This window comes from Lissotriton helveticus, chromosome 8, assembly GCF_964261635.1.
Source record: "Lissotriton helveticus chromosome 8, aLisHel1.1, whole genome shotgun sequence".
Classification (NCBI taxonomy): domain Eukaryota; kingdom Metazoa; phylum Chordata; class Amphibia; order Caudata; family Salamandridae; genus Lissotriton; species Lissotriton helveticus.
This window is the reverse complement of record NC_136069.1, coordinates 1695323442-1695611799: the sequence shown is the minus strand read 5'-3', so window position 1 is coordinate 1695611799 and position 288358 is coordinate 1695323442. Positions and strand designations below refer to the sequence as shown.

Here is a 288358-nt window from a genome sequence, read left to right as displayed (position 1 = left end):
GTAACACAACACAGTGCTAAGCAGTACCACATTACGTGAAATATCAGTAAATCTGCCTCAGTATCATCCAAACAGTTATTATGGGGAAGGTAAGGCCTGCATAAAAGCACAGTTAAGGAGAGACTTGGTTATTGCCAAGAACAAGTTAACATGACATGACTTCACTTAGAGTCAGAGATCAGAACTTTGTCCACCGCTTCCTCTAAATCCCCTATGCAGGACACTCTATGGTAACTACTTCCAGCTAAAACAAAATTGAGTGACCTTTACACAAGAGAAGCAGAGAAATCCTGTTTTCCTTTTTGCCAAGGAGCTGGTTGTTGGCATTACAACTCTGGCAAGTGAAGTCCACCAGAAGGATTTTAGCCCTCTGAAATAGTAGAGAAAGTATCTTAGCACACCAACAGAATCTGTATGCTTCTGATACATAAAGAGATGAGTAGATATTTCTTTCTGGGGGTTTCAACAACCAAATTTACATAAATGTACAAAATTATGCATCAATTACAATGATAACTTTAACATCACATTGTAATATAGCTCTATGGATATTAGATTTATGTTGAAAACATTAACTTCGTAGTTAATGCACATTTTTTAAATTTGTTTTAAATGATGGCTGCCACATGGTTCAGTGATATGTAGGGGGGCACCATATGAGGACCCCAGAGCCCATGGCAGAGGTCCAGGGGGAAAGGGGCTCCCGCTAGTCACTTTCCACCTGCCTTTTCATGGCGGGTTAACCGCCATGAAACGACTGGCGGAAACTGACATTGTAATCCCTGTGGCGGTGCCCCACCATTGTAATGGATTACAGTCCGTCTAACGCGCTCATGGAGCCCGTCAGATTAGTGTCGGACGGTCTCTCCGAAAGACCACCATTCGCCCACCATTTTAATGTGGCGGGCAGACTTCCACGGTCCGATGGTGGTGGGCCTCACCGCCATCGTAATCAGGCCAATAGTGCTGATAGTGTTGACAGCATTCTATGTGCACATTCTGCTGCTGTGTTCTCAGTAAGTAAGCAGTGCATTTTGTGCATGTTTTAAAGAAAGAACACTGCTATGTACTGTTTTTTATTGTACATATAATTGTAATCTTTAAAACATTATTATCATATGGTATATATTTTTTATCCTGATGCAAAATTGAACAATATTCTTTTTAACAATCATTTCATTTTAGAATTATATTTTATAGTTTAAAATGTATTTATTGTATAATAAATATTTTCCTACCCAACCTTTGCCCCAGAATGCATTGTAAAAAATGTGATATATATAGTAGGGGTGAGTGGAATTTATTATCAGATGAATTACTAATAAACACTGTCTCTCCAATGGTGTAATTAATCTGCAATGTTTGGTTTTAAACAGGACTAGAAGAAGAAGGAGCCCCTCTATGTTTAAAAAAAAACACTGCAGAATAAATTTTAATCTCCAGCGATTCTTAAGCATAGAGGGACAGCTCCCTCTCTGGCCCTGTTTAAGAGCCACTGACTGCACTGCTGTGAAAACCCCTCTGTGCCCTTACGTACTCTGCAGTAGTCACTCCAGAGTATGTAATGGTGCAGAGGAGTATGCACTACAGGGATCTACTTGTCTAGGAGGTTATCTCATCATATTCTATTTATTCTACAATGCTACAAAGCTTCCGTGTTAGGTTTGTGCTTTATCCATACTGAAAACTCAATCATAATCAGCACAGCAGCAAACAACACAAACTACCTTCAAAGTAGCATCATAAAGGTATGGCTGAATTGGAAAATAAAGGAAAGCATGGAACAGATTTTTTTGTGCAGGAAAAGTCACTTAGAAAGAGGAAACTAGGAAATAGAGATTCTCTCCTTGTATGCACCTCTATAGGGAACCCATACAATTTCGATGCATTCATAGGTTTACAAGTTTTGGTAAATCTAGGAAGACACCAAGAAACATGGATGGATGCGAGGGAACACCAACTCTCCACCCATGTAATGCCTTTCCAGCATAGAGTAAGACAAGGCAGAGCCGCGCTGCCTTGCATTACTGCAGATTTTCCAAGAAATGCAGGACCACTCAAGGTAGCCTTGCATGGCTTGGTAAATTTGACTAAAGCATTGTGTTGTCTTATGTCACCTTACGTAATGCAAGAGCAACACATTCCTTAGATATATATTGCCCAGCTGGTCTGGAAATGCTAACGTTTTCATGTTTCAACACCAGTCAAAAAAATAAGCAACAGATACTTCTAGATTGATAGTGTGAGAGGCTGACCTGGTATATGATGTCCACTAATGTAAGTGGGCACCTTGCACCAGTCCAGACAACCCTTATGGTGATTTAAGAGGTCTCGGAGAACCTTAGAAAGCTATCCAAGTGGTAGCTGTGGAGAGCAGCCTTCAGGCTTAGTCTTGAAGGAGTATAACGCAGCTTGTTTAATCAGAATGCAGTCTTATAGTATGGATTAAATAAAAAGAATCATGCCATGTATATATGAAAAATATGTATTTATTATATAATTCTCTCTAGTATGTCCCAATATCTCCAACACAGATATAAATGCAATGCACACAATACTTTAGAAAGTAATACAGTAAATTGCACAAAATACTCAGTGGGCCCTAGGGGGGAGGACCAAACCATATTCTATGAAAATGGATTAAGCACCACGACTCGAGTCAGGACGATGTCAAGAGGATATAGAATTGCTGGAGCCCCACAGAACTACCCAAGGGAAGTAGATAGGGACCTCATGGAGAGCGTGTGCAGTGCGTGAACACAGCTGCATGCTCCGTACAAGTCTATGTCCAAGTCGCGGTTGGAGTTTTAAGGATAAGGGACCCTTCCCAGTGGACCCTGAGGAAACCCCATGGAAGACAGAAGGTTGAAGAGCCACCCCACCCTTTGATGCTTTGGTATCCAAGTTACCTAATCCAGGGAGTCCGGGTGCGTAGGTGTGACCTCTAGGGTAGGTCCTGGACAGACCCTGAGAGCAGAGTGCTGTGTTTCTAAAAAGCCTTACATGTAACTTTAAGATCTACATGCCCTGGTAATGAAACATTTGTTTTCATTTTTGCAAGGCCTACCGCCCATATAGAATAACATTAGAGTGACCTTATTACATTTAATAAGATGTCATCAAAATATTGGAACTGTGAGAAATTGCGCTGTTGGTTGACTGAGATGTGAGTCCTGGTCAAGCAATAGACACAATCCCCTGTAGTTTGAACCACAAAAAGTCACTAAATTAACCTGTGCTTAACCCTGAGAAGCTTGGTGCAAAACACATTCTTAACTTAGAGGCAAAGTACAAAGTATTTATATAACAGTAATAGAGTGAAAACACAACATAAGAAAAAGCCCACACCAATTGAGAAAAGTAAAGTACATTTTAATTCATTTTTTAACACCAAAGCGACAAAAATGCAATCAGTAGAACTAGAGCTATTAATTTTTGAAACCTTTACATAAAAACTAGCTACTAAAAGATCAACCGCGAACATCTAGTCGCATGAGACTGGGTCAAAGTCGAAAAATATGGTTTAATGCGATGGAAAGCTGTTTGGTTGCACAAAGTAGATTGGGCCCAGTTAGCTCTTACCTTTGGACTAAGAATATTGTGAACAAGTTTCTGAGAAGGTAAAGTTCAGCGGGGCATGCTGCAGAAGGGACTGGCATCATTGGGTAGCCTTGTGTCGAAGTCGAGGTGAAGATTTCTAGTTTGTACTTAGTCCTTGAAATGGAAGCCGAAAATATCTAGTGGGACGATAGAGTGCTATAGCCAAAGACAATTCCAAAAGACTGAATACCCCTTTGGTGAAAGACTACTAAGCAGGATTTGCTACTGTAGAAAATCATTTTGCTGGAGATTCCGCACAGTCAATTCCACTAGTGGTGCACCTCGGGCAGATAGGTGGGCAGGGTGGTCCCAGTCTCCTCCTGGTTCTCAGTGCAGTTTTTAGCCAAACATTTTCCAAATTCCCACTTTTCGATTTTGACTATCTGGTAACCTTCAGCACCAATTCCAAGGGTCCAGGGCTGGTGGGGCACCCCTTGGAGTGTCAGGACTCATGCAGGATGTCTTCAGGTTTGGGTCCAAGATGGAGGGAGCCTCATGTCCTGAGGCTCGGGTCAGGAGGGTAGCAAAGTGGCACTTTGTAGACACGCTGGTGGTCCTGGATTCAACTAAATATTCAAGTTCTTCTACCCCAAGCAAGAAGGCAGCAATACCACAAGGCCATATCAGTACGGCAGAGTGGCAGTCTTTTACCAGCACAGCAGTCCTTCTTCCTGGCAGAGTGCCCACTGCCCCAGAAATGTACTGAAGAGTTGGTGTCTGAGGCCCTATTTTTATACCCTGGTGCCCTCCTTCTGGATGTGGGAGAAGCTTCTAGAAAGTGTTTTTGAAGTGCATGGAATTTCCTGACTCCTCTGCCCTGACTCCAATCTGACTGCAGTGACAATATGGAGGTGATAGGCCCTTTGAGTAAAGGCAGAGCACTCCCTATTCAGATGCAAGTAGGACCTCTCTATTGAGTGGCTGTCTGGGAGGGATTTACAAAGTCTGACTGTGAGCTACACCCAGTCATGTGACCCAGGATAGGCTGCAGGCACAGAAGGGATAATGGCAAAAAATGCCAAATTTCCAGGAAACGTCCAGGATTTGTGGTTAAAATCCATTTCCAAAAGAGAAGGGATATTTGTAGAAATTAGAAGATTTATTGTAGTGATTTATGTTCATGTATCACGTTTTGTTTAGTCTTTTTTCACAGATGTAAAACACAATTTTGTGATTATCATGTTTTTATTATCCGTGTAAAAACACAAAATTCATTCAATAAAAACAAAATAGGAAACAGTAAAAAAAAATACTGAGATAAAACATAAAATTGTTTGTCTTTCGAGCAAAAGTAGTTAAGCTCACCAATGAAGTTTGAGGTTTAGGTGCACTTCCTTGTTTCTGCATTTCTAAAAGTGGCGTTTTCAAATTTTAAATCAAAAACCCTCCTTTACCATTACAAATGTTTTTCCATTACAATTCCAAACACACCAAACATGAAATAGCTAGCTGCTCCCAATTGGAAATTACAGCTTATTAAATGTAGTAAGGACTCCCCAATGTTATCCTATGGGAAGGGTAGGCCTCACAGTAGTGAAAAATGTATTTAGGGGTTTTTCACTAGGACATGTAAAACCTAAAGCTTCTGTTCAAACTTGTAATTACATAGTACCCTGCCCTTTGGGCTACCTAGGGTCTCCTGTAGGGGTGACTTATACGCAATAAAAGGGGAGTTTAAGGTTTGGCAAGGGATTTTATCACAAAATCAACATGGCAGTTTAAAACTGCATTTAGGCTGCAGTGGCAGGTCTAGGACATTTTATGAGGTGCTACCTAAATGGATTGCACGATGAATGCTTCAGACTCACTGGACGTCATTAATAAAGGGGTTTAGCCCAAGACAGTTAGGAAGGGCCTAACAAGGTTCAACAACAAATACAACCTAACCGTCACTTTTCAATTGCTGTTAGTGTTTTTTAACAAACTATGACCCTTCACCAAATCATATGTTCATTTCGTTTTTTTTCAAAGATATAACGTATTCATTTTTTAAGTCAGAACTAGGGAGAACCTCATGTTTCCCTACATTAAACATGCAATAAGGTTCACGTATCAAACATGAAAACATAACAGTTGTGCAAAAAAACATGAACTACACACATTGAGCCAGTCTTATTATTCTAAAACGAGCAGCAACCCCAGAGCTGATTTTCCAAACAAATTCCTCAACAAAATCACGGAGCTGCTAAACCACAAGGGAATATTGGTCAGCCTAGCAGGTAGTAAACATTTAATACGGTTTTCTACAATAGACAAAATTAACTCACTACATGTCCCAGTGGTAAATAATGTTGACATGTTTCGAGTCCCATTATTATTGCTGGGATTCTCTTCAGGGCATTTCATTTACAGGCCCTCGGTCTATGGTATACCACTCTACAAGGGACTTATAAGTAAATGAAATATCCCAATTAGGTATAAACCAATTTAACTATGTTTTAGGGGAGTGAGCAAAAGCACGTTAGCACTGGTTAGCAATGGTAATGTGCTTAGAGTCCTAGGGCCAACAAAACGTGGAGGGAAAAAGGCAAAACGTTTGGGGTATACAGAGAGCAAGATCCAACAGAAAGGGGTAACTAGTTTGTGTCTTTGGAATTATAATGAAAAATTCTGGTGAAGGCAGATTTTAAATTACAATTTTGAAAATGCCACTTTTAGAAAGTTGTCATTTTCCTGCATTAGCCATTTTGAACCTGTAGCCTGTCTCTGGATCGCATGACTGGATGTAGCTGACAGTTGGGCTTCGTGCATTCCTTCTAAACAGCCACACACAATTGAGAGCTTAGTACCCCTGTCGTTATTCTGGAACCTGGGCAGGGAAAACAGGATGCCAGTGGACTTTAAAATAAAACCTCTATAAGCTTCTCCCACTTCAAAAGAAGGCCTAGGTATACATATTGGACCCCTGAAACCCGTGCTTATATACACTTCTAAAACTATGGATACTCTGCCAAAAATAAGGAAGCTGTACTGCTGGACTTCTGCCCTGCTGTGCTTACTTGCTGCCTGCTGCCGGCCTCTGTTGAACCTAGGACACCAGCGTGACTGCAAGGGCAAGTCAGTTGGCCTCCTGGCATGAGGCTCAGGGACAGAAGGCTCCACCAACCTCGAGCCCATCAACTAATCTCTGCCATCTGTGACTCTACTCTAGCAGTAGAACCACCATCTCGGTCCTGGACCCTTGAAAGTGAGCCTAAGGTGTTCTGCCAGCCTTTGTGGGCATTGCCTCGAGCAGAACAGACGCATTCTAGCTGTTGCACTCTTTGTCGACACAGGCCCCCACATCCCTCATCGCAGCTCCTCGGAACCAACGCATTGCCTGAGTGCACAACACATCCTCAATGCTGGACTTCACATCACAAGACCTCGTCGAAGAGATGCACGCTGACGAAGCAGAATCAAATGCCGCAGCCTCAGCACATCTCACAACCAATGTATCTCTTTGGCTGCACGACTCATCTTTGACACCGACCCTCGCAACAATCCACAAGCCAGGATTTAAGGTACTTTGTTCAGCTGACCTGCTCCTTTGCAGCCAGCCTCAACTTGTGACTTTATCACAGTCCGGAAGGATCAGTTATCCACACTAATGTCTTTAACATTTGAATATCTCCGGTTCAACTGATTGGATTTTTGTTGTTTTGGTCTTGCTTTATTTACTAAAAATTACTTTTTAATTTTTTAATTTTTTCTAATTTGGTGCATAATCCTCTTGAGATGTGTTTTCACTGTGTTGCTGTTTGAAGTGTTGTGCAAATACTTTACACCTTGCCTCCAGGTTAAACCTAACTGCTCTGTGCCAAGCTACCAGAGTTGAGAACAGGTTAATTTGGGTTTGCTTGTGACTTCACCCTGACAAGAATTTTGGTTGCTGCTTGAGAAGAGTTTTACTCCCAAACCAGTAACTACGGAGCATATTATCAAGAATGGCGTTAAAAACTTATCGCCGGTTTAGCAGCAGAAAACTGCAGCTAAAGCAGCAAAAATGGGCTTGATAATATGCCCTTGTGAATTCCCATAGAAACCCATGTTCTGGTGTGAACATGGGCTTCGATTGGAATTCTCTAAAGCATATTATCAAGCCCTTTGCTACCGCTTTAGTGGCAGTTTTCTGCCGCTAAACCGGCGATAATTTTAACGCCTTTCTTGATAATATGCCCCCACATTTCTTACACATGTGATCAGTATGGACTAATGAACATCAGAATGAGGTTCCTTCTGGCATTTTTACAATCTCACTTCCTACATGTGCAACTGATAGGGAGACATAGATGTTCACATTAGGTAAAGCTTTGTGAGTTAAAACAAACTGTTGATGCCTAAAATTATCACTGTCAGTCTGAAACTCTCATATGTGTAGTGTGCTTTGTGACAAAATATCTAACTTGAAAATGCACAGAATGTACAGCTTGAGATGCTTATCTCGGAACAGGTGGAATCAGCTCATCTCACACAGAAAAGGGGCCTTTTATGGAGAAAATAAGACAGAAACAGATTTAAAAAATATTTCAATATTTTGTGTGCAGTTATCACCCTGCCTGAAATAGAGTTTGAGACTTATGTGAACTACATGCAATAGATTACTTTTGTCTTTTCTGTTATTTCTTTCTTAAATGCATAAAGACACTTGAGGGTGGCATCTGAGGCATGCAAGGAGCAAGAGGTATACCCCTTTAATTGTTTTGGGGAAAATGGAGTTGCACTGGGGCACTTTGAGATCATTAAAGATGGCAGTAATGACAGGGCAGCACAGAACACTTGCAAGGGGCTGCTAGGGGAGAAAAGGGACATAGAGGTACAATAAAAAGTCATCCGCGGCATGTTTGTATGGGTATCTAAAGGATGACTGCAGGTGGGGAAAGAACACCCAAGGCACTTAGCTGTGGAATGATGGCATCAAGGGAACATTACATTTGGGATAACTGAGGGGCACATTGAGGATGTCATATGGGCCTCAGCTTACTGGAACATATGGCAGCTGCACTTAAATCAGACAACGGTCAGGGGAAATGTGGGCATTTTATCTAAGGCATTGGAAGCACAATGGGAGGGGTGGCTGGAGGCAGCTGGATGTAGGGTATAAACAGTCTTGTAGTTAGGATTGGAAGGCAGAGAGAGCATTGCATTGGGATATCAGTGAAGACGTAGCTTCTGCCTGGTGCACCTAGAGATGCAACAGAGTGAATCTGAGATCAGAATTGGTCTACTTGAAGTGGATCTGATGCCATAGCTGGCTACAAGGCCTAGTGAGTCATATCTGGACTACTAACAAACTAGAGGCATTGGTGACCACTTTCAGTTCCAGAAAGCTAAACAGATGAAACTGTAGATGCTTTGAAGTTTCAGGTGTATTTGTGACTGGTGGATTTTAGGGTGAAGGTGTCATGTTGTTTCTGGGTCACGATTTGGCCTGCTCTCTGCCACCAGGACCAAACCTGCTGAACAAGGCCACATGAAGACATTTCAATCTTGAGAATCAAGTCTTGGGCCATACATATAATAGCAAACGTAGCCACAATGTGTCGGGAATCCATGCATAAATGACTGAGAATTAGAAAGCAGAAGCATAGAGTACAAGTCCTACAGGAAAATAGAAAAGTAACATTGGCTGTTTGACTCACAAAAATGTTTATTGTTCTTACTGTATAAGTAGAAGCATGGTTGGAATCAAAACTAAAGCACACGACTGGCTCACACAGTCTAGCTTTTTTGTGTATTTTGTATTTATAACAGCCCTGTTGTGATTATGAGTAATAAAGACGTATTTCTTTTCTAAGCACTATCTCTGACTGGTTCTTGTCTTTAGTGTGTGTTGCTTGAGTACATAAGTTCCTAGGGCCTCATTTATGAGGCCGTGCGTCAGTTTTGCGCTTCCGATGCGTCACTTTTTGTGACGCATCGGCGGCGTAAAACATGCCTGCTGTTGCGCACTATTTACAAAGTGATGCATCTGAGCAGATGCGTCACTTTGTAAACCCCTGCGCTACATTATACCTGCGTCAGGTATAATGTATGCAGAGGGGGCGTTCCCCCGCAAAAAGCTTCGTAATAGTGACGCAGTGAAATCTATGAGATTTCACTGCGTCACTTTTAGGACGCTGTTGCGTCAAAGTCTTGCGACTGCCTCACAGCAGGCGTAAGACTGATGCAAGCCCTTTCACATGGGACTTTCCCCATGTGAAAGGACGCATTGCTGGAGTTGCGTCACTTTTGTGACACACCCCAGCAATGCGTGACTTTTGCACTTACAGATATGTCAGAAATACTGACGTATCTGTAACTCCTTGCGACATGATGCGTCATACTGTAAATATGACGCATTATTGGTGTCGCAAGGAGGACGCAGTGAAAAGTGACACATCACTGTTTTCACGCAGCTATGCGTCACTTTTCATAAATGAGGCCCCTAATATCTATCACCTTTTTAGATAACCCATATCTGATGTCTTCACTACCTGTGGAGTCTCGTGTGTGCTAATGCAAGGACATAATCAGTGTATTTCATCAGTACTCTTAAAACCAGAGGCAAAGGGAGTAACTTTTTAAGAGCTGTAAAAATGTAATTGTTTCATGGCTTTTCCCTGGGCAGCTGGAAATCAATTAGCAGTAGAGTTCTAAGTGGCACTCACAAGGAGAAAAGGCCCCACATCATTCCTTTAATAGGGCCGCAGCCATAGATTTCCAAGTGTGCTTACACTGCTTCTGTCTCAGGATCTCTCCTCAGAAGTCATTTTACAGCAGTCTCTTAATTTTTAAACCTGTATCGGTCTGCTTGTGCACCAATTGTGAAGATCCACTAAACAAACACTGATCGAATGGATGCTGAGTGCAACAAAGTCAACCTTTATAGCAGAGGCTAAGATCATGTAGCAGACAGTCACAATCAGAGTGCTCGGCATTGACTCTACTGTGCGACACAATAAGAGTCTGTGAGAAATTGGGTTGTTGTTTGACTGGGGTGTTTGTTCTGGTCGAGCAACAGCCACAACCCCTGCCAAGGTGAACCAGAAAAACCACTAAATTAACCTGTGCTTAACCCTTAGTAGCTTAGTACAAAATGAAGTCAGGCTAAGCTTAGAGGCAAAGTGTAACGTTCTTATAGAGCACACAAACAGTAATAAAGCAAAAAGACAACAAAAGAAAGATTCCACGCTTGCAGAACAGCACAACAGTCCTCCTGAGTCTTCCACAAGTCCAGAAGTGTACAGAAGAGTGAAGCTGTGTGTCTTTTGTTTATACATGGTGTCTTCTTTGAAGTAGGAGAAGTTTCTAGAGAATTTTCTTTGAACTGATTGAAGTATCTTGACTCATCTGCCCTGGCTGCAAATTCCTTGCCTAAACACTGCATGAGTGACAAGTCCATTGGGAGAAGACGGAGCAGAGCCTATACAGTTGCAAGTGGGGCTATGCCTAGTGCCTCCCCCACCCTATATACTGCCAGTTGATGGCCCATCCAGGCACACCTAATCCCTCTATATTGTGGCTTTCTGGGAGGAAAAAACAAAGTCCAACTGCCAACTATGCCCAGTCATGTGACCCAAGGTTGGCTGCAGGCACCAATTAATTTAGGGCAGGAAAGGAACATGCTATTTTTCTAAAATCAAATAACAAGAACAAGGTGCCAATACTGATATCAATAATTCAAATCACAACTGGTCGTCCAAATCAAGAAAGGCAATTCAAGAATCGGGATCGCTATTTAATAGCAGTTTATTTCAATGTTAATACAAAACACTCTTTCTAAATTCATTACATAGTAAACAAAGAACATTGAAAGATTTATAGGACACACCACACTACCATCACTTAAAAACATCCATTCAAAAAATCAAGCATTTCTCAGTCAAACAAATCAACACACACATACAGAAATATTCACACACGTTGGAAAGACTTCTAAGTCACAGTAAAAAGAACCTAGGTCTGCTTCTGTTTTCAAACTCAAAAGTGAAAAGTCACTTTAAACTAGTACATTCCTATGTATCTATCATGTTTGATGACAACCAATAACAATGAATCACAATAAGGTAATGTACAACATGGAGCTCCAGGTTCAATTATTTAAACACCCAGATACTCAAGCAGACCAACTAGGAATGGGCCTACACGTTTTGAATATCGTGTTATTCATGAGGGATTCACCTCAGGGCCTCGACATATCCGAGTTGCTCGGAGCATAGAGTGTTCCTTGGTATATACCCAAACTGGTGGAAAGGGGAGCCTCGAAGGACTAATTTTGAGCCGGCGATAACATCAATGGTTTCGCGCTTGAAAATACAAAAAAGGGGGTTTTGACGAAAATCGATTGGCCAATTGTACAGTGTTCTTTGACGTGCAAAGGACGAGCTCAGTAGATGTTTTTACCAAGTCCAATGTTCCTCATATCTTCTATTTCCCGATGCTGTTACTCAAAGCAATATGTGGTGACACGGCCGATATTATTTTATGTGGTTGTTTCGGGACCGGTATTGATGTATGCAGTCATACGGTTTTAACACTCGGTCGCTACTCTTTCATGCAGTATTTTCGGGGCCGGTATTGGTATAAGCAGTCGTACACTCGGTTGATTAAGACTATTGGCGTTTTAAGAGCAGTAGGCGGTCCTGCAACATGTCCCGAATCTTCTCTCTTCGACGGCACCTCCGGGGTCAAAACCTCACGACGATGTAAATGGCGTCTACACGGGCACTACTTCCCGCGCATGCATGAAAGAGTAGCGACCGAGTGTTAAAACCGTATGACTGCATACATCAATACCGGTCCCGAAACAACCACATAAAATAATATTGGCCGTGTCACCACATATTGCTTTGAGTAACAGCATCGGGAAATAGAAGATATGAGGAACATGGGACTTGGTAAAAACGTCTACTGAGCTCGTCCTTTGCATGTCAAAGAACACTGTACAATTGGCCAATCGACTTTCGTCAAAACCCCCTTTTTTGTATTTTCAAGCGTGAAACCATTGATGTTATCGCCGGCTCAAAATTAGTCCTTCGAGGCTCCCATTTCCACCAGTTTGGATATATACCAAGGAACACTCTATGCTCCGAGCAACTCGGATATGTCGAGGCCCTGAGGAGAATCCCTCATGAATGACACGGGATTCCAAACGCGTAGTCCCATTCCTAGTTGGTCTGCTTGAGTATCTTGGTGTTTAAATAATTGAACCCTCGAGCTCCATGTTGTACATTACCTTATTGTGATTCATTGTTATTGGTTGCCATCAAACATGATAGATACATACAAATGTACTAGTTTAAAGTGACTTTTCACTTTTGAGTTTGAAAATAGAAGCAGACCTAGGTCCTTTTTACTGTGACTTAGTAGTCTTTCCAACGTGTGTGAATATTTCTGTATGTGTGTGTTGATTTGTTTGACTGAGCTATGCTTGATTTTTTGAATGGATGTTTTTAAGTGATGGTAGTGTGGTGTGTCCTATAAATCTTTCAATGTTCTTTGTTTACTATGTAATGAATTTAGAAAGAGTGTTTTGTATTAACAATGAAATAAACTGCTATTAAATAGCGATCCCCATTCTTGAATTGGCTTTCTTGATTTGGACGACCAGTTGTGATTTGAATGATTGATATCAGTATTGGCACCTTGTTCTTGTTATTTGATAATCCGGCTCAGCCTTACTGATTAGAGCCAGCACTTGTTTGTTTTGCATTTTTCTAAAATGGCATTTTCCAACTTGTAATTTAAAATCCAATTTTACCATTATACCAGGTTTTTAATTACAGTTTCTTAGACACATAACATGAAATGCTTACCTGTTCTTGATCAAATGTTTAGCACTTGATAAATGTAATAAGGTAAACCAATATTATCCTATGGGGCAGGTGGGCATCACAGTAGTGAAAACGGAATTCATAGTTTTTCATTACCAGGACTCTGAGGTTATTATGTCGTAATTTGGCAGTACCTGAGTTAGCGTTAAGCTCAGCTACACGAACATTTCTGTTAACTTGACTAAACGTGCGGGGGCCATTTTGTATTCGGTGGCTTCCATTTTGTACGAACATGCGGCCTCGTGGTCAGCGTGCCCTTTCGTCCTTCCTTCATGCCAATGAACCTTTACCCTGTCCAGCAACAGGCTATTTTTAGCAATGGTCAGTCTCGCGCATGCGTACATCTGATCTTTGGACTAGAGAGTGGTCACTCCTTAGGAATGTTCCTCCCAACTGACCAGTGGTATTAAACCCCTCCCACATGTTGGCTGTGTTCCAAAAATGCCCTTATATGTACCTAAAACTGTTCTAATGTATACCACCTACCTTTTTATTGCTGTTAAACTGTATAAAAGAGGTCGCGCACCGATGTTCGGTGTGATACTTCTTGCATTGCCGAAGGGTGCTGTAGGAATGTACCACCACCCCATGGGGTCCTAATAAACTTGTCTCTTTGCATTTTCAGTTTCCGTGCCAACTTCTGTTTTATGGTGTCCGAGTGTTTCTGCAGAGTATGTAGACCTGATAGAACCCGATACCTCAATTGGCGACCACAAAGGGTCTCATCGGCGACTCGGATGCCAGAAGGAGAGGTCATGACGAAGGATTGGAAACTCGCTATGGACGCGTACGCTGCCACTGAGTGACCCGAGTCTTGGCACCCACGTTTTTTTTCCTTTCCTTCTGATCTGACCTTCCAGGTGGCGCCGGTCCTCGACTAAGATTCTGATCGTTTGGCTTGTCGTGTAGTGCCTGTTTTGGCTGATTCGGCTACGGAACTTGGCAGTTGGAATCTGGACATTTTTGAAGATATTTGGTAAGCTTATGTTTGGTAAGGTAGTCTATTGACACTTACTGTGGCTTTTTGAATTTGAATTTGAATTTGTATGAGTTAGCTAATGTTTGGACCTATGATTTGAATTATATGTGGAGTGCACCTCACATAGGCAGGCATGTAGGGATATTTCTCTGCTTTTGAATTTGTTTGAACGGCACATCGTGCGTAAGTACCCTTAAGTGCCATTTTATGTAATATCGCGTTTTTCCGTGATATTTTGAACATGCCTGTTCTCAGCACACTCCGAGGAATGTGCTGCTTTGGAAATAGTACCACTTATCGATTAAATGAATCTCAGCCGGCTCCCCCAGAGGGGACTCCTAATCGCGAAATGTACATTAAATTTGGCCTTCCTCCCATAATGTATAGCACGTTATGGCACAAATACACTAAACCTGATCGTGAATTGCAATGGCCACTGCATGGGTCATTCGACTTGCGAAAAGTCCAGTATGTAGAACAGTGTTTGTTTCAGCGCAGGTCTAGACAGGATATGTTTGATTGTGTGCGTATGTGGGAGAAAGCGGTGCGTGAACGAATGAAGCGTGCAGAAGCCTTGGCGGACAAAGAGCAGCGAAAGGCTGCTCGGGATAAAGCTTTACAGCTACAGGAGAAGGAATTGCAGGAACAGAAAGAGAAAGAGAGTCGTGAACGTAACTTGCAGGTTAATGGTCAGTTTCCTATTAGACGTCCTCTTTATCCTGTCTTTACTAATGAATTAGATGATTTTTCATTGTTAGATCGTTGCCCGCCTCCGTATGTTCAGCCTACGGCTCCAGATGAGGAATCGGACGAGGATAGCCAGGATAAACAGCGTACCAGGTTACATGCTGAGCGTATGACGGAATTACGTTCGATTGCTCGTAAACTTAACAGTGATACTATAACTGTTTCAGGGGTTAATGATCTTATGAGTCAGTGGTCTGACAAGGAACGGTTGTATTTTTTAAATCATTTTACAGATGAAGTTGTTGAACGGTTTAGAAAACACTCTCCTGAGTTGGAACCTAAAGATATATCAGTTGGTCGTGAGAATTTTCGTAAAGGTATTTTTGCTCTTTCAGGTGCGGACGAATTCTTCCGGCGGTTGGTTCAGTTACGAGATGAGGCGGCACGATTGCGAGCGGCGAAAAAGGCATCAGAGCAATCAGCGTCTGGATCGACGGAAAATTCCCGAGTGTGCCCTATCTATGGATCAGATAAGAGTGTTGCGATTAATGTTTTGCCTATGCGGGAAGCTGCACTTTTGTATGTCCCTCCTAAAGGGGATGGTACGGATGAGGATAAGACGTCTAAGGATTCAAGGGGCTATTTTATATATAATTGGGTTTATACGCCATGGAATAGAGCAGATGTTATGGCACTTAAGAATGCTTTGCCTGACCCCATAAAAATCCAGCAGCTTTCTATGAAGGTGTGGAGGGTGCTATTTCTTCGTGTATTTTGACGTTAGTTGATATCGATCTTTTCTTTGGGCTGATATTGCCTCCTGATATGTGGAGGGTGATTCGTAAGTTTGATGATCGAACGATATTAGGTGCAGATTGGAAGGACATAGTGAGAGCTGATTCAGATAGGGAACCTGCATGTAAACCGTGTCAGTTGATTTTAGAATTACCAACAGCTATCTTGAATAAATTAAAAATGCTTGTCCCCCCTAAGAAAATAGATTGGACAGTGTTAGCGTCTTGTAAGCAGAAGTCAGACGAATCGGTTTCTGATTTCTTGTCACGTTTTGAGGAAGCATTCCATGATTACAGTGGTCAATCATTAACAGAGGACACGGGCAGGCACTTATTCGTAGATAAGTATGTGGCTAATCTCCTACCGGAGATTGCAAAGCGATTAAAGGCTAGTGAAAGTTCATGGACCACGGCAACGCCTGCCTCCTTATTAACTATGGCTCAGTATTATGAACGTCAGGAACTAGAGGCTAAAGAAAGTAGTGATAAGAAAGCGAAGGACTTAAAGACGAAAGTGATGTTGGCACAGGTTTGTGCTACGCAATCGAGAGGGAACGATAGGGGTAGACGAGGATCGTACGTTACGTCTCCGCCTCGTTCCGACATTTCTGAGGATCAGTGTGCATACTGTAAGCAGTTTGGACATTGGCTCGCAGATTGTCCGGTACTTCGTGAACAGCGTAGTCAGAGGGTTCGAGGAAGTGGAAGGTCACGGAATAGTTATTCAGGATCAAGAGGTGGAGCGAATGATCGTGGTAGGTTTGAAGAGAGGGGTCGTGGTCAGGTTGAACATAATACTTTTGATCGGCGGAATCAATACCAGATAGCTGGAGGAGAAAATACTGAGTCACAGGATAATAGATATGCATAGGATTGCGTAGGATGGGGTGTGGAATCGGTTGAAGTACCAGTCGATCAAAGGGGTCCATATATATCAGCACATGTTTTGGGTTCTACTGATCAGTTTCTGGTCGACACAGGAGCTACTCGTAGTGCTCTGTCTAAACACTTGGTTCCAAGGGCTCCCCTGTCTGGCGAAACGATTACAGCAATAGGGTTCAATGGAACACCTTCACTAAGCCCATTGTCTCAACCCCTTACATTTCATGTTGATAAATTCACTGCCCCATGTCCATTTTTATTATCTCCAAATACACCAGATAATATTATGGGACTTGATATGCTAAAGCATTTTCGTGCAACAATACGCTGTGCCCCTGAAGGGGTGCGGGTCATTTTGAATGAAAACTACCCAGAAATTGAGAGATCGTGCCTCATGCAAGAGGCCGACGCATTAGCTTCCCTTCCAAGTACATTATGGGCTACTTCCGATACTGATGTGGGTCAAATGATTATTCCTCCTGTGCGCATTACTGTGAAGGAGGTAGCGGTTTTACCTCGTGTTCCTCAGTACAAGATCTCTAGAGAAGGCGAAATAGCTTTGATACATATTGTGAATGACTTGATAACGGCAGGGGTGGTGGAGGAAGTTCCGTATAATGTTTGCAACAGTCCAATTCTTCTGATCCTAAAGAAAGACACAGATACTAAGATCTATTGTTTTATTATTGATTTGAGGGAAATTAATAAGATAGTTGTACCGCAGTATCCAGTAGTATCTGACATTACCACCTTACTTACTTTGGTTCCACCCACGGCTACTACATTTACAGTGATTGATTTGAAAAACGCTCTCTTTTCAATCCCTATTCATCCTGATAGCCGATATTTGTTCGGCTTTATATTAAAAAATAAATCTTATAGATTTTGTCGAGTTCCTCAAGGTTACACAGAAAGTCCTAGCATTTACAGTCAGGCTTTGAAAAGACAACTTGATTCATTTGATTTGCAGACACACAGGAGCAATGCGAGGAGAGTACACTCTCCCTGCTTTATTTCCTTGCGGAACACAATCACAAGGTTTCACGGAAGAAGCTACAATATTGTAGACCAAAGGTGACATATATTGGTCATCTTTTGTCTAAGGAGGGACGTGCATTAACATCAGACCGAATTCAAGCAATCTTAGATACACCAGTCCCTTGCACGCAGAAGGATGTTCGTGCTTTCATAGGTTTGACGTCCTTCTGTAGGCAATGGATACTAGGATTTTCGTACATTGTAAAACCTTTGTTAGCGTTGCTGTCCAAAACTGCACCACTCCCCCTCGAATGGACGGACGAATGTCAAAATGCTTTTGAACAATTGAGACAAGCTCTTTGTTCTGCGCCAGTGTTAGGTACACCAGATTATACAAAGCTCTTTACACTGTATGTACATGAGAAGGATGGGTGCGCATTGTCAGTCTTGGTACAGTTACACGGAGATAAACAGAGGCCTTGCGCATACTTTTCAGCGGTACTCGATCCTGTGGCTCGAGGACTGCCTGGATGCCTTCGAGCAGTTGCAGCAACAGCAGTAGCTATACGGCAGAGTGAGGGAATAGTTTTGTCACACAAATTGTTGGTGTTAGTTCCCCATGCAGTAGATGCTTTGCTGAACCAAACGAAAACGCAACATCTAACCAGTGCCCGTTTAACGGGATACGAATTAACACTGTTGGCGCCACACATTACATTGAAGAGGTGCGCCACTTTGAATCCCACTACTTTATTGCCATATCCTGTTACTGAGACCCAGGAGGAAGAACAACATGATTGTGTTTTTCTGACTGACGAACAAACAAAGGGTCGTGTCGATTTACAGGACACGCCACTTCCTGATGTAGATGGGGAACTGTGGGTTGATGGATCGTGTGTGAGATTGCCAGATGGTACGGCTTCCGCAGCCTATGCGATCACGACACTTAAGACAGTGGTAGAAACAGCACGAATACCACAAAAATCTGCTCAAGCGGCTGAATTGATAGCCTTAATGAATGCATGTGAGTTAAGCGCTGGTCTATGTGTGAATATCTATACTGATAGTCGTTACGCCTTTGGAGTAGCGCACAATTTTGGCCTACTCTGGAGGGAACGAGGGTTTATGACCTCACACGGAACACACACCATGTACGGAGAGTTGGTATGCGACCTCCTGAATGCACTATTATGTCCAAAGAAGGTGGCGATAATAAAATGTAGTGCACATAAGAAAGTGACAGACAAAATAAGGCAAGGAAATGCTTTTGCAGACCGCATAGCGAGAGAGACTGCCATGTTGCAAAATGACTCCCCTATGTATGTGCTGAGATCGCAAGCCGAGCGATGGCATGATGCTAGAGAAGAAATTCTAGACATACAAAAGTCAGCATCTAAAGTAGAACTTCCAACATGGGCAATAGAGGGAGTATTGGATGATGAGGGTTGTTGGAGAAGCAAAGACATGGAGAAATGGAAATTGCCTGCTGCTTACTTGCAAGCAATGGTTCAAATGACGCATGGGCTGGCACATATTGGAGCTCTTGCAATTACGAAATTGCTTACACGAGTTTGGGAGCATCCTGAGATTGCCAGCACGGCTAGGAGAGTAGTGCAGACCTGTCTGATATGCCTACAGTACAATCCTGCTAAAGGGACCTCTACTCCTAAAGGAGGGTTTGTTCCACCTACTGCACCATTCGAAGTACTGCAAATGGACTATATCCAACTGGAGCGCTGTAATAACCTCAAGTATGTCCTAGTGGCGGTGTGTGCTTTTAGTAAATTGGTTGAAGCCTACCCCACAAAGGACAATACAGCATTAAAAACAGCTAAGGTATTATTCAAAGAGTACTTCCCACGTTATGGTGTTTGTAAATTCTTGTGGAATGATAATGGTCCTCATTTTGTTGGGAAGATAGTGGAGCATGTCCTGAAAGGATTGGGAATTAGACAAAAATTCCACGCTGTATTCCACCCGCAGTCAGCAGGTCTAGTAGAAAGGTATAATGCGACTCTGAAGCTGAAGCTAGCAAAGATCGTGGCATCCACATCTTTGAAATGGCCGGATGCTTTGCCATTGGCATTATTGTCTATTAGATCAGTGCCACACTCTCAAACTGGCCTCACACCCTATGAGGTGGTGTTTGGAAGGCCAATGAATATCTGGGGAGTTCCAAAGCCTCGTTTGATACATGATGTGCCTTGTATAATGATGAACGATTATTTGGCACGATTAACAAATGATTTACTTTCTATTCATCAACAGGTTCGAGAAGCGCTCCCCGACAATTCCATTGGAGAGGCTCACAATCTTCGTCCTGGCGACCATGTCATGATCCGGGTATTTGAGAGATCCAGCAGTTTGGAGCCGAGATGGCGTGGCCCTGAACAAGTGCTGCTGGCAACGCGAACGGCTGTGCGAGTCACGAATAAAAAGCGGTGGATACATTCAACGCACTGCCGACGTGTCTCTCCGGATCTAGTGAACCCTGAAGTGCTGTCCGATTACAGAGATATCTTGAATGCGGAGAAAAGCCCAGCTGTTATGCCCAACAAGTCGGAGGGAGCCTTCCCGGACCACGCTATTTCTGGCGGAGTGAAGTACAATCTACGGCCAAGGAAATAATACATTTTGGTATTTTTGTGACTGGTTGGTAACCATTCCGAGGTTTGTGAAAACGGAAGCCGGGAATATCAAGGGGGGGGGATCAGTTCTGTCCAGTGTAGCGACACCCGTCTTGAATCTCGGAGAAGACACCAGCGGCAGCCTCGGTTCTCAGCACCACATTCTTATTTTTAGTTTGGTTTTTGAAACTTTCGTTCTTTGTACTATGGCACCTATGACATTGAGAAATAGAAAAATGTTGGGTGCAGTTCTTTTTGCTACTACTATGGTGGTAATAGCAGTAATAGCTTGGACTATAGAAAGACTGTTTCCTGCACGGGACTATTTACTGCCTACCACTCCCATTCCATCTGAACATTTCCATTTTACTTTACCCTATCATGAGGAGAGACATAGACAGACTTACTTGAATAACAGTTTCATTCAAATTCTACATCACACACACAATATGACAAATACATCCAACTGTTGGGTTTGTGGGATGTTACCGGGACATCAAAAGAAAGGAGGAACACCTCTTATTCCTCTTCCATTTTCCCACAATGGTTCATGTAATGCTTGGTACACACTTCTCTTTACATTAAGATGGCCAACAAAAGGTGGACTACTTTTTCGATTGAACAAGGTTTGCTATAACGATCGAGATGGCTATCCACAAGCAGAAGGAACTAAATTCGAGTGGGAAGAATATCGACCGGACAATGTATCTATGCCTCGTATCTTCACCAATCAGAGACTTACAAATATGACCAGTTTACATGTAATTACAGTTATTGATACAAAAGCAGACCTTTGTATTAGGAATAAGGGAACAATTCCGGTGGGGAGAAGTGAATACAATGTTACTCTTGCCTTTGATACAACCAATGGTGTTTCATTTGTGGCCTCACGAAACACTTACTTTATTTGCGGTAATAAAGGTTATCATCGTCTTCCTCTTGGATGGTTAGGTACAGGTTATATATCTTTTGTATTACCCCCTGTGTTTATTGCCCCACCTATGTACCATAAGGATTTTGTATTGTATCAGGATTTTATATTGAATAGAGTTAAGAGAACATTGGGTATTGATGATGTCGACCAAACTGACACCTCACTACAAAAATATGTGGATTTTAATTTAGGGTTGTTCTCTTTTGTAGGTGCTGCCCTAAACAGCAGGAAAATTAGACGGTTAACACGTGTTGTGGAGGCAGTTGCTAATGAAACTGCTTCCGCTTTAGGGAATATAACTGAAGAGCTTCAGATTACAAGAATCGTTACGCTTCAGAACCGGATGGTTCTGGACGTAGTGTTAGCTGATCGTGGGGGTGCATGCCGCATCATCGGAAGTAGTTGTTGTGTTTATGTGCCAGATAATTCACCATCTGTGTATGATGCTATCTCTAGGTTGCACAAAATTGCCTCTGAAATTCACACTGACAATGGTACTTGGACTTTTTCTAGCTGGTTTTGGGCTCTGCTTAGTACCTGGGGTTAGAAACTGCTAACTGTTCTATGTGTGATTATTGGGATATTTATCTTCTGTTGCCTATGTATTCAATGTAGTCCTACTTTATGTACTGTATGTATTACAGCCTGTATCCCATCCAAACGAGCTATTGCTAAAAATTTACAGATGAGTAATGCTGAAGTCAAGCAAATTATGCTGATCGATATTAATGATGAACATTTGGATTACTTCCATTATGAGGTAGCTTCGGCTAAACGCTAAAAGGGTCGTCTTTCGTAATTTAGCAGTACCTGAGTTAGCGTTAAGCTCAGCTACACGAACATTTCTGTTAACTTGACTAAACGTGCGGGGGCCATTTTGTATTCGGTGGCTTCCATTTTGTATGAACATGCGGCCTCGTGGTCAGCGTGCCCTTTCGTCCTTCCTTAATGCCAATGAACCTTTACCCTGTCCAGCAACAGGCTATTTTTAGCAATGGTCAGTCTCGCGCATGCGTACATCTGATCTTTGGACTAGAGAGTGGTCACTCCTTAGGAATGTTCCTCCCAACTGAATAGTGGTATTAAACCCCTCCCACATGTTGGCTGTGTTCCAAGAGTGCCCTTATATGTACCTAAAACTGTTCTAATGTATACCACCTACCTTTTTATTGCTGTTAAACTGTATAAAAGAGGTCGCGCAACGATGTTCGGTGTGATACTTCTTGCATTGCCGAAGGGTGCTGTAGGAATGTACCACCACCCCATGGGGTCCTAATAAACTTGTCTCTTTGCATTTTCAGTTTCCGTGCCAACTTCTGTTTTATGGTGTCCGAGTGTTTCTGCAGAGTATGTAGACCTGATAGAACCCGATACCTCAATTATGCCACGTTGTATTGGGAGTTTAAAACTGTATTCAGGCTGCAATGTCAGACATGGGTCATGGTTTAAGGGGATACTTAAGTGGGTGATACTATAACTGCTGAAGGTCTACTAGTAGCATTTAACACGTTCTGGACAGTGGCGGTATTTGTTTAAGGGCATTGGGGCTCTGCCCCCTTTACTTTTAAAAACGGTCCAAACATAGCAGAAATGCTAAATCTCTTGTAATTAAAACAAAATACACACTTGTAATTTGCTAGAATTGGGGGCATTGTCTGCCCTCCTCACCTCGTTGTTGCTGTGAACGAATAACACACACACACATGACTCACAGCGATTGATTTGCTCCCCCTGGGCAGAGGCTCGAAGTCCAAGTATTTGCCGGGCTGACAATCTCTAAGCCCTGAGGCATGTGAGGTCATCAGCTCGGCAAATACTCAGGTCAAGGCCGAGTCTCCTCCCCCTGATGCCGTGCCAATAGATTTAGCCCAGGTTGTTTCAGATGCATGCCCTGTAGAACTAATCTCACACGTCAATCAGGGAGTGGAGAGCATTGTAACCCCACCCTTTCCCATTACGTCACAGGGTGGGGTGGGACCACCCTGTGAGGAGTTGGGAATGGGTGTGGTAGACTGGCTCCAGGTGGGAAGGAAAAAAAAAGGGTTTGTTCAGACTCGACTTGTGGTGAGAGAGACTGCTTCCCATGCGCGAGTTAGAAGCCTTAGTAGCTCTGGTATGTGTCTCAGTGTTTATCTCGGTCTGCATTCAGAGAGCACCTTCACTGGTTACAGTCCAGTCTGAGACTGCAAGAGACAGGGGGGAGAGATGCCCAGACCATGAGACTAACTCATAGACGGGCCTGGTCACCAGCTGTTGAGCAGACACGGGAGAAGGGCGCGCACCTCATCTGGGCATGGCTGTCCGGGGTTGGAAGAGCCACTACCTACATTTATCCTGTCATTATGGATAGATGACAGTGACTGCAAAGACTGTCTACACCCAGCCTTCGTTGTTTGCTCAGCGCCATTTCACATCTGCGTGCTCCCTTAGCCTAGGATCGGAGCATAGCTGCAAAGACTGGCGAATGCCCTGGTATGACAGGGATCTATCCCCAGCTGTTTTTGACTGTGCTTGCGCCATGACAGTGCAAAGCCCCTTACAGAGTAAAGCTGTCTAGCAAAGGCCCTTGCTGAGGATGCGAGGCTAGTCCCAGTGCAAAGCACCTTACAGAGTCTAGACGATGTGAGGCCAGTCCCAGTTCACTGGCAATGAGCAGGATGTCATAGAAAATCTGTTTTAACATCGTAGAATCTTGGGAGAAAAACCAGAAAATTCCAGGGCATATTATCGGCAGGAAACTGCAGATGAAACGGCGATAATGGGCTTGATAATACGCCCTTGTTAATTCCCATAGAAGCCCATGTTCTGATGTTAAAATGGGCGTCTATAGGAATTTACAAGGGCATATCATCAAGCCCATTATCGCCGTTTTATCGGCAGTTTCCAGCTGAAAAAGCGGCAATAATTTTAATACCGGTCCTTGATAATATGCCCCTCCGTTATTACTCTCTTCCCTACTGATCTAGAACATGATTTACAGTTGTCGCGTAGACGGCCTGTATGAAACATTCAGCTAGTTGTGGACTTTGGTTACGAAAACTTGAAAAAATTCAGGACTGACTGACAATATTTCCTTTCACGGGATGGGGAGTTTGCAGTCCGTTAGGTGACGTGGAGCTTGCTAAGTCTGAGTGCAATAGAACTAATGTTGTTTAGAGAGATGTCCAGCTGCAGGGAATGGTTCCAGTGCGGTCTGTAGAGGGGCGTGTTGGATGGGTCAGCGGTGGAATAGGCCTGCTGTCATGAGGCGCTCTGGTAATGATGAAGAGCTCAGCTCCTACACCAGAATAGTGATGGGAGCGGGCAGTGCTGAGAACCTCGGGGCATATCATCAAGGGGGGTGATAGGGATTATCGCCGCTTTAGTGGCCGTTTTCGTCCGATAATTATATCGCCCTGTTAGCAAGCTGTCGCTAACAGCAGTTAGCGACAGCTTGTAGGCGATAGCGAGCGGTTTGGGGCCCACTTTCCATGTCAGCAATATTTATCGCTAATGACATGCAAAGTGGGCGTACACACCCTGTTAGCGACTGAAAACAGTCGCTAACATCGCTATCGCCTATTACCAACACAGGCGTAGCGATGGAAATATTCGCACTAAGCGTGAATAGCTCCAAAAACAAATGCCTGCTCAGACCAGTTCTTAGCCATTATATCCAATAGGAGGTGGATATTCAGGCTAAGACCCTGTTAGCGATAATATGTGAATATTGCTGTATTCTCAGCGATATTCACGCATTTTGCCGCTATCGCCGGGAATGTTATCACTTTTGAGATAAACGTTGCTAATAGCACGTTATCTCAGCGATAAAATCCGGTGATGCACGGCGATAAAAAATTTGCCGCTAAGCCTACTTCGTGATAAATATCGCTATTTGTTGGTAATATGCCCCCTCATGTGTAGATGCAAAAAGTAGCTCCGGGGATGTTACAGACCAACGGGGTGCCGGCTCCTAGTCCCACAAATAGCCAGAGCTTCATATAGGGTGCACGGACTCTTATGACTGGAATAGTGTACGTGAGAGTGGAGCAATAGCCCTGCTGTCCGAGGCCTGCACTAGCTATGACACGCGCCAAATCATAGTCGAATTTGTAAAATCGGTGCAATGTAATCTGAAAGATACATTTGACTAGGCTTGATTCTGTGAGACTGTTGTAAAACAACAACTCTGCTGTCTGTAACTTTGTATTAACCTCTACCGCGCTACCGCGTTTTCCCGCTGTGCGCTGGAATTTGAAAAATGTGCAATTTGTGACAAAGCCAGCTCGTCATCCGCGTAGCGCAGGTAACGCCCATGACGAGCCCGCTTTGTCATCAGCGGTGATGGGGTTAATGTCATAGTGAGGGACTGGATCAATGGCAAACAGATTGTTTTTTTTACAGAAAATCTAATTTTGGAAAGTGTAACAACTGTAATTTATGGTAGTGCCGGCTCGAGCTGCAGTTGGGCTGACGTGTTTGCACTGGCAAATGCTTCTCTTTCAGTGTTTTTTGCACGTAAGATCTCTGCAATGAGTCGGTCAGGTCTGCTTTCTGAGGTGTAAGCATGCACTATCAGTGTGTGCTGAAGGATAGCACTGCTCACACCAGCCTGTAAGACTTTGCTAGATCTACTATGCAAGGCAAGCCATTGGATGATCTCTGTGACCAGAGGTATGATTCTGCATAACGGGGCCTGGTGCAGAAAAGCCTGTCTAATCAGAGGGATAGCTCAACTGTAAGAGGCCTGGACCAAGGTGTCTGTAAACCAAGCGAGAGCACGAAAATCAATGTAATAAGTATGTCAAATATCTGAAGGTTTTTTCTGATGTTGGATACCCAAGTGGGTAAAGTCTCTAACTCGGAGGGTAGCTCCACTTCAGAAAGGCTGACCCAGCAAGATATATCTAATCAAAGTGATAGGTGCTCCATCGTGCACATCCTGGGCCTCATTTATGCGGCTGTGCATCACTTTTACGCTGCCGGTGCGTCACTTTTTGTGATGCACCAGTGGCGTAAAAAATGTGCCTTGTTGCGCCATATTTACAAAGTGACGCATCTAAGTAGATGTGTCACTTTGTAAACTCCTGCGTCACATTATACCTGCGCCAGGTATAATGAATGCAAGGGGGGCGTATTGACGCAAGAAAGGGTCATAGAAATGACGCAGTGAAGTCTATAAGATTTCACTGCGCCACTTCTAGGATGCAAATGCGTCAATTTCCTACGCCTGCCTCACAGCAGGAGTAAGACTGATGCAGGCCCTTTCACATGGGGCTTGCCCCATGTGAAAGGGCACATTGCTGGAGTTGCGTCACTTTTGTGGCACCCTCCAGCAATGCGTCACTTTTGCGCCATACAGATACGTCAGAAATACTGACGTATCTGTAACGCCTTGCAACATAATGCGTCATACTGTAAATATGACGCATCATTGGTGTTGCAAGGAGTGCGCAGTGAAAAGTGACGCATTGCTGTTTTCACGCAGCGATGCGTCACTTTTCATAAATGAGGCCCCTGGGGCCTTATTTATGAAGGCCTTGCGCCGCCGGTGCGTCACTTTTAACATGGGAAAAAGTGACGCATCGGCGGCGCAAGGCCTTCATAAATGAGGCCCCTGGTATTTAGCATATTCTGTGTTTGGATTTTAAGCATATAGAGCATTTGGGTATAATTGTCAATTTCTTATGAACAGTGTTTTCAATCTTGTCAACTCGTCCTGTCCAGGTAGTGAGAATACATTCTATTCACAGGTAAGTAACATAAAAAACGCAGCTATTTATCTCATTTTTGTTAAATATGATTTGCACAGGAAATGAGGACTTGCGTCCCGAAACATGCCCTGCCTAGTCTCCCCACTGACCAAGCCCAGACTCACCAATCGCAAACCTCACCAGCCGCCACTGATTGTAATTGGCGTTTTAATTTTCAAACCAGCGAGTAAATTTGCTGCCAATCCTTGGGACTCCCACCCAGCTGAGCCCACGTTTGGCTCCTTTGACCCTAGATAAAAGGAGTACCACTGAGGAGCCTAATAATACAAGCATGGGTATTTACTGCACAGCAGTATCACAGGGGCCACAGAAACCCACTGAGGCTCACGTGCTGCTCATCCAACATAAAGAAGTGATGAGGGCTTTGGTATTGGTGCGCGCGACAAGAAAACAAAGCAATGGAGGGGGGGTCGACCCCGCGGCCGGGCCCGGCAGAGAGCGCGCGCTTCAAAGGCCGCAGGGGGCCCGGGCTCTCCGCAGCCCCAGAGCAGGGTATGGAGAGGGTACAGCTGCATTCAGGGGGCACAACAGGATCAAGTGAGATGGGCAGACATGATTACAACGACACGGGGGCAGGTCAAGGCTACAGGTAGATTCAGTGGGGAAGGCACTTTAAAATGTATAAGATTAAGTCTAAAAACAGTTCAAAGCAAATAATTAAAAGGGTTTGCAGACAGTAATAAGACCACGACATCAACCAAAACAATAACTTGTTTCGTATGAGGTACATTCCAAGAGAGCAATATATTGTAACGTAGATTCGCATTAAGTTAGGTCCATGAGTTAGGGCCATATCTCTTGAGTGCAGTGTTGAGGGGTTTGGGGAGGGGCATAGTTAGAATGAATTAAAAATCTATGCGTCCAGCAAATCTAGGAGAGGAAAGGATGTGTCAAGAGTCGAGCTCTGGTAAGGGCGCTGTGAGGAAGAATTGCCTCACCCTGCTCAATAAGTTTAGCTAATTAGAAGAGCGGGAGCGCTTAAATGGCAGTTATAGCTAACGTGCCACTCATGTTGTTAAGCAGATAGGAAAGATACCTTTTTGAAGAAGTTTCGGCTAGTGTAATTTACTGTTTTGGGAGAGGTTGTCAGTAGAGATGGAAAATAGCTGTCAGGAAGGGGGCAACGAAGGGAGGGGGGCAACAAATCCCCAAAATGGGGGTGATCTTCTTAGGGTTCAATTGGATTCCATCAAAAGTTAGTTGTTTTAGGTTCTCGTGGAGGTTGGTAATGTAGGTTGTCCTGCATATTTATATTCATGTAGAAGAAGGAGAGGCCCCCGGCCAGATCTTGGGCACCGGGAGCAGTGTGCTGCAGTCATTGATGCAAAAACAGCACTAAGGGGTCATATAATAGGGGTAAATACGACTCTTACACAGTATTGTGCCATTCATTGCCAAAGGGATCGCTCTACTCCAAGCCCTTCAGCGAGCCCTTCAGACCTAGCTACAATATTCTCCTGAGGCGGAAGCCGGGCGGGAGCTGTTTGAAAAATTGTATTTTGCTCTAAAAATTTGATTTGCGCCGCATTTGCACTTACTTTGATTATTTTAAAACCTTCACACCTCATTTTCACTCAGCCGAGTTAGGCGCTGAGGGAATCACCATGACCCACCGAGCAGCGGCAGGGGCTTCGGACATATTTGGCAGGTACGGGCACATAGCGCTCTAGCGGTTGCCTCCTCAGGTGCATATAACTACGATGATAGCTCATACGCGCAGCGGACATGCACAGGAGACGCACCGGAGGCGCGCCGAAGGTGCGCCAAAGGAAAGCCCGTCTGTGCCCATCCGCGTCACATCGAGCCCAGAGCCTAGAGGTGCCGCACAAGACAGCCTTTCTGCCAACAATGTCATTTGGTTAATTTAGATAAAAAATGGTATCGGCAATGCACTGCTAGTTTTTAAGGGCAAAGTTTTAGTGCAATCTTTTTAGCAATTTATTGTTTTTAGAGGTGCTCCAACTGGTGGCGTAACAACCGGTTTCGCAAGCCGCGTCCAGCTGGTAGCACACACGGATAGCTCGGTAGTCCCGTACTAGAAACTTCCTTCGCTTTAATGACCGCTGTAACAACACAGCTCCTTGAGAAAGGGCACCTGGCCCGAAATGCATTGGAGCGATTATGATTTGATCTAATCTATGATAAAGCCTATTGAAGTTGATGAAATGAATCTACATCTATGAAAGGCTAAACATCGTATATAGCAAAAATAAAGAAATTTTGAAACTCAACGGAGTCCATTCATATTTGATGAACCAGAGGGAGTGCCCAAATACTGGGATGTGCACACAGGTCATGTACACACATCATTGAGATTTGGTTAATTTACTCAGGCTTGGCCTTGTGGGACCTCAAAGCCAGAGCAAATAATGAATCTGTGGACAGTATCTGCTGCCCGCTAAAGCTCCCGGCAGTCCTGGAAGGCTCAGTAGCCTGTAGATCATGTAACTTCCATACTTTTGCTGACACCACAGCACGGAACGGTCTACTCAACAAATCCCCTCAAATCACGAATTCCCCCAAATATATTTTATGTAATGCACGCTCACTTGTCAAACACTCTATACAGGGATGGGACACGATTGTTTCCCACTCCACCGATGTTGGTTTTATCACGGAAACCTGGATGACAGCGACTAATCTCCCTGCAATCTATTTGACCATTCCTGAGGGATACAAAATTATTCATTCAGACAGAGTGGGTAAAGTCGGCGGCGGAATTGCCATCGCCGTCAAAAACAACCTAATGGTCCAATGGCTGGCCTCCATTACTAAGGACACCCTAGAACTAGTAATTTTGAAAATGACCTGGTCCCCCTCAGAGGTCTGGAGTGGCGCTTTAGTTTACCGTCCTCCTGGCCCTGCATCGAACTTGGCAAATTACTTGATCGGACATATAGCCATGCAAGTACAAAATTTATACTACTTGGAGTTTTTTATTTTCATGGTGAGGACATAACTAACCCAGAGGTTTATAAACTGGTCTCCACCTTAAACCAAATGGGCTTGGTCCATAAGGTGGAAGGCCCTACACACCAGGCTGGCCACACTCTCGACCTCATTTTTACCAACATAGAAGGTCTGAGCTGCCTTTCTATTGACCCTCTCACCTGGACGGATCACTTTATTATTGTTTTCTCAAACGAATCTCAGCCTGCCCCCTCTCCCCCTGATTGCTCACGTCTGGAGAAGAAACGTCGAGGTAGGCCATGGCATAAACTTACTCTGGAGGCATTTAACATGGCCATATCAAATAACAAGGAAGAACACTATTATAAAAACAATACAGATAGTACGTATGAATGTGTAACGGACAAACTGGCCAACTTCAACTCAATGCTGACGACCTCATTTGACCTAGTGATCCCCCAATCAAATCTCAGCTTGACCCAGAAACGACTATCTGCCCCCTGGTACTCAGGTGAACTAAAAAATGATAAAGCAAGGTGCAAGCACCTTGAGAGACCTTGGAGAAACACAAAAAATCATCAAGACCGCTTACTATATAAATCAGCTCTTGCCAATTATCATCAAAACATCAAGTCGGCGAGACCATCTTATATCTTAAAACAAATTTAACTTGCTACCAACTCCTCCAAAGCTCTATTCAACGAAGTCAAAGATTTTATGGCACCTCAGGCATGTAAGGAGACACCAGGGGAGTCACCGACTCCCTGCAATTCAATAGCAGACTTTTTTCATAATAAAATCGAATTAATCTATGCTAACTTCACTCCCCGTGGCTAGATACTACAGTTACCATCCCCAGCCTGGAGGGTGAGAGGGTAACATCTCCCGCTGGCAGTTCAACGTCATCTTACCGGATGAGATAGAGACTCTCCTGAAATCTGCAAAATCAGGCTCGGCAGAGGACCTCTGTCTGCCCAAAAGGATGGCCCTCCTTTCCCCTGGCTGTGAACAGGACATTACAAAAATATTTAACTACTCAATTCAATCAGGTAGTATCCCTGCTATCTGGAAAGAAGCCTTTGTTAACCCGATCTTAAAGAAAGCAACCGCAGACCCACAGGTGCTCAATAACTACAGACCTATATCACTCTTCCCCTTCTCGGTAAACTTCTAGAAACCGCAGTAAATAGACAACTCAGTTACTATCTGGAAACAAATTGGAGTCTTCATCCATCTCAATTTGGGTTTCACCCGGGATTTAGCACAGAGACAGCAATCCTTGCGGTAACAGATTCTCTGAGACGGTCTCTTGATGCAGGTGGTTCTGTGGTTCTGATCCTCCTCGATCTCTCCGCAGCATTTGATACTGTCTACCACAGTATTCTTGCAGAGAGATTACATGCCTGCAGGATACGAGGAAAGGCCTTAAAATGGCTCAACGAATTTCTGACTGACCGCTCGCAAACCATCATGTTAGGGCCATACCAGTCAAAAAAATATTGGTTGGACAAGGGGGTACCCCAGGGCTCATGCCTAAGCCCTACGTTGTTTAATATTTATAGGTCACCCCTGGCTTCCATCATCTAACCTTTAGGGTTCTAAATGATCTCATACGCTGATGACACGCAGCTATTGTTCCCAATTGGTTCAAAACCAGAAGAGGAAAAAATGCGTTTCTCAGAGGGTATGCTGGCCATCTCCCAATGGATGACCGAAAATCGCTTAGAGCTGAACCCTGAGAAAACGGAGCTAAGGCTCATGGGCAAAGCAGCGTCCTTCTGGAATGAGAAATGGTGGCCAGACCTTTTAGGAAAACCCCCTGTTCCTTCTCCTTCAGTAAAAAACCTGGGCCTAAAACTAGATCATTCCCTTACCATGAAGGACCACATCTCAGCCACAGTAAGCTCCTGGTACTAAAGCTTACGTCTTCTGCGCAGAAATATACCATTTCTGCCAGTTAGCCATTGTAGAACCGTGGTACATGCACTGCTTATCAGCCGCCTTGACTACGCTAACGCCTTATTGGCGGAAGTGGGTGAGACCTCACTGGCTAAACTTCAAGTCATTCAGGACACGACCGCCCGGATCACTTTAAATTGCCCCCCTGGCTCTCCATCACTCCCCCTACTGAAGAAACTCCATTGTCTGCCAATAAAGAAACGCTCATTCTTTAAAATCTGCTGTCTAACGTTCAAAGCCTTGGAAGGCAGGGGTCCTAAATACCTTCAAAAGCTGCTTGCCCATCATTCCTCAGGTCGTAATCTGAGATCTAATTCCCTAGCACTACTGAAAATCCCACGTATTCGTTTGGCCCGCACTGGCGGCAGAGCTTTTTCTTACGTTGCTCCTAAATATTGGAATCAGCTCCCCTTACCCTTGCGGAAATGTACCTCCTATTTGATTTTCAGAAAACTCCGGAAAACTTTTCTGTTTTAACTGCTCCCGATTCTATGGCTGCATGATCACTTTCCTGCCTTCAGTATTCTAGCAAGGTTGAAGCGCCGAGATGCCCCCGGGTGATTCATGCGCTATATAAGAACTCATAAGAATAACAATAACAATAACAAGATGGCTGCCAAAGTGGATAATGTTCCCTCATGTATTACTAATTCACCAGATTGCCTCTTTAAAGATGGCCGCTGGGTTACAGAGCTGTAGTCCTCTGCTTTTTTTGTCCTTACCGTTGACTGGTTCTCCAGTCTGGGGGCATAAATGGAGAGAGTATGCTGGCGGATCTCTGTTTTTTGTTGTTGTTTTTTATGGAACCGGCAACAACAAGTAGGGCAGACTGGGGGCAAAGCGGTGCTCTTCTCCAGCCTAGTGAGCCTCGTTGGCAAGATGGCGGCCAGCTCCCCCTAAATGGGATCGGACCAAACGTACCTGCATAGACCTTGATTGGACAATGGGCTAGCACAGAGGCCCAGGGTTGGGCAATGCCTGCAGATCCAGAGAGAAATGCTCTGACCCTCCCACTAGGTTGGCATGGTGGTGGACACCAACTTGCTACCAATCAACTCCAGACCTCACCAGAGATGAGCCGTCCATCTGAGGATGGTTCCCTGGGATCCCACCAGACCGCGGGTGGTTGTTGCCATCTCAGCCATGATGTGAGTCGCGGAAGACTCAGGAACTGCAAGAAGGGTGGAATCCTGAGTCCAAATCCAGAGCCCGGATGAGTGTAATCCCTGTTGGTCTTGTAGCAGTCTGAGGCCAGAATATGCTGGTGGTGCAGCTGCTGCACCTCCAAGCATATTATGAAGCTTTTCTTGGCAGTGAGCTTGTCATGAAAAGGGTGGCTGTGAGGAAACGGCTCCCTTGTGCCTCGGTGCAGGGGGTTCATTCAGGGTGGCTCGTTGTGTGCCCCCTGTCTTCTGCACCCAAGTTCCTGCACAGCATGGACTTTGCAGTCCATGACATGCTGGAAAGCGCTGTGGTGGTCCCACGGCGCTGGATTTTTAAGGCTCTCCGATGATTGTAAAGAGAAGAGGTGCCTGTCATGGGGTGCAGGGATCAACAGGGGCGCAACATAGGTGCCTCTCGGCCACCAACCGGAGGTCGTGCACCCATGGGGGCCCTGCTGGGGGCCCCTAAAGTTGACTTCGACAGCCTTTCTGTGTCAGATAGGCTGGCACAGACAGGCTGTCAGAATCCGACATTGTAATCCCTCGGGTAGAAAGAGACGCCCATGGGATTACTGGAGGTTTTCTGAATGGCACACAGCCTCTCTCAGTCCGCCGGAAGCCATTCTGAAATCCAGTTTGGATTCCTTTGCGACCGACTCCATCCAAGTGGGTCAGTCATAAATGAATCCGATCAGCTGATTTTGATTCAGTAGGAACGACTCCGACCGAGGGTCGGAGCCGTTTAACTATGGCATCGTAATCGACCCCTTAGTTGCTGTAGTAATGGTAGAGAGAGAATGGTATGGTAAATTATGGATCCTGACATTGGTCCGTAAGATGTAAGTTTGGAAGATTATCATTGACTAGTCTCAGACCGAAGAGGTTAAGGATAGTAACTAGTTCTTTCCCAACTCTATTGGCTCGCTTCTGAGGAAGATTTCCTTGGAGATTTACTGACCAGATTTAGTTTTCTGCTACTAGCTGTTCATCATCAGCTGGCGTGCATATTAAACGCATATTGAAATCACCTGTTATCATTATTTCCCAAGTCTGCATGTTTTATCTTACTTCTGCCATATCATGTATTAATTTTTCAAATGTTGCAGATTTATATTGGGCGGTCAGATGGGCATAAATAATAAACAGTATTACTGACCTTGTTCAGTGGTATTGGCCAAAATTGAGCTTAATTATCTGTATGTTTGAGGGTGACATTGACAGCTGCTATGCTTCAGTCTTTAGGGCATTTGATATGTAGACCAATAGTCCCCCTTTAGGACTTCCAAATTGGTATATTTTTGGGGCATCCACCTGATGAAACAAGTAACTGGGCAATTGGAGTGGACTTGACACACAGGTCTCTGGCACAGCCCAGGTGTCTAACAATGTGCTGTCTATAAGTTTAGGTTTTGCACCCGCGACGTTCCAGGAAAGGATACTTAGGGGCTTATTTAAGAGTCCTTACATCACATTTACCCCTCAGTTGTGTCACTTTTTGTGATGCTGCAGTGGTGTAAATAATGCCCCACATTGCTCCATATTACGAAGTGACGTATCTAGGCAGATATGTTACTTTGTAAAGCCCTGCACTACATTATACCTGCATCAAGTATATTTTATGCAGGCATTGCCCCACATCAAAGCCTCGCAGAAGTAGCACATTAAAATCTATAAGATTTCAGTGCGCCACTTCTAGGATGCCAGTGCTTCAAATCTTTCTACCTGCCTCCTAGCAGACGTAAGGGAGACGCAATGCTATAATCATATCCCTCCCCCTGCCTTTGTGCAGTTGCGTCACGCTTCCGACACAACTCCAACAATTCATCAGTTTTGTGCCGACAGATACGTCAGTAATACTGCTGTATCTGTCATTCCATGCAACATGATGCGAACCACAGTAAATATGACACATCAATGTTGTCGCAAGGAGGGCGCACTGAGAAGTTGTGGACCACTGCTTTGTCGCAGCGATGCAACACTTCTCATAAATAAGGCCATTGGTGTGTATTCTTTCAGGGTGCTTACTGTTTTATTAAGTGGTCATTGTGTTGTTGGACTTTTGAATGCTGACGCTAGCCAGTGCCACTGACTTTCTTCCCATGCTGTATCTTTAGGTTTAATATTAATACCCGTTGGGCTTCAGGCTATCTGCAAAATTTAGTAGACAGGGGTTTGAATTTTCTGTCTTTGATCCGGGTTTGTCAGGGGAACTGGGTAATGCCGTGATATCGGCTTCATAAGTAGTACGCCACACAACTCAAATTGATATTTGACCTAGTGATCCCCCAATCAAATCTCAGCTTGACCCAGAAACGACTATCTGCCCCCTGGTACTCAGGTGAACTAAAAAATGATAAAGCAAGGTGCAAGCACCTTGAGAGACGTTGGAGAAACACAAAAAAATCATCAAGATCGCTTACTATATAAATCAGCTCTTGCCAATTATCATCAAAACATCAAGTCGGCGAGACCATCTTATATCTTAAAACAAATTGAACTTGCTACCAACTCCTCCAAAACTCTATTCAACAAAGTCAAAGACTTTGTGGCACCTCAGGCATGTAAGGAGACACCAGCGGAGTCACAGACACTCTGCAATTCAATAGCAGACTTTTTTCATAATAAAATCGAATTAATCTATGCTAACTTCACTCACCCGCGGCTAGATACTACAGTTACCATCCCCAGCCTAGAGGGTGAGAGGGTAACATCTCCCGCTGGCTGTCTTGAACAGTTCAATGTCATCTTACCGGATAAGATAGAGACTCTCCGGAAATCTGCCAAATCAGGCTCGCCAGAGGACCTCTGTCTGCCCAAAGTTATGGCCCTCCTTTCCCCTAGCTGCACACAGGACATTACAGAAATATTTAACTACTCAATTCAATCAGGTAGTATCCCCGCTATCTGGAAAGAAGCTTTTTTTCGCCCGATCTTAGAGAAATCAACCGCAGACCCCCAGGTGCTCACTAACTGCAGACCTATATCACTGCTTTCCCTTCTCGGTAAATTCCTAGAAACCGCAGTAAATAGACAACTCATGGGCATATTACCAAGGGCCTTATCGCCGCTTTAGTGGGAATTTTTCCCGCTAAAGCGGCGATTATTGTATCGCCCTATTACCTAGCTGTCGCTAACACGAATTAGCAACAGCTAGTAGGAGATAGCGATCATCTTGGGGCCCACTTTGCATGTCAGTGATATTTATCGCTAATGACATGCAAAGTGGGCGTGCCAAGATGTTAGCGACTGGAAACAGTCGCTAACATCGCTACCTCCTATTACTTATGGAAATAATCGCGCTAAGCACGATTATCTCCAAAAGCTAACGCCTGCCCAGAGCAGTTCTTAGCCATGTTATCCAATGGTAGGTGGATAACATGGCTAAGAGCATTTGCTCGGTAATGCATGAATATCGCTGACTTTACAGCCATATTCATGCATTTCGGCCGATTTTTATCGCTTAGGAGATAAACCTTGATAATTGCAAGGTTCCTAAGCGATAAAAATAGGCGAAGCACGGCGATAAAATTATTGCCTCTAACCAAGCTTAGCGATAATTTTAGCTTATTCTTGGTAATATGCCCCGCGGTTCCTATCTGGAAACAAATGGGATTCTTCATCCATCTCAATCTGGGTTTCGCCCAGGATTTAGCACAGAGACAGCAATCCTTGCTGTAACAGATTCTCTGAGACGGTCTCTTGATGCAGGTGGTTCTGTGGTTCTGATCCTCCTCGATCTCTCCGCCGCATTTGATACTGTCTCCCACAGTATTCTTGCGGAGAGATTACATGCCTGCAGGATACGAGGAAAGGCCTTAAAATGGCTCAAAGAATTTCTGACTGACCGCTCGCAAACCATCATGTTAGGGCCCTACCGGTCAAAAAAATATTGGTTGGACAAGGGGGTACCCCAGGGCTCATGCCTTAGCCCTACGTTGTTTAATATTTATAGGTCACCCCTGGCTTCCATCATCTAACCTTTACGGTTCTAAATGATCTCATACGCTGATGACACGCAGCTATTGTTCCCAATTGGTTCAAAACCAGAAGAGGAAAAAATGCGTTTCTCAGAGGGTATGCTGGCCATCTCCCAATGGATGACCGAAAATCGCTTACAGCTGAACCCTGAGAAAACGGAAATAATGCTCATGGGCAAAGCAGCGTCCTTCTGGAATGAGAAATGGTGGCCAGACCTTTTAGAAAAAACCCCTGTTCCTTCTCCTTCAGTAAAAAACCTGGGCCTAAAACTAGATCATTCCCTTACCATGAAGGACCACATCTCAGCCACAGTAAGCTCCTGTTACTACAGCTTACGTCTTCTGCGCAGAAATATACAATTTCTGCCAGTTAGCCATTGTAGAACCGTGGTGCATGCACTGCTTATCAGCTGCCTTGACTACGCTAACGCCTTATTGGCGGAAGTGGGTGAGACCTCACTGGCTAAACTTCAAGTCATTCAGAACACGACCACCAGGATCACTTTAAATTGCCCCCCTGGCTCTCCATCACTCCCCCTACCGAAGAAACTCCATTGTCTGCCAATAAAGAAACGCTCATTCTTTAAAATCTGCTGTCTAACGTTCAAAGCCTTGGAAGGCAGGGGTCCTAAATACCTTCAAAAGCTGCATGCCCATCATTCCTCCGGTCGTAATCTGAGATCTAATTCCCTAGCACTACTGAAAATCCCACTGGCAGCAGAGCTTTTTCTTATGTTGCTCCTAAATATTGGAATCAGCTCCCCTTACCCTTGTGGAAATGTACCTCCTATTTGATTTTCAGAAAACTCCTGAAAACTTTTCTGTTTTAACTGCTCCCGACTCCATGACTGCCTTCAGTATTCTAGCAAGGTTGAAGCGCTGAGATGCCCCCGGGTGATTTATGCGCTATATAAGAACTCATAACAATAACAATAACAAGATGGCTGCCAAAGTGGATAATGTTCCCTTATGGATTCCAAATTCACCAGATTGACTCTTTAAAGATGGCCGCTGGGTTACAGAACTGTAGTTCTCTGCTTTTTTTGCCCTTACCGTTGGCTGGTTCTCTAGACTGGGGGCATAAATGGAGAGAGCATGCTGGCGGATCTCTGTTTTTTGTTGTTGTTTTTTTATGGAACCGGCAACAACAAGTAGGGCAGACTGGGGGCAAAGCGGTGCTCTTCTCCAGCCTAGTGAGCCTCGTTGGCAAGATGGCGGCCAGCTCCCTCTAAATGGGATCAGACCAAACGTACCTGCATAGACCTTGATTGGACACTTGGCTAGCACAGAGGCCCAGGGTTGGGCAATGCCTGCAGATCCAGTGAGAAATGCTCTGACCCTCCCACTAGGTTGGCACGGTGGTGGACACCACCTTGCTACCAATCAACTCCAGACCTCACCAGAGATGAGCCGTCCACCTGAGGATGGTTCCGTGGGATCCCACCAGACCACGGGTGGTTGTTGCCATCTCAGCCAGGATGTGAGTCGCGGGAGACTCAGGAATTGCAAGAAGGGTGGAATCCTGAGTCCCAATCCAGAGCCCGGATGAGTGTAATCCCTGTTGGTCTTGTAGCAGTCTGAGGCCAGAATCAGCTGGTGGTGCAGCTGCTGCACCTCAAAGCATATTATGAGTTTCCTCACTGCCCTGCTTTTCTTGGCAGTGAGCTCGTCATGAAAAGAGTGGCTGTGAGGAAACGGCTCCCTTGTGCCTCGGTGCAGGGGGTTCATGCAGGGGGGCACGTGGTGTGGCCCCTGTCTTCTGCACCCCGAGTTCCTGCACTGCATGGACTTTGCAGTCCATGACGTGCTGGAAAGCGCTGTGGTGGTCCCATGGCGCTGGCTTTCTAAGGTTCTCTGATGAACCTCTGAAGGGCCGTATTGTGGTCCAGCCACCGCAGAAATGCCTTTCTGGATTGCAACTTGTAATTTGGTGGGCGGTCAGTGGTGGAGTTTGGCAGTGTGGTAGCGTGGTGGTGGCATACCACCCTCTTCCACACCGCCAAACTCATAATCAGGCCCTAAGACTGCTTTATTTTGGGGTCCTGCCCCTCCATGAATTCTGTGAAATAAACATGCAGTTGCTGGAGGCTTACAGGCTTTCAGGCAAGCAGAACCACATTGTCTGCATATAAGAGTATGGGTAGTCACCAACCCTTGGTACAAACCTCAGCTTTTAATAGATGTTCTTTTATGCCATTAATATAAATCAGTAATATGGATGGGGATAAATTGCAACCTTGCCTGACTCCTCTATACGACTCCATTAATTGAGGTAGTTTCCCGTGGGGGCCAAAATGCACAACAACTATTTAATCAAAATGTAGGCCATTTATCAGGGTGATGAGGTCTAATTCAAAACACTTTTTCTGCATTAATATTTACCAAAGTTTTTCCCTGTTGACCAGATCAAATGAACTTGAAAGATCAATAAAAGCAATGTAGATTTCCCCTTTTTTGACCTTAACATACTTGTTCATGATAAGAGGCAGATTGAGTACTTGTTCAGTAGTCTCAATACCGGGTTGAAACCCATATTGTAAAAGGGCTAGGATCCTATTCTCATTGCCCATAATTCTAATTGTGCTAGAATTACCTGCCCCAAGGTTTTAGCAATAGCATTTTATAAAGAGTTTGGCCTGTAACAGGAGGGAGAAAAATGTTCCCTATTCTAAAATTGTGGCAAAAAATTGCCCGTCTCCATGATTCAGGGAGTTCGCCCTCCATGACGCTTATCAATATATTTTTTAGAATTGAGGCCCAAAGGTTAATGTCTGTTTTAAATAAATCTATAGGAATCCCGTCCAGGCCAGGAGTTTTCTCTGGCACTGAGATTTTTAGAGCCCTTTTTACCTCGTCTACAGTTCTGAGGTTTGATAGTGGCATGAGAGTTAAGTCCATAGTAAGGGGTTCTCTGGATGTAATAGATAATGCCCTGGAAGTCCCATGCTACTGGAGGATACCTGTGAAGTTAGTAACCCAATTTGCTTCCACTTTAGGGGTGTTGTGGTCGCAGAAAAAAGAGTAATTTATTATTTCCCCAAATTTAGGGCTGTTCCTAAGGGTGACAGCTGCAGACAAATCCTCCCAAGGTCTTGACCGTAACTCCCATTTTCTATCAGATACTGTTTCCTTATATAGGCGACAGGCATTTATCACCTCCAGTCTCCAGAGGGCACCTACAGATGCTATTTAAGGTCTTTTTTAGGTGTTTATGGGTCTCAGAGTATGCATCATTAAACCATCAATGCAGAGGAGAATATTTCGATGGTTTCTTGGTTGTCAGGCCTTCATTAATTGCTGTGCATAAAGGATTGAAACCACCTAATGCCAAGTGCTCCTTCAACAGGCAAGGGTTTATGGCCTCCATATTCTCCCTGACTATTATGTGTGGGAGGTTTACCAGGTCAATAGGCCCACTATAGAGTGGGAATAGTAAATGTTGGCCCATCAGATCTTTCTTATACCTACTCTTAACATAGTTTTTACATACCTTTTTTAAATAAATGGATAATTTTTATTCTATTATTTAATTAATTCTTTACAATTGTTTTAAAATTTTAACAACACTTTTCAAAAGTTTTAATTGTTTAATAACGTTTCACAATATTCAAATCATTTTTAACTTATTTTCTATTCATTTCTATGGGTATTGTGAGGCATATTACCAAGGAGGGCGATAGGCGAATATCGCCGCGTTAGCAGCCTTTTTCGCCCGCTAAGCGGCGATAATTCTATCGCCCTATTAACAAGCTGTCGCTAACAGCAGTCAGCGCCAGCTTGTAGGCGATAGCGAGTGGTTTGGGGCCCGCTTTGCATGTCAGCGATATTTATCGCTAATGACATGCATAGTGGGCGTACCCAACCCATTAGCGACTGACAGCAGTTGTTTGTTTCCCCATGCATTCCAGGTTTTACGGCCTTCCTAATCTCCATTCTCAGTTCTTTGCTTAGTTCTCTGATTTTCTGTATCACCGGACGTGTAGGTATCTTGCTCCCTCTAGATGCTATACTGGGCGCAGAATATATCAGCTGTGTCATCATAAACTCGGCCCAGGCTTTTATTGTAGAAAGGGATGATGCTATACTGGCTTCCATAATTGATTTCACCTTATCTGCTAATTTTGGAAGTAAATGATGTGATCAGTTCAGTCTTGTTAGATGCATTACTTCGCTTCCCCCACTAACTACAGGTGCTAATGGATGTCTGTTGGGGTTTATGTTGATAGCTTGTTGATGGTTTGACTGATCAGTGTCCGTCGAACATTTGATTTTGAACTTTCTTAGAGCATGATTTCGATGTTGGATGGACCTGAGTCTATCCAACATCGATTCAGTACTGGGACTGACCAACCTCCTGTTGGCGGTCCCAACCAAGCAATTAGGTTGCAACCGAACACTGTTTGGTTGCACTCTTATTCTTTACAATGGGAGCATGCATTCTGACCGGAATGCATGCTCTCATTGTAAAGAGAAGAGGTGCCTGTCACGGGGTGCAGGTATCAACAGGGGCACAACATAGGTGCCTCTCGGCCACCAACCGGAGGTCGTGCATCCATGGGGGCCCTGCTGGGGGCCCCTAAAGTTGACTTCGACAGCCTTTCTGTGTCAGAAAGGCTGGCACAGACAGGCTTTCAGAATCCGACATTGTAATCCCTCGGGTAGAAAGAGCCGCCCATGGGATTACTGGAGGTTTTCTGAATGGCAGACAGCCTCTCTGAGTCCGCCGGAAGCCATTCGGAAATCCAGTTTGGATTCCTTTGCCACCGACTCCATCCAAGTGGGTCAGTCGTAAATGAATCCGAACAGCTGATTTTGATTCAGTAGGAACGACTCCGACCGAGGGTCGGAGCCGTTTAAGTATGGCATTGTAATCGACCCCTTAGTTGCTGTAGTAATGGTAGAGAGAGAATGGTATGGTAAATTATGGATCCTGACATTGGTCCGTAAGATTTAAGTTTGGAAGATTATCATTGACTAGTCTCAGACCGAAGTGTTCAAGGATAGTAACCAGTTCTTTCCCGACTCTATTGGCTCGCTTCTGAGGAAGATTTCCTTGGAGATTTACTGACCAGATTTAGTTTTCGGCTACTAGCTGTTAATCATCATCTGGCGTGCATTTTAAATGTGAATTGAAATCACCTGTTATCATTATTTCCCAAGTCTGCATGATAAAACCTCATTCGGCTACCTCATGCAATATTTTTTCAAATGTTTTAGATTTATATTGGGCGGTTGGATGGGCATAAATAATAAACAGTGTTACTGACCTTGTTCAGTGGTATTGGCCAAAATTGAGCTTAATTATCTGCATGTTTGAGGTTGACATTGACAGCTGCTATGCTTCAGCCTTTAGGGCATTTGATATGTAGACCAATAGTCCCCCTTTAGGACTTCCAAATTTGTGTATTGTTTGGGCATCCACCTGATGAAGCAAGTAACCGGGCAATTGGAGTGGACTTGACACACAGGTCTCTGGCACAGCCCAGGTGTCTAACAATGCGCTGTCTATAAGTTTAGGTTTTGCAGAAGTTCCAGGAAAGGATACTTAGGGGCTTATTTAAGAGTCCTTACATCACATTTACCCCTCAGTTGAGTCACTTTTTGTGATGCTGCAGTGGCATAAATAATGCCCCATATTGCTCCATATTTATGAAGTGACGCATCTAGGCAGATGCGTCACTTTGTAAAGCCCTGTGCTACATTATACCTGCATCAAGTATATTGTATGCCGGGTTGGCATTCCCCCACATCAAAGCCTCGCAGAAGTAACACATTGAAATCTATAAGATTTCAGTGCGCCACTTCTAGGATGCCACTGCTTCAAATCTTTCTGCCTGCCTCCTAGCAGACGTAAGGGTGACGCAATGCTATAATCATATCCCTCCCCCTGCCTTTGTGGAGTTGCGTTACGCTTCCGACACAACTCCAGCAATTCATCAGTTTTGCGCCGACAGATACGTCAGTAATACTGCTGTATCTGTCATTCCTTGTGACATGATGCGACCTACAGTAAATATGACACATCGATGGTGTCGCAAGGAGGGCGCACTGAGAAGTGTTGGACCACTGCTTTGTCGCAGCGATGCAACACTTCTAATAAATAAGGCCGTTGGTGTGTATTCTTTCAGGGTGCCTATTGTTTGATTACTTGGTCATTGTCTTGTTGGACTTTTGAATGCTGACGCTAACCAGTGCCGTTGACCTTCTTCCAATGTTGTATCTTTAGGTTTGATATCAATACCCTCTGGGCCTCAGGCATTCTGCAAAATCGAGTACACAGGGGTTTGAATTGTAGTGATGTTAAAAGCCACCAATTATGACACTGGAGCCAGTTGTAGTGTAACCTCGTTTATTACTATAATAGTACTCAAGAGCGCCGAGCCTCTCTTGCCTGCCGGCTCTGCTCTGCGTTCGCGCTTCTGGCGCTCGTTAGCGCGCAGCCTATGATGGCCGCCAGCACGTGTGCGTAGACTAGACCGTCACTACATATGTCCCCTTTTTCCAACACATAACATTTATAACTTACAGTCCGTCGCTCAGATCATAGTCTCTGAATCTTGTGGGCTTGATCACCGCCCTGCCGCTCCGGGTCAGTCTTACCGGGGTGGTGTTGTTCTCTTCCTCGCTACTCCTTCTGCTTCCTCGTGCCTCTACTTGTCCGCTCACCTCACCCCGGTTCTCTCCAACCTCTGATCTTGCTCGATGTTTCTCGCCTTCACCTGTCACTGTTCTTCTCCTCTCATTTCAGGTTCAGCCTCCTGATGTTCTTGTTGGCCGAGTCCGTTCTCTCCATCCTCTTCGTCTACTTCTCCATAGTCCCACGTTAGGATCTTATTGCATCTTGCCATGCGGTCCTGTGACCATACATTTCCATCACTCAATCTGGCCGCTCTACCTTTTATTTCCTTCACCTGCATGGGCTTGCTGTATTTGCTCTCTCCCTTCCTTTGTAGTATGGGCAACTTTACTCTCACCCATTCCCCTTCTTTCAGTTCAGTGTCTTTCACATCCTTCCACTCGTTGTAATGTTTTGTGTAGACCGCTTGTGCTTTCTCTAAGTTAGCACGCACCACTGCAGGGGACCATTCGCTTACTATTGTCTTCTCTTTCCACACCCGATTGTCTTGGGTGAATGGTTCCTGGCCGCGCAATACCTGGAAGGGGCTATAGCTGGTGCCTGTGGGAGTGATCCTGTATGCCCATAACATATGCCATATGTCCTTCTCCCAATCTTTGTTGTTCGAGATGGCTGCTTGGATCGACCCCATCACTACTCTGTTGAAGCGTTCTACTTGGCCATTCCCCGCTGGGTGGTATATGGATGTTTGCTTCGCTAGGATGCCATTTCTTTGCATGAAGTTGTTCCATTTTTCCGATCTGAACTGGGGCCCATTGTCGCTGAGGATGGACTTTGGGATGCCTTCCCTCACAAAGGTGTCTGCCAAAAATTTTACGATGGTTTCTGTGTCCATTGTTTCCTCTATCTTCACTTCTGGCCACTTCGAATATTTGTCTAATAGGACACACACATACTTTTGGACTCCTTGTGTGTCTAGGATCGGGCCTAGGATGTCTACTGACAGCTCCTCCCACGGATTTTTCGGAGGTTCGAATGTACCTAGTGCTGGGCGTAGTGGTTTGAGTGTCTTGTCTGCACCCTGCCACCTTGCACACTCTCTTACATGCCGTTCTGCTCTTATATCCATCCCTGGCCACCAATAATCTTGCTTGGACCTCAGCTTGAGTTTGCCAATACCCAGGTGTCCTTCGTGTAGCATGTCCAGCAGTCTGGGGATGATATTTGTTGGGGGAACGACCTTCTCACCTCTATACATGAATATTCCTTGGTCGTCCATGGACAGTTCTTCCCTGACTTCGAAGTAGGGGTTGAGTTCCCCACGGGTGTGTCTCTTATCAGGCCATCCTTGGGTGATGTATGCCTTTACTTCTTCTAAGGTCTGGTCTTCCGCATACGCCTGTTTCCACTCTTGAAGGCTGATGACCTTTTCGAGATCCTCCATGAGTGCTACCCACTCTTCTGTCCCCGCCTTGTCTTCCTCACTCGGTTCCATAGCCGCCGCTCTGCTTAAATAGTCTGCAACTTTGTTCTTGCTGCCTGATATATGTTCCACGTCATACCTGAATTCAAGTAGTTTCAGTGTCATTTTGGATATTCGGGGCGTTGCATCCGCATGCCCACTTGACGTTAGCACCTTCAGTAACGGTTTGTGATCCGTCCGTAATTGGAACCGTGTGCCCCACAGGAATTGTCTGAATCTCGTGGTAGCCCACACCACTGCCAGCATCTCTTTCTCTATCACGCTGTACTTTTTTTCTGTTTCGCTCAGTGTGCGTGAGGCGAAGCTTAATGTTTCCAGTCTTGCCTGTCCTCGGTCTTGCATGAGGACGGCACCCAATCCCTTGTCGCTGGCGTCAGTGGTTAGTATGGTCTTTCCTTGAGGGTCGTACCCTTGGAGCGGTATTGCTCCAGCCACTTATTTTTTGATGACTTCGAATTCCCTTTGTGTATCCTCTGACCAGCAGAATTCCGTGTTCTCTCTTGTCAGCTGTCTCATGTGGTGAGTCTTGGAGGCAAAGTGCTGCACAAACTTGCCGTAGTACTCTGCCATTCCCAGGAATGATCTGACCTCTTCCTTGTTGGTGGGGGGCGGTGCTTCACAGATCGCTCTTACGTTTTCTGCTTTAGGAGTCACTCCTTGTACTCCTATCTCGTGCCCTAGGTAGGTCACCGAGTTCATCCCTATCCGGCACTTGGACTATTCTGCCGTGAGTCCTTTTTTTTCTAAGATCTTCAACACTTTCCCAAGCTTTACGTCATGGTCTGGTCTGTCTCTCCCCATCACCAGGATGTCGTCCTGGAAGTATTGAACGTCGTGATGTCCTTGAACAATTGGTGCATCAGTTTCTGAAACACCGCCGCTGCTGAGGCCAATCCAAATGGCATCCGGCGGAACTGATAGCACCCAAACAGGGTGATGAAAGATGTTAGTTTCCGGCTCACTGGGTGCAGAGCTATTTGATGGTAAGCGGAGGTCAAGTCTATAGTGGAGTACCACTTAATCCCCCTAGTGCTAGCCAGCATCTCCTCTATTCTGGGTAAGGGGAACCTTTCCACCACAATGTTCTTATTCAGTTCCCGCAAGTCGACGCACAGACGGACCTTTCCACTGGGTTTCTTAACTACTACCAAGGGCGCCAGCCACTCGGCGCATGTGATGGGCTCGATGATCCCCTTCCTTTCCAAGTCTTGGAGTTCCTCCTGTACTGCTTCCTTCACTGCTAGCGGGACATTTCTTGCTTTGTGGGCCACAGGTACGGCGTCTTCCTTCAGGATGATCTTGTGGGTGAACTTTTCCAGCCTTCCTACTGTGCCCCCGAACCCCTTGGGGTATTCACTCCTCCATTTGTCAAGATCGGGCAACGCCTCCTGGTCTGTTAGTAGAATCTGTTCCTTGCCTCCCGGATCCAGCTTGATGCCCAGGTCGCCTTGATCTAGCCATCCTAAGACCGACGGGCCTCTCTCCGTTACGTAGAGCTTGCAGTATGCTGACCGGCCTCGAAATTCAAAGTTCAGAGGTCTGAATCCCGCCATTGGTATGCGGTCTCCGTTGTACGTGACAGGGCGGATGTCTAGTTTTTCTAGCTCTGGGCCTAGTCGCGGTGCGAATTTCTCCTCCCACACTGCTCTCTGGATGATTGTGAAGGGCGATCCTGTGTCTGCCACCACGCTGATCTTGATTCCTCCTATTGCCATTTCTAGGACAGGTTTCATTGTCCTCCTTCCGTCTCTGCCCAGGACTTGGCCGTCCGCGCTCAGCACCTGGTCTTCGATGTAGATCACCGTGACAACCTCCTCCTCTGTATCGTCGTCTTGATCTTCGTTGCCTTGACCCACGTATCTCACTGTGCCTTTGAAGGCCTTCTTCCGACAAACCTTCTCGTAGTGGCCAATTATCCCGCAGTACATGCACTTGGCGCGAAATGCGGGGCACTTCCTGTCGTGCGCTTCGTGCGACCAGCTCCCGCACCTGTAGCATCGCTTCTTGTTGCTCCCTGCTTGTTTCCCTGATGTACTTGCGTTGCTTTGCCACTTGTTGGGTCCCCTCTCCATTGGCTTCTTGTTCTGATACTCTCTGCGAGGTCCTTCGTCGTCTACCTTGTTCACCATAGCGTTGGACGCTGTTTCTTTCCTCGTTACTTCAGCACATCGTCGTGCCAATTCGGCCCTTTTGACGATGACCAACACCTCTTTCAGTGTAGTGTCTCCGCTGGCCCATAGTTTGTCCTGCACTGTCGTGCATGTGGTGTGCATCACCACCTGGTCTTTGATGAATTCCTCTTCCCAGTTGTCGTACTTACACGTGGACGCCAACCGCTTCAGTGCTGCCACGTATTCCTCCACCGTTTCTCCTTGGCGCTGCTTCCTCTGTTGGAAATTGAGCCTGTCCACCGACACACACACTGCTGGTCTGAAGTGTTCGTTAAGGTCGTCGAGTGCGTGCGCATATACATCATCCTCTGTGGCTGTTCTCTGTTTCGGAACTAGGCTCTTGTAAATCCTGAAACCTTCCGGGCCAAGGTTCAGTAACAGGATGCGTTTCTTTCTCTGGGGTTTAAACACTTCCTCGTTCTCATCTTCCAGGACTCCTATGAAATTGTCTATATATTCTCTCCAGTCCTCCCACTTCATGAGAGGTTCTCCAGGGCGAGGCAAAAACTGTACCGGCGCCATCGCATATCCAGTTTGCGCGCTCATTTTCTCTCTCTTGACCTTGGGTTGCGCACTCCCTTGGCTTCTGGGACTCCCTGGTGCGTCGTCCTGCTCTTCCTCGCTTGCTTGGGCGTGGGGACTACCTGCGTCAGCCCCCTCGCTCTTCGGTGAGTTATCCAGCGCGGGCTCCCCTGTCTTGCGGGCCGCGGTGTGGATTGGGGTACTTCCTGCTTGTCCCTGGGGTCTGTCCCCCCTTTTTTCGCTTCCCTGTGCCGCCCCCTCGGGCGCTCCTGAGCTCTGCCGCGCTATTTAGGGTACCTGTTGTTGTACTCGGAGGTATTCTTGACTTCCCGTTCTTTGGGTTCTTTGTTTGGTGGTCCTGGTGCCACTGGTGCTCTCTTTGTTGTCTCGTGGTCGTTTTGGTGGTTCTTTCTTGCTGGGGGTCGTCATCCCACCCTCGTCGCCATTGTAGTGATGTTAAAAGCCACCAATTATGACACTGGAGCCAGTTGTAGTGTAACCTCGTTTATTACTATAATAGTACTCAAGAGCGCCGAGCCTCTCTTGCCTGCCGGCTCTGCTCTGCGTTCGCGCTTCTGGCGCTCGTTCGCGCGCAGCCTATGATGGCCGCCAGCACGTCACGTCGCCGACGTGACGTGCGTAGACTAGACCGTCACTACATGAATGTTCTGTCTTTGATCTGGGTTTGTCAGGGGAACTAGGTAATGCCGTGATATCGGCTTCATAAGTAGTACGCCGCACAATTCAAATAGATCTATTACATTAATAATGTGGTTGACTATTTCCTCTGATGTTAGCGTTATCTCTGAGTGACTGCCGTATTCGTTGAGCAGAAACCTGACTGATAGTAGATCTGTTATTTTAATGTGACGCAGCATGGGTATTTCGGCTAACAGTCTCTGATGTTTCCTTTTTTTAGTATGTCCTGCTGACCTCTTGGCTTGTATTGGGCAGTTAAAACAATCTTCCAGGTGTCACTGTACATGACAGGCAGGTGGAACGGAGCTCTGAAGGTGTATGCAATGTTTCCATTATGTTTTTTGTTTTCACTGCGTTATATGTACTAGCTCTTCTTGGATTGCTACTGTCGGCCAGAGGAGGGGTGGGGTTGTGTTTGTGATGTTGCCTAACCATTGAGTTACTTCCTAATAAGGGGCGCGTGATCATGATGGTCCTGTCTGACAGGGCTGTTGTTATTATACGTTCGGATTTTAGAACGGCTACTGAATTATTACTGGTGGGTCTGGACCTTTCCTAGTTATTCCATTCTAAACAGTTTCTAGTGGGTATATTTAATTTGTCAAGTTGTTGGGTTTTGTCTAGGCTGTTTGTATTCTTTGATGTCATTTCTTCTACTGTACCTTGTTCATCGGGGTTGATGTCTCCAATTGCAGTGTATCTGACTGATGCCTTGTGATCACTATTTTGGGTTTTGTTTTCGGCATCTTAGGAAGGGGAGTTTGTATATGTGTCTCTTGATTATTTTTTCAGAGCTGTCCTTACTTAAGGCCATGTCGGGTGGTTCCTACACTAATCTGGCACGAGGTATGAGACTTTTGGCGGGGCTTTTGCAGACCTTGTTTATGGAGAAAATTGATATTTCTGTGTGATAGCAAACATTGGGTATAGATTTTTTCTACGGTTCTTTTTTTTGCACTGTACAACTGGCATTTCTTCTTGCCTTCTTAGCATGTTTTGTTTAGTCGTTTTGTTAGTGGTTGGGTATTACAGCCATCTGAATGTGTCAGCGATGTTTGAGGCCCCCGTACAGGGGATTCTGTCAAGAATGCCGCAGCCGGTTCCCTACTAGGGCTATTCCGTAGCTTTCTTCCTTTTGTCACATTTTGTTGCTCTACTGTTTGCTGATGTTTTTTTTATTGCTGTTATATTTACTGTTGCCAGCACTTGCTGTTGCATCTTTTCCTGTAGGGAATGTGATTTTGCATATTGTGGGCTATCCTGGCTTCTCATCTCGTTCAAAATATCCGATAGAATGACCCGCAAGGTGCTTAACTTGTCAATTATTTGGTCCCATTTACAATTACCTAGCAGATCTAAACCTTTCATTGCTTGTGCCATAGCGAGCTTTTGGATTACTGTTATGTATTTCTATTTTGGTATTAATACTGCCGATGTGAGTTGCCATGATATTCATGAGATCGATCTGGAGGTCAAGTTTGTCTGATTGCATGTTTAATATGGAAATAGACAATTGTAGAATGTTTAGTGAGGCAGGGCCCGATTCACAGAACTAACCTTAGACAAAATCCTAAACGTACTACTTTTGGTATTCACAGAAGGCATTTAGTAGTAGTAAAGTTAGTATTTTGTCTTAAATTAGGATTTTGTCTCAAATAAAGATTTTATCTTATATTAGGAATTTGTCTTGACAAAACTTAAAACAAAATCCTAATTTAAGACAAAATCGTAATTTAAGATAAAATCCTATTTAAGACAAAATACTAACTTTACTACTACTAAATGCCTTCTGTGAATACCAAAAGTAGTAAGTTTAGGATTTTGTCTCAGATTAGTTCTGTGAATCGAACCCGAGGAGTGTAAAGATTAAGGGGCAGATTTACAAGCCCCTTGCGCCTCTTTTACGACGCTGTTGCGTCACTTTTGTGACGCAGCGACGGCGCAAGTCCAGTGCCATGCTGCTGGGTATTTACACCGTGACACATCTGGGAGATGTGTCACATTGTAAAGCCCGGCGCCACATGTAGGTGTTCAGGCGCAGGGGGGGGGCGTTCCGGCACAGGAACGCCTCCTAATAGTGGAAACAGCTGATAGGGTTTGTAGTGGTTACAGATAGATAGGCGCTCTACCTAGAATTAACGTTACACTTCGTAGGGAAATGATGTCTGAGGCGTGGTGCGTAAAGAGCGAACGGAGTAAACCTAAACCGTTCCAAGAAAATCTGAAAGACTTTCGCAAACTATCAAAAGCAATGCTCTCGCAACCACAAAGCAGTGTAAAAAACACAAAACAGTAATAACAATAAGGTAGCAAACAACAGCAGATCTTATGTTCTTATTCTTTTCCAAAAGACGTTTTATTGGATCCACATTCAGCCGACACGTGTTTCGTCGTGTTCAAAAAGTGGAGTCGACACGACTCTTCAGGGCTGATAAAATAAAAACAACATATGTATAGTATATTCCACTTGTAGCACATCTTGTACAGAGTTCAGTGATACAGAAGTGCATGGTAGTGAAAGTGAGTTTCCATCCATGGCCTAGTGTCCGTATTTGTGAATAAAAAACCGTGCACATCTACATTTCCATTATAGTGATGATGGTGCAAGGCATGCGTGGGGAAAAACAAAAAAAACATATATGTATGTTTTTTAGTTTTAATACAGGGAATCGCGTGACCTGTTTTCTCATGCTCACGAAGACCCGCATTTGAAAAAGGATCAGGGTGCAAAAGTGTTTTTTGCTCCAAATAAGCACAAAGGAAAGTGTGTCGTGCTCAGTATTAAAGAGGGTCTATACACGAAAAGTCAAAACCTCATGCAAGTCAGATGCATCACTAATACCAACTTTCGCATACCTGGTAAATAGACCCAGGCATCTATGGGTCGATGTGAAACGTGAGTGTGGTCGAGCGAAGAATCTATGTATCACAAGAGTAAAAAAATATATATAAGGAGGAAAAAGCTAAGAGCGGGCAAGTAGTTGTAATTGCAGGGTGCCGTGCAAAGTATTGCTAACAGTCGTCTTGCACTCTCTATTCTCAGTGATAACCCTAATATCATCATTAGGGAGGCAGACAAGGGAGGCAATGTGGTTGTGATGAATCTCGTGGATTACAACAAAGAGATACTTACACAACTGAGTGATAATTCTTGTTATGAACAACTTTCCCATAACCCTATGGGTCCTCTTACTATCCTAATTAACAAGTCGCTACTTGAATGGAAACAATCTGGCCTTTTGGACGATGACGAATACCTATATCTAAAGGTTTTCAGACCTACTTTTCCATGGTTGTACACACTTCCCAAAGTACACAAGAATTTACCATTCCCGCCAGGCAGACCAATAGTCTCGGGAATTGGGGGCCCGACAGAGAGACTAGCGGAATATGTGGACCTATTTATAGGCCCCTTGGTCAAAAATGTACCCTCTTATATCCAAGACTCCAAACACATCCTAGGGGTAATGTCAGATATAGATTGGCAACCAGACACCATAATAGTTACACTGGATGTGGTGTCTCTATACACCAGCATCAATCCTAAACTGGGGATGCAAGCTATGGAGAAAATACTTTCCAATCGACCAGCTTCGTTGTGGGCTCACACGAAGATGTTATTACGTATGATGGAAATAATTTTGGACAACAACTATTTTATCTTTGACCGTAAATGGTTTCGTCAGACAAAGGGGGTGGCGATGGGTTCGAAATTTTCCCCTTCCTTTGCTAACTTGTTCATGGGGGCCCTCGAATCCGACCTTATCTGGGGCCCTAAAGGTGCAGTATATATCGACTCCATCTTGTTTTGGGGTCGTTATATTGACGATTGCTTTCTACTTTGGTCTGGTACATTAGACTCGCTGTCTACTTTTTTCAAACATCTCAACGACAACATATGGGGTATACAATTTACCATGCAATACAGCAAAGATAAGATGGAATTCCTAGACTTGGAATTTTACGTGAAAGAGAATGAACTCCACAGTAGACTGTACAGGAAACCAACTTCATGTAACTCTATTCTCCATGCTTGCAGCTCTCACCCTACATATCAGATACAGGCTATACCTTATGGTGAATACCTGAGAGCTAGACGTAACTGTAGTGATCCAAGAGAATTTGACAACTGTTTAACCAACATGGAAAACAGATTTCTAGATAGAGGCTATCCCCTCAAAACTCTAAAATCTGCAGAGAAAAGGGTTTGTCGCGCCTTAAGACCAGATTGTTTGAAGAAACGTACCGAAAGGGAATCCTCCACCCAAAAAATCAGACTCATTACTGAGTTCAATGCACTGCACTACACAATCTCCAAAAGTTTTAACAGACATTGGAAATTGCTAACTGAGGATGTAACCCTGAAAGAATGGCTACCAGAAAGACCAGCCATCACATATAAAAAGGGATGTACTCTGAGAAACAAACTCAGTCCCACAGTCCCACATAACACTTCAGCCTTAGACTGGCTTACTACACGAAGCTTAGGCTTCTACAAATGCGGTTTCTGTTCTCTGTGTGATTGGGGTAAACATGGAACAAAAACTTTCACAGGACATGATGGTGTCACGTATAAAATCAGACATAACATCACATGTCTAACCAGATACGTGGTCTATATCATTGAATGCCAATGTGGCAAAATATATGTGGGCAGCACCATCAGACCCCTCAAAGAGAGATTAGCAGAACACATGAGGGCTATTCAAAAAAGAGATCCGAAATACCCGGTTGCGCTGCACATTGCAGCTTGTCAACCACTTGAGGATGAAGTGAAGGTACGTTTCTTCGGAATTGACTTAATCCCTCCAAACATTAGGGGGGCAACAGAGAACTCACATTGAGACGTAGGGAAGCTACGTGGATCATGCGTTTGCAATGCGTGGAACACCGGCTGAACTATGACCCAGAGCTTCAATTCTTCTTGGGGAACTAAACACTTACTGTTTAATTAATCTGTGTTTACATGAACCACGTGTAATTTTACCTTACTTACTCTGTCTACATACATGAAATCGTTTGATTGAAAATAAGAACTGTATGGACGATTTCACTTTAAGAAATGTATATACAATTGGTCTATAGTGATAATCACAATTCTAGTTCAGTTTGCTTGAATGTTACTGTACCGTGTGACTCTATCGTGCTTGAGTACCAATGTCATTCTTTTCTTATTGGTTATGTATAAGGATACTAAGTGTGAAACTGTATCCTTAAGTCTGTCACGGTGACATGAAGTCTCACATATTATATAAGAAGACTTATCGCAATTTGTACATGTAGGATGTCTTGTCACCAGTCACTGCGTAAATTTTTGGTTTCACTTGTGGGTGTACCAATCGGGATTTTCAATCAAATTTAGCAGTATCCACGTATATGAGACACTAACCCACGTTGCAGCTTTAAGTCTATACTGCGAGGAACATTTAATCAAATAATCATTTATTGTACCTTTGGCCGCTAGACTATTATCCATATCTAGATAGTATACTACCATAATATATCTACCATTATGAGAGTTCTCTCTCACATTCTAAACGACCCGTGAACCATTACACCGTGCTAATATGCGAACCGACTAAATTGCCTTTTTGGTCCTGATCTCCATGTTTTATCCTGAACATGAATCCTCTAAACTAGGGAACGCACGTATACAACCTTACGATGTTATACGGAGTCATACTGTCTTACTTGTCACTCAATTCTTAATTTTAACAGCAAGTTAATTCATTAATGGAGGTTAATCCGCCTCCACCCGATTGTGCCTCAATAAGGAATAGTGACCACGCACTTTTTCTCTCACCTAAGATGGTGGCTCACGCTGGAACATAGTAATCGTACGGCACATTCTAGTCGTTAATGGACTAAGACTATATGAGTCTTTCCGGTTTCCGGTCACGTGTCCGTCTTTGGAACACGGCGACCGGGAACACACAGAGGAGGGATACCGAACCACAGGTAAGACCACGGCACTCTGTGTACTTGCCTTCGCCGATACGCAGCCCGTTACTCTTGCGGACTTCTAACTCCCTTTTCCGTTTTTTTGTGTTTTGTTTACTTTAGTTCACTACTCGTACAAGGATAACGGAACTAAAAACCAGCCCTTAACTTTATATTTGGATCCCCTCCCGGTATAGTCAGACACTCACACGTGTCTAGGTATGTAAACTATGGAATAGTTTTGGATCATACTTTGTCTCCAGTTAAACTGAACTTTTTATTACCAATTCTTTTCAACTTTCGTTTTGCTTACAGTTTCATTTTATTCTTCCCCATTGTCCCTGCAGTCTCAATTTTGTACTAACGCGCCTCATTGAGCGCCTACGTTAGAAGAGTAGTCTTACATATAGCTCTTAACCCGGAACCAGGGTTCTCTGGATCTTAAAGATATTGACTACCCGTCAACTTACAAACAGGGTAAGCGACTGTTAGCAATACTTTGCACGGCACCCTGCAATTACAACTACTTGCCCGCTCTTAGCTTTTTCCTCCTTATATATATTTTTTTACTCTTGTGATACATAGATTCTTCGCTCGACCACACTCACGTTTCGCATCGACCCATAGCTGCCTGGGTCTATTTACCAGGTATGCGAAAGTTGGTATTAGTGATGCATCTGACTTGCATGAGGTTTTGACTTTTCGTGTATAGACCCTCTTTAATACTGAGCACGACACACTTTCCTTTGTGCTTATTTGGAGCAAAAAACACTTTTGCACCCTGATCCTTTTTCAAATGCGGGTCTTCGTGAGCATGAGAAAACAGGTCACGCGATTCCCTGTATTAAAACTAAAAAACATACATATATGTTTTTTTGTTTTTCCCCACGCGTGCCTTGCACCATCATCACTATAATGGAAATGTAGATGTGCACGGTTTTTTATTCACAAATACGGACACTAGGCACATAATAACCCGTGGATGGAAACTCACTTTCACTACCATGCACTTCTGTATCACTGAACTCTGTACAAGATGTGCTACAAGTGGAATATAATATACATATGTTGTTTTTATTTTATCAGCCCCGAAGAGTCGTGTCGACTCCACTTTTTGAACATGACGAAACACGTGTCGGCTGAATGTGGATCCAATAAAACGTCTTTTGGAAAAGAATAAGAACATAAGATCTGCTGTTGTTTGCTACCTTATTGTTATTACTGTTTTGTGTGTTTTACACTGCTTTGTGGTTGCGAGAGCATTGCTTTTGATAGCCTCCTAATAGTGGCTGAGTGAAATCTACAAGATTTCACTAAGTCACTTTTGAGTCCATGCTGCGTCAAAACCCTGCGCCTGCTTGAAGCAGGCGTAAGGATTGACACAGCATGTTAGAGATAGGGCACCCCGAGCCTTGCTGGAGCTGCGTCGCGCATTATAGATGCGGCGCATCAGTGGTGGCACACGGGTGGGAAGATGCGTCGCAACTCTTCTGGCGCATCTCTGCTGATTAGCAGAGATGCGCCAGAAGTCGTAAATCTTCCCCTAAATGTTCTCTATGTTAATTTGATTATGGTGCTCCTTGGATTTGTGAGTTTCAAGCGCTCCAACGTCGTGGTTGTTCTGCTGTACTGACAATCTACTAGGGTATTTCCCAGTTTGATTACCGGATTGATCCTGCATTGGACTGAGTATGTTATCTTTTTTTGGTACACTCTTTTGAATCAATATGAGTTTGTGTTGAAGAGTGACTAGGAATTCCATTATCGAGGAGATTACCAGATTTTTTTATTGTATGTGTAGAGTTTATTGAATAAACTTGATTCGGTCTGTGTGATTAACTTAAGGTTTCTGCATGCTTCAACATTTGTCTGATTGATTGTTTTAATCTCCAGAGCTTTTACAAGGTCTACATTATCCATTATTAATGTAGAATGAAGCCAATAGGCTTCCAGTTCATCCTTTTCTGATCTAGTATTATTACATGGTGATCTACCATGTTCTGGGAGATGGTTCGAATCTACTGTGTGATGCTTATTTGGGGTAGAAAATTGACGGTCCAATATTTGGGATCTTGCCTGTGACTGGGTTTCTTGATGGAATGATTTGTCAGGGGCTAATGTGGATATATTTTTACCTAGTTCTAATTAATTCTTGCAGCTGTTCAAAGTATGCATCTCCTCCTGAACAGTAATTTTATTGTGTCTTACTTAGTTGGTGGTGCGTTGTTTGATTTTCGTTACTTGAAGCCTCTTTTATATTGGATCTTGGTTGCTGATCCACGTGCTTTTTTAATAGGTTTGAGTTTTGTAGCACAAGGGGGGTGGGCAAGCTCTTAATACTTTCGGTTTCCGAGAAAATGGTTGCAGTTAAATCCTTTTGAAATTAAAATGTTCCTATGTTTGTATGTATATTTTGGAATTATATAGGTTTTCTTCATGACTATTTTTCAATTTTTTATATTTTACCAAATGAATTGTGATATAACCAGTACACAATGAAAAAATATTGCAAGATGCAGCTCAGTTATTGTCTCTGATGTCCTTGGATTCTTGGTGAACCTACAATTCCTATATATCCTCCAACCAGAAGAGTCCAGGGGACATAATAGTATATTGATTTAAAAAATCTGCTTTACTTTGAAGAGGTTACAGGTGAAAACACTGGCACAAATGGCTGGTTTTTCAACTAACTTTTAATATTTTTTAATTAATCTGAAGGATCTACACAAGTGACCCTTTTCTGAATTTATAATGTTATCTACTTTACAGAAATGTATAGTTTTCCAGGATCCAATATTGCTTTTACACCCATTTATACCATTAACTGGAAGGAGGTTGAAAGCACAAAAAATAGGAAATATAGGCTATGTTCCAGTAAAATTCCAAAACTGTGTAGGGAATTTTGATTTTCTGACAAACGTCTGCCTGTTCCTGAAAGTTGGGAAGATGGTGATTTTAGCATCCCAAACCCTGTGTTGATACTTTTTGAAGGGAAGAAAACTGACTCTTTCTTCTGCAGAACTTCTTCCCATTTTTCTGAACCCCCATCCCAAAATTAGCTTCATTTTGGCCAATTTCTTGATCCCCTCCAGGGGAATCCACAAACCCTGAGGACATTTAGAAACCTCAAGATGTTGGAAGAAAAGGACACAAATTTGGTGTGGATACCTTAAGTGGACAAAAGGTTACAGGGTCTAAGCGTGAATTCTTCCAAATAGCCTAAAAAAGGCTTACGAAGGAGGGGGGAGGTCTAGCAGCGAAGCGAATAAAATGACTTGTTTAACATCTCCTCTCACCTCATTTCTTTTTCTTTTATCAATACTTTTGCTTTGCATTTAATAAAAAACTGTGACACACATCCATATTTAGCACTAGCATCGTGTTATTCATGTTTACAGGCTCTGCACCGAACTATTTATCAGTATTGTTTATAACAGTACGGGTGTACAGTCATAATATCGAATCTTTTATTTCGACTGGACAGAATATCGAGTAAAAAATATAGAATGGACATAATATCGACTAGACATAATATAGACAACAAAAATATCGACTAGAGAAAATTAATATCGAATAGAATGGACATAATATCGAATCAAAAATATAGAATGGACATAATATCGACTAGACATAATATAGCCAACAAAAATATCGAATTTAAGGTAAGTTAATAATAATTTTTATTTTTTGTGTAATATAAGTCTGTAGCGGGTTGTGGGTTTATAGGGGAATAGGGTGGGAAGTAATTTAATTATAATTAAATAAATATGTTAATTTATTTATTGATATTTATTTAGAATTAATTGTTAATTATTTATTAATTGGTAATTAATTAAAATATAATTGGTAATTAATTATAATTGATTAATTGATAAATATTTTAATTTTAGTAATTTATTTTCTGTAGCGGGTTGTGGGTTTATAGGGGAATAGGGTGGGAAGTAATTTAATTATAATTAATTAAATATGTTAATTTATTTATTGATATTTATTTAGAATTAATTGTTAATTAATTATTAATTGGTAATTAATTAAAATATAATTGGTAATTAATTATAATTGATTAATTGTTAAATATTTTAATTTTAGTAATTTTTTTTCTGTAGCGGGTTGTGGGTTTATAGGGGAATAGGGTGGGAAGTAATTTAATTATAATTAATTACATTTTTGTAAAAATTTATAATTAATTGTTAATTATGTATTAATTGGTAATTAATTCAAATATAATTGGTAATTAATTATAATTGATTAATTGATAAATATGTTAATTTATTAAATTATTTTCTGTAGCGGGTTGTGGGTTTATAGGGGAATAGGGTGGGAAGTAATTTAATTATAATTAATTAAATATGTTAATTTATTTATTCTTAATTATTTGGAATACATTGTTAATTAAATAATAATTGGTAATTAATAAAAATATGATTGGTAAATAATTTTAATTGATTAATTGATAAATATGTTAATTTCATTCATTTATTTTCTGTAGCGGGTTGTGGGTTTATAGGGGAATAGGGTGGGAAATAATTTAATTCTCATTAATTAAATATGTCATTTAAATTATTGGTATTTATTTTGAATTAATTGTTAATTAATTTTTAATAGGTAATTAATTAAAATATAATTGGTAATTAAAATTAATTTATTAATTTTTAAATTGTACATTTATGTATTGTTAATAGGTAATTAATTAGTATGAGTAGGCAATTTTTAAAATTAAATAATGTTATTTTGTATTTATAAATAAATATTTAATATTTTTTATACACAAGTAAAATATTTTATTTATTTGTAATTCGTATTACTATTTATGTTATTTATATCTATTTGTGAAGTATTTACTTTCCCTATTATTGCACTCTCTGAAGTTGGAATAGTAATTTTAACCCCTACGCTATACAACACTTTCCCTACTGTTGCACCCACTGGAGTGGGTATGCAACGTTTACAACGCAACTTTTACTATGCACTACCATTACAACGAAACTTTTACAATGCAAAAACTTTTACAACGAATACATTTACAAAGCATGTTTTTACAACGCAGCAACCTTTACAACGCATACCATTACAACGTAAGTATTGCTAAGTATATAATTATTTTTTAAATGTTATATGTTTGGGTTTTTGGGTAAAGGGGTATTTTTAGGGTTCAGGGTCAGTTTTCAGTTTTTGGGTAAATGGGTATTTTTAGGGTTCAGGGTCAGTTTTCAGTTTTTGGGTAAAGGGGTATTTTTAGAGTTCATGGTCAGTTTTCAGTTTTTGGGTAAAGGGGTATTTTTAGGGTTCAGGGTCAGTTTTCAGTTTCTGGGGTAAAGGGGTATTTTTAGGGTTCAGGGTCAGTTTTCAGTATTTGGGTAAAGGGGTATTTTTAGGGTTCAGGGTCAATTTTCAGTTTTTGGGTAAAGGGGTATTTTTAGGGTTCAGGGTCAGTTTTCAGTTTTTGGTTAAAGGGGTATTTTTAGGGTTCAGGGTCAGTTTTCAGTTTTTGGGTAAAGGGGTATTTGTAGGGTTCAGGGTCAGTTTTCAGGTTTTGGGTTAAGGGGTATTTTTAGGGTTCAGGGTCAGTTTTCAGTTTCTGGGGTAAAGGGGTATTTTTAGGGTTCAGGGTCAGTTTTCAGTTTTTGGGTAAAGGGGTATTTTTAGGGTTCAGGGTTAGTTTTCAGTTTTTGGGGTAAAGGGGTATTTTTAGGGTTCAGGATCAGTTTTCAGTTTTTGGGTAAAGGGGTATTTTTAGGGTTCAGGGTCAGTTTTCAGTTTTTGGGTAAAGGGGTATTTTTAGGGTTCAGGGTCAGTTTAGGGTTTTTGGGGTGCAGGGGTACTTTGTAAAAATAAAGTAAAATTACATTTAAATTACATTAATTAAATAAAATTATATAAAATTAAATTATATTATAATATTTTAAATTAATTTATATTAAAAAAATATATATATACTTACCAATACTTACGTTGTAATGGTATGCGTTGTAAAGGTATATGCGTTGTAAAATCTTGCGTTGTAAATGTATGAGTTGTAAAAGTTTTTGTGTTGTAAAAGTTTTGATGTAATGGTAGGTGTTGTAAAAGTATGCGCTGTAACGTCATACATCCCTGGGGTGGGAATAGTAATTTTAACCCCTACGCTATCCAGCGCTTTCCCTACTGTTGCACCCACTGGAGTGGGAATAGTAAATTTTACCTCTACGCTATTCAACACTTTTGCTAATGTTGAACTCACTATAGTTGTTCCAATAAATTTTAACCATTTTCTATGCTACGCTAAAAATGTTATATATGTTTATTTAATAATATGTTTATATATATATATATATATATATATATACATATATATATATATATATGTATTATTTTTGGTGATATAATTTTTTAAATTATAGAAATTATTTATTAAAATTAAAATTTTAAAATAATTATTTCTAAGTTTATATTAAATATATTTATTACTATATTAGTTTTAACTTAATTTTAAGACATTTAAAAAAATCGATATTTTGACAGTCTATATTTTTGTAAGTCGATATTTTGGAGTCGATATTTTGGTACTTACCTGTTTGTAGATAGGGAGTCGATATTTTGTCACTCGATATTTTTCACTCGATATTTGTGTATCTCGATATTTGTGACGTCGATATTATGTCAGTGATCCAACAGTACGTGTTAAGGTTTTGCTTCTTATGTTGTCACGGGCACTGTATATTGAATCCAACCACTCCACATCTTATCATGGGGCATCCTCTATCTGAGTATATGGGTTCCTTGAGTGTTCATCTTGTATCCAAGCTAGACCTCTTTTGATTAATTGTTGGAGGTTCTGATGTCCTCCATTGCTGTGCGATGTCTCTCTTACAGTTGATCAGTCCCAGTATTATGAATATTTTTTTCCCAATGAGTGAAATCTTCAACATCTACTATATTAAACATAACCATTATTGGGGTAAGATCTAAGGAAAGAACCAGGGGGCATATTATCAACACAGGCGATAAAATTATCGCGCTTTTATCGGCAGAAAACTGCCGCTAAAGCCGCTTTTGCGGCAGTTTTCTGCCGATAAAAGCAGCGATAATTTTATCGCCTGTGTTGATAATATGCCCCCAGGACCTTCTGTGAATCACTTAGTAATGCTTGCCAAAAAGGTAAGAGGAGTCTACATGACCATATGGTGTGGAGGTAGTTCCTAATTTCAGTTTTGCATCTAAGGCATGTAGGGCAGGACTCTGCATATGCCATACCATCAGAGCGCAAGTTTGTTCTCTCATTTGTAGGGGTGCATCATAATCATGGGTTGTTTGCACCTACACATAATCCTTTATTTTTCTAACTTAGCCTGTTAGAACTTAAACTGTAATAGCGTGAAAGGTGACATGTTACAGATATATTTGATGTAAAAGTGTACAAATGAATGATGCAGCTACGTATATTTAGCTGAAAACATTACCGTGTAGAATTCGTATATACTGCTGACAAGTATTCACGTATTTGATGTGCTAATGTAACGTGTTAATTAAAAAATGCTCTGTAAATAGTGTTCATTTTGTGTGTAATTTCATGAGCCTTTTGCCATTTATTATGTTGACCTAATTCGCTCGTATTTTTCCCCTGGAAGCTCTCGCATTAGTCTTACTAATGCATTTCATGTGCATGTTGGATTTGTTCTTTCTCACATTTCTGTTGAAGGTGATGAATTCATCCTTGTTAGCTAGAAGAATGTCTTTGTTTTAGAAGTCAGACTTACGGAGGAGAGGATACGTTGAACGGCGATACTGATAATAAACTGTTGTACTTTCTCATTGGAGTGAGCCTGGGAATCAAGGTCATCAAGCCAAGAACTGGGAGTATCGCTGCCGTGTGAAAAGTTACCTACACGGAGTGTCTTGACTGGAGGGTGTGATACCGAAATGCACCTTGGGATACTAACTGAAAGGTAAAGTATCTAAGTTAGGGACAGCGTCCGGGGACTTCTGCTTTGCCTTGAGAAAGGGAGCATCTTATCACGAGCTCTATAGCTTTATGGTACTTGGCCTATCTAATCTGAAGAGACTCCTTAGGAAGGCTTCATACGCTGACAGGTTTATGGATCTTGCCTGAGAAAATGCTAAGTGTGATGTCAGGTTAGTGGTAGTGTAGGGCTAGACTGATGCTTTATACCTAAGAACCTCCAATGAAGGAGAAATATTGATGCTAGTGCTATTATTTTCTGTGTCCTGATTCTGGAACTGATTATACTGTGCCTGCTGCACCATCTTAATTTTACCCATAGGTTCGGCTTTGTATTAGCTCCTATTTACTTCTATACCCTCCTCCTGAGGTGCTTGTATACCCAACTGTTCTTGGCTTGGTAATGCAAGAAATCTATTCGGGATTCTGTGATTCCTTGGAGTCCTAAGTCATTGGAATGGTAATAAATGATTGGCTATTGATTTTCCTCCCCTTTACTCTTCCATGCTGACAAAATAATACGCTGAGGGTTCCGGAGTAAATCTAGAACGTGTAACCCGGCTCCTTCATAAGCACGGGGTTAAGGCACATTTTATGTGAATAACTGAATTGGATGAATCAGTATCTGGTGGAGGTGACATACTCTTTTGGGGCGATAATAACAAACATCTAGTCATCCTTGCTTGTGGTTCCAGATCTCCCTCCAAGTCGCTCTAAGCTTGGGGAATGTATCCAGTGTATTGATTATTATTGAGTAATGTAGAGTTGAAATTTGCCGTCTTTGGGTAAAGGGAGATGTGATGACTTTAGTCTCTAGTAGACTAAATTCTGGGATGCCTGAGTTGGGTGCCCAATGTGGTCGTTGTGCATGTCTGAGTTGTAGATTATTTTTAAACGGAGAATTTGATGGTCTAAATACTTACAACCTTTATTTTTAATATTTTCTATGGGAGACCCCCTCTGTAATCCTCTATCCTGAAGTTGTGATTACCCTACTCTGCAAACCGCATACTATAAGCGATTGTCCTTCGACCTCAAAAAGCCCACAGATCATCAGGAGAGGCAGATGCTGCCCATTAGAATGTTGGACCAATGAAGGCAGCTGGTCCTTACCAGTGTTCATACCTTCACACACCACAGTTTATTTATCTCAACTGACTCCAATATCCTTGCGGGCTTGCAATCCGGTTTCCGCAAGGGTCTTGGCACAATTGAGCAATGTATCAATTTAAATCTAATTATCGGGAAATACACTAAAGCTAAACAGGGCTGTTTATTTCTCTGCATTGCAGATCTCTCAAGTGCTTTCGACCTGGTGGATCACGTTCTTTTGTGGTCCACATTACTTGAAATGGGAGCTCTTACAGCAATTATTCATTTTTTGGCCAGACTATATAACAAGTTGTCAGGGCAGATCCGCTTTGGCCAAGCAGGGGAATGTACAAAGAAGATAAAGGTCAAATCTGGTATTAGGCAAGGATGTGTTTTAGCCCCGTTACTTTTCTCACTTTTTATAAATGCCATGGACTCTTATCTGAAGAAGGTCCAAGCGGATGCTCCCCAAGTAGAGGGTCAAGCAATCCCAGTACTGCTTTACGCAGATGACACTGTCCTACTTTCGAGAACGCCGATTGATCTGCAAAGATTAATGAACCATTTTTATGATTTTATAAAAGGGAGGAAATTAAAAATTAATAATTCTAAAACTTTTATTATGACTTGCAGGAAAAAGGTGAAACAGCTTAAACCGTTTCAGTTTAAGGATCATAGAATCGAAGCGGTGGACAAATTCTTCTATTTAGGAATTACCTTTAGCAACAGTGGCTCGTGGGCTCCAGAGCTACTGAACATTAAGGCCAAGATGGGCGAGGGGTCCTCAGGAGTTTTTCGATTTACCTCAAAACTTGGCAGTCGTCGGATACCGGATATGCTAAATGTTTACCGGCATAGATGTGTCTCTGTCGCTCTCTATGGTTCGGGTGTTTGGGGACACTGTCATCAAGGGGAATTGCAAGTAGCTGAAAATTCATTTTTAAAGAGGCTTCTTTGTCCCCCAACGTCGGTATCTACCGAACTGATTCATAATGAGGTGGGGCTGGAATACTTGACCGATTTAACCGGATTTAGGCCCCTCATGGCCTGGAGGTCAATCTGGGCCAAGGATGAGACATGCTTCACCAGGCGAATAATACAAGATTGTCTTCGCCTGGATAAAGTCAGCCAGATCCCCTGCTTAAAATATGTTCTGACTACTTATAAAGAAGTGTTTGATCTGGATGTTTTTAGTGACCCCGTAAGTGCCACTAAGATACCTAAACAGGAGGTCAAACGTGTCTTTTTGGGGGATAAATCCAAATTGCGTAAAAAACTTTGTATCCACTATACCACTCATCTATTTTATATTTCTAATAATGTGGCAGGTTATGGCATTCCAATGTACCTAAAAGTAATAACTAAGCAATCTCACCAATTTGTTCTCACTAGGTTGAGATTAGGTATTGTTCATAACCTGGTGGCATTTCCCCAGATGAAAAAATATATGTCGACTCCCTGCCCTTGTGACGGAACCACTAAACAGAGCACGCTGCACGTTATGCTGATATGCCCCTTGTATTTGCATCTCTGTATCTTTTATCTCAAACATCTTTTTAAGAAATATTCTGTATTCACAGTCACAACTGCTATGAGACTCTTATTTGCACTTGATGTTTCGGATGTCTGTCTTTATACTGCGACCTTCATTCTAAAATCAATATCCACTAAAAAAAGCCTAGAATTCTAATTGTGTCCTTCCTGTATTAATTGTTGTCCTGCCTATTATATTTCTATCCGAATTGTTTTAAATCATGTATCATACCGTAATCGTCTTAACAATTTTAATGTTGCTGTATCATATATTCTGTGCGTTTTTATGATTGATATCAGATATTACCAGAAGCGCCCTGAAAAATCTCTGTCTAAACCATCTCAGAGATTTGCATCTCTCTCAAGAAGTAACTAAGCCAACAAATGTGCAGATCTTAATGGTCCAGACCTCCCCTGGTATTCAGCCTTATTTAACCTTTTTCTTATCTAACCATGAAAAATTTGTTCTAACCAGGTTTCGATTTAATTCTTTCTTTCGCCTTGTTACTTTCCCCACTGAGTTAAATTGGTCCCACGATCTGATCAAATGTCCGTGTGATGGAACATCAACCCAGTCGACAATACATGTAACCCTGTTTTGCCGCTATTATGAGCAATCCCGCAAGCGCTGGATCACCCCCACTTCTTCGTGCAATGGGTTTGAGAACCTGTCGGCAAGCTTATCTGGCCCTGCAGTCAATAGACTCTCAATATGTTGCCAAATGTGTAGCTTGCTTTTTAAAATCATGCTTGAACATTCGCCGAAAGGTGTGAGCTACTGTTTTTACGATTTCAAGCCTTTTTGTATCAACTTGTAACAATGGTTCTATCAGAAGTTTTTTAAATGTTATTCAGTTTTTTCTCTGTATCATTAATTTTATACTGAAATTTTATGATGTACTTTTTATGATTTGCCAAATGCCAATCGAATAAAAATTTTGATACGATACGATTGTTTATTGAATAATCGAATAAAGCTTTCAAACTGAACTGAACTGACTCCAATATTTCAATGTTTTAGTACCTGGTAGTTTGAGAAATGTATATTCTGGAACACAGTGGCAGGAACTCATTTACACATTGTTACTTTTATGATTAAATACCCGCCATAAAGAAACAACAAATTTGTCTTTAGGCTGGATCCCGAAATTCATTGGATATCAGCCAGTGATACAATATATTGGATTGTTATTGCTGAAAAATTGCCAAATCGTCTTCCAAAATAGTCACTTGAATGTTTCAAGGAGATGTAGTTGTAGAATCTTCTTCAAAGACAAACACAAATTATATATTTGAGTCCAGTAATAGGAGAGTACTTGGTACAGGGTGAAGCTGGGTGGTTCAGAGGTGCTGTTCTAACCTGTAGTCACGTATAAAAGTCTTACACAGGGTAACTCAGACTCACATTCTTTTAAATACAGATAACAGGAAAACTTGGTTAAGAGTCGGCTAGGTGTTGGTTGATAGTATACCACTGAAAATCAGCAGAAATAGAGCTAACAAAGACTTGAACAGATATTGTCTTTAAATAATAGCTTTTTTTAATGTCTGTCTGATGATCAAAATTATAGCAAGCTCCACATTTTGGAGAGTAACTCCTCATAAACCATGTTGATTCTTGAAGTTGAACTGTGCCTATTATTTTAATTCTCCATTTGTGGACACCTACAATCTCAGAGTACCCTGGTCTGCATTAGTCTTCAGTGTGTGGGTCCCTTGTTTTATTTTGCAGATTGGACTGTACTGAAAACTACAGAATGAGGCACCCAGTGGCATATTCACAGCAGAATGGCGAAGCACAGTGTAATGCCACAATTAGTGACACTGCGCTCAGACATTCTGAAAACGCAGGGATGCGCCGTATTTACAATAACACTGTGCACCCCTGCATTTCCCCTAGCGCTGGTGTTAAATTGTATCTGCCTAGCGCCAAAGCAGACACTCTTGCACCATAGTGCGCCTGTATTGCAGAGAGTGATTGTTCATGCGCAGGAAGGTGTCCCTTCCTGCACATAAACAATTACTAAAGGCGATTTGTAACTACTATGTTCGCTGCAGTTGCAACTCGTCATTATTTAGTGATTGTTTGTGTGCAGGGAGGGAAATCGTCCTGCACATGAACCACTACTAATGGCAATTTGCTGTTTCTATGTGTGAAATAGCAAAAACTAGGAGAAATTCATCATTTCTCCTTGTTGCGCAAGTTGAAGACCAGGTTTTCCCTGGTCTTATTTTTGGCGCCGCCCCATGTTTACACCAGCCTTGTAAATTGAGCGCAGCGACAAAAAGCAATAGATGTTGCGGCAGAACATCCACTGCAAAACCCATTGCCCACCCCTTTCACTCTAAGTTATGCGTGGATAGGGGAATTATTTACAAGGCAGTGTTAAGCCAAGTTTGGTGGCTTAACATCGCCTTGTAAATAAGGCAAATTGGGTTATCGCCAGCAGAACGTCAAAAATGTGATGTTCTGGTGGCTATGACCTCTTGTAAATATGTCCCCTAATTTGTTGATGTTCAATTCCTTGTAGTTTGAACACTGAGGATCTTATTCTTACGAACCACAGCATGTGTGAATTTCTAACTCTTTTGAATTCATGCCTGGAAACCTACACTAGTCAATAATTTCCATGAGTAGACAAGAAAATGTTTGATGAATTCATCTTTGCATGCACAAATATACACAAGTATATTTTTGCAGAAGGGAACAATGTCCTTCGTTATCTTCCATGGGAAAATATATTTACCTGTGGAGTAGATTCTGGCTGTACACCTCCACCATTTATTTGGTGGTGAGGGAGGGGCTTTAGCTCCTTTCCCACCCATAAAATAGCCCCCTTCCCACCCAGAAAAGGAGTTGCTCTTGCCCGTTAGACCAGTGAATCATTGAATAATTTTAAGATTGCATGAGGTCAGAAAAGGGTGCCAAAAAATTCACTAACATTCACGTTTGGTTTTGATCGCAAACTTCCATGGCATTGCTATATTGGAGGCACATAATATTTATTCACACAAATCCAAAACCAACTTCTGTGAAATACAAAGGTAATGTTGTGCTTTTAAAAAGGCCAATTGCATGTGTAAATCTGACTTACATTATCAAAGAAATGCAAGAAAATAGTTGAACACTATGAAGTTTTGCTTTAACCAATCATTTTCCTTCCAACATTTTTACTATGTATTTCCTTTTTCTTTTTGTATAGTATCAAAACAAGATTTTCCAATTAGATGCTGCCTTGTGTTCCTCGTAGGCCTCAAAAGAATGATGTAACACTTGGGAAAGAATATACACCCTAGCAGACCGGCACTGGAGCACAGGATGGCAAACACCTCCACGGCCACCATGTACTTCCCCCGTGTGCTCAGGTATGCCGGGATGAAGGAGATCCACACACTGACAAACACCAGCATACTGAAGGTGATCAGCTTGGCCTCGTTGAAGGTTCCAGGCAGATTCCTTGATAGAAATGCCACTATAAAGCTGACTGTGGCCAGGAGGCCCATGTATCCCAGCATGCAGTAGAAGAAGATGGTGTCCCCCTCATTACATTCAAAAATTATCTTCTCATTATATGACATAAAGTTCAGTTCAGGAAACGGATGAGATGTCAGCAACCAAGCAGCGCAGATAAGAACTTGAACTACAGAACAAAAAAATATTATACAACTTGGTGTCCTTGATCCCAGGCACTTCCTTGCAAAGCTGCTGGGATTTGTTGCTTTGAAGGCAATGACAACAATTATTGTTTTTGCAAGAACTGTGGAGACACTGAGGGTAAAGATCACCCCAAATACAGTTTGCTGTAACATTCAGGTGAGTTCCCTAGGCTGACCGATGAATATGAAGGAGCAGAGGAAGCAAAGTATCAATGCAGCAAGGAGCAGGTAACTGAGTCCTCGGTTGTTGGCTTTGACGATTGGAGTGCCTCGGTACTTGATGAAGACACAAAGCACGATTATGGCGATGAATGTCAAAAAGATAGCACCGCTTGCGAGCACCTGACCCAGCGGCTCTTCAAGCGAGAGGAACTCCATCATTTTGCGGATGCATTGGTCGTGCTTATCGTTCGACCACTTGTCTTCAGGACATTGTGTGCATTCATCTGTAGCTGATTCAAGATTGAATTTTTGTTATATTTTGTCATGCACCGTATTTATAATTATAATTAATTTGAATTTCAAACACTTCAATATACATTTCCGCCAAAGATCATTTTAATATCAATCATTGATCCAATATAAATACTTTTTTGTGAAAAGTGACAAATTTAACAGGGAAAAGATATTTTTACTTTTATGTAAGCTTTTTTACTTTATGTGGTTAGTGACTGGTTAGCTGCACTGGGCCTACAATCTTTGGTAGAGCACTAGAGTTCTTATTTTCACATTGATACACTATTTTTCACTGTTATCAAAACGGAATGTTGTTGTCCTAAGATGACTTGCATGAGAAATATGCGGAGCATGTTATTTATAATGAGTATTAGACCTGTCATCCTTAGGGTGGGCTTCTCTACTTTTTGCCTGTTTAGCTCCACATTTTGTTGTATCTTTATGTTGGCTTTAGGACTCTGAGGGGCATATTACCAACCAATAGAGATAATTTTTGTCTCTAACTTGTTTAGAGACAAAAATTATCGCCGCAAATCGGCGATTTTTATCGCAGATAAACCTTGCTATTAGCAAGGTTTATCGCAAATGCGATAAAAAACGGCCGCAATGCATGAATATCGCTTAAAAGTCAGCAATATTCATGCATTATCGAGCAAATGCTCTTAGCCATGTTATCCACCTCCCATTGGATAACATGGCTAAGAACTGCTCAGGGCTGGTGTTAGCTTTTGGAGATATTCGCCCTTAGCGCAAATATCTCCAAAAGTTGGTAATAGGAGATAGCGATGTTAGCGACTGTTTCCAGTCGCTAACATCTTGGCACGCCCACTTTGCATGTCATTAGTGATAAATATCACTGACATGCAAAGTGGGGCCCAAGATGGTCACTATCTCCTATTAGCTGTCGCTAACTGGTGTTAGCGACAGCTTGGTAATAGGGAGATAATTTTATCTCCGCTTTCTTGGCTTTTAAAGCCAAAAAAGCGGAGATAAAGCCCCTTGATAATATGCCCCTTAGTACTTTACCACTGTTGAGTAGTGCTAAAGTGCATGTGCTTCTCCCCTAAAACATGGTGACATTGGGCTATACCTGATTGGCATAGTTAGTTTACCTGAAAGTCCCTGTACCACATACCCAAGGCCTGTATTCTAAAAGCTACTGGTCTGTCTCAGGCCTGCCATTGCAGGGGCGGTGAGTGCAGTTTACTGCCACTTTGACTTGCCATTTAAAACCACTTGCCAAGCCTTAAACTTCCCTTTTGTTTACACAGAGGTCACACCTAAGGTAGGACCTCGGTAGCCCCATTTGCAGGGTGCTGTTTAACTAAAAGGTAGGACATGCACTTTTAAGTTTAACATGTACTGGTAGGGACCAACAGCTAAATTAGTTTTTCATCACTGTGAGGCTTACTCCTCTCGTAGGCTAGCATTGGGATTTCTTTAATACACTTTTAAACTGTAATTTGTGATACAAGGGAGTAGCTGCATCATGTTTCATATCTTTGGAATGGTAACGATAAATTGACTTTAATGATTAGATGGGATTTTACATGACTATTCCAGAAATACCACTTTTAGAAAGTGAACATTTCTCTGCTCTTAACGTTGCTCTGTGTGTCTGCAGCCTGTCTCAAATGTAAAAAAGTTATGGAGCATTGGGGCAACCCAATAGGCCACTAGACCCGGGTGAATTGTGGTACAAAAGATAATGTCACAGTGGAGAACAGTCACAATACATAAAAAACACAGCATATGGTCTATGTATTCAATAAAAGTCAGACACCACCATTAACTCAGTGTACCAATGGTTGTGATTTTATTTTCATCACACTATTGAGGTGAATCAAATTATACGGTACAATGTATTGCACATTAAAGCTGGGTCTTGTGTCTCAGAGGACTAAAGCAGCCACTGCAGGGGCCTGTGTTTGACCTCGTGGTCACAGGTTCAAATCCCGGCGGGTCCGCTCAGCCTTCCATCCATTTGAGGTCGATAACATGAGTACCATGGAGTTGGGTAACAATAAAAATCTGTTATTCAGTGCCAGGACACCTTCGGGTAATTGTGCGCTTTACAAAAACACCTGTCATGTTAGTTATTAGAGAGGCAGGTGCACACAGGGTGAAGTGACAAGTGCACAGGAGGGATTTGTGGAAAGTGATGTGAAAGAGGGACGGTAGGGCGCACATATACATCAGAAATCAATAATAACAGCCTATCAAGCCAGATGTCTGGCATATACATAAATGATAAATCATAACATAATTGAATAGGTGCAGATATACACTCTCTGTCATCTAGGTTTGACAATAAAACAAAACACTGTCGACGTTTTGACCCCTATATAAAACAGCAAACTTTGTGCCTTGGGGGTGGGGTCTTCATCAGGAGCGAGGTAAGGGAAGGTACTGGGCACATATAGACAATGGGATGAGGACATTAGGGTGGTGCGTCAAGAATGAATGTATCAATTAGTCATATAATTTAAGGTAGAGTTTTCTAGTGCCTTACTCTGACAAGAATTGTAGTTGCTGCTTGGCCAGGCCCAGGGCTTACATCCCAGTCAACCAGCAACCCAATTTCTTATACTGGCTGCAGCTGTGGGATTGAACTTGTGTTTATGAAGTGTCATACAGTAATTTTGTGTTACATTACAACCCTACATGAATAATCTAAGACCAATTTGAGTTTAAATTCTCCCCGATTGATTTTTCTAAATTCTTTCTCTGACTGTTGTGCTGGAGACAACACCTGCAAGAATGAAGATTCAGCTGGACAAAACTGTTGTCTATACTGTGGCCCGGTTCAAGAAGTTCTGCAAGGAGAGGGGATTTCCTGCCAAGAGCACCACCAGGAAGGCGGAGCTGCAAAATGTGCTGTGGGTCTGGACATAAACCCATTACATACTGGTTGAAGGAGAGTATAATGGGATGGAGGAGCCTGGGGCCTCATTTATGAAAAGTGACGCATCGCTGCGACAAAACAGCGATGCGTCACTTTTCATTGCACCCTCCTTGCGACCCCAATGATGCGTCATATTTACAATATGACGCATCATTGAACCTCTATTCCCCACTAAAATCACTGTTACTTTGGCTATTACTAAATGTGAGAGCTAGGTATACCACATTATGCTAATGTTGCAATTATTGGTTCCCTGATAAATCAAGAATTATCAAGGATATCAGGAATGCTGAACCTGATTCCTGCTGTAATTTAACATTTTAGGTTATTTCCAATAAAAGCATTTCACTTCCTTTCATATCCATCTGTGATCATCTGTGAACAAAAAGTGCTGTATTCCTGCAGTGCAAGGGGGCTTGTATTAATGCTAGAAAGCACAACGTGTACCAGCTTTATGAAAAGTGACGCATTGCTGCGTGAAAACAGCGATGCGTCACTTTTCATTGCACCCTCCTTGAGACACCAATGATGAGTCATATTTACAGTATGACGCATCATTTAAAAAAAAAATTTATGGACATCATCATGTCGCAAGAAGTTACAGATACGTCAGTATTTCTGACGTATCTGTAAGCGCAAAATTGACGCATTGCTGGAATGTGTCACAAAAGTGACGCAACTCCAGCAATGCGTCCTTTCACATGGGGAAAGCCCCATGTGAAAGGGCTTGCATCAGTCTTGCGCCTGCTGTGAGGCAGGCGCAAGATTTTGATGCAACAGCGTCCTAAAAGTGACGCAGTGCAATCTCATAGGTTTCACTGCGTCACTATTACGAGGCTTTTTGCGGGGAAACGCCCCCCTCTGCATACATTATACCTGATGCAAGTATAATGTAGTGAAGGGGTTTACAAAGTGACGCATCTGCTTAGATACGTCACTTTATAAATGTGGTGCAACAAGGCACATTTTTTACTCCACTGGTGCGTCACTAAAAGTGACGCACCAGCAGCGTAAAAGTGACGCAAGGGCTCATAAATGAGGCCCCAGGAGGTTTTATATTAGGTTTACATGGTTGTCATAGCTACTATATACACAATTAAAGGTCCTTTAAAACATCGGCCAATGTATTGCAAACCTCACCAGGGTCAGTGATCTCTCCATGAGAGCAAGCAATGCAATCGAAGCAACACACAGGTTGTCCTTCCCTGCCAACCTTTCTGTGTCCGGGCAGACAATGTCCATTACACACCGACTGTGGAACCTGAGAAAGAGCAGAGTAAAGTAGTGTAAAGGAAGAGCATGGTAAGAAATATGGGTATCAGTTGCGGTGGGTAGGTGCCTACTGCAATTAATAACCACAATCCTTCATAAATTCATAAATTGAATAAGTAAAGTCAACAAATTAACCTGTGATCAACCCCCTGGTGGACCTAGAGCAAATGGGCTTAACCTAGAAGCGATGTGTAAAGCATTTATGGAATACGAAACAACAATCAAGTCAAAACACAATACAGGAAAAATGACAAGCCAATTTAGAATAACAGAGTAAATTGTAATAAACAAAATGGCAGCAAAATGCAATTTGAAAATCTAGAGATAAAAAGCCACTTGACCACTACCTAGACATGAATTAAGACAGACTTCACTGTAGCGCAAGTTGGATGCAGATAACAGGGTTAGACCCGGTAGGAAATATTATCTTGGGTCTCTGAGATGGAAGATAAAAATCCTCAGCAGGATAAGGCAGCAGGCTGTGGGCAAAGAGGGCTCCTCAATGTCAATAGCTACTGGAGGAGGTCCTGGTGAAGCAGTTGACTTTTGGTTAGAAAGCTTCAAGTAGGAGAAATATGAATTTCACATCTAGGGTAGGTCCATTGGCAGCCGGTTACTTTTGCCACCTCATCTGGTCAAGACTTCTAGCTTTAGACTTAGGATACAATTGCCCCCCACCCACCAAATTTACCTGTGGGCAGACCTTAGGATTAATCATGACTGTTATTTCGTCCCCTCTGACAGCCCTGCAGAGTAAGGGCCATCAGAGGGTGGCTTGTCATTCTGCCCACCCAATATAGGGTCCGATTAGGATTGCGCTGAATCCGCATCCTCCGGGCCGGCGGAAGCCACCGCCGGCCCGGAGGATGCGGATTCACCGCTGCGGTACGAGAAAAGACCCCCGCCAGATTAGGATGGCAGGGGAGTCATCTGCGGACGGGGAGACCGTCCGCCGCTTTTCCGCCGTGGTCCCGCGGCGGAAAAGCTCGAATATGGTGGCGGTGTCTATCAGACACCGCCACCATATTAGGATGCATGGTGAATCATGCTTTTCCACGGCGGGTTTCCCGCCGTGGAAAAGCATGTGGACTTTGGCGTTTGGGGGCCCGTTGCGGGCCACCAGGGTGCCGGGGGGTGGGAGGTGCACATGGGGGGTACCTATGGTACCCCCCAGCATTTACATGTACAAAGCGGCAGGCACCGCTTTGTGCCTGCCGCTTTGTGCATGTAAATGTAAAACATGCATTTTTCACATTGTGGCGGGTGCTGCTTCAAGCAGCACCCACCGCAATGTTAAAAATACAGGATGTGACCGCCAGGGTGGCGGTCACATCCTAATTTGCACGGAGGGACCGCCGCGGCCCCTGCGGACGGTCCCTCCACCTCTGGGGTGGCGGACAGATGCAGGTCCGTCCACCATCCTAATTGGCCCCGTAGATGGGTGAAATGACACGTCAGGTTTCGCTGCCTGTCACAGCCAGGTAAATTCTTGAATTAGGGGGCAGTGAAAACTGTCAAATACTCCCCTTGCCATTGTATAGAACTCCCATGGTAAGGGGAGCATTCTATTTTTTATTTTCAAAACGAAAATCCTGTTTCAGGAGTTTCTTTTTGATACCAAGAAAAGTAAACTGTTTGGTGCAGGACTGTGTCCCGCTGATGGAGCCCTGAACCAAACAGGAAAATGCATTGAAAGGAAACGCTGTGATGCTAGTTCCTAACAATGCTTTACAAATAACGGCCAGCTTAGCGGCCATTAATACATTTGGTAGGCAACTTAGTCTGGGCTTGGTAGATGTAAAATCCTCTGCCAGGCAAACAGAGATAGGCTGCTGCAGAAAAGCTCCAAGTAAGAGCAAACTGAATCTTCATCCCAGCAGCAACTCACCTTCGTCGGATCTGCTTGACAGGTTGGTTCTGGTCCTATGGAGGTCTTTGAAGCCTAAATGTTACTAATTCCCAGGCTTTAGGAAATGTAAGCAGTAGCAAATTTTGACACAGGACCTGGGTACAGTAATTTGCGTTGGCGTCAACCCCCTCGTCCCCTCCCCCAGCAGTCGCCAGCAGCAGGATTCAGGGCAGTTCCAGTTGGAACTGGTCAGCTGGGAAAATGCAGGAAAGGCCTCTTGTGGCTTAATGTAGCTTAAACAAGAGGTCAGCCTTGGGACACTAGGAGTCAACTTCTTTGTCCTTGGAACAGGAAGGAGAGCAGGTACATTCTTCTAGACTCTTCTCAAGTCTCAGACAAACCCAGTCCTCATCTATACTTCCACAGGTCCAGGAAAAGCTCTAAGGAGGTTGCTGTGGGTGTCATATTTATGCCTGGCACCAGCCTGTGTGTGGGGCTGATTCCTGATTTCTCCCTAAACAATAAGGCAAACGTTTCCAGGGGTTATCCTACCCACTTTTGCAGCATTTCCTGTGTGCCCTACTGCAAACAATTCCAGAATGCCCCTCTCTATCTAAAACTAAAATGTCAGAACCGTTGTTCCATGGACAGAGTGTGTGCATTCCAGAGGTGTGGTGAAGGAAAAAAGCAACCCCTCATTTGTGGTCACCATAAACCAATTCTGGGGGCAGCTCCTATCCCACTGGGATTAGTGACTGCCTAACTATGGGAACAAAAGAAGGGCCTACATAGGTGTCAGCTAACATGTGCCTCTGACAGGATAGGCCCACTGGCCAACCTGTCAGGAGAACATCTCTCCATACCAAAGGCCTCTGTCCTGATTTAAGATGCATGCAAATGGACCTCCAGAGGCATAGCGCTGGTAAAATGTAAATTTCTAAATGTACTTTTTTCCTAATGGTTTTTGTAAATTTAATTTTACCGTTAAATTTGGATGTTGACCAATTATTAAAAAGAGTTTTTTAAATTACATTTCTACCTGCTTTCTAACGGAAATTAACATTATGAAATGCAATAGCAGAAAACAATGTTTTCTTATGGAACAGCCAGCCTTCCTACATTGAAAATAGCTGTTGAGGCTTTTTCAATGCACACACTCTGCCCATGGAACACAGGTTCTGACATATTAGTTTTAGATAGAGAGGGGCATTCTGGAATTGTTTGCAGTAGGGCACACAGGAAAAGACACTGGGGCTGGATAGGTCACACGCGAGCCCGCACCAAACACCACTGGGTAAGCCCTGACCTGGAACCTTAAAGGGAAAAGAGGAAGGCCAAGGAACACCTGACACTAAGGCCTCGAGGCTGGTGGCAGGCAGATGGGTTACAACTGCAGTCATATAGAAAGAAATGCCCAGGACAGAGATGGCTGGAGAGTCCTGGTTGATTACCTATACCCCAGGAGGGGTAGCACGCGTAAGCAAGTAAGTACTCTTGAACACTATCTAGGGTGCGTAGCTCTGGGAAATGGAATGCAAATGAGATGAACACTCACAATGCTAATACTCAGGTGACGTTCAGACACATGGTCGCTGTCTCACTTCCAACCGTACAACCCAATGGACCACGCATCTGGTTGTCGTCATTGGTATTATTCATTTTTCACTTAAACAAGCACCATTTTTGTGAAATCTTCCTTCTTACCTGGGAGTTTTCACCCCATAATATGGCGCTTGTGTTGACGTAGATATATTGGCTGTGTTGAGGGTCGAAGCTGCCAACGTTGACCAGCCTGATGTCATCAGCGTCGAATATCTGTATATTCAAGATGTCGTAGGCAAGCGGGGCATCGCCATTCACATCAAAATAAATGTAGTCACCATTGTGAATAGTGATGTTGCTTCTCTTCAAATAGTGGAGCACCTGCAACAGTGAAAGCACAAGTGTGGTGAAAGCACTGTTCACCGCCTTAGTGCTGGATTCAGTTACAGGAGATAAAGGAAACACTTAAAAATTGAACTCTTGTTGGGCACCTTCAAGGGACCATTAGAGAGTTGGTGAGGAGTGAAGAACAGGAGACAAAGACCCACCGCCCTGTCAATCCCACACACACCCTTGAAGTAGGTGCCCCTGACAAAACCCACAGGAATGTCAAGGGTACACGCAGCACAGTATCACAATTCCAAATATACGACCATAGAAAGATCAAATGAGTTCTATATATCTGCATGTGAGTTTTTGTTGAATCTTACTCAACTTCTGTCCTGAGATGATGGCCTCTACAAAAGGCCCTTTGCATGCCTACAATATAAAGTTATACTGAGAACGAGATGTAGAAGGGTTCAAGGAATACTGGGAAAATGGCTGAGGTGGGGGTAAAATCACCAACATCCACATCAGACTCTTTTGGAAGCAGGGGAATAAATGATGGGGTAAAAAATACCACCGGTCATTTCCACATCCATGCCAGAGGTTGCTGGGGTCCTTCTTGGTAATCACTGGAAGGTGTGCTGTCTTCCAGTTCCTTCTTCTAGTTAGCAGAGTTGAATTATTGCTGAGAAGAAGAAAATGTCTGATAACTATTTTTCCCCTTTGTGCTGGGTGCGTTGGTGTCCTAATAATATTGAAATACAAGCAGGGCAAAGCTAAAAATAATATTATTTGGCTGCAAAATAGGCAAGAAAGGTTCCCTGTACTGTGTTAAAGAATAAATGGAGAAGGTCCTATCATCAAACATCTGGGTGTCTTGTTTACCCGACGAGGCCAGTGTCAAACTTGGCCCATTCATTAACTTTGTGTTCCAGAGGCTCTGAAAGAACATGACAGGCCCAGACATGACTCCAATCTGCAAAGTAATAGGCAGCAAATGAATGCTGACTAACATATGGGAGATTGTATTCAGAAACCAACTGGCAACCTGGGTAGAGAAAGCCCAGAATGATGGTCCTTCCATCTCTCAGAAGTATCTGGCCAAATGTGCTTCGAGATTAATTTACCACAACAAGATCTGATCCGCAGCACCAGGTTGCATATTTATGAAATTTGTGATGTAGGGCAGAGAAAGGGCAGAAGTGTGCTGTATTTATCCAATATGATGCATTATTGTCCGTTCCTCCTGTTCTCGTGCAGTTTTGGCAGACTAGAGCCAATGCCGGCCCCCTTGCACCATGGTGCAAGGGGGCTTGTGTTGTAGATAGGATTGTTTTTGTGCAGGACGGGACAGGTTCCTGCACAAAAACATCCTGATAGGCTTTTCCCTCTTTCGATGTGTGCTGCAGAATACAGCACACATATTAAGAGGAAAAACAAAGAGAAATAAATCTATTCTCCTCATTACACCTCACCTGTGGAGACATATCTTTGTGGTGCATTCTCAGGTTTACAATTCCTTGTAAATCCGTTAATGCGTCAAAAATCATGGGGGGTGTGTGTAAACACCCATTGCAACAACCATGGAATGCATTATTTGCACAGATTAGGCAATGCAGTGATTTCTTATGACATTTAAAGCCATGGCTTTGCGTGGCTTCATATATCTGACTTCGAGGTTTGTGGCACACATGTACCACATTCTGTGTTGCAAGCATGATGCAAGGCTCTCATAAATATGCCCCCAGATTTTTATCGTATTGTGAGAAGCTCAAAACTGCTGACCCTGGTTCCTTAAAATATCTGTCATAGTAGAGCATAGCACACGAGAAGTGGTCGCCGTACATATACTTTGGAGTGTCCATTCGAAACCTGAACATTAAAGACATCTAGGAACTTGCATATCAAATATGTACTCAACGCAACAAAGCAAGCCACCTTGTTGCACTGCACTGTGTGAAAGAGCTGGGGCAGGAATGAGCCATATTTAACATTAAATGGCACATGCCTGTTCTCTGCCTGCACCTGCGCACAAACCGCTGCCTCGCAGCAATGCAGGCACCAGCGGTGTTGTAGAACACCTTCCTGCACAAAAAACAATCCTCTGAGGTTTTTTACCTCTTTCTACATTTTCTACTTGTGCTGTAGAATGTAGAAAGAGGCAAAAACGAGGTTAAAAAAGCTTATTTCGCCTCATTACACCTCCCCATTAGAGACGTTGCATTATGACACATTCCCAGGTCTACCACTCATGGTAAAATTGGGAATGCGCTTACATTCATGTCTGTATCTGTGGTAACACCCATGGACCACCTCCCTGGGGCAGTGTTGTGCAACGCAACAACTTGCGCTGCCTTATGTGACTCCACATTTACCAAGACACGCAGGGCCACACAAAGTGGATGGAAGGAAACGATGTGGCTTAACTGCCAGAGTAACCAACTTTGGACCTGGGAAACATGGTTCAAGTCTCAGACTCGGCTCAACATCCTTCAATTCTAGGCAAATCACTTAGGGGCATATCATCAACAACCGGCGATAATTATCGCTAAGCGCACTTAGCGCTAGGATAATTATCACCGGCTATTGCTTCTTTTTATCGCAGAGATATCAGCGACGCTTATCTCCAGAGCGATAAAAATAGCTGAGTTAGCTGCCAAATCTGCAATTATCGCTGGGATTCCAGCGATAATCGCACAACATTTGACGCTACGTTGTTGATAGGGCACGGCATACTTAACCATGATACCCACCTTCCATTGGATATCATGACTAAGTTAAACTAAAAGCAGGCGTAAGGAAAGTAGCGCTAACCGTGGTTAGCGCTACTTTTCTTATCGCTATGCTTGTTAGCGTGCCCATTGATAATTGGAGAAATGTCGGTTAGCGACATTTCTCCAGGTTTTTTCGGAAGGAACGCCCACTTTGCATCTTATTAGAAATGCAAAGGCAGGCATAGGATAAAAGTGTGCTTACATGCAATTTTGCATGTTAGCAACCTGTTGTTGATAGGGCGATACTTTATCTCAGTTTTTTTGGCTTTTAAAGCCAAAAAAGCGGAGTTAAAGCCCTTGCTGATATGCCCCTTAATCTCCAGGGGGCATATTACCAAGGGCCTTATCGCTGCTTTAGCAGGAATTTTCCCCGCTAAAGCGGCGATAACTTTATCTCCCTATTACCTAGCTGTCGTTAACACCAGTTAGCGACAGCTAGTAGGAGATAGCGACCATCTTGGGGCCCACTTTGCATGTCAGCGCTATTTATCACTAATGACATGCAAAGTGGGCGTGCCAAGATGTTAGCGACTGGAAACAGTTGCTAACATCGCTATCTCCTATTACCAACTTTTGGAGATATTCGCGCTAAGCGCGAATATCTCCAAAAGCTAACACCTGCCCTGAGCAGGTCTTAACCATGTTATCCAATGGGAGGTGGATAACATGGCTATGAGCATTAGCTCGGTAATGCATGAATATCGCTGACTTTTCAGCAATATTCATGCATTGCGGCCGATTTTTATTGCTTAGGAGATAAACCTTGATAATTGCAAGGTTTCTAAGCGATAAAAATAGGCGAAGCACGGCGATAAAATTATTGCCTCTAACCCAGCTTAGCGCTAATTATCGCTTATTCTTGGTAGTATGCCCCTAGGTGCCCCTGAAAATGAATGTAACCTTGTGTAATGTAAATGGTGTTCCTATAAAGCGCTCCAATACCATCAGGTGAAGTTCAGGCTATAGACAACTGCAAAAAAGAAAGAAAATTGTCAAGAAAATGCACAATATGATCTTGTAAAGTGCTGCATATTCAATTCTAATGCAAACATAAATACCAAAACGAACAGGCACAGGGGATTAAACAGAAAGTTAATGTCCACACCTGCTTTATACAATCTGCATTTCACTTCTCATCATTCAAAATTTGCACTTCATATCTGGTCTTTTTGACAGAAAGCAACTTAAACTTTCCGCTTTATGGGGCATATTATCAAGGGGGTTTATCTCCACTTTTTTGGCTTTAAAAGCCAAGAAAGCGGAGATAAAATTATCTCCCTATTACCTAGCTGTCGCTAACACCAGTTAGCGACAGCTAGTAGGAGATAGTGACCATCTTGGGCCCCACTTTGCATGTCAGTGAAATTTATCACTAATGACAATCAAAGTGGGCGTGCCAAGATGTTAGAGACTGAAAACAGTTGCTAACATCGCTATCTCCTATTACCAACTTTTGGAGATATTCGCGCTAAGCGCGAATATCTCCAAAAGCTAACACCTGCCCTGAGCAGTTCTTAGCCATGTTATCCAATGGGAGGTGGATAACATGGCTTAGAGCATTGTTGGAAATGGGATCCCTGGCTGGCCAGGGCTTTCGCCAAAGTCAGTCAGAGACCACCACACCCAAGTCAGGGCAAGGGAGTTACACGCCAAGATAACCCCTACTCACCCTCTAGGTAACGTGGCGCGAGCAGCAAGGCTAAACTTGGAGGCGATGTAGGCTAAGTATTTGCGCACGCACCCCAGCAACAACAACCAAAGGCCCACCACAAAGGAAACTCCACACAAGGTTATATAAAAATAGCCTTTGTATTACACCAAAACACATTAGATAAAACACACACTTTACAAAGTGCCAGAGGCACGGGCAGAATTTACAGGGGGATATTTACAAGACAGGGCCACCTGGACCACTGTCAGGAATCAGAAGTAGCACTTTCAGAAATAGCACTTAGTACATAGAATATAAATTTACTTTAGCACAAAATAGCACACAACCAGTAACTACTGGTAACAGGACCTCACTAGCACCACCTGTGCTAGGGAGAAAACAACCACCTATGTATTACAATACCTGTCGGGGGTGTAAGAACATACACATGATGCAATGCATGACATTCATTCAGAGGTGTAAAGGCACATGACGCATAAACAATACATTCAGAGGTGCAAGGAACAGCAACACAATAGCGCAAAATCCACATTTGCCACCACCTGTGGCAGTCCCTGTGTCCCAATGTCAGGGCCTAAACGTGGCAGCTGCCCACGAAGTGCTGGGCAGCTGTGTAACAGAGTTGGGCCACCGCTGGAGCCTCGCAGGCTCTGGCCAAAACAATGTGGGCAAGGAGGGAGCCTCTCAGGGCTCTGAAATGAAGATGTGCCCCTTGAGCCTCGCTGGGCTCTTAAACACGAACGTGGCACCTTTGAGCCTCTCTCAGGGCTCTAGAACCAACAATGCCCTTGGTTGCTGTGGAGCCTCGCAGGCTCTGTAGAACAAATGCCCCAAGAGCCCCTTGGACTCTGTAAAAATGCGGCCACTGGTGGAGCCTTCAGGGCTGAAAACAAACTATGCCCCCTTCTGGAGCCCTCGTGGCTCAAAGAAAGACTGCCCCTCTTTGTTGGAGTCCCACTCGGGGGACTCGAAGCAATTATGGCCCTCCCAGACCCTCTCAGGGCTCTGCAGCAAGAATGGCCCCCACGACGTTGGAGCCTCTCAGGGCTCGTGACAAAAGGGGCCCGTGGAGCCTCTCAGGGCTCAGGACATCCAGCAATGCCCCAGTACGTTGGAGTCCTTCCGCGAGGACTTGAAAAACAGAGGACGGCCCCCCAGCACCGGAGACACAGCGCAGCACTCACCAGGACTCTGGGTGGCAGGGGCTCCTTCTCGGCTCCTTTGCTGGATCTCCCGGGGCTCCGTCTGCTGGCGGCGTGCTGGGCGCTCTCGGTGGAGACTCCGGCTCTCCCTCCTTCGGACCGGTCACCACGGGGCTCTCCCTGGGGCGGAGGCAGTAAAGGAAGCCTCTTCTCCACACGCAGGAGCGCGGAGTAGGCTCCCGCGGCTCCTGCTTCCTGGTCTGCGTCACGTTGTTCCTCCACAGCTTGCCTGACTTCCGGGTCAGACCTCGGGGGCCGCCAATGGCAGCGCGGCCCTGGAGGTGTGGAGGCGGGACTTCCGGGTCGCACTTGGCAGCGGCCCGGCAACGTTTTCAAAACACTCCGGGCTGCGGCGGTGACCCTCTAATTTAAATATAAGGCGAGGTGGGCTCTCGCTATCGGCGGCAATGTCCCTGGCAGGGTGGGCACCTGCCAGAGGACTCGAAAATCGGCACGGAGCGGGGCAAAACGCCGGGTGGGCTCCGGCTTCCACAAGTAAAGCGCTCCACTCAGATTGTACCGGGGTCAGAGGTGGGCTCTCCCACCCTCTGCACCCCCTTCCAGAGGTCTGCCCTCTCCCACCTGGAGAAGTTCCTCTGGAAGAAGAACCGGTCAGGACACTGGTTACAGTCATCCTACCCTTCAGGTCAGGCTGATCCTGAACCTGGCCTTCCAACCTCTGGTCTAAAACCTTCGGTGGAACAATTGCCTGGCACTCCAGGACTTCTGGGGACTTACACTCCATCCCCCTGAGGCTAACAAATGAGACATATGTTGTGTGACTGTCTGTCTGGCGCAGATCTCCCGCCCTCTGTCCACCTGACAGTGCGTGACGATCCCCTAGACCAGAAGTGGCACCACCCGGGTCCCCCCAAGAAGATCTAGCCCAACTGGCTAGTCCCTGGTCCACTGGTGCATCCACTGGGAAACTCATCCCCCAATCACTCCTCACGCTGGACTCCTGTACCCTCCCTACCGGAGCGGTACTGCCAGCCTATAGAACCACAGGAGGTCTGGTTACAGACGCTCCAGGTCGTCTACTCACTAGGAGATCTTCCTCAAATGGACTAACAGGACAGCCTAGGTCCCCAACCTGGTGTTCCCTACAGAAACCATCCAAGTCCTGAGGCAGGGCTTCGGGCGTCCGGGGAACCTCGGTCTCCCCCTCACTCCTGCTCCACTGAGCCAGGCAGTGAGCCCCTACACCCTCCTCGCTATCCTGGGACCTAGCTGGGCTACACTGCCTCTTCCACCACGCTGGGCTGGAATATACCTGAACCACTACTTTTGGAGTCACTCACCAATGACTCTAGAGAACCTCTAGCACTCTCCCAGCGCTCTGCTTCCTCAGCAAGCGCCCAAGGACTAAAGTATTCAGACTTCAACAGGTGCTGGCGCAACTCTGGACAACAAACACTGAGTAACTGCTCTTTGAGAAACATAGTCACCACTCCGTCCTCCTCATCGTCCTGGTTAGCCGCCAGCCACTCCCACATTGCCTCCCAACAGTCGTCCACAAAATACTTCCACTGCTGGTGAGGTGGTTTCCTAAGGTTCCTGAACTTCAATCTGTTCTCCTCCTCTTGGGAACAAGGGACCATACGTTGGGCACGGGGTAGGGGACTTTCTGCACTGAAGTCTAAATAGCTGCCACCACTGGACTCAGCCCTCCCTGGGGAATCCAGAAAATTAAAACTGCGCGCAGGGGATAGTCTATCCTCCAGAGCTACTTTGCCTCTGGTGGAGGCCCTCTCAGCCTCCTCTATCCTTTCCTGCGCTAAGACCATCTTGGTCTCTAGCTGTTGCTTCCTAAGCTCCAGCTGCGCCATAGCCTGGGCATGCTCCAACCTGAGCTTTTCTAAAGCCAGCTGGTGCTCCCTTTCTCTCCTCCTATCTTCCAGCTCCTCTGGGGACAGGGAAAGGGATGAGGCGCTGCCTCCTACGCTGGACCCAGCAAGGGACTCCCTATCTATGGGGTCTCTACTCTCTACTGGCGTCCAGGTGCTGTCATCTTCTTCCTCCTCTTCTGAATCTTCAGGGCTCCCCACAGACCCACCACCCTCCTGGTGTGGAGCCCGGGCCCTTTCCTCACTGCGCTCAAGATCCCATTGATCCTCTTGCCATTTGACCATGCATCTCCTAAGTGCATACCATCCTGACTGATCCGCCCCTATGCCTCTCTCTTCACAGAACTTTCTCAGCTCCCACACACCGTATGTGGCTAGATCATTGAAATCAAAAACCAGCTCCATTCTGGCAGACGTTCTTGGGAAAAGTTAAACACACAGGACTTTAGGTATCTGAACAAAACAAGCATTCAGCAAGCTCCCCATCCAGAGAACTTACAAACACGTCCAGTGCCACACACCATTCATCCACACACACCCCTCCCCAGAGATATCCTGGAAGCCCTGAGATCCCTGCACGCTTCCCTGGCCCTGGGCGTCTCGGTGGGTCCGCCACGATCCGCCGCCATTTTGGGCGGCCGTTTCTTCTTGTCGCCCTCTTGTTTCGATGACTTCATTGCCTCACCCCCCTCGATTGACCTGAGTGTCTCCACCACTGATCGAGGATCGTGTAATGTGCTGGTGACTTTGGGGCGCCCTGCTTTTCAAGGTTCGGACTCCGGGGACTCGGATGCTGTACTGCGACCCTGTTCGACATTGTTGCCTGAAACTATGGGTGGACTTCCTCCTGTCCCTGCTTCGATGACTTTGCCTGTGTCTATAATTGGGACCACCTCGCCCGCTCCAGTGGCGCATCTGAATTCCTGTTTTTCATGGCTCGTGCTTCGATTGTTAATGCATCGATACTTTCAGTTTGGACTACTGCTCACTTATGGATCTATCTACACCCCACGTAGCTATGCTAGTCACCATTCCACTCGATTATATGCTGATTTCGTATTTAGTATGTGGTTGTACATTGCCATGTGGTGGGTGGGGTTTGTCGCTCGGAAGGGTTGGGGGTGAAATGTACGACTTCTGCTTGATTCCCGGTATGCGATTTCGTTGCACAATTGTTTCTGATCGTAGGAGGGTGGGAGGTCCCCTTCTTTTAATATTTTGTGGCGCGTGATGGGATGTCGTCCTGGTCTGTTTTTGATTGTACTTGTCGGGTTGGGCGGAGGGCTGCGGCCTACCGTTTGTATTATAGTTATTCTGCTCCTCCCTCCTGTTTTCTTTTCTCCGCTTTTGTGGCTTTTTTGTCTCGTTTTTCTTTCTTTCTTCTCACTATATTTCGGGTTCTGGTTTAGGGCGACAGGCACGCTGTTTGAAGGGTAGGCCATAGCCTTCTACAGGGGTGCAGGGTGGGACGGGTGGGTTGGGTTCTATTTTTTGTTTGTCTTCTGGTTCTATGGCCCTTTTGTATCTCTTTTTCGTGAGGCCGCGTCTGTCCCGACCTCCTATGGTGTGTTTCGGGTGGGGGTATGGCATCGTTACTCCTCCTGCTATATTTCGGCTGTCTTTCTTCCCGATCGCCATGCCCCACTTGGGCCGCTAATCCTTTTGTCTCCTGTCCTCCCGCCATGGGGGGCCGTGTCGGCGTGTCTTTTACCTTTCTTTTTTCATATTTCCTGATTTCCCTTTTATTGTTCTGTTTTTCTTCCCTCCATTTTCCTTTCCCTTCCTCTTCCCCCCTCCCTACCTAGTCCCCCCCCCCCTTTTTCCTTCCTGCGTCCCAGAGGGTACTATGATGGGCGGGTTTTGATGCATTGTCTTCCGATCCCTCTGTTCTGGCTTGGTAGTGTCTCGGGTGGCGGGCGTGTTACGAGGATAATGCTCAGGGGCTGACTGTATCTCACATATCCTGATTTCTTGACTGCATTGTGTTGTCCCCCTGATATTTTGCCCCATGCCCCCTTCTTAATGTTGAGGTTGGTTACGGGATGTTGGATGCCTCCGTATTGCAAGTGTGCCTGTCATACGTCCTCTCCCCTTATTGTAAAATTAAGCCTTATTTACTCCTGTGTTTTAGCCCTCTAGTTTCTGTATCTCTTCTCCCCTATTGTGATTGTACGGCCTCTGCTTTGTATTGATTGCTTATGTAATATTTGCCTGGTGACTCCTGACTGTTTTGTACACTGCGGCCGGCCGGCTTGGTTGTGGGCCTCGATTTGTCTTCTTTTGATGTCAATAAAGGTTTTCAAAAAAAAAAAAAAAAAAAAAAAGCAAACTAAATGGGTATACTAAATGGGCTTAACACATTTGCAGCACACTGCCTCTGTTGTATGCCCCTATTAGCTCTAGGGTGTATGAAGAATTCAATGATGCCTTACTCTGAAGTATACAAAAAGTTATTGATGAAATGCTTGATTTAATTTCAGCCACTGATAATTACTTGGGATGCATCCCAGTACATTGGTATTGTGCACACCATGCCACTCAGTTTGGACACAGCTATAAGCAAATCTGTCTTAAACCTACTCCAATGAGAACCATTCATCCCAAACTGCTAGACCAGGTACTTCCTAAACTGGAACACAAGCAACCTAGGACCAGTTTCGTCCTGGTTAGGTCTCATTGGCCATGTATAGCTTGCTTCCAGTGGCATAATGAGCACAGGACCCACGTCTGGGCATACCTGTCACACATAGGGTGTCAACTGCAAGAATAAGATGTTGATGGATGGTATGCTTGAATTAATCTGAGCCACCACCAATCACTCTGGGTTGAATCCCAGTCCATCTATTTTCACCCACCATGCCAGCTCAGTTTGGACCCAGCCATTAGCAAATCAGTTGTGACTCTCTCTCTTCACTCTCTCAACGCCCTCACTCGCACCTTCACAGCATCTAGTGTCCTCAGCTTAGAACTAACGCACGGTCATTTACCAAACTACCTACTTCTCACACTTTCCATTGCTAAGATAAATGCATTTATTACATGACTAGTGTGCCCTCACATTTGTGCAAGACCTTTAAGGTATAGATAAAGTTACAACATAAAGCTCTACCACTCTTTCACCTGCCAAGGTTGAATGCTGTGGACATCAGCGCATGCTCCTTTGGTGAAAGGTCCTCGTCCTGGTTTACACGTCATCAAAGCGTTCAAAGAATGAGCGAAGGCATACACAGCCACGTAGGTGTGGTATGTGTAGCTCAGGTCATACAATTCAAAGAAATCTGAATCTTTTGTTTCCAAAGTTTGGCTCTCTGAGCAGAAGATTGATCTTTCATCCTTCTCCAAAGATGTAATTTCCTTAGTCTCCTGAGAGCAAGGCCACTTGCACTTAAACACTTTCTCCCAAAAATGTTTCACAAAGACATCATTGGGATCTCTTAAGGGATGTATGTGCGAAAGAAAGTCTTCAAAGTCAGGCATCTTTGTGGCATGGGGGGCTAGTCCCAGTGAGCCATTAAATATTTTCCAGGTCTCCCTTTTGAAGAGACCGATAGTCAGAGTGAAAGATGCAGAGAAGACAAACACTTTATCCGATACATTCTGTGCAAGGAAAGCCTCCATGAGCATCTTGACATGGACTTCGGGGCTGTGAACGATGATCACTTTCACATGATGCATTTGTGCAATGTCAACAATGTGAAGGAACAGCTCTCTGGCAAAGCTCAGATGAACCTTTTCCATAAAAGCCACACATCCCCCATGTTCTTCAATCAGCCTCTTCATGTCTTGTCCTCCTTGCAACCCCAGCTCATCATCAGAAATGATCATCCCGATCCAGGTCCAGCCGAAGTGCCCCATTAACCGTGCCAGGGCAACATTCTGGAAACTGTTGCTTGGAACTGTACGCAGGAAAGATGGGAACTGGACCTTGTCACTTAACGTGGAGAGAACAGATCCATAACTGATCTGTAGCAAGAGAAATTGAAAGAAGAGTTAGATTCATTGCACACTTTTTTCATTTTTAAATTAAGGATCCCAGCACACTCTCCTGAAACTTCTTTTCTGTTGCCCAATATCTTACGTACAAGTCAACCCTCTAAACATTCCTGCTCTCCTCATTCTTTTTCACAAATAAGATAAAGTAGAAGTTGTTAAGGTTAACCACTTTGTTTTTTCCTCGCACACTCTCTTCATTGTACTTTTTGAACAGAGCTTGTGTGTTTTGGTACTGTCTCTGCAAATCACCAGTTTCCTAGTCTGGTCTTTCTTCTCCTTCCCTCCTTCTGGTGTCTTCAAGGCTTCATTTCTTTGGTCTCTCCTGACATTCATCACCACACCTCTCTAGCTCATCTCATTTGCTCCTTCAACCTTTTCTGTCATCTTGAAGCAGATTTTTCTGTATTATTTTTTCCTTGCTTTCATCCCCAACTTCATGATTCTCTTTCTACTCTCTCTTTGTGTTGCTCCAGCTCCCATCTACATGGCACTTAAGGCTACTCTTTAGTAGAATGCCCCATCTCCATCCTATTGGTGAGAGCTTTGGTTACTTACTTCCCCTCCTTCTCTCCATGCTGCACCTCTCTTGATACCCTATGCTCACTTTGTCCTCCTCACAAAGTTTAACTCTTGAACAAGTCTATTTTCATTTATCTGACTGAAGCTTCATTTGGTTCTGCTGTTAGAGACTTTACGTTTACGTGCTGACACCTGCTGCTTAATTTCCCACAATTGTTCCTGAAACTTTACTTTAGTTTAGGATATTTATAAGACTGAATCTTACTGTATATTTATATAACTACCTTTGAAATAATCAGTCTTTGCTATTTTGTCTTGTTTTGGGTTATACCTAACCCCCTTAAGATAGAGTAGAACACTTTCCTAAAATGCTTGTTATGCCTACCTGTCCTAGCTTCATCCCTGATTGTCCACAAGGATGTTGGTTTGCAATATTTGAAAGACTTGCTTTTACTGAAACCCTTGTTATTCTGGCATTGTATTTGGTCTAAAGAGGAAACAAGTTTTGCAAAATCGATTATTTTAGACGGTCTTGCCTTAGATCATGTTCCTGATATCCCTTGGCTCTCATATATGAATGCATCTTTGAGTACTTTATCTTACATATCTGTATTGCATGACCAACTCAGAGTTTTATAATTTATCCTTCCTTTAATGTAAATATGACTGCAGGGTGTGTGAGGAGCTGAGAAAACCAACTGCTGTGTATGTATGTTAATTAATCTTCTGGACGGTTGTTAATTTCACTTATCTTCTGTGAATATCATTCAGCACCGTTTTGTCTTGACTAGATGATATGTGGGCATTGTACATCATCTAGTTGCCTTCCGCAAAATGAAGGTACACTCACCGGATTTGACGCCCTGTCCTTGTGATGGTCGGTCTAAACAAAGCACCCAGAACTTTTAATTGTTTTGTGAATTCTATGACAATCTTAGAGTTATTATCTTAAACTGATATTACTTGTACAGAACATTATAGACCATAATATTGCTCTAAGCTACCTGTTTGTACATGAACACCCCTTTGTATGATTTAATGTTGAACTTTATGTAAGGGAGGGAATACAATTCAGGAACAGTTGTAGATGTTTATAAAGGAATGAGGCGTTTGTTTTTTAAAAAATCTTGCTTTTAGGTTATTGTGTTTTTCATTATTGTCTACTATAGCTGCTTTCAACCTGCCAAATAAGGTTTTGAATCAAATGTGTTTGTTTTGAATGATACCAAATCAAGCTATAAACCAGTGTCATGCAGTTCCTGGGAACCCCCAGGACCTGCGTGTTTTGGATGACCTAAACTGAGGGCTTGATGTGCAGACAGACTCTGCTACTTCTTCAGTGCCACTATCACCTCTCTGTACTATACAATGTGGGATAGTTAGTTTCTGGCAACCACTGAATATTACAACCCCAATTCCTCAGCTATGGTGGAAACAATACGGTATCTTTCATTCAGTCACTCGTGCTTGCTTTTCTCAGAATGCATAAAATGATGGTTGGAAAGGTTTCAATAAGTATTTATTTGGGCAAGCTTCAGTCTAGTATGAAACATGTTAGCTGCGACAATCAAAGGACAGGTGCAGATGAATGTAATCGCTAGTACCAATATCGTGAAATGTAGATACATTTCTACAATAGTGCAAATAAGATGAATAAAAGCATGTTACATGAAACAATAGCATTGGCGTTCTCCTAAGATGCGTATCCTACCTAACCGTGCCTAGCCTGGAGGTATAGGTGAGCATATCTGTGTATGTGCTAGGATATGTCCTAATAGGGGAACAGCCATTACAACGCGGGTTTTACCACGCGTTACTTTTACATCGCATGCGATGTTACAAAACGTGGTAAAACCACGCATACCATTACATCGCATGCGCTTTTACAACGCATACCATGTAATGTGTAATGACGGCGGGGGTGGCGGGTGCGACTATCCACGTCGTTGTGAGGAAACTTAGGCTGTTTCCTCACAACAACGTAAAGCAAGCAAGAAGGAGGAAGCAGGATCCGACGGCGACGCTGGAGAGGAGAGAGGTAAGGGGGTTTGTGCAAGGACGAGGGGTAATTTTGTAGGGTTTAGTGTAGTTTAAATGTAGTGTGGTAATGTTTGTGTTGTGTGTGTTTATTTTAAAACGTTTTAGTGTGTGTTGTCGTGTTTGTTTAGTGTAGTGTTTTGGGGAGGGTAGTGTAGTGTTTATGTAGTGTAGTGATTTAGGTTTAAGAATAGTGTAGTGTTGTAGTGTTTGTTTATTGTAGTGTATCAGGGTTTACGGAAGTGTAGGGGTGGGAGTAGTATGGGTAGCGTAGTAGTGTTTTATGGTTTAGGGTAGTGTAAGGGTGGGAATACTGTGGCTGGCGTAGAGGTGTTTTATGGTTTAGGGTAGTGTAGGGGTGGGAGTGGTGTGGGTAACGTAGTAGTGTGTTAGGGTTTAGGGTAGTGTAGGGGTGGGAGTGGTGTGGGTAGTGTAGTAGTGTTTTAGGGGTTAGGGTAGTGTAGGGGTGGGAGTAGTGTGGGTAGTGTAGCAGTGTAGTAGTGTTTTATGGTTTAGGGTAGTGTAGGGGTGGGAGTGGTGTGGGTAACGTAGTAGTGTTTTAGGGTTTAGGGTAGTGTAGGGGTGGGAGTAGAGTGGGTAGCGTAGTAGTGTTTTAGTGTTTAGGGTAGTGTAGGGGTGGGAGTAGCATGGGTAGCGTAGTAGTGTTTTAAGGTTTAGGGTAGTGTAGGGGTGGGAGTAGTGTGGGTAGTGTGGTAGTGTTTTTGGGTTGGGGTAGTGTAGGGGTGGGAGTAGTGTGGGTAGCGTAGTAGTGTATTAAGGTTTAGGGTACTGTAGGCGTGGGAGTAGTGTGGGCAGCATAGTAGTGTTTTAGGGTTTGGGGTAGTGTAAGGGTGGGAGTAGTGTGGGTAGCATAGTAGTGTTTTAGGGTTTTGGGTAGTGTAGGGGTGGGAGTGGTGTGGGTAGCGTAGTAGTGTTTTAAGGTTTAGGGTAGTGTAGGGGTGGGGGTAGTGTGGTAGCGTTTTTGGGTTGGGGTAGTGTAGGGGTGGGAGGAGTGTGGGTAGCGTAGTAGTGTTTTAGGGTTTAGAGTAGTTTTTCAAGTTTCAAGTTTATTTTTTATTTGTTTTGGTACTCTACTGAGGACCACAAATTTTCTACGATAAAATTTAGTTACAAGTACTTTTTAAAATTTTACATATTAGTACAAAGCTAAAAAAGGTTTTAAGAATTTATAAAAGTTATAACAGACTAATTCGTTGGGGGGAAATTTACATACAGTGATCAAGTCCTTTACTGTAGTAATGCGGCAATTAATGTATATTGGATACAGATATTTTGTCCTGGCTGCCACTACTTTTTGATTAGGGCATGTAAATAAAAGATGTTCTACGTCCTGCTCCCCTCCATAGTAGAGGTTGCATAATGAAGTTCCGTTTGAGTCCCAACTTGATGTCAGAGATAGCACTGGTAAGATGCCAAGTCGTAACAGGGTAATTGATCTCCTAGCGCCATGCGAGAGATTAAAGGCTACGTATTGTTGTACTTGCTTAGGTGCAATTGTTTCCGCAAAGCTTTTATACAGAGTCAGCTTGGCGCAGTGTGAAAAATCAAGATCATAACTAAGTCTGGGGGTAAAACATTTTAAAAAGAGTTTCAGTTGTGATGGGGTCCACGTAAGCAACACATTTGCATTTATCTCAGCCAGTTTAAATGCAGTGGACATGTTACTAAAGAATACTTGATTCGAAGCTTCACAGTCGAAAGTCTCGGCTTTAAGTAGAGAACGGGGAGGTCCATCCTTTGCGTGCAGCAGGTTATATGCCCACCTAATGACATTTGCGATGGCTCTTGAATAGGAACTCGTGATTGAAAATTCAAGGCGAAGAGCTTGCACCGGGGTGGATTGTGATACCTTCAGCATTTTCCTCAATATCTTCCCTTCTTTTTGGTCCAGGAATGACCACTGTTTTATTGGAATATATTCCAAAGCAAATGATAAAACTGGAGTTATCTTTGTGTTATATACTTTAAGGAGGGATGAGAAATGTCGATTGCCTGAGGCCGCATATAGTCTTTGGAGGGCTCCGGCATGGACCTCGGATTTCCTAGTCAGGTTGTTAACCTGTAAATTGTTTTTTAAGGTCTTAGTGAAAATCCTGCCCAAGTAGGTGTATTCCTCAGTCTCTTCTATTTTTCCACCACCGAGTCTCCAGCAAAATGTGGTGCTTCTTTTTCTTCCTGAGAAGGAAACTATTTTTGTCTTAGTGAGATTCTGGATTAAGAAGTTTTCCTGGGTATATTTGTTCAGAGTGTCTAGAAGTCTTTGCAGACCGAAAGGCGTAAGATCTAACATTACGATGTCGTCTGCATATAGGAGGGCGTGGACATTTTGGGCTGCGATCTTTGGAGGCAGACTTGGCACTTGTTGCAGGTGCTGAGGCATATTGCTAAGATATAGTGAGAATAACAAGGGGGCTAGGAGACACCCCTGCTTGAGTCCGTTAGCTGTTGGAATTATGTTGGTCAGGCCCTTTTCACACCCCATTTGCACTTGACACCACGTACGCGAATGTAGTGTGATTATGATTTGTAATAGTTCTGGGATTTTTAACTTCCTCAGTTTTTTCCAGAGAGATGGTCTGTCAACTCGGTCGAATGCAGTTGAAAAATCAAAGAATGCTGCATATACCGGCTGGGATTTTCCTACAACGTATTTGTCGAGGATTGTTTGTAATATCCCAATGTTAGTGTAGGGGTGGGAGTAGTGTGGGTAGCATAGTAGTGTTTTAGGGTTTAGGGTAGTGTAGGGGTGGGAGTAGTGTGGGTAGCGTAGTAGTGTTTTAGGGTTTAGGGTAGTGTAGTGGTGGGAGTAGTGTGGGTAGCGTAGTAGTGTTGTAGTGTTTTTGGGTTGGGGTAGGGTAAGGGTGGGAGTAGTGTGGGTAGCATAGTAGTTTTTTAGGGTTTAGGGTAGTTTAGGGGTGGGAGTAGAGTGGGTAGTGTAGTAGTGTGGTAGTGTTTTTGGGTTGGGGTTATGTAGGGGTGGGAGTAGTCTGTTGTGTAGGTGTAGGGATGGGGATGTAACTTACCGTGCATATTTCTACCATGAGTATAGCTTTACCACGCATGCCTTTGCGTTGTAATGGCATGCGTGGTAAAGGCATACTCGTGGTAAAAGTATGCGATGTAATGGCATGCGATGTCATTGATATCGCGTAGTAATACCCGCGTTGTAATGGCACGCGTGGTATTAGTATGCGATGTAATGACATACATCCGTCCTAATGTAACTTAATGGAGCCAAGAATTCCCCTGGTAAATGCTAACCCCTCACCTGATGGTTATGAATGAAAGACCCCATCTCTGCATCGAGGATGGCACCCCGCAAGGGATGTCAGTTCTCTGCTTGTCTAAGGATCAGCCTGCAGAGTCTCGGTCCAGGTTGGAAGGAATTCCCCTCTGTGTTGGTAAGGGGGAGAGAGGGTCGTTTATACTAAAGTGGTCACTCCAGGGTTTTTGTAGAATCAATATGTTTTAACATCATTTGCTAATCCCCTGCTAATCCTTTTCTAAACAAACATGAGCCTATGCAGCTGGCTGTTGCCCATGAATGAAAAAAGTGGTGACCTTTGTACAGAATGAATCTACCATGTCTGGGGACATGTTCTGTGAACCTCAGGTACATGGATTGAGATATGGTACCAAGCGCCTGCTGTCTGAGAGACAGAACTCAGCAACTGGGGAAAAGGTCACCTGTGTAGACCGTTATAATGTGTGGATGGGCCGCAATATATGTAATTAGTATAAACATGATGGAACTAACCTAAGGGACATGACACCAGTTAGCCATTGGTTTATGACTAATCAGAATGATTTGAGACAGTAACTTTGTTAATCTGCTAATAAACTTTCATGCCAAATGTATTTCTCTCCGTCACCCTTGTGGAGCAGAATTTGCTTCACTGCTATCAATCTGTTATTGAACTGATTTCAATTCTACACAAAGGTCCAGTCAACCGAGTGTCGTCTGTATTTGGATTTGCACCAAAGGCTTTACACAGTGCAAACGCCATGCCGGGCTCCATCAATATGCACCTCCGTGGGCTCTAAAGTGAATAAAGGATAATCATAAAGGGGCCGATTCACAGAACTAACTTAAGACAAAATCTTCAACTTACTACTTTTGGTATTCACAGAAGTTAGGATTGTGTCTTAAGTTTGTCTTAAGACAGTCTTAAGACAGACTTAAGTTAGCATTTTGTCTTAGGTCTGTCTTAAGTCTGTCTAAAGACAAACTTAAGACAAAATCCTAACTTCTGTGAATACCAAAAGTAGTAAGTTTAGGATTTTGTCTTAAGTTAGTTCTGTGAATCGGACCCAAAAAGTCTAGGCAAGGGAAGGCTGCTGCTCTTTGCAAAAACAACTCACACATTGCTGGTGAGAGACACTGCACCACAGCTTTATAAATGAAGCTAGTGCCACTGACACCAGCCTTTCTTGTTTCTTTCCTTTTCTGTTACAGATCCACTGAAATCAGTTCTGAGCAGATCTGAAAAATGGCATGCCCATATTTGTGGTGGGGCACAGGCCAACGCAACCCCAAAGTAAAAAGGACAGCCACAAAGTGCCGAGGATTCTGTGCACCGCCTCCATCCAATTTTAAATATTCCCTCATATACCTTGCCAAGTATCAGAATGCAATTCTGAATGTGTGCATTTGATGTCATCAGATGTGTAATGTGACAACTACACTTCTGCTCAAGTTTTTTATTTAGTTCAAAAGAACTCATCTTGGCTGAGGTTAACCAACATAACAGACTGTTCTGCTACTGAAACCCTCATAACTACAAACAAAAATAGTCTTTCAACCTCCATGATCTTCAAATGTATTGTTGCAGTCTGTAGGGATGTCCTGTGGGAGAGAGTATGTTTTTATGTGGTTCTCTTGCTCCTTCTATGGAGATCTGGGCTGTTTCTGTTCTTGATCTCTATGGTGGTGATGGTTCAGGGGTTCCAGAGTTTCTGAGCCCTTTGGGTCCTCCCACATTCATGCTATCACCAATGTTTGGTTCTGCAGCTTCCATCACTACCTCCATATTTTCAATATAATTTTGATCATAAACCGACCCCATTAAGGTAATTAATGAGGTCGCCGATTGTTGGAGTAATGTGCCACTCTCGGTTTATGGCTTTATTCTGTGGTCTAATGTTGATACAGATTCTGATGCTTCCAGGTTGCTAAGGATTACTTGACATTAGGAGGGACCCAGGCAGTGTGGCCTGAAACCTTCTCAATGACCCCAAGTCTCTAAATTTTTATAATTTGGCCTCTACAATCAGGCAAGGTCAGGAGGGGAATTGGTAATGCCGTAAACCTACTGGATTCATGGTTGTGTTATTGTGCTGGAACACTGGAGTTGCATGGAGATTACCAAGCTTATAAAGAGATGTTGGAATTCAGACAATACTTCCTCTAGAGTTTCGGATTAGATGGCTGCGGAGAACTGTATTCATTACAATTCTTCAGCCTTTTATCAGCTCAGAAAGTTGTTGCAACAAATCAATCAATCAATCAGTGACACTTATAAAGCGCGCTACATACCCGTAGGGTCTCAAGGCGCTGGGGGGGGGGGGGGGGGGAGGCGCTACTGCTCGAACAGCCAGGTCTTCAGCTTCTTCCTGAAGGAGAGGTGGTCTTGGGTCAGGCGCAGGTCGGTCGGGAGGGAGTTCCAGGTCTTGGCGGCCAGGTAGGAGAAGGACCTTCCTCCTGTAGTCGCTCTTCGGATGCGGGGGACGGCGGCGAGGGCGTGGTTGGCTGATCGGAGGTGGCGTTTGGGAGCATAGAAGTTGACTCGGCTGTTGAGGTAGCTCGGGCCTCGATCGTGTAGAGCTTTGTGTGCGTGGGTGAGGAGGCGGAAGGTGATTCTTTTGTTGACGGGGAGCCAGTGAAGGTCTCTCAGATGTCCGGAGATGTGGCTGGTTCGTGGGATGTCGAGGATGAGTCTGGCTGAGGCGTTCTGGATCCGCTGGAGTCTCTTCTGGAGCTTGGCGGTGGTACCGGCGAATAGGGCGTTGCCGTAGTCCAGACGGCTGGTGACGAGGGCCTGGGTGACGGTCTTCCTGGTCTCGGTGGGGATCCACCAGAAGATCTTTCGTAGCATGCGCAGGATGTTGAAGCACGACGAGGAGACGGCGTTGACTTGTCTGGTCATGGAGAGGGAGGAGTCCAGGATGAATCCCAGGTTGCGTGCGTGGTCTGTCGGTTTGGGTGCGGTGCCCAGGGCGGGTGGCCACCAGGAGTCGTCCCAGGCGGAGGGTGAAGAGCCCAGGATGAGGACCTCCGTCTTGTCTGAGTTCAGTTTCAGGCGGCTGGTCGTCATCCACTCGGCTACCTCTTTCATCCCTTCGTGCAGGTTGGCTCTGGCGGCGGCGGGGTCGTTGGTCAGGGAGAGGATCAGCTGGGTGTCGTCGGCGTAGGAGATTATGCTGAGGTTGTGTTTGCGTACGATGGCCGCGAGGGGGCTCATGTAGACGTTGAAGAGGGTGGGGCTCAGAGATGATCCTTGGGGGACGCCGCAGATGACTTCGGAGGCCTCTGACTTGTACGGTGGCAGGCGGACTCTCTGTGTTCTTCCGTCGAGGAAGGAGATGATCCATTCCAGTGCCTTCTCCTGAATTCCGACGTCGCTGAGGCGCTGCACTAGGGTGCGGTGGCAGACAGTGTCGAATGCCGCGGAGAGGTCTAGGAGGATGAGGGCCGCTGTTTCTCCATTGTCCATCAGGGCTCGGATGTCATCGGTGGCGGCGATGAGGGCGGTCTCGGTGCTGTGGTTGGCTCGGAAGCCGGACTGTGAGGGGTCGAGGGATCCGTTCGTCTCGAGGAAGGCGGCCATCTGCTTGTTGACGGTCTTCTCGATGACTTTGGCTGGAAACGGGAGGAGCGAGATGGGGCGGTAATTCTTGAGGTCGGTGGGGTCCGCTGTTGGTTTCTTGAGTAGGGCGCTGAGTTCGGCGTGCGAACCAAAGACACTGGCATGACACGTTGTGCTATCATGAGAGACTGAGCACTTGAGCATTCTTTCTAAGGGAAGGGGGTTGAGTCCCGTTATGTGAATATCTTATTTATTGTTGGTTGCAATACGAGACATGGGCTCAGTTCATAAAGTGCTTCCTACTCTTCACATTGGTCGATGCTCCCCTGTCAGCGAGGGAGGTTATTGATGTTCCTGATTGTGGGTTCGACATGTCAGTCGCAGTTTTCTGCGTTTTTCTTGGCTTCCGTCGTAATCGAGATGAGGAACAGTTCATCTGCACCACCTTCATCTTCAGTGTCTTGTCGGACGGGGGATCCCAGTTGTGGATAGAGGGTTCCACAGCAGCTGCCAGGGCACATGTGTTTGGTATTGCTGCAAATTCCTCATGGAATGGTCTCACCTGCAAACCCTTTTGAAGTGGTTGGGACATTAGCATACTGAACACGTTTTATCTCTGGCTGCCATCTTGAAGGATGTAGGCAGGAAGCCTCCCATATTTGCATGCCTTTCCAGCTTTCTGTGTTTTAGCTGACACCGGGCTACCTAACCTCTTGTGATAGCCAAAGCTATCTCTACTTTGATTGTTTTTGTGTCACTCAACTCTGATGGATATTTTACTGAAGGCCACTTCCAGCTGCTTGGCACTTACATTGGACAGTTCATGTGACAGGGCCAGTGTGAGAATTTCATTGAGTGACATGTCTTATCTTCTGACTATGTTCCTTTTGAAGGAAGCGCACTTGAAGACCTGGAAGATCTGCACCTTTACTTCCTTTTGCGTGTCAATGTCAGTGCATCTGCTCGCTAACTCTCACCCCTGTGGTGAAACACGTAGATGGATCCACCTTCACGTTGACGTGTTTGGTATAATTTAAAATGTTCAAAATCAGGGTTCATTTGAAGATCAAAGTACATGTTTAGGGCTTTAATGGATCCGTCACAGGCAAATTCTTAAAAACTCTGAAAATGTCCTAACCAGTGATTGGAGAGGTAGATACTGTTTTGACACCCTGTCGGTCTCCAACATGGCTTTGAAATAGTTATCAGGTGGAGCAACCTATATATGCTGCACTGGGCCTCTGTTGCTGGGTCGCTCAATTCAGTGAATCATGGTAGCGGTTTGCAACTCCGCCCATCAGGTGTGTTGGTCCGTAGGGATACCGACCATCTAGAGGTTGCATAGTGTGAGTGTGTGCTGGGGGAGCATCTTGTATTTTTTTTATAACCAAAAGGTGTTCCCTATGGGGGAAGTGTAGTCCTTGACTATCATGGCAATGCGTCAAGAAGGGGGTACAAACACCTCTAACACAAATAGCTCAATAGCTGAGAGATGGTCTCATAGGGTAGACCTGAGACATTCTTGCTGCTGTCCAAGGTGAGTTGGGACATAATTTTGTTACTGCACACTCCTTTGCTGCCTGGGAGTTGACAGTACCACAGTGGTTTAGTCGTGGTACCCTCTGGGCATCCACCCATTGCCAGCAAGTCTTTCCTGTGATCGCAGCATGGATTTGTTTGTTATTGCCAGATTGTTGTCATCATGACTACATGACTATCCTCATTGCCAATGGGGAGGGTGCAGCACAATGCAATGGCCAAAGAAAGCAAACCCTCACACGCTGCACTGGTGATCAAACTGCAAGCATGCATGAGTGTGTGTGATGTCATCAGTCGTGTCATGTAACATCCTCATGATTCTTGCCTTTGAGAACATGAGTACTTCATGGTCAATCTGCAACTATAAAAAAAAAATCATGGGGCATATTACCAAGCAATAGCGATAATTATCGCTATTGCTTGGTTAGAGACAAAAATTTACCGCTGAGCTGCGGCGATTTGTATCGCAGATAAACCTTGGTATTACCAAGGTTTATCGCAAATGCGATAAAAATCGGCCGCAATGCATGAATATCGCTGAAAAGTCAGCGATATTCATGCATTATCGAGCTAATGCTCTTAGCCATGTTATCCACCTCCCATTGGATAACATGGCTAAGAACTGCTCAGGGCAGGTGTTAGCTTTTGGAGATATTCGCGCTTAGCGCAAATATCTCCAAAAGTTGGTAATAGGAGATAGCGATGTTAGTGACTGTTTCCAGTCGCTAACATCTTGGCATGCCCACTTTGCATGTCATTAGTGATAAATATCACTGACATGCAAAGCGGGGCCCAAGATGGTCGCTATCTCCTATTAGCTGTCGCTAACTGGTGTTAGCGACAGCTTGGTAATAGGGAGATAATTTTATCTCCGCTTTCTTGGCTTTTAAAGTCAAAAAAGCGGAGATAAACCCCCTTGATAATATGCCCCTGAGGTCCTTGAGGGAACCGAGAAAATAGACAAAATATAGGGGCATATTATCAAGGGGGTTTATCTCCGCTTTTTTGGCTTTAAAAGCCAAGAAAGCGGAGATAAAATTATCTCCCTATTACCAAGCTGTCGCTAACACCAGTTAGCGACAGCTAGTAGGAGATAGCGACCATCTTGGGCCCCACTTTGCATGTCAGTGATATTTATCACTAATGACATGCAAAGTGGGCGTGCCAAGATGTTAGCGACTGGAAACAGTCGCTAACATCGCTATCTCCTATTACCAACTTTTGGAGATATTCGCGCTAAGCGCGAATATCTCCAAAAGCTAACACTTGCCCAGGAGCAGTTCTTAGCCATGTTATCCAATGGGAGGTGGATAACATGGCTAAGAGCATTTGTTCGATAATGCATGAATATCGCTGACTTTTCAGCGATATTCATGCATTGCGGCAGTTTTTTATCGCATTTGCGATAAGCCTTGCTAATAGCAAGGTTTATCTGCGATAAAAATCGCCGATTTGCGGCGATAAATTTTGTCTCTAAACAAGTTAGAGACAAAAATTATCGCTAGTTGTTGGTAATATGCCCCATAGTTACATTTGGGTTTTGCTGGAAGAATGTGCTGTGCCCGAAAGCATATGTTTATTATTAATATTTTTTGTAATATTTCAATTGCATCAATGAAATGTTACTGTGCTAGGATCACCATCTTCCCACCTTTCAAGAACAAGCAGATTTGTTTCAAAAGAACAATTGTTGTCCACTATTTTTGCATTTTTCTAAGAGTAAATCAATTTCCCTAATTTTTGTAGTTTGCAGTATAAATCGGTGTGAAATCTAGGTGTGATCCTAGAAAGCTATACAGCTATACTGAAAAGTAGACGATATTCAGCTAGGGGTCATTTGCGAATATACTGCAAGGTTTTTCCAAAGAAACAAATCATGAAAATTAAAATAAGTGGTGAAGAATTGCCATGTTTGACAACATTTTCATCTGTAATTTTTTTGTTACAATTGCTAGTTTACAAAGGCAATATCCTGTAACGTCCAACAGACCTTTCTACTTGAAGGAATATGTATGATTTGTAGGTTCTCCCAAAAGAATGGTTTTTCATTGTGTACCAACTATATAGTTATTCATATGGTAAAATAGCTAAATCTTAATGGTTAGAACGATTTTATATATTAACTTACATAAAATGTTTTTTTTGAAGTTTTAATTAAAAAATAAGTGGCTATATAAAGTAAAAAATATAGGGGCATATTACCAAGCAATAGCGATAATTATCGCTATTGCTTGTTTAGAGACAAAAATTTCCCTTGTGAATTCCCATAGAAGCCCAGGTTCACACCAGAACCTGGGCTGCTATGGGAGTTTACAAGGGCATATTATCAAGCCCATTATCGCTTCTTTAGCGGCAGTTTCCTGCCGCTAAAGCGGCGATCATTTTAACACTGTTCTTGATAATATGGCCCTTAAAGCCCAAAAAGCGGAGATAAACCCCCTTGATAATATGCCCCATAGTTTAATCATGTGATAATAATTCAAATTAATATGTAGAATTATTTAAAAGTAGTCTAATTGTATTTTCATAAAATTACATTACTTTCTACTTCTCAAAAATGTTTCTTAAAATATGTTATTATAAGACCATTATTTTCTTTAGGTGGTTGGACATGTGTGGTGCCGGACTTACTACTGTTTCAGTTTTGTCAGCAGTAATTTACAGACCCCACATCGATTTTCAGCGAGTAGCAACAATTAAGTCTACACCTTTGTGTATCTTTACACTCATGTTTTGTAAATAGCCAAGGCAGTAAGGTTACTTAAAAGGTTTATGAGTAAATGACACATGTAAATTATAGGCCTGGCCAGAATTTCAATTACAGCTGAGGAATTTCTGTAATTTGTGCGCTACTCTTTGACGCAGACTGACCAATATTAACATGATTTCACCTGCTTGTGTAATAATAACACTTTTGGGGGAGAAAACCCTACAGTGAGAGCACATTTAGCAAGAATGAGCGGCTGCATGAACTGCTGTTTAGGGTCTGTTGCTTTAGCTCTATTTCCTTAGGGCAAAATGCATCCTTGCATCCATAATGGATGAAAGGGTGCATCTTGCTTTAAGAAAGTATCGCTAAGTACTGGGAAAAAGTTAGGCGAAAATCTTACTCAAAGTACACGTTTAGCGAATGTGAGCAGCTGCTTACACTCTCTATTCATGTTCTTATGCATTTAGCAGTATTTCTTAGTTCAAAATGCACCCTTGCTTCCATTTCTGAAGCAAGAGGGCATTTTTGCTCTAAGAAAATAGTGCTAAATTCAGAATTACGGGCCATATTATCAAGAAAGGGTTATACATTATCGCCGCTTTTATCGGCAGGAAACTGCCGCTAAAGCGGCGATAATGGGCTTGATAATATGCCCTTGTGAATTCACATAGCAGCCTAGGTTAACACCAGAACCTGGGCTGCTATGGGATTTCACAAGGGCCTATTATCAAGCCCATCATCGCTGGTTTAGCGGCAGTTTCCTGTCGATAAAAGCGGCGATAATGTATCGCCCTTGCTTGATAATATGGCCCTACCTTTCTCAAGTCCTCCTGCATAATCTTGCAGAATGTTTGGGATATTTCACGTAATTACGCTACACAGAATTACACACTGTATGTCAACCCCTAGTAAATGACTCACTAGTTACTTTTGTGAGTAGCCCTGCAAGTGTTGTTTGCGATGTGTTCGATAGTGTGTCAGTTCCAATTATATGCTTTAACTTCCTCTCCTTCACCTGTACAACTCCCTTCAGATATAATGATATCTATAAATCGTTAGTGTCCTTTGTAAATATTTCTCTTGCTTCCATACATTTTTACCCATCTACTGATGCAAAAGTGTAAATTGTATAATTTCTGTAAGCAGGCTAACATTTGAAATCCTGGCAGTGCTGTAAACCTCTTAGAATGTCTTTAATGCAACCCAGTCATGAACTTTTAAGCGCAAAATAAAAATCCCTACTCCTCTGAGAGGTTTAAGATTCTTGGTTTTACACTTTGCATTAGGTATTCAGACACTACTAATTGGGTTCAATTTGAGCAGAGGTCTCAACATTTTGTGTAATAAGAGCTACTGATTTTTAATGAAAATCATTGCGAGTTACTATTATTATCAGTGTTGTATTAGTGACCACATCAGACAAGATTACAGTTGTGGTCAGCAGGGATCACCTCAGTGCATCAGGCAAGGTTGCCAGAATTAATGAAGAGAAGGGTTTGTCACTTTGGAATGCCTCTATGTAGGTAGTACCTGCCAGCCAGAGCTGCAGTGTGCCTGGCCTCAAAGTAATATACATCTCACACATGATTTATCACTCAAAAACTTGCTCTAAATATATTTTGGAACCATTTTTCTTCAAACTTCAGCTTATGAGTTGCACAAATACACACATTTTCACCTAGAATAAATAGTATTAATATATTTATTCAGCAAAGCATAACGTTCAAATTTAGTAGGCTGGATATGCAGACAGGAGACCTACTTACAGGTCTCTGGAGAGCTAGCATTAGCTCACTAGCTATTCAGAGTCCAAATTCCCATGTTTCTCCTTGTCAAAAATACTAGCCATAATGGCAGGTTAACATCTAGGAAATGCCTGTTAGTCATGTATAGCTGTACCAACCTTGCTTAACTGGGGTGTTAATCCCAAACGGTCGCCTCATCTTTATGAAGCACCTACCCCTGCAAGATCCAATGGAAAAGTTTATGTTGGACAGAGCTTAGTGTGTTTATTATTGGAAATCTGTTTCAAGAGTATCCCATCTTAATCTTCCATGCCATGCTTTTCTAATCTACCAAAAGAGGACATATGGTTATTTAATGGACTGTCATATTATTTAACCACTTTTGTTATTGGCCAATTCATCAAGTATTTTTCTTTGTCTTTTCTGTTTTGTTTAGTATATATTTGTTATACACTAATTATTCAATTCTTGTGAGGGTGTTTATAAAAATGAGTATGTTTGTCTTTGCTATTATCTCTCTCAAAATCAAACCCATTAATTTACATATCTTAAGCTGAGTTTAATTCCACATTATTGTCTAAAAAGTGAGTGACTAATCATGGACTGCTTTTAGTGCTTCTACAAGATCCTCATATTAGATGTATGGGCTTCTACATCATACAGTGGAATGCGACATATTTTATTAATTAAAAAAGGGAATCAACAATTCTTTCACCTGGAGCTAAAATCAACCGTGCAGGACCAATAACCAGCTGAGTCCAGGCTTATCGACAAGCAACCTAAAACTCCAACTGATACTTGCCTCAGCATGTTTGAGGGTGCTCTGAGGAGACCAATGGAACATGTTTAGCAAATATATCTTTTTGCTTGATCACCTCAGGTTTCTCCCCTGACAGATGGCCTGCCAATGCTTAAGCTTAATGAGGTATGAACAATGCGCCCAGAGCAGAAACATTGACCTGAGTGAGGGGAGGTGTTTATCTTTCCTTTGCAGGAAGACCAGTGAGTATGGATCCAGGAACTTCATCAACTTGTTAAGGCCTTTCACATGTAAATTCAAGGTGAGACCAGGTGAATACAAGCCTTTGTTTCCCAGCCAGACTGGCTCCAAACCCTTTGAGAAGGAAGCCACACCCAGAGCAAGTTATGAGTGACAATGGTTACGGAGGAGCTAGGAGTCACTCCTGCCCACTTGCTAGTGGCAGCCCTAAATGTTGCACCCCAAGAAACCCTTCTCAGAACTCTTTCTGGACCTGCAAGAGATAAGAAGTGGATTGACCCCTTCTTGCTGTAACCTGAGTGGAGCTCTGAAGGACTGCACCAGGTCTCTGCCATACCCAGGACAAAGAAGTGGATTACAAAGGTCAGGAGGCTGACCACCTGTGTGGATATAGGGACGCAACAAGAATCACCAGTTGCTCACTCACAAATGTACCTGCACAGGACCTTTCATAAGTGATTTGCTGAGCCAAGCCCTCAAATTTATAACCTTAGGTGAAGATCTTAAGAATAAGGGGCTTAATATTGCAACTTTATGGGACTTAGAAAGATTGTGACTTCCGGCTGCCAGAGCACTGGTGCCAAAAATCAGAGCCAATCCAGTGAAGGCGTCATTTTGCTGAGCTGAAGAAACAGGTTTGTCTCACTTGGACCTTCCCTGCAGCAGCAAATCCATTTCAGCAGGCCCGCAGTGAGAAGGTATCTGACCCTGTGGAGCCCTCGTTAAATACAACACCTTGTCCCACTGGAAAAATCAGAGCTCTGTATCAGAGATTAAGCTTCAAGGTATAAATCTTGACCAGACGAAGGTGTAGAAAGTATCTGACTTACACAATGATTGTCCAGGACATGGAATTTGGCTCAGAACTTTACCCACCAAATTCAATGGCTTCAGCAGGAGCTCACTAAGTGCCTATCTGACTTTGGTGAGACATTACTGGATACACGCTTTTGCCTTGCCCCTATGAGAGATTGTGACTACCACTTTGCAGACTTAGCCCGAAGGAAAAGTTCTTGACTGGAGCCTTCAGCCTGCTTTATCCAATTTATCCGACCTCAGAACCAATTGCGGCTGGCTTAAAAGTGAGCCTAGGTTCCGGTCTACCATGACCAGTGACTATCATTGGCGCTTAGAGCTTTTTAGTGCTGTTTTCACTTAAAACATTAAAAACTCAAATATATGGCTCCCCTTATTGGATCTTTGTCATTTTGTAAATTGAAATTTACTTATTTTTCTTATTTCTTTATTGATTTTATTGTTTGGTATTTTGACTTTATCATGGTACTGCATAAATACTTTACACTTTGCCCTAAATTATGCCTCTCTGCTCTATGCCATATCACTAGTTGATTTAGTGACTTTCTGGGGTACACCCTGACTAAGTGTTAAGTATTCGTTAAGTGGGGAGTCCGCCCACCCCAAATAATAATCCACCTTCTTACACTAAGTTATTTCATTTGTATTGAAATTCTAAGAAATTGTATTTTTAAATGTAACCATCCTAATTTCTATAAGCAGGTTAAATTAAATACAACCATAGCATATGATCAATGAGCTATAATATATTTGGGATTTAAGCAATTTCACACAAGACACCAATCTAGAATAATGGAGTATTCTCTTCTAATACCTTCTTTAAACTATTGAAATAAATGCTGGATCTAGGTTTCATTGACTACATGGAGGAATATGTTGATCTCTTTTTAAAAACAATCTAGATGACAATTCATTTTTATTCATTATTTATTTTCTAGTTTTCCAAAGGGCGTATTTACCTTAATTAAAGAATAATGGCACTGAAGATACTGATGAGGCTTTCAAATTGAAAATTATTAGAAGATTTTGTGGAGAGAATTTCAAAGTTTAGTTATGAGATAAGAGAAGTGGTTACAAGGCTAACAGTTGTGCATTCATGTTGTCCTCCACAATCAGTATCTCTGTCTTGTCAGAATCAAGATTTAAACAGGTCTGACTCATCTAATCAACTAGCATGATCATGTAGTTACAGATATTTTCCTGTGCTGCTGGTAAATATCCATCCAATTTGAGGAGGATTTGGATATTATGAGAGTATGCCATGAATTAAAACTGGAAACACCATATGAGTTTGGCTAAGGGGCTGCATATATTAGTTGAAAAGAATGGGGTTATGAGAGAGTAACTTGGGGAGACTCCGCATGTAAGTGGCTTAAATGATGATGTGTAAGAAGGGTTGATCACACCGTGGGTTATTCCTTTAACAATGGATTTTAGCCATTCCAAATCCTTGTCTGTGACACTGGTCTCATGCGGGCTTGAAATCAGCACTGCATTTGACTTGGTGTCTAAGGCAGCTTAAAGAAAGAGTGTGAAGATAGCACCTTCTTTCACAATCTTTCTTAGATTTCTCATCACTGCTGACATGGTAACCTTAGTACCATAGAATCGAGGGGAGCCAACCTTAGTTTGATCTGATTGCCTTTTCATCTTCTTTAACTAGCTATACAAATGGAGAATAGGTCAGATGTTTTTAGCTATTGTGGGATCTACTGACAGTGTTATAGGAGAGGTTCTATAAAGGTCTGTTTCCTGGTAGAGGGTGCATTGCTTGCACTGAATGTAGGTTTGACAATTTTTATAAAAGACATGTGTTATAGTATCCAATGCCATGTGAAATGCACTGAAGGACGAGGAACCAGGAGCGTGTCTGACTTTGTGGCTTGAATAGATGCTTTAATCTCGGTTGTGGCCATGGGTGCAAACTGACTCAGTGCACTCATCCTTAAGTGGTTGTAAGTGAGAATTCAGACCAAATAGTCACTGATCAAGGGTTTTTATCAGGTATGAGCCATTTAGTAGAATTATTATTAGTGTTAAAATTGGTCTCCAATCTTTGAAGTTTAGTTAAAAAAACAATGTGATAGACATGCGCAGCTCTAAATATGGCTGAATAGTCACACCAGATATAAAATGTGTTTACTATGTGAAGAACGTCTCTTGTTTGATTACGTGCATTGTTAATCTGCTTAGCTTTAAGGCCAACACAGCTTGCCTCAGGCTGAGAGTCAAATCCTGGCAGGAGTAGAACATTCACCATGTCATGTTTTATCCTTTTGACATCATCATTTCACTTTTCATCCCACATATAGTTTGATATATTTTTCAGCAATTGTCTAATGTCATACATTTTCTCTGAAAAATCTTTCACATATTTGGTAAAGAACTCAGCTAATCCTAAAAAGGATTGTCATTTTCTCCTTGATGGTTAGTGCTAGAGATAATTCTAGAGCCCCTACAAATTTGAACTTAGATATAATACCATATTCACTGATTTAATTCCCAAAATATGTCACCATATTAGTAGCAAATGAACACTTTAAAAAGTCAACCGTTAGACCTTTCAATTCCAAAATCTACTGTTTCTTGTCATTGTCTGCTTTATTTCTTCCCATTGACAGCATGCCATCTTGGAAGTGCATGACATCACTGAGTTTACCAAACAGCTGAAACTTTAAACTGTGAAATATTGCTGCAGCTGATGCCAGTCCAAATGGCATTCCTTTAAACTGGAAACAACCATCAGGGGTGATGATAATAGTGAACCTGCAACACTCTTCTTTGAACCTCACCTGATGACAAGCTGTTAATAGGTCCAAAGTGGAAAACCACTTATGCCCTTTTGTCAATTCCAGCATTGCATTTTTGCAGAAATCTATCCCCAATATGTAATCACTGAGATAGAGAAGGTTATTGCATATTGACCTAACCACTAGCGTTCATTCACACCAACAAAGGCAACATCCAACCACTAGCTTCTACAGGTTCAATTATATATAGTTCCACCAATCTTTTTAATTCCTCACAGACTTCTTTCTTAGAAACATAGGAATATTCCTCAGACGATGAACTTTATGAATAGCATATGGGTGGTTGGAGCATTGGTGGGGTTATAGGAGGCAGTAACGTGCAGGAAGAAAATCAAATGGGGGTGGTAGATGTGTGGCTTTCTCCAGGTTGTTATAAATAAAAGACTCATGAAGACTCATGTGAATATTATGTGGAAACGAACGCAAGACCCATCCATCCATTGATTGAGCCTTCTCCACCCATCCTTGCTCCCACTCATCTAATCATCCATCCATCTATAAAGGGTGTAGTCAAATAAATAAAGTACCCTCCCTTTGAAATGAAAACTCTGATGGCAAAAAGCATGGGAAGCAAGTGAGCCGACTGTTCCCTAGAAGAGCTCTCTTGTCTCTTCCATCCAGACATCTATCTTTTCAACCCTTCACCCTTCCATTCACCTGCTGATGTTCACTATTTCACCTTTACATTCTCACATCCATTCATTTTTTCATGTATCATTCAATATTTTCCCACTCCATCAATCCATTCCCTCTGCCATCCACTGATCCATCCATTCGCTGTACCATCCATCCATCTATCTATCCATGCATTCATTCACTCTACCATGCATCCATCCGTTCACCCTGCCATCCATCCACCATCCTTCCATCCACTCTGCCATCCATCCATCCCTTCACTCATTAGTCTATTATGTCACCCATTTGTTCATCCTTTCACCCCACTCATCTATCCATCCATCCATCCATCCATCCATCCATCCATTCTTTTATCATCCGTTTACATGTCCATCCAATTATCCATTCATTCACCTGTCCATCCATCTAATGTACCATCCTTTCACCTATCTATCCACCTACCATTCACTCATTCTTTCACCCATCCATCCTTCTACACATGCATTCATCAACTCACCCATTAATACACCTACTCTTCCATCATTTCTCGCACCCTTCCTTTTATTCAATTTTCCTTCCTTCCCTTTTCTGTTTACTCATGTTTTGTGTTTCCTTGCTTCCACTTGCTCTTTTATTGACAGCTGTATTCCTTCAGAGTGTTATTTATGAGATTTGGCCTGCTGAGTTACAGAAAGAAGAGGCTCATAAGAAGCCCAATGTAACTGCCAAGGCATTAATTCTCCCTCCTGTCCATCTGACCATTAATACACCTATGCATCTATTCACATGACCACCCATCAGTTCTAGTCCATATGAAAACATGTTACCTTTACCTGTGGGAAATGGAAAAGACCTAGGATCCTTGCCAGTGGAACGGATATAGATGACATGAGCTCCCCAATTAGACCCGCTGGCTTTGACCCCAAGTGGCACTCGTACCCGGGGACTGGCTTTGAACTCCCTGAGAGTATTTCAATAGCTGCTCCAATGGCCTTGATCTGCGACATGCAGGAGTCAAAGATCTTGAAGCCCAGGGTGATGTTTGGCAAAAGTTCCGGAGTCTGGTTAATTTCCTCTATGGCAAAGACCATCGCCAGCACATCCCGGTAATACCGGATATGGAACCTGCAGGATAAACAAATTGATGCAGGTTGAGTTTCCTATGTGGAATCCTGATGCTAAACTTCTCTCAGATGTTGAGTTAGTAGAACTACACACATCACAAAAGATCAGCTGCATCAAATTGTCTAAATACACTCAGCAGGTACCGAGAATAAGTGGCAAGTCACATTACAAAAAATAACTTTAAGCGGTATAAAGAACAACATGTTCTGTCAGTTACAAGAAATCATCATTGTTTGAGTTTATGGTGTTGAAATACCATGCCTAATTGAAACTATGGCTCATTCCATACTACATGACTGGGCCATTTAGAGGATGCATACGCTGGTACTCTTTTGATTTCCACACACAAGGGGAAGAGCATTTTGGGAGTGGCAGTTGCCACTCAGTAGTTATAGTTAGGACTGCATTGCCATGGAAAGGGCATTTTTTTGGTTTGTGTTTAGCTTTGGTGCTGTTGGATGAATCTTCATCTATGTCAACTCCTTCCTGGAAGGTTTTGGGGTTATCCGTCAAGCGCAGAGTAGACAAAAAAAGGGGTCCCAAAACCAAATTTCCCCATGCATTTTTCATAGACTTTTTTGAACGACGCTGCTGCAAAAACTGCTGAACTGAGTTACACAAAATTTGGCAGGAACCTCGACCTTGGACTAGAAAGCATGCTTTTTTGTGATTTGGTGTAACTCGGTTTGGTAGTTTTTGTGAAATTAAGGATAACAAACATTTGTATATCTGGACTGTAAGGTTTGTGGGACTCTTGCGAGAATCCATCAAACCCAATTAACAAAAATAGAGCTTTCTGATTGGCCAGGGTGGATTTGTCTCTTGGGCCAACTCTCTCCAGCAGGAGTAAGGTCCCTGCAGGAGCAAATGCTCTGATTGGCTGGGCACAACAAATAGAGAATATTTTGTGCATCACTATTTGGTAACTGCTGTAACTAATGTACAAAAAAGTTATTTGCCCTATATTCCCTAAATAGTGATGCGTAGTGGGTCCCAAATAGACCTAACTCATGGATAATAATGAGGTAGGTCACAATTTGTGACCCACTATGATTAGGAGCCATCACAGGGATGGTGGCCTGTTAGGGTCAGCAGACCACCATGTCTGTGATTGCTTTTAAATAAAGAAATAATTAATCCATCTCTGAGTTCTCTACCCTAGAGGACCGGCTACTACTCAATCCAATGCTAGACAAAGAAACGTCCCTAACCTATTGCAAAATCATGAACAACCTTCCACAGCCTCTCGTCTCCCTGAGGCCCGAATGGGAGACTGACCTGGGATTGATAGAGGACGATGACTGGCAGGAAGCAATTCAGATCCCCAGAGAAATTTTCCATACGGGCAAGATTACGGCTAATTTGGTTGAGAATCCTGCACAGCTCCTACACCACAAGGATGTTCCACCACAGATTGGGCTGGGCAGACTCAGATCACTGCATCAGGGGATGTGGCAAGGTAGGCACTTTCTTCCACATTATCTGGGAATGCCCCACAATACACCAATACTGGGCTCGAATCACCCGAGTTATGTCTGAAGTCCTAGGCACACAAATACCCCTTGACACACATGGGCAAAATCAGCTGGCCATCACATGTGTAAACATGGCTAGCATTGGCCTCTAGGGTGGCGAAGCCCAACATAGCCAGATTGTGGGGGCGCTGGAAACAGGAATGCTCACTAACTGGAAACATGACCTAGATTGGTGTTGCCTGCCTGAAAAAGCTGTCTACCAGAGCTGGGGATGCCCTAAAAAGTGGGAGAAGATATGGGGTCTGTGGGAAAAGTATAGTTCCCTGACACAATTAGGCACAGGCGAGGGGGTGTGGCATTAAAACTGTGCATATAATTGAGGGAGCGGTGATTCCCCCCGCCCATGATGTGTAATATTGTATCCTTGACTTGAACAGCAGATGAGGAAAACTGTGATTATTATGGGCAACAATGGGTTGTTTACATGTATGTCTGGTAAATAAAAAGAATTAAAAAAAAGAAACAATTAAACTTTAAAGTTTCATTATTGAAGGGTAGGCTGTGGTCTCTTGGAACCACATTTCAGTCGCAAAATAATTGCACATACCAATGCGGTATTCGAAAGAGACACCCTACACACACCCCATCCAAATACTGATTCACAAACCCTTACGGTAACAGGTTACTGAATCACAATTTGGGCTTTGATAATTTGGAAATGCCTTTTTGCATTGCAACTGGCCCGATTCTGTGACTCAAGCCCCTTACAACCCCAAAAAGGCTTCGTACATCTAGCCCCTAGTCCCAACATTTGAGATTTATTATAAAAAAAGATATAAGGAAGAATATTCTGCCCCCCAGCTTTTCTGAGGGGTGAGGGTATCAGAGGCACATCATTTGGGGCGAAAATAGTAAAAGAAATACATCAAATTTGGCAGAAAGCTAGATCTTGGTCCAGAAAGTGTCCCTTTTTGTAATTTGGTGTACATCCGTTCAGTAGTTTTAGAGAAATTAAGCCTCATAGACGTTTGCATACTTGTATATTTATTTATTTCACATTGGGAAGGATCAGTGGAGCCCACAGATCTCAAGAAGAAATGTGATTGGCTGCCACCACATTAATACTGATGTGACAGCCGCCATTTTAGGACTTCCTTGCATCCTGGAAAAAACATAAATAAACAATATAAGTAGACAGGGTAGGAATACAGAAACATTTGTTTTTTTAATGTTACTGTGAAATTGCTGTGGATCTGTGGTAAATTTTAAAAGAAGCTTGAAATAAATAATCCCACTAGGGTGGCCCAGGGCCCAGGGGGCAGTGCAACCAGTGTATAGTCGAGGGGAGGGGCACATGGCCCCTCTCCCTGAGCCTCTCTGAGGCCCTCAGTAACCGCATCCTCTGGGGCCAATTCTGAAATAAAGGAAGAGGGCATGGGCCCCGACCATTCCTGAGCCTCTTTGAGGCTTTGGGGTCTACATCTCCTAAGGCTGATCGAAAATGAAAGGGGGGTGCACCGATCCCCCCACCGTGTCTCCAAAGGCCTGAAATTCTTGAAAAGGGGCGATATGCTGATGGGATTGATTTAATAAAGCTTTATTAAATGTTTTAATGACAATCACTATTATTAAATATCGAACTGTATGAATTAATGATATATATATTTAATGATCATTAAAGGTCAATTAGACCCTGCCATCACTCGGATACCCTCAAAGGTGACACATAGCACACTACAAATGTACTGATTGATTTATTGCTCCATAGGGCAAACAGTGTTAACAGTACCCACTTTTCTACTTATATCCACCTCATTCCTCAATGTAGGTTGAGTGACTGTCAGGGTTAAAGAGTGTCCGTAGTAGGGCATTAGTTATGTAACAAGGCTTGAATGTCTGGAGGAATTTGGTTTTCCCTGAACAGTTGTATACAGATTAAACACTGTGTGCAGGATAGGTTAACCATGAAGTGTATTGTATTGTGTCAATGTTCTGAATAATGCAAGCTTGCTTTACCTAAGGGGTTTGTATGTATGTTAGCTGTAAAGACGCTTTATATAATACTGAGCTATTTTGCATTTATTGTCATAGCTTTAATGGTATAACAATTTACAGAGCAATGTGCCTAAAATAAGTTTGGATGATGTTATTAATGATGTCATCAGTGATGTCATCAATGTTGTCATTTGAGATGTCATCAGTGATGTCATAAATGATGTTATAGAACATTAGATGAGTGGTGTCATATGTGAGATCATAAACAGTGCATGGTGGGGCACAAGTTATATTTAGCGCTGCTAAATATAACTGGTCAATTTATGTGTTTTTTAGTTTAAAATGTTAATCTTGTCACCGACAAATTCACCTAACTATAACATCACTTTAACCTTTGTTATTTTCAGGGAAAAATATATATGTATATATATATATATATATATATTCACTAAAAAAAACATAGGTTTTACACACGTTATAGTTAGGAAGTAGCATTTACAAAACCTATGAAATTCACTGAAAAAACCATAGGTTTGACACCAGTTATAGTTAGCTGGAAATTTTACTGATATAAAACCAATGAAATTCCACGTTATAGTTAGTTGGACTCACTATAACTTGCGCGTGTAATGCACTGCTGATGACATCACATATTACATCACTCATGACATCACTCATGACACCATCCAGTGAATGTGTGTTTTTCTGAAAAATAAATATTAGTGAATAATGTTTACATTTTTAAATATATGTATTAGTGTTTCACTTTGTGTATAAGTAGCTACATGGGTTGGTGAGTAGGTACATGTGTATGTACATGGGTTATTAGATGTTTTATTAGTATCAGTATGAGTGTTTGTATTGTTTAGTGTGGGAATTACTTACAACATTGATGCATGAGTGACAGACTTTTTTTTTGTATGTATTTTGAAGACTACATATGTGCAGGACTGTATGGTTGAATAGTGTGTATATGTGTATGTTAGTGAGTAAATGACTGTCTCACTAGTGTTTTAAACAGTAACTACATATGTTTTAATCTAGAATATGTGAATATTGATGCATATAAGTGAGTATATGTGAGAGTAAGAGATTGTAAAAGTTTCTGTTTACATAAGTATATGTTTCGAAAAGTGATTGTTTAAGAGAATAAATATGTGTAATTTTCAATAGAAGTAAGGTGGTAGTGTATGTTTTGCTCTGTATGCGAAAAAATGGATGTTCAATAGTTTATTTGCATGTGTGAGTATGTGTGTGAGCAACTTTTGGATGACTGTCGGTGTGTAACAGGAAGTATAGGTGTATCACTTTATATGATGAGTGAGTATATGTATGAGTGACTATATAGAACTGTTGGTGAATGAGTGGGTGTGTATATAGATGGTGGAATTACTGAATTGGTTGTAACTGGTATGGATATCTCTTTTTTTTGGAAAATTTTAGTTTCTTTTTTCTTTTTTTGAATGTTTTTCAAGGGTTACATTACACTGAAAGGACATCTATTACTCTGTCACAAGGATGGTGTCATCAGTGATCTCATGAGTGATGTCACTGACCATGTCATGAGTGATGTAATATGTGATGTCATCAGCAGTGCATTACACGCGCAAGTTATAGTGAGTCCAACTAACTATAACTTGGAATTTCATTGGTTTTATATCAGTAAAATTTCCAGCTAACTATAACTGGTGTCAAACCTATGGTTTTTTCAGTGAATTTCATAGGTTTTGTAAATGCTACTTCCTAACTATAACGTGTGTAAAACCTATGTTTTTTTTAGTGAATTTCATAGGTTTTGTAAATGCTACTTCCTAACTATAACATGTGTAAAACCTATGGTTTTTTCAGTGAATTTCATTGGTTTTTAAAATGCTAATTCAGAAATATCTCGTGTATGCAACCTATACTTTTGTCAATAAAGTTCTGGCAATATTTTTTTCGGAAACAAGCCGTTTTCTACACTGTTCAAGTTGCATAGAGACTCCTTGTAAAGCGATACAGAATTAGAAAGTCTGTACCTTGCCTTTTTTTGAACGCATTAAAATTTGTCTGTAAATAAAAATAACCTTTCTAAACTTTCGTGCGCGACCCGGTGTGCGCACTCTCGGCAACAGTTCTCAATAAAATGGATAGCGCATTTCTAGGCTTTCGTGCGCGACCGACTGTGCGCACCCGCCTATATATTTCGTGAAAACTTTGCAATTTGAACTTATTGAATTTCTTCATAGACCCATCAAAGAACTTCTAGTACGTCAAAGAGACTAAACCTAGGCTTCTTTTTTAATATTATGAAAATTTTCATTAAATGGAGCCGAATGTCTTTTTAAACTTTCGTGCCTGACCGAATGTACACACCTTGGTATTTTTAAAAAAAATATAAAAGGTTTTATACTTTAACAATTGTATGCTTGAATCGAGCTCAGAAGATATATTAAATCCGGATGTGTTTGGATTTACTCCTTTTCACGTTTTGAAACTTCGCTGAATTAGACCGCTACTTCCAAATGACGTACGTGACCAGATACTGTCACCGCGTACACGTCCTGAGACACGCATGTGAAGTCATGTGACTTGAAAACAACACTTCCAATTGGTTCTTAGTAGTTTCTATTCTGCAATTTACACGCAGCACTCCACCCACTTCCCTCACTATCTTTTGTACTCTCAAAAGAGAACAACGTTCAACATCTTTCGGAAAACTTTGCTGAAATGGCTGCCGTTCCGCATTCATCTTCCGAATCTGAAGGAAATGAGCGACTACCTTTAAAAAGAAAAAAGGAATCTTTTATTTGGCAATTTTTCACTTATCCTGAAGAACAAAAGAAAGTGAATGCGCCAAAAGTTACCTGCACGATATGCAAATCGGTTCTCTCAAGAGGAAATCCAACAAAAAAATATTCCTTTTCCATACATACCATGGTACGGCATGTCCAACAAGTGCACCCTGTGGAATTTGCACAGGCATCAACAAGAGCCCTGGCCACGCTATTACCATCAGAGGTGGCCAGCACATCTTCTGGTGGACGACCTGTATCTCTATCGAGTGCTGTGATGGACTAGAGACCATATCTTGCAAAGGTGCACATGAAATGCAACGAGTGTGGAGAAATTCTTCTGTACGGAGAGCAGAGCCTCATTCTTACTAAACTAAAAATTGAGAGTCATAAATGCCCCGAGAAAAGATAAATTTCTTGATTTCATTTTTATCCTGTGTCACACATGAAAATGTTGTTGCAAGTTTAAAAAATCATAAACAACATAACACTTGTTTTAAAAAAAAAAAAAAAAAAAAAAATTCTTTTCAGAACTAACTCATTGTACCAAAAAGAGCTCCAGGACCATATTATAAAGGGGGTTTATCTCCGCTTTTTTGGCTTTCGTTCGTGCGCGACCGTGGCGTACACTAAACCTAGGCTTCTTTTTTATTATTATGAAAATTTACATTAAATGGAGCCGAATGTCTTTTTAAACTTTCGTGCCTGACCGAATGTACACACCTTGGTATTTTTAAAAAAAATATAAAAGGTTTTATACTTTAACAATTGTATGCTTGAATCGAGCTCAGAAGATATATTAAATCCGGATGTGTTTGGATTTACTCCTTTTCACGTTTTGAAACTTCGCTGAATTAGACCGCTACTTCCAAATGACGTACGTGACCAGATACTGTCACCGCGTACACGTCCTGAGACGCGCATGTGAAGTCATGTGACTTGAAAACAACACTTCCAATTGGTTCTTAGTAGTTTCTATTCTGCAATTTACACGGAGCACTCCACCCACTTCCCTCACTATGTTTTCTACTCTCAAAAGAGAACAACGTTCAACATCTTTCGGAAGACTTTCTTTTCACGCGATAATGTGAAATACTGAGATTGTTACAGGATTTTCTATCAGATATGTGTTCCCATTGCTGTTGAAGCACTAACACCGTGGAAAATTCCACCGATAGCAGTGATATTTTTAACGCCGAGCACCGGCGATTTTTATCACTTAGAAGCCTTTCTATTATGAAGGTTTATCTCCTAAGTCTCTGATTCTCAAACTGTGCAACGCGGCTCCCCTGTGTGCCGTAATGAGGTGCTAGGGGCGCCGCGCACACTCTAGTGTGACTAACCATCCATAAATTCCACAGACATCTCTACCCTGTTATCTGCAATTGTGAACATCAAAAGGAGCTGCGCTACGCCCCTGTGAGAGGCCTCACTCCCACTGCTGCAACGGCTTGGCAGTCCTCCAGATGCACAGGAACAGCCCCTCCGATCCATTGAAGTTCTCTGTCGTGAGAGGCCTCACTCCCACTGCTGCAACGGCTTGGCAGTCCTCCAGATGCACAGGAACAGCCCCTCCGATCCATTGAAGTTCTGTGTCGGTCTCAATACCACTTACGAAATGAAAATAAGCACTGAAGAATATTCAAGCATGTAGTATTCCTCCTGCTACAGCATACAGAATGCATTCTATTACCTATAAAAAAGTGAAACACCCACGCTACAATCATATAGAATACTTCCTCTAAAGAAGCCTGTGAATAACTTTAAAACATCAGGTTAACCTTTTTTTACTCTCTCATCATTGTTAAAGATAAGTATTTACAATACTATATTAAACAATGCCATGGTTGTTGCTTTTTAATTTTAAAAATCTTGCAATCTTTCACAAACCCAATACTCATGGCTTCTTTTTCGTGACAAAAATCTTGCAATATTACATACCTACATAGAATAACAGAAAAAACATAACACTACAAAGGCCGAACACTCTACTAAACGCGGATTTGTAACCTATGGGGCAGATTTATGTTAACTACTTCATACCCAGATATGCACCAGTTAATGTGCACCACAGTATGCTAGTGCTCCGTTACCCATGGTGTGCCACATTTGAAATGTGGCGCACCATGGTACAAAAACACCATACATGCGTAACACATCTGTGCTGAAAAAGTAATACAATGCTAGAGTTGCATCGCAAGTGTGATGCAGCTCCAGCAAGGCTCACCAATGCACTATATTCACAATGATGCGTCAATACCTACGCCTGCTTCAAGCACATGCACAGTTTTGAAACAGCATGGGCCTGAAAGTCACTGAGTGAAATATCATGCATTACAGTCAGCCACTTTCAAGACACATTCCTTCAGAGGAACACTTACCGTTTATTAGAGGTAGATCGTCCGACTCCACCGGAGGACATCCCTAATAAAAAGGACATATATATAAAATGCGGACTAGCCGCTGTATCGTGCTAGCAAACTTTAACTTAAAAATCGTTAGAAAAAACAAAAGGAATCGAGCAAAATCAGTAGGCCACTGATAGGATCTCTTTTTGACCTCGCTAAAATAGAAACATTAGGAACAACCCCTCATGAGAAATATGAAACTAGTGAGAGAAACCGAGCTCGACGCCATGATGGCTGCAAGACAGCTCGGCTCCGCCGCCCACCCCGCCCAAAATAACGACAAACCCTATGCAAATATTATAAATATATACAACACACCAGCAAAGTAACAGGGTAAAACGTTTTATTAAATAACTATTTACATGGCAGCCTGCTGCAACATGAAAACAACACTTCCAATTGGTTCTTACTAGTTTCTATTCTGGAATTTACACGCAGCACTCCACCCACTTCCCTCACTATCTTTTGTACTCTCAAGAGAGAACAACGTCCTACATTTTTCGGAAGACTTTGGTGAAATGGCTACCGTATCTCATTCATCTTCCGAATCTGAACAAAATGATCGACTACCTTTAAGAAGAAAAAAAGAATCTTTCATCTGGCAATTTTTCACTTATCCTGAAGATGAAAAGAAAGTAAATGCACCAAAAGTAACCTGCACAATATGTGACTCGTTTCTCTCAAGAGGAAATCCAACAAACAAATATTCCTTTTCCATACATACCATGGTGCGGCATGTCAAACAAGTGCACCCTGTGCAATTTGCAGAGGCATCGACAAAAGCCCTGGCCACGCTATTACCATTAGAGGTGGCCAGCACATCTTCTGATCGACGACCTGTATCTCCATCAAGTGCAGAGATGGACTTGAGATATTTAACTATATATGGTCTATACCCTATGGTTTTTTCAGTGAATTTTCAAGGTTTTGTAAATGCTAATTCCTAACTATATATGGTCTATAACCTATGGTTTTTTCAGTGAATTTCAATGTTTTTTTTAATAGAAAATATCAAAAACTTTTTTGTGGAAAATGACAAAAATTAGGTATACATAAGCGGCGTTCATTTATGTTCACCACAGCCACTGTTGAAAGTAAAGTGAAAGTCGCGAAACAGTTGCCACGCCATCTAGTCCCTTTTAGGCCCCATCATGCACGTAAGTAACAGCCATTTTGTGTGTCATGCCCTCTCTGCCCACTGCCAATAGCCTATGATTGTTCGAAATTGGTTCTCTTTGGGTGATTCCCTATTCACAAATAAGCACAGAGTCGCAATCCTCTGTTTAGTTTTTGCAGATAGTGAAGGATAGGTAGTGCAGACTTTTGTCCCCTTTGTAACCCATCATGCCTATCTCTGCCCCGTTTGTTGGTAGTTGGTTCAACCTGGACAGTTTATTAGAGGTAGATCGTCCGACTCCACCGGAGGACACCCCTAATAAAAAGGACATATATATAAAATGAGGACTAGCCGCTGTATCGTGCTAGCAAACTATAACATAAAAATCGTTAGAAAAAAGAAAAGGAATCGAGCAAAATTAGTAGGCCACTGATGGGATCTCTTTTTGACCTCGCTAAAATAGAAACATTAGGAACAACCCCTCATGAGAAATATGAAACTAGTGAGAGGAACCGAGCTCGACGCCATGATGGCTGCAAGACAGCTCGGCTCCGCCGCCCACCCCGCCCAAAATAACGACAAACCCTATGCAAATATTATAAATATATACAACACACCAACAAAGTAACAGGGTAAAACGTATCATTAAATAACTATTTACATGGCAGCCTGCTGCAACATCGTTCCAAATGCATGACGCTGTTCCTGTCGAGGTAGCATAGCTGGCGGCCTAGGGGTGGAGGACCGTTGTGCAAATACCCCGGGGACGACACCATGCGCCAAGGCTCGTCCCCAGTACATCCAGAGGTGATGTCCGACAAGTTGTGTGGGGGGATGCCTTGCTGATGCCGCCACCCCCACCACCTTCTTGTTGCCTGATCCGGCCAGCTCAATCGATCGAGCATGAGACTCATGCACTCTGATCTCCTTGTCCTCAGTCAAGCATCAATAGTAAGATTATCATAGGTGAGTGTAGGTTCATAGTTTTCCATCCACAGACTAAAAGCCTGGAGTGGGAGTGAAAAAACCATAACTAGGTAAGAAGGAACGCAGAGGCTGTAGGAAGGACTCTGGATATGCTTGGTCCCTGAGATGCTTCGATGTCACTGCCTTGCACAAATGGCATAAGTCCTGGATGTTGGGTGCCATAGTTGAGGGTTTGACCTAAAGACACGTCTTGCGGTGCCCTGGTCCAACCATCACATATACCTGCGCCAGGAGACGGCGTGGGGTGCACTGGAAGGGAGAGGCGGCGCGAACGAGCCTCCCCCACCTCCCCAGGTGGAGGTTTCTCAGCTACACCCCTAAAGACACGTCCTGCGGTGCCCTGGTCCAACCATCACATATACCTGCACCAGGAGACGGCGTGGGGTGTACTGGAAGGGAGAGGCGGCGCGAACGAGCCTCCCCCACCTCCCCAGGTGGAGGTTTCTCAGCTACACCCCAGCGCTTCAGTCGACAAGCTGAGTTGCGCCCGCTCCTGCGGCACATTGCCTCGCTCGGCCAGCTGAATTACGCCTGCTCTTGCTATTACAGCGTCTCACCCGCCATCCGGCTGAATTGCACCCACTCTTGCGATACAGCGACAGGCGGCTGCCACGGAGCTCAGGAAATGGCGGTCGGCTCCACAGACTTGGGCCTGGCCTGCAAGGATGGCTCTGGACAACCCTGGAACTCGGACGCTTGACTGCTAGGGCATGGGCCCCATTCCCAAAAGCGTCCCATCAGCCTTGAAGATTCTACAAGAGTCACCGGGGCCCCCGACTCCCGCAGAGTTCCGGTGGGGAGCGACTGCCATGATTGCTCGCAGAATGGCCACGACGTAGCCACGGGGTGCTCTCATGCTGACGCCAGCTTCAGTCTGAAACATCCAAAAACACTGTAGACTACCAATTCGATCAGTTCCGGTGGAGCTCCAACGACGTATCGCATTGTTGCATAATGCGTCATATGACACGCCGCGTTAGCGCACCCGGAAGTACTCCGGTGCGCGAGGCGCGAAGCGCAGCTTCCCGAAAGCAATCCGGGGCGCGGCGCGGAGCGCGTAACGTAAGCATAACAGGTCATGTGACTTGTTAATAAAACTTTTCATTGGTTTAGAACTATTTTTTGTCCCAAATGATGAAAACCCCTCCTTGTTTCCTCTTGGCTCCTGCCCCCTCCCCAAGTCTTGCTCGGCTAGCTGAGTTTCGCCCACTCTTGCGGCCTACGACATGGATAGGCTGGGGCGTTATGGATCAGTATGGGCAAATATACACTTGGGGATTCACAAGCAACAACACGCCTTTGTATTTGGGGCTCTAAATCAACAACAGTGACAGAGAACAGAACCGAACTAAGCACTCAGGGGCTACGTTTAAACGTAACATCATCTCCCCAGAGGTACATCACCTTACACAGACATGCACTCTATCTCCTTGGCCTCAGTCAAGCATCAATAGTAAGATTTTCATAGGTGAGTCTAGGTTCATGGTTTTCCATCCACAGACTAAAAGCCTGGAGTGGGAGTGAAAAAACCATAACTAGGTAAGAAGGAAGGCAGAAACAGAATCTTCCTCTGCAACATCAGGCTCTGCATCGCTACTTACTTATAAATGCAGAAAAAACTCAATTAACACAAGGGCTCTTTTCAGAGCCACCTTATATCAAAGCACTCAAACTTCTGATTTACCTCCATTTTCACACTCTTGTAAATAGGTGTGCGCGCCCGGGTGCGCGCACCCCGCAACTTTAAAAAAAATATATATATATATTTTCGCCTTTAAGGGCCTTACTGCACACCCTGAGAAAACCTACGCAGCAAAACAATCTCTACATTCTCCCCTTTCCATGTTCCAACGCTTTGAAATGAACAATATATTTACTCGCAGTGACAAAATGGCGGTCAACACTTCCTGATTTCCTTCGAATCAAACGTTAACAGACGTCACGCAGCCAAAAAAAATTCCGCTCGCGCGCAGCCGCTTGAGTGCGCGCACCTGTGCGCGCGTATAGATATATAATTGACTTTAACTTTAATATTCTCAGCAACTACTGAACGGATTTACACCATTCCAAAAAAAGCATAATCTGCGAGCCGGACTCTACAGTTTTGCCAAATTTCTTATAAATCCATTCAGCCGTTCGACCTGTAGCCGTGTCTAAACGTCCTATGGAAAATAACATGGAGAAAACACGTTTTGGGACCCCCCTTTTATCTCAGCCCCCACTTCACCAATCCCCCCCAAACTTTCAGGGAAGGAGCGCAGCGGACCGAGCCATCTTCTTTGAGAAATTCGCAAAGATTCATCGACCAGGGCCAAAGTTAATCCAAATAGAATGTTGAGGATTTCCTATAGAAACTAGGTCCTAACTATAACTACCTACTCGCGACCGCCAGTAGGTAATATATATATATATTTATTCTATCATAGATATATACATATTTATATTACCTACTGGAGGTCAGCAGTAGGTAGTTATAGTTAGGAATTAGGACCCAGTTTCCATAGGCAAAGAATTTTGGGGTGATTAGTACAGTGGGGACCAAGAGATAGGGTCATGAAAAAAGGGTGCGTTTATAATGTTAATTCCCCTAGGAACCAACAGCCCCACCCGCTGGATGAAATTATGCCAAATTTGGCAGAAAGGTAGATGTTTTTATGCAGATTGTGCTTTTTGTTATTTGGTGCAAATTCGTCCACTAGTTTTTGAGAAATGTAAGCCAAAAATGATAGATATATCTCTGGCCGCGAATATTTTGCAGTGGTTTCACGATTAATTATGAATGCATTCACCAACCGGAATGCTCTGATTAGCTTGTCGCAATCTGAACAGAAAGTTGCGGCTGCCATTTAATTCTCCAGGAATGGTTCCAGAAGCTGCACATTTGTGTTAAAGTGAACACAAGGGGTCAGGGATGAGATACTCTGACCTCATGTTTGAGTTATGTGTCCAAAATTCATTTTTATAATCGCTCACGGAATTTGTGAAAACGCCTCGACCACCAGCATAGCCCCATATCCCATTGCAGGGACATCTTGACTATCGCAAAGTCATTGAGAATATTGGTGAAAATATAAAATATATATATATATATTTGTACAGACTTGCTGGTCAGTCACACATTCATGTATGTACTCACAAACTCACTCATTCACATATCCACTAAGATATTTATAAATCCTGTCACATATCCACTCAGATACTCTTGTACTCACTCACATACCCATTCAGGTACTTATGCACCCACATACAGACTTAATGAGAGAGTGACACATCTATGTACAGACTCACATACCCACTTATAGAACCACTCACACACTCATGCATTTTCTCACAGACCCACTGAGACACTCATACACCCACTCATAGATCCACTGAGACACTCATGCATCCAGTCACAGACCCACACAGACACTCATCCTCACAGTCACAGACCCACTCAGACAATCACGCATGCACCCATTCACTCACCCACCCACTCAGAGACGTATGCTCTCACTCACAGACTCAGTGAGACTGGTGTATCCATGCACATTCGCAATCACAGACCCAAACACCCAATGACAGAACCAATCACACAGCCAGTCATAGACCCACTAAGAGACTCTTATACTCACTCACAGATCTACTCAGACACTCTTACACCTACTCACTCACCCATTCAGACACCCACTTAGACACTCACGTATCTACTCACAGATCGAGTCAGAGATTCATATACTTACCATATACACAAAGGCACTCAAACACCTTCTCACAGATTGAGTGAGAGACTTACGCAACCAATCACAGACCCATTGTGACACTGATACACCCACTTATAGATGTAATGAGGCATTACAGATGTATTGATAGACTGATGCATTGTCTCACAGATCCCCTCAAATACTTATATAGTGAAGGAGAGACAAAGGGCCAGATGTAGGAGGCCATTTACTGACCGGTAACGGCCGAAATCGGTAAATGGGTATTTGGTATGGAGGGGGCCATTTTTACAGATTCGGTAAATTTACCGAACCGGTAAATTTACCAATTCTGTAAAATACCGAATCGGTATTTTTACCGATTCTGTAACGGCCAGATGTAGGTGGGACTCTTCAGAGTCCCTAAGGCCTTACAGATTCGGTATTTTACCACCCAATCCAATTGGGTGGTAAAATACCGAATCCAGGTGTGCATGCACATGTGTGCATGCACACCTAGCCATGTGACCGACAGACATGCCCTTAGGGCATGTCTGTGTGCCACATGGCACACATGCCCGTCTTTGGGGTGCTAGAGGGTGTCAAAGTGACACCCCCTGCACCCTTGCTGGAATCAGTATTTACCGAATCGGTAAATACCGATTCGGTATTGCCCATTGATTCCTATGGGCTTCAAGGCCCATAGGAATCAATGGGCATTACCGAATCGGTATTTACTGAATCGTTAAATACCGAATCTTAACGATTCGGTATTTACCGATTCTGAAATACCTACATCCCCCACTCTATTTTACCACTTCTTAAATACCGAATCGGTAAAATTCTGTATTTAAGAAGTGGTAAATAAGAATTACCTACATCTAGCCCTTAGTCATACAATGATGAATGCAGTCACTGATTACACTGAAAAAGTTATGCACTGTGTTATAGAGATATTAAGGGAGTTGTACATGCTATTAGACAGTCATTTAGATCATAAAGTATTAAGGGGCATATTATCAAGGGGATTTATCTCCGCTTTTTTGGCTTTAAAAGCCAAGAAAGCGGAGATAAAATTATCTCCCTATTACCTAGCTGTCGCTAACACCAGTTAGCAACAGCTAGTAGGAGATAGCGACCATCTTGGGCCCCACTTTGCATGTCAGTGATATTTATCACTAATGACATGCAAAGTGGGCGTGCCAAGATGTTAGCGACAGGAAACAGTCGCTACCATCGCTATCTCCTATTACTAACTTTTGGAGATATTCGCGCTAAGCACGAATATCTCCAAAAGCTAACACCTGCCCTGAGCAGTTCTTAGCTATGTTATCCAATGGGAGGCGGATAACATGGCTAAGAGCATTAGCTCGGTAATGCATGAATATCGCTGTCTTTTCAGCGATATTCATGCATTGCGGCCGATTTTTATCGCATTTGCGATAATTCTTGGTAATACCAAGGTTTATCTGCGATAAAAATCGCCGCAGCTCAGCGGTTAAATTTTGTCTCTAACCAAGCAATAGCGATAATTATCGCTATTGCTTGGTAATATGCCCCTAAGTGTGTTGGTTATAATTAATTTTGCAGTTATTTGTTTTGAATGTGGTGGTGGCAATTTAATATCTGCATTGATGTTGCCATTCCGGGACGTATTCGCAGTGACCGCAGCTACTTACATCATCAGGATGCCCTGCATCACTGTGAAAATGGAAAATCTTTTCATTGGTAGTTTTTGTGCAAACACCCTACAAAAATATGACTTTAAACAGTGCAGTAATACACCGATAGTGTCTAAAATACTGTACAATGTATGCATCTATGTGTTTTGCACCCCCTTAAAAAGGCAGGATCGTTGCGGTTACCAGAAAAATACCCACTCACGGAGAAATTGCGAAGGAGGAAGTAGGGTCAAACACAGTTTTTAAAAAGGTAAATACAAATATATGGGTACAAAAATGTTTTTAAAACACTGGTGTAGTTAATAATGTGTGTTTATTGAAATTTATTTTTTTAAGTTAACATTTTTGAATGGTATTGAATGTGGTGGTGGTTGTTGAATGTTTTCTTTTGTTTTGCAATTTTGCGACGTGATGGCCATCATTGCAATTTAAAAAAATAAAATTAAAACTATTTGACCACAAAATGAAAACAAAATTTGGCCTCTTGGGTGGCTCTGATTTAAAAAGTGTTTAAGTGTATTTTTCAGTACGTGAAATACATTTCCTGATCACAGATTCTGCACAGTAAATGCTGAAATGTTATGCTGACTCTAAAAACTCTTAAAAATGAAGTCAGATATTAATGCACTCTCTGATAAGCCAATACCAAATCTAAAAATGAGTGGTATATAATATAAATACAATAGACAATATACAATTATAGAAACAAAATACGAAAATCTTAGAGGCTCACTTTAAAAGAATTAAGAAATAAATGTTAAACAAACTTTAGAAATTCACTGAAAAAACCTAAGGCTACAGGGACTTTATAGTTAGGAATTAGCATTTAGCATTTAAAAAACCTTAGAAATTCATTGAACATTATATTTTGGAAATAGAATAAAAATAAAAAACCCTGGAAATGCACTGAAAAACCAAAGGTTACAGATGCATTATAGTTAAGCTGACATTTCACTCATACAAAACCAGAAAAATTCAGCATAGTTAGCTGAGCTAACTATAACTTGCGACCCCACAATGCACTACTTATGACATCACATATTACATCACTCATGACATGGTCAGAGACATCACTGATTACATCACTGATGACATCTCAATATAATTGGTGTTACCTTAAAATGAATAAAAATTGTTTGTATAAAAAACACAGACTTGGGAAGCAGGTAAAGTGTGTGTGGCAGACAGGAGAAGCTTAGTGCTTTTCCTGCACTTGGATCAAAAATGGTTGCGTTTACAGAATCTGCAGATCAATAATAAATACCATTTGTTTTTCCATTGATTCAGAACAAATGTAGATGTTTTTATTCAACCAGACGAAGCGAAATATAATTCTACCAATATATGTACATTAAGGGCATTTTGGAGAGGATGTAAAAAATGTGCCCTGTTTATTATTGCCCCAAACTACCTCCAGATGGTGTCAGCCATCTTTTGAATGCCTTATAAAAGGCAGACAGATCACTCATTAACACCCACGCAGGGCAGTACATGCTGATATTGATTACAGCAAACTGTTATCTAGACTCATGGCGGGCCCAAGGACAATAAAAACCTCCTTAACTGCACCCAAGCTCACAGTCAAGCACTCCTTGGATGATGGTGAAAAGGACTGACCTGCTGTGCTCTCCTCAGAAATAACAGCTGGCTTGTGGTCTGCTGGTGAGCACTGGCTTTGGTGAGAATGGAGTCAAGCTAAGCACACCTAGATGTGCCCAGGCCAGGAGCTTGCATGCTGTCTTGGAACAGTTTGGGTATATTCGTCACTTTTTGGGGTCGATGTGTAATTGATGTGCAGAGTCTATTGGCTCCATGGACCAATGCCAGCAATCAAGGGATTGTGTTTAAACCCATGGTCACACCTCTGAATCCCAGAGAGGTAACACAGCCTTGCAGCCACATTAAACTGGCCTTGCAGCCATATTAAACTGCTCTGAACCTAGCAACTGCCAACTCACAATATCGTAATATTGTTAAAGAGAAAATTCAATGAAAGATGTTTCTTGGAAGAGCAGACAGACTAAAACAAGCAGAAGCAACCCTGGCACAAATGCTCAGACCCACCCTCTCTTCTTGTCTCCTTGCTCAAACTCCCTCTTTCCAAACATTCTCTCCTCTCTCTTTTCCCTCTCTGATCACTTTCTCGCTCCCTTCCCCCTCTCCCTCTTTCTCTCAAAGCCCCTCCCCCCTGTGCCTGCAGCAAGGCACTTCGAAGAGGTAAGGAAATTGTCAGAAGCATCAATAGGGTCCTGGCCTTTCACAACTGGCCTAGAGAAGGTTTAATGGACTAAAAGGCCTGAGCTGCCCCACCTTTCGGAAAAAGCATACTATTGATGAGAACTTGACAGTGAATACCTACCCCTCATCCTCTGACAGCTATGCAACACACACCGACACTACTGCACTTTACATCTTAAAAAATAAAAAATGCAAGTGTTCAATAGAGGTGAGAATGGACATTAGTTAATCACGTGCTCAGGGACATCACTCACAGAGTCCTTGCATTCTCTAGTATTATCATTCATATTATAAAATGTGACTTGCTATGCATTGCAAACCAAAGTAATCTTAGAACTCACAGCTGATTCAGTAATAAACTCTTCTAACACCTCACAGGCTGTCCACTGTGACATCTATGTATGTCCTGTAATTATCTGTTAGTACCTCTCACAGGATTTGAGGTGTGACACTTCTATACATACTGTAATAAACTATTCGTTCACTCGCAGGACGTCAGCTCTGACATTTCTATACAAACTGTAATAAACTCTTCTCACTTCTCACAGGATATGAGCTGTGACACTTCTATACGCACTGTAGTAAAGTATTTGTACATGCACAGGATATCAGCTGTGACATTTCTATATAGTTTAACACACTGTTCTAACTTCCCACTTGAGATATGAGCTCTGTAAGCTCTATATATACTGTAATAAACTATTCTTGTGCTTACAGGATATCATATGTTACAGTACTATATGTTATGTAATAAACTGTTCTAGGTCCTTACATTCATGGAAGTACCTTCAAGGGGGGGGGGGGGTGTTTGGAAAGTTACACCCCCCTACCAAAGTTATTGTCTAGTAATAAATAGTTTGGTGTAAATGTTTTCCGTCTGGTATAATGAGATATCTGTTGGATTTCACTTTACTTTTTTACATGCCCACACATATACACACACACACACACACACACAAACACACATGCATGCATGCATACACTCTCTCTGTCTGGAAGGCCTCATATATGTTGTTTAGTTTGAAAAATGTTGTGTATGAAGCCCACTCTCTCTTTCACCGCCCATTTATGCCCCCTCCTGTCGTACTTCTCATACAATGTGTTTTACCAAGATATCCCATCATTATTGTTGGGAAAATCTGAAGTTTAGAACCCCACATGTTATTTACCAAGCTACACCCTGCTCACATGGTGTCAAATGTGATGCTTCTATATATGCTGTAATAACTTTTCGTATACTCATAGGGTATTGACTGTGAAACATACTTATATAATGCAATATGCCTTAGGATATCAACTGTGGTAAGTCTATATATACTTTAATAAACTCTTCTTACCCCCAGGATCTCAGTGGTGGCATTTCTATATATACTATAACATACCGCATACAGGTTTATCAGCTATACATACTGTAGTAAACTATTCTTACACTCATGTGAACTCAGCTGTAAAATGTATACACAATCTTTGATATATTGTTCTAAGCCCTCACAAGATATCAGCTGTGACACATCTATTCATACTATAATAAACAGGTCTTACACTATCAGCAGTTACATTTCTATACATATTGTAAAAAGTGTCCTTACATTTCACACAGTATCAGCTGTGCCACTTCTATAAATACTGTTATAAACTGGTCTTACACTCACAGGAATTCGCCTGTGTGACTTCTATACATACTGAAATAAACTGTTCTCACACTCTCATATATGTTAATTCTATACATACTATAATAAACTGTTCTTACACTCTCAGGGCCCGATTCACAGAACTAACTTAATACTAAATCTTAAACTTACTACCATGTTGGTATTCACAGAAGGCACTTACTCATTTTGGTATTCACAGTAGGCACTTACTCATTTCAGTATACACAGAAGGCATTTAGGAGTCCTAAAGTTAGCACTCCTAACTTCTGTGAATACCGAAATGAATAAGTGCCTTCTGTGAATACCAAAATGAGTAAGTGCCTTCTGTGAATACCAAAATGGTAGTAAGTTTAGGATTTTATCTTAAGTTAGTTCTGTGAATCAGGCCCTTTGACTCTGAGCTGTCACGCTTTATGCATACTGCAATACACTGGTCTTTCATTCACAAGATCTCAGCTTTTAAATGACTATACATACTGTAATAAACTGTTCCAACTCCTCACAGGATATCAGATGTGATGCTTGTATACATACTATACTAAGCTGTTCTTACCCCTAACAGGATATCAGCCTGGCACTTCTATACATACTGTAATAAACAGTTCATCCTCTCACAAGATATCAGTGTGGCACTTCCATACATATTGTAATAAACAGTTCATCCTCTCACAAGATATCAGCGTGGTACTTCTATACATATTGTAATAAACAGTTCATCCTCTCACAAGATATCAGCGTGGTACTTCGATACATACTGTAATAAACAGTTCATCCTCTCACAAGATATCAGTGTGGCACTTGCATACATATGTAGTAAACAGTTCATCCTCTCACAAGATATCAGCGTGGTACTTCTATACATATTGTAATAAACAGTTCATCCTCTCACAAGATATCAGCGTGGTACTTCTATACATATTGTAATAAACAGTTCATCCTCTCACAAGATATCAGCGTGGTACTTCTATACATATTGTAATAAACAGTTCATCCTCTCACAAGATATCAGCGTGGTACTTCTATACATATTGTAATAAACAGTTCATCCTCTCACAAGATATCAGTGTGGCACTTCCATACATATTGTAATAAACAGTTCATCCTCTCACAAGATATCAGCGTGGTACTTCTATACATATTGTAATAAACAGTTCATCCTCTCACAAGATATCAGCGTGGTACTTCTATACATACTGTAATAAACAGTTCATCCTCTCACAAGATATCAGTGTGGCACTTCCATACATATTGTAATAAACAGTTCATCCTCTCACAAGATATCAGCGTGGTACTTCTATACATATTGTAATAAACAGTTCATCCTCTCACAAGATATCAGCGTGGTACTTCTATACATACTGTAATAAACAGTTCATCCTCTCACAAGATATCAGTGTGGCACTTGCATACATATGTAGTAAACAGTTCATCCTCTCACAAGATATCAGCGTGGTACTTCTATACATATTGTAATAAACAGTTCATCCTCTTACAGGGTATCAGCTGTGACACTTCATACTGTAAGAAAGAATTGTAATGCCTCACTGGAAATCAGCTGTAACATTTTTAAACATACTGTAAGAAAGTGTTGTAAGACCTCACTGGATATCAGCTGTGACACTTCAATACATACAGTCATAAACTGTTCTTACCCCTCATAGGATGTCAGCTGTGACACTTCTATACATAATGTAATAAACCGTTCTAATCTCTCATAAGATGTCAGCTGTGACACTTCTGTACATACTGTAATAACCTATTCCTTCCCCTCACAGGATATCAGCTTGGCACTTCTATACATACTGTAATAAACAGTTCATCCTCTCACAAGATATCAGCGTGGTACTTCCATGCATACTGTAGTAAACAATTAATCCTCTCACAGGATATCAGCTTGGCACTTCTATACATACTGTGATAAACAGGTCATCCTCTCACAGGATATCAGCTGTGACATTTTTAAACATACTGTAAGAAAGTGTTGTAACACCTCACTGGATATCAGCTGTGACACTTCAATACATACTGTCATAAACTGTTCTTACCCCTCATAGGATGTCAGCTGTGACAGATCTATACAAACTATAATAAGCTGTACCTAAACTTCAGAGGATATCATCTGTGACAGTTCGGTATATACAGTAATAAACTGTTCTTACTCCTCATAGGATGTCAGCGGTAACACTTCTATACAAACTATAATAAGCTGTACCTAAACTTCAGAGGATATCATCTGTGACAGTTCGGTATATACAGTAATAAACTGTTCTTACTCCTCATAGGATGTCAGCGGTAACACTTCTATACAAACTATAATAAGCTGTACCTAAACTTCAGAGGATATCATCTGTGACAGTTCGGTATATACAGTAATAAACTGTTCTTACTCCTCATAGGATGTCAGCGGTAACACTTCTATACAAACTATAATAAGCTGTACCTAAACTTCAGAGGATATCATCTGTGACAGTTCGGTATATACAGTACTAAACTGTTCTTACTCCTCATAGGATGTCAGCTGTGACACTACAGTACATACTGTAATAAAGAGTTCTTACAATGACATGGTCTCAGCTGTGACATTTCTATAGTACAGTAATAACATGTTTGTACCCCTCATAGGATGTCAGCTGTGACACTTCTAAACTTACTGTAAGAAACTGTTGTAACGCTCCACATGATGTCAGCTGTGCCACATCTGTCCATACTGAAATTAGCTGTTCTTACCCCTCATAGGATCTCAGCTTTGACACTATAATGCATACTGTAATAAACTGTCCTAAAGCCTCACAGGATGTCAACTACCACACTTCTATATCTACTAAATCAAGCTGTTCACGCCATCACAAAATCTCAGCAGTGACAAATGTATCCATGAAGTAACAGGCTGGTCTTACCCTTCACAGGATATGGGCTGTGGCTCTTCTTTAAAGGTCATCTGAGGAGAAGAATATTCTGAGTGAACAATGAAGACTCCCCCTAAGACTATGTCCCCTTCTTTGGAATATGAGTCCTGCCTCCATGCCTTGAGGTTACACGCAGCTTGTTGAGCCCTCCCCTTGACAAAGATGACAAGGAAAAGCACAATATGGGCACAGAGACCCATGGAGCTGATGATCGTCATTTGTCTCTTTAGATTGATATATATGACAATCAGAAAGCGAGCCCTCTTAAAGTACTGTTATTGAAAGATAATAAATAGAAGACTCTTCCCCCATAATCCTTTAGAAGTACATGTTTCTGCATCATCACTGTAAATGGAAGGTAAGTCATGAAATTTAGTTAGGTGGGCCTTCAGCTGACAAAAACTCCTCACAGGCATCTGAGAAGGCTTCTTGCACTGGCTCTGCTGAGAAGCAACACTTGGCTTCTTACTCAATTTGAGGGCTTTTTATACTGTGCCATATGTCACCAGTTCCACAGGGATCTAAAGAAAACTGTATTTTCAGCTCACCAATTCTTACCCGTGTCAAGCTCACAATCTGTTCCTTGACTCCCAAAGGAATAGAGATGTTTTGTTAATAGGTGGGTGTATGTAATTACTACAATTACACAAACACTGTCTATAACTGTGGAAGGCTAAAGAGAACTGCTTTCAAGTATATAATTGAGCTTATAATGTCCATCCCTTTTATGATTTCTGATATTTTTCCATACAATGTTATTATCAAAAAAGTCCCTTTTACACAGATGTTCGAAATATTTTTTTCAATGTTCTTAAGTTTCTAGCCATCCCAAAAAGACAAGGGCCAAATCCTCAAATCGTTCCCTATGAGTAGTTATGTTAACTCCTGTATAGGATGTGAGTTCCACCAAAATATCAAGGTTTCATTCACACAACATTTTCTCTACACAGTTTTCAAGTCTAAGACATGAATACTGAAGTAAACTACGAGTAACTGCCTTACTCCCAGAAATTCATGTGTAAATCACACCTAAGTCGTGAGTAAGCTTCAGCTACTTACATAAAATGCTATGTTGGACCTGGATAGGGGGGTTTGTCCGACATCTAAACCTGGTGTATGCCCCATCTAGTATTAGAAAAAGCTTTGTGAATTGAGCACAATTTAGCACATTCTTTGTATGTGGACATGACTGAGCAAAAGTTTGGATGCCAGCACTTATTCCTGTACAAATTAATTACTGGAAATGTGACTCCTTCAGCAAAGTACAGTTGGTTCTGGCGATCTTATAAAAGGAAAATAGCTAATGTATCATCAAACCAAACTTTTTCCTGCCATTCGTCCATGGTTTGAGGAGGTAAGACTGCCCTCCTAGGCACAGACACTGATAGTGCCTTCTACCTTTTGAAGATGCTTAAAATATCCTCTACTGACAATGTTAGTCATGCCACACTATTAATGAATTTATATCCATGGGTGAAAGTAGTAATCTATTCAATGCACTCTTTCTGTGGGGGTATTAATACTTCTCTTGCATTCTGTGTACAGCATTGAGATATCTACAGGTTTACAGGTCTGCACTAAAGAAATGTATGCCATGCCTCCCACTCAGACACTGTAACTAAATCACCAAGGAACACCTCACCTTTGCCCTCAACTGCATTCCTCTATGACAGACACAACACAGTAACAAACAACCTTCAGCAATGGATCATCAACTGTGCCAACACTCTCGCCCCCGTCCAGTACTCCACCAGACGACACAATGCAAAAGCCAACTGGTTCCTCTGAGAATCCAATCGCTCTTTCCTACGACTGGAGAAAACATGGAGAAACAGCAAAATTCTAGAAGCACACTCCTCCTACAAGGCCAAACTTTATCTAAGACAGAATCCTCTCCAACGCCCACAATTCTAAGGAACTCTTCACCATCATACAAGAATTCACCAGACCAAACAGCGAAACTACCAACGTCCCTCCCTCCCAAGACCTCTGCAACAAACTCAGCTCCTTCTTCCACCACAAGATCACGATGCTCTATGACCAAGACCATGTCACTGACTCAACACCCACACCAGGTACGCCATCCAGCCGACCCTCCTCACCTAGACCTCACTCACCACAGAAGACACCGCAAAGACTATGGAGCACCCACTGACCCCTGCTCACTGCCCAACTTCCACAGGGACACCATTGCACCCAAACTCTGATGAATGATCAACTGCTGCCTCGAAACAGCCACATTTCCCGATGCCCTGCGCAGACCCGACAGACCTCAAGAACTTCAGGCCCATTTCTCTTCTCCCATTCGCCACCAAAGTCATCAACAAGGTCATCAACATTCAGCTAGCGCACTTCATAGAAACAAAAAGATTTGCAAAGGGATCGCCAGAGTGTTCTGAAGGTGTGTGAGAGGGTCTTCGGTGTCAGTTTCAGATTTTTTGGTGTTATCCAGGGCATCTTGTGTATGCAGCACCGGGGCCTGGAAAGGAAGCTCAAGCAGCTGCAGGTGTCCTGTTCCAATGCTGAGTCAGAGTGTGGGCAGAGGCAGCAGCGCAGCTCTGCAGGGACTGGAAAGCCTCTACAAGGATTTGTTTCCGTGGCACAGATTCGGTCCGGTTATGAGCAGTTATGGGAGCATTAATCAGGGAAACCTAATCTTCCCATGCACGAAGAAGCAGTTGTGTTTCATCACACTTGATGAAACTAATGAAGCTGCATATGAATATGCGAGATGCATATGAATACGACAAGGAAGAATTGTGGAAGGAAACCTGTAGGGATGCCCCTAGGGCCCCTGCAACAGGGAGAAGATCAGGCAAAATAGGAAAATCAAACCAGGCATAGAGGTGAGGGAATCAGAGGTGGATACAAGAGGATAGGCAAATAGTTATGCTTTTAGGAACAAACACATTCTAGAGATTCCTGAAGGTACAACTCAGACATTAAAAGCACTGCCCCACCAAGATACTCCCATTTCACTGCCTCCAGTAAATGGGGGAAATAACAAACTTTAAGGGTTGACCAGAAGAAATCAGTAACACTACTGACCTCACAGGGGATTTAGGTGGTATGAGCCTTAGAGGGTCAATGCAACCATGCAGGCATGGCTGACATAGTTAGGAGTGAACGAGACTTAACCAAAAAGAGAATATTGAAGACCTCATATAGATTTCAAGTTTTGGCTGATAAGAGTAAGAGGGACAAACTCAAGGTCAGGAACTCATGACACAGCTTAAGTCCTCCCAGCAGGTAAGAAAGGGCTCACACCCAGAAATAGAAAAAATGATAACATCCCTATTTGGGGAAACGAGTAAAAGGTTCAATACATTGGAGAAAAATCAGGAGAAGATTCAACAATGTGAGTGAGGGCTGAGAGCTCAAGATACACTCCTTAGTGTTTGAAGTCTCTGTAGAAAAGCCTAACAGGGAGGTCGAACTAAATCAAAAGGAAATCTTTTCTGTCAAAAGGGGTGAAAAAGACCTATGGGAAAGGATTGAAGTGCTTGAAAATAATGCCTGAAGAAACAATATTAAGATTCTAAACATCCGAAAAGGATTTGAGGGGGAACACATAAAGAGGTCCGTGATAGGTCTACTGAACACATTTATCCCAAATCTTAAGATTGGTATCTTTGGTGAGGACATACAACAAATTCATTGAGATCCTTCTCATAAATTCCGAGCCAGGAAAGTACCCAGGAAAATGCTGATTTATATCAAAACATATGCACTTACAGAGAAAATACTAGCTGAGGCCATTAAAGCAGGCAGTTACATAAAGGAAGAGTGGTATTTTCGAATCAGACAAGATATCTCTAGAGCCACCCAAGACATGCAATGTGAGCTTGGCAAATACATTCAAGAATTAAGATCATTAGGAGCCACAGCCCAGATGTGCTTCCCTGCCACATTGAGAATAATATGGAATAACAAAATGCTAAATATTTAGGACCCAAAAGAAGTGGAGATTTTGATCAAGCACATTAAAGCACAACAAAAATAATTGCTTGAAGAATACCTGAGGAAAAGGAGAGTTTGAATGGGTAATGTCTTAGCAGAACTCTTGATGACATGTGGGAGGGTTCTCCAGGGTGGAGTGTGTGGGTCACGATCACAAAGGAAAGTGTGTTTAATTTTTAGCACTGGGTGTTGGAGTATGTGGTAGAAAAAATAAACAATTAAAATCCTCATTAACTTTGAGATTGTTTGTAGGATTTATAGGGATCTAGGTAGGTTATTCTTACCCTCCACTTTACAACCTAGGATATAGCCATGATAGAACCAGCTAAAACTAGGTCCCTCAGAGTTGTAACATGGAATGTTAACGGCCTTAGAGTTGCTAACAGATCTCTGAAAATCTTTGAATATTGGAGATTATCAAATATGGAAACAATAATAATACAAGAATAACATCTGATAAAAGAGGAATGGGTGAGCATTTAAAAGACATGGTGTCCTTTGAGGTGAACTGGCTCCGATTGGTTAGGTGGATGTCTGTGGTGGTAGCAGGGTCATTGTGTTGCTTGAAGAAGTAGGTGACATTGGGCTGGGGTTTGAAGCTTCTGTAGATGTCGTGAAAGACATTTGAAAGTTTGTTGCAGAGTTCCTGTGAGGGGGTAAAGGCCTGAACACAAACAAGGGGCTAATTAACTCCCACAGATAGCCTGGCAGACAAGGGCTGGGTTGAAAGGATATGTGGTCACTTCAAAGACCACTCTTTAGGTCACCCACACTTCAAAGGCACTTTTGGGTATAAGTACTGGATCTCAGAGCCTCTCAAATCGGACATTTCTGAAACTACAACTGCAATTTGTCAAACGGACTGCTGTGCTGCCTAAAGGATTCATCTTTTGACTGCTGACCTGGAAGGCCTGCTGTTCTCTTATGTTGCCCTGCTGCCTGATGTTCTCTGACTGTACTCTGCCTTTCTCCAGGTGTGTTCCAAAGGCTTGGTGGCGTGCCTCCTGTTATTGAGACTCAGGGAAATCAAAGTCTCTACTCTTGCTCCTGCGACTGGTTCACTGGAAGTGGACCCAGATACTTGCAACAGTGAAATTGATGCATCCCCTGTCTGCTAGAAGCAGAATCAGCGCATCAACCCTGTTGCAGGAGCGAAAATCGGAGTATTACATTAGGGGCCAAAGCAGCATCGCTAGAACTCCCGCCTTGACCAACCCATTGCCTCCATCTCAGAAGGACAATTGATGCATCCCTTTGACAAGTGTGGAGAAACCCAGCCCATCGGCTTTGGAAAAAATTAATCGCAGCTCCGGCATTTGTCTTCAGAAACCAACGCATCGCCATGCAATGTGTGAGGAAAATCAATGCATCCCCTCGACTGCAGGAGTGATCTCGATGCATTGTATTGTATTGTATTGTATTGTATTGGGGATTTGTATAGCGCTCGGCTGCCCCAGCAAAGGGGCGTCCCGGCGCTGCGAGCAGAACTAAAAACGGAAGGGAATATCAGAAGAAAATAGAACAGTTACTGGAAGAGAAGAGTTTTGATGGCTTTTCTAAAAGCCAGAAGATCCTGCATGCCACGAATAGTTTCCGGGAGGCTGTTCCAGAGCTTGACCCCAGCATCTCGTGTTTCTGACCAGGATCAAGGTACTCTGTTCCCTGGACCAGCGTGCCTACTGTACGAGGCCCGTGCTCCATCATGGTCAGCATGAACTGTTGACTTTGCCCCGGTCCAGTGTGAACTCAAGTAACCACTAAAGCGCTATTTGTTTCTAAGCGCTATTTTTCACTTATTCTTTTAAAATGTATATCTCTACTTGTACTTATTGGATTGTTGTCTTGTTAGTCTTGGTTTGTTCATATACAATAGTCTATTTGTCTAAACATGTGTGGAGTCTTTTTGTGGTGCATTCATTGTGTTACTGTGTGAGTTTGTTGCACGCACACTTTACACATTGACTCTTTAAATAAGCCGGACTGCTTTCTGCCATGCTACCAGAGGATTAGCACAGGTATCTGGCTTGCACTGACTAGAGAGGTGTGCATAGTAGGGCATGTGGAAGGACTGGTCTTTCCATTAAGAGCTCTCTCTTGGATGATGGGTGTGCCTTCTAGAACATGGGGGAGAATCGGTGTTTTGCCCCTCTTTTTTTCTCAGCCTCTGCTTGGCAGATCACCCTGAAACATGACATGGATAAATCAGGCAAAACGAGACACTTTTTTGAAAGTTTCTTGAAGATTCATCAAACAGCACCAAAAGTATTAGCAAAGGAAAAATGCATTTTCTATGGAAACAGTGATCTAACTATAACTATTGACAATCCTGATACAGAGGGCTTAAACACATGGGGACCAATTCACATTGGTAAACCTAAACCTTAGATTTCAGGTCTCAGTTTACCTTTGTGAATCTGGCCCATGGTTACTCAAATAGCGGGTAAACCTTCAAAGTCTTTTACAAACTGAGAAAAAGATCAAGACGGACTACCACAACACAATATTTATTTTATTGAAAGTAGCAGAAAAAGTAGACTTTCTGCAAAGGATTTCCAGTGGGCACCAACTCTTTGTTTGCAGCTAGGAAGCCAGTGAGCTGGTCAACCATGCACCAATGCTACCAATGAAGAAAAGTGGCAAGTGGAGCCTTCTACAGAGATCCAAAATATTTGGGTGGTAAAATTGATTTTGTTCTGTAATTGCTTTATTATTTATTTGAGAAAGAGGGAGTGTAGATGCCTTCTAATTGGTGAGGTCATTGGAGTCTACGTTAGATTTTCCCAGTAGATATATGATTTTTCCAGTATTTAGTGAACTTGGGAAATGCCCTGGGTTAAAAAGTAATGTTGTCTCAGAGCATTTCCTGTGAGGCATTTTACCACGATCAATGGTGTAACGCAAAGAGATGGGGGGCAACTACATAATATGAAGAGGGACCCTTGAGTCTACCATATATTACAGATATTCATTGGACTTGAGCTGAATGGGGGCATACTGATGTTTTTTTTATTTTGAATGTTTTAGTAAAGTTTTGAAAATAGAACAAAGCATTGTTCACAAAGTAAGGTTGAGAGTATATAACAGAATTGTCCAGAGATTAACGTTTAAACAATCAAAGTCTAAAATGTGACTGCTGTAGTGAGTCTGATAGAGTCCTGAGTTGTGCAAGACCCAGCAGTATAAACAGAATGATGGAGCTTGGAAAAAGTCCAGTGACACTAATTAGTCTTTGAGTAAGATTTGCTGAAAACTGAAGGTGGGGCCTTGTATTGTAGAACAATCCTTATGCTTGTTATGTTCGGTTGCTGATAAAGGTATAGAAATACATGCAGATGTCCACAGCCCTGCTAAATCTGAACTACAGGTAAACTAGATGCTATAAAGCAAGGGAGAGAGGTGGAAGGGGGGTTAGTAGGAGGAAGAGGAAGACACTGTTGGAAGGGGAAGGATTATGTGCTTACCTGGATGATTGGGTTTTAAGTGCCCACCATGAACAGGTGGCCTTCAACTGCTGGAATCATAGGAGCACATACTCGTGGTTATTACAGGGTGAGAATCTGTTTACACAAGCTTATAGTGAGTCTGTGCAGGATAGTTCAGATGTTATATTGTTAGTGGTTGGTATGTAAGGTAATAAGAGCATATAATCTAAGGGGTTTATTTTTCTGTAGGTATTTAACAAAACTATCCCACAATTTCCTAGAACTATTTAATGAGTGTTATTTGGAAAACACAATTTTATCGGCAGTACAACAGAATAAGTCCCACCATATTTTAGTTTTCTATTCTGATGGGATTACTTTGCCACCTAGGGTCAGTAACATATTTACAAGCTGCAGATGTGTGTGGGGACATGTTTAACTCATGCGGACAGGAAGAAATACCCAAGGCTATAGTATTTAAGTCTACTTGAAGATACATCTTAAACTTATTCTGGATATCTTTTTACATATTAGCCCAGAGGAGCTACACACAATTGGGAGAATAAAACATATGATCAATATTCCCTTGTGAGGAGTCACAGGTTAGATTTAAGCAGCCCTAGTTTATGATGAATAGTTGGTGTCCAGTATGTATTGTGTATTAACCAAAATCATTTTTGGGCACGAGAGGAGAGAATCCAGTCTGGGATGACTGGATGAGTTTGCAAATTACTTTCTCCAGTCTACAGGCTAAAGTTTTTGCACATAATTAGCTATCAATATTAATTAATGATTTGGGTCTGTCAGTTTGAGGGCCCATGTGGTCTTTCCCTTCTGTAGGAATGACCACTATAGTGGCATTGGTTGCTCTACCCAATATGCCTACTTGTGAGGCGATTTGCTCTAATTGTGATTTCAATGGGTCTAGAAGGACATCACGTAATTATTTATAAAATGAGCCAGAGCAATTATCTGGTCTGGGGACTTTTCCCTATTTGAGGTCCCAGAAGGCCCCTAACATTTTGTTACTTTCAATTGGTTTGTAGAGAGCAATATAGCTTGGTCAGCTTGGTCCTTGTGTGGAATGCGAATATTCTTTTAAGTAGTGATTACAGTCCTTGATAGAGATCTCTTTGTGAGATTATGGTTGGAGTAGAACACTTGAAATGCTTGCAATATCTTCCCAATCAAGGTAAGTATTTCCCCTTTTTATTTTTGATGGCATGGTTTATGGATTTGCTTTTGGAATATCTAAGGTCATTTGCTAAGTATTCCCCCCTCCTGTTTCTTGCAGATACATTTTCGGCTATGCTTATGTCAATCCATTGATTTTTTTTTTGCTTAAGATTTTATTATACTCGTATTGAAAGACACATGGCTTTTTTAAGGAGGCTTAACCTTAAGAGTGTCTTAGAATGCGATCTAAATTTCTTATATCGTTTTTAATTTCTAGGAGTTTTTTTATGAATGGTTTTGCTTTTATTTGCCATTAGATTTATCATAGTTCATCTAAGGTTGGCTTTTAGTGCACTCCATCTAATTACTGGTTAGGTTGTTAAGGGACTTTTGTCATATAGGTATTGTGTGAATCTCTCAATAAATGTGTTCTTTGAGTTCTGGCCCTCTAAAAGATGGTCATTGAGTCACCATTGTTTCTCCGGTGGAATGTTCTCGCCTATCTCTCCTTCCAGTGATGTACATGCATGGTCGGTGATGGCGATGAGTTCAATTCTTGGGATGGAACTTAGGGGTGCCAAATTCTTGTCTATTAGTATGTAATGAATTCAAGATAAGGTGCAGTGTTGATTCAATTAGAATGTATAGTCAAAGCCTGTGGGATTGTATAATCAGCATCTATCTATGAGGATATGGCTATCACAAACTTTCCTCTTCTGATTGTGGGATTTAGTTTCTTTGACTTTGATTTTTGAAAGCCTATCTATCCTTTCATAGGGAGATTTAAATATCCACCTACATTTATTTCAGTGTAATATGGAAGATCACAGAAAGTTTGATCTAGGGGTTATCAAAACTCAAACAGCTTGTCTGCAGAGGCATTTATATTTCCAAGATGAGAAGTCTTGTCATGTTTCTTGGTATTAACCATGATCCATCTTCCCTCACTATCATGGGAGTGTGATAGGATTGAGATATTGGATTTTTTTAAATAAATGTTATTACCCTATTTCTTGTGTTTGGAGCCGGGAATATAAATCAATCAGAAGCCCATGAAGCATAAATGTCAATGTTGTCTTGTGAGTCGATTCTTGTCTCTTGCAGCAAGGTCATATCACCTGGGAATCTATTACAATAGTATAGAATCGTTTGTCTCTTGACTGGGTGATTTAAGGCGTTAGCATTTATTTTAGATTCTGGTCTTTCATCGTGCTGGATTATCAAGTAGATTGTTTGGCAGGCCGGGGCCGTGAAGGAAGGAACGTAGATGATGTAGGTTCTCCAAGTTATCCATTGTGTTGGTTGCAAGTAGTTGGGCTGGATTGGAATATTGGAGATAGTAAAGGATGTATACAAGTGGGTTTAGCATGTGCTTGACTTCCATATTGTGTCTCATGTGAGTGGGACTGATTATTAGGTACATAAAGAGGTGTTGGTTGAAGGCAAAAGATATAAGGAAGGGTAATAAAAAAGAGTGAAAGGGACTTAACCACCTTAAAAAACATTACAAATATAACCCCTCCCTTAATCTCACACCTGAGATGCTTCAAGGAAGAACCTCCAAGCTCATCTTAAACAGGAACATGGAGAGCCACGGCAAGGCACACCAAGGATCACTGAATGCTCCAACAATGGTGAAAAAAGACAGCATACATATGTATGTCAATAATGGAGCATGAGCATCATCAACAACAAAATGTTGTAGAAGCAAAGTGTCAATATCCTCATATTTGAATCATAACACCAGGAATGTATAGTGCGCAAGCATTCCAGAATTGTGTAGATCAAGCGTGCCTTTTTAAGATTACCAGGTCAAACAAAGCTGCAGCAATGTCTGAGAGCAGGGCTGAGGCAGCTTAGTGCAAGCTAGATACGTTTAGAGCAGTGAGTTAGCACAAGCGCAGCCTAACTTGAGCTAGCACTAGACAGGTATAAGGCCATAGGAGGCGACTAGAGTAAGGTTGAACCCCTTGATGTATTGTACATCACATTTAATTTGTAGGGGTGCATTATATTCACATGTGTAGAGCACACCCGCATATAATCCTTTGTTGCATTAACATGAATGTGAAATGTAGTATCCTGAAATGTGATGTGTTTAGGCCATTGAGAAGTATCATGGAGGATTAACGCAGGGAGTGAATGTAATTGGTAGAAAACATTAACATGAAGAATTTGTGTTGTGAAATTAACAACTATCCATGTACTAAATGCGTATATTAATTATGTAGTTTTATATGTAGGTGAATGCATTAATTGAATATGGCTAATTTTCCATGCAAATTCATAAAGCTCACTGTTGTCCCATGGAAAGTTACCTTTAGGATTGTACCCCGAGCAGATGGCTTGATCTTGGGAAAGTTGCCTACGAATAATGTGATATTAGGAGTAGGGAAAGTGCCCACTTCTTCATTTGCCTTCAGAGAGAGAGAACATGCGAGCAAGCTCTGTCTCGATAGCTTTATGCCATCGGACCCATTGAGGTTGGAGAGATTTCTTAGGTAGAGTCCACATACCGACACCTTTTATTCCTTTTCCTACAAATGCTTAAGTAGTGATGTCATCCTAGAGTTGTGTAGGGACAGATTAATGCTTTTTACTCATCAACCCTTGATGCAGAAATACTTTGACTCATGCTTCCTGATCCTCTGCAATCTACTTCTTGAACTAGTTGTATTGTTTCTGCTTCATCATCTTAATTGGATATACAGATTTGGCGTTATGCTGATTCTGATGTATTTCTACACTCTCATATTGAGGTGCCTTTATGTTGTTATTTTTGGCTTTGTAATAAATCAACTAACCTTACGTAGTTGTCTGTGGTTTATATGTGTTCAAGAGAATTCTTGTTTAAGTGTCTGGCTTAGTTTCCTCCCTTCTATGCTTTCATGCTGCTAAAAAGAACCATTGGATTGCATCTCTAGAAGAGGTCCAGAATGTATGGGGCATACCCTTTCATCCTCAAAGAGTAAAAGTATGAGTACAGAATGGCATAGGCCCTGATTAAGGCTACAATAGGAGTGAGTTGAAAAAGATGCACAAGCAGATAGGTCGGATGCCTTGTGGTGCAGAGAAGTGCCTTTTTGACTAACAACTGACCTCACTGATGCGTTCTGTTAGTATTTCCTCTTGAAGGCTTCAAAACTTTAGTTTTTTCTGTGCACAACCCTGTGTATCACACAAAAGCTGTGCTCATGTGTTGTCACCTGGCTGGTGGTCGTTCTCCCGGAGCCACACTAACGATTGGGGCTTAGTATAGATTTGCTATATGTCATCCTTGTGTGGGTGGTGATGGTGCACTGGGTACGGTGGAAGCAGAGCACCATGTCGGATCACTATTTTAGTATACAAGATGTAGCACTCAGTGGTCAGCCATTCATGTACCCATTCAAAGATTGTTGGCCCTGATATAGAGAGTAAACACTGCAAGGGCAGAAGCTACTGGGACTGAGCTCTCATTAAAGTTGCCATGGTATCAGCAAGATGGAACAGGATGTGTCTTGAATGATCTGTCGAGGGAACACCTTCATATTGGTGATCCTAATCCGTTGTGGTAGCTGGAAGCACTATACAAGAGCAGAGGGAGTCTGTACTGTCAATTTGCAGTGTTGAAATGATGCACAGTAACTCTCAGTCCTGTGGGATGGGAGAGTTGTGATTATATATGAATTATTCCTGTTTTGTTAGGGCTGGATCTTCTAATGCTCCTGATGCAAATTGATAAGGTAGTGCAGGTATGGGGGTAATCTCCTGGGCTTGCTCGGTGTGGCTTGCAAATTGCGGGTAGGATGGTGGTCACGTTGTGTGAGATAAAACATCTGTAAGGTAGGTCACCACAGCCCGTGGCTGGAGTATTGTTGCTGACATGCAGAAGGTTTGTAGAGGGTTTACAGAGCTGTTGGTGGAGACGTGTGAACTGTCAGCGGGAAGCTGGAATCAATGTTGCAGTTGGGATGGCAGCCTTGATGTGGATTCAGGATTGGCAAGCTGTTGCAGCATGTGAACTGCTCGTTATTGCTTCCCACCAAGAGGTTTTGGAGTTCTGTGCTGGCTCCGGCTACAAACATTTACAGTAGCACAGGAATAGGGGTAATCTTCTGGGATCGCTGGGCGCAGCTTAAAAATGGTGGGCATGATGGCGTCTGTGGTATGTGAGTCAATAAGTTTGGTCACCACAATGCATGGTCGAGTATGTTAGCTCGACTGCATAAGGTTTTATATGGGTTTACAAAGTTGTTGGTGAAGACTTATTGTTTTTCCACAGGAGGCAGGAATCTCAACTGCAGTTGTGATGGCAGCCATTCTGTGGAATCCAGAACGGCATGCTGCTGCAGCGTGCAGATCGCTTGTGATCACCTACCAGCAGGGGTTTTGGAGTTCCTTCTGGGGAAGCCATACAGAATAGCATAGCACAATAGGAATCACTGTTGTTGGGAGTACGTCTTAGAAAACTCCTTTATTGGGATGGTTGGGAAGGAGCTGCAAGATCAGGTGGCCATTTTGATCTTGCTCAAACCGTTCCACCCTCGGTTGGGGAGTACCTTTGAAGAGTTGGGGGCACCTGCGCATTGCATAGGCTCAGGCTAGAGAAGCCTGAATTAAGACCCTGACTATAATGTAAATGTCACAGTCACCTTAATAGGAGGTGGCTTATGTCTGAAGTAGATGATGGTCTTGGGGGGATGTGTGAGAGCAAGGAGGGGTGGGAGGAATATTTTGTTGATGCAGAAGTGATAAATGCTGGTACTCTAGTCAGTTTAGGTAGGGTTGATGGCCAGATATCAAGTTTATCCTGTGTTTCATGGAAATAAAGAGGGCTTTGCTTCAGTTGGGCTCATTCCTCATTGTTTACCATGCTTAGGTTGAAGAGATAAAAGAAACACACAAAAGGTGATGGGAGGAATGCTTGCAGTAAGTCAAACCACTGCCAATCGCTCTGGGTAGGATTCCAAACCATTATACTTTTGCCTACCATGCTACCTCAGTTTGAACCCAGCCATGTACAAATCAGTGTTGCCCCAGGTCCAGTAGGAACAATCCAGCCTGAACTGCAAGGCCCTCCCTGAACTGGAACACTGTTTGGCTGGTTCCAAACAGAATGGTAAAGTGAGCAAAAAACATGGGTTGGAACACAAAACTGAGTGATTGCCAGTGATCAAACGAGTTGTAGGCATTTCTCCCATCAACTTGTGTGTGTTTAAAGTAATAAAGTATCTTCCTGCAGAGCAGAGATCCCTCAAATTTGCTGTAATTGTTTTTTGGATTTTGAACTATCTTCTTTTCTTGTGAGGTCTCACTTCTGGTCAATCAGTGGATGTATTGGTTGGCCATGGCTGCTTGATTAAGATTACATCTAGGTGATATGGAGTGAGGGTGCAGCGAGAGGACACATTGGTGAAAGAGGTGGTTGGTGCAGCTGTATCCACAGTGTGATGCACCAAGAGTGCACATTGATGGGCAGGATGTGTCCTGTCTGTCCAGTGTGTGAGGTCTCAGTGGTGATGTGTTCAAGGTGAAAGAGGTGGATGGTGCATCTGTAGTCACTCTGTGATGCACGGAGAATGCGCATTGATGGTAAGGTTACATCCTGTCTGTCCAGGGTGTGGGAGGTGGAAGAGGTGGATGGTGTAGGTGTATCCACAGTGTGATGCGCTAAGGGTGCACATTGATGAACAGGAAGTGTCCTGTCTGCTCAGTGCATGTGGTGTGAGTGGTGATGTGTGGAAGAGGTGTATGGTGTAGCTGTATCAACAGTTTTATGCACCGAGGGTGCACATGATGGCTAGCAAGTTAACTGTCAGCCCAGTGTGTGGGGTGTGATTAGTGATGTGTGGAAGGTGAAAGAGGTGGATGGTGCAACTGTATCCACTGTGTAATGCACTGAGGGTGCACATTGATGGACAGGAGGTGTCCTGTCTGCCCAGTGTGTGCGGTGTGAGTAGTGATGCGTGGAAGGTGAAAGAGGTAGCCCTACTTACTGAGCGCATTTCAGTGGTTCTGGCGCTTATGCCTTTTAATGCCCCAGTGGCGCTAAAAAAGAAATCCCATTCATATTCCTTTACCATTGTGCTTCACACTGCTGGGTAAGCACCACTTAAGAGCTTTGTGAATGTCCCTGTTTGTTTCTCTTTCAGTTTTTTTGTCTTATTCTGTTGTTAACACGGCTCACCCAACCCCGCTGACCATCATGAGCACAAATGTGGAGCCACACACATTCTTGGTATCAGCCTTCCGTGGTCTCCGAGGGCCCCTGCTTTGTAGGGCCACCACATGCTATGTATCTAGTGCTATGACTAATTTTGCACTTTGTGCTGTATAATCATTTTATGTGTTAAGTATTATTTTTATCACCTCACCCCTATATCCCCTGTTTTCTCCCGACCTTTCAATAATGAATTTGGAAACTAAGAAGAAGCTCTCTGAGAAGTGAATGTTTGGTAGTGAGTGGGGCGATTGGAGTAGAATGATGGCAGGTGGAGGGTCAGTGGTTACATGACCATCCTGGTGCAGATTTCACTTGTGCTGACAAGTGTGCAAGATGCCTGAGATGGCCCATTTTAACAACCATGGAAGGATGAGGGCAAATATGTGTAGGGTCCTAGTGTCTCATAACAAATTTGCTGCTTACTAAGCCAATCCTACTGGAGTGTGGTGGAGGCTGGTACTGCCCCTTTTCAATTGCACTTGTTAGCAGAAATGTTGGGCCTGGCCAGAGAAGGAGAGTGGTGAACAAGGGGCAAGGCCATGTTACCCACTTCATAGTACTCCATCATGGTGGGCGCGACAACTGGTTCTTATCGATGGTCCCCAGCAGTGGGAAGGCTACATCTGGGCAGGGCCACAGAAGGATGTCCTATAAATAGAGAAGCACATCATTGGTCTGCCACACAGCTCCTCCATGATGCTGGAGTAATTGAGGCAGTGAAAGAGCATCTACAGATATATCCTTCCTCTGCATCTAAAGACTGTTTTAACTATTGATTCATAGTATTACAAGGTGAGATGAAGTGGAAAAATACAATCCTGTGCCAGCAGCTAATAAAGAGTAGCTATGAAACACTGCTCTAATCAGTTCAGTCCATTTCAATACTATATTTGTACAATATTAAGCAAAACTATTTTGGGTTTGTTCATGTACAAAATGAGCATGGACTCTTTGAGGAGGCAATAGTGAACTATGCCAAAGGCTCAACTTAAAAATTAACAAATTGTTAATAAAACAATTGTTAATTCTTGGGCCCCTACGTTCAAATTACCTTCCAGCTACACACCTATATCCTCCCCATATATCTGAGGTTGTCTGTGTAGTTCTTTCTGGGCCATGATGGGCCGTGTTGTAACTTCCTGTGTGCCATTCTTTTTCGTTTCCTTATTGCCATTTCTTCCCACCTCTTCTTGTCTTTGCTCCTTTCTTGTGGTTTTCACTCCAAGTCTTAGCCTTTCCATCTCTACCAAAGAAGTGGATCGATTTTCAGGTCTTTAGAACCTGTTATGTCTTCTGTTGAGGCAGTGCTCACCATGGTTGTTAAGGAACTGCTGCTACTTGCAGACCATAACTCCAACGATTCCTCCTGTGATCATTTTCCTTCTCCTGGTATCTTCATGTAGTCATATTTATGGGCAAAGGTGTAAATTCTACCCTCCTTGTAGTCCTTATCATCCCTTCTTATTTTCTCACTTTTTATCATGTAAGTATATTTTTTGACCCTTCAATACTTTCTCAAGAATATCACAATTCTTCTTTATATCCTCTTTTGGATCAGATGCATCTATTTCATTTTCTAATATCTCATTGTCAGCTTATAAGCTGACAATGCTTACAAGCATTGTCGGCTTGAAGGGCTGACAATGCTTGTAAGTAAGCAATAAGAAGGGCAATTACTACCCTTGTTCTTTGCATGTTTTATCAAAATATGCATCAAATTGTAAGATGTATTTTGGAGAATATCTTCCCAGTCTTTTAGTGACTCCGGAACAAGGTCTTTAAAAGTGGAGAAAATAAGAATACTTAAGCCCCTAGGTATGTTGTTATCTTCCAAGTATTTCTGAAATGTGGTCCCATCCCACCGTCTAGCCATTACTTCTTTCTTGAGTCTTTCAAATGTTTGGAATTAAGTTCTAAGACCCCCAGTACTTGGGCTTCCTGCTTACTGCTTCCTCCTTAATCTGATGATGAGGAAAAGGGTCCTGGGCCAGTTCTTCACGTCTCTCTTTGAATCCTGGCTTGTTAACAGCAATACTAGTGTAGAGATGTGCTAAAAGGGACAGGGAGTGCATAATGGATCCTTAAAATGAATCAATCATAAACACTAATGAATCAATCAAGGACCACTAGTAGAAACCACACCTAACCTGTTATCATCAATGTGTCAAGAAAAACGCGGTTTACCTGAGCTGTGTCAGGGAAGGGCCCTTTAAAACTAATTAAATCACTGGGTAGAGTCCACAGGCCATCCTGCAACGGGAAGGACAACACCTCCTCACACCCAAGGTCCTTTGTCCCTGTCCTCGGAGCATTTCACACCTCACCACAGGGGAGCCATCATCTGCCAGGTGACAGTGGGAATATTTACAGAATGGCTTTCAGAGGTATTAGGCAGCAAAGTGGCAACTTCCTAAAATTACATTAGTTAGACAAAATCCAACTTTACCATAGAATTGCATTTTGTTTAACTATAAAAAAGTTAATTGAATTATTTTTTTCTAGCTGCAACCAACCCAAAATCTAGCATTTGGGAGCCTAATAATGTGATCGAGTGTTTTCCTATGAAAGCAGCAGCCTCCATGCTGTGAAAATATGTTTTAGACATTTTCACTGTGAGGTCCCTGCAGTGAAAATAGCTCATAGGCATTTTCACTCAAATGAAATGTGAAACGCCACATTATTTAAGTGTCCTGCTTTTAAATACCATGCAATATATCTTATGAGCAATGAGCCCTGCCTTAAGGGTGACTTATTCATACTTAGTAGGATGCTTAAGCCTGTCAAAAGGGTTTAGTTTGACAGGTCGAATTGGCAGTTACAACAAGCACTGCCTGGATACAATTGTAGGTCTGGGGTCGGGCTTACTGGGTCACCGTACTGAGTGGCACAACTGGGTATAGGCTCTGGGTACATTGAGTATCATGCACTAGGGATTTATAGGTATGTTAAAGGTAACAATCATGTCAATACTAATTTCATCATGTTTAAAGGGGGAGCACAGGCACGTTGCCGCGCGTTAGCAGGAATAAAGTGTTTCAGAAATCTAAGATCAACAAAAGCAGTTAAAGCAAACATCCGGGGGGACACTATGCAAATGGTAATTTTCAAGAGTAGGCTGGTACACAGAAGACTTTAGAAACTCCAAATGACTCTACAAACAAATGGAGAGAAAATGGAGGATCAGTCAGGACACCACTGCAAGAAACTCTTACAAATCCACTCTCAAAAAAGACAGCACCCAACTCAAAGAGGCAAGAAAAACAGACTGAGCTCTCAGACTGGAAAACAGCTCCAACAACTGCAAACAGCTCTTCAATATTGTCAAAGAATTCTCCAAACACTCAGCTACCACAAACTCCATCACCCCTTTGAAAGACCTCTGTAAGAACCTCTCTAATTTCTTCTATAACAAAATCCTCAACATCTACAACAACTTCGACCCCCAACGTAAAACACAAGAACTCATCAACCAGATGCCTACCACCATCAAATCTGACCACCAGATCCCAAACTGGAAACCCTTCACCCCAACAGACACAGCTGAAATGATAAGAACAATCCACTCAGGAGTCCCACACAACCCTTGTCTCCACCACACCTTCAACCTTGGAGAAACTCTGATCAGCTCCCACTTCACCACCATCATCAACACCTCCATCCAAAGTGGATGCTTCCCAAGCAGCTGGAAACATGCAGAAATCACAGCTCTCCTAAAAAAGAAAACATGGCATACACGAAGAGGCTCAGCAACTACAGATTCATCTCATTCCTGTCCTAGTGATCCACAGTCATGGAGAAAGCAACAAACAACTCTCCAACCATCTCAGATAACACCACCTACTAGACCTCTTGCATTCAGGTTTTCTAAAACAAACACAAGACAGAAACTGCTCTCAGCACAGCAACTGAAGACATCCAGTCCATCATGGACAAAGGAGAAACTGCCACACTCATACCAATTGACCTCTATATCTCCCACAGCACCCTTATCACAAGACTCCACAACTCTAGAATAGATGGTCCTGCCTGAGCTGGCTGGCCTCCTACCTCTATGACCAGCCCAAGCAAATCAGACTGCTAAACCCAAGAACCTCATCTGTGAAGTTCTTCAAGATTCAGCACTGAGCCCTACCCTCTTCAACGTCTACATGGCACCACTCGCAACATCACAAGATCCAACGGAATTTACACTGTATCCTATGCAGATGACACCCGGGTCTCCTCTCTCTAAAACACAATTACAACACTACCAGGACAAACATCAACACCTGCACATCCAACATAGTTAACTGGATAAACCAGAACTGCCTAAAGCCCACCACAGATAAAACTGAAGTATTGCTCTTCAGCAACAAGAAACCAACAGGCCAAAAAACCTGGGACGATGCCCACCCCCAACGACCATGCTAAAAACCTCAGAATCATCGTGGATGACAGACTCACAATGACCAAACAAGTGAAAACAGTCATCTCCTCCTGCTTCTTCATACTACGCACACTCCACAAAATATCCTACTTGTTTCACACTAATACCGGATGCACAGTCACCCAGGTCCTCATCCCGAGCAGACTGGAACTATGACAACACACCCTATGCTGGTATCATGAATCAACTCGTATAAACACCCCAGACCACCCAGAAAGCACCAGCCATACTCATCCTCAACATCCCAGTGCAATACATACATCATACCCCACCTCAGAGAGCTATACAGCTAATCAATTCAAAAGCAATTGCAATTCAAACTGCTCACCCACACATAGAAAACGTTCTATAATGTCAGACCTAATTACCTCAACCACTGTCTCAACTTCTACCAGCCCATCAGGCAGATGCGCTCAGCTTCACTACTCCTGTCGCAAACACCCCACATCCGCAGTAGCAAGTCAGGAGATGCTCCTTTTCCTAAATGGCCTCCAAATCCTGGAATGACCTTCCACATCACATCAGGACACCCTCATCCCTACTCAAATTCCGCAAGAAACTGAAGATCTGGTTATTTGACTAGGAGTCAAATCGGCCTCCAAATCTACTCCAGCACCTGGATACCCCTGGGGTGTTAAGCCCCTCTACAAATCCTCATAATATAACATAGTCAGAATTAAGATGGGGTCAGCCAGTCAAGGGGAGAACAAATAGTGCTACTGTTTTGGAAGAATTCAGCATCAGTGACCGCGGACCTATCTAGTGAGTTATGGCTGTAATGCAGTCAGAGATGCATGCATGAATGTCAGGTGCAAACTATGGAAATCAGAAGAGAATCTGCTATCATCAGAGTAAAAGTAATATGGGAAATCAAGGCGACTACAGGACACTCATGCACTGCTCCTTGTTGGATACCCAATGGATGAAGAGTGGAGATAGAATTATGTGGGGCCCTAGTAGCTGCAAAGGAGTGTTTGGAAGTGATAAAAGGTAATCCAGGTGTTCCCTACTGACTGTAAAATAATGGTTCAAGAGATGGTGAGTGTGCCATGCAGGCAGTAAATAGGTGATGCCAAGTGAGTGACAGTAGAATAGACGTGTGAGCTGGTTGACAGTATCAAATCAGAATCTTTAAAACTAGACAAAAGAATTCAACAATGCTAGTTCTAACAGACTCCTGTAATCTCCCTGTTGATATAACAAGATAAGGAAGCATACAGATTTTAGTCAGTTAGCTTTAATATATCTATTACATACACTGTGTAACTGATTTGCATATGAAATAATGTACCTTTCTATTTACAAATTTCTACATTCTGTTTCATGCACTATAAATGACCAACTGTCATAAATGCTGCAATTTGCACAGTGCTCAAAAAGGATTTAAAAAATAATGGTTTGCAGTCTGCTCTCCATGCTTCTTCTCCTGATAACTATCCCTCAAAAACAACAAGCATGGTTCTTTTACGGATTTCATGTCATTTGTTTGCTACTGAAAGTTGTTTGTTTGCTACTTAAACTTGTTTTACTAACTAGATGTTCCCTGGTGTTCACCTCCGGCCTCAGGAGCATAATGTAACACTTGGGTATGAATATACAGCTGAGCAGTCCAGCGCTAGAGCACAAGATGGCAAACACCTCCACCGCCACCATGTACTTCCCCCGTGTGCTCAGGTATGCCGGGATGAAGGAGATCCACACACTGACAAACACCAGCATACTGAAGGTGATCAGCTTGGCCTCGTTGAAGCTTCCAGGCAGGTTCCTTGAGAGAAAAGCCACAATAAAGCTGACTGTGGCCAGGAGGCCCATGTATCCCAGCATGAGATAGAAGAAGATGGTGTCTCCTTCATTACACTCAAAAATGATCTTCTGAACGTATGAAGAAAAATTCAGTTTTGGAATGGGGGGAGATTTCAACAACCAAACGCCACAAATAAGAACTTGAACCATAGAGTTTGAGAAGATTATATAACTTGGTGTCTTTGATCCCAGCCATTTCCTTGCTGAGCTGTTTGGATTTGTTGCCCTGAATGCGATGACAACAACTATCGTTTTTGCTAGAATAGCGGAGACACTGAGAGTAAAAATGACCCCAAATACAGTTTGTTGTAATAAGCAGGTGAGTTCCCTAGGCTGACCGATGAATATGAAGGAGCAGAGGAAGCAGAGTATCAGTGTGACAAGGAGCAGGTAACTGAGCCCCCGGTTGTTGGCTTTGACAATGGGAGTGTTTCGATACTTGATGAAGATACAGAGGACAGAAGCATTGAGGAAGGACAACAAACCAGCTGTAATGGCAAGTGTTAGACCCAGCGGCTCTTCGTATGAGAGGAACTCAATTTCTTTTTGGATGCATTGATCATGTTTCTCATTTGACCACTTGTGAGCAGGGCATTTTATACATTCATCTGTACCTGAATGGGGAAATAAAGTACATAATTTCAACAGATATACAATGTTTCAAAAATAGAATTAACGCATTCATTGAAATTACTAAAATGCTATTAGTAGAAAACATCAAATAATCTTATATAGAAATTATTAGTAGTATTTTATTTTTCTTTCATCTAATGATTTAGGAGTTTCCCCCCTCATAAAACATGGGTCTATCAACTATAATAGAGACCATAGATTCTCCTTCCTTTTATAGGGATAATTTCTGTGCCTCACACCCAAAGCACTGAGGGCCTGATGCAGTTGGCATATTTTTTCTCCGCACTGGTAGTCATTCATTTCCATTATTAGGTTAGTATTACTTTTCCCAAGAGGTCCATATTTATTTCTATGTGTTACTTCCTCAGGATTCCCCTTTCAGTCTTGAGCCCTGTGGAAGGAACAACCTAAAATGATTGCTTCAGGTAAAGTAAACTTAAGATGTTGTTAAATCCACATCTCTATGATAAAAGGTAACGAGTTCAGAAGCTGTTCTAAATACATCTTATTCAATATTTCCTCCATAGCAGAGCATTATGAATTCAACCACTAATCACCGTACTCTCAAAGTCTGTAAAACAGGACATGCGGGGTTTCTTTCATCAGCCATTTTTGCCATTTAATTTTTATTCTATGGTTCTGTGCTGTTTATAAGTCCCCTGATAATAATGGAGCAATACTGTCCCAATTTCTTAGAGAGCCAATGAGTAGTTCGAGCAACCCTGTCACAGTTTGTAAAGAAGTAATTAGATTCTTCACCAGGATTACACTCTTGAAGGACATCTGAAGGAACATTTGGAGGGGAAACATTGTTTACATCGCATGTCATTACAATGCGGTCATTACAACAACTGTGTTGTTACATCACAAACCATTGCAGCCCAAGTCATTACACCGACTTGCTGTAGGGGGCAGAAGGTGTTGGATTTATAATCCAACACCTTCCCTACTGTTGCACAAACTGGAAGTAGAATAGTAAGGTATACTATTCCAACATCCAGCATCCCCTAAAGCAAGTTGTTGTAACAACAGCGTTGTAATGGTATGCGATGTATCGCATGCGTTTTAACGTGGCCTATTCACATTTGGGAATGCCCAGGCATTAGTTAATGCTTCAGCTAATATGACCATAGCATTATCCCGTGATACAGTGTTCTACACCAGCCAATCATTCTAAGGGGCAGATTTATGATAACTGGCGCATCCCCAGGGATGCGCCAGTTATTTTGCGCCGTTGCTCCGCCACCCATGGTGCGCCGCATTTACCATGCGGTGCACCATGGGGCAAAAACGGCACAGATGCGTGACGCATCTGTGCCGTAAAGGTGGCGCATTGCTGGAGTTGCGTCGCAAGCGCGACGCAGCTCCAGCAAGGCTCGGGGGTGCCCCATCTTTACAATGCTGCATCAAGACCTACGCCTGCTTCAAGCAGGCGCAGGGTTTTGACGCAGCATTGGCCAGAAAGTGACTGAGTGAAATCTTATAGATTTCACTCAGCCACTTTTGCGAGGCGCACCTGCCCCGGAACGCCCACCCTGCGCCGGAACGCCCACAAGTGGCGCAGGGCTTTACAACGTGACGCATCTGCCTAGATGTGTCACGTTGTAAATGGGTCGTAGGGATGCGCCACGTTTACGCCGCAGTTGCGTGACGCAAACGTGGCGCATTCCCGACATAAATCTGCCCCTAAGTCTATAGGATGTGCTGTAAGTGTGGATTCTCTTGTAGAGATGTTAAAAGAACTGTTATGCAGCCACTTGTAAACTCCTCTGTCCATCACCCACTTGTAAACACCTCTGCCCTTACCCACTTGTAAACACCTCTGTTCATCATCTACTTGTAAACACTTCTGTCCATCAACCACTTGTAAACACCTCTGTCAATCAACCACTTATAAATCATAAGTGTCCATTAACCACTTGTGAATACCTCCAACCACTTGTGAACTCATCTGTCCATCAGCCACTTTAAACTCCTCTGTCCATCAGCCACTTGTGAACTCCTCTGTCCATCCGCTGTTTGCTGGATTAAGACTTTAATGCCTGAAGAATGTATTGCACTTTCCCTGCCACTTTGAGGTTGGGCATTTAGTAGGATAAAAATGGTTAGTTTTTATTATTTCCTGTTTTCTTATTTTTTAAATGCATTCATGTCATTTTATTTTGTCTTTCTTTTTCCGTAAACCTTTTCTCTTATCTTCTTTCTATCCTATTGCAGTTCTTTGCTTCTTGCCTTTTACTTTTTATGATACTTAGGGCTAGATGGAGGTAATGAAAATGTACCGATTCCAAAATACCGAATTTTACCGATTCGGTATTTTAGAATCGGTAAATGCTACATAGCGAAAAAATCGGTAAACATTACCGAATCGGTAAGATTCGGTATTTACCGATTCGGTAATTGCCATTCATTCCTATGGGCCTCTTGGCCCATAGGAATGAATGGCAATTACCGAATCGGTAAATACCGATTCAGTAAAATGAGGAAAACATTCAAGGGTGCCAGGGTGTCACTTTGACACCCTGTTGCACCCCTGAATTGTGCTTGTTTGCAGATGTGGCACACATACATGCCCTAAGGGCATGTATGTCTGCTACATGGCACAGCTGAAAATGCACAGATTTGCAATTTCAAAGGTATTCTTTATTTACCACCAACTATAAGTTGGTGGTAAATAACGAATCCTAAAATAGGAAAAGCACTCATTTGAGTGCTCCCTACATTGCAAATTTGGAAATGTACCGATTCCTTAAAATACCAAATCGGTAAATGACCGAATTTGCAATTTAGGCCACCTACATCTCAGTAGCCTAATACCGGTCGGTAACGGGCGAAATTCAGTAATTTCGGCCGTTACTGACCGGTATTGGGTGACCTACATCTGGCCCTTTGTGTTTTCTAAACACTCAAAGTAGTTATGTCATAAAAACAGACATTTATTCATAGGTTTATTTATTATTGGTCCCCACAACGGGGTTGATCATATTTTTGCTATGCCCCTCATTTATAAACACCCTGCCAGCCCAACCCCATTCCAGAAGGCTTCTATGGGCCACTGCTTGTCTTTCAACCATAGGAATGGTCTGCGGCTTCTCCTGGTGGAAAGAAAGTGCACCACCAGATGTCTTCTGCTGGCTTCTCCTCAATCTCGGAGTCCTTCGGTGTCACCCCCTTTCTTGTTGCTGAATGTGGTCCTCCTTTAGGATTTTTCAGGGCTCGGTTCATGCCTCTTCCTTGCTCTTTTGCACTGGCCTTGCTGAGCCATACAGTAGAGGTCCAGTTCTCGAACAGCAATTCAGTCACCAGTGTATCCTCTCAGAGTTCTCTGGGGCATATTACCAAGGAATGGCGATATTTATCGCAAAATGCGCTTAGCGCATTTTTTTATCGCTGCCTATCGCTGGATATGTTAGCGGAGAAAACATGCTATTAGCAACGTTTTTCTCCATTGTGCTAAAATATCCAGCGATAGCGGCGAAATGTGTGAATATCGCTGAGAATACAGCGATATTCACGCATTAGCGACGAAATGCTCTTAGCCATGTTATCAACCTCCCATTGGATAACATGGCTAAGAACTGGTCTGAGCAGGCGTTGGTGTTTGGCGATAGCAGGAATATTTCCATCAATCAAGCATTTGTATAGCGCGCTACTCACCCGTAGGGTCTCAAGGCGCTGGGGGAAGGGGGTCCGCTACTGCTCGAACAGCCAGGTCTTGAGTTGCTTCCTGAAGGAGAGGTGGTCTTGGGTCAGGCGGAGGTGGATGGGGAGGGAGTTCCACGTCTTGGCAGCCAGGTAGGAGAAGGATCTTCCTCCCGTTGTAACCCTTTGGATGCGGGGAACGGCTGCGAGGGCGTGGCTGGTCGATCGTAGCTGGCGGGTGGGTGTGTAGAAGGTCAGACGGTTGTTGAGGTATCTTGGGCCTTGGTTGTGGAGCGCTTTGTGTGCGTGGGTGAGGAGTCTGAACGTGATTCTCTTGCTGACGGGGAGCCAGTGCAGGTTTCTCAGGTGTTCGGAGATGTGGCTGTGTCGGGGGATGTCCAGGATGAGGCGTGCTGAGGCGTTCTGGATGCGCTGGAGTCTCTTCTGAAGTTTGGCTGTCGTTCCGGCGTAGAGGGTGTTGCCGTAGTCCAGTCGGCTGGTGACGAGGGCCTGGGTGACCGTCTTCCTGGTTTCGGTGGGGATCCACCGGAAGATGTTACGTAGCATGCGGAGGATGCTGAAGCATGACGAGGAGACGGCGTTGACTTGTCTGGTCATGGAGAGGGAGGAGTCCAGGATGAAGCCCAGGTTGCGTGCGTGGTCTGTGGGCTTGGGTGCGCTGCCCAGGGCAGGGGGCCACCAGGAGTCGTCCCAGGCGGAGGGTGAGGGTCCCAGGATGAGGACTTCCTTCTTATCTGAGTTCAGTTTCAGGCGGCTGTTCATCATCCACTCGGCTACGTCTTTCATCCCTTCGTGTAGGTTAGTTCTGGCGGTGGCGGGGTCATTGGTGAGGGAGAGGATCAGCTGGGTGTCGTCGGCGTAGGAGATGATGTTGAGGTTGTGTTGGCGAGCAATGGCCGCAAGGAGGCTCATGTAGATGTTGAACAGCGTGGGGCTGAGGGATGACCCTTGGGGTACGCCGCAGATGACTTCGGTGGCCTCGGATCTGAACGGAGGGAGGCGGACTCTCTGGGTTCTTCCGGCGAGGAAGGAGATGATTCACTCCAGTGCCTTCTCTTGGATTCCGATGTTGCTGAGGTGTTGTACTAGGGTGTGGTGGCAGACCGTGTTGAACGCCACGGAGAGGTCCAGGAGGATGAGGGCCACTGTTTCTCCATTGTCGAGCAGGGATCTGATGTCGTCGGTGGCTGCGATGAGGGCGGTCTCGGTGCTGTGGTTGGCCCGGAAGCCAGACTGTGAGTGGTCGAGAGATCCAATCGTCTCGAGGAAGGCGGCCAGCTGTCTGTTGACGGTCTTCTCGATGACTTTGTCAGGAAAAGGAAGGTGCGAGATGGGCCGGTAGTTTTTGAGTTCGGTGGGGTCCGCTGATGGTTTCTTCAGTAGGGCGCTGAGTTCGGCGTGCTTCCAGCTCTCGGGGAAGGTGGCGGTGTAGAAGGAGGCATTCATGATGTCCCGCAGGTGGGGTGCGATGATGGCGTCGGCCTTGTTGAAGACGTGGTGAGGGCAGGGATCGGTTGGTGATCCGGAGTGGATGGAGTTCATCGTGCGGATGGTGTCTTCGGTGTTGACGGGGGTCCAGGCTCGGATGGTGGTGGTGGGGGGTGTCGGTGCGGTCGTGGGGAGTGTTGGTTGTGTGCTGAAACTGTTGTGTATGTCTGCGATCTTGCTGTGGAAGAACGAGGCGTTTGAGTTGCAGAGGTCTTGCGAGAGGGTGATGTCGTTGTCCTCAGCGCTGGGGTTCGAGAGCTCTTTGACGATGTTGAAGAGTTCCTTGCAGTTGTGGGCTTTGATGTTTAGTCGTTCCTTGAATGTGGTTTTCTTGGTGGTGTGGATCAGCTGGTGGTGTTTTCGAGTGGCGAGCTTGAGGGTAGTCATGTTGTCTGTTGTAGGGTCTCTGCGCCAGGCTTTCTCGAGGGCTTGGCAGTTCTTCTTGGAGCTCTTGAGTTCGTCGGTAAACCAGGACGCTTTCTTGGTGCCGGGTCCGGCGGAGGGGGTCTTCAGTGGGGCGAGGTCGTCTGCGCAGTTGCTGATCCACCTCGTGAGGTTGTTGGCGGCTTGGTCAGGGTTCGTTGAGCTGGCTGGAGGGTTCTGGTTCAGGGATGTGGCGAGCTGGTTGGCTGTGATCTTGTTCCAGCTTCTGCGGGGGACCTGTTGTGGGCGGTGGTGGATCGTGGTCCTTCTGAAGCTGAAGTGGACGCAGCTGTGATCCGTCCAGTGGAGTCCGGTAGCATGGCTGAAGGAGACGTCCTTGCTGGTGGAGAAGACGGGGTCAAGCGTGTGGCCGGCGTAGTGGGTGGGGGTGGTCACCAGTTGCTTGAGTCCGAGGTTGGCGAGGTTGTCCATCAGGGTGGTGGTGTTGCGGTCATTGTTGTTCTCCAGGTGGAAGTTGAGGTCCCCGAGGAGGATGTAGTCAGCGGAGGGGAGGGCGTGCGGGCTGATGAAATCGGCGATGTCTTCGCTGAATTGTGTGCGTGGTCCCGGGGGTCTGTAGATGAGGGTGCGTCTGAGGGTGGTCTTGGGGTCGGTGTGTATCTGGAAGTGCAGGTGTTCTGCCACTGTGAGGGTGTCGTCGGAGTTGGTCGTGATGCGGATGGTGTTCTTGTGGACGATGGCGATGCCTCCTCCTGTCTGGTTGACGCGGTCCTTCCGGGTAATCTTGTATCCGCCCGGGATGGCGATGGCGATGTCGGGCGTTTAGGAGGCGTTCATCCATGTTTCCGTTAGGAAGGCGACATCTGGAGATGTGGTGTCGAGGAGGTTCCAGAGTTCCACGGCGTGTCTGTGGACGGAGTGGGTGTTGAGCAGGATGCAATTCAGGTGGTTGCTGCTGGTGCTCGTCTTGGCGGATGCGGTGCAGGTCCGGATGCAGGAGAACTTGCAGGATTGGCAGGTGAAGGATCCGTGGGTGCGCCCTGGGGTGGCTCGGTGGCAGCCGGGGGTCCGGCCGGTGCTGAGTGCGTTGAGGATCGCGGCGTCGTAAGTCCGGTGGGTGGGATGGCATCTGCGGGGTCCTGGCGCTGGGTGCGGTCCAGGCGCGGACGGGCGCAGATGGGCTTGCCTTCGGCACGCCTTCGGCGCACAATCGGCGTGCCCGCTGCGCGTACGCGTGGACTCCGCCATAAATGGCGTAGTGGGGGGGCTGAGTGGGAGGGAGGAGCAGCTGGGAGGCGGGAGCGGGGTGGCGCGGGGAGGGGATCAGGTAGAGATGGCAAGAGGGGGGGCGGGGCCGCAGGGGAGCAGCGGCAGGGAGCGGGGAGGGCGGGAAGACGGCGAAAGGTGGCGAAGCGGCAAGCACAGGTAGCGGGCAGAGAAGGGCGAGAAGACGGCGAAGGTGAACAGGAGCAGGAACTAGGGAAGCGGCAGGCACAGGTAGCGGGCAGAGAAGGGCGAGCAGATGGCGAAGGTGAACAGGAGCAGGAACCAGAGGAGATGCAAGCACAGGTAGCGGGCAGAGAAGGGCGAGGAGACGGCGAAGGTGAATAGGAGCAGGAACCAGAAGAGCAGCAAGCACAGGTAGCGGGCAGAAACGGCAGGCAGGGACACCGGGCACCCTCAAGGAGAGCTGCGCGGTGGGGCGGGTTAGCGGGTGTAGCGACCGTCACCGACCAGAGTCAGGTCAGGCAAGGCATCGCTACGCCTGCCTTGCTAATAGGCGATAGCGACATTAGCGACTGCTTTCAGTCGCTAACTGGTTGGGTACCCCACTTTGAATGTCATTAGCGATAAACATCGCTGACATGCAAACCGGGCCCCAAACCGCTCGCTATCGACTAAAAGGTGTCGCTAACATCAGTTGGCGACAGATTTCTAATAGGGCGATAGAATTATAGTTTTTGGCCGCTAAAGCGGCAATAATTGCCCATCGCCCTGCTTGATAATATGCCCTTGTTTTTCCTGATTACGACTGTGGGGCTCAGTTCTTCCTCTATGCCTTTGGTCTCCAGATTCTTTGGCTTTTCGGTGAGCTTTCCTCCGTGGATCAAGCAGAGTCTGCTTTTACTTTCTTTCTTTTTAATTGCTTTTTCAATTGTAACTCCCTTCCTCTTTCTAGTCTTTCTTCAATTTCCATACCTTCTGTTTTCCTTTTCAGGTTCTACCCTTGTAACCTGTGTCCATAGTCGTTGTCCTTCCCACAGCTCCTGTTTGAGGTAATCTTCTCAGGTGCCTCACCTCATCACAGAAACTAAAATGTATGGACCCATGAACATAACATAACATCATTACTTCCAAAGAGAAAGGGTTGAGAGTACATAATATATGTGTTAGAAAAATGCACTGCTGACAGTGCATTTCTCTAACACCTGGTATGCAGTCTTAATCCCTTTCTCATTGAAAGTAATTCATACTTGCTCCAGGAAAATGACAATTAGATTATTGTTAAGTTTTGTGAAATTCCTTGAAAATTTCACAATATTAAACTGTTGTCATTAAATGTGAATTGCTGGTATTGCATCATGTAAAAATAAATATTTATTTATTTCTGTTACTAGAGTATAAAATGCCTGCTGGTGACTGGTTTACACAGAATATGCTTTACAAAGGTCCATTATCTACTCAAGCCACATTCCTGCTGCACCAGACTTTTAAGGGAAGGTAGGCACTCGGATAAAATAAGTGACATGAGATATCAGCAAATCACATTACACCACAAAAGCATGATCACATGACCCAAAATTGAGTCATTTCACCAGCCTAACTTTGCGGTAAAGGTTAATACGCTGTGGGTGTAAGCAAGTTCGACTGAGATAAATTGAAATACTGAAGCAAACATGTACCACCTACAGAACTCCAACAAAGACACCCAAACTATGTAGCCCACAAACTAAAGACATCTGGTGACAAACACTCACTTACACTCTGAGCGGACGCCTAGCTTGCAAACAGAGCTTATTTTGAGCCAGTGCTTGCAGATGGGGGTCACCCATACGCATTTTTGGAGACCCCGACTTAAGTTTTCATCTTAGTCTTTGACCCAGAACTAGAGAGGAAACAAGTAGAAAATGATGATAGGAGGAGGAGAGAGACAGAAAAGGAGTAACATAGGGAGAAAGGAGGGTGAAAAAGAACCTGCCAGCCTGAGATAAAGAGGCAGAGAAAGTGACCTAACCACCCTCCCCATGACAAGAGATAGTTTATTATAAAACAGAAGATCTCTGGGCTTTGTCAGCAGACCCCCATACCTCAAGGCCTGGATGCAATGTTCACATCGCAGGACAAACGCAGGTCTTCTCTCTGGAAAGGTGTCTCTCCGTGTGTGTAAAAACAGGTTGTGTTTGCAATATTAAAGTACACGATTTCCAGAGGTGCAGCTGTGTGTAGCCTGTTATGTCTAGGTGCAAGGAGCAGATCAGAACAGAATAACAAGGGGCATTGTTGTTTAACCTTGAACATTGTGTGCAGACTAAACCTCAGAGCACAGCAAAGAACCTGCAAGGCAGACAGGGGCATATTATCAAGGACAGGCGATACATTATCGCCGCTTTTATCGGTCAGGAAACTGCTGATAAAGCGGCGATAATGGCCTTGATAATATGCTCTATGAATTCCAATCGAAGCCCAGGTTAGATGTGAACACATCTAACCTGGGCTTCGATTGGAATTCATAGAGCATATTATCAAGCCCATTATCGCCGCTTTATCGGCAGTTTCCTGCCGATAAAAGCGGCGATAATGTATCGCCTGTCCTTGATAATATGCCCCACAGTTCTCATGTTGAAAAAGCACAAACAAAGGGGCATATTACCAATGATTAGCGATATTTATCGCTAACGATGCTTAGCAACACATTTTTTAACGCTAAGCATCGCCGGAAATTATCGCAGAGATAACTTGCTATTAGCAAGGTTTATCTCAGTAGTGATAAAAATCCTTGTGCTAACTGCCAAATGAGAGATTATTGCTGGAAAATCCAACGATAATCTCTTGAAGTTTGGCGTTAGCTTGATAATAGGGGCTCACAAACTTGATATAGGATATCATGGCTAAGTCAGGAAAATACCAGGTGCAAAAAAAGCAGCGCTAACCGCGGTTAGCGCTGCTTTTTTTTTATCACTAACAGGGTTAGCGACATCCTTGATAATAGGAGAAATGCCGCTTAACAACATTTCTCCTATTATTTTTCACTGGAACGCCCCCTTTGCATCTCATTAGAGATGCAAGGGGAAGCGTAGAGAAAAAGGGTGCTAACATGCGAATTTGCATGTTAGCACTCTGTTGCTGATAGGGAGATAATTTTATGTTCGCTTTCTTGGCTTTTAAAGAGATAAATCCCTTGATAATATGCCCCAAAGTCTTGTGAAACAGATGCTTGCAATGTCGTGCGCAAAAGCAGCCCCATGGCAGCTAAGCTCATGATAACTTAGCAATTGTCGACAATGGACCTACAAGCCTCACTACAAAGGCTGGAATTCAGAAGTGGGGTTCTGAGAATTTTTGGGGGTCTGGGCACTTATTTCATTTTGCTAAAAGACGAACTGCTTTCAAGAAATGAAAAACTATGAAACAACCATTCCCAGGAAGTCACTTAAGATCTGGCACTCACTCTTACAATCCCTCAGACCTCTGACCTTCTTCAAACCTCTGAGATGGGGGAACATCCTTTACAATGCAACTTTTTCAATGCAGTACCTTTACCACGGAGGTATTACAACGCAAGTTGTTACAACGACTTGCGCTGGGGGGTGGTGTAGGATAGGGAATAGTTTAATTTACTATCCAAAACCTTCCCTACTATCCATGGGGACTGGAGTTGTAATAGTAAATTAAACTACTCACCATCCAGCGCCCCCCAACGCAAGTCATTGTAACGACTTGTGTTGTAAAACCTGCGTGGTAAAGGCATGCGTTGTGAAAGCATGCGTTGTAACAACATACATCCCTGAGAAGTAATTAAAGTCCTTTCTGTTCCAACTTTACTCTCCCCTATAGCTGGCTCCGCTTCCTAGATTATCCTATCACTCATCACTAACAGCATGTTTGTGCTTTTACAAAGATAGCACCTCGTTCTGCTCATCTCCCTTCCACCGACCTTGCTTACAAGAAGCATCTACTCCCGTCAGGTTCGCAACTTATAAAACTGCTAATAAATAAAAAGAAATAGAATAGATTTTAGTGCCACATTTATTTGAGCAAGAGGCCATTATAAGCAGAAGCGGAGTCTTCTTTTTTTAATGCCATATCATTTATACATGCTTTTTTTTAAAGTGTTGTGTCCACGCCATCTCACCGGGGTCAGTGACCTCGCCTTCAGAGCAGAGAATGCACTCGAAGCAGCACGCCGGCCTCCCTTCCTTCGCGGCCTTTCTGTGCCCAGGAAGACACGTCTCAGTGCACACGGAGTGTGGGACCTGCACAAGGAACAGATGGAGAATGCTGCTGTAAAGGGTCACAGGTGAGATGTGAGATGCAAAGGTGCACAGAGAGAACATTAATAGGAAGCTTTCGACCTTGGGCCTAGGGGACTCAAGGAGAACTGGGAAGCACTTGAGAAACATATCTCATGTCCATGTGAGAATCTCCATTTAAGGCTGAACTTTCAAGACATGGTTTACCCTTGGAGAATTGTGTAGGGCAGAAAATCACACACTTAAATGACACATGATCACTGGTTGCCCTAACAGTAGTATTATTTTAAAAAGTGTTAGGGGCAGATCTACAAGAAAGTGCCACGCTGCAGCACGCAAGCCCTTTGGCTGCGCCACGCTGCCCAGGGGCGGCTCTAGGCTCATGGCAGGGAGCATAGGTAGGGGGCCCCAGAAGAGGGGGTCCAGGCGGGGTGGAGAGCGGAGGCCAGTGAAGATGGTGGGGGGGGGTCAGGGTGTTTGTAAGTGGAACAGAGCCGGAGGCCGCCAAATCCCTGCCAGGGGCCGCCACGCAAATATGTATCCACCCACAGAGGATTATTATATTAAGGATATATATTGGCGGTCCCTGGGGTTTGGTGGCCCTGTGCAGGTGCACAGCTTGCACATGCCTAAGGCTGGCCCTGCGCTGCGGCACTTTCAGAGCACAGGAATGTGACATATCTACAACGATATGTCGTATTCCTGTGCTCTCCACAGCGCTGGCGCAGAAACAGCTGCCATGCGCAGGTGCAGGCACCCTTGCACCATAGTGCAAGAATGCCTCCGCCATAGGGAGATTGCTTTTTGAAGGAAGGGGCCCCGTCTTCCGTCCTCATCCTGACAAAGCTCTGTGTACTAGTCACAGATGTTTGAAAGTCACTCGTTTTCTAATGGGAAGCCAGTGCAGTGATTTAAGCGTTGGTACAGAAGGTGTGCGGGAAGGAAGTTTAAGAAAAAGTCGGGCCACAGTGTTCTGGATAACCTGAAGTCTAGACAGGAGAGCGTCATTGGCCACTGCCATGAGCTCCTTGCCATATCCAAGCAGCTCACCGCTAGTGCCTGCAGGAGAGTCTTTCTTGTGCGGAGAGGCGGCCATTGAAATATAAATATGGGAATGCACCAAAATTCATGGGTGGATGTGTGCTGCCTAGTGTGAAGCCTCTACAGTATGCGGGGCCACTGTGCTCCACGGGGGCCCCTCCAGCACTGTGCACTGTGCACAGGCAGTAGGCTTGAATGGGTCCATAGTGTAGGGGGCCCCTCCATGCAACTTGCAGGGGGGCACCCTTAAGTTTTAATATGCCACTGTGGTAGAGCCAATCTAATAGGTTTGGATGTATTGTTTTATACATTGTAGGAGGCTCTTCTGGTACAGTTGTCCTGGGTTTGCTTGATATGACCGTGGAAAGTGAATTGTCATTGTGGAGACTTGTCATTGGCGAGAAGATTAAGGGTAAAGCTGTAATTCTTCTTGAAGTTCAGCCATTTTTAGGGGTTATTTAAGTGTGCCGCTGCTAAATAAAATGTCAGTCCTTGTTGAGTTTGAAATTTGGCACACTGCAGACATCCAGGATCTGATGATGTTCGCACAGTGTCACACACTGGACATCAGTTCTCAATGACGACCTAAAGTAAAGTTGCGTTTACCATCGGCATCTTGATTCAGAGTGAGGCAGTGACTTCCCAAAAAGGATATTTTTGTAAACTATATTTTGGAAATTACGTTTGTGTCATACAATATTTTGTGCACAATTCTGTGACATACAAAAATAAATTCTTCTTGAGGTTGAACCTGCATCAGTTGAACCGCCCTTGTAATCTTTGCCAACAATGATAGCCTAGGTACCAGATTGCACAACAAAGTCCTACTAAACCAAATATGTTATTGGAATTCTCCAGTTTTTACTCCAGCTTTTCTGTGAAAATCCACTGTTTGCTACTTCCTCATTATTTGAAGGAATTATTTCCATTATTCTGAATGTGTCTTTCAAGCAAAGAGTCTGACAACTGAATTGCAGCTTTGAAGAAATTCACAAGGGACATTTCATCAAGCCAACCAGATGGCTGGTTGGAGATCTATCTCTGCGACATACTTTTACTACAGTTATTTCCATTGATAACTTACTACCTCACAGTTTGTAACACTGCTAATATTTTATAAGATAGTAGTCTTTTAAAAAAAACTGTATACATAGTGTTTTGATGTAGAGTACTTTTCTAGGTAATATGACATCATTTCTGTTTAACTGTTTTTTACTTGTTTTTCTTCTTCTGACCTGAGATGATTTAGTACGGGAGTGTTTCTTGTAGCACTTCTTTTCTACTTTATCTAAAAATAACTGATGCCCTCTTATGTTAACAAGAATATGGGGCAACACTTTTACAAACTTTAGGCGACAAAAAAAAGAAGGGTGGGGCCACGCTTAAGGGATATTTTATGAATTACGTTTTTATTTGTCACCCCTCTTATATATACAGCTACACTTTCTTAAGAAAGTATATTTGTGATTGCTTAATAATAACTGTTTCAAACTTAGACTTCATTTAGCGCAGCGCAACCATACCTACTATTTTGTTGCAAGGAAATAGCACTACCCGCGACAGAAGTGAGCACCGCACTATAACTATACATTATAAGTACATTTAAATGAAGACCGCAACAGCGCGCTTTCTTTTTTAACCCCCTCCTCCATATTATAATATTAGCTCCAAAGATGTAGCACTCACCATCAGAAAAGTAAAAACCACACCACATAAGTAAATACTGCTCCTGTGAAGTATCCCGCCCTCTGACTTAATAAAAAGAAGACCGCAACACACTGTTATTTTCCCGACTTGATTTGTAGGCCCCACGCAAATTATATAAATCGCCCTTAAAATATATTTTTAAAAATTACAATCACAGTCCCTACCCACCACCTTGTGACCTCTCTAGAGAGTTAACAGTGTATCTACACTCCCCTCTACTACTTTGTTTTCCTGTACTCCTTTGAAGTAGGTCACAAAATGGCTGACAACAGTGAACCGTTCTCACCCAATAAGGAGCAAACTTGTACTCTGAACACTTTAGTCAATAAAATGTCCATGATGTTCTGCAGAAAGGAGGGAATGGCTGACAACAATTTTACTTGTAATGCTTCACAGCCAATGAACATTAAGCTTGCCAAGGTCCAGTTTGGAATACGTTACCCAATGACATGTCCTAATAATCCGCGGAGGTGGAAGGAATCGCTGACAACACTTCTACTTTCAATGGTTTACAGCCAATCAAAATTAAGCTTGGGAAAGTCCTCCTTGGAACATGTCAGCCAATTAGATGTCCACCCCACTCTGCGGAGGGGAAGTGAATGGCTGGCAACACTTCTACTTTCAATAGTTCACAACCAATCAACATTAAACTCTGGAAGCTCCTCCTTAAAACACGTCAGCCAATCTGATGTCCCTCCTACTGTGCAAAGGAGAAAGGAATAGCTATCAACACTTCTACTTTCAATGGTTTGCAACCAATGAACATTAAGCTCTGGAAGGTCCTCCTTAGAACATGTGAGCCAATCAGAGGTCCTTGCTACTCTGCGAAGGGGAAGTGAACGGCTAGAAACACTTCTACGTTCAATGGTTCGCAGCCAATGAACATTAAGCTTGTTGTTGCAACACCTCAGCCAATTAAACGGTAATTGTGTTCCACGCACAGATACAGACACGCCCTCCCACATATTATTACATTTCCTGTACCAAAGGGATGTGATAAAAGTGAACAGTGCATTATAATTAAACATTATTCCGCATTATATGAAAGGAAGGCTGCAATACAGCGCATTTTTATTTTCCCGATATAATTTCTACAGAATACTGAATCCCCCTCCCAACATGAGTAAAGCCCCAGGCTGCGGGGCACCCAGCGGAACCCGCTATTATTTCTTAAGAAATGCCGCAGGGTCCTAGCCCACCCAGCAGCCTCATTGAAATACTATTTTTTAAGAAATTCCCCTGGGACCTAGCCCACCCAGGGGCCTCATTAAAATAAAACGCTGGAACTCGCGACCCCAGTTTTAATGCTTTTTTTGGCCCTGGGGGTACTTCTAAGACCTCCTAAGCATGCCTAGGGGTCTGGGTGTTACTCCCGTACCCCTTTTCTTGTTTTATACCTTTATTGCTCTGTTTTCTGGTGACTCGCTTTGACCGAGCCACAAGATGGCTGCCAACACTTCCTATTTTCGAGTGTTTACAGCCAATCACAGTGAAGCTCATGCATGGGACTTAGGCTCCGCCCAGATATCGAAACTTTTATTTTTCTAATTTCTCAGCAACTACTGAACGGATTTACACCATTAAAATAAAAGTTCACTTTCTGAACCAAGCTCTACCTTTCTGCCAAATTTGGGGTAATTCCGTTCAGCAGTTCAGGCTGTAGCTCGTCACAAAATTTCCTAAGAAAATTAACATGAGGAAAACGCGTTTTAGGACCCCCCTTTTTTCTCAGCCCCCGCTTGACGAATCACCTCCAAACTTTGAGTGTACAACCTAGTCACTGGAAATGATCAATGGGATAGCTTCATAACATCATGGGTTGGTAGCACTTCTGCAAGGATTCCATGCTGCACATTAGAGTTGTGAGTTTTTTATACAGCTTGATATGTCCCCCAGATACCACTGTGAATTACACCTTCCTTACCTGAGAGTCATCAGCCCATAAAATGAGCTCTGTGTTGATATTGACCTCTTCGTCTTGTTGTGGGTCAAAACTGCCCACATTAATGAGCTGGATATCATCATCGCTGAATATCTGAACATTGAAGATGTCATAGGCAAGCAGGGCATCTCCGTTCTTATCGAAGTATAACTCATCACCGGTTGGCATTGAGACATTGACAGTCCTCACATAGTGAAGCACCTATGAGGTTGCAGCACAGACATTATTATTAAAGGTTGTGCTAACATGTGGAAAGTGATGACAATTAAGAATTGATTAAGAAATTGTTTTTGCATGATTTTTCTTGTCAGTAATAGAGTGTTGAACATTGCAGTACACAATTCAAGACCAGACAGATACAGGTCATCACTTACAAGCTTCTTTGCCATTACTGTGACTGCCACATCTTAACATACAAGTAGGTTAAGCACAGAAACTTAATGCATCAATGTGGGCAATTTAAGACCATTATATAACCATTGCATCTCTTCATGGAACCCCTCAACCTCATCCTTAAACAAGCGGGAATCAATCACCACCTATACGCCGATGACACACAATTTTACTATGAGATTCAATACCGCTCAGATGTCCTTCCCCTCATTGATGCCTTGAGTAAGATTCAAGCCTGGTTGCACTACAACCACCTCAAACTCAACCCAAAAAAGACTTACTTTCTCTCATCTTTTGCCCAAAATGATTTTGGTTAATACACAATACATACTGGACACCAACTATTCATCATAAACTAGGGCTGCTTAAATCTAACCTGTGCTGGAAATGTGACTCCTCACAAGGGAATATTGATCATATGTTTTATTCTCCCAATTGTGTGTAGCTCCTCTGGGCTAATATGCAAAAAGATATCCAGAATAAGCTTAAGATGTATCTCCAAGTAGACTTAAATACTATAGCCTTGGGTATCAAAAATTGGGTATTAAAAATCTCCCTCTCAAGTTTAACCTCGTTTACTATACCAATCGCCAAATACAAGCCTCTTTAATCTCTTCCCTCTCACGTTTCCACTCCACATCCCTTTTTACATAATCCCAAGCCTCCTCCTACTGGTATTACCTCCAAAACAAACAAAAAAAAGTCTAAATCCTTAACTCTTCTATCCCTCTAATATCCTTTTAATCAAAATAACAGACCAACATGTCCACTTCTCAAATTTCATATTTCACTATAATAATTTGCCACTAATACATTATGGGTTCCAGACTAGCGTGCTACTCGCCGAAAAAGCAATTCAACACCTCTTCAGGGGTAGCAAGCTCTATATAATGCAAACCTTTTTCCCTCTTCTATCCCTCCGCTACCCTACTCTATATAACTAACTGACTAACATATCCACCACTCAAATTACTATCATACTTTACCATACTAATTCAACACTAATCCTTTATGGGTGCCGAAATAGCGTGCAACTCACCAAAAAAGCGCATCAACACCCCATCAGGGGTAACAAGTGCTATATAAATTCAAACCTCTTCCCCTCTTCTATCCTTCCGCTATCCTTCTCAAATCCAAATCAGTGACTAATATCTAAAACTCAAATTACTTTCATGTTTCACTATACTAATTCACCGCTAATCCTTCATGGGTTGCGGAGTAGCAAGCTACTCACTGAAAAAGCAGTTTGACGCCACATCAGGGGTAGTTCACACTATATCAATGCAATTACAATACAATATAATACATCTGGTTGAAAGCTGCTCTTTCTATCAGTTTGCCCAGGAAAGGTTCATTTGAAATCGGTATGTAGTTTTCAGGGTTCAGCTGGTCCAAGTTTGTTTTCTTCAGTACTAGGCATGATTATGACTTTTTGAGTTATTTTAGAATTAATCCAGTAATTAAGGACTTGTTGAGGATTCTCCTTACTGGAGTGGTAGCAGAGGTTTTTAGAATTGTCTGATTTGTCTACATATTGATTTGCCAGTTTGTCTGTGACCTCTTGAGTAACAGCATGAGCTGCTTCTAGGCAATTCTATTTATGAAATTCATTGAGAATTTTATAGAATTCTTTATTTGCACACTTAGCATTTTGAATTCTGTCTGAATAGTATTTTTGTTCGTTTTTTTATAGTAGACTTGTACAGTCTGTTAATTTTCTGTAGGCAAAGTTTTTTTCTAGATCTCTACTGGAGGTTAGTTGTGTTCTAAATTGAGTTTGTTCCACAGCCTATAGGTGGCTGCATGTAAGGTAGGGTTAGGTGCGTCGCTTAGTGTTGTTTTATGTTGGAAGACAAGCAAATAGTGGTCTGACCATGTGACTGGAGCCATTGTTTGAAAGGTAACTAGTTCTGTATTAGGAAAAATAATATCTATGATGTGTCCAGCGATATGTGTGGGTTTGTGGATGATCTGATACAGGTTGAGTGATTCTAGGCTAGTGATGATTGTTATTTTGAATGGGTCATATTTGGTTTGTCAAACCTAATGTTGAGGTCATCCAGAATGCATAGGTTGGAGTTTAGTGTTATTAGGTTTGAAACTGTGTCTTGATATGCTTCTGGGAAAGTTGCCTTGCTAGGTGGTGGTCTGTAAAGGAGTTGGAAATTACAGGAGGAAGATGGTGTAGGATTGCATCTGGTGAAAAGTTCCTCACTATCTTTTATGGAGATGTCATAATTCTTAGTGTTACGTAAGGTTTGCCTGAACACAACAGCTAGGCCACCTCCTTTTTTGCCTTAAAGATTTTGGGAGATGGTTTTATAGCCTAGAGAAACAGTTTCATGCAGGACTGTAGCCATATCATCTCCCAACCAGTCAGTGATGAATAGTATGTCTGGTGTTGCGTCAGTGAGAAGGTCGTGGATGTGATGTTTGTTCTTAGAGGGCAATTGAGCATTTATTAGTAGACAGTTTAAAGAATGTGCTTTGAAGATAGTATGACTATGTTTTGTAGAGGAGTGAGCGGTATTTTGTGGCCTTGCAGCTGGTGTGTCCTTCATGTTGGGATTAGCTGTATGAGGGTAGCAATTGTATGGCTGTTCTGTATCATGGTCCTCACGTTGCAGGCTAAGAAGGCATTTTGGTAGGTCTGTGTGTGTAGATGGTGGAGACGGTGTTTCAGGGTGAGTTGGTGTGCTGTGTTTTTTTTAGGTGTAAACTTGTTGTGCAGCAGACATGGAGAAGCTAAGTTGTGAGGTGTGGCACGTTCTTTTTTTGTTTGCGTCTGTTTGTGGTGGAGGGTGTATGAGTTAGGGGTGGTGGTGGAGCATGTGGGTCACTTCGGTAAGGTTCTAAATGATCCAATGGAAGATTGGCAGTTAAAAGAGAGTCTTGTGATGATGTATGTATGCAAGGTGTGGTGGAAGAGAGAAAGCATGGTGTTGGAGTTTGTTCATTTGTGTAATTTGAAAGGTGGGTGTATGTTTGTAGTTTGTGATGGTAAGTATTATGGGGTGTGCTGGTGTGCATGATATGTTTTGTTTTTGAGGAGTAGTGAAAGGGGATGCTAATGTATTTGTTTTATTAAATGAATCTGAACCGTATTGTTTATGAGTGAAAGTTGTAAGGTAAAGCGGTGGTGATGTGTTCGTGAGTAGAGTGCATGTTATGTGTAAGAGGTGATTAAGTAGAGTTGTAAGTGTTTGTCCATACTGATTACTGGCTGCAATCGTGTTACACAAATACATTGGCCACCTCTGTGGCACGCATGCCCCCTACCCTCTCAGACCATGTACACCTTCTATTGGACCTCTCGGTTGCAGGCGCCCCCCTCCCCGGGCCTTCACCTGTCATTTGCCCCCTAGCGTGCCCCGAGATGCAGTCTTTCAGGACAAGATCCACACTGTAATCATACACTACTTCACCATCAATAAGGAATCCGTGACCTCCCCGTTGACACTATGGGAAGGATTTAAAGTGGTCATCCCTGGCACATGTATCACAAAGCAATCAGGTACGCTCAAAGTGATTTGAGAGTACCTCACTGAGCTGGGATGGGACCTCTGTTCCCTCGGATTAGAATAATATACCTGAAAAACAACCATCACTATGGGAAAATAACAGAGTTTGACAAGGAGGCCGCATACAAGATGAAACATTTCGGCCGAGTGGCAACAGCACGCCAATATGTGAAGGGCGACCACCCTCAAAAAATTTAACTTGCATGCTTCGCAAGCCCTAGGCCTCTGAATACGTGAACGAGTTCCTAGGTGAAAGGATGGCACACCAGACCATTCCTACTGGGCTCATGTAAACAATGACTTCCTTCGACTATAAACTCTATGAGGCCATTCCGGTGTATGAAGTGGTGGAGCAGCATGCGTACCTAGATTCCATTCAGCTGCTATCATTGTACCAGGTACACCGGGCATACCTAAATTCCATTCAGCTGCTATCGTTGTACCCGGTGCACCAGGCGTACCTAGATTCCATTCAGCTGCTATCGTCGTACCAGGTGCACCGGGCGTACCTAGATTCCATTCAGCTGCTATCATTGTACCAGGTGCACCGGGCGTACCTAGATTCCATTCAGCTGCTATCGTCGTACCAGGTGCACCGGGCATACCTAGATTCCATCAGCTGCTATTGTTGTACCAGGTGCACCGGGCGTACCTAGATTCCATTCAGCTGCTATTGTCGTACCAGGTGCACAGGCCGTACCTAGATTCCATTCAGCTGCTATCGTTGTACCAGGTGCACCGGGCGTACATAGATTCCATTCAGCTGCTATTGTGGTACCAGGTGCACCGGGTATACCTAGATTCCATTCAGCTGCTATCGTTGTACCAGGTGCACCGGGCGTACCTAGATTCCATTCAGCTGCTATCTTTGTACCAGGTGCACCGGGCGTACCTAGATTCCATTCGTAGGAAGGGGGAGTCTCTGGTTGGCGCAGTGCAGCACTGGCGACAAGCAGGGCCTCTCTCTTCCCCGTCAGGGCTGAGGGTTACCTTCCAGACAACCTCTGCTTACCCTCTAGGTAGTGTGGCTTAAGCAGTCTTAGGCTAATCTCTGGGGCATATAGGGTTAAACATTTGCAACATTACACCATCACCACCAACCCACCACACAATGACACCACACTGTATTTAGTAAAAATATATCTCTTTATATAATTTCACGCAGGCTTGTAAATACAGTCTTCAAACTTTCCAAATTCCAGTTACTTGTAATGTGCCACAGTTCTTATTAGCAATAAGCAATCTTTGTTCAGCGTCTTCAAAAGCAATTGGTAGTTCTTATTACTCATGGACCAATGTTCCCAAAAGAAATGACCTCTCTTAGATTAACTTTTAGGCTCCCAATGGTCCAGGCACTGTGTGCGGCGTGTGGGCCCCTTTCGCTGGCTCTGGTACGCTTTGTAGAGCCTCAGTGCGACTCGTTCGGTGAATCCAGCGCGGCCCCGCTAAACCTCACGCATCTCGCGTGAGCGGCGTACGGCGCTGGAGGAAGGGGGCGAGGCGTACAGTGCGCTGGAGCGGTGCGCCCCGTACCGAGGCCGGGAGACAGGTTGGGGACGTCTCCCAGGTACGGCCACACAGCGGAGGGGTCTCAGGGGGCTCAAGGGAGTGCGCGCCTCACGGACTTCGGGTCCTGAGCGCCGCGCACTTGGCACACACAGTCACAGTACCTGCTTGAGGGGGTCGAAGGCCACAGCAGCGGGGGTCAGTCTTAATCACGTCGCGGTGCTCCCAGGCGGGCTACGGCTCGTCAGGCGTAGGGCTCTCCAAGGACGGTGCTTTGCGGGGCAGACAGACGTACCCGCAGCGTGCGCTTCTACCCAGGAGGGGGAGCGGCTGCAGGTGATGCGGGCAGGAGTACGGGTTGAACACAACGGGACGTACTCTCCTGCCAGACGCTCGTAGCTGTGCATTTCACAGCAGCGGGCGCTTCTTCCAGTGCGATCTCGGCGGGGAGGTCGAGGCGGGGCGGGGGTCCGTCTTTACTTTACGGGCTGCGGCGTTGGGGGCCAGCAGCTCGTGGTGCTTGGACCGGACGGGTCCTCCTTACGTTGCAGCCCCAGGCCCAGCCTTTCCAACAGTTGACGGTGCTCGGCCCAGTGCGGCTGGGCTTTACTTTGCTTCCTGTGGGTCGGCCAAGCAGAGGTCGCGGTGCTCAGTGGACGGGGGACGCCCTGCCTCGGGGAATGTGCGGGGAGGGTTCCTCACGCACTCCGCTCCCCTGAATCAGCGCTGGAGGGTCAGAACACTTCAGGCAGCAGTTTCTTCCTTCTGGGGGGTAGCGCCCAATGTCCCTGGGGCGCAGTTCAGGGGGCAAGTTCACAGGCAAGCCCTTGGAGATCTTTAGCAGAGTTTGGCACAAGTTGAATAAAAGCAAAGTCTTTCAGTCTTTCTTCTCCTGCTCTCCTTCAGCAGCAAGGCACCCACCACAGGCCAGTCTCTTGGGGTCAGAGTCAGTACTTCTCCATGCAGCTTCCAGGGTCCTTCTCTTCAGGCAGAGCTTCTTCTTTGCGCAAACTGGATCTAATTTACAAGGAGCAGGGCTCCTTCTTTTATACCCAGTTTCTTTTGTTCTCGCAGGCCAGGGGGGCCTCTGCATAACTGCTCCAGTCTCTGAGCACTTGTTGTGGGTACTTCTGGCTTCTGCATTCAGTGTGAGGGCAGGCACATCAGCCGCTCCCCAGGGGGGCGGAGCCAGCATTGTGAGGACAGGGGCAGCTTGGAGCACTTTGTTGACAAGCTTCGGTCCTTCCTGGGCCAGGTGCAGGCTGAGTCATCAGTCGCTCCCCAGGGGGGCGGAGCCAGCATTGTGGTGGCAGAGTACAGCCTGATGCAACATTCAGGGGAAACTCCCACCTCCCACTAAGGTGTCATCCTGCTATTCACTACCTGTCAACTCCCAGCCCTGTCACTCACACACACCAGACAGTCAGATCCACATCCAAGCAGAGGCGGGCTGAAATGGTTAGGCCAGCAAATGCTAACTTTCTAAAAGTAGCATTTGCAAACACAGGATATTAAAATAAACTTTACTAAAAGAAGTATTTTATTATTCTGAGTTCAGGCATACTAAACATTAATTTCTACCATGTTCCCTGAGCCTGCTGGGATTATAGAGTGTAATAATTCCAGCAGCCCATCTGGCCTAAAGGGAACTGGTAGCCTTACAATAGTGAAAAACGAATTTGGCAGTAATTCACTATTAGGACATGCCACACACATCAGGGCATGTCCTACCTTACACTTACAATGCACCCTGCCCTCAGGCCTACCATAGGGGTGACTAATATGAAGTTAAGGGAAGGTTTTAGGGGCTGGCAAGTGTGTGCACTTGCCCAGCCAGTGTGACAGTACCAGACTGCACGCAGGTTCTGCAATGGCAGACCCTAGACACATTTTAAGGCTGCTTCTGTGGGTGGCGCAACCAGCGCTGCAGGCCCACTAGCAGTATTGGCATTTACAAGCCCTGGCACTCCTGGTGCACTTTACTGGGGACTAACAGTAAATCCAATGAACCAATCATGGACATCAATCACATGTACACTTTACAGTAGGGAGAGCATATGCACTTTAGCACTGGTCAGCAGTGGTTAAGTGCCCAGAGTCATTAAACCAACAAAAACAGGTCAGAGAGAGTATTGGAGGAAGGCAAAAAGTTTAGGGATGACCCTGCCAAGAGGCCCAGGTCCAACACAACCCCCTTCCAGCCAAAACGCAGGGTAGACCAATCACCACAGTGATGGGCTTCCCTGCTTTGGGCGATAGAACCTGGACCTGGCCCGCAACAGCAGGGGCACATTCCAGTTCTACGCCAATCTGCACCTACTTTAAATCCTCTGTTAATACTCTCAGGGTCCACCAAGCCAACCCCTGGGGCACCCTTCTCTTCCCCTGGGGACACCACCTGTGCAGCGTCTAATCTTAACTCGCTCCCAGGTGTGTCCCAACAGGCAGTCATCAAATCACAGTGGCCACTGACAGTAGTCAGGGCTGAGACCCAGGCCTCATGCCTCTCAGGGCTCTCAAACCTCTGTGGCCTCAGAGAGCGGGGGGCGGTAGCCCCAGGTGCTTGGCACCCTTTGTCCACTCTCCCTCCTGTCAGGTCAGGTATGACATCCTGGCACTGACCCACCAGCCTCAGGCCTGTACCTGGCGGCTGGACCAAAGACTGGGGTGGCCTCTCCCACACCCGGTCCTCCTCCTTGGGGCTCTGTACCCTCCCACCTGGAGTGGTACCCCCTTCCAGAATTGTCAGGGCACCTGTGGCAGGTGACCTGCACAATTCGCCCACCAGTTCAGGGGTGCTATCCTGCAACTGGGGCACCAGGTCAGGGGGGACACCCTGCACCTGGCCCTTAAACCTAGGGTCTAAACCCTCAAGCCTCACCGGGGTCAGAGGCGAGGACTCCCTCCCTCTGCACCCCCTTCCAGAGTACTGCCCACTCCCAACTGGAGTGGTACCCCTAGAAGTGACATGGGTCAGGACACTGATTACAGTGGGCCCACCCTCCAGGTCAGACAACACCTGAACCTGGCTCTCCAACTCAGGGACCCAACCCTGCAGTTGAACACTTGCCTGGCGCACCAGGACTTTCCGGGGAGCACGCCTGCCCCCCCTGAGGGTGGCACATAACTCATGTGTCGTGCGACAGTCTGCCTGGCGCAGATCTCCCAATCCCTGTCCATCTGACAGTGCGGGAAGATCCCCCAGGACAGAAGTGGTGTCCCCATGGTCATTCACTGGGGACACAGCCCTGCTGGCTGGCCCCTGACCCACTGGTTCTTCCACTGGGGACTCTTTCCCCCTCTCGCCCCTCCTTCTGGACTTCTGCACCCTCCCAACTGGAGTGGTACTGCCAGTCACCAGAACTACTGGAGCTCTGTTTACAGAGCCTCCACGTTCTCTAGCCACTGGGGGATCCCCCTCAGAGGGTGACTCATCCGGACAGCCTAGGCTCCCCACCTGGTGTTCCCTTAAAGAACCATCCAGGCTCTGAGACTGAGGTTGGGCACTACCGGGACAAAACCCATTCTCACTCCTTCCTCTTAAGGACAGGACGTGAGGCCCTACACCCATCTCACTACTACAGGACCTAGCTGGGCTACTCTGCACCACTTCCACCACTCTGGGCTGGAAGATACCTGAGCCACTCCCCACAGGATCACACCCCAATGCCTCTCCAGACCCTCTGGAATCCACCACAAGGTCTGCCTCCAATGTGAGCTCCCTGGGGTCAGAGAACTCACTCTCAAACAGGTGTTGGCATAGCTCTGGAAAACTGGGACTTACAATATGCTCTCCCACAATTGGATTACACAGCCCCCTAGCAGGGTTAACCAAATTATCCTTCACCTCACCATCCAGCGCCTCACACACATACTCCACACCATTCTTCTGAGACTGGCCAGACAGTAGCGAACTGTCTCTGTCACACAACCCACACTCTTCTGGGCGGTCCTTACACTCACCCACCAGGACCTCAACCATGGGGGAAACCCTCCCGCCACTAGGACCATGAACTCCTACGCCAGCTACCCTATTCCCTTCAGGGACGCTGCGCACTACTGGAGCTACCTCATGCCCTTGAACCTCCTGGTGTATGTTAACCCCCTCCAAGTCAGGTGCCATACCTCTAGGTGCGCGCGTTATGCTGTCTGCACTAGATACCTTAATGTTGCTGCCACCATCTGAGCTGGACTCCACCTCCAACTCAGCAAAGCTCAATCTCTGAGCTACACATATTTCTTGTTGCTGGGCTGAAGCCCTTCTGGCCTCAAGCCCCTCGAGCTCCAAGTCAAGTTTCCTCATTCTTAAGTCATGCGCAAGCTCCATTTTCATTACTTCCAGGGCTAACTTCCTAGATTCTAGCTCCAGTTGCCCATTTATTTCCAGCTCTGCCAACTTCAATTCATGATCTCGGGTTGCCTGTCTGTCCGCCAGCTCCTCTGGCGACAGACCTCGGCCAGAAACACTGCTACCCAATGGGGAGGTTGCACCCCTACACTCTGGAGTCAGGGGTCCCTCCAGCTGCTGTTCTGCATCCTCAAACTCAAAATCCTTTCCAGGGGCATTCCTTGCCTTGACCCAGACCCTCAGCGCCTTTTGGAACTGCTCCCTTCTGGAGAGTCCGGTCATGGAAATGTTCAAATTTTTGCAGAAGCTCCTGAGCTGTTTCCCAGTGTAGTTTTCTAGTTTCTCCCAATCACAGTCAATAGAAGAAATGGATGCTGCCTTTTCCATTTTCACTGACACAGGCATGACTTCAAAAACACATGGAGATCTCTTCTCGCAAATCATAAATCAACAAAAAATGTCTGTGGCTTAAGTTACTGGACTGTCATCACTGTGCAATGGTCAGTAGCTAAGGTAAAAACACTGCAAATGTAAATCCGCAAATCCCACCGCTGCCACCAATGTAGGAAGGGGGAGTCTCTGGTTGGCGCAGTGCAGCACTGGCGACAAGCAGGGCCTCTCTCTTCCCCGTCAGGGCTGAGGGTTACCTTCCAGACAACCTCTGCTTACCCTCTAGGTAGTGTGGCTTAAGCAGTCTTAGGCTAATCTCTGGGGCATATAGGGTTAAACATTTGCAACATTACACCATCACCACCAACCCACCACACAATGACACCACACTGTATTTAGTAAAAATATATCTCTTTATATAATTTCACGCAGGCTTGTAAATACAGTCTTCAAACTTTCCAAATTCCAGTTACTTGTAATGTGCCACAGTTCTTATTAGCAATAAGCAATCTTTGTTCAGCGTCTTCAAAAGCAATTGGTAGTTCTTATTACTCATGGACCAATGTTCCCAAAAGAAATGACCTCTCTTAGATTAACTTTTAGGCTCCCAATGGTCCAGGCACTGTGTGCGGCGTGTGGGCCCCTTTCGCTGGCTCTGGTACGCTTTGTAGAGCCTCAGTGCGACTCGTTCGGTGAATCCAGCGCGGCCCCGCTAAACCTCACGCATCTCGCGTGAGCGGCGTACGGCGCTGGAGGAAGGGGGCGAGGCGTACAGTGCGCTGGAGCGGTGCGCCCCGTACCGAGGCCGGGAGACAGGTTGGGGACATCTCCCAGGTACGGCCACACAGCGGAGGGGTCTCAGGGGGCTCAAGGGAGTGCGCGCCTCACGGACTTCGGGTCCTGAGCGCCGCGCACTTGGCACACACAGTCACAGTACCTGCTTGAGGGGGTCGAAGGCCACAGCAGCGGGGGTCAGTCTTAATCACGTCGCGGTGCTCCCAGGCGGGCTACGGCTCGTCAGGCGTAGGGCTCTCCAAGGACGGTGCTTTGCGGGGCAGACAGACGTACCCGCAGCGTGCGCTTCTACCCAGGAGGGGGAGCGGCTGCAGGTGATGCGGGCAGGAGTACGGGTTGAACACAACGGGACGTACTCTCCTGCCAGACGCTCGTAGCTGTGCACTTCACAGCAGCAGGCGCTTCTTCCAGTGCGATCTCGGCGGGGAGGTCGAGGCGGGGCGGGGGTCCGTCTTTACTTTACGGGCTGCGGCGTTGGGGGCCAGCAGCTCGTGGTGCTTGGACCGGACGGGTCCTCCTTACGTTGCAGCCCCAGGCCCAGCCTTTCCAACAGTTGACGGTGCTTGGCCCAGTGCGGCTGGGCTTTACTTTGCTTCCTGTGGGTCGGCCAAGCAGAGGTCGCGGTGCTCAGTGGACGGGGGACGCCCTGCCTCGGGGAATGTGCGGGGAGGGTTCCTCACGCACTCCGCTCCCCTGAATCAGCGCTGGAGGGTCAGAACACTTCAGGCAGCAGTTTCTTCCTTCTGGGGGGTAGCGCCCAATGTCCCTGGGGCGCAGTTCAGGGGGCAAGTTCACAGGCAAGCCCTTGGAGATCTTTAGCAGAGTTTGGCACAAGTTGAATAAAAGCAAAGTCTTTCAGTCTTTCTTCTCCTGCTCTCCTTCAGCAGCAAGGCACCCACCACAGGCCAGTCTCTTGGGGTCAGAGTCAGTACTTCTCCATGCAGCTTCCAGGGTCCTTCTCTTCAGGCAGAGCTTCTTCTTTGCGCAAACTGGATCTAATTTACAAGGAGCAGGGCTCCTTCTTTTATACCCAGTTTCTTTTGTTCTCGCAGGCCAGGGGGGCCTCTGCATAACTGCTCCAGTCTCTGAGCACTTGTTGTGGGTACTTCTGGCTTCTGCATTCAGTGTGAGGGCAGGCACATCAGCCGCTCCCCAGGGGGGCGGAGCCAGCATTGTGAGGACAGGGGCAGCTTGGAGCACTTTGTTGACAAGCTTCGGTCCTTCCTGGGCCAGGTGCAGGCTGAGTCATCAGTCGCTCCCCAGGGGGGCGGAGCCAGCATTGTGGTGGCAGAGTACAGCCTGATGCAACATTCAGGGGAAACTCCCACCTCCCACTAAGGTGTCATCCTGCTATTCACTACCTGTCAACTCCCAGCCCTGTCACTCACACACACCAGACAGTCAGATCCACATCCAAGCAGAGGCGGGCTGAAATGGTTAGGCCAGCAAATGCTAACTTTCTAAAAGTAGCATTTGCAAACACAGGATATTAAAATAAACTTTACTAAAAGAAGTATTTTATTATTCTGAGTTCAGGCATACTAAACATTAATTTCTACCATGTTCCCTGAGCCTGCTGGGATTATAGAGTGTAATAATTCCAGCAGCCCATCTGGCCTAAAGGGAACTGGTAGCCTTACAATAGTGAAAAACGAATTTGGCAGTAATTCACTATTAGGACATGCCACACACATCAGGGCATGTCCTACCTTACACTTACAATGCACCCTGCCCTCAGGCCTACCATAGGGGTGACTAATATGAAGTTAAGGGAAGGTTTTAGGGGCTGGCAAGTGTGTGCACTTGCCCAGCCAGTGTGACAGTACCAGACTGCACGCAGGTTCTGCAATGGCAGACCCTAGACACATTTTAAGGCTGCTTCTGTGGGTGGCGCAACCAGCGCTGCAGGCCCACTAGCAGTATTGGCATTTACAAGCCCTGGCACTCCTGGTGCACTTTACTGGGGACTAACAGTAAATCCAATGAACCAATCATGGACATCAATCACATGTACACTTTACAGTAGGGAGAGCATATGCACTTTAGCACTGGTCAGCAGTGGTTAAGTGCCCAGAGTCATTAAACCAACAAAAACAGGTCAGAGAGAGTATTGGAGGAAGGCAAAAAGTTTAGGGATGACCCTGCCAAGAGGCCCAGGTCCAACACCATTCAGTTGCTATCGTTGTACCAGGTGCACCGGGCGTACCTAGACTCCATTCAGCTGCTATCGTTGTACCAGGTGCACTGGGAGTACCTAGATTCCATTCAGCTGCTATCATTGTACCAGGTGCACCGGGCGAACCTAGACTCCATTTAGCTGCTATCGTTGTACCAGGTGCACCGGGCGTACCTAGATTCCATTCAGCTGCTATGGTTGTCACAGGTGCACCGGGCGTACCTAGATTCCATTCAGCTGCTATGGTTGTACCAGGTGCACCACTCTTCACCAAGTTCATAGCGAACTGCCTCCTTTCTCTAATGCCCACTATTGTGCACCGGATCAATCAGGTTTTGTCCCATGCCGGTCCACATTACACATAACCTCGGTACTGTACTCACCCTCGTGTACACCCTGGACCCCCAGCTTGATGCTGCCGCTCCACTTCTGGATGCCATGAAGGCCTTTGCCTCCCTTTGAAAGGCCATATCTTTTTCAGTTACTCAGTCTCAGTCCCTGATTTATCCGGCAGATCCAGCTTTTATAAACCCTACCTACCTGACTCAATTGTATGTTGTCCTACCGCTTCTGGATCACTCGTGGGACACACCAGGGGTACCCACTGTCCCGGATCTTGTGTGCCGTGGCAATGGAGCCCCTTGTGGCCTAATTACCGCAGCATCACACCCACCATATTCTTGGACTCATGGGCAGGGGTCTGGTGCTATCGATGTATGCAAAGGTGACCCTCTATCTTCAGAAACTGGGCAAGAACCCACCCCATTAATTCACAAGGTCATGCGCTTCAGGGGAAACTCATGTATAGAGGATGTCTGGGCCAAGTTCACACTTTTCCCATTCACCAACTGCACATAACCTTTCCCATCCGAATACCCGCTGCTATGGATCTCCGACCTGGTCTGGTACTTGGGCATCTGGCTCAGCCGAGTTCCAGATGAACTCTGGAAGGCCAATTATGGCCACACTGTCGCTTGGCTGGTGGATAGGGTGCCAATTTGGTCTCGCCTGACACTATCCATTACAGGATGGATAGCAATTGGAAAAATGGTTGTTCTAACCAGGTTCCTGTACCTTTTTTCACACATACATCTTACACTCATTGCATGGGAAATACTCACCTTATCTCTTGAGCAAGGGGTTAGGGAGTGCCTGAGATGGCTCTTTATGTGCTCTGAGCTCAGACACAATACAACCACTTCTGGCTACACCCCAAACTATCAAAGTAGACCACAAGTCTACATCCCCCAATGCACCCTACAAGCTGCTACAGACTGTGACATGGTGGAATGCATGTGTTGGGTGTGGATTGGGATGAAACAGTGGTGAACTTCATTTCCCCTATGCGCCTTACATGGCTATCTGGATTAAGTCCCTTTGTCGTCCTTGCAAGAGGAGGGTGCCAGGCCGAGGGCACATGGGAATAATCCCATAACATTTGCTGACTTATATCCAGAATACCACTTTATATTCCTGTTTGTGGCCACTTGAACAGCACACCTTATGTTTCTTGAGATCCTACTCTACCATCAACTTCACGCCACCTGCTGCACAGTACGTAACACATTCCCCGTGTTCCCTCCCATGCTACATGTTTGGGAGCACATCCTCACTAACCCTTCACCATGCAAACTCGCCTCTACTCTTTTATGCAAACCACAGCATTTGTCCAGATGCTAGCAGCATGTGCAGTCTGGGCAACAGACCCCCTGCACAGACGCTCAGTGGTCTTACTGTTGTGACCAGACACCAGCCCACTTGCCAAATTAGAAACTGTGGTTTATACATTTTAAGTTCTTCCACTGAACCCACTTCACCCTGATGCAGCTACTTTGCATGGGCCAGGTGACAGATGCAAGTTGTCTCTGCTGTACAGCCCCACAGTCCACCTTTCTCCACTTTGAACGGGAGAGTAGGTGATTTCTGGGTCAATGTACTCTCTGTTATACACTGCATCATGGGCCACTCCCAACCACAGACTCCCTTAGTCAGCCTATTGACTTATGTAAAGGATGCCCCACACAGGGACCACAGACTAATGGCTCTGCATCTACTCCTCATCAAATGCCTTGTTGCCATGCACTGAGGTAGAAGGCTTGCCATCACCACAGCGCCAGAAGCAATTATCCAACTACTGGGAACTAATGCCTTCATACAACCATCACAAGGACATTTGGGAACCGCTACCAACTTTTCTCCAACAAAGAGATACCGCCCCCCAGAAGTGGCAGACCTTAACCCCGGAGGACCTCCCTCCTCTTCTGAGAGCTTTAGTTTGACTGCCTCCAGGGCTTTGGGGGACCACACAAATCATACCTTGATTCCTGCCTAAGGGTTGCTGGAACCCTTTTGGCTGCATATTCACATGACTGAAGGCCAGAATGCAGTGTTTACTAGTTCTGGGGAAGGTTACGTTTCCATTGCTGTGTGAGCGGTCCTCCATGGATGGGCCAATGCAGGGCCGGCCTAAGGCATGTGCAAGCTGTGCACCTGCACGGGGCCGCCAAACCCCAGGGGCCGCCACGCCAATATATATCCTTAGATACATATTTACGTGGTGGCTCCTGGCAGGGATTTGGCGGCCTCGGGCCCCCTACCTACACTCCCTGCTCAGGGCCTCCGTGAGCCTAGAGCCGGCCCTGGCCAATGTGTCATATACTACTGTACTTGTGCTTGATCTGTGCTGTGCCCCCTTATCTCTACCCCTCCTCCACTATCTGCTGAATTGGCTTTCATACAGGATCCGAAAGACTTCTGGAACAAGCAATCAAAGGATTCGAGAAACTTCCTGCCAATGGAGTAGTGAAGGTGCAACCAGCAACTCCGAGCTAGATTTCAAAGATCGGGGATATGGTCTGAGAGAGGATTGTGGACAAGAAGGAGTTTGGCCCTATTTACAGACTGCTGGTGCCGGTACTGGCAGTTAAATAGACCAGAATTGTACTTTTTGTACCCCTTGATGGTTGCAGAAACAAACAATTTGTGTTGTTCGACCTGATCAACCACACCATGTGGTCAGTCCTGCAATAAAAGGACACAAGGGCTCCTTGGTAGTTACCTGCATCTGTTCACTACCATGAAGGAAACCCCTTTATAGGCACTAACCAACACAGAGGTTTCTGTTCCCCGTCAGGGGATATCTGATACTAATGTTTTGCCACTTCCAATTACATCTACCAACAGAATACAAGCACTGTATTCAATTTCGCCGTTTTCAACACCACATGCCAACAGCAAAGTTGTTTATTATGATCCACCATTAGAGGTAACTAACAATTGCGATTCTCCTATTAACATGACCAGAGTATCTGGATTTCATTAAAGACACGGAGGCTAACATTATGCATTAACCAGTTTTTACTCAGACTGCCTCTGGCTATTTTATCAACATTGATGACATTTCCTTGGATTCATCAGACCCACCATTGCATGGAACTCGTGCATTTATAATTTAGCTCAAAGGGTCATATTTCGGTCCGCCCTGGATTTCCATTTGGATTTCTATTTTGTTGCTTCTTCTTTTTTATGTAGATTCATTTCATGACAGCATATTCTGCTTTTAAATAGAGACTATCTCCCAGACCGCTCTGCTATTGAACTGGTAGCTGAGGTTTGAATCCCTCATTCTTCATCATACAAAGTGTAAAGAAAACTGTCACTGGTGAAGACTTCAGCCGTTCAAGTGCGAGATGGAATTGTTTGGGACAAGGTTAGCGGCGTTATCATCAACGCCTAACTCCATGCCTTTGTTTGACAGAGGAGCATTTTTTATGGATTGTCGTGATAGCCCATGCCTGAAATCTAGCTCAGCTGAATCACATCACTATCCTGAGAGGGTTGGCGGCGGGTCTGCACCAAGGGCCTCATTTATGAGAAACGACGCATCGCTGCGTGAAAGCAGCGATGCGTCACTTCTCAGTGCGCACCCCTTGCGACATACCTGATGCGTCATATTTAATGTATGACGCATCATGTCGCAAGGAGTTACAGATACGTCAGTATTTCTGAAGTATCTGTAAGTGCAAAAGTGACGCATTGCTGGAGGGTGTCACAAAAGTGACGCAACTCCAGCAAGCCCCATGTGAAAGGGCCTGCGTCAGTCTTACGCCTGCTGTGCGGCAGGTGCAAGATTTTGACGCAACGGCGTCCTAGAAGTGGCGCAGTGAAATCTCATAGATTTTACTGCGTCACTTCTACAACCCTTCCTTGCGCCAAAACGCCCCCTTGTATACATTATACCTGGCGCTGGTATAATGTGGCGCAGGGGTTTACAAAGTGACACATCTACCTAGATGCGTCACTTTGTAAATATGGCGCAACAAGGTGCATTTTTTACACCACTGGTGCGTCACAAAAAGTGACGCACTGGCGGCGTAAAAGTGACGCACAGCCTCATAAATGAGGCCCCAAGACTGGCTACCAGACAACACACACAGGCAGGTAAATGGCAATTTAGACCACTCTAAGGTATCTGTCAGATTTGCATCTACTCTATGCCCTCTAGGATATTCAGTGCTAGATAGGAATACAATTATATGTAGTCATGTAATCAATGCACCAATTATAATAGCTTAATTATTCATCTTCACCATTCTTGTAATGCTGACTACTATGCTTTGTTTTCTTCTACTAATAAGTGCAGCATAAGTATTCTAAAAAAATTAACCAATTGCTTCAATAAATGTTTAAAATGCCAATCTGTGTATTTCTTGTGTCCTTGGGGAAATTTGGGTTAATGACAGTTGCAATGTTCTGAGGTTACAGACACCATCAGTTACCCTGTACATTTTAGGGGTCCAGATGGCGCACTGTGAGCTAACTGGGAACATATTCTGATGGTATGAGAGCACTAAATCCCCATATATTTGAGCCTTATGTTGGCCAAATGAAAAATCTTACTGAATAAGTAGGAACAGCCGAGGAATTGTGCCAAGTGGGGTAAACGTTTCTAACCTGTCTATGGCCAAAGGTCAGAAAGAAGTACAAAGTGTTATGGTGACTGCCAAACAACATTTAGGACACTTTTGTGAATTAAGACCAATACCCCGAATAGCTTCATGGGCATCTGTATAGGTCTTTACAGAGTGTAGAAGGCTTCTACCGTAGTTTTCATTTTTGCATTTTTTTCTTCTCTTCTGTCTGGAATTTTTATGACTCTGCTATGGCACTGCCAACCGGAAATAATACATTTTCCTTCCATGTAAGAATACCATGCTGCTTAAAGGGGGAGCCAGCATAGTTCCAATAGTTATTCGTATACATGTTCAGAGCTCTGATGAGTTGTGCAGCCACTTGTAATATGCCTTTCAGGGGATCCGGTGTGGTGTCCTGGAGACTGTAGAATACTTTGCAAAAGGACTAAGGCTTGGACTAATGTTCTGATGTTCATTTACAGATGGTATGTCTTTAATTTCTTTTAATCAAGAGCTGGTACCATAATGTATTTGTATTCTTGGCAATTTGTTGTTTCATGGAGAGCTCATGGTCAATGTTGAAACCAAGAGATTTTATCCTCCATGTCAACTGGGGGTTGTAAAATTGCCCAAGTAATTTCAAAGACCCAAGTGTGAAATGGTGATTGTTTTATTATATTCTTCAATAGGAGGAACTCTATTTTGGTTGGGTTGGATTTTAAATAGACTCAGAACATCCAGTTCTGAATTAGATAAAGGTAGGTATTGAAGTAATGGAAGTTTGAGCGGTTGAAGTTGTCAGATATCCTGAATAGAACTACATTGTCATATTAGGATAGTATTATAATTTCATTATTTATTTTTTCTACATCACCCTTTTTATAGTTCCAGTCACCAAATACCCTGTGATGTGGTGGTTATCTTGATTTAGTGGATGCAATAATATAGCCATGCAAAATAATACATATGGTATGCTGGGATACACCAATGTGCGTAATCAGAGTATTGGTAGGTGATGGCCTTCAGGAGTGAAGATGTTGGTGAGTTAAGTCAGCAATATGAGATAGAAGGTCTTTCAAGTTAGAGGAAAGAAGTGTGGGATTGGAGGGAGTATTGTTGTCTGACTGATGTTGTCGGAGTGGGTTCTGATACTGTTTCTGATGTGGAGAGGGGATTTATGCCACCACATTTCCTAATTGAACATTGGATAAGTGTTTCTTAAATGGGAGAGACACAGTGCATACCTGCCTTAAAGAAGGTTCTACATATGTTGATTGACTCACTAATAGTGATCATAGAGAAGATAGCATTAGATGTAGATTTGAATGTTTGTCTTGGGTGATGTTGTCAGAGGTGCATTTCCATTTCTTTCCTTGTGCTCAGATGGAGATTGTTTTATGAGCTATTATAAGTATCCTGGAAGAGATGCGGTGAGTCTGAAGGAGCATATTTTCAGTCATGCATTGAGGCCATGGAATTCTTCATGGCACTGTTCTATGCATTCTGAAGTGTATTGACTTCCGAAGTCGGCTGCAGAGAGAGCTGATGAGTTAGTCCTTGTGAGAGACAATGGAGAAGATCCTAAAGGACCAGTGCATTTGTTTTTCTCTTTTCAGTTTACCTGGGTACGTTGGTGTGATGTGATGGATTTAGGAAGAATTGAAAGGGGATCCATGTAGTCCTCATGTATCGGGAGCTTTTACTGGGTTTATGGTGAGGCAGTTGATTTACCTTTGGAGAGTGCAGGCTCTGTGCTGCTTGGTTTAAATGGTTTTAAGGAGAGCGTACAGTTATTATCTCATTATCTTGGTGGTTTAATCTTGAGTGAGGTTGAAGTTTATGAGAAATTTAGGCATATGGGTATTTTAATGCAAAAATATAATTCATGTTATGTGCATTTGTGGTTTAACTCCAACTGTGAACCAGAAAGACTAATCCTGGTGTAAAATCTATTGTTTCAGTGCTCACAATGATTTAAAACATCTGTTCCAAGACATCTGTGAGGCACTGAAAACAATAACATTATTTGAATCATAGGCATACGGAGGAACGGCATGAAAATTATAGGAATTAGCTATGACTAGCAAAGTTGCTGGGTTTCTGTGACTCACCTTTGAAGTGTCTCTTGCCATTGCGAGTAATACAAAGAATACCTATTTCATCATCATTGACTCTTGTATGGAACATAACTTCCATCACTCATTATGGAAGAAATTTAGGCTGATGACCCATTTCTCTTCTATTGTTTGATTTCAAATGTAGTTTCATATGTTTATTACGTTTTCTTCACATTGATGTCAAGCTGTATGTCCAATCTGTGGAAAAGTTGCATTCTGTTTCTCTTTGCCAGCATGCTGACTTCCACATATCTTCCCACATGGTCTCCACATTATAGAAGAGTAAGTTTGAAAGATATGAAGAAGGAATGCAGGACATCGCAGCCTGGATGACAAACAGCGGCATAAAGCTAAACACTGGAAAGACAGAAGTCCTAGTCCTCGGCACCACCCCATCAGCATGGGACAACACCTGGTGGCCCATTTCCCTAGGCATCCTGCCCACCCCCACAGACATTGCCAGAAACCTTGGCATTGTACCTGACTCATCCCTCTCCATGAACCAACAGGTCAATTCCATCCCCTCCGCATCCTCTGCAAGACTTTCAAATGGATTCCCCCTGAGTCAAGGAAGACAGTCACCCACACACTCATCACCAGCAGGCTAGACTACGGAAATGCTCTCTATGGTGTCATAAACAAGTCTCTAGTCTGCAAACTCCAGACGATACAGAACACCACCGCCAGACTCATCCTGGGTATCCCTCGACACAAGCACATCAGCCAACACCTACATAGGCTCCACTGGCTCCCTGTTTAGAAGAGTGTCACCTTTAAGATCCTCACCCACGCCTACAAATGCCTACATAACACCGGACCCCAATACCTCAACTACAGAGTCACCCTCCATGTACCCAAAAGAAACCTCAGATCAGCCAACCTCGTCCTCGCCGAAACCCCACTCATCCGTAGCGCCAAAGCAGGGGTGAGATCCTCCTCCTACATCACGGCCAAGACCTGTAATGAGCTCCCGATTGACATCAGGCGTGCCCCCTCCCTGAGCACCTTCAGGATTCTTTCAAGACCTGGTTCTTCGGCTAAACGGAACTGCTACCCCCCCACCCCCCAGCGCCTTGAGACCTTCACCAGTGAGTAGCACACTTACAATTCCCTGATTGATTGATTGCTTGATTGATTGATTGATTAAGCTTCGGAGCTCCATCTGTATGTATAATAAACAGCCTGCAAATTCAAAGCTAGTGCTGACCATGAATATATCCCCAGGAATTTAGTAGGAAGTGCTTCAAAGTCAGGAAGTGGAATGCTGACTTTGCAACAGCGGTGCCAGATTTGCTTTTAGTTTAACATGTTCGAACTCCAGAACTTTGTTTAATATAACACATGTATCTATCCTAAAAATAATGCTTAATCTAGGGCTCACCATGAAGGCATAAAGAAGCTATTGAATACTGGTCCAGATTTCAGTGGGATGTTTCTTGTTTATGGGACAGATATGCCCAAACTTGTACAAAGGGTAAAATTGTTAATAAATGCTTTTAACATTTTGTGATTTTGCTATCCATATTTCCTTTACTACATGAACTGTAGAGTAGTGTTATTGTGTTATCTAGTAAAAGGTATAAATAGTTATCAGCGTTTTACCTGCCATGGTTGAATGTTATTGGCATCAGCACAGGCTCCATCAACAAATGGTCCTCGTCCAGGTTCGCAAGACATCAAAGAGTTCAAAGCATGAGCTATTGCATACACGGCAAGATAGGCGTGGTATGTGTAACTCAGGTCAAACAGTTCAAACATAAGGAGGTCATGTTTGTCGAAGGTTTGGTTCTCTGAGCAAGGTGTGGAGATATCATGTGTGGCAAGACTAGTCTTGAATTCTGCCTCCATGGATCTTTGCCACTTGCACTTAAACACTTTCTCCCAGAGAAGTTTAATGAATACATCATTGGGATCTTGTAAGGGATCAAGGTGAGTGATGAATTCTTCAAAACCTGGAATCTTGGCATAATGGGGGGCTACTCCTAGCGATCCGTTGAACAATCTCCAAGTCTGCTTAGGGAAGAGTCCAAGCGTCATTGTGAATGATGCTGTGAAGACAAACACCTTATCCGTCACATTCTGTGCAGCGAAGAACCCTATGAGATTCTTGAAATGCACCTCACAGCTATGTACCACAATTATTTTCACGGCATGTCGCTGGGCCATGCCTATGATGTGGAGGAGCTTCTCTCTGCCATAGCTCAGATGGATTCTTTCGATGAAAGCCACACAGCCCCCATTTTCTTCAATTACCCTTTTCATGTCTTGTCCTCCCTGCCATCCAACATCATCATCTGAGATGATCATTCCAAGCCAGGTCCATCCAAAGTGTCCTGTTAACCGCGCCATGGCAATGTTCTGCAAGTTGATGTTTGGTAATGTGCGCAGAAAAGATGGGAACTGAAGCTTGTCACTTAGAGCAGCGAGCACTGACCCATAGCTGATCTGTTTTAGAAGGATGCAAAGAGGAGTTAGTCTGTATATCAAATTTTATGTGTAACAACAGTACACTTAAGTCCAAACATGAAGATAACTGGCTATTCAAGATTTTGAATCTTGTGCAAAACCAAAATACTGTACTGACTCCATGTTAATCAATACATATCAGGAAATGTCATTGCTAGAAACTGAAACAAGCATGGTCACAAATTCAACACACCTATTGACATGGTGTTTTTGCATAGTCCTGCCATTGCAGCATTGTGAGACGTCTTCCACTCCAGTAGGTGAGGCAACAACACCAACTGTCACTTCACCTTTCAGTCTGTCACTTGGGACTGCTGTCTTTACCTATTTTTTGGTTGGTTAAAGTGTCATTCCTCCCTTGCTTCCACCCACTACAGCAAAGAGGATAGAACAGTGGGTTGGCCACTTCAGCCACTGGCTCCTCTCTCTGTGACAACCAGCATTTTGTTTGTGTAGATGTGCTCATGAGTTAACAGTCTCAATCAATTAATCAATCAGGGATTTGTAAAGCGCGCTACTCACCTGTGAGGGTCTCAAGGCGCTCGGGGATAGGAAGGCGTGCAGCTCCGATTCAGCCAAAGAGCCAGGTCTTGAGGCTCTTCCTGAAGTTGTGCAGGGTGAGGGAACATTTGATGTTGAGCTGGAACTCGTTCTAGGTTTTTGCTGCGATGTAGGAGTTGGTTCTTCTATCTGCTCTAGCTCTGCAGATGCGTCGGGTTTCAGTGAGGACGAGGTCAGTGGAGCGGAGGATTCTCTCGGGTCATGTGGAAGGAGACTTTTTCATTGAGGTATTGAGTCCGGTGTTGTGGAGGTATTAGTAGGCGTGAGTGAGCAGCTTGAAGGTTACTCTCTACTCAACGGAGAGCCAGTGGAGGTCTCATAGGTGCTGGGTGAGGTGGTCATGTCGTGGGATGCCGAGGACAAGTCTAACAGTGGTTATGGATGGTCTGGACTTTTTGGAGTGGGGATTTGTTGATTCCGGTGTAGAGGGCGTTTCCGTAGTCCAGTCTGCTGGTTATGAGTACATGGGTGACTGTTTTCCTGGATTCGGGGGGATCTATTTGAAGGTCTTGCAGAGAATGCTGAGGGTGTTGAAGCACGTGGTTGAGATGTCATTGATCTGTCTGGTCATGCTGAGGGAGGAGTCGAGTATGATACTGAGGTTGCGGGTGTCATTTGTGGGTGTGGGGGGGGGTTGACGATGGCAGTGGGCCACCAGGTGTTGTCCCATGCTGAGGGGGTGGGTCCGAGGATGATGACTTCTGTATTCTCTGAGTTGAGCTTGAGACAGCTGCTGCTCATCCAGGAAGATATGTCTTTCATTCCTTCCTGGAAGCTGAGTCTGGTGGTGTTGAGTTCCTTTGTGAGGGAGAAGATGAGCTTGGTGTTGTCGGTGTAGGTTACTATGCTGAGTCCATGCTGTCTGACGATGGCAGCTAGGTGGGCCATGTAGTGTCCGCGGGTCAGCTCCCAAAGTTTGTGATGGGAGGGCTGCCTCTAATGTTTGACCTTATCCTCTGTTTCTCTGGAGTCACAAAGTGGGATATGTGATGTGAGCCACTCATTCTATTTCCTTTAGCTTTCTCATACACATATATGGACACCAGAATTCTTGTCTGAGTCTCTCTCCCTCTCCTTTCACACAATCTCTCATTTGTCTCTCCTTATTCTCTCTGTCTCTCTTGCAGTCTTTCTTAGACTCTGGCTCTTTTTCCACCTCTGCCTATTTCTCTCTTACACACACACACACACACATGCACACACACCCACACACACAGACACACATACGCATGCACACAAACACTCTCTTGCTCTCTTTATCTCTCTCTTTCTCTCTCTCTCTTTCTATGTGCATATTTTTTTAATTGGTCTTCATTACCTTTTTCTAAATTCTCAGCCATGACAGAGATATCAAAAGCCAGCATATATTAATAATACATGCATACCTTCTCAGAACAGTCAGTTGTTTAGCTCCTAATGTATCTATCTTATAATTAACAATAGCAGATGTCGTGTTCAAACAATGGAATCTCTAACTATGAAAATCCTTAAATCCAATCACATATCAGCCTGCATCATTTGACAAATCATATATGTAATTACATCGCTGCAAAAACCATACCTTTACACACTACATCAAAATTTCTGTTAAACTTCTGATTGTGTCCCAAGAGTCTGCAGGTGGTCTTTTTTCTATAAGGGACCATCAACATGGCCAACTCAACATGTGACCATTTCAAAACATCCTCCAGCCACTAAGAGATATCCAGTCCCTTTTTTTCTCCCCCAGAAAGTAAAATTTGAATAACTGCCTTTTTGGTTTTGACCTTCAGATTTCACCCAATAGACACAGCAGCAGTTCTAATGGAATCTCTAAACCAGAGACCTCTTTTACTATCATTTGATAATAATATTCCTGCAACTGGAGACACCTGGGGCACGTGTTATTTGTTCCAGGTGCATCTGTTCAATACAGTATGGGGAGGAATATGTGTGGTGTTGTTAGAGTGTTTTTATTTTATTTTTAAAATAATGCATAATTTAGATGAGCTTCAGTTAGCATCACTATCTCAAAAGGAGCTTCCATTTAAATGTACCCAAAATTGCAGAAATGTAGCCTTCTGTACCTACATGTGTTTTCTTTGTTTTGTCTGTTTGCTTTCCTATTTTAGAAAATCAGTGAAATTGAAGCCAGATCTATGGTTTAAAACATTAATAAACTGCATTAATTTGTGCTCCACTTGAGGAAGTCATGTCCAGGATATTTTCGACTTTGTAACCTTCAAGATTCTTTTGTTCAAGCTTTTCCTAGAGACCATTCATCAGTCGAACGGTCCATTATATTTCTGTATTATATAAATTACATGTAATTTCCTCATTTCTTATGCATACCTCATTCATTAATGTGTAGTAAAAGTAGGAGTTTATGTATGTATCTTATTGAATATATCTTATGTATTAGAACATGCATCCGCTTACTAGGATGATACATTGAGACACATGTAGTTCAACTCTAGTATGCCACCATTGAAGTGTGTGAGTTTGCTGCATAAGCCCTATTACGGATAATTTTTAGAGATACATGCCAATCATATGCTATCACACTTCTTTTCCATCATACAAAAACCTCAGCAGCATTCCCCTGACCTGACATCCTTAGAAACAGAAATGACACAACAAGAACTCTTGGCTGCACTCCAACACCTCAAAAAAGATAAGGCACCTGGACCCGATGGCTTCACTGCCGAATTCTACCTCCACTTCCCTAAACTATTATTGCCTAAATTACACCTTTTGATTAATTCCTTTTACTTTTTGGGAAAATCTAAGGGTTCTTTGGCAGATGATCCTATTTGCTTAATACCCAAAGAAGGCAAAGATATGAACTATTGTAAAAATGTTAGGCCCATTTTACTTGTTATTTTTACAAGATTTTTTCCAAAGCACTGGCCTTACGCTTAGACCCTATTTTACCAACTATATTAGGCGAGGAACAGTCCAGATTCGTGAAAGGGCGAGTAATTACTGATAATACTAGACTTTTTTTCAATATTTTATCTAAAGCCCCTCACTTAAAACACTCTCTTGCAGCTATAGCGCTAGATGCAGAGAAAGCATTTGATAGAGTTGAATGGAAATATTTATTTTACACTCGCAAATGGTTTGGCTTTCGCCCTAAATTTACGACCTTAATCTCACTTTTATATTCTAATCCACACGCTGCTGTCTGTGCCAATGGTCTAATATCATCTTTTTTTTTATTTTGGCAGAGGAGTGCGTCAGACCTGCCCTTTATCCCCCTTTCTTTTTAATTTGGCTCTTGAACCCTTTCTCTCAAAAATTGGTCAAAATGAGCAAATAGACGGATTTAAAACCCCCCAATCAATGTCAAACTTGCAGCGTATGCTGATGATATTCTGATCTTTATCTCTAACCCAGTGAATCAATTCCTGCCTTCCTAAAAGAGGTTCAATCCTTTTCTTTGATCTCAGGTTATAAACTAAACAGTGATAAGTGTGAAATCTTACCTCTGACTAAATTTACTTTTAAAACTGATTTTGTCTCGGCAAATTTTACTTCGAAATCCTCCCATATTAAATACCTAGATTTAAACTTCACACCCACAATCAAAGACACAGTAACTTCATGCATGAATAATTGTATTCAAAAAATCTCGGAGCTTACTACTAAGTGGCATCCCCTTAATCTATCCTGGTGGGGTCGTCTGGGCACTATAAAAATTATGCTCTCCCCTATAATTTTATATACCATTTCCAATATTCTGGTCCCCATTTCTACTAAATTATTCAAATCTGTTAATTCAATACTATCTTCCTTTTTATGGAACAATAAAAAAACCTGTATGTCTATTTCTAAGCTAACTTGTCCTAAAAATGAAGAAGTTAATTTTCCCAATTTCCTTGCTTATCAAAAAGCATTCCTATTACATCAAGCCTCATACTGGTTGCTTGACTCTACAGCAGAATATCCCTTATGGGCTTCAGTTTAAAATTAGTTTTTGTTCAATTTTTCATTTCAAGAATATATCTCTTTTTCTCGTAAACCCCAAAGATTATCTACTCCTATATTTAAGCTCACTTCCAAACTTCTTATCCCTCTTTACCCTTCAAATTATGACACTCTTGACTCTTTATTAGGTTCAACCATTTGGCACAACAAAACTTTACTAACAAACAACAAACCCTTTTATTGGAAAACATGAAGGCAACACGGTTTAATATGGGTCCACGAATTATTCACAAAAAATGAATTTGTTTCTTTTTCCTCGTTGCGACAGTTATATAATTTCCCTGCCTCCTTTATTTCTAAATATTATACTCTTTGCAACACTGTGCTTAACACATATACTCAGTTTACTAGTAAATCTGCCAATTCTCATACTAATGACTCACTTACTGATATGTCCACCCTTTTACGCACTAAACCTAAAGCATCAACTTTATATATCTTCCTTCAATCCATAGGCATAACAAGACAAAAATCTAGTATTGAAATTGCTTGGGAGATTTTTCTGTAGTATGGTCCCTACCATTGTGGAATAAGATTTGGATTAAATTACGTAAAACCTCAAGAACAGCTAGTCTAACAAAAACATTGTTTTACATCTATAATAGGCTTTTGCTATCTCCACACACCTTACTTAAACGATTCTCCACTATACAAGATACCTGTTGGTTTTGCACATCCCCAGACGCTGATCTATTTCATATGCTTTTTTCGTGTTCACCTGTATATAAGTTTTGGAAACATATCTGGTATCAAATTAATTCCATTTTTGGCACCAATATCCCTTTTTCTGCAACAGACAGTTTCCTGGGGAGCCTCTCTCCAAGTTGGGGTAATTGCGAAATTAATGTCAAAATGATTGACTTATTAATAGCAGTCGCTTTTCAACAAATAAGAAGAAACTGGAAAGATTTCACTCAAATTTCTTACAAAGTTTGGTGGTATGCTGTATGCCACAATCACAGATTGGATACATTACTTACCTTTCCTCTACACATGGCCACGAAGCGAATACAGTTATGGTCACCTGTTCCAACCTTCTTTGATAATTGTGCATTGCAACATTCTTTACCAAAGCTGTCTCAACAGGAAGTACCTAAACCTCCATAATCCTCCTAGACTCTTTTCTACTTTTTGTATAAGTCTGCATTATATTATTTCTTATTTTCTTTTTGCTGTGGTTTTATGTTTTTTCTTCTCATTCATGTATTGATGCTGGAGTACATATGTGATGGTTTGTTTCATGATTGATTATATGTATTGAATATTGACACCTCTTTACTTTTAATAAAATTCTCTTTTAAACTGTAAAATAAAAATTGATATATGCCAACGTTTGTTTTCCTGTGCCTTTCTATCTAAGCAGACTCCATACCAGTCTATGTATTTTTATTTATAATTGATTCAGTGTGTTGGCTTGCTTCAGAGACATACCTTATGTTAGTTTTCTCACAAATCATGACTTTGCATATTTTATTTGATATAATTTAACATGTACTAACTAACCATTTGTTGCCTTCAGTAATGATCTTATTTTTTAATAAACCTATAACTTTCCCCCCCTGGAATGTCAGTGTCCTCCCACCCCATTTTGCTTGATTAATTCTGGGAATCTGAACCTTGTGCTCCGTGCTACATCTAAGCGTTCTACTGGCTGTATAACATGGGAATAGCTCTTGGGAACAGAGGGGGCCAGTTCCGTGAAGCGCCTTGTGCATTGAGCCCCTTGTTTTAAAAGAAATTCTCCTCTCTACTGGTAGAGAGGCCTTATGTTATAACTAAGGGCAGTCAAATCACCCAAGTTGATGTTTCGCAGGCTTCTTTTCCAGTATCTAGGTCTCTTAGGCTGGATTTTCTTAACCCTCACAGAATCTGAGATGAGGAAGGTGATGCAATGGTGGTCTGTCCAGTCACACAGGATGATAGATTCAAGATGAATGGAATTGACCTAACTGATAACTAGATCTAAGGTAGCTACTTTGATGTGAGTAGGGCTGTCACAGATTTGGATTAGGTTAAGGTCTGCCAAGAAGGATTTAGGGCTATTGACTGCTGCATCGTTCATGTCATTCTAGTTGAAGTTGAAATCCATGATTGGTCAGTGAAGGGAATGTTGTCTCGTGGAGGGTGGTAGAGCGTGTGGAATTTGCATAAAGGCCTGTTTCTGCATGCAAACTCTATGCATAGGTATTCACCCTTGATGACAAGACAGCAGATTGTGATTGTTTGACTGATAGATTGTTATGATGTATGCAGGTGATCTATTTAACTTAATGATGTCATAGTTAGGAGGCACTAGTATGTCAAGGATAGGTACAGATGAGTCATTTAACCAGGTTTGGTCAGCCTTATGAGGTCAGGACCATGTGCAAGGATGAGGGCAATAATGTCTGCAGCATGTCTTTCTGCTGCTCTGCAGTTGAGAAGCATGCATTTAAGTTTTGGATTGGTGTCCAATGTGGTAGAAAGTGTGGTGGTGACTCTAGTAAGGTTATTCTTATTTGAGGCTTGGGGTTTACCCAAGGTTCTCTGAAAGGGTCTGTATGGATTGCCTCTATTTGGTACATGCTAACTGTGTTAGCAGACTGTGTTAGATCATATGAGAATAGGAGGTAATGAATATCCTTACCAGACAGTGGATCTTTTAATCTAGAGGGCCGAGAGGAGTCATTAGGGTGGGGTTCAGTTTTCCATCTTTGGAGCGCAGAACCCGAACTTGGTGAGGTCCTAGTTGATGGGGATGAGCTGGAAGCCTGGTGCCAGTGTTAAAGGGAAGGGAGTTGTAGTCTTTGAGGCCAGCTTAACCTCTGATTAACAGACAACTCAGAGGTGCTGTGTAATAGGCTTTAAACGCAACCTTGAGTTGTTTTAGGAAAAATTTGATCTCATCTAGTCTGGTTTCCAATGAGGTGTGGGAGTGGGTTTTGGAGACTTGGGGCATGGGGCCTGGCAGGGGGGATGAACTAGGGGATGAAGGGATAGATCGAAATGGCCTAGAGGTACCTCGGGAAGCGCGGTGGGGTGGGTTTCAGGTACTTGGGGCCGGGGGCTAGGCCGGGGGGTGAGTTTGGGGGTGAAGATTTAGAAGAATATTGGCCCAGAAGAACCTGCCAAAACCAGGTAGGATTGAGACATAAATTAGAAGGTAAGAGGTACAGCCCAGGGCTAAGATTCAATGCTGGCGTCATGGGAGTCTTTTTGTTAGCCCAGTTCGGGTGTTCAAATTACAGGAGTGCCACCATTTTAGATATAGGAAGAGTCCTAGGTCCACTCACATTATTCGCAGTAATGGGCATGGAGGTCAAGGGAATAACTGTGCTGATGATGTGACTTATGGAGCTTAGCAAGTCTGAACTAGCTGCTCTAGAGGATTGCTGAATGTGCATATTAATTTGGTGGATGCAAGATAGGGACTCAGTCCCACCTACAGTAGAAAGAGATTTGTTGGTATGTATGGTGGTCACTAAGTTGGATCAAGGAGGGGAAAAGGTATTGTCAGATGAGGTGTCGAGGATGTGAGATGATACACTGTGAGGCTTTTGGGGTTCACCTGAGGAACTGGAGCTTCCTTGGAATGGGGAGGATTTAATGCTAGTCATTGTGTTCTTGATGATGGGGAAAATATTTTCAAACATGCCTATGTTGCAGTCTGAAGATTGGATAAGGATAGTCCAATTTTTGCAAAGGGAAATGTTCACTTCTGCTCTGTATACTGGTGAGGGGCAACCGTAGGTCTAAGTCAATGAGAAGTCTTCCTGAAAGTGTTAATCTGGAGCAATGAGTAGAAGCCCTGGCGATCAGGCGCCTGAGAAGCCCACTGCATGGAGGCGGTGAGCGACAGCGGGGAGGATTACTTCTCCGGTTGGTCCTCCGGGTTCTCCCCTTGCATGCAGTGTGCAGCAGGCCGGGTGCTGGTCCATGCAGTGATGCCTGCCTGACCCTTCTTCTGTTGCTGCTCCATCTAAGAAGGGAAGTCCGTTAACCACTAGCAATACCGCCTAAATCCAAGTCTGGAGATCCCAGAGGAAAGTGAGTACTTGTTGGGGACGTCGCTCTGGGGGAACCCTGCATTTTTTCTGCCCTATGGTAAGCTGACTGTCCCTTTGGATGATTAATTCTAAATCATAAAATACTGCAACAGCGTAAACAAAAAAATGTTCCCCCCTTTTTTTGTAGGGTCATCTACTACCCTTGGTTGCCCTGTTTCTTTAGTCCTGATGAACACTCGCCTTGCCCAGGCTTAACTTACCGCTAGGCCCTAAGCCGAGTCGAAACGTAGACGCCTTTGTTTGTTTTTTACCTGGACCCAAATTTACTGTATCATGTGCATATAAATGACATATATGTGTCCTTTAAAAAAAAAATTGTAATCAGTGGGTACAATTGAAAAAGTGTTTTTGTGTGGCCAGGTATAATTGGACGGAAAATTCAAAAATTCAAAAATTCATTGAATCCGTTTTTGTATAGCTTTATTGTGAATATTTTATATTATCATATACGTTAACAAAGGGGAGAGCAAGGGATAGGGTTCACAGAAAGTGAACGGAGAGTACTCCTGTTCCCCTGTGGAAGGATTAAATAAACAAAGAGAGGAGTACCATCATTGGACAATCTGAAAAGATTCCTAATGTAATGGTAAGTTTCAAAAGGAAAGAATTCATCCTTTTGTTAAAAACCCCTCACTCACCAGCCTAGTGGTGACATGCTTCATCCTCGGGGTCCACCCTAGCGGCCTAGCGTCGCCAGGGTGTGCTACCACACCTGGATTACAGTGGAGCAGGTTGTGAGTGTAGGTGCAGAAAAAAATGTGTGTTAAAAATTGTCCTGGTTTAACTTGGGGGAGGATACATTTTATTTACAAGTAACTGGACAATATTAAAAAGGTGAGACGAGATACTGTGAGGGTATATTAAGACCAAAAGTATCTCTTATATGTGTACTGGTCTACATGTTTCAACCAAAGATGGGATGTACCAGGTTTTCATCAGGACCGTTGTGACAGGGAGCTGGACGGTGTATGCCCCCTAAAAGGCACACCCTATCCTCGTTCCCTGTGCCCAAGTTTAGCAAAAATCGCTAAATGGTAAAAAGACTTACACCACGTTGGGTGAGTCTAGTAAAAAGTGAAATAAGACTGCTAATCACATGTCTTTTATCCTCGGAGGGCTGGAGGAGTATACCCCACTAGTGAAACATATTAGTTATCTCATGGTGGAGAGGCCGATTACCTACGTCTGTCCTCCGCTGCCCTGCTAGTAGCAGGGCAGCGGAGGAGAGACTTCTGCTAAATGTTGAAGGATAGGAGGGTGGGTTGTAGGCACATAAGTATTGGTGTAAACAGCAATACCTCCCTATGGAAACACATAATCTTGCAATAGATGCCTCCTGAGCTGCGGCCTTCCCTTTATAATAGCGACAGAGGGAGTACCTATGAGGTGAAAAGAGATTGATTCACATATCCATCTGTCATTGCCATCAAGATAAGAGCAGTTCACGAAATAGGTTTCCCTCAGGTCACTATTGTGTCATCATTTCCTCAGTGCTCTTCTCTTCACTGCTGTTTTTTTTAAGGGAATCATGGCTCAGTAATGAAAAGCATGATCCATCAAGCACGCTGTTGCTCCTCAATTCAGCAGAGCCAATTCCTTTAATGGACCTACTGACATTGGCAATCCAATGGAAAGATGAAAATGACTCTTGTCTCTAGGAAACACTTTTCATCCCACAGAGGTCAATCTGTGTTTGCTGTATACAGATGAACTTTCAGTGTTTTGGTGAAGGAACAGCACTGTCTTGTCTGGCAAAATTTCCTAACGTTCTGCATTATAAAAATACTCTTTCTGTAGTCCATCATTGTTCTAGGTATTTGGTCAAAATACTGAGTTTTAAATATATTGAGTTATAGAAATATTGGTAACAAATATGGTGTTACAAAAATATCATGATACAGAAATATTGTTGTCAAGAATATTGTTGTTTTTTTCAGGTAAGTAATATCATTGTGAAGAACATTGTTGTTGTTTTGTGGTTGTTAATACAGTTTTTAATAATGTAGTCGGAAAAAATATTGTTTTTTTAATTATATTTGTATATTTATGTTGATATATTAATTTGATCTAATAATACTTTTGTATAATTGTTAAGTTTATTTTTAAATATAGTTGGTCATTTTAAGTGATTTGTATTATTTAATTGAATTATAATAGTAATTTACAGTTTCATAACAGTTTGGTAGCTTTGTAGGGGAGAAGGGTGGAAAGTTAAATTAAGTAAAATTATTTAATTATTACTACCTAATTAATTATGTAATCATTATATTTTTTAAGTTATATATTAGGTGTTGGCTGCTGAGGTTGTAGGGGGTATAGGGTGGGAAGTTAAGTAATAATTAATTAATAAATACATATTTTAATTTTCATTATTTAATTGGTTGCTAAATATGTAAATTGTGTAATCATTATATTTTTCCATTATATATCTCAGGTGCAGGCCTTTGGATTTTTTAGGGGGATAGGGTGGGAAGTTAGTTATTAATAACTGCCAATTAATCATTAATGTGCCATTAATTATGTATATTGTATAATAATGATAGTTTTTAAGTTATATATTACATGTGGGGTCCTGAGTTTGTGGGGGTATTGGGTAAGAAGTTAATTAAGTAATAATTGCTTAAAATAATTACTTTTGTGTAAATATTTAAATGCTTAATAATAAAGTTAATTGTGTTATAGCTGTTTATTTTTGCCACATTTACCTGTGGGCTGTTAGCTTTTTGGAGGTATAGTGTGCGAGGTTAAGTAATACATCTTTTTTGTTAAATTGATCATTATTAACATGTTTGATATTCATGTAAATTGATTATTAGCTTTTTAGTTTTATGTATATACTTTTTTGGGGTCAATTTATAATGTTCAAATTAAGACATTTATGTTTGTTGTAATTTAATAGGGTTATTCAAATATGGTTATGTGTTTGAAGTAAAGTACTCTCCAATCTGTTGCACAGATTGGAGTGGGAATATTACATTTAAGCCCTCTGGAATCCGACGCTTTCTGTACTGTAGCACAGACTGGAGTGGGAATAGTATATTTTGCCCCTCCACAATCGAACTCTTGCCATACTGTTTCACTGACTGGAGTGGGACTAGTAAATGGTACCCCTCCAATTTCATACACTTTCATTGCTGTTGTACTACCTGGAGTTGGAATAGTAAATGTATATCCTCCAAAGTCCAGCATTTTCCCTACTATAGCACAGATTGAAATGGGAGAAGTTAATGTAACCCCTATGAAGTCTAATTCGTTCCCTACTGTTGCACAGACTGGAGGGGGAATAGTAAGTTCAGTCCCACAGAAGTCCAATACTTTACCTAGAGTCGGAATAGTACATTTTACCCCTCTGAAGTCCAACTCTTTCTCTACTGGAGTGGGAATAGTAAATCTTATTCTTGTGAAATCCAATGCTTTCCCTACTTTTGTACAGACTGGAGTAGGAATAGCAAATTTAACCCCTCCAAAGACCAATGCTTTCCCTACTATTCCACAGACTAGAGTGCTAATAATAAACGTAATGCCTTTAAAATCCAACATCTTCTTCACTGCTGCACAGACTGGAATTATAATAGTACCAATTTACCCCTCTGAAGTTAAACACTTTTCCTACTGTTGCAAAGACTGGGATGGAAACAGTACAAATGAAATGAAATACCAGCATTTGTAAAGTGCCCAGCCACCTCTGGATAGGTGTCCTGGCGCTCGGGCCATTGGGAAGATTAAGCGAGCTATTGCCCTGAGTCACTTGGTGCTGGGCTAATCTGCTGCCAGGGATCGAACCGTGAACCCTGTGGTCAGGAGTCAGGCACCCTGGCCACTGCCCCACACCTATTCCACCTCTCATAGCTATATTCCCAGACTTTTATACTTTTCCTACTATTGTTTAAACATATTTAATATTATTATTTATTTGTATACATTTATGTTTCTTTTTATGGAGATTTTTGTAATTTGTATATTTTTGTTTAATATTTTTTAGTAAATGTCCTTTAAAAAAATATTTTAATTATATTTATGTATGTGTTTATATATATTACTCTACTGGTGGTCGTCAGTAGGCAGTTATAGTTAGGACCACAGTTTCCATAGGAAAATAATTTTTTGATTTGCCAATAATTTTGGCTCCACCTTTCACAGAACTTCCTCCTTTTGGTTCAGCTGCTGTATGGAAAGTGTTGGGGTGATCCGTCAAGCGGGGGCCGAGAAAAAAGGGGGATCCCAGATGGCATTTTCCTCATGTTAAGTCAATGGAGATTTTTCATTTTTTAACATGACTACGTCCCGAACTGCTGAACAGAATTGCACCAAATTTGGCTGAAAGTTACATGTTGGACCAGGAAGCATTTTTTTGTGATATGGTGTAAATCCATTCAGTAGTTTTTAAGATATATATCTTTAAAAAATATACATAAATGGGGGTGTGAGTCCTTGCAGTAGACTTGCAAATCCTACAAAAATTTGATAGGCTTTCGTCACTTCAACCAGGAAGTGTTGGCAGCCATCTTGGGACGTGACTTAAAGCTGAATCCCAGAACAAAAGTAAATATAAATGAAAAGGGGGCATGTTAGGAATACCCTGACCCCACAGATAAGGTGAAGGGGTCCCCTGAGGGACTCCGCACATGATAATTCTGCAGTGGACTCGCTGGCGGATCTGTGAATCAGAGGGAAAATTAAGAAAAAAAACAAGCTCATGCTCCCACGCTTGCTTTGCAATAACCCACAGGTTGGCCAGGTCCCAGGGGCATATGGTTAATGAAGAAGGGGTAACCGCTACCTCCCCGGGGCACTGAATAGTAGAAATGCGGGGGGCACTTCCCCCCTGCTGCCTCAGGGACCGCCAGCTTCCCAGGGCACAGGATTATTTTTTTTTAAATACAATGCGGGGGAGGCCTTAGAGCTCCCTCGCAGCCCAGAGGACTGCCACCTCCCTTGGGCAATAAGAATATGAAGGAGAGTCTCATAACACCCCCGCTGCTCTGCAGATTGCCTCCTCCCCGGGGCACTGCTTCTTTAAAAATACGGGGGGCCTACTCAACTCCCCCAATTCCCAGGGACTGCCACCTCTCTGGGTCACAACATTATATAGTAAAAAATAAAAAAACAATGCAGGGGAGATCCTATGCCTCCCCTACAGCCCTAGGGACTGCCACCTAACTCCTTTAAAATAAAAACATATATAAAAAAGTAAAGGCTAAGCCAAGGGATGGGGCCCCTAGGGCCAAAATAGGCCCAGGGAAGTGGGCATATAGCCCCCATCTCTTAAAATAAATTTGAAAAAAATGAAAAAAACCTCTGGCAAGTCGCCGGAGTCCATCCCCCTTCACCAACACACTGCAAATGCACCTCCTAGTGCAATGGTGGTCGGGGCATAGAGTCCCCTTAGATGCTAAGGAACTTCCAGGAACTCCTTCTGTTACCTCCAGTAAGTCTCAGGCAGCAGAATTGCTGAGAGGACTTGGAGGCCACTCCTTTTTCTCCACTCCTTTTTCTCCACCTCTCAGCAAACTAGCATCCTGGCATGCCTCACGCTTAGGAATTAATTCCACTTTACTCCTGAGTGCCTCAGGACTAAAGTGGACTACTTCCACTAACCAGTAGTGCGCCAGGAGACACATTTATAGAGTGGTCGGGAGGGGGCATGGCCTCTGACAACCTCTCAACAATCCAGCTGTGTGGGTTTTACTGGAGGTGACAGGAGGAGTAGTGGTGGAGAAAGGGGGCATGGCCACTGAACACCTTCCAGCAAACTCACTATGTGTGACTTACTTGAGTTAATAGGGTGGGTAGTTGGGCCCCAAGGACCCTCTGGAGCCAAGGGGACTTTATTCCTCTACTAGTAGTGTGCCAGGAAGTGCATTTGAAGAGTGTTGGAGAAAGGGAGCACGGCTTCCAACAACCTCTCAGCAATCCTGTTGTGTGGGACTTACTAGAGGTAACAGGAGAGGTAGTTTGCCCCGAAGGAGATTGGCTCCCGGTCAGGCGCCGCATCCACTTCAAAGCTCTCTGCCTGGTCCACAGATCTCTCCACGGTAAGGGACCAGAGGACCTCAATAACCTACTACCCCGATACCTCCCCCCGCGCGCATTAAGGTCATCCACCCTTGACCTCGTCTGCCAACCCAGAATAAATAAAGCTCGGTGGGGGGGAAAGTCCTTCTCATACCAAGCGGCAAAAGTCTGGAACTCATTACCCCCAACTCTTCGTGCCCAAAAATCTAAAATGAGTTTCAGAAAAGAACTAAAAACCTGGCTCTTTGTCTAGATCAACCTGCTTGTCTGCCTCTCTTGCTCCTGGATCTGTTAGCGCCAAGACGCCGCGGCATTCGTGCGCTTTACAAATACTTCAGTCAGTCAGTCAGTCAGATCCTTGGGGGCCAACTACTCCTCCTGTTACCTCCAGTAAGTCGTGCACAGTGGGATTACTAAGAGGTCTTTGGAGGCCATGCCCCCTTTCTCCACCACTCTGTAAATTGGTTTGTGGTGTACTACTGGTTAGGGGATGTAGTCCACTTTACTTTGACGGACATTGGGAGCAAAGAAGCCCTCCTTGTACCTCCTTTGAGTCCTACAAAGTGGGATTCCTGAATGGTGGTCGGATGCTCATCCTCCTTTCTCCACTATTCTGCAAACGTGACTACTAGTTCAAAAACATAGAAATTCACGGAAAAAAAGAAAGGTTACAGGCACGTTATAGTTAGACTCTGGTGTCATTCATGCAAAACCACTGAAATTTAGCTGTTATAGTAGTTAGCTAACTTTAACTTGCGCACCCACAATGCACTGCTCATAACCTCACATATTACATCACTCTTGACATGGTCAGTGACATTACTGATAATATCTCAAATGACATCACTGATGACATCATCCACAAAATCGCTGAAGCATCCACTCACTCCCAATATAACCTTTCATTCAACCACTACAACTACCACACTACCTAAACTTATTTTCACACACATACCAGTACTTACACAGCCACTTGCTGATTTATAGATCAACACACACATGCACTCACTCACTCATACAGCCACTTATACACCCACTCACTCACTGTGCAACTGACATATCCACTTAAGCACCCATATAACCATTCACAAACTGAGTCAGTCACCTACAGAGCTACTCACATACCTACTCACTCGCCTATAATCAATCAATCAATCAGGTCATTTGTAGAACGCACTACTCACCCGTAGGGTCTCAAGGCGCTGGGAGGGGGGGGGGGTGCCGCTACTGCTCGAACAGCCAGGTCTTGAGCTTCTTCCTGAAGGAGAGGTGGTCTTGGGTCAGGCGCAGATTGGTGGGAAGTGAGTTCCAGGTCTTGGCGGCCAGGTAGGAGAAGGATCTTCCTCCTGTTGTCGCTCTTCGGATGCGGGGGACGGCGGCGAGGGCGTGGTTGGTTGATCTGAGGAGGCGCTTGGGAGTGTAGAAGTTGATCCGGTTGTTGAGGTAGCTCGGGCCTTGGTCGTGTAGGGCTTTGTGTGCGTGGGTGAGGAGACGGAAGGTGATTCTCTTGTTGACCGGGAGCCAGTGCAGATCTCTCAGGTGTCCGGAGATGTGGCTGCGTCGGGGGATGTCGAGGATGAGTCTCGCCGAGGCGTTCTGGATCCGCTGGAGTCTCTTCTGGAGTTTGGCAGTGGTTCCGGCGTAGAGGGCGTTGCCGTAGTCCAGTCGGCTGGTGACGAGGGCTTGGGTGACCGTCTTCCTCGTCTCGGTGGGGATCCACCGGAAGATCTTACGTAGCATGCGCAGGATGTTGAAGCATGATGAGGAGACGGCGTTGACTTGCCTGGTCATGGAGAGGGAGGAGTCCAGGATGAAGCCCAGGTTGCGTGCGTGGTCCGTTGGTTTGGGTGCGGTGCCCAGGGCGGGAGGCCACCAGGAGTCGTCCCAGGCGGAGGGTGAGGAGCCCAGGATGAGGACCTCCGTCTTGTCTGAGTTCAGTTTCAGGCGGCTGGTCGTCATCCATTCGGCTACGTCTCTCATCCCTTCGTGCAGGTTGGCTCTGGCGGTGGCGGGGTCGTTGGTCAGGGAGAGGATCAGCTGGGTGTCGTCAGCGTAGGAGATTATGTTGAGGTTGTGTTGGCGTGCGATGGCCGCGAGGGGGCTCATGTAGACGTTGAAGAGGGTGGGACTCAACGAGGATCCTTGAGGGACGCCGCAGATGACTTTGGTGGCCTCTGACTTGTACGGTGGTAGGCGGACTCTTTGTGTTCTTCCGTCGAGGAAGGAGGTGATCCATTCCAGTGCCTTCTCCTGGATTCCGATGTTGCTGAGGCGCTGTACTAGGGTGCGGTGGCAGACAGTGTCGAAAGCCGCGGAGAGGTCCAGGAGGATGAGGGCCGCTGTTTCTCCGTTGTCCATCAGGGTTCGAAGGTCGTCGGTGGCGGCGATGAGGGCGGTCTCGGTGCTGTGGTTCGCTCGGAAGCCAGACTGTGAGGGGTCGAGGGATCCATTCGTCTCGAGGAAGGCGGCCAGCTGTTTGTTGACGGTCTTCTCGATGACTTTGGCCGGGAACGGGAGGAGCGAGATGGGACGGTAGTTCTTGAGGTCGGTGGGGTCTGCTGTGGGTTTCTTGAGGAGAGCGCTGAGTTCGGCGTGCTTCCAGCTCTCAGGGAAGGTGGCGGAGTCGAAGGAGGTGTTGATGATGTCCCGCAGGTGGGGTGCGAGGACAGTGTCGGCTTTGTTGAAGACGTGGTGAGGGCAGGGGTCAGTCGGAGATCCGGAATGGATGGAGTTCATGGTGCGGATGGTGTCTTCGGTGCTGATCGGGGTCCAGGTGCGGAGGGTGGTGGTGGGTGGCGTCGTTGCGGTTGTGGCTGGCGTTGGTTGGTTGTTGAAGCTGTTGTGTATGTCCGTGATCTTGTTGTGGAAGTAGGACGCGAGGGAGTTGCAGAGTTCTTGCGACGGGGTGATGTCATTGTTTCCGGCGTTGGGGTTGGATAGCTCTTTCACGATGTTGAAGAGTTCCTTGCAGTTGTGTGCGTTGTTGTCCAGCCGGTCCTTGTATGCATTTTTCTTGGTGGCGCGGATCAGTTGGTGGTGCTTCCGGGTGGCGAGCTTGAGGGTGGTCATGTTGTCCGTCGTTGGTTCCCTTCTCCAGGCTTTCTCGAGGGCTCGACAGTTCTTCTTGGAGCTCTTGAGTTCGTCGGTGAACCATGGTGTTTTTCTGCTGCAGGATCTGCTGGGTGGGGTTCTCAGAGGGGCGAGTTCGTCCGCGCAGTCGTTGATCCATTTCGTGAGGTTGTCGGCGGCCTGGCTGGGGTTCGCTGAGTTGGCGGGAGGGTGCTGGCTCAGGGAAGCGGTGAGCTGGTCGGCTGTGATCTTGTTCCAGCTTCTTCGAGCAACCTGTTGCTGGTGGTGGTGGATCGTCGTTCTTCTGAAGGTGAAGTGGACGCAGCTGTGGTCCGTCCAGTGGAGTCCTGTTGCGTGGCTGAAGGTGACGTCTTTGCTGGATGAGAAGACGGCGTCGAGTGTGTGTCCGGCGTAGTGGGTGGGGGTGGTCACCAGTTGCTTGAGTCCTAGGTTGTCGAGGTTGTCGAGCAGGCTGATGGTGTTGCGGTCGTTGTTGTTCTCCAGGTGGAAGTTGAGGTCCCCCAGGAGGATGTAGTCGGCGGAGGGGAGAGCGTGCGGGCTGACGAAGTCGGCGATGTCCTCGCTGAATCGTGTGCGTGGTCCCGGGGGTCGGTAGATCAGGGTGCCTCTGAGGGTGGTCTTTGGGTTGGTGTGGATCTGGAAGTGCAGGTGTTCAGCGGTGGTGAGGGTGTCATCGGTGTTGGTAGTGATGCGGATGGTGTCTCTGTGGATGATGGCGATGCCTCCTCCGGTCTGGTTGTCGCGGTCCCTCCGGGTGATCTTGTAGCCCTCTGGGATGGCGATGGCGATGTCTGGGGCTGAGGAGGCGTTCATCCAGGTCTCGGTGATGAAGGCAACGTCGGGGGCGGTGGTGTCGAGCAGGTTCCAGAGTTCTACGGCGTGTCTGTGGACGGAGCGGGTGTTGAGCAGGATACACTTGAGGTGGGTGCTGCTGGAGTTCGGCTTGGCGGGTGCAGGGAAGGTACCTATACCGTCAATCACACAGCCACTTACTCACTCACCCATACATTCACCCACTTACTCATACAGATACTAACACATACTCACTCACCTATACAGTCACTTTCAGAAGCACACAGTACCCCATACAGCTACTCTTACATTCACTCACTCACCAATATAGTCACTTGTATGCCCCTTCATTCACCTATACAGCCTTTCACATACCCAGTTACTTACCTATATACCACTGACACATGCACTCACTCACCAACACAGCCATACAGATACTCAATCACTCATACAGCCCCACACACACATAGTCACTAACACATACAGCCACTGACTGACCCACTCACTCATCACTAACCCACTCAGACACTCAGACAGCCCGATAGGTACTCAGACAACCAAGTACTCACCCATACAGAAACTCACAAACCCACCCACCCACGCATACAGGCACTTAGACAGTAACTGACAGATAAATACACACATTCACACAAGCAGTCACTCACCCACACATTTACTGAGACATCTAATCACTCAATTATATAGTTAGTCATGCACCTACTGAATCATCCAATCCTAACAGTCACTCACCCACACATTCACTGAGACATCTAATCACTCATTTATATAGTTAGTCATGCACCTACTGAATCACCCAATCCTAACAGTCACTCACCCACACATTCACTGAGACATCTAATCACTCATTTATATAGTTAGTCATGCACCTACTGAATCATCCAATCCTAACAGTCACTCACCCACACATTCACTGAGACATCTAATCACTCATTTATATAGTTAGTCATACACCTACTGAATCATCCAATCCTAACGGTCACTCACCCACACATTCACTGAGACATCTAATCACTCATTTATATAGTTAGTCATGCACCTACTGAATCATCCAATCCTAACGGTCACTCACCCACACATTCACTGAGACATCTAATCACTCATTTATATAGTTAGTCATGCACCTACTGAATCATCCAGTCCTAGCAGTCACTCACCCACACATTCACTGAGACATCTAATCACTCATTTATATAGTTAGTCATGCACCTACTGAATCATCCAATCCTAACAGTCACTCACCCACACATTCACTGAGACATCTAATCACTCATTTATATAGTTAGTCATGCACCTACTGAATCACCCAATCCTAACAGTCACTCACCCACACATTCACTGAGACATCTAATCACTCATTTATATAGTTAGTCATGCACCTACTGAATCATCCAATCCTAACAGTCACTCACCCACACATTCACTGAGACATCTAATCACTCATTTATATAGTTAGTCATACACCTACTGAATCATCCAATCCTAACAGTCACTCACCCACAAATTCACTGAGACATCTAATCACTCATTTATATAGTTAGTCATGCACCTACTGAATCATCCAATCCTAACGGTCACTCACCCACACATTCACTGAGACATCTAATCACTCATTTATATAGTTAGTCATGCACCTACTGAATCATCCAGTCCTAGCAGTCACTCACCCACACATTCACTGAGACATCTAATCACTCATTTATATAGTTAGTCATGCACCTACTGAATCATCCAATCCTAACAGTCACTCACCCACACATTCACTGAGACATCTAATCACTCATTTATATAGTTAGTCATGCACCTACTGAATCATCCAATCCTAACAGTCACTCACCCACACATTCACTGAGACATCTAATCACTCATTTATATAGTTAGTCATGCACCTACTGAATCATCCAGTCCTAGCAGTCACTCACCCACACATTCACTGAGGCATCTAATCACTCATTTATATAGTTAGTCATGCACCTACTGAATCATCCAATCCTAACAGTCACTCACCCACACATTCACTGAGACATCTAATCACTCATTTATATAGTTAGTCATGCACCTACTGAATCATCCAACCCTATAATATATCGGATTTACTATTTTAAACTCTACATATTAAAAAAACACTATATGATTGTATGTTTTTTAATAATATTAGTGTGTATATCCATGTAATCTCTCTTTTTCTGCACAATTTTTCTGTATCTCGATATTGTTGTAGTTGAGATCATGACTGTTGTTACCATTACCCTGTCCTCTGTGCTCCTTGTCCCAGTCCTTAACACTTGAAGTGCCCCGCCACTCTGGCAGCCACTTCTTTTAAGATTTACTAAACAGAAAGAAATACATCCCATAGTCTTTCTACCATCTACTCTGTAATGCCAATAGGAATGGACAGCCTTTTTCAAATGTTCTTTTTAGAAAACGCAATATGGCAGCCGTCTTGGAATTGTTTTCTATATTTTTTTTTAGATCATTCCACGATTCATTATTTGATATATTTAACCTACATGCAATTGGCCAAATTATTCGAAGTTCCTAAAACTAACTAAAATAGTAGACTTCATTAACCTGTGGATTAAGGTTCTGTTAATTAGGGAGTACATTGGAGAATATAGGTAAAAGGAGATAATCATCTTTTGGGTTATGGCCATGGTAGTAAAATGTGTTGCAGCCAGTTCATGGGTGATTATCGAAAGTCATATGTTATGCATGGTGAAGGAATTGAGCATTCTTTTGGCTCTTAGGAGATGCTTTAATAATCAATAAAGAGAAAATAAATTCTTTAGAATGTGTGCCTGGAAACATGAATTCATTTAAACTGTATTGATAATTTGCAAAGCATAGCGGCTACCACCACAGAGCTGTTGCAACGCTCGGCAGGAGGACACTCATAGAATCATGGGGGCAGATTTACAATAACTGGCGCATCCCTGCATATCAGCAGGGATGCGCCAGTTATTGTGCGGCGCAGCTCCGCCACCATGGATGCGCCACATTTACAATGCGGCGCACTATGGACCAAAAACGGCACAGATGCGTCACGCATCTATACCGTAAAGGAGTGAATTGCTGGAGTTGCGTCGCAAGCGCAACGCAGCTCCAGCAATGCTCTGGGGGGGCCTATTCTTCCAATGCTGCATCAATCCTTACGCCTGCTTCAAGCAGGCGCAGGGTTTTGACGCAGCATTGGCCCGGGAGGGGCTGAATAAAACGTTTTAGATTTCACTCATCCACTTTTAGGAGGCTTTCCTGCCTGTGCAGGAACGCCACCTTCTGGTGCAGGGCTTTACAACGTGACGCATCTCCCAGATGCGTCATGTTGTAAATACCCCGCAGCATGGTGCATCTTTTGCGCCGCCACTGCATCACAAAAGTGAGGAGCTTGTAAATCTGCCCCTTGATTTATAAACATGCCACCAGAAATACTGGACTAGAATATATATTACTGCCCCTGTAGCATCCCAGATCGGTAACCTGAATCACAGGGCAGTGGCTAAGATATAATCAACAATATTATGCAGAGTTATTGGCTGAATATAGTAATGAGTCCACCTGCGGCCCCACAGTTTTGTCAGTTTGTACACATCATGGGAAAACTTCATGTGGCTATCCCTATCACATGGTGTATTGAGGTGTATCCGAGGAGATGCATGATTTTTACTTTATATCCTTGGGGACTTATTTAAAAGTCCCTTGCACCACCAGTGCATTGCCTTTAATATGGGATAAAGTGACATATTGGTGGCACAAGGAGCTTGTAAATATGCCCCTGCGGGGATACTTTTGAGAGCCTTGTGCTAGTTTTGCACAACATTAAGTGGTACATACTTGACGTAGTGCTCTGAATCAGCTTTATGAAGCCACGCACAGCCACTCTGCGTGGCTTTGAATGGTCTCATAAATCGTTAGTAAGGCGGTGCAGCGCAAATCGCTGCCTTAACTTATATGCCCTGAGGAGGCAGTCTATGGACATTGGGGTGGATGTTTCCATGAAACGCCCATGGATTTTGATGCTGCCCAAGATTTACAAAATCATGTTAGCCTAGGGAAGCACTAAATCCTTATGCCTCCCAAGGTGAGGCGTATTGAGGAAAAATTTCTTTATTTATCCTTGTTTTTCCACCTTTCCAAGTGTGCTGCTTTCTGCAGCACACATTGAAAGAGCAAAACTTCTCTTAGGATTGTTTCAACAAGCTATGTTATGTTAGTGAAATTTGTAATGCGCACAGCTGCTCCAGCAAAGGAGCGTCCCAGCGCCCGACAAGATAGCAACACAACATAACGAAGGAACAGATTTATTTGAAAATCAAAATTTAACAGGGCTGAGGAAAAAGGAGAGTCTTGACGGCCTTGCGGAAGGAAAGCAAATCGTCAAGAGATCGAGTTTCGCGAGGCAGTGCGTTCCACAAAGCTACTGCCCGCACCTTAAAAGAACGACCCCCAGCTCGACTGAGTTTAAATCGCGGGGCAGTTGCCAGCTCCAGGTCGGAGGAGCGGAGGGAGCGGCCTGGGGTATATGGGCGCATAAAATTATGCAATATGGGGGCGGAGAGGCCCTTTAAGATCTTAAAAGCCAGGCAGAGCACCTTAAAGTGAATCCGCTGCTTAATCGGCAGCCAGTGGAGAGCACTTAGGGTGCGGGAGACTGAGCAGAACCTAGGGAGGCCTACCACTGCTCTGGCTGCTGCATTTTGCACTCGCTGAAGACGGGTTAGCTCGGCTTGATTTAACCCAATAAAGAGGGAGCTGGCATAATCAAGCCGAGCCAGCACCGTCGCCTGAACCACAAGCTGGCGAGTTGCAGCATTAAACAATTTGAGTGCAGGTCTCAGGTTACGCAGGATGCCAAAGCAGGAGGCTGCCGTCCTTTTCGTATGGCCGACGAAACTGAGCGCGGAGTCCAACCATACACCCAGATTTTTACTCTCCGAAACCGGAGTGGGGGTAGGGCCAAGCTCAGAGGGCCACCAGATATCTCCCCAGAGATCCGTCCGCTTACCGAAGACCATCACCTCTGTTTTATTGGCGTTCAGTTGGAGACAGTTGGACGTCATCCAACTGGCCACTGCCCGAAGTCCGTCCCTGAATCGGGGGGCTTCCACCTCGGGGTCCCCGCTGATCGTGACCGCTAGCTGAGTGTCGTCTGCGTATGACACCATAGTCAGGCCGCAGCGCTTCATGACCTCAGCCAGCGGCCTCACGTAGAGATTGAACAGCGTGGGACTCAGCGAGGAACCCTGCGGAACCCCGAACGACAGGGGATGGAAATTAGACTGATAGGGCGGGGCAGCCACACAGAAGGATCGGTCCGCTAGAAACGAACGGAACCACTGAAGTGCCGTGCCGGTCACACCTGCCTCCTCGAGGCGCTGCAGGAGAATGTCGTGCGAGACAGTGTCAAAGGCGGCGCTCAGATCTAACAAAACAAGCGCCACCGTTTGACCTGCATCAAGCACTGCCCTCAGATGCTCGACCATAAACAGGAGAGCTGTCTCCGTACTGTGACCAGCCCGAAAACCATTCTGAGTAGTGTCCAAAACATTGGTACGCGACAGATGGTCGGAGAGGGCGGTGTTAACATGCCCTTCCGCAAGTTTGGCTGGCCACGGGAGAAGCGAGATGGGACGATAGTTCTCCGATTTACTAGGGTCGAGAGATGGCTTCTTTAGAATGGGCATTACTACAGCCTGCTTCCACCTCGGAGGCACCCGGCCGGATGAAAGTGAGATGTTGATCAAGTCACGGACCGGGTGGGAGAGTGTCGAGTCTCTAAACATTACTGGCTTGAGTGGATCAGCCGGAGACCCGGATTTGACTCTAAGAGCCAAAGTCTTGAAAGTCTCCGGAGTAAGACAGGGGAAGGAGTCTAACACCACCTGTCCAGGCACAGTAAGCGGCTCGGCCTCCGCATGCACCCCAGTAGGGAAGGCTCTATAGATAGTATGCACCTTCTCCAAAAAGAAGGCCGCCAACACTTCACAGTGTGCGTTAGAACTGATGGTATCCACAGCTGTTTTTTTTGCCACAAGGTCCTTTAGTGCCTTAAAGATGGTTTTAACCGGATTCGAGCTGTTGCGGAATTCCAGTGCGTAAAACGCAGCCCGGGCCCTACAAACAGCTCGATGGTAGACCTTAAGAGTGGCCATATACAAGGTTTTTTTGCTTCGGTCATACTCCCTCCGCCAGTCTCTCTCTGCACGTCTGCAAGAACTTTTCAGTGCGCGCAGAGTGCCATTATACCAAGGACTGGGATCACGAGGACCGCACTTGCTCATTATCATCGGGATAAGGGAGCCTTAGTTACCCATTCGCAGAAATGGTCGTAACCAGACTCCACATCCTCCTCTACGCCCAAAGGATCTTCCGTGAGGAGGCGGTGGAAGTCTTCCAGCTTTAATTTGCTCCAACGACGCCTGGGCAGAGCTCGCGGCAAGGACTTAAGAAGCGCCTCTGACACAGAGCAGTAAATCGCTACCAACGAATGGTCTGTCCAAGGCAAAGGAAGGGAGGGGGCCACCTTTACCCCCCCTAGATTTGAAAAGAAGGGGTCCAAGGTGTGTCCCCCGACATGGGTAGAATCTGAGACCAATTGAACCAATTGGAGGGCCTCCAGGTCGGCCCTCAACCTGCACACTGAGGGAAGGGCATATGCATCAAAATGAAGGTTCAAGTCTCCAATGATGGAGAAATTAGCACTTCCTACTGCCAGGGAACTGATTGCCTCAGGAAGAGACTCTCGAAATGCCACATCACTGCCCGGCGGGCGATAGATAGATAGAAGCCTGCATGAAACGGAGACACCCATGGTGCAAAGGTGGCTCTGTTGGTGCTAGGTTGCCAAAATAGTGCCAGCACAGTGAGAAAGGACAAGAATGCACCATATTGCATAAATACAGTGCATTTCTGCACTTTCATTGTGGCGTAGGCCAGTCAGTAAGGTGACTTGCTGTACTGCTCTAGACCAAAATCCCGCAAATGAGGGCCTATCTGTACGAGCATGGGCGTTTTGTTACAATGTGTGACTAAACATTTTAGCACTAATCTTGGGTTTCTAAGATTGTGTTGATCTGGCTGTGTCTATCGGGGCTGGGCTGGGCTAGAACATGTGAAGTTTCATTACCTTGCTAGCTTTCGGTTAATTCTCTAGAATGGTTTTACAAGCCTGGCACACTATAAGTGCTGGGCAAGCCATGGGTGCTATACACAGAACTTCCAAGGGCCTGGTGTTGTATGTGGATGTATGACGTACCCATGCATGCGTTTACAATGAATGCCTTTCCAATTTGGGCAATGCAACAAACACGTCATTACCACTCATTCAAGTATAACGCAAATCGCTACAACGACTTGCTTTAGGGAAGCGCTGGAGTTTGGAATAGCATATTTTACTACTCTAACTTCAGTCTGTGCACCTCTAGGGAAGGTGTTGGATATAAACTCCAACAACCAGTTCCCTAAAGCAAGTAGTTGTAATGACTGGCTTTGTAATGAAACAATTTTGTTGTAGTGCCTGAGTTGTAATGGCACTGGTTTGTTTTGACAGCATTGTAAACGCTGTTTCCCGTTGGATGCACATTGTCCTTTTCATGTGTTACAATTCATTGCGGAAATTTGTGGAGGCACTTATGCAATGAAATAACATTTCCCAATATCTTATATTTTGTTTGTTTAAGCACATTAATGTGTACACTACTATTGGACTATACTTTTCCTACTGATCACCCTCCATACCATTGCCATTGTTGAAGAAGAATGTGTGTTTGACCAGATTTAAGAAGATCTAGGGGATCCTTTTATCGCAATCCTATTTTCCATCTCACTTACCATGAATTTAATTTGGGTGGTATTGTTTTGTTTTTTATACACCATAAATGGTATTTTTACTACTGGTGACATACTGACAAAGTGCCTGATTGTATTTCCTGCAGTGGTACATTTTGCTCTGATAGTATTGTTTGGTACCACAATGGATGGAAGTTGGCACAATTTTATTTCCCAAAACTCACTGTGATATCATCACCACCCCAAATTTCTTCTGGCATGTAAGATGTTGCAAAAAATGTTTCAGCAGGGACATGGGTCATTCAACCAATCTTGGTGCAGAAATGTAGCTGCCAAATGAATAGACATTAAGTAATGCACTGGTCACAGTGCTTATTGAAACATCAGGAGGCAATTCACAGGAAGGCATGGTGAACTTCTTTGATCCACATTCTACTGCCCTTAGGCGCAATTTCTTTTTACAGACATTGAACTGTCACCGATTCACATAATGACTCTTATTCTATCACCTCCACTCCTTCATGATCCCTTAAGATTCAACGACAGGGCACCACAGGGAGATGATTCCTCTATTCAAAGGGATGTTCATAGAGATGAGGAAACAGATAATTGGTTGTTTATTAATGGGACTATGCAGATGCCTATATATGTATGTTTGCATATGGAATTAATATAGCATGAACATACAGATAGGCAGAAGAGTTCTGTATATGGTCAAAGTTAAAGACACATTCATGTGTTAGGAGCTGATTTGAAAAAATTATTTTACGAATTAGTGGGGACAATATTGGGAAGTTCTCTCTTCTCCAAACATAGTGAAATTGTTTTATTCTACCAGATCTTTCAAACTTTACAAACCTGTGACGTTTCCTAACCAAACAGTGGGGGAAATTTTCAGTTTGAGGGACTCTAGTTGGACGAAAATCAAAAAAGATCATTTTGGGCTGGAGTACCTCTCCTATAATTTCACACACCACTGTTTTTATATTGATAGAAAACAATATCTAATCTTATGGTTCATTAAGTGGCACTAATAAATAAGATGGACGAACTATTCTGAGGAAACAACCTGCAACAGAAACAATATAACTGCTTGAAAAGAAAGTTTGCTCAAATCTAAATATATATTATTCTTCAAACAATAAAATCCTCCACTCATCAATTCTTTATACACACTTGGGGACCCCCAACATATGTAAGTCACTGCATGCAGTTCACTTACCTGAGGGAACCGATAGAGGCCTAAAATCCTGGCCTGTGGGACGGATATTGATGACAGGATTTCCCCAACCAGACCCGCAGGCATTGGGCCACTATGACACGTGTACCCAGGGACAGCAGACTGTCTCCCCGAGAGCAGTTCAAAGAGTGCTCCAATGGCCTTGATCTGGTAAGTACAGGAATCATAGATCTGGAAGCCCAGGGTAATGTTTGGTAATAGGTCTGGAGTCTGGTTTATTTCCTCTATGGCAAAAACCATGCCCAGCACATCCCGGTAATACCGGACATGGAACCTAAAGGTTAATGGAAATGGATTGTCTGTTTTTATCGTGTATGACTTCATAATACTACAAATCACTCAACTGCTAAGGCAAATCAAGCACATCAAAAATAAACAGAGTTATTTGGAGAAATTACCAATATTTATGAATTACAGTGAATTTCATGCAGGCTATATTAAAAATAAATTGAGCAGCTGCACTGTTTGAACAAATCGACCAACCAACCAAAGTATTACCAACATATCTATGTATACTACATAACAAAATGTTCACATCATCAGCTGCCATTGCTTCCTCATTCCTCCACATCTCTTCTTTCTTCATTTATATGTGACAGCAGCCTGCAACAACTGTAGTTGACTCATACTCACACTAGAGCTACTTACTGCAAAAAAAGGTAAATCAAATTCATCCATCCAATTGAGATTGCTTCACAAGATCACTTCTTCATCATCTTCTCTCCCCACTGCTTGAAAGTAGGAATTTAGACACTCAACACAGGTGCTAGCAAATTTCCCTGTAGTACACAATTTCAATGACCATGTAGTACAATACAACGAACGTCTTGAATAGTTTGGTCTGAAAATCACTCAAAAGACAGAAAATTGGAAAATCATCACATTGATTTTCAAAAGAACTGAAGAAAAGCAAGAAAGCATTTAGATCTTACAAATTAATTTGCTGATAAAAGCCACAGTCTTAAAAACTGCCATTGCTTTGAGTGGACAAAACAAAAGTGAAATGTATCAACATAGAATGGCGATACGTTAAGTTCAAACCATTCAAAACAACTTTTGTCAAGTTTTAAAACTAGTCACCTTTCCTAAAGCAGTATGCCTGTCCAACAATATTAAACAAAGCGGTGAATGATGGCTTATTTATAGAGAAAGTTGAAGCAGGTTGACTTTCCCCTGGAGAAAGGGAAAGGGAAGCAGATCAATGTCTTCCTGAAGAAGAGCACAACTGAACTGTCCCTCACAAACTCTGTGCAATCAGAAGTTACTTCATTAAAGGTCAAAATTTCCTGGTCTACCTTTGTACCTCTTTCTCGAGTAGACATGGCCAAAATATTTGCTAAAGCAAAACACACCTCCCTCTTTTCTGAACCTATTCCTATGACTTAAGGAAATTTGCACCAACATTACTCCAGATTGAGCAAAGCTAATCGGCACCTCTCCACTCCAAGGAATGTTCTCTAGCCACTTAAAGATAGGTCACATCTCCCTCGAGAAAAAGAATCAAAGAGCTGACTTAACACCCTGAACAATCATCCTGACCAAAGTCCGGCAGAGCTCAGTTGAATCACAGCTCAAATGCTTCATGGAAGAAAATACACTTTTGATGAGTTGCAGTCAAGCTTCTAGTAAGGATGAAGCATGAAGACTGCAGTTGTAAAAATAGTTGATGAGTCCCATATCCTGTGTCCTTGTTAGTCCCAGATTGGTCGCGTCATCACATGCCTTTATAGTGGAAGAAAATGACGCCTGGGCCCAGCAACTAGCCTGCTTACCCGGCGCTCCGAATGCAGAAGTGTATGTACCCCCTATGAGCCCCAGAGCTTTGAACACAGCTTTGCCCCCACATTGAAATACCCAGGTAAAAACAATTTTAAAAGTAGCTTTAAAATAACTTTGTTTTAAAAAAATCAATTGACCAGGAGACTCACTCTGTGTGCTTGAGTGGTCCGCCTCCGGTCCGTGTTAGTTCTTGAACGCATCATGTAAGACAAGTCGACTCCTCGGATACCTAATGCAAAACTGGGATTATGCTCAGTGGCAACATTTCCATCTTGTTACCAGAAAGGACACAGGCAGTGAAAATGTTTGTGTCTCCATTAGAATGCTACCTGTGTGTTTTCCAAAATAATTGCATTCTGTTCTTTATATGGGGCATGTAAAGAATGGAATAAGCACCTACAAATTACTAGGAAACAAGGATTGAGGAGTCCTCTGATGATCCGATATGGAACCCTGGTGTGGGGCACATCGGCCTTCATAGGTAAGGGACATTCAATTCCATGATATCAGACTGCCCCGCTCTGGGTTCACCTAGGGAGCGAAATATTGTATAGCCTATGGGCACCTGACATTTCTATATTGTCAAACTCTGTTTACTATTATGAATGACCCAATCATCTGCTGTACCCTCAGGCTTAGAAAACTACCCACAAAGGCTTCAATTCAACCCCTTTATACATGAGGGTGCTCCCAAATGGGGGAGCACTGTTGTTTAGGTAGTTATGAGGGGCGTACATAAGGACACGTGGAAAAGGCTTTGTATAGACACACTTGAGCAGTTACTTGTATCTGGAATAGTTAAGGCCTTTGCAGGTCTGAGAGTGGAATTTGACCTGAAAGAAACCATATCTGGGAACACAACCAAAATGAATCCTGTCTCAAAAGTGAGCTCTCTAATACCTCCACCGATCTGCCCTCTTCCACAGTAGTGGAACACTTGTCAAGATGGGACAACCACAGGGGAGTAGTGTCATGCATACATAGTACTAGCACCTTGCTGGACCTTTTGAGGACTCACTATTTTTGATGTAATGGGTTATACTACACCACAAATATTTGAAGGAAGACCATTTAGAGCTTTTAGTATCCCACAAATCAGGTTTAAGAGAAGCAAGTCTAAAATGTAGTTACTTTAAAATACTTAAACACTGTCACTGGACACCAGCCATGCTTAAAAAGACTGGCCTTTTCGGATACCTCTTATGTTGGTAATTTCAACAGACTGACAGTAATATTCTGCTTGTGCTCTGGCCCTGTCCCATCCTGGTCACATGCTGGATGAAAATATAGAGAACACTATGTTAAAATGGCGATCTTGTTTTCATTCCTTCCCCAGACTAGGAGATCTACATGATACAACTGGCCTTCAGAAGATCAATTGTCATTTTAAGAGAAGGTGAGCAACCTGACTGACCACAACCTTAGACACGGTGATGTCCTAATATATCATCTCACAACAAATGGTTAACTAAAATAAACTAAATGGCCTCCTATGATAAGTTCATTTATAAATGAGAACCAGAAGTGTCCCTCCAAGTTGATTGCCCTTCCTACATGACAATGATCAACAGAATGACGCCTCTTTCATCCCCCTTCTCACACCTCCTTGCTTCCATATAGCCTAGAAATTCTAAGCCTCCACAATCAAGCAACAAGGCAGGCGGTGAGTGGACCCTAATCAGGGTACCTTACTCATGTGATCGTTTCCTGGTATCAAGGGGGGAAATTAGAGTTTGCCTGTTTAGAATAAGTAATTCTTTAGCATGACAGTCTGGAGGGGACTAGTGCAGGAATAAAGGGACACCCACTACAGGGTGGGCCAGGAACACAAAGGTGAAAACATATAATAGAGGAAACCTCTATAGAAATGAGAAACTTCACACACAGAAAGTTTAACAATTCAAGTTATTTCACTATACTATTAGAGTAAGTGGGGAATAATAGATAAGATACTGAATGCTGTCTTCTCTTCAGAGACATAAAACACCCTTATCATTATCAAAAAATGTTTACTGGAACACAAACTTTGAAGATGATAATACCTATGTAAATAAAAAAAATCAGTTTTCCTCCATTTCATGTTTATAGACAAGTCTTGGCTATAATTTTGATATTTGTGAAATGTGTCAGATGTAATTTTCACTGCTTAAAATGAGAATGAAAGCATGTGTTGGCATCTGAATCTACATGTATTCTGGATAGGCCCAAATTCTGATAAAGATCCCAGGATAGCATTTATTTAAACCCCTGGTTAGGGCCCTTTCCTGCTACTCATGAGATGTGCACCAGACTCCTATGTTACTGGTATAAAGTGCAGAACCAAGAGTTTATGATTTAAATGAACTGGGAAAGAGATGGGATTAAAAGATTTCAGGTGATTCTGTGGCAGTCCATATTGTACTCATGTCAGATTGGTGCTATTGGTTCTGACAGGTCAGAACACAGGATCCAAGAATGAGTTGTGTGCATCTGGGACATGTGAAGCCTTTGAAATGGATATACCCAGTTCAGGGTCCTTGGGCTAGTCTAGGCAGAGTCCAAATAGAGCCTTGATAGATTTCTTAAATCCATAAGATTCGGGAAAGGGTTTTCTAAGATACTCATCAACCCATATGCCCATTAACTCCAAAACCATCCCCTGAATCAGAACATGAAAGTGATAGAGATAAAAGTTTAGATATGATGAGCCAGTCTTGAATACATTGTAAATCTATTGCTGTGAATGCTGGACTGTGATATCCAGTTCACCCCTTCTCTTCCACCTAATTGATAAGATTAATTTTATATAGCATAAAACGTCACCTCAGTGCATCTCATAGTGAGAAAAGTAAAATAGTGTGTGATGAATAAGGGGTTGAAAAAAAAATTACTTTTTTGCATTAAAAAAGGCCAAAGGTGTCAAAATAAAAACATGCAGGTGCGTAGTAATGACAGACCATGTCGTATTCTGTGAAACCAAATTTTCTTTGAAAAATTCTTTGGGAACTCCTCTTTCAAACTCAACATTTACTCCTATTTTTCCACAGGTTTCCTTAGAGCAGTGGTTCTTAACCGGTGGGTCCAGGGACCCCATAGGTGTCTTCGACGCCTACTCATGAGGGCAGCAAACCATTTAGAAAACTTAATAATATTAACAGATTGCTAAAGTGTACATAAATAAAAAATGCAAGATGTAAAACAGCAAATTCAAAAATATTTTGGAAGTGTGAATGAATTTGAAAATGGAAGCTAGAAGTTAAGTTCGTGATCTCAGAGATTGTGCAAATACATCAAACGGGATATAGTATGGAGGATGGGAGGCCTCAGTTGAATTTAGAAAGGCCCTGATGTTTCTATCAAGTTGAACATTTTGATTTTTTAATGTTTTTATGTTAATTGAATAACATATTTTTTAATTTGTGTATTTGTTGTATTTGTTTGAAGAATGCTTATTTCATTATTTTTTGTGTATTTTTTTTAGGTTCACGTAATAGAAATTGTGAAGCTGGGGCACCCACTTCCAGTCTCGACTCAGGGGGGTCCCTGGATTCCAATAATGATTCAGTGGGGGGTCTACAGAAGTCAAAAGGTTAAGAAACAATGCTTTAGAGGATAGCATGGTTAAAGGTGTATGATTTGTCTTCTCTTGGTGATATCACTTACTGTGATTCCTTATATAGGAATAAAAGTTTGAAAATGATCACATAATATCTGGAGGGACTGTCCTGCAATACTTTACGTGATAAACTATTCTTACAAGCTTTCATTCAGGATGGCTTTATACAGACTCTGATTGTCTGTTAACATACTCACAGGATATCTCCTGTACTGTTTCTACATACTGTAATGAACTTAGCTGGACACCACATCTGTTAAGCGTGTTTGACTTTATATTGAGGTACATCCTTGTTCCGCCATTTTTAATAATTTAGTTCAAGATCCCTTTGCCTTTTTGTGCATTGTCACTGTAAATTGTATCTGTATGAATTTGAAATGTGCTTTTCTTTAGCTTTTAACAGTGTACTATTTTTAGATACTATTAATCAATTTTACCTTCCACCAGAAGAACTTGCACCTCTCTGGGCGGGTAACGGGGGCAGATTACTCTCCAGCACTTCCGCTTGTCCAGGAAGTATTCAGGGGCAGGTCTCCGGTCTAGAGACTGAGCCGTAGGGGAGCTAAAAACACGGCTGCAGAGCGACCGGGCAAAGGCGTGTGTAGCGGGCATGCCAATGGTGCTCCATAGGCAAGACTGTCTGCGCCTGTCCGCGTCTGGCCCACACCTATTGCCAGGCACGCTGCCAGTTTTAGCCCCAACACTGCATCTAGGTTTATCTATATCGGGGATCAGCTGCGAGATTACAACAATAGTAGTAAGTGCTGTCAGAAAGCTAGTGCTAGCATTTACTCGCCTGTGGTACCTTTCCAGTGTCCTGACTGCAGCTTCTTTATCCGCCCCACTAAACAACAATTGGCGTCACCTCGTTTAAATCGTGCCCCAAATGGGTTGTGTGGGATGAGGACAGTTCTAGGTACCTTAATCAATGCACGCTCCATTTGTAAACATGCTGCAGAGTTTGCTATGTTTGTTGAGGCACATGCTGTGGATCTAGCCTTCATTACTAAAACATGGAGGGAGGCCTCCTCAGACCCAGACTTAACAATGGCTGTCCCCACTGGGTATACAATCTTTGAACAAGATCGGGTGGGAAATAGGGTCGGGGGGCTGGCCGTAATTTTTTGAAGTATGTGGAAAGGGACTTTCATCTCCTAAAATAATGGGCCAAATCTGGTCCTTACTGTTTAAAATTACAATAGACATCCATTATACTTTAAACAGCATTTTATTCTATTGTCCTTTTGGTCCCTGGGCAGATTTTTTAAATACCATAGGCCAATCCTTGAATGTAATATCCCAGACATCAGACGTTACACATTTGGGTGGCTTCAACCTTCACCTTGAAGAACCATCAGACAGTGACACAGTACATCTTATTGATATCACAAACAGCCTGGGCCTCACTCAGCAGGTGACTGGCTGTTCGCACTCTGGGGGACACCTGCTTGATGGAATGTTCACAAATAATATGTTTTTCCAATGTCTTCCATCTCTACCGCTCATCTGGTCAGATCATAAATCTGTTATGTTTTCTCTCTCCTTCCAAAACCCTCAGGCAGAGAAATTGAAAAACAATCAGCCAAGAAGGGTCCGGGCTTAGAACAAGATTGTAATTGAAACTCTCGAAAGTTCCTTGACCCAGAATCCACCCGACTTTATAAAAAATCTGAATGCGGCAGCCATTGCCTTTGAGGAATGATTCAGGAGTTCAATTGATCAGGTGTTACCAGTTAAACTCATTACTAACCATAGGTCAAGACACACTGAACCTTGGTACTTCGAACATCTCAGACTTCAAAAACAAAAATGTCTCCGCCTTGAAAGGTACTGGAGATAATGCTATGAAACTAATGACAGAACTGCCTATAAACAAGCTTTGCTTGATTATAAAAATATCTGTGTATGAGGAGAAAACTCATTATTTTACTACAGCTATAACAACTGCAAAAGACTCCTCAAAATAACTTTTTTTCCAAAGTAAAAAAACAAGCTAAATGCCCCGAAGTGATAGACTCACCAATAAGCCAGATCTTCTGTAACTCATCAGCCACGTTCTTTCATTAAAGTTAATGCAGTTTATAGTGGCTTTTCCCCGGGTTCATCCCAAGAGATGTCTCCCTCTTCCAGTGTGGAAAGGGAAATGTCCTAAGCTACCCCACACATCAGTGACTTTCCTGAATTATCCTTTTCTCCTTCACTAACCTCTGACAAAGTCATTAATCTCCTTTTGTCCACTAAATCTGGCTTCACCTTCTACCAGAAGTATTTGCTTCTCATCTGTCTCCTATTTTCAACCAAATGTTTTCCTCCGGTATATTCCCTACCAACTGGAAACAGGCATCTGGTCTCCCCCTCCTAAAGGAAGCCAATCTAGATGGGGCTGATCCCAATAATTACATCCCAATCTCCAGACTCCCCCTGCCTGCAAAAATGTTTGAAAAAGCCATGAATGTTGGTATATCAGACTACATTGAGAAGCATGCCTTTCCGGTTGCAACTCAGTTTGGCTTTAGAAAGCACCATAGCAGCGAATTGGCACTAATGTTCGAACTGATTAGGCAGACAGTCAATGCAGGGGGCAATGCAGCAATTGTGCTGCTTGACCTCTCTTCCGCATTCAATACTGTTAATCATCAAAACTGATTGGAAGTCCTGGAGGGGATTGGCATTAAAGGAAAAGCTTTTGTGTTACTTAGTTCATTCCTGTCTGATCGGGAACAGTTTGTGGCTCTTCCGGAATTCAAGTCGCCAAACTTTACATTGCCCTGTGGAGTACCACAGTGATGTTGATTGAGCCCCACCCTTTTTAATATTTACGTTGCCCCTCTGGCGAGGCTAATCAGATCTCTGGGTCTCTCAGCTATCTCTTATGCCGATGATACCCAGATTGTGGTTTCAGTGACAGGCTCACCTGAAACTGAATTTTAGTAAAACCGAAGTCCTACTCTTTGGCAGCCACACTAATTCCTTGTCCCCTGCTTTGTGGTCTTTGGAGCTGGACTCGCTACCTATTCCTACGAATTGGGTGAAGAATTTGGGAGTCACGTTTGACTCCATGCTTTCCTTTCAAGGCCAGTTAAACCATGTCTTTCTACACACTAAAATTGCTTAGAAAGACCCTTCCATTTATTCTGGTAAATAAATCGGTGGAGTGGTGTGGCTCACTGGTTAGAGGCAGCAGACCTGTAAGCGAGAACGGCCCGGGACCAGGGTTCAATTCCCGACGCGGCAGGATCTTGGACCAGGGTCAACGGACTCAATAATTCTTGCCTCAGTGCCTACTCTAACTAGGGATCACACTCGGCAACTCTGGGCATTAGCTTGCCTCATCTATACAACGGCCCCCCACAGACGCCAAGGATGCCTGGTTTCACCCTGGAGAAAGGGACCATCTCACAGGGAAAACCAGGACGGGTTCCCCAGAGGTCTACAGCGCCAGGACACTCAGTTAGAGTAACAGTGCGCTTTACAAATATCCCACATTTACATTCACATTTAAATCTGCGGAAGTTAGTGGTCTCAGCTCTTGTTTATCAAGAGCTGATTATTGCAACAGTATTTTCATTATGCTTTGGAAGAAATGTTTGACTAAGTTGCAGATTGTGCAAAATGCTGCAGCATGTTTATTGCTGGACATTTCTAAATATAAATCTGCTTCCTCTGCGCTCAGAGTTACACTGGTTACCAGTGAAGAGACGGGTCAAGTTTAAGGCTCTTTGTATAGCTTTTAAAGCAACTCATGACACAGGAACTGCCTTTTTAAAACAGAATTCATAGCCATATATCCCTGCTCACCATCTTCGCTCAGCTCTTGCTCACAATCTGGTAGTCTCAAGGTTCAAAAAGAGTTCCTGGGGTGGAAAAAGCTTTCAGACTCTGGAACTCGCTTCCACTGAAGTTAAAAGATGAAACACAATTGTTGGCCTTCAGAAAGGCGTTAAAGATGTGGCTTTTCAATCTCTGATGTGGTTTTAAGACTGTCCGGCAGTTCCCGTCTGATGAGCTAGCGCCTTGACACCTTAGGGTGAATGTTTTGCGCTTTATATATTTCTTTTTCATGTACTTTCATCCCCTCATGGGATATCCATTTTGATACTTCTATACGTACTATATTACACTGTCCTTAAAAATCATGCGGTGTGGCCCCCCTAAACCATGCTTATCTTTCACAGGATATCAGCTGACATCTCTAAACTGTTCTCACCATTCTCGGTTGTGGCACTTCTATACGTACAGTAATGAACTGTTCATCCCTTACAGGATAGCCACTGTGAAACTTCTATACAGACTGTAATAAACGGTCCTTACCACTCACAGACTATCAACTGTAACACTTCTATACATACCACAATAAACTGTCATCCCCTCACAAGATATCCACTGTGACACTTCTCTATACACTGTAATAAACTGGTCTGTCACCTTCACAAGATATCAGTTGTGGCACTCCTATACACACTGTAATAAACTGTTCTTACCCCTCACAGGATATCGGCAGTGGCTCTTCTTTAAATGTGGCCTCGGTGGATGAATATTCAGAGTGAACGATGAACGCTCCTCCTAAAATCATATCTCCTTCTTTGGTGTAGGCATTCTGCTTCCATGCCTGGAGTCTGCATGCTGGTTGCAGAGCTTTGCTTCTGACAAAGGCTAGAAGCAGAAACATTGAACGTAAACTTAGACCCATTGATGTGATGACTGCTTCCGTCTCTGCGAAGTTCCCAAAGTAAGGGAGGATCAGAAGATCAAACCTCTTGAGCTGCAATTATTATGGTTGACATGTAAGTCTTTTACAGAGCCTTTGAGCACACAGTGCTGCAGCACAAACTCACCAAAGGGGTGGCAGACCTCAGTATCACAGGGATAGTTGCACTGGCATTAAACTATTTGTGCTGCCGTTCCTGATAACCAACTCTTAGCGATGAGTCTGAATGTCACAATCCATCATATTTATAGGTAGTGAACAAGAGGATCTGACCTCCAGTCCTACAGGAAAATGCAGAAAGCTATAATTTGAACACTATTATTTGGAAAGACTGCAGCCTGACAATTATCAATTTTCCATCACAAGGGAATAGTAGCACTTCTGATAATACACATATGTATTTAATTATAATGATAACACCAGCTCACTGTGATAGAAATTTGGAGGTAGTATTTTGCTATTAGATGAACACATGTTCTGCCACAGCTCTAAAGTATAGGAAGAAAGAACATTTGATTATACGGATGTGTTTACACAATGACCAAAGTTGCTGCACTGCATGTGTGTAAAGGAGTACACAGTTAACACCATATCCAAAAAGATGTGATACTGCTGCTCTGATCCACTTTACAGATGCATGTTAGGGTGCCTTGTGATGGCTAGCTTAGGTCTTGTACTAAAAGAGTACCATTCAAGTACAAAATCCTGTCCTTGGACGTCGTTTAAAACTAATGGGAGGGAAAAGTCCCCTGCATGGTATCAGACATGCACCACTACCCTGAGTGCCCAAGTTGCATGGAAATCTTGGTACTGATTTTTTGTCGTAGGCGAACATGGATCATGCATGTGCACTATGATCTAGGCCTGTCTCAGTATTGTGGTCTGTTTAAACTGGGAGAGGCACACCAAGCGTTACCCTCAAGAAGGAAGAGGGCTACTGCCTTTACCTTTTGTTAAGTGACACGAGCATGGTAGTGGCAGCATACCTGCTTTTGTTGAAAAGATTAAGTAATGTGAACATGCCTTTTTACTAGTGCTATTGGCATGGGTCCTACTGGTCCACTTGAGTAAAATGCTGTGGCTGTGTACTTAACTCATCCTTGGCTTGCATGGATTGCGTGCAATGTTGGACAGCATGTGATACTTGTGTATGGGTGCTGTGTTGCATGTGTGTGCCTGTGGACAGTACATTACTTGGACTCTGGTGGGTTCCGGCTTGGAAGCGCTGGGCCTAGAGAGGCTGGAGATGTGAAGACTGCATCAACTACAAAATTGATGGGTATTACTGACATTCCTGAGAGCTGGGGTGGAGCACACACTCTGAAATGAGAGCAGAGAAGCCTCTATGTCAATTTGACTCAAGGAACAGTTACTGGTCATGATACCTGAGCTTATTGTCAGGGAAAATGGTGGGACTGATAAGGTTGGTATTAAGGAATCATGATAGAGAGGAAGGCCTTTTCTGAATATTTATGGGGAAATTTTCTGAGAAGGTAGACATACTGGTATGATCCCCATGACAAGTGCAGTGCATAGGCGGGAGCACTTCATGGGGGCTGAAACCACCAACAAGAATTCCAAAGGCCAGACACTAAATTCCATATGTGCCTGTATTTGAGCTATAAAGGTGGCAGCAGGAGCCCCACACTTTGTTGAGCAGCACTGTCTCATCAGGAGAGAGAAAATTGTAAACACGTCTTGCTGCTAGAACAGGGGCTGGGACCACGCTCTGCTAGTCTCCCTGCTGGATGAGGAGCCATTTCTCAGGAACTCAAGACTATTTGCCCTAAGATTGAATGGACAAGCGTTCTGCTTGCTTGCCTGCCTGCCAAGATGGAACTTTCTGCAAAGAGGAGATGTACCTAGAGCTAGCTTGTCTGCAAGAAAAGAGTACTCTGTGAGAAGGAGTTAAACAACAGTTCAAGAGTTAGTTATCTCCAGAATTGAATACGGCTGCTCTACCCTATCTGGCCCACCAAAGACTTTGACTACCCTGCTAAAAGCTTGCCTCAATGCAGCCGCTGGACTCTTATCTGGCTCACAAAACTTTTACCACATTTCACCACATCTGAAGTTCTTGAACTGGCATCCTCTTAAAGGCAGAATCCAAGCTGGCCTTCATCACTCACAAAGCCTTGTACACAAACACCCCGAAGTATCTCGCCCAGAAAAGTGCAAAATCTGGGAGAACAAGAAACTCCCGGTCCGCCAGAGACCGTGTGCTCTAGCCACCCCACTTCCGCAATGTAAAAACATATACCCGAGCGTTCTCTGGGGCTGCACCAAGAATCTGGAACTCGCTACCTCCGTCCAGCAGAAGAATTCCTACTTTGTTGCGCTTCAAAAATCAAGCGAAAACCTTCCTAATGAGCAAATTCCACCAATAACTGTCCTTTAATGCGCATTCCGCCTTTTCATGGCCTATGTTTCTGTGCATAATCTCCTGTATTGCGTGGCCCTCTCCATGTATCAATTGTTCCCCTTGTTTTATTGCTGACATGTCTCTTGCTGATTTTGGTACTGTACTGTTGATTGTATATAGCTCTGACTTTTGCCCTACTGTATTCAATTCCCTAACTCCATCCTTGTATTCTGCCTAAGTATGGGCGAAATTTGCGAATTCGCGTTTCGCGAATTCACGCGAAATCAAATTCGCAATCCGCCAAATCCGCGCAAATTTGCGGATGTTTGTTTTTTTGCGTGTTCGCAGGGTTTTTTGCGTGTTCGCGGGCCGCTTGCATGGCGAAGTTACTCATGCGGTCGTGTTTGGGCACAGCACCCTCTGGTTCACCACTGCCACCCTCTGGTTCATCACTGCCACCCTCTGGTTCACCACGGCCACCCTCTGGTTCACCCCTGCCACCTTCTGGTTCTACCCTGCCACCCTCTGGTTCACCACTGCCACCCTCTGGTTCAGCACTGCCACTCTCTGGTTCACCCCTGCCACCCTCTGGTCCAACACTGTCACCCTCTGGTTGACCACTGCCACCCTCTGGTTCACGACTGCCACCCTCTGGTTCATCACAGCACCTCTAGTTCACCACTGCCACCCTCTGGTTAACCACTGTCACCCTCTGGTTCAGCACTGCCACCCTCTGGTTCACCCCTGCCACCCTCTGGTTCACCACGGCCACCCTCTGGTTCAGCACTGCCACTCTCTGGTTCACCCCTGCCACCCTCTGGTCCAGAACTGTCACCCTCTGGTTCACCACTGCCACCCTCTGGTTCACGACTGCCACCCTCTGGTTCATCACAGCACCTCTGGTTCGCCACTGCCACCCTCTGGTTTACCACTGTCACCCTCTGGTTCAGCACTGCCACCCTCTGGTTCACCCCTGCCACCCTCTGGTTCACCACTGCCACCCTCTGGTTCATCACAGCATCCTCTGGTTCACTCCTGCCACCCTCTGGTACAGCACTGTCACCCTCTGGTTCACCACTGCCACCCTCTGGTTCACGACTGCCACCCTCTGATTCATCACAGCACCTCTGGTTCACCCCTGCCACCCTCTGGTACAGCACTGTCACCCTCTGGTTCACCACTGCCACCCTCTGGTTCACAACTGACTAGTTTTTCTGCCCTTCTGCCCTTTGTTAGACTGCTTTTTGTGCTTTTCTGCCCTCTGCATCACCACATCATCACTCAGCGCTACCCCAGCATCACTCAGCACCACCACATTATCACTCAGCACCACCACATTATCACTCTGCACCACCACAGCACTACTCAGCGCCACCACTGCATCACTCAGCACCACCACATTATCACTCAGCACCACAACAGCACCACTCAGCACCACCACATCATCACTCAGCACCACCACAGCATCACTCAGCACCACCACAGCACCAATCAGCACCACCACAGCACCACTCAGCGCCACCACAGCATCACTCAGCACCACCACAGCATCACTCAGCACCACCACATTATCACTCAGCACCACCACAGCACCACTCAGCACCACCACAGCATCACTCAGTACCATCACAGCATCACTCAGCACCACCACAGCACTACTCAGCACCACCCCAACATCACTCAGCACCACCACAGCACCAATCAGCACCACCACAGCACCACTCAGCGCCACCACAGCATCACTCAGCACCACCACAGCATCACTCAGCACCACCACATTATCACTCAGCACCACCACAGCACCACTCAGCACCACCACAGCATCACTCAGTACCATCACAGCATCACTCAGCACCACCACAGCACTACTCAGCACCACCCCAACATCACTCAGCACCACCACAGCACCAATCAGCACCACCACAGCACCACTCAGCGCCACCACAGCATCACTCAGCACCACCACAGCACCACTCAGCATCACCACAGCACCACTCAGCGCCACCTCAGCATCAATCTGTGCAACCATTCAACAACAACTGGTTCAAATATGTTCTCTCAATGTTTCAAACTTTTTTACAAATGTCACAAAAAGATGTTAATATTTCACTTCTGTTCTTGGATTTTCGTCACAATAAAATACACTGAACATAATCTTCACAAAAGTTATTTACAAAAGTTTAAGCTATTGCCATTATAAATTAAAATCACTTTTATTTAAGTATTAATTATTTAAAAATATTAATAGCCATTGTAATTTGTAATATCAATATAGCTAAGTCACGTAAATACAAAACATGTTGCATTACAAATGCTATAGGTGTCACATTTGTGAAAGTTATAACTATTGGCATTGTAAATGACAAAGCTATTAATTTAGCTATTTTCAAAACCAACACATAAATAAAAAAAATTGTCATTTACAAGACCAATAGCTCAAACTTTCCTAATGCGAGACCTATTGCATTGCAAATGCTTGTTTTTATATCTGTCAGTGCTTCCTGTTGAGGATTAATTTTCGTGACAGGCGCCTCATTGCCTACTTGTAACTATTCTCTGACCCTGCTTCAAGGGTCAGAGCAGGGTCAGAGAATAGTTGCAAGTAGGCAACGAGGCGCCAGGAAGCACTTACAGGCTTACAGCAGCAGGTGCCCAAGTTGAAGTTAATTTCTTTGTAACCCTTTTGTAAAAGGTTACAAAAAATTAGCTTCGACTTTGCACCTGCTGCTGTAACCCTGTAAGTGCTTGGCTTAAAATTCGTCCCCGCTGATTCACGGATTTTACCTCGATTTCGCGAGATTCGCAGATCGCGAAATCGTGGAAAATCCGCAAATTCCGTGAGCGGAACAAATTTTAAGTCCATGCTTAATTCTGCCTATGCATATACTGTACACAACGTGTTTATTCCTGTAAAGCGCTATGATACCCTAACTGGTAATGTTCGCGCTATACAAAACCACAAATAAAATAAAGGAGAGAGCCTTGTAAGGAGGAGAGTGCCGGGAGCGAGTGAGGCCCAGTAGGGATTTAGTTCAGTGCATCCCAGTGAGCGAATTGTGAGACGCCCTGTCCAATCCAGAACATTGCTTGAGTGTGTTCCATCTCGCTGATCCTGCAAAAGATAAGTCTGTTGCTCTTGTATGTGAGCACTGTAGTCGGGGACTGACTGTGCAAGGAAGTGGCCACCATGATATGCAGGCTGTCACCCATGTAAGCTCTGTAGTCAGAGACCCTGTGTGCCAGGAGGTGGCCACTGTGAAGGGCATGATGTTACCCTTGGGAGCGCTGTAGTCAGTGAATCCTTATGCCAGGAGGAGCCACCATGATGTGTGAAAACTCGAGATGCGGACATTGTAAATGCTGAACATTTTTGTGTGTCAGTACCCAAATGTGCCCCCTGTCCAACAGCATCTCCCCTCAATGGGGAATATAGAAACAAAAAGAAAACTAGATTGGAACTGCACCACAACTCATCAGAAAAGTCCATGAGAAATTATTCATAAATATTGGGGAATCCTAATTCAATGAAGAAAGTCGCTGCTAATACAAAATATATGATGTTTCACTTCTTTATTTTTCAATTCGTACAAAACCATCAGCCAACGTGTTTCGTCCTTTTTATATAGGACTTCTTCAGGGCTGTAAGTTTAAAAGATATTTACAAGACATTTACAAAAAACACACTATACATAACCAACAACATTTATACACACATAACATATATATTACAAAAACAAAACATTAGAACAACAATGCAGTGAAATGTCTCTATCTACCTGCATTAATGAGATCCATTAAAAAAACATACCTAAACTGTTGCCACAAACCACAACATGAGCAGTTTATTTTAAATAACAGACAGTATAGACATACATGTGTCATAAGAAATGCACAAAGAGAGAGGAGAAGGGAGCTAGAAAATCGAATGAAAGTCCAAGATTGAAAGACAGCTGAAACAATATTATACGAAATAACACAACAGAGTGGAGAGAATACGATCAGGCGCCCACACTCCTCACCTGACCGAAACAGATGCCACTGAGAGAACATACAGGTGGAATTAAACAATATAAATGCAGGTGAAAGCAAAAACAGGTGCACCCTATTCTAAGGCCATCCGAGAACCAAACATACTGATGTGAAGTATCCCATGCGTAAGTACAAATGGGGACCTACCAATATTAGTTTAAGGTGACAACCAATCCACTGGGTTGTGACCTGGTTGCAAGAATTATCTTGAGCGAAAATTGTAGCTTGGCATCTGACAATCAAGTCAAGAGATCGTATCTTGTAAATTCAATAGCGCATCCACCATTGTAAACAATTAGGCAGAATCCTACGCTGTGTGGTAGTGATGCCTACCTGTTCAGACTTTCAGACTAATAATCCAAGTCGAGCTGGTACAAGTTGTTAGGCGTGATCCAATGCCCAAATATATGAGGGTACAATGCGCGTATGGTATGATAGCCATAGATTGGTAATAGACGTGTATGTTCAATCAATCAATCAATCAATTGATTGACGTGAATGTTCAATTAAGGACTAGCACATGATGATGGAGAATATCCACCCTGGCTAGTGCACCTATGGACAAAGAAATACACTGTTTAACTTTAATAAACTGAATTTATATATATGTGTATATATGGGTCAGTATGTCACCTGAAGTGGGAAACAAATACAAGATTTAAAATACATTATAAGAAGTGTATCGCAATACCCCCAAATATATGATCCTTGTCATGGAGTGGCACCGAAATATGCCCTGCACACCTAGTTCACCGCTATTGCAAACAAGGGCTGATAGTGTATGCACATTCTGTAGTAATATATCTCAGAGAATACCAATCATTTTATAAAATGACAGATGGTTACTTAATACCCATATTAAACTACACGGTCAATCGAAACTGTTATAAAAGGCCATTTACAGGTCACACATAATCAGGCAAGGAATAAACAGAGCCATATGCCAACGAACGTATGGACAGATAAACTCGACGTAAAATACACCACATGCAATGAAATTATTTTACAATGTATGACAATCAATGGCCTGCCAATTATGTGTATGCACACAGATACACAATACTGAATTTATTATCGTCTCAAAATGGGGTAATATATTTTATTTTTGAGAGTTAGCGCTAGCCAAAAATGCACCCTATAATCCGAAGCCCTTGTAACGGAGCACCAAAGATCGAACTGCTCAATCTTTGCGTGCACTCTATCTGAAGTGCTTCCCTGACAAAGAACACAGATGGACCAATTTGTTAATCCAGCATCATTGTGCTGGGCAGATTGACCACTGGTTGTAGGTGTTGCAATAAGGTATTGGTTTGACATGCTACTCATTTTGAGGCATTACAGAACACATGTTGAAGCTGAAAAAAATAAAGGTGCATATTAATATAAAATAAATATTAATACATTTTGATATATGACAGTAAGAATTATTATTTACATTAATTTTATAACCAATTTGAATTTATTTTTGTACATGATTTTGACCGCCATTTTGGTTTTATGTTTATGACATCAGGCTAAATCAAATGTGAGCATACACATGACATGCACTGATGTGTGCACATGAACACTTGTGCCGAATGTGATGCAAAACAGAAGATTTAAAATGTTATTTGATATTTGTTGGCCATCTTAGATTTTCATTTGACTATATGACGCCATAGGTAAGATCCACTTGGAGACTTTCTCTATGATTACTCATTGAATATCTGTACCATCTTTCAGCTTTCTATCATAGGAGAAATGGGCTTAACAGCCATACTATATGCTGTCTCATTGTCCCTTCATTCATGTTTACCAGAGTAGTGAACTCAGTACTTCATTGGGGTCAATGCATTTGTCTAGGGTTTCATTTTGCACATGCAAATTCACTGGTATGTGTTGTTTAAGTTTTGTACAAATCTTGTCAGGCCATGAACAATATTTTTGACTACTCAAGGTAAAGCAGTTCCACATTGTCTAACAGTTGCAATCACTTTGGGTTCCAGGGTGTCTGTTAACCATTGCAATTGGTGGTCTACATCCCATGTTCCAAATCCATGTGTGTGAGATGTGACGTGCATGCTTTTGAAAATTCCACTTCTTTGTATCAGAATGAAGGTCCTCTGAGGTCCTAAAAGATTACACATACATATATTTATATAATTTCTATCTGTGTACTAAATGGTACCTAACCTTCATCTTTTAATCTTAGCCGTGTTACTTTCACCCACTCTGTGTCTCTCATTGACAAGGCTTGCTTTTATTCCTTAGTACATTTCCTATGAATTAAAAAACTCTTTCCTAACAAGAAGATTTTTTGTGTTCCTCTCAGGCCTTACAAGAATAATATAACATTTGGGAAAAAATATACACCCCAGCAGCCCTCCACTGGAACACAAGATGGCAAACACCTCCACGGCCACCATGTACTTCCCCCGTGTGCTCAGGTACGCCGGGATGAAGGAGATCCACACACTGACAAACACCAGCATACTGAAGGTGATCAGCTTGGCCTCGTTGAAGCTTCCAGGGAGATTCCTTGAGAGAAAGGCCACTATAAAGCTGACTGTGGCTAGAAGGCCCATGTATACCAGCATGAGATAGAAGAAGAAAGAGTCCCCTTCATTACATTCAAAAGTCATTTTCCCAATATAAGACGTCAGGTTGAGCTCTGGAAATGGAGGTGATTCAACCAGCCAAACAACACAGATGATGATCTGAATCATAGAACAAAAGAGAACTATACAGCTTGGTGTCCTTGATCCCAGCCACTTTCTGGCAGAGCTGTTTGGATTTATTGCCTTGAATGCAACAACTACAATGATAGTTTTTGCCAAAATAGAGGAGACACTGATTGAAAATACTATCCCAAAGACAGTCTGTCGGAGCATGCAGGTGAGCTTCCCGGGACGGCCGATGAATATGAAGGAGCAGAGGAAGCAGCACATGAGGGCGACGAGGAGCAGGTAACTGAGTCCACGGTTGTTGGCTTTCACAATGGGAGTGTCTCGATACCTGATAAAAAGGTACAGCACACTTGCAGGGAGGAAAAACAGGAACGCACCACAGGTGGAAAGAATTACACCCAGGGGCTCTTGAAATGAGAGGAACTCAGTCACCTTTTGGATGCACTGATCGTGTTTTAGATTGGACCACTGATCATCAGGGCATTTCCTGCAATCATCTGTATCTACATAAGAATGAAAATTAAGACATAGTTTGTGTTAAACTGTAGTTCATAACACACTGCTATACAACTGAAAAAGTGTATTCCCAACAAGATATGTTTAGTACCAAAGTGACTTGAATATTCAATCCATAGGTAAGACATTCATTTATTCTGTAATTCAGGTAACAGCAATTTTAAAGTGGATGACTCATTTTTGTAGGTACTAGGAGAGCCTTAATATTAAATAAAGTGAACAGATGATTATACATGGTCAAGAAGCACAATATTGAACACACATTCAGTGATAATCCAGCCACTGATTTTATATGAAGTCAAGATTAAATGTATAGATTCTATGCAGAATTATTATAATTTAGAGGGTTGCTGTTTAAACATATTACTGGGCTTGGCAGAGATCTGTACAGTACAGCCAATAAGAACTGAAGCTAATATGCCATTCAGGAATACTTAGCAGAACCACTTACACTGTTCTTTTGGGAAAAGCCTAACAAAGAACAGCTTGGATACATTGAAAATTATTTCCAAGAAGCAATTGTTTATGGCAAAAGATTTGGGCCCAAAGGGTAAGGAAGAACTTGTTTAGGATAACAATTAGCTTGGATTTACTGTCCTGTGTCTCTAACAAACATAAAGAATTACAACTCAAAACAACCTTAGCAGCAGGAAGAAGTGATTCAAGTTACTTGAGTCATAAGCATCAGTTGAATATCTTCATGGCAAGACCATTCAATTTTTCCATCACTTGCCAAGTATGTAAACAAGACGTTTGCTTATAAGATTTAAACTAGATTGTATTCCTCTTTTCATTCACAACATGATGGGATCTGCATTTTGTGAGAATGTTTTAAATGCAATATTTCCTATGTGTCACTGAATTATTTATTAGAAAAAAACAATGTGCAAATTTAGGTATGACATAGGAAACTAAAATGATGGAGGTCAATTATTGCTTAGTATGGAATTGCTGTGGGTACGTTTCGAAATGCCATTGTTGAAAATACATTTTAAATATTGTGTGTAGAATGCACAAAAAATTGCAGATTTCAAATAACTAATTTATGATGATGATGATGAACCCACTGAAAAATGTAAATAAACTAACTGAACAACTGAACCATGCATAATGTCAATTCCATGAATATAAACAATGTGGTACACCTTCACATACGCTCATCTTTAGATTTAAAAACATAAAGTATGAGCATTTAGTCATCTGTTCATTTGAACTTTGCTCATGTTGTATTTTTGGACACTATGATTACTTTAAAGTGCAGTTGTTTGTAATTCCAGTCTTTAATTTTTGTTAATGGTATCTGAAGTGTTGCAGGTTCAATACTGCAGTATGTCTGCAGCAGAAGTAGCTTTTAAACTGAAAGTCCTAGGCTATGACATTGGTGGTACTCACAGATGGTCTTCCATTCAGTGTCTAGCTACACACGTTATACCTCAAGATTATACAGAAAGCAGAGTTATGGCTCTCCTCTCCACAGTGCTGTGGATGCCTCCCACATCCCTTATCTTGGCTCTGCAACAGTGCACATGTACAGTGCTGCACTACCAAGGCATCCTCTTGCTGCTAACCTATGCTGATCAGGATGAACAAGAGAAGTTTCAGTTCTCTTTCCAAATGCAAATGGAAAGCTCTTTGGCACAGAAAAGGGGTAGTACTAAGGGGTTATAGACCTTAGAGCTGCAACCAGAGAATAATTCTGTACTGGGATGATGCTTCATGTAAGAAAGAGCCTCAAGGCTTAGTTCTCTATCTGAAAAAATTGATCTGATTGTCAGATAGTAAGAACATTGGGCCTCATTTATGAGGCCGTGCGTCACTTTTACGCCGCCGGTGCGTCACTTTTTGTGACACACCAGCAGCGTAAATAATGTGCCTTGTTGCACCATATTTACAAAGTGACGCATCTAGGTAGATGCGTCACTTTGTAAACCCGTTGTGCCACATTATACCTGCACCAGGTATAATGAATGCAAGGGAGGCATATTGACGCAAGGAAGGGTCATGGAAGTGATGCAGTGAAATCTATAAGATTTCACTGCGTCACTTTTAGGACGCCGTTGCGTCAAAATCTTGCGCCTGCCTCACAGCAGGTTTAAGACTGACGCAGGCCCTTTCACATGGGGCTTGCCCCATGTGAAAGGGTGATTGCTGGAGTTGCGTCACTTTTGTGACACACTCCAGCAATGCGTCACTTTTGCACTTTCAGATACGTCAGAAATACTGACGTATCTGTAACTCCTTGCGACATGATGCGTCATACATTAAATATAACGCATCATTGGTGTCGCAAGGAGTGCGCAGTGAAAAGTGACGCATCGCTGTTTTCACGCAGCGATGCGTCACTTTTCATAAATGAGGCCCATTGTTTTTGGAAGAGTTTCAACTCAGAACTGATGTGACATGATCAAGGAGATAAGTGATTAAGGGGCCAATTTAAATGTTGATGGTGTGTACACTCTGACAAAATAATTGAAAAGGAGCGTCTATTTCCAGCCAAGATTCAAGCAATAAAAAGTCCAGAAACATATCCAATATGCCTGTAGGAGTGGCAGTCCAAATTATCATCCGTCACCTCAGCGCGTAACTCTAGAACTTCATCCTGTTTAGCCAATCACAGTGCTTTCTAACTTTGTTATCACTCTTAAAGTTTCCTCTCTGGTCCATCCAAGTTCCGCCAATCTGAAAGCTGATTTCAGGAAGAACGGCAATGCAAATTCTCCTCCACCACCTCACCATGTTCTGCTAAAAAAACATGATCACACTCACAGCACTTTCTAGCTTTCATATTACTCAGACTGTCAACGTATTCTAAGAGTTTCCTCTCCAGTCAGACCATGTGTTATAGCAAATCACAACACTTCTTTAAGATTCAACAATTGAAATCAGTGCATTTGCAAGCACGTCAGTGCAAAATCTGCTCTGCCGTCTCACCGCATTACGGTAAAGGTATTGTGGGTGTATTTTGCAAATGATTATTAATTCATTGTTTCTATGACAAATATGCATTACACATGAGTGAAGTCTGTTTTTATTTTTACATTTATAGTCCTGATGAAGTCCTCAGGGACGAAATGCGTTTGCTAGGCTAATTGAAAAAGTTGTGTTTTGAAAACTGAATAAAATTTGGATTCTGAAACACAATCGCAAGACTCATGAAAATTGAATATTGTTGTTTTTTTTATATTGGATATGTTTCTGTACTTTTTATTGCCTGAATCTTGGCTGGAAATAGATTATCATAGTAGCAGCTCCCAAGAAAATGGGAGAAGGTATGGGGGCCTAGCAGATTTAAAGGGGTCTTTAAATCTGGGTCGCAATTTCCACAATTGCCTGTAATTGGTGGGGCAAATGATGATGTACTTTGGGATCAAAAGAGATTGCAACACCTTATAACTGTTCCTTATCTGTACTGAATACCGATCACGTACCAATTAAAACAGTTAAAGGAAGTATATACACTGCAAACATAATGTTAGTGGTGTGGCTCACTGGTTAGAGGCGGCAGATCCGAGAGCAGAAGTCAGCCTGGGACCAGGGTTCAATTCCCGACGTGGCAGGGTCGTGGACTTGGGTCAGCGGACTCGATAATTCTCGCTTTGGTGCTTACTCTAATCAGGGGTTCCACTCGGCAACTCTGGGCATTAGCTTGCCTAATCTCCACAACGGCCCCATCAATTCCGGGGATGCCTGGCTCCACCTTGGGGACTCCAAGCAGGGACCATCCCACAGGAAAAGCCAGGACAGGTTCCCCAGAGTTATACAGCGCCAGGAAACCTACGGACGGGTAGCAGTGCGCTTTACAAGCTCAAATACATTTACATTTACGTTTACATTTACATTTACACTTGACGGATTTAATTGCTTGCAGACCTTAGCTAAACATCTCCATTGGCCCAACAGAGTTACGTGTGTCGGAGAAATTACTACATTGTTGAGGATAAACACCTAGATTAAATTTTTCTTCTGACTGACTGGAGTACTTGGGCATTCACCTTTGCTTGTGTATGGAGAACAGAGGTTGTGTTGCAGATGAGAGGTATCTCAGTCTCCTTGGAAGGGAGTTTGAGGTGGTTTTCTATCATTCAGGAAGAGACATCTTGTCTGTTTCAGACAAAGGATTATGTGTCATAGGCATATAGGTATTCTTAGGAAAGCCTTAACAGAGTTTATATTGACCAGAGTAGGAAAAAAGATTAAAACCGGTGGGATTCATTTTGTACAGGCACATGGTCAGAAGATAGTTTTCAGAGGTGAATGGATTTCATGCAGAATTGTGGAAATTAATAAGTAAATGTACTAAGTTCTTGGAAGGGAAGAAAAGCTAAAAGGCGATACCAGGGTAAGGTACCTTAGATCCAAGTATACATCATATAAATAATGCTCATAAGTCATTGCCTAGAACAGGAACAATGTGAATTTGAAGGACCACCATAAGCATGTAGTCAGTCTCAAGTACATTGACCCATGGGCATGTGCAGACGGACTGAAAATCACAGGTTTCTCCAGGAGGACGGTGCTGATGCTCCACTGAGAGAAACTGGGAATTTGTCCATCTCTAATTAGGTTAACCAAGAGTTTGGTGTTTGCAGCATATGTTATGTTTTTTGATGGATTCCCCTCTGCATGATTTTTGAATTGTTGATGTCTTGAATATCATTAGAGACTTGTAGAATTGTATGTATGTTATTTCTATTACCTCTTTTGAATATGCATTATTCTTCATTATGAAGCAAACCTATATAGAAAGGTACCTTTATTATTGATTTAACTCTCTTTTAAATGGGAGCTATGCCAGTGGTGATTTTAGTTTGAGAACTTTTCCTAAAAAAGTGTTCCAAATGTCAAAACTTACGAGGGTCAGTGATCTGCCCAGCTGAACATGCAACACACTCAAAGCAACATATGGGTTTTCCTTCTTTAGTGGCCTTTCTGTATCCAGGGAGACAATTTGCATTGCAGACCGAGATTGGAACCTATGGAGGAATATAGAGAGTATATGAATGTAAAGAATCATAAATAACTTGTGCAATCTGAAAGAGGTACAGAGGGCACCTTGAATTACATTATCCTTGACAGAGAACAGTATCTTCAAAAGGAAAAGACAGAGAAGTAAAGGCAAAACTAACAGTTTGGATCTAACAGAAAGACTGAGGGAGAGACGACTTTCATAAAATAATTATGGGCATAATTTATAGCTGTTAGGCAGAAAATAATTAAAGTAGAATTTTTAGGACAGCCTTTGTGGTGTTAGACATCTGCTCAAGTTGTGTTCAATGTTCTGCTTCATTTGAACTGAAGGTGATCATTACCAGCTATCTAGATATTGCCTCTGTTAACTATGTGTCCCCAGAGTTGCTGGTACCTGGGTACTGAAACACAGGGTGGTTTAATTGTTAAGGATTACCAGAGGAACTATCAGCTGCCCCCGAGAAATAAGGAGTTATGAGGAGAAGCAGAAATTCTGTGGTCAATTCTCCCAGTATTTCTTCATTCTCTCCTGGAGTTTCTCCTCGAGATTTGGGTTGATATCCATGACCTGTGTCTCTGAGTGACTCATGCTGGGTCCCCAGAGGTACTGTGGACACAGAGCTGACAACCACTATTATCCCTACCACTACTCTATTGTAAGCATCCTACCAATATCACACCCACCATCAACTCACCACCTTATCAGTGAACTTGGCAGTCAAATCTTGGTGTGAACTTGCTGTTATAAATTAACAGCAATCCTTGGCTGTTTAAGTGTTAATAGTGCATGCATGTGTCCTTTTCTTGTGCAGGTTTACTGTTGTGGTTGATCCAAAGGCCACCTTTTGGAAGTTTTTTAATTAGATAAAAGATTACTCTATTTTGTTGACATTTACCGATAAAGAATCTAGTTTACTGGAAAGCTCACACTTAACACAGGTAACCCATATTGATCAATTTTGGAGTGCTATTTTAGTTTGACTTCTTGTGCAGACATGTGCTCTGTTCTTGGGGAAGGAATGTTTCTCTCAGACTCTCCACTAGCATGCATTGAAAGTGATCTTTCCTCACTGCCTGAGGGGACTAACTAAAAATAGAATGCCAAAAAATACATTCTTGGTGACGTTTCTTAATTAGGGCAGTCTGATCAAGATTCTTTTTGGAATGGGTATTGGAGGACAAGCAGAGAAGAATCAAGACTCCTCAGGGCAGGAATTAACATCAGCAATGATAGTGCCCTAATGGGGATCGACAAGGACAGAGAATGGAGGATGTTTCAGAGAGGACAGCGATCAGCGCTCAGGAAAGGATTAGACAGAACGGTGTATGAGACCAGTGGAAGGAGGTTGACAGTAAAGTCATTGGTGTATTTATTATTTATTTGTGAAAGTTGGCATAACCAAAGGTGTTATATTGCATAAAAAATCTGAACCCAAGGTCTAAACACCAATAAGTAGCAATATGTCAGCCCTAACATAGCTCTCATTTCACTGGCATACAGGCACAGTTTCTAGGTTCTTCCAGAGGTTTTGATATTTCCGCAGCTGCTTTAATAATGTATGGGAGGATTATGCATATTTGGTTGATTAGGGATGCCCATAGCATGCTCCTGAAAGCTCATGAAAGATTTCCTTCTTACCTGGGAGTTATGAGCCCATATTACTGCTTTTGTATTGACATAGACATAATCGCTTTGTTGGGTATCAAAACTGCCCACATTCACAAATCTAACGTCATCAGTTCCAAATATCTGCACATTGAAGATGTCGTAGGCACGCGGGGCATCACCATTCACATCAAAGAAGATCCGGTCACCATTCTGAAGGGAAATATTGACTTTCTTCACATAGTTCAGGACCTGGAGGATTCAAGCACAAGCATAGTTCATACAGCCTATTGACATCGAGAGCAGAAAATTAACTCATTTAGTCATCTGATCACTGGTTATTCGAATCCTACAAGGGGGTCAGTACACTCTTGTAGCCCATCCTCCTCCTTCTGTCTACATCTCATACCATCTATTATTACTGTAAAATCCAGCCAGGTGAGGAGGTCTGGGAGGCTACCCAGAGCACATGTCTGTGGATGAATATGAAGCAGAAACTGATAATGATAACATTCCATTCACACAAATTTCTCCCAACAAATGGGATCACAACCTGTGGCCTACCTCTACATTAGAAGACCCACCAACATCATCTTTAATTAGTAATCTTGGAGTCAGTCATTTATGAAAACATAAGTACCAGGTTCTGAGCCTTTTCCCAGGATGCCCATGTAGCTTGCACTACCCACTGCCTGTGCCAGCTCTTCCAAATGCTGGTACCAGGACCACTGATTAATCATCACTCTGCTACAAGTGTAACACTTTAGGCTAGTCCAGGTCACTCAGAGCTGTAATAATGAACTGGGCATGCTGATTTTTATGTATATTTACATTTTAAACACTCATCTAATATGATTTTCTCAAAATTAGATAGTCACACTGTATGGTGGTACCTATGGTACCCCCCTGCGTTTTAAAGTACAACATGACAGGCACCGCGCGGTGCCTGTCATGTTATGCTTTGAAACACACAACATGCATTTTTAGCATGTTAAAAAGACGGGATGTGCCCGCTACTGTGGTGGGTGCATTATAATTCCACCCATGGGATCCCCGCCCTTATGGCAGGCGGTCCCTTCCCACGACAGGATGGCGGGCGGACAAAGTCCGCCCATCATCCTAATGAGCCCCTTAGTGTTAATGTTTTGTTTAAATTATTTTGCTATGTAGTATAAAGAGGTTCTGTTCTTTAATAATAATATTTTTTATTAAAAAATGTCAAATAACAAGTAACACATTTTTCCAAATTAGTTTTTCAAGTAACTTTTTTTATATTTCAACATTTCTAAATATAGTGAAATAAGAAACATTTTAATACATTTTTATTGTTACATAAAAAATGTAAATTATATTTAAATGTTATTGCGTGTTGTACTTTTTCCACTTTTTATTCCATTATTTGACATTTTCTTAACTTTTCATGAATTTCTTTATTTACATATCTTCATCATTATTTTAGGTTCGTTTTTTGCAAATAATAAAGAATTTTATATATTTTATACCAATATTTAATTTATACTTTACAATTTGTGTAAATTTCCTATTACACTTTTTGACATGTTTTACATGTTTAATATTTTATAAAATTATTAAATACATTTGTTTAACATTCATACACATTTTCAGATTTACTTCCATGGGAAGATAGTCTTTTTTTAACTTCATATAGTGGCCATTTCTTTTAACACTCTATTTGTGTCATTCTTAGTCAATTACATTGAATTAAGGTCATTGTAAGTGGTAAGTCCTTTTTAATGGGTTTTGAGGATGGTAGGAGTATGAGAGGGAGGTTTAGATGTAATTGTAGTGATGTTTGTTGGTTTTTTGTACATTTAGGGGCTGATTACGATGTCAGGTGAAAAGCCCAACAGTCGGAATCTCCTCGACCGTGTCATAACCCTTCTGCCCAACCTATTACAATGTCTGCATTCTTATTGTACACCGCACGGTCATTCATAATCTATTCTGACTGACTCTCTGAGACTTTGTGTCAGTCGGAACCGTATTGTACAACTAAATGGGCAGCGTTTCCGACCTCACGATTATGATGTCAATTTCCAACAGCCTTTCAGAATCAGCATGTCCAACAAGGGAAAGGCTGTCTGAATCTGACTTAGGTAACCCCTGGTAGTGCACCCTTTATCCTGCGACCTCTGGTTGGGGGCCGACAGGGTACCTAAGGGACCCCCCTGTAAAACCCTACACTGTCTGGCTGGCACAATGGGGTGCCTGCGACAGGCTGCAGGGTTTTCTGTACACCCCCATTTCCCTATAGGAGCTTGTGTCTCAGCCATCTGTCAATTGAAACACGTGCTCCCATAGGAAACAATGGGACTCTGACTGAACAGTGTTCAGTTGCATCGTAATCGGTCGGGCGGAAAATAGCCAACCAGGAGTAAGTTGGAAGTGATTCTGAGACAGTGTTGGGCGGAAAGTTTTGTAATTGGCCTCCTAGTTGCATTAACAGTAGTGTTTTTTACTAGTCTGTAATTTAGGGTTTTTGTGCACTGTTTTATTAATCTTTCTTTATGTTATGTTATATTATGGTATGTTATATATTTTATGATGATTCTGTGTAATGTATATGTATTTTTCGGACTTTGTGTGCTTTGCAGGTGGGTTTTCTTGTTTACTTGACAGGTTTTTGTTAACAAATGTGTCCTATGAGCAGTGAGAGTGACTTTTTTTTTTTTAGGAAAATCACTTTTGGTTTATAATAAACTAATTTCTTTATATTTGATTTCCTTTTTTAAGGTTTTCAAGAACATTTCTTTTTATAAACACTTTTCCAGGTTTTTAATTGTTCCTACACACTTAAGATTGCTCCAAGGGATGTCTATTGGATTTGGTAAATTGTTGCGAAAATATTTTTCCTGTTCTCTGGGGATTATTTTTGATTAAGTGGGAACAGAAGAAGCTTGGCTGCAAACTGAGCAGTAAGTTATATTTATTTTAATTTGCTGGGTGGGAAATGTTATATTTTATTGGTTGTGAAAATATGATGTGATTGTTTATATTTTGAATTTATATTATGTGATGGATTGAGTTTGTTCTTTGAGCTTTTTGGTTGGTCAGATTAAAAATTTTTATGTAAATAATTTATGTGTTATTTTTTAATCTCAGTTGTATTTATTGTTTGGACTGAGGTAATAAAATATTATGTTTATTATTTATTTAAAACTGATTTGTCATCTTGGTTTAGATTTCATGGCAGGTTTTTGGAACTTTCCAGGTAACTACTTATGATATAATTTGCGTTTGGCTATTACTTTCAGTTAATCTCCTCCTGTGCTGTTTATGAAGACTTTTAAATTTAAAATGTAACATGTCCTACCTTCTTTTGGTTTGTTTGTTTAGTTTAGGTGCAATTTGTCTAACAAATAGCTCCATTTGTAGTTGTTGGTAGCTTTGCTCTTTTTGTAATGCTTCTATAAGTTTCTGCCTAATGTGGATTGGAAGGCATTGTGCCATCCTTCCTCTGTGTTGTTTGTTCTGGCTTCCTGTACAAAGGTGCTGTCAAAGGCATTCCACCATTGTATTTGGATTTTGGGTGGGCATCTGAGTTCTGAGCACTGCAGTCTGCCAAATAAAGTCTCTTCAAAATAATCCATTAGGGGGCTTAGTTTATGTTTCTTTTACTGTCAGAAAGGGTTTTCTATTAGTAAATTGTACCAGTTAGCTACCTCAGTGTCAAGGACATAGGCTAAGGCTATCATTTGTTTTATTCTATAAAAAGGTAGGTGAGGGAGGAGGAGCTCGATGAAGATCCAGTGCCCGTGCTCTAAAATAATGGATACATCAAAGAAAGGAGGGTCACTGATCCTAAGAGAAGACAAAAGGTGTTGTTTTAGAGAGAAGAGAAGGAAAATCAAGGTCACTTTTACTTGGTGCACTCACACATCCCAAGGGATGTCATGCATTATCATAGGGTGGTGATGCTCATCGGACTAGCGTGCAATGCCCTACGAGTCTACCTATGGGTCGCTTTTGTGGAGATATTCTGTTTTAATGCCATTTGATGAGTGTAAGGTACAGCTCGTGGACTAATGAGTGAGTTTAAAAATGGCTAGAGGGTATCTGTACCTGTCACGATTTAAAAAAACAAAAAGTTGTGGCTGCTGAAGGGTTGCAATAACCCTAAGCAGCTATGATATGCTATGCTCGTGTGTGAGATAGTATATAGATTAGGTCAACATGTTTTGTGCCCTTGATAGTCTTAGGAGGAGATCCCTAGCGCTTCTTCAGGACCAAAAGAAAAGGTTAGACTAAGTGTTAATGTATTAAAGATGGCTTCCTCAAATGAAATAGTGCCACCAGCGGGACCCTGGTGGTGGTCCAATCTAAAACTACAAGAAGGAGAGGGAAAAAGGGTAAAGGCATACAGAACAAAGAAACGTGGTTAGTCATGTCTCTGGTTTATACATCCTAATACATCCAGATGGACCGAAATCTATGTAGACCATGTTAATATATCTGGCCTCCAAAAGGTAGACCAGACACAGTCTCGGAGATGGCTGAGCTAGTGAGGCCATGGTAATAAGAACAATGGTGAGGTAATCGGCATCAATAAAAACTGGCATAGGGGTAAGGACATCCCAACATGTTATCACAGTTAATAATAGGGTGGGTATATCATAGTGGTTAGTATGCATATGAACTCTGTTCAAAATTGTAATTTATATGCGTATACCAGCGCAGCTACAGAGAAATATCAAGGATAGTGCAAAGTATGATAATCAAGTCAGCCTCTGAAAAATTCAAAGTTATGCTTTATCTGTATTTTTCCATTAATGGCAAAACCTTTACGTAAACGTGATTTGTGCCCCGGGTGAGGGGGGAGAGATGGAGGGGTATAGAAAAAGGAGGGACCTCTTACGTATGGGACATAAGTGATAGTCCCCATGAGTCCCAGTTACCGGTGTGCATGCTTCAGAGCATAAAAGTGCTGGCATTGTAAAAGCCTGGAAGGTATTTACGATTATGGCGAAAGGCACAAGCTGTTGTAACTACCAAACCTCTTGGGCACTTGTAGATGGTTGATGGTGGATTGCCCCCAATTTTTATAGTGCTCAGCTTTGAGAAATGGCTTCGGGATTCAGAGAGCGATCGGGACATCAATGGCCACCATCTTGGAACAGTGGATAACTGCTGATATAGGCAAGCCTGTGTGTGGTTTTTTATTGTTCAAAACCGACCTATGGAGATTTGTCAATAAAGTTCCACCCAGCAAGTGATGTTATGAGGAATAGATAGTGGAATTACAGCGTCTGCTATTTTAAAACAGTAGCTTCAATGTCTGTATTAAATCAAAATAATGTAGAAATTAGCAGACAGAACTGCACATCACCGAATGCTGTGAAAGGGGTGTGAAACAAGATAAAGAATAGTTGCCATGTAAAGATGGTAAGGGTATCCTGAAAGAACGGGGGTCTGATATATGGCATAAAGTGGGTAGCAGGTTGACTCGGTTAGAAAAATGGCCCGGTCGTGTTGAAGGGGTGCACGGATACAAAGTGCCGTAACGTCGAGCATCGCAATGGTATAGGCTCGTGCTTCACATGAAAGATGAGCTTTCAACCTATAAATTGTAAGGTCCATGCTTATAGTGTATACATAAATGGCTCTGTGTAAAATGAAAATAAAACACAGTTTGGGGAGACATATACTGATAGTGTGTTGAAAGAGACAGTATATGGAGCAGATAGGATTGAATGGAAAGTGCTACTGTAGTTCAATCCAGGGTATATCATTGTTCAGGCCATGGAGATGTGTGCGAAGGTGGAATACCCAACATTGTTCTTTTCTAAACAGGGTAGTGGTATTCCAGGTTGGATTAGCCTCCAAAATAACCCATGTCAAGTGGGCAGTGGTGTGTTGGAATTCAATGTAGTGGTTGCACATTTTTGTAGCCCTGCAGCCACAGTGAATATTGCTTTGTGTTCACTGATCCTGGTTTTGATCGGTCTTGTGGTCATGCCTTATTACATGTAGGTTTCACTGACATGTAAAAAGATAAACACAATTTTTGTATTACAGTTTGTGTGTTGTTTCTGTGTCTATCTGGAATTTACAAATATAAGGTTTTTGTGTGACATGTAAAAGTACGGACACTGCAGCTGCCACATGGGTAGAAGCCTTTCACCGCTTGTAAGTTCTATAGTGTGGTTTATTGTGTTGCGGTCTGGGGGCACGGTCTTGTATGTACTAGAAGATCTCTGAGGTTTTGTGTTCTTTTGAAGGTGAATCTAGGGCATTCCAGGTTCAGCTCCCCTGTGTTAACAATCTTTCTATGTTGTAGGATGATGTTCTTAATTTTATTAGACATCGTGGTAAAGGTTGTCATGCATGTCATGGTGTCATCTTTTAGTTTGGAAAGGGTTTCCAATTTGGCTTTGTGGTGATTGTTGCATGCACTCTTGTTCTCGCTCAAATCATTAGCTTGTCGGTAGTAGTCAGTTGCAGCAACCTCACAAGCTTGTAAATCTACTGCAGTTTTAGAATTTGTTGATTCTGTGAAACAAAATGGCACCCAGGGATGACACCTGAGGCGATGGTGTTATACATGGAATATAATTAACATTACATTACATTTCTACCAAGAGTTCATTGTGATTTTTGTCATCGGTGGAGGATGTTACTGTGTAATTTTCAGTTGCTTACAGAAAGACCTACTGGTTAAATGCAAAATGCCAGACAATCTGCTATCACTGAGTAGGCTGAGGCCCTCTCACTAACCTGCCAGCAGAAGACATCTACTCGGTATTCTTCAAGATATCTCCCATGTCAGTGAAGATTGTTTTGCTGAAAGTTCAACAAATGTTAAATCCAAAGTACTTTTGAGAAAAATGGGAAAGGTGCATATATACATCCAAACTGTGGATGTTTATATTCGTCACATGTGGAGTGGGCTTGGCATGTCAAGCAGTGAGCACGCCGAATCATGAAACTAGAATTAAAAAGTGTTATTTATAAATATCAGGTGAAACAAGAGGTGTGCAACCCGTAACAATGTTAAAAAGGTGCATATATACACCATGTGTTGGTGATGATCCAGCATTACTTCCGCTTTAGCTGAGGCATACCCTCAATGAAGAGGTGTTGGACCGACTGCAGGTGATACAGAACACCGCAGCCAGGTTGGTCCTCAATGCTCCCCCCAGGTCTCCATCCAAACCTCTGCTGGAAAAACTTCATTGGTTATCTGTCCACCAAAGAGTGAAATTTAAGACATGCTGTATAGTACATAAAGGACTACATGACCTAGGACCTTCCTATTTGGCAAAAAAATGTGTTCCCTATGTTCCCACACGTACCCTCAGGTCAAGTGATCAGTTGCTTCTAAGGGTACCCAAGATTAGTAGGACTAGACAGGGTGGCAAGGCTCTGTCAGTAGTGGGTCCCATTTTGTGGAACAATCTTCCCTTCCAACTCAGGCAGTGTTCAGATCACTTTGCCTTTAGGAAAAAACTGAAAACTTTTATGTTTCAGGTCTAACTAGTTAGGTCATGAGGTAGTCAAACATGACTCTTAGTCCTGTATTATTGCCCTGGTTTTTGCTTCTGTTGTCTCTGAGCGCGGAGATACTCCTTTGGGAGTTTATTCAAGCGCTTTATAAACCAGCAAATAAATAAATAAATAAATGTGGGGTTATATCTGCCAAAGAAAAAATGATTAGCCCAGACCTGCTCAAAGATTTCTCAATGTGCCAGGGACCATGAATGGTTTTTGCTCACCTTGTTGACCAAGCCCCATAAATCGTAGTCCCAGCTAGGAAAAATGTGCAACCGTGGACCCTCCATAAAATGTGCAGCTTTCAGGTGCAGTGGCCCTGTGATGAGTGAGCTACCACCCAATTATTAAACAAAGTTGGAACAGGTGGAGCACTGAATGTAATGTAATCGCTGGTTCCCAGCCAATGTATAAGATCAGGGGTCTTTGCTTTTTCTCCATCCCTAAATGACGCAGTAGAACTGCAGGATTGCAACAACACAAACTTAATTTCTTCTCCTCAAAAATGTTATCGTCATCTAACAAGTCCAAAGATATTTTTAATATAGTTAATGAACTCTGTGACAACGACAGGACAGCCCCTTCAATAGCTCCTACGCAGAAGCTATGTGATTCCCTGAATAATTTTTTCAGAGAAAAAATTGTCACTATCAAAGCGAGCATTGCTAGTTCCTCAACGTCACTTCCTTTGGATGACGTCTTTTACAATCCCTCTGTATTAGATACCTTCCCGGTCATTGATGGTAAAACCTTTTCTTCACTTTTGACGAGGGTAAAGTCCGGATCCCCTAACGACATCTGCCCCCCCCACATCTTCTCGGAAATCGGTCAGACTATCCCTCAGGGTATTCTACCCCTACTAAATAAATCACTGACCCAGGGCAGGGTACCTACTGGCTTTAAACACGCTCTGCTAATCCCTCTAATTAAAAAACCAGGTCTGGACCCTCAGGACTCATCAAATTATCGTCCTATATCCCTGCTGCCGTTCCTATCCAAGATATTGGAGGCTCACGTCTCCAATTGCCTTTCCAACTTTGTGGAAACCACTGAATTTCTGGAGCCAAATCAAGCTGGGTTCCGTCCAGGCCATTCGACCGAGACGGTAACCCTGGCAGTCCAGAATACACTTCGGTGTAACGCAGACAGGGATGTCCACCAGGCACTGGTGCTTCTTGACCTGTCTGCTGCATTCGACACGGTCGACCACACTATTTTGGTCGGCCGTGTCGAGCAGGCAGGCCTCAGAGGTGTTGCCCTGAGCTGGGTGGAATCATTTTTGTCCGACCGGACTCAAGCAGTGAGATTGGGCACCTTCACAGCCCCTAGAATTAAGAACGATTGCGGGGTCCCTCAAGGCTCATCCCTGTCCCCCCTTTTATTTAATTTATACTTGCGTCCCCTTTTGTACTCCTTGAGGAAATTCAAAGTGTGGATCTTTAACTACGCGGATGATCTGCAATTGGTTTTCCCCCTGGGGTCGCCGGATGCTGTCACTGAGTTTAGGGAGGTCATGGCTCATATCCAGAGATGGATGGGCCTTAACCACCTAAAACTTAACCCAGGCAAGACTGAATTGATCTTGCCTGGGAAGAGCGAACTCAGCTGGGGACCTCAATTTTGGCCTCCGGAGATGGGAAACCCCCCCTCCAAATCCCGCACAGTTAAGAGCCTTGGTGTCACCTTCAGTGAAGACCTCTCCCTGAAAAGTCAGGTAGGGTCAGTGGTTTCCGCTTGCTTCTTTCAGCTGTGCAAGATTAGAAAGATTGCCCATTTCCTAACCCATTCTGCCCTGATACAGGTGACCATCGCCCTTGTGCTGTCTAGGCTGGACTACTCGAATAGTTTATATTTGGGCCTTCCAGCCGGGCAGCTCAAGAGGCTGCAGCTGGTTCAAAATCAGGCGGCCAGGCTGATCTGTGGGCTTCCTAAATGGCAGTCCATCAGGCCAGGCCTGGCAGACCTGCACTGGCTGCCGGTAGCTCAGAGGGTGGCTTTTAAAACCGGCTGCATTATCTTTAGGGCATTACAAAGTAAAGGCCCCAAATTTATCATCAATCTGCTTGCCAGATACACCCCCTCCCGCAACCTCCGCTCTGGTCACAAAAACTTGCTCTTTTCATTTTCTTGCTGCCTCCCTCTGGAACTCCTTGCCAGCTTCTTTAAGGTCACACGAGGATATTCTAGCCTTTAGATTAGCCTTTAAGACCTGGCTTTTTAGAGAAGCTTATCCTTAGACGTTCTAAGTTGTCCTCCTGTTGTGTTATGCTCTGAAAACTTCCTACAGCGCCATGAAGCCTACGGGCGTACGTGCGCTTTATAAGCTAAATTTAACATAACAGGATTGGTGGGGCAGGTGTGCCGCAGATCTACGGGGAGGCTCCCATTCCACCAATCCCAAAATAACCACCTGAAACTTAAGCATTACTGTTGTGATTGAAAAATGCATTTGTTACATCTAACAGTCCTGATCCTGTAAAGGTGGTGATGTATTATCCACTGATTTCAGAAGAATGTGCTAAATCCATAGGAGAAGCCACTCATGTGATTTTCTCCACTATTAGGATGTGGATGAAATTCCCTCATATCACAATTTATCATTCCCTGAAGAAAAGATTTTCTGTTATATCATAATTGTTAATCAGGCAAAAAAGTGTATAGTGCCACATAAACCTTTGATTGGATATTTTAAGATCTGTACAATCTGAAGAAACATAAGGGTTTACCACTATTTCACCTGCCATGGTTGAATGTTGTTGATGTCAGCGCATGCTCCTTTCATGAATGGCCCGTGCCCTTGTTTGCATGTCATTAGAGCATTCAAAGAGTGAGCCAAAGCGTACACCGCAAGGTAGCTATGGTATGTGTAACTCAAGTCATAGAGTTCAAAGAATCGTAAGTCCTTGTTTGCAAGAGTTTGGTTCTCTGAGCAGAAGATTGACCAAGTGCCATTCCCCATGGTAGTCATTACCTCTGTCTCCTTGGATCCTGGCCATTTGCAACTAAACACTTTCTCCCAGAACTGTCTGATAAAAATATCATGGGGATCTGTTAAGGGATGACGGCGAATAAGAAACTCTTCAAAGTTTTTCATCTTTCTGTTGTGAGGGGAAAGTCCTAAGGATCCATTGAATATTTTCCAGCTCTCCTCATTGTAGAGGCCGCGAGTTAACTTGAATGTTGCTGAGAAAACAAACACTTTATCTGTTATGTTTTGTGCAGCAAACGTCTCTATAATCCCCTTGACATGGACATCTGGACTGTGGACAATGATCACTTTCACACCATGCATTTGTGCTACTTGAACCACATGAACAAGCTTCTCTCTGGTGTAACTGTTGTGAACCTTTTCCATAAACGCCACACAGCCCCCATTGGCCTCTATAATCCTTTTTGTGTCATGCCCTCCTTGTAATCCAACCTCATCATCAGATATGATCATTCCCGTCCAGGTCCAGCCAAAGTGACCTATTATCCGTGCAAGGGCAATATTCTGGAAGGAGCTGCTCGGTACCGTACGGAGGAAAGATGGGAACTGAAGCTTGTCACTTAGCGCAGCAAGTACTGATCCGTAGCTGATCTGTAGTGAAAGAGATCAAGGTTGGCTTAATTTACCATTATTGCTGGCATACATATGGTCAACTAAGTTACCCTAAATGTCAACCTCCTACAGCTTAAACATTGCCATGTGAACAACAGCACATCCCACTCCAATGTTATGGATGTAATTTCAAGAATTGTAGAAGAGGAAAAAGTACAACAGAACCACACATTATTCTTATGTATTAGCTTGAGATATATATTGGCCAACTGGGATTAGTGCTAGGAGAGGGACCTTTGGCTATCTTTATCACATTAAAGAAATAGCCTTCTTAATTTCTTACCTCTATACACTGTAAATGGAAGCTTGGTAGCCCACTTTCTAGATTTTTCGATGAAGCATATCCTTTTTGTCAAATTAAGAAATCCCTTGCTGACCCACATGCCTGTGTCCAACCAGAATAAGATAGTGGCACAACTGAGCCTTTTTTTCTCCTCACAATAGCAACAGCTGTAATTGCATTTTTAGTGGATGACATGTTGTTTTAGTCACCCATGTGCAAAATTAACTCCTGGTATTCAGATATTTTCTGGAATTTGATTTTCTCTATTTTTGTCATTGCTTTGGATATTGTTATATGTAAATGACATCATTAGGTAAATTAGTCTCTCCTTCAGTTGTACATTTTCATTCACATAATGATTCACTATATTGTTGTTTCCAAATCATGCTTGTGTAGAAAGCATATCCATGGAACTGTACATCGCCTTAATTTAATCGTATCATATTATAATATATTATGTGTTCACCAAATCAATGTTTGTATTTCACATTGTAAAATATGGTGTGCTATTAGTTATGGAGAGAAGTGGCTCATGATCAGCATTTACCCTTCAAAAGGTGCTTGATTATATGAGGCGAACCTGGTGATCAGGGGTATGTTGCGTACAGTTAGGTTTGGGCCATACAAATATCATTTCACAGATGGGTACCTATCAGGAGCAGCACATACAGAGGGGACTATCATCTTAACCCTGTGATAACCAACATATTCCCAAGAAGATCCAGGATTATATTTTCTTCAGATATGCCTTACTAACTGTGTGACCTATGGTAGCTTCCTTGAACTATGTCAGGAGCCCAGACTTTGAACCTGAAACACCACACATGGGAACACTGTTTTTGAGGAGGCAAAATCTGAATTAGGCTGCACATGTAATAACAAGAGGTAGCTTTAAATTAAATTCCAAGTTGATTGTATGAACATCCAAGCTGATCCTCCTTTCCACCTGCTTGCTTCAAAGATCCCTCACTCTGAGCTTAAAATCCTAGCTATAAGATGGTTATCTCATTGACAATTGTCAAACAACAGTCTACTCCTAGAACTTCTGGGGGCTTTACTCGTGCCATTCTGGCCCATCAGTGGAGCATTTCACAGTGTAGCAAACACTGATTTAGATGAGTCACTCTGAAGAATAGTTCGATAGACTTATAGCTCACATTTTATGAAAGATGAAGCTATTTCACAATGTTTGAAAAGTGAAGAGCAGACGTGCCTATCATTTTGTATTCACAATGGCAAGTATGCTAAACACCTCATACATCACAAGAGTGGCATAACAGTACAACATGTATGGGTAAAGTACATGACACAAAGGAAATACATAAAGTAGTACTTTGGCCCCTATTTACTGATTTGCAGGCAGCCCGAAAACTCTCCCATTCAGTAGAGACCATGGGTCCAACATTTAAGTACAGGACACACACTCCATAATTTAAGATCTCCAAAAACATGACATGGATAGTTTTGGTGAAACTCCTTATTCAGATAAGGCTGGAGTACTATACTCATACCCGGAATACTGGCTGACTGGTCACCATGTCACAGTGGCTGGCCGGTCAGCATTAATTTTTCTTTTGACGAAATGGATCTCAAAAGCAGAATTTGGCTGTGGTGCCTAACATGGTGTTGTATCCCAACATTGCTACACATTGATTAAGACATTGTAAGAAGCTGAGAAGGATTTTAGCTTTGAAGCACTAATCTCAAATGAACTGGAACACATCCTGATTGTTCTGGCATGAAGGCAAAAATTCGTGAACGCAGCTAATTGAATTTAATTTAGTATCTTAACTTGAGCCAGTCTTACAATTGATTTAAATGTCTCCCTCTTGATTGGGCCACCAGTTATACCTTGTTTTAGATTAGCTGGTGCTTCTTATAAACTGACATTGTGTTAATAACATCTTGTCATTCTATAATTGTAAGCATTTTAGATGATAATATAGCCTTATAGCCCGCCATAGCTGGCTATACCCGCTATTAAAGGCTCACTCCAGTGATAAAGGCCCGGGACGAAGGCGAGGGACATTAATAGCCGGTATAGCCCTGCTACGAAGTGCTATAAAGCTATTAGAATATTCTGCCACTAGCGTGCAGAATGTTCCAACAAATAACACAAAGGCCTCTCAGAGCTCTAGGGGACATAATTCCCCTCGAGCTCCGAGAGGCCTTTGTAAAACATTGTAATGTTGCTCTGTGGGCCTTTACCAGCCCATAGAAGCATGGAGCACTCCATTCCAATGTTCAAATATTGAATACAAAATTGTTGTAGAGTGTAGTCCAGATGCACTAAAATTCTCCCTAGATCCAAATATGGAAATGAGTTGTTCCAATAGTTTCTACTATCGTTTTAAATAGATGGTTCAGCGTCGGGTTTGAACTAAGCCATCATACTGGCTCGAAGTAATAGAGGTAAGCAAAGGAACTTAAAGTGGGCAGAGCTACTAACCGTGGTTTCTATTGTTCGAACACATCTCTAAGAAAGGTTTTTTTCCTTTTGTTCACAGCTTCTGTCCTGAAGAGAACTCTTTAATTATTACGAGTTCGAAACGCGTAGACTACAATTTGAGCCATAAGACCATCAAATAACTGTGCTCCAATTGCTACAAATTTTTTAAAAAAAGACAGTTTATGGCATACTGTGAATATTGTATTTCCAGTGTAAATAGTGTGTGATGCTTGCGTATGTATGGGAGAGAAGTTTTGATGAATAAGAGTTGTGTGAGTATGTATAGAAATGTGTCTAGGGTAATGTTTTCTGACAATTTTGTGTAATGTTGTATATGTTTTGTACAGATGGGTTTTGAAATATACAATTGGTCAAATCATAACCAAAATAATGAAGTAAACCAAATGTAAAATAAAAAAAGATTTATTCAGAAAATGAATTGCAATGAAACATAGTGTTTGATTCGTATGTTTAATTTAACCCCTTCCATGTTAATGACGACCCCCAGCCATCATGCATCACGGTGCTCGTGTGCTGATGACGGCTGGGGGCCGTCATTAACCCGCCCACTCTTCAAATCGGCTGCACAGATGCAGAATCGCGGTCGCGCCCAAGGTGTTAAACAAAAAAATAATGATAACAGTATTGGCATTCTTTTGTTTGTTATTATCTATTAGCTTGAAAGGCACTGCCCCAGGGCAGTCACGAACTTGCGATGCCCTGGGGCAGCACATTCACTTGAAAGGAGGAGTGGCTGCTTTGAAGCTGCTCCATGTTTTCACAGTGCAGGCAGCAACCCGCCTGCACTGTCAAAGTTTGATTAGAGATCCCCTGGCAGGCGGGTTCAATGACTGACTGTACCTACCTTCAATGGAATGTCTGCCCCGCTAGAGGGCTGCAATCAGGGGTCAAAATGACAGTTGTTGCACTGTCAATGTGCCTCCTGACAGCTTCATTGTCTTTGCTTCAGCATCTGTAATATGGTGCAGGTGCAGAGGCAAAGGCATTCCCTTATTTGCATGGAGTCATTCCTTCATGCAAATGAGGGAACACCCTCCTGAGGAAGCATGTTGCGCCAGCCCTTTCAGTATTGCAGAAGAAGCACAAGCTTCTGTGGCCCCTTCTGTAATACCAAAGTGTCTATAATATGCCTCCTGAAGTCTGTAGACATGGGTAAGAACACTAAACAAGATAACTTTGACTCTAATGTTTGAGGTTTCCAAGACAGAAAAGAAGAACACCACTTTCCAGCAGACCCAATAATTTATATGAACTTTGCACCTCATGGTTTATGATGTCCAAGGTTGCAGTGAGGCTGATAAGGTCTGGCAAGCAATCTTATTCTCATGCTATGCAGCACATATGCAGTCTTTACCTCACCTGAATGACACTGTTGTGAAGCCACAGCTGGACTGGAAACCACAAGACTGATTGAGAAGGTAGTAATTACATAAGAGGAGATGACAAATTGTCCTTTTCTTTTAAAACCGACCGGGCATATTAGCAAGAACCTCGTTCAAATTATCACCATTTTAGAGGCAGGAAACAGTCGCTAAAATGGCGATAATGGGCTTGCTAATATGCGTTATAGAATTCCAATAGAAGCCCAGGTCAGATGTGCAGGACATCTAACCTGGGTTTCTATTGGAACAGCCTTAAATTAGGATTTTGTCTTAAGTTTGTCTTAAGTCTCTCTTAAGTCTGTCGTAAGTCTGTCTTAAGTCTGTCCTAAGTCTGTCTTAAGTTTGTCTTAAGTTTGTTTTAAGTCAAAGTTAAGGAAAAATTTCCAACTTTACTACTACTACATGCCTTCTGTGAATACCAAAAGTAGTAAGTTTAGGATTTTGTCTTAAGTTAGTTCTGGGAATCGGCCCCCTTGACTTCATCAATACGTGCTCCTTCTGCACATTTTCCTACTACTTTTCCACCCATCCTGAGAATATGCTTACTTTTTCCACGGTCCACTGCTCATCTTTAATTACTTCATAATCCTCTTGCTTTTCTGTCTCCACAATTCTTGACAAGCAATCTGCTGCTCAATACTTGTACCAAGCAAAGATTCAACTTCAAAGGGATGTACATCTAGTCCACATGCCCATCAACAAGTATTACCAGAAAGTACTTTTAAATCTTTCTTAGTAAATCTTTTTGTTCAATACAAAGATGATGGCTTCATTAATAAGTGAGGGCCCAAAACCAAACAGACAAATGCAGGTGAATGCAGCTCCTCTAACTCCTTAGCTCACTTCCAACTGCCCAAGTATTTCAACAATATTCCAAGCACTTGCCATGGAACATGTTGTCATGGAATACCATGGGTTTTTCTTATCCTTGGTGCGTGCCTAAATGCGCACCACCACACTCCTTTCCTTTTAATAAACACTGTATGGTATACAAACAGCATTGTATGATTGTAAACTTCAATCCCAAATGTAATCTTCAAACCTCCTAGGTCTGTTAATTGTTCTGCCTAAGCATCCTTTCCTTTCACTTCCATTCCAGTGTCTGAAAACAACTCTTTAAACAGTACATACCTCTCCCACTCCATTTCAACACACATTATTCATCCAACCAATCAGTCCATCTCACATTGTTAAGCAACTCTCCATCACATTAAGCTTTAATACTTGGGCAGACTAGCATGCCAAACTTACCTAGCACTCAATAGTGCAGCATTGCACAGAATTGTCTTTACTTCAACAAGAGAGAAAAATCTACTCTCACCCTTCCTCGCAAATCACTCTTCTTCACCCTTTCTCGGTCTCTCACTTGTAAATCTACTGCCTTAACACCATGGAGTTAATCATACATTTTCTTATACACCATGTGTGCCATGATGATTATCTTCCTCACCTAATCTGATCACCAATCCTTGCCTTGGACATACATCCTAAATTATCCTTTGTCACTGGTAACCTGCTTCTCATTAACACAGATGGACGCAGGCCAGTACTTTCACTAGCTTCAATTTAGTATGCCCAAACCATTCTTTTCACGTACTTCTCGCAACTGAGTTTCTCTCTTTTTGATAACTCAATAACTCCTTTTAACACCCTGTTGAAGAGGTGCACACAGTCATTTCCTGCAGGATGATATTCAGATGTATTCTTGTGATATATTCAATTGCACTTCATTGAAACATTTCTAACATTAATTGCCTCCAATATCACCCTAGCGATGGTGCTAAATATAGCGGCCTAGCACCAATGAAGGCTCCTTTGCACAAGGAAGGATGGTTTATGTGCAAGAAGGTGTCCCTTTCTGCACATAAACAATCATTATTGTCAATTTGATCTTTTCATGTGCACTGCAGAATGCAACACAGATAGATAAATAAAAAATGAGGAGAATTCAAGTATTTCTCCTCATTGCACCATTCTAATGGCTACTATTGCATGGCGTTAGGTTTTGGCACCTCCTCAGGTTTACAATGGGTGCCATGGTGGAATGTGCAGAGCAACACCCATTGCACACCCCTTTCATGCAAAGTAATGTGTGTAAAGGGGACTATTTACAAGGTGTAGTTAATCGATCCAAAGTGGTTTTGCGCCGCTTTGTAAATATGGAGAAGGGCATAGCGCCACCAGAACGTCGCTAAAAGTGATGGTATGGTATCACTCTCCACTTGTAAATCTAACCCACAGGATACACAAACTTCATCACAGTGTTAGCATCTGCCCTGTGCCAAATTTCTACTTCCAGCCACTTGGAAAAATGATCCAACATGGCAAAAACATACTTGACACTCTTCCCCTCATCCTGCGCTGGTCCCATTACATCAATCCCAAGCCTCTCCAGTGGCATACTCAGGCTCACAATAGGATGTTGAGGAAATCCGCACTTGAGTGGTGATTTATCAGAATGTTTATATTGTGTACAATCATGTTCACGTATGTCTACTTCCTGGTCGAATCCTGACTACTAATACCATTCTTTCACCCAGAGTTTAGTTTTTACAATTCCCAGATGACTTTCACAACATGCATGTATTACAATGTACCAGAAGTTACAAGGAGGTATTGATTTTCCACTTCCCTTCAATAAACCATTTTCCAGGGACCACTCATCTCTAACTTCCCAAATTGCACTTGTGCCTTTAAACTGAATTTTCCTTAGCCATCCCTTTCCAACACATTTCACTACTTCCATCAATATTCTATCTTTTCCAACTTCTTCCCATTCCTGCTCTGTAATACTCTACCCATCTTTCTTCCTATCCAACATTGTGATTGAATTTCCATTCCATTCATCTTTCACCATTTCTTCGATAGGCAAGGGCATACGGCTCAAGATAGCCGCTGCTTTATTTTAAATCCAAGCCTATACCATACCTTATAGTTATAATCTAAGAGTTTCATAGACAATTGGCAGTTCTAGGAGAAGCACCATAAAGTTGCTTTGTAGTCAAAGTCTTTGTGAGAGGCTTGTGATCCCTGCATAGCAAAATAGGAGATCCCCCAACTGCCTAGAATGATTAAATCCCTATACACATCCCAGATTCTCTATGTCTCTCTATATATATTATAATTATATATATATATATATATATATATATATATATATTCACAGAAAAAACCATAGGTTATAGACCATATATAGTTAGGAATTAGCATTTACAAAACCTTGAAAATTCACTGAAAAAACCATAGGTTATAGACCATATATAGTTAGGAATTAGCATTTAGAAAACCTTATTTTACTCACACAAAACCATTGAAATTCCATATATAGTTAGTTGCACTAACTATATATCGCGCACCCGCAATCCACTGCTGATGATGTCACATATTACATCATTCATGACATGGTCAGTGACATCACTGATGACATCACTGATGACATCTCAAATGACATCACTGATGACATCACTGATAACAACATCCAGTGATTTTTTGTTTCTATAAAGTTTAAATATGTCTTACATATTGAAGAATGAGTGGATGTGTAAGTGTCTGGACGAAGGATTTAGTAGGTGCATGACTGACTGTATGAGTGAGTGATTAAATGTGTCTCACTGACTGCATGGGTTAGTGACTAAACTGTCTTAATTTGTGCATCATTATGTCTGTTGTTCTGTAAACTGCTGCATGTGTTGATCAGTAGCTATATGAGTAACTATATGGGTTATTGATTGATTGCCCAAGTATTTGTATGGGAGACTGAGTGTGTGTGTGGCTAGCTGGGAGGTGTGTGACTCTGTGCAGATCAATCTGTACTTGTATCAATGATTGTATAAGAAGGTAAGTATGTGTTAGTATATGTTTGAAAATGTAAGGTGCTCTATGTTTAACTGTATAGACAAGAAAATGGAAGTGTCATTGATTCTTTACAGGACTGACTAGGTGTGTGAGTAACTCCATGGATGAGTGGCAGACTGTGAGTGTCTGTATAGGTGTATGAGTGCATATGATAGTGTTGTAAAGATGAGTGATTGTATGTTTGAATGATTGTATGGGTGAATGAGTGAAGGTGTGTGTAGACGTAGCAATCAGTGAGTGCGTATGTAGTAACTAGTATTGGTGTGTCAATGGTTTCAAAAATTATACTCTCTTTTTAACACTGGGTGAAACAGAGGTTATATTAAAATGTGAGGAGATGCATTGTATTGTCACATGAATGATATCATCAGTGATGTGGTCATTGATGTCAAATGAGATGTCATCAGTGATGTCATCAGTGATGTCATTTGAGATGTCATCAGTGATGTCATCAGTGATGTCACTGACCATGTCATGAATGATGTAATATGTGACATCATCAGCAGTGGATTGCGGGTGCGCGATATATAGTTAGTGCAACTAACTATATATGGAATTTCAATGGTTTTGTGTGAGTAAAATAAGGTTTTCTAAATGCTAATTCCTAACTATATATGGTCTATAACCTATGGTTTTTTCAGTGAATTTTCAAGGTTTTGTAAATGCTAATTCCTAACTATATATGGTCTATAACCTATGGTTTTTTCTGTGAATTTCATTGGTTTTTTAACAGCTAATATCTGTAGCTGTAAAATGTATTCTTCTTTAAATCCAAAAATATATTTTATATGTTTATGAATAATTTTTTTTTTAAATATTTTTTTTTCTTCGTTCCCGCTTCGCGAATCGGGAAGCTTCCCGTTAGCTGACCTTGATGCCGCGAAATAGACCGCGAGCCGCTAAACGTTTCTTTACCGCAAGTGCCGCGTTAGAAAACAACATCGTGACGCCTCCCGTCCGCATGACGTTTCACGTTGTCGCGTGATACGTCATATGACGTGCTACGTTAGCGAACTGGTACGCGAAGCGAGTCGCAAAGCGCAGGTTTCTGGAAGCAAACCGGGAGGCCCTGCAAAGCGCTTAACGTAAACACAGCAAGTCATGTGACTTGGTAATAACACTTTTCATTGGTTCATTTCACTTTTGGTTTCCTAATGATGTAAGACTAGGTCATATAATCTAAAATGAACACTTTTGATTGGTTGAGAACTGTTGTTTTTCCCAAATGATGAAAATCCCTCCTTCTTTCCTCACTCTGACTTTCATCATTGTGAGAGAAAGACCCTTTGTGATCACTGAGCAATGGCTTCTTTAGTAGCTTCAGCTGGTGCTTCCCCACCACCTCCACCACATCCAAGGAAGAGTGGACCACCTGCTCAAGTTATAATTCAACAAGAAGAAGAAGAAGAGGAACAGGACGACGAGCACGAAGAGAGGCAGTTTTTGCCTGAGCAGCCCAGGACGTCTCACCGGAAAGAAAACTTCATTTGGCAATTTTTTTAAATTCCCAAAGGTCAGAAAAAAGTAAATGCAAGATACGTAACTTGCCTTATATGTCAAGATAGACTGTCCAGAGGAACCGAGAAAAAATACAGTTTCGGAAACTACACAATGCATCGCCATATGACTAGGTGGCATCCTAACAACTACAGTGCTGCACAGTTTCGGAACGACCTAGATAATCTCCCTATTATGGCCAGAAGATCTGTTGTACCGGAAGTAACGGGACCAGAGGGCAGGGATATGGTGCCAAATATACAAATGAAATTTGGTGAAGTAAAACACATCTGCGTATTTTGCGATGGATTCATTTCCTACGGAGAAAAAAGCATCACTCTGATCAACAGAGCTATTGACTATCATATGCAAGTTTGTACGAAACGCCCAAAATAATAAATACTTCTTTTTTTGTTTTGTTGCTCCTGTTGAGCCCTTTACAATGAATCGTTTTCATTGCCCCCTCCAAGAAAAACCCAAAAAAATATAAAACTGTTCAGAAAAATTCAAAAAAAGTAAAAAAATGTTCCGAAAAATAATAAAAAAAATATAAAACAACAAAAACAATAAAAAAAAGTTCTTTTCAGAACTACCTCCCCGTTATTAAAAAATTGGTACAATATTTGGAACTGTGCCAACCTCTATTTCTCTTAGTTCGCTTCCCAGTTCGCTCGCCGGTACGCGAACCAGAAGCGAACCAAAAACAGTAAGTATAAGGGAAGGAAACAGACACTTATGTTAAAAGAAAGACAGCTATAGGGGAGTAAACTAGAGATACTATTACCCGTAATCCACTGCTGATGATGTCACATATTACATCATTCATGACATGCTCACTGACATCATCAGCAGAGGATTGCGGGTTTTTTGGCAACGTGCCTTATCCACGGTTTAATAACGCTGCCTTTTGCTTTATATAAGTTTTCAAATTGTATGAAATATATACCAATAGGTCGTTATGAACCTTTAGGTAGTGCTTTTCTTCATGAGGTCTGGTCGCTTCCATACACATACAGATGTTTCAAAGATGATCAAGAAGTTTATCTGAATGGAGAGGAATGCACTGAGACGCCAGATCATTCACTAATGTGTAGGCACATACAGTTACACGGTTCATGCAACAAACACCGACCAAATATGGCTTGCGTGTTGCAAGGCACGCCAGTTCCTGCTATCATCCCCACGTTCAAGTTGTTGGAAAATGGTAGTTATTTGATGCTCAATAATGAAGATTGTTCTGAGTTAATTGAAAAGGGTCTGCACCTCTGTACGGGTGTTCGCTATGTGAAGCACGAAAGTTTCACGGGCCGAACTCAAGGCCACCTCTCTCTGAGACAAAAGAGCTCTTATTCTTGCCATGCCGTTGAAATCTGTCCCAAGGTTGGTATTTGTGGCCAGATTGAAAACTCCCTATGTTCATGTGTGGGAGGAAATAGAACATTTCTGCAGCAAATAACCCGTTCACTTACTGTTACGATAAAAGGAATACTTTTAATTCAGATTTGCCTTTCAATTTCAGCAAGATGGTTCCGACTATCTTTAACGCATCCTCCACAAAGACCCTGGCGCACTTTTTTAAAGTTGTTACCAGTGGTCTCGTGACTTCATTTGAGAAAATCTTTGGAGTCATCCCTGCTTCCTTTCATTCTATTTTCTCCACTCTGGTTCGTGGATTGGCATTTTTACTTGCATTACCAGCGGACGCTCTTGTGCTTTTTTACATTTTTAAATATGGATGTCCCTCCTATGCAACCTCCCACCCTGCAGCTGCTGACACTGTTCCGCAATCGCATGCTAGAATATTATGGCACAATGCCGTTGGCGATATTAAGCACGGCATATGGATTATCTTTTCGATTCTCCTACTTCACCTGTGTCCAGCCTGTATTTCACTGCCTGACCTGTGATTTCGATTGGGCCATTGATTTGTGTCTCTGCGGACCGGTTTCTCCTGACGTCGACTTTAATCAGCTGATGACTCCTATCATTACTCACGAGTTGGTTTGTCCTGGCGAAAGGAATATGGCTGTGGCATTGATGCATGGACTACTTGGTCCCTGGAATTTACTGGCGGCAGCACAGTCTTTCTTGGAACAGAGCTTTCTTGAAAACCCACCGAGCTGTCCTCTGATGGTGATAGAGGATCCGGTGCTGGGAGAGCACGTATGTTCTTTTCCGCTTTTATATTGGATGGCTGAACTGTTTTCGGATGAAGACGGTGACTTCCTATTGGAGGCTGTTGCAGCTTATTTTGCATACACAGTTATGTCATAGACCTTTTTCATGTTTGATATGCTGAGTACTAGCATTTCATTGACAATTCATTGACTTATTTGTCAAGTTTTTATTATTTACCTTGCCTATTGGCTTAAGACTCGATAAAGTACTTGGCTGTTTTATTTTTCTTTAGCATTAAATTTTCCTAGTTTTTAATGCTTTACCTTGCGGACCGTCCACATATAAACTTGCAATCTGCTCTCATGAGATGGCACTTCTATTATCTTATTCAGTTCGTTTCCGGATCATGGGGAGGTGTCATGTAGGTCCTGGATATCTTTACACCGTGTTAAGTTAGCATGGGCTCATTACCGGTGTAAACGCCATTTTTCCTTTTTTGCAACTTCTGCACACGACACTTAGTTGTTGCTTTAGCTTTCCACCTAGTAGTTCATCGTGGTTTACATGAGAAAAATATGTTATTGCTCTACTATCTGCTTTGCTTGTTAAACTATATCTGTACAGCGAGTGCTAAAGTTTCAAGAACAACACGATACAGAATTGTTATGAGGTCTGATCTCCACGACTTCATACTCATAACATAAGTGCAACTTCTGCCAATTCTGGGCATGAGGCGGGTTTTATATTGCTTTGCCGAACACACATACACAACAGTTGATGCGGTTCACATGAAGAGAGAGCTGGTGTATGCTGATGTGATTCCTTCAAATCTAAGACACTAAAGTATGGGCACGCCCTAAACCAACACAAAGAGACCTTCTTAGCAAATAATATAATATGTGTATTAGGGAGGGTGAGATATAAGCAGCCGCGGGCCGTGGAGGGAGTTACGGTGAGGCAGGGAGGCGGGGAGGGGGAGAAGCAGGGTGGAGCCCTCTCTACCTTGCCCCTCCCCCTCCCCGCCTCCCTGCCCCACCGTAACTCCCTCCACGGCCCGCGGCTGCTTATAAGTGTTGCTAACTCTTATTCATTTACAGCATGTTAACATACTGTCACCATTCGCTTTTTATGTACTAGTAACTATGCTGGTAATTTTGCTACTGATAATATGTGTACTTGTATTCTCCACCCTGCTTCTCCCCCTCCCCGCCTCCCTGCCTCACCGTAACTCCCTCCACGGCCCGCGGCTGCTTATAAGTGTTGCTAACTCTTATTCATTTACAGCATGTTAACATACTATCACCATTCGCTTTTTATGTACTAGTAACTATGCTGGTAATTTTGCTACTGATAATATGTGTACTTGTATTATCTAAGATACTACGCCTGAGAAGACGGCATTAGTAAATAAACATTTCAAATACACATGTGTTCTTCTTAACTCCATGTTCTGGTTTCTAAGAAATATATAACGACCGACTGTTCATGAGTTCCACGTATCCTGAGGTACTATAAGTTCATATTCTGGATTGTCTAAACATTGAGAGTTTGTTATATCCAATGTGACACTGTACCTAGCTTGCTAAGGAGTTTTTGATTACTAACGTGAGTTTTGGGACACCCTAATTCGCCGAGGTTCCAATCCTCTGTCTACAGTTCTGTGTGAGAACAGAAACCCTGCGACAGGGGCACCCCCGACCCTTGCTGGAGCTTCATCACACTTGCGATACAACTCCAGCAATGCGCCACCTTTACGGCACAGATACATCACGCATCTGTGCTGTTTTTGCCCCATGATGCGCCGCATTGTAAATGCAGCACACCATAGGTGACGGAACAGCGGCACAGAATGACTAACACATCCCTGGTGATGCGCCAGTCATCATAAATGTATCCCTATGCTTCTTATCTTGTTAGAGATGAACCGCCATATGTATCATCAAAGTTTTTTGCATTTCCTAAATAGCGAACTTTAAGGAATAAATAGTGATTCTTTACCATTCCTAGTTTGCGATTAGCTATTTGCTAATTACAAATTACCCATTCATTTCCTTCATTTCCATAGGGCGGTTGGACTCACTTTTAGCTCGAACGGCTGAATGGATTTCCACGAAACTTGGCAAAATTGTAGGGACTGGTAGCCCGATGTGCCTTTGCTATGTCTCAAGATATATGCTCCAGTGGTTTTTACGAAAATTAACTTTGAAAAATATATATTGGGCTACATTGGCCTATATATATGTTGGAGCCCAAATGTAGCCCAATGTAGCCCAATGAAGCCCAATGTAGCCCAATGTAGCCCAAAGATGGCCGCCAGACACACAAAAAAACAAATGTAGCCCAAATATCAGCCAGATGTAGCCCAACTATAGCCCAGTGACAGAATGACCAATCAGCTTCGCAAACCTCCGTTACGCGAAGCGGAGCGCTGTTACAGATATATATCTTTTTTTGAACGTTAATTTCTCAAAATCCACTGGAGCACATATATTGAGACCTAGCAAAGGCACATCGGGCTACCAGTCCCTAATATTTTGCCAAGTTTCGTGCAAATCCATTCAGCCGTTCGATTATTATTATTATTATTTTTTTTTGCCCCGCGGGGCCCTTTTAAAACCTCCACATCAAACCTAGGGGGTCAGCGAGGATCTACTATGCCCCCTTATAGTTATTTCCCCCTTTGTTTTGACCTCCTCTTGTCTCTCGATCCTACCGAGAGACAAGATGGCGGCCGCTACGGACTTTTTGGAATGTTGACAGACGCCGGAGAACCAATCAGCTTCGCTTCACAAAGCTCCGCTGCGCGTAAAGTACGCGTCCTGGGACGCTGCCAGGTCCGCTGTTACAGATATATATCTTTTTTTAAACGTTAATTTCTCAAAATCCACTGGAGCACATATATTGAGACCTACAAAAGGCACACCGGGCTACCAGTCCCTACAATTTTGCCAAGTTTCGTGCAAATCCATTCAGCCGTTCGGGCTAAAAGTGAGGCCAACCGCCCTATGGAAAACTCAATGTTAAAAACACGTTTTGGGACCCCCCTTTGTTCTCGGCCCCCCCTTGACGAACCCCCCCCAAATTTTCAAGGGCTGCTCAGAAACAAAATGTGCCATTTTCCTGAAAATTTCAGCCAATTCCGTCCACAAACGCCAAAAGTTATTAGACATAGAATTTTCAAAAATCCCATAGAGAAAAAATCCTAACTATATATACCTACTGGCGACCGCCAGTAGGTAATATATATATATATATATATATATATATATATGTATATATATATATATATATATATATATATATATATATATATATATATATATATATATATATATATATATATTATATCATTATAATTACAAAATGTTAGAGCATGTGAAGCAAATTCAGTAACTTCCTTTTATCCATGGTATGCAGCTGTGGCAACCCAGCACCTAACCCTTTACCACTAGTATTAGCTTCAAAAAAACATTTGGCTTTTGGATCACATCCATGTCATGGTGGTGATTTACAGATGTCTTCTTTAATTCTCTTAAAAGTAGCTTGATAATTTCAAGATTGTTTCAATTTGAAAACAAATTTCAACAATTGCCCAATTTATTAAACTTTGAAATTCAGATGTTATTAGAAAAGCTCATACATCATCCTTATTTTAGGGTAATGGTGCTGCCTTGAATGATCAAAACTATGGGGCATATTACCAACAACTAGCGATAATTATCGCTGTGTTGGCTTAGCGGGAATATTTCTATTGCCGCCCTTCACCTGGTTTTATCGCTGAGATACCTTGCTGTTAGCAAGGTTTATCTCAGAAGTGATAAAAAACAGGCGAAATGCGTTAATATTGCTGTCAATACAGCAATATTCATGTATTACCGTGACAATGCTCTTAGCCATGTTATCCACCTCTCATTGGATAACATGGCTAAGAACTGGTCAGGGTAGGCGTTAGCTTTTGGAGATATTTGCACTTAGCGCGAATATTTCCAAAACAATGCCTGTGTTGATCATAGGCGATAGCGATAGCGATTGCAGCGACTGTTTTCAGTCGCTGACATTTAGGCACTCCCACTTTAAATGCCCGCTATCGCCTACAAGCTGTCGCTAACTGGTGTTAGTGACAGCTTGGTAATAGGGCGATAAAATTATCGCCGTATTAGCGGGAAAAAGTCCCGCTAATGCGGCGATAATCGCCCTTGGTAATATGCCACTATGTTTCTTTGGTGTAATTCGTTCAATACCTGACTTCTTGACCAAAATATGTATCACATGTTGTCAACTCTGGCATCAACACTTTTTTCCAGGATTCCAGGAAGTTCCTTCAATATTTTAACATGGTTGAGTTTGTTCACCTCATGACCTAAATATCTTAATGAAAAAATGCTAAGATTTTACAGTAGTAACATTAGGGGTACTAAAATATTCTTGTTCTCCTATTTCAGTGAAGGTTTGTTTCCCATAATGTAAGCATGGAATGTTAGACATATTATCAAGAGCAGCACAGTCCTACAAAATAAGCCTTTTCAAGGCAATTTTAGGTAACCACCAAATCTTAAGCACGAACAATGAAGAGGCAATTTTTATGCTGCGAAAACAAAAAGCTCATCCCTAGTTCATTATGACAAATTAAAGTTGTAGTACTTTTTTGGAATGTAAAGAGCCTGGTTAGGAATCTGTTTTCAATCTTCAGAATTTGTGAGAATTTATATATAGCCTCAGACTCCCACAGCTTAAGTATATGCTGGAATAATTTTGCATTCATATACCTATAGCAATTCCTTTCTTGGTGTATGTCCTAGTTTAGTGGCAATCCTTAGAATGACTTAATTTGCCCTTGAGGCAACTTAGATTTCTAATTCAATAAATGTCCTCTTATCGGAGTCAAAAGTAATATCTAAATAGTTAAATGTTATTAGCTTAGAGATTTCACACCCACCTATAGTGTGTACCCTAGAAATAGAATTTTTGGATCACTAATCATTGTAAAGGACTAGGACACATTCACTTTTAAATCTAGATTGTTCATAAAAGAAGTGAAAGCTACTAAAATGATATGTAAACCATTTATGGTTTTCAAAGACTGTGACATCTGAGTATAAAAGAATGGGTACCGGGCACTTCCTGACGTGCGGGAGGTCATTTCACTTGTTCACTAGATATTTTTCTACATTATTTATATAAAGAAAAAGCAATTACGATGCCAGGATGCAGCCGCGCCTCACTCCAAGATTGGAACGTAGAGTAGGTGAATCTACCCCCCCGTCCATAATGTACCTTTACTGTTGTATTCTTGTGTAAATATATGAGCTAAAGATACTAAAGCAACTTCAACTCCCATCCTTTGCAGCATGGACCATAGTTTTGTGAGATTTACAGTGTGAAATGTTCAAGAGAGATTCATAAGGTCATGTGCAAAAAACTTCTCCTGGCTTTGATATACTTTCCCATGAGCAATGTTAAATTTTACAGACTGCTCCACCGTGTCCAGGCCGGGGCAAAAGCCATATTGCAAGCCAGATTGAAAATTATTTCTTGATAAAAGGACACAGCCCAATATTTCCATATTCCACTATTCCAATATTTTATTGGTGGAATCAATCAATAAATTTGTTAGACAGCAACTCAGGACTATTACTCCTTCACTCCACAATCTGAGAAATTCCTTCCTAGTTGATGCTCAAAATGCATCTATTAGTAACATGGCTCAAAATGTCACATTTTTTTTTAAATACATCCACCAGGATGCCATTAGGTCCCAGAGAATAGAATTTATAACTTAATAGATTTCAATTGAACGCTTAACATTTACATATTTTATTGAGTAACTAAGACACATGGGGGCATATTATCAAGACAGGCGATATGAGATTATCGCCGCTTTTGCAGCCGTTTTCATCCGAAAAGCGGCTATAATTTTATCACCCTATTAGCAAGGTGTCGCTAAAAGCAGTTTAACGACAGCTTGTAGGTGATAGCAACCGGTTTGGGGCCAGCTTTGCATGTCAGTGATATTTATCGCTAATGACACGCAAAGTGGGCGTACCCAACCTGTTAGCAACTGAAAGCAGTCGCTAACATTGCTATCGCTTATTATCAACGCCGGCGTATATCGCCAAAAACCTAACACCTGCTCTGACCAATTCTTAACCTATATATACAATGGGAGGTGGATATTCAGGTTAAGCCCCTATTGGCGTTAATGCCTGAATATCGCTGAATTCCTAACGATATTCATGCATTTTGCCGCTATCGCCGGATATTTTATCGCTTCAGAGATAAACGTTGCTAATAAAAACATATCGCAACGCTCATTTAGCGATAAATATCGCTAGTTGTTGATACTATGCCCCTACTTTCTTTATCTGGGGCAAAATCAATTTTAAAATGGGCTACGCAAGAGTTAGCAGTAATGTGGCATTCTACTATCGTGTTGGTACCTTCAGTTCCCTACACATGCTTGTGGACCTCAACATATTCTACGCAAATCACTGCATGCAGTTGACTTACCTGAGGGAAGTGATAGAGACCTAAAATCCTGGCCAGTGGGACAGAGGTAGATGACAGGACTTCCCCAACAAGACCTGCTGGCATTGGGCCGGAATGGCATGTGTACCCAGGGACAGGGTGTTGCCTCCCTGAGAGCAGTTCTAGAAGCGCTCCAATGGCCATGATCTGGGAAGTGCAGGAATCATAGATCTGGAAGCCCAGGGTAATGTTTGGCAATAGGTCTGGAGTCCGGTTTATTTCTTCTACAGCAAAAACCATGGCCAGCACATCCCTGTAATACCGGATTTGGAATCTAGACGTTAAAAGAAATGGATGTTGTTTTTTGAAGTGTGTGGCATTATAATGCTACACAACACTCAACTGCTAAGACTAATCAAGCATATCATAATAATCAAACCGGGGTAATATGAGAAATCACCAATATGTGTTGGTAATGAAATTGAGGCAACAAATGCACTATTTTACCAAATCACCTGATTCCCCAGGGTTACCAATATTTATATGTACCATACAGAACTAAATATTCCCACTTACAGCTGCATTCCTCCACAACCCTTCTTTTTTCATTTTTAGGTGACAATAGTAGGCAACAACTGTGGTTGACTCCCACCCACACAAAAGGTGCCACATTAGATCTACTTATTGCAAAAGAAGGTAGAACCGAGACCCCCCAATCAATATAGGATGTCTGGTCAGGTCACATACTCCTATGCACTACTCACTACTGGATAACCACCAATTGTGGGGAAAAGATTTGAGGATCTTGGATACTCTCAAGCTTCCCTCAGGCACTACAAAATATTACCCCAGAACAAGATTTCATTGACCATATAGTCCACTATAATGTACGTCTTAAACAAGTTGGCCCAAAAAACACTCAAAAGAGAGACAATTAGAAAATATTCACATTGGCACTGAATGAAGGCAGATGAAATCTCAGGCTCTGCTACACAAAGGTAACTTACACTTTTGAGAGTAAGTTTACACTTTGAAGTAAGTGTTTTCGCTTTCACATAATCAGACTTGGAATGTAAATGTACAACAAAAGTATTAGTTACCTTGTCTGAACTCCCGAGTATAGGAAATTGTTTACTCCTGTGTAGGTGGACAACAACCTTCTGTGATCTTCTCCACATTCCTCCATAAACCCCTCTAACTCCTCTCTAATCCCATCCCATACAGGAGTAAGTCTGCCCCTTTTCCGGGCCTCTTTCTCCAGTCCCACCCACATTTACTACATTTATTTAGAAAATATATGTATACATCTGAGGACATGTGTGGAAACACCACATTCGGGTGGACTATCCAGCACACATTTCTATAAGTAATTGTGGAGGTGTAAACTCTTAACCTTGTTTATGAGTAGTACTTTGTAGTATGTTTTGTAGTACTACAAAACATCCTACGAAGTGTCATTTCTGAATCAGGCCCTTAGTTCCTACAAATAATTGCGGTGACAAAGCAAAATCTCCCCAAATAGAAAAAGAAATATTTTTTTGAATATATGAGGACATCATTCTTTATGTAGAAAGTGAAGCAGATCAACCTCTCTGTGGAGAAGAGAAAGAAGACTTACGTTGCCAAGGTTTAGACAGCTAGGTCACCTTCACCTGTGTTCTTTGAACGATAAAGTCAACTGCACTCTCCGGTCACTCCTCTTTCAGATGACCTTTTGTTACTGCTTATTAATCTAGTGCACCCTTGAGGTCTTTTAACTGGAAAACATAGTCCTTCCTCCATTGTTACTTATTATACTGATATTAATGTCACTGGAGGCTACTTGGTAAGCTGTTAGTTGCTCTTCTAGCTGGACCATAAACATCTTCACCAACACTACACATTGTTGATTGCGACTTTTACATAGGTGATAGTACTCACATGCTGTAGGATAACTTGTAAAAACACAAAGTGATCTTGGCTATATTAATGCCTACCTTTAGGGTCCTCCTTGGTAGCAGATATGTCAATAAGCTTATGGTCTAAACACATCACAGTGGATCCTCTCATGTCAGCCATGATGGAAACATTTGATTTTTCCAGAAAATTAAATGCTGTCTTTATCAGTCCTCTAAGTGTATCAGTAGCAAATGGAATGCCTCTCAGATTTGCATCTTCAGTCACCTAAAAAATTAACGCTCAGCACCCCAGTGTGTCTAAAAGCTTATTTTGCTGTGGTTTTTTCACATGTATAGATATGTTCTAGATTTTAAACCCATTCTAAAGTTGATGTTACAAGCATCTGTTAGAGGACAGGAAGTTAGAACACATATCATGTCCCAGAAGATTTGTCTTCCGAGCACTCAGTTTATAACACTCAGTCTTGGGAACGTAATCTTCCAAATGTATTCCTTTTATTGTTGAGATCAAGTGTTCTCCAATTCCAATTTCATCAGAGTTCAATATTGCCACTTGGATATACTCCAATCCAAAATCCAAAGGACACTTCAATACAACCTTAGATACAGCCAACAAGTGTTTTGTCACGTCCAATAAGACAAATGACTTCTTCAGGGCTGCAATCCAAATATCAAAATTAACACTGTAAAAATTATATATACTATTCAAGTCTTGTCAGACCACTTATCCAGAAGAAATAAGACTTAGTAAATAAGAAGGAGATTCACCCCTAAATTCGTGCTCAGAGTTCACCTCGAGTATATTAGATGGGAAAATAGAGTATTTGAATACCAAACGTCCCAATTTTAAAAAAGGAATATAAGTAATCATAATTTGTGCCTTGAAAAGTGATTCAGGGCTCGAAAGGGTACATCAGGTTGTGGCTGTATTAAGTTAAAGTTAGACTTCAGGTCTAAAGTTTGACTTCTGGTCTAAACTTAGCCTTCAGGTCTAAGTTTACATTTGTCAATCTGGCCCTATGTGTCAAATGATTTTTTTGGCACTATAACATAAACACTTTTTTAATATCAAAAACCTATCTAGTGCTACCCAAACTCTTTAAGAATGATAATACATATGTGAATTAAGAATATCTTCTTTGTTCCTCCATTTCATTTCTATAGACAAGTTATGATTATGAATGTAATACGTATGTGTGTGTGCGTGCATGCATGCATGTGTGTGTGTGCGCGTGTGTGCGCATGTGTGCATGCATGCAAGTGAGTGTGTGAAACCTGCATCGATTCTGGATAAGCCCATATTCCGTATATCCATACTAAAAACCTCCCTAGGGCCCTTCTGTTACTCATGGGGAGTGCACCAGATGCCTATGTTACTGCCATAAAGTGTGCAGCCAAGTGTTTATACTTCGAACGAACTGGACTATAAATATGATACATACGATACTCACGTAGGATTGATCCCACTGGTTATAACAGGGCAGCAAGCAGCATATACGAATGAGTTGAGTGCATGAATGGCATGTGCGAAGCCATTAGAATTACTATGACTCAGTTCAGGTTCCATGGTCTAGTCTAGGCAGAGTCTAAGTGTGCCTTGATAAATTTCTTCAAATCCTTAATATTCAAGAAAGGGTTTTTCGTGGAGACTGTTCTTTCTGTCTGATCCATATCTCCAACACCATCCTATGCTTTTTGTCAATTTATTTAAAAATGTATCATTGTAATTCAGTATTTACTCCCATTTTTCCAAATACTTTCTTGGAGGATAAGATACCTAAAGGTGTATGAACAGGCTTGGCTCGCTGTTCTTACTGTCTGTAAGTCAATATACTGAAGTAAACACTTGTAAACAATCCCATGATAACATGAGTAATGGTGTGTTGTACGGATATTAGATGGGACACTTCTATATATATGGTAATGAACACTACTTATCCCAGGATGTCAGCCTTGTCCAATACATACTGTGAGAAACCTTTCTTACAGGATATCATTGATGACAGCTGTATACAGACTGTGATAGGTTGTTCTCACTCTCACAGGATACCATCTGTGATACTTCAACATATGTAACATACTGTTCTTACCCAACACATGATATAATTTGTGATACTTCTACATACTGTAATAAAATGTTGATTCACCTCACAGAATGTGCACTGTGATAGTGCAATGTAAACTGCAATAGGCCACCCTTACCCCTCAAATTATATGTGATGTGGTACTTATATATAAACTAGAACAGGCTTCCCTTACCTCTCACATGATATCCACTGTAACACCTCAATACAAACTGCATGATACTGTCCTTACCCTTCACAGGATATCAGATGTGGCTCTTCCTTAAATGTTGCTTTAGTAGATGAATATGTAGAGTGAACGATGAACTCTCCTCCTAAAATCATATCTCCTTCTTTGGTGTAGGCGGTCTGCTTCCATGCCTGGAGTCTGCAGGCTGGTTGCAGAGCCCTGTTTATGACAAAGGCTAGAAGCAGAAATATTGACCGTAAACAGAGACCCATTGATGTGGTGACTGGGAAATTCAAGTAAGAGAGGATCAGAAGACCAAACCTCTTAAGATGCAATTGTTATAAGGGACATGGAACTCTTCTCAAGAGCCTTTGAGCACACAGTGCTGCAGTGTAATCACACCAAAGGGGTGGCAGTCCTCAGTAACACAGTGATAGTTGCAGAGGCATTAAACTATTTGTGCTGCTGTTCTTTATAACTAACTCTTAGCGATGACTCTGAATCTCAGGATCCAGAATCTTTATAGGAAATGCACAGGAGGATCTGATCTCTAGTCCCACAGGGAAAGGTGAAATCTATAATTTAAGCCCTACTATTTGGAAAGAATTAGCCTGACAATTATCAGTTTTCCACCACAAGGGTATGCTCAGCTATATTTAATTATAATGATAAAAATTGCGTATTGTGATAGTCTTTTAGAGGCTGCATTGACCATTTTTAACTGAGATCAAAATCTGTCCTGCCATAATTCTAAACAATGAGAAAAATAAAATGCTTGATTATGAGCATCTAGAAAGGTATCAAGCTCTCACACTTTAGGCTACCTTGCAACATGTTATATCTATCATAGGTCCTGTACTGGAAGAATACCATTACTTTACCAATACTGTTTTGACACAAAGTTAAAACTTTTGGCAAGGAGAATCCACCTGCATTGTGACAGGCATACACCCCTACACTGCAGGAGCCAGCTACATGGAAATCTGAATCCCTGGCACGGATGTTTGGTCATAGGTGAATATGGATCTTGAGTGTGCGCCATGAACTAGATATATCTCACAGTATAAGGGTCAGCTTAAACCGGAATGGGGCAGCATATGCTCCCTTTGTGAAGGTAAATTGCTTACCCAGAGTGAAATGACACAAACACGGTGGTGGCAGCACAATTGTTTTGTGTTCAGTAGAATCTGTCATATGAACAGGCCTTTTTACCTGTGTCACTGAAGTGTGACCTGCTGGCCCACTTGTGTATAGTTCAGCGACAATGTATTTAACCAAATCTAGGTTTGCAGGGACTATGTGTAGCACTGGACAGCACATAATATTTCTGTGATGGTGCTGGGCTGCATGTGTGCGATTGTGGATGGTACATAACATAGAGGCTGGTGGGTTCCATTTTAAATACCAGGGACTGGAGAGGCTGGAAAGGTGAGGACAGACAAGAGATATGTATTGCTGATATTTGTGACGGCTGGGGTGGGACACACTTAGGGAGAGGAACAGAGCATCCTCTAACCCAATCAAAGAAGTCTTTGATTCCATGAACAGGTACTGGTCAGTGGGGCCTGGGCTCATTGTTAGGAAGATGAAGAGACTAATAAGGTTTACCAAATCTTTATATAGAGGAAGACTTAATCCTTTGAACCTTTATTGGGAATATTTCAGTGCAGCCTGATAGCCTGGTGTTATGATTTGTAATGGACCCCAATATAGGCGTGGGTAATCACCTAACCTTTCGCCTACATTTACTGTCCCATTGTACTACATAACAGGTTTGTGCTGACCTTTTACCTAGTTAGGTGCTGCATAAATGTTGTGGGGTTTTCTCCAAAAACTAGCATCATTTATTATGCAAGAGGATTCTCAGACTCACAGCAGGACTACCATTTTCGGCATCTTCTGCATAATAACTATGTATAAGGGTCATCCCTTTTGCCATGCTCGTCTGACATGACACAGCAGCGTAGAATCCCCTGAGGGTACCTTTTGGGTATATAAATACCATATCTTTGCTTGGGAAAGAGAGGGGAAAGACTTCCATTCTGACACACTGACGCAATATGCTGACGTTCCTGCATGCAGACACTCAAACAGGCAGTGGTCTGACATTCCTTACGGGTTGTCCTTTGAGACCAATACGGGGTCCTTCATTCCCTCACACCAGGTAATGGGGTTGTTTCTTTCCTAGGGGATATCTTACCTCTACACCTACATACATGTTCAATACTTTTGGGTACATCTAGTTAGGGTGAGCATCGCAGGGGTACATATTGTTTGTGTCATGTATCTATAAACCTGAAAATATCTATTGTTTTACCACTATGGTAGAAATCTACTATCCATTTACTCTTTTGGTGCATATGATTGTTTATATCTGTTTCTGTCTCATGGTTGTTGCAGCACACAGATTTAACACTAGAATGATGCTGGCTCAATAAATGCTTAATGAAAATGTCCCCATTGTTTATTCTGTGTATATCTCTGAGTCAAAGTGAGCACGAGTGACTGAGCAAAAAGTACTGCACTGTTTCCACGATCCCTGAGGGATCAGGGTTTTCATGTTAAAGAGTTGCCTGAAACTGTTTTCTCTTTGTAAAAAAAGTTCATAGGGGCACTGTGAGCTAGCTGGTATACAGGCGAACATAGCCAGTGGGGGTGACTGGAATCAGTCTGGACACCAGTCCCACAGTTTATTTTTTCTAAACGTGCCGATCCTATTTAGATTTATAGGAACTTCACGAAACAGGTGCGATTCTTAATAAATCCTTTGGCCTGTGGGTCACTAAGAGTTGGAGCCATTCCTGCTGTGGCAGAAAGTCCCTTTGACAAAGGCAGTGCAAAGGAGAGATCATTTCAAAGGAACTGACACACCTACTTTAAATTTCAAGTGCTAGGCATTAAATCATATATGTGTCTAGATTTGGACTGTAAAAGTAGGACCCCCATACTTTGTTGAACAGCGGCAGGAGGGAAAATCGACAAAACTTCAGTATTTGTTTATTTATTTATGACATTTAATTAAGCGCGAACAATTGCCCTTGGGCGTTTCGGCGCTGCGACTTCTGCAAAATTCTCCGCAACTGGTTCATGAGGGTTTACTGATTAAACAGCCAAGTTATTAGCTTTTTACGAAATGACCAGAGGGAGTGACTGGTCCTGATCGACTGAGGCAAGTTATTCCACAGTCTTGGTGCCGTGACCATGAACCGGCGGTCTCCCCAAGAGACGGTCTTGGTGCGAGGCACCACTAGTTCATTGAGGGTAGTGGATCGAAGTTATCTGGGGGGGCAGTAGGGTGTCAACTGGTCAGTACCAAGAATCTGGCTGCCTGTGAAGGCCGTGGAGCCCTCTGAGGACAAGAATAGTATCTGGAGGGAGTGAGGCCCAGAGGGGAGCCTGTCCAGCGGACCCCGTTGAGCATAGTGTGAAATAGTCATTCTGATCTGTTCATGACTATTGCAGGAGTGGGGGCCATCCTCCTAATTGTGTGGAAGCCAGGCTCCTTGTCCTGGCATGTGAGGACTGCACTCTGACTCCCTGAACCAGAAGTTGGCCACATGACGTGTGGGACATTGCGCATGTAAGTTCTCTGTGACCCCATGTGCCAGGAGGGTGCCATTGTGAAGTGCATGTCATGGCCCTTGGTAGAACTGTAGTCTTTGTCCTGAAAGGTCACTGTAAAGTGCAGGTCATCGCCCATCAGAGAGGCAAAGTTTGGGACCCCGTGTGGCTGGAATGGGCTAAAGTGGGGACAGGGCCGTTCATTGCCCTGGTTAACTGTGCAGAGGATGCTGTAGAGAACACTTACCAATTGCTGCTAAAGCTAAAATAGCAAGTCCAATACTGATGCATGCCTTCTTGGGACTGAGGAGGCCTGATGCATAATTTGGAAAAGACTGTGAGTGGTTGTGGACCATTGGAGAAGGAAGCCTAGAGCTTGTGTAGGAGAAGACCCATCCTGCTGAGATTGCTGGCTTCCAACAGGTCAAGTAAAACTGTTCCAGACCAATGGGGGCTCACAGGACTTGCACTGAGCTAGTGGTGAACTCTTAAAGCAAAATGTAGACTTTGGGGTGTGTAGGCTTAATGTGGGCTGTATCTGAGAGTCTCCTGTATTATTTGAATGGTGAATAACCACCCCTACAAAAAGGGACATAGGGACTTGGGGATTTTACACTGTATAGCGCTATAATGCCGCCCTAAATGGGCTATGTGGATTTTTTTAATGTGTTGTACATGCTTTGCATGCTTACATTAAATGCATGGATAATGCAGCTGCTGCCAAACATTATGTGATCAACGTAAAAAATAGGCTATAAGAAGCAGTAGCAGAAGAGGGACTTGGACTCCGCCCACTTGTTGGTAGCCAGGAGTACATGTTTTGATTTAGCATACATTGTATGCTTCCAGTGCTTGTTCTTCATGCATATGTGACCAATTTTTTTTGCCGGCAGCAGTATGCCTGACCTAGCACTTTCAGTGGCACACCCATGACATCATGACATTGTAATGCTAATATAGGGCATTAGATAACTAGACGATTTAATGTGTTTGTTTTTTCTGGATGCAGCACAGATGGGAGGAGGAAAGCCGTTAATGTTAAACTACAGAGAGCAGTGTGTTTGAGACCATGGGACTCCACTAATTTACATGGAGTTTTAGGACTGGTTGAAAGTAAAACTGTCACCTGAATTTATGTGATAAACAAATAAGACCTGTCAGAGTCCTGAAGAGAAAGGGATTTGATATGGCTGAATATGTGTGCTTCCACTAAATGACTGCATGTTTTGAAAGGTTTGGCCAAAGTTTGGACTTGATACAGCAGGACTGAGTGGCATATTACCAACAACTAGCGATAATTATCGCTATGTTGGTTTAGCGGCAATATTTTTATCGCAGAGCTGCGGCGATTTTTATCGCTTAGGTACCTTGCTATTATCAAGGTTTATCTCCTAAGCGATAAAAATCGTCCAAAATGCATGAATATCGCTGAAAAGTCAGCGATATTCATACATTACCGAGCTAATGCTCTTAGCCATGTTATCCACCTCCCATTGGATAACATGGCTAAGAACTGCTCAGGGGCAGGTGTTAGCTTTTGGAGATATTCGCGCTTAGCACAAATATCTCCAAAAGTTGGTAATATGAGATAGCGATGTTAGCGACTGTTTCCAGTCGCTAACATCTTGGCACACCCACTTTGCATGTCATTAGTGATAAAGTACACTGACATGCAAGGCGGGGCCCAAGAGGGTCGCTATCTCCCACTTGCTGTTGCTAACTGGTGTTAGCGACAGCTAGGTAATAGGGAGATAATTTTATCTCCGCTTTCTTGGCTTTTAAAGCCAAACAAGTGGAGATAAACCCCCTTGATAATATGCCCCTGAGTTGGTATGGAGGCAAGCAGTTATCATGGCCATATACCTGATCTGTTTATTATGAAATCTTACGCTAAAGGTAGTAGGCATGACATATTTATTGTGAAAAGCATATGTTAAATTCAATAGGGATTTACGTGTGGATTATTTTACCCTATGTTTTAGCATACAGCTGTATTTGTTGCTTGGAATCTCACAGATTACTTTAATAGGCAATGGTTTAGGTGTTGGTCACCCAGTGTGACAAGCTGTGGATACCAAGGGGCAGATTTACAAGCCCCCTGTGCCTCTTTTACGCCACCGTAACGTCACTTTTGTGACGCAGCGGCGGCGCAAAAGATGCGCCTTGGTACGGGGTATTTACAACGTGATGCATCTCCCAGATGCGTCACGTTGTAAAGCCCTGCGCCATAAGGAGGCGTTCCTGCGCAGTGGGGGTCGTTTCGGCGCAGGAATGCCTCCTAAAAGTGGCTGAGTGAAATAAAGATTTCACTCAGTCACCTTTGGCCCATGCTGCGTCAAAACCCTGCGCCTGCTAGAAGAAGGCGTAAGGATTGACGCAGCATTAACAAGATAGGGCACCCCCGAGCATTGCTGGAGCTGCGTCGTGCTTGCCGCTTTTACAGCACAGATGCGTCACGTTTTTGCCCCATGGTGCGCCGCATTATAAATGCGGCGCATCCAGGGCGGCGCACAATAACTGGCGCATCCCTGCTGATATGCAGGGATGCACCAGTTATTGTAAATCTTGCTGCTTGGGGCATCTTTATACAAAAAATGTTTAACATTTTCTGCTAAAATTCATTCATCCAATGTGGTTTCTAGCTACATGGTAGCCAATTTATTAGTCTAAAATAACGAGTCTTTTGATGACACAAAGATGAATTTACCTTACGATTATTAATAAAATGTTTAAAATAGTTTTTGGTAGTGTTTATTTAACCAATGCAACATATGGCATCCACACTATTAGTCTAAAACATTTTAACGAACGTCAAAATACCATTCAAATATGGCTGCCATGGAATGGTCGCACCGCTTTCTATGTCCAATTCCGGCTTTAAAATTGCCGTGCCGGCGGGGACTGCTTTCGTGTGATGGACCTCTGCGGCGTTTGGATGCAACACATGTGGGCTCACAGGTATGACTGCCGTGAAGTGTATGTAGCGTCTAGGATATACGGGTGATCCAGATGGTCCCACACACATATATAGGGGCAGATTTATGTTAACTGGCGCATCCCCAGGGATGCGCCAGTTAACATGCGCCACAGTGCGCCACTGCTCCGCCACCCATGGTGCACCGCATTTATGATGTGGCGCACCATGGGGCAAAAACGGCACAGATGCGTGACGCATCTGTGCCGTAAAGGTGGCGCATTGCTGGAGTTGCGTCGCAAGCGCGACGCAGCTCCAGCAAGGCTCGGGGGTGCCCATCTTAACAATGCTGCGTCAAGACCTACGCCTGCTTCAAGCAGGCGCAGGCTTTTGACGCAGCATTTGCCTGAAAGTGACTGAGTGAAATCTCATAGATTTCACTCAGCCACTTTTGCGAGACGCACCTGCCCCGGAACGCCCCCCCCCGCGCCGGAACGCCCACAAGCGGCGCAGGGCTTTACAACGTGACGCATCTGCCTAGATGCGTCACGTTGTAAATCGTTCGTAGGGATGCGCCACGTTTACGCCGCCTTGCTTGACGCAACAGCGGCGTAAACGTGGCGCAAGGGCCTCATAAATCTGCCCCATATTGTTTTGCACGAGCTTTAAAGCCCGAATATGCGTGCATTGCATCATTCTCTTGATGCGAGGACTATTTTGTTTATGCGCCTCTGTTTGTGCTACAGCACACACAGGCCTTTTTCAAAACCCTTTAAATGTTTTATTTTGGTCTACCGAAAATACTTTATTTTCATTAAGCTCTAAAACCTGCATTCATTGAGCTTTAAAGCCGGCATTGGCGCGGTTACTCAGTAGCGCTTTTAGACCTCGGTAGCAGTATCGATTTATGACCACATAGATATAATGAGTTCTTTTCCTTCCTTAGACTTATTATTAACTACGCTGTCCTAGTGCAACTTGGAGGGACGATTGAATCTCCTTCCCATTAGACGTTTGGTTGACAAGAAGTCCTAACGCTAATTTCTTGTTCACGCTATTGACTCCCAATTAAGTAAGTTTCCATAACTTTACAGTTAAAACATGATCGGTCAGCTTGCGTAGGCAGGAGTGCTATTAACTACTTCCTCTCTCTACAGCCGCTGGAATCGATTTGTGATTACATCGCGAGCCTGTGGGCATATTTGGCTCAGCATTTCCTATATAGGTGAAAGCTCAAACAATATCTTGACCTTACTGGTGGTGGTGACTTATTTCACGTTAGTGGGCTGGTCTATCTTTTTGCCCTTGCGCAATCGTTATTCACTACGCGGGCGGTTATTTTCCTTCTTTTCTTTTCTTTACTCAAATTCTTTTTCTTTTTCCTTTTATCCCCTTTTTCTTTTCCCCTAGTTCTTCCAATTTTTCTTTTCATTTCCCCTCCTCCCAAATCCCCCCACCCCTTCTCTTTTTCTTTTTAGGGAGTCCAAATATTAAAAGATTTTGTATTTTATTTATTTACAGATTTTTTAACGCTCATTTCAATTGTTTCTGTCCTGATGATGACTGCAACTTCAGACAGCGGGTGAAACGCCGTCGACGCTTCTGTGGCTGATGAACTTTAGAGGGCACATAATCATTGTATATGTTGTATCCCTTCTTTTTAGAACACAAAATCTGTTTGCCACTTGTCTGGTTTTTGTATATGTGGTTTGCAA

At 43.2% G+C, this 288358-nt stretch overlaps 3 protein-coding genes across 3 annotated transcripts; all 3 read right to left on the bottom strand.

Moving 5' to 3' along the window:
* Nucleotides 1-68167: 68167 nt before the first annotated feature.
* Nucleotides 68168-149981, bottom strand: LOC144774130 (extracellular calcium-sensing receptor-like). Its single transcript, XM_078659153.1, is given in 6 exon segments — nucleotides 68168-69096; nucleotides 73143-73272; nucleotides 76837-77055; nucleotides 87617-88459; nucleotides 109941-110267; nucleotides 149856-149981. Coding segments are annotated over 6 exon segments (2574 nt in total).
* Nucleotides 149982-153808: 3827 nt separating this feature from the next.
* Nucleotides 153809-239305, bottom strand: LOC144774129 (extracellular calcium-sensing receptor-like). Its single transcript, XM_078659152.1, has 7 exons — nucleotides 239254-239305; nucleotides 230464-230635; nucleotides 220591-220882; nucleotides 192229-193071; nucleotides 170450-170668; nucleotides 165660-165780; nucleotides 153809-154752 (listed from the first exon to the last, which is right to left on the bottom strand). Exons 1-7 carry the CDS (start codon nucleotides 239303-239305, stop codon nucleotides 153809-153811), a joined length of 2643 nt encoding a protein of 880 aa, XP_078515278.1.
* A 34-nt stretch (nucleotides 239306-239339) lies between these two features.
* LOC144774128 (extracellular calcium-sensing receptor-like) lies at nucleotides 239340-284085 on the bottom strand. Its single transcript, XM_078659151.1, has 7 exons — nucleotides 283977-284085; nucleotides 280232-280403; nucleotides 276060-276351; nucleotides 257084-257926; nucleotides 246871-247089; nucleotides 245116-245236; nucleotides 239340-240244 (listed from the first exon to the last, which is right to left on the bottom strand). The coding sequence occupies exons 1-7, from the start codon at nucleotides 284083-284085 to the stop codon at nucleotides 239340-239342; spliced, it is 2661 nt and encodes an 886-aa protein (XP_078515277.1).
* Nucleotides 284086-288358: the final 4273 nt, after the last annotated feature.

Coding starts and splice junctions, on each gene's coding strand:
- LOC144774129 (XM_078659152.1), bottom strand. CDS start 239,305: ATGAGAGACACAGAGTGGGTGAAAGTAACACGGCTAAGATTAAAAGAT. Junction 230,636..239,253: donor GCTAAGATTAAAAGATGAAG/GTTAGGTACCAT, acceptor TTCTGCTTCTAG/CCTTTGTCAGAAGCAAAGCT. Junction 154,753..165,659: donor AGGCGAGGTCACTGACCCCG/GTGAGATGGCGT, acceptor TTCCCCATTCAG/GTACAGATGAATGTATAAAA.
- LOC144774128 (XM_078659151.1), bottom strand. CDS start 284,085: ATGGTCCACAACCACTCACAGTCTTTTCCAAATTATGCATCAGGCCTC. Junction 257,927..276,059: donor GTCTCTATCACTTCCCTCAG/GTAAGTCAACTG, acceptor CTTTCACTACAG/ATCAGCTACGGATCAGTACT. Junction 240,245..245,115: donor TGGGCAGATCACTGACCCTC/GTAAGTTTTGAC, acceptor ATGTAGATACAG/ATGATTGCAGGAAATGCCCT.